The sequence below is a fragment of the Colius striatus genome, chromosome 9, assembly GCF_028858725.1.
Source record: "Colius striatus isolate bColStr4 chromosome 9, bColStr4.1.hap1, whole genome shotgun sequence".
NCBI lineage: Eukaryota > Metazoa > Chordata > Aves > Coliiformes > Coliidae > Colius > Colius striatus.
Genome location: NC_084767.1, coordinates 3635838 through 3924195, shown reverse-complemented (window position 1 = coordinate 3924195; position 288358 = coordinate 3635838). Strand labels below are relative to the sequence as shown.

Below are 288358 nucleotides of genomic sequence, written 5' to 3'. Positions count from 1 at the left end.
TTAACTCTCCTGCCTTGTAGAAGAGGTGCAATGCTGCCATTCACAAGCAGCCAGCTTCAAGGCTTGAGTTTCTTTGACCTTTTCTGTTTGCTTTTGCACTCTGGACCCTGGCATTTTAATGGTATCTATGTCATTTAAATTGCAACATCCTTATATGTGAGTATTCATCACATAGGTGTTCTGACAGTCAGACTTGCCAGGTCCTAGGTATGTTCATTAAATAGTCTATGTCAGAAGAATCATTATCAGATACAGCTACAAATATGATACTGAGTATCTGGGACTTTTTTTTTCACCCCCCTGTATACCTGGTTGCAAAGTCTAGGTAGTTCCTTAGCATATATGCTTTCAGCCTGATACCCAGCTCATGCAGTTTGACTGCTGGCCTAGCTACTGCTCCCCTTTCCCCTCAGAAAAACGTGATTTGGCCACATTTCAGCTAGACTCATCAAATCAGAAAGAGAATGGAATCCCTACAAACTTTTTGAAAATTGATGACTGTATAGTAGAGAAAGTCCAAAAATAGTCCCCCAGTGAAAGCAAAATAGGCAGAATTTAGTAAACAGCCTCTGTTTGTAGCTCAAGCCAGCCAATACATGAGTTTATAGTTGTGATCCAGCTATCACTTCTGCTCCCTCTTGCTCTGCCAAGCAGAAGGGAGATGTGAGAAGAAGATCCTGGCTTTTTGAAGGAGGGGATGTTGCAATGGGAAAAAAAAAAAAAAGGTTCAGGGATAAAGGACACAGAGCTGTAGGCAACCAGACTTCATTACTTTTGATGCACATGGAATAACTTGTTTTGATAAGTAGTTCAGAGTCCTTAAAAAAAATCAGTAATGGCAACCAGTGCTCCCTAGCAACCCTACAAAAACAAAGCAGTCTGTGCAGCTTAGGTTTCATGAGCAACTGTATCTGCTTCATTACAGTAACAGATTTCAGTTTGAGCCTTTCAAAGGGTTCCCAGTAAGCTGAGAGAACAGGATGGATACCGGCTTGGCCCCGTGTCGTGGTGTCCAAACCCACATTCCTTGCCTAGAGAAGTTAATGGAAGAACTGAGTGTACAGGGAATTCTGACTTGGGATTTGAAGTGTGCTATTTAAGAACTGAGCAGCAGTAGCAGTCATGTGTGTGGACATGAGACAATTAAAAAGCTCCTCTGTTCCCTTGCCTCGTACTTTGTCTGTGGGGTAAAAGGATACAGGAACTTAATCTCATATTAAACTGCTTCTTATGTAATAATTACCGTGAAAAGTGCCCATGAGATGTTCTAGTTAGGATCCAGTACAGATTGCTTATCTGAGCACAGTGCTCTCAAAATCCTTCTCCAAAGGCTGCAATGGTGTTTATTTAGAGGCAAATGTATCATTTTAGGAAAGTAAGCTTGGTGAGCAGGGTTAGATGATGGGTCACATGCAGTGTGGAGAGAGAAGAGGCAGAATGCCTTCTGCAGGATTTTAGTTAGTATGTGAGTGGGTACAACAGCCATTTGTGTATCCTGCAGGACTGAGCTACTCTGACATTTATACTGTAAACAGTTCTTGTGCTTTCTGTGACTTGGCATCTGTGTCCATCCTACGTAAGGGTGAGGTTAATGCCACTTTGCTTCTAATAAGGTGACGAGCATTACAGAAGTGTCAGCCTCCTCTTTGCTCTCCTCTTGAGCTCAGGTCACTGCTGAGTGACTGAAGAAGCACCCCTTGACCTTTCCCAAGAAATAAGCTTCTAGCTTATGACTCCTTTCTGGAAAATGAAAACACAGCGAGAAACTCCTGCGTGCAGGACAGGCCTCTGGCACACAGAAAAGAGACACAAGAAGTGCTGAGCCTGCATTTCCCTGGCCCACCTCCCTGGAGGGTTCACATGGCATTTGGGAGCATGAGGTGAAAGGTAGAGTCCTTGGAGGCGTGCACTGAGGTTGCAAAACACAAGCTTCCCCTATGCTGCTGTGACAAAGATGGCAAATACACGTGGATCCTGACCCCCCTGCCAGATGCTTGGTGTTGGGGGCTACCTGGGTTAAAATGTTACCAAATGTGATTAACTGGGTTTGTGCCTCCTTGATGTGGCTGATGGGAGGCAAACAATTTGCATTTCTAATATTCATATATGGCTGGACCTTATAGGACTCCAGGGCAAATCATTAAGCCTGTCCTGTACTGCAGCCCTGATTCAATGGCTTGGGAAGTTCTGTAGGACCACAGGGTAAACCCAGACTCGTCCTGGACTTGTGCACCTGCTCCACCACCTCTCTCCTCCAGCCTATTTGTACCCTACTGTAGCCCATGCCCAGAATGAAAACATGTCCTGTACTTGTTGACTACCCAGTCAGAGGTACACATGGGGATCTCTCATTCCATGAGAAAGCCACACATTCACACACTGTGTGATACGGACCTCTTGTCATTCCCACGCCAAGTGGGTGACTTGCATGGTTGGCCCCTGTCTTACCTTTCCCCTCTTGCAGCTCAGCACAACCTCTCTCCCCCTTCATGACCTTCAAGACACTGCTCAGCTGCCTCTGGCATGCAGAGTTAAGCAGAAATGGACAGTTGAGCACTGCTGTGCTGCAAATAGCTGGCGAGCTGTTCAGCACCCTCTCCTTGTGGTGGGCTGTGTTAATGATCATGCATTCCAGCTCCAGCTTGCCCGTGGGGTTCCCTGCCACATCCCAGCATCAACTTGCCAAACACAGCCCCTCACCTTGTATCTTGAAGAGCAAGAAACTTCCCAGGTCTGACATGCTGACTGTACGTGCTGTCTTGAAAGACTTTGTTAGTACTTACTAACTTTTGTAATGACCTCTAGTATCCCTGAACAGATTTGAGCAAACCTTATGAGGCTTCTTTTTTGGCTGAGATTTATTATGTGCGGAGCTGATTCAAATCCCAGCTCAAGGGAGTTTGCAGAGTGGGGCAGAATTGAGCAACACATGGAACAGACCTGAGGAAACCACTTCAGTCCTCTGCAGAAGTAAACAGCTGAATTTCACATGTGCTGAGTGGCTACTTGTGGCCCGTGAAGGGCCCCGGAGTTGTAAAACCTGCAAATCTCATCCCTTTACCCCAGCAGGACTTTTCAGTGCCATATAAAGATGCTGCGTCACAGCATGCCAATGTGCCGCCGTCATGCTACAACATAAGCATTGCTGAGCTGCGGCTTCGTAACCTTCTTCCAGCAGGCGAGCTCCCAAGAGGAGGCATCCCCAGAACACACTCCAAAACAGGCAGCTGGGAACAGAAAGTTCAGCACAAGCTTCAAGCGCCTACAAGTTCTGCTGCAGTGTCCTTGAGTGCCCTCCTTCTGCCCCAAGCCTTTGCTTGTAGTGCTTTCGGCTCCTACAGCTTAATTCACTTCACAAAACAATTCCCTTCTTGTTTCTATCACTTTTTCTCCCCAGCTCTGCTCCAGCCTCAACTCTTACAGCTTTTCTTTTCCTCCTTGCCTCTGCCTTTTGAGATCACTCTTTCCTACGAGGGCTTTGGATCCAAAGCACAAGTCTATTCCTTGTGTTGTAAGTTTGCATCGCGGTTTTCTCTCCTTTTTACTCACTTGGTTGCTTTTTCATGCAAAGCGGGACAGGGAAGTGCTGGAGAGAGTCCAGGGCAGGGCCACCAAGAGGATCACGGGACTGGAACATCTTTCATATGAGGAAAGGCTGCAGGAACTGGGGCTGTTTAGTCTGGAGAAGAGGAGACTGAGGGGAGATCTTATTAACATGTATAAATATCTAAAGGGTGGGTGTCAGGAGGTTGGGACATCTCTCTTTTCTATAGTAGCCAGCAACAGGACAAGGGGTGATGGGATGAAGCTGGAACACAAAAAGTTCCACTTAAACATAAGAAAAAACTATTTCACTGTGAGGGTGAGGGAGCCCTGGCACAGGCTGCCCAGAGGGGTTGTGGAGGCTCCTTCCTTGGAGGTCTTCAAGACCCACCTGGACACGTTCCTATGCGACCTGATCTAGGTGACCCTGCTTCTGCAGGGGGGTTGGACTAGGTGATCTCTAAAGGTCCCTTCCAACCCCTACCATTCTATGATTCTATGCAAGCATTTGGGACAGTGTGGCTGTAAGATGTGACTAAAAACAGTGTTTGATATATCCTGGCACATAGGACTATCAACCCTCACTAAAGCTTGGGCAGGCAGAGTGGCATGGATTTGAAGGTATTCCAGTTCAAAGGTGCTTATAGTCAATTTGCATTTGAAACTCATTTTTTCCATAATGCTTGCTTCTCTGGAGTAATAAGGTGCTGTTTGCTTCAATACTTCCTGGAGCATTTATATTCCCATTGTTAAAATACAATGAACAATGCACATCTTTCAAGGTGAGGATTTGTAGGTATATCTCCTCAGCAGTCACTGTCTCAGGTCATCACAGACCAGGACAGAAAATTAAGAGTCTGAGTGGTGGTTTTTCTTAAGAGTTAGTGCAAATTGGGCAGTATCAGATATATATTGAGGAACACTGCTGAATGTGGTGTTTAAAATGAGCAAACAGGAACTTTTGTATTGCAGCATTCAAAAGCTCCACATGTGCTGTTTAGAGAATACTGGATCCTGTGGGCTGTGTGTAAGAAAGTGCAATGCAAATGGAAAGCAGTGACTTGGAGCAGTACCCTTTCGGAATTTCCCCAAAATTAGAAATAGGAAACCTCAAAGTCAGAGCTTTTCTATGAAGACAGAGATGTGCCAAACTCCTTTTGATCCTTCTCTGTTCCCTCTATTAAATAAGAGAGTTTCATTTGCACCACTGGAAATCGTCAGAGCTGTTAATTCTGAATACTTAAAAAGTTTTCAAGTAGTGAGTAGACAGTTCTAGAAATTAATGCTAGTAGGAACTCACTTTCAGTGAAGTTACTCCATATTGACATGGGTACAAGTGACACAAGATTTGGCTCTTATTAAGGAAACATTGTTTTGGCTTTGTAGCACACATGGAGAGAAGAATCTCTCTACTGGATTGGAAATATCATTTACCAAAGCATCCCCAGCTGGACTTAAGTGCACACATGTCACTCTAGTTGCACCTGCAGTGGGATCAGTGGAGATGAATGATGTTATGACAAGAAGAGGAGTAAGAATATTTCCATGACACTTTCTCTTTTATTACACCTAAAGCATCTGATCTACAGCTGCCACCTGGACGTGTAAGGTCTGAGAAGCTCCGGTGTGAAGTGAGAAGCTTTGGGCTGTGCAGACCCTGGGTGTTGCAGACTTGGAGGATTCCCCTCATAGGGACACTCCTCACCTCCCCTCCCCTCCTGCCTCACCAGTGCTGCAACCCAAGAATGCTGTAGCTGATTGGGAGGGATGCCAAAGAAACCCTACAGTATGTGGAGAGCTGACCTTGAGCTTTTTGGCTGTGTGCCACAGGCCAAGACACCATCATCCTGTAAAATAAACACCTCCTTCTCCTTAGCACAGCAACATCTGTGAAGGATAAAGGCCAATCTGACTGCTGATGCTGCCAAACTGTCACCCCATTATGGCATCGGGGGAATCTCAGCCACTCATCCCAGCCCTGACTGATGTGTCCCAGCCTGGGGAATGAGATGCAAACGCTTTGATTTGCACGCCTGCAGCAGCCAGGCCTGTCCCAACGGAGCAGCCATATGTGCAGACTTCAGGTGTCCTCGCTGGGGCTGCATATGCTTTAATATGATTTATATTTTTGGAACTCTGTTGCCTTTTGTGCCAGACTGTCTAATGTCTTTTCAGCTTGTCCACTGGCGTCCTAGATTCCGTTTTAACGGAGTTTATCTTGTTGCCCTCTAAAGTGGAACAGATAGTGACTCACCAGCCTACAAAATTACCTGACTACTAAGTTCTTCTAAAACCTGGTTCTGTTGGCTTGAGGAAACACCTTTGAACTTGTTTCACTGTGTTCTGTATCAGCCTTCAAAAGCTGTCCTGGGTACCGGTAGGCATGTAGAGTGTGTATGGGGTGGCATTTCAGGGTGAAATGACCCCAGGTGAAAGTGGCTGTATCGTGACTTTTGGTGAATTGAAGCTTTTATTAAAGCCAACAAAATTTGAGGGATCTTGAGTCCATATGGGCTTGAGGAAGGTCTTCAACAGATGAACCAGAGCATGCTGCTACTGTTAATCTAACTAAAGCAACAGCTTGAAGAAGTGGCCCTTTAGCAATGGCAAGGGATAAATGTCCCACAACTGCTCTGGCTTTTGTCTATATGCACGTGTGGCAGGACTTGGGAGCTCTGCAACTGCTGGATTTGCCATCACAGGGACTGGGGGACACATGGCTGGACATGTTCCTATTCGACCTGATCTAGGTGAACCTGCTTCTGCAGGGGGGGTGGACTAGATGATCTCTAAAGGTCCCTTCCAACCCCTACCATTCTATGATTCTATGGCACTCAGCTTTCCTGGGTGATACTGAAAGTCTGCAGGTTAGAGAAGGGACAGGTTGTAACTAGCCATGCCAAACCTGGGCACTGGGCCTGGATACTGAGTGCCTTTTTCTCAGGTCCTCTAAGACATATCTTCTGTGTGATGCTCTTGTATTTTCTGGTTTTATGGGACAGCTTCAAAATCAAGACATCTGATAGTAGCACTGAAATTTCTGTATGTTCATTGCCACTGATGCTCCTCCCATGTGGCTGGGTGCTTTATGAATGATGCAGGGGGGTTGGACTAGATGATCTCTAAAGGTCCCTTCTAAACCCTACCATTCTATGACTCTATGATTTTATGATATAAAATGACAATCAGTGATGATGTTACAAATTGTGATGTCTTTCTGAAGGGTAAAACCTGTGTCCTGGTGACCTTGCCACAAATTTCAGTTTGCCATTCAGTGTGGGTTGCTGTATCCTTTAAGTAGCTGTGTTTCCTGTGCATTATGAAGGACTCTCCTGTTTTGGAGGACAAAAGATTCCTGTCTAAAATTAGCATACTTATAGATTATGTAAATATTAATATAATTTATGCCAAAACCTTGTGTGCTGCACAAATATAATCTGTACTCACCCCATCTCACCTCATGTGACCCATGTGCACTTCATCACAAGCTACGTGAGGCTTTGCTGTGGCCTCAGATATCCCAATCAACCCCTAAAAGGATCTGGAGTGCAAAAAAAGACAAGGAGCATCTACCAGAAAAGTTCACGTGCATTATCTTCTGTTTTTCCTAAACAAAAACCTCTCCAAACTCACAAAATACCTCCAAGTAACACCCATAGACATGTTTGCTGCACATGGCTGTGCTTATGTAAAGTTTCTATCACTTGGTACATCTGTCTGTTGCCCAGTTATGAAGTTAATGCAGGGGCTTGTATTGTGGTGAAGGGCAGAGAAAATTTGCACCTGTATGCATGTGGCCACCATTTCTGTCCCCATTCATTTGTAGCTGTTGTGTTTGCAGTGCAGTGTGCCCAGGGGTACATGTGCAAACAGTGCCAGCCAGACAATGCATGGCCAGACACGACTTTGGGCTTTTTCTGTTGTGCTGAGGCTGTCAACTTTGTTCTTCTTGGCACTTCTCATGCAAGTTGAAACTAAACTCCTGGCCAGTTAGTCTAGCATTCTGAGCCCAACTTGGGCTGTGACGTCTGACTGGGGAGCCATTTGCACAGAGGTGGGCTCTATTTAGTGGAGTTGCTGTTATCCACTTCCCAGGGACAGAATAAGTGTGAGTGATGCATGTTCTGAGCAATCACAGGAACCTGAAGACTATTGATAGACTGTGGATGATACAGTTGTGCTTCAGATAAGTAGGGGTCATCAAGTAAGTACTGTGGGAGCAAATGTATAAACAATTCAAATGTCTGTGTGCCTAAAGTGAGGGAGCACTGCTCTTTGAGATCACTTTCTGGGATGTTTGAACACAGAGGGTTTTTCCTCCTGGCTTTTCCAGTTAGGTGGAATCAAACCAGTTAATGAAATCTGGCTGTGTGTTTAAACCACCCCTTGCACATTCTGCTGCCATCTGAAGCTGTAGACACTAATATCACTGGAATTAGGCAGGCTGGTTTCCTACTATCTGCTGTTGCTGCAGTTGACTGCAATAACAAAAAAAAACCAGGGAGCAGCCTACAGTTTGATGATTTTTTTTCAAGGTATTGGGTTCTCAGCCTGGCAAGCTGAACACACAGTCCTTCAGATGTGCCGAGACACGTGGCAGGCCAGGCACACAGGCAGAAAGCCATTTGCTGCCATGTTTCCATGCTTCCAAGGTACAAAGGATCAAATTCATGGAGATTTTTTTAAAAGGGGGTTACCCCAGGGATGAATTTGGCCCAGGGAGGAGGCTATAAAGTGACAAGAAACAACAGAGAGAGGGGAAACGGGAGCAATTAAAAAAATGAACCTGCTTGACCCTAATTTTGCAAATCTCTAGCTGTCAAAGAACATACCTCAACTAATTATGTTTGGATGTGAAATTATGGAGTCATTATAGCTCTGATTACACAGGTCCCCCAGCTCTTGCCTGCCATGGTGCCTGGGTGTGTGTGCTTTCTAATGTGATCCTTCATTTTATACTTGCTTTCTTGTTTTAGCTGCCCAGTTCTCCAGAAATAAGCCTCCAAAAAAGAAATAATTGTATCCCACATCTGAAATGTGCTATCCTCAGCTGTCCTCCCACCTCTTTCCTTTCTCTTTCTCCTTTTGGCCTTTGGAGACTGGAGTCATTGCTGTAGTTGGGCAATTATGCTTCAAAGCTGAGAACTGCGCTGAACTTTGCCAAAAACTGCTGAAGCAAGCGAAGCGCTCCAGCTTTGAACCTGTGGCGTGGAAGTGTAATCACTTCCCAGTCAGATGCTCTCGGGGTAAGAGCAGGGCAGTTAAATGTGAAACAATAAGCTAATATGAATGTTGGGTGGTTAAGAAACGTCGAGTTTGGGTAGCAAATTAAGTGTAGTCTCTCTGATGTAAAATGTGCCTTTGTTTCCAGGATACGGTCTGAGGTATAAAGACTCAGGATTTCTGTGTGTTTCTGAAAAAAACAACCCCATTTTCAGATGTGATCAGCTCAAAATACACCCCCTGGGTGGGTTTTTTGTTTTGGTTTTGGGTGGTTTTTCTCTGTTCTGTAACACAGCTGCTGGCAGTCCCTGCTCTTTCCCTTTAATCATGTGATTGCCAAGATGCTCTGCATAGTATAGGAATAATTCAGGCATCCCAACCTTTATCAGAGACCTTGCTCTAAGAAATCAATATGACCTGCCATCCCCAAGCAACTCTGGAAAACAAACTCTTGCCTGCAGCTCTGATAATCAGGAACAGCTCTGCAGCAATAAATTAATGGGCATAGCCTTGCACTTGTCACTGCAAGCCTCCATGTCCCTAACTCCAGAGAGGACAGTTGAGCAAGGCAAGACTGTCAGGACACATCTGTAACCCCGTCCTTGTCAGCAACTTTACAATAATGAACCAGCTTTCAATGACTACATCAGAACAGTTGGAGAAAACAAATAAAACAACCTTCTGCTGCAAAACGCCACTCCCAAAATAGAATTCAGAGAGGTTATTACATGAAACAGAATAGAGAGGAAAGGGTGATTCAGAAAATAGCTTGCAAGAGTTCTTTAAGCAGCTTGGGATTGTATGGTAAATAATGCAGGAAGGAAGGGAAACTGCAGACTCTAAATGGATGTGCTGGAAGGTCTCATCAGCACCTGAAATGTCTTTGGAGACCTTCCAGCAGCAAGGAAATGTGCTGCAGACATGACTAGTTTTCCTCACACCCGCCTTGGCCTCCCTGGCTCCTTGGAGAAACTGAGTTTCTGAGCATTTAGGGGAGAGCAGGGCTGAGTCACGTTCTTGAGGGAAGCCCTGAGCTTTAGTTCAGTGAAGCCACCAGCCACAAGCAAATGCAAAGTGAAGGCTCAGATATCGTCTGTGCAGTTCCTGCTGCAGATAGCAGAGGTGCACAGAGAGGAGCAGAGGGCAGGATTTGCTCATTCAAGGCTCAGAGGTGAGGAGAAGTTCAAATTGCCTCCCTGTTTCACACAGACCAGGATCCTTCATAGCTGTCTTACACTGCCTGACCTTTACAGCACTCTCAGGAACACCCTTACAGGTCGGCTGCTGGTCTGTGCAGCAGTGACCCTTCTAAACAACAGGCATGGGTCTGCACAAGGGTCTGCAGCTGGTGCCAAAAATGTCTTCTCTGGCACTGTGAGATTGTTACTAGCTTTCCAGGGTTTTGCCTTCCTGTCCTCCCCAGATGAGTGATCATATCCATGTCTCAAAATGATGCGATCTGGCAGCATGCTTAATTAAGTGAACTGATACAGAACAGGTACCTTGTACTGTAACCATCACCTCCAAGACCTTGCTGTTTCTAGCTCTTGTTTGTTGGATGTATTAGGGATTTTTCTTCTTTTTTTCTTAAATTTTATGGCTGTGAATTTAAAACAAACCTGAGCTTTAATCAGGAAGGAGGTGAAGACCCAGAGGGTGAGTGTTACGTGATAAGAACATAGCAGACTTAGGAATAGAACCACACGCCCCTGACCTCTTATCACGATGCTGTAACATGAAAGGAGCTCTTCACTTGCAATGACAAGACGACTGAAACGGAGTTAAAACTTTTCTTTCAAGGCCTATTTGCCCTTTGTTTGCCCCCTTCTAGAAGGTGGTTTTAAAGCAGTGCCCACATGAGCCTGGAGACCTGCTGCGTTGCTTTTCCAGAAAGAATTTGTGCTCATTACAGAAATGGGCAGCAGATTATTTCACATATATATTTTCTACATACTGCAAAGTGTTCATGGAGGCAGGTTGCGTGCTTCATCATCGTTCCAAACAGACACTTGCGAATGTATCCTCACGGAGACATTAATGTGTGTCAATGTGCGTGTATAAACAGCAGCGTTTGCATGCTGAATCGTGCACGTGGCCTCCGTTAATTAGACAGCCAGTTAATGCTTTATGTCTGTGGGTCTGCATGTGCAATCATTTGCACAGAACCTCATTAATTTTACTGGCTGCCCCTCCAGTTGGAGTTCACAAATCAAGCTGAGCATGCACACAAATCCCTTTGAGTAGGTTTCTCTAATAAAGCAAATCAAGCATCAGAGGAAGCTCTCAAAAAATATTGAAAACAACAAAGCTGTAAGGGCCAAGCTGGTGATTTTGCAAAGTGGCTTTGTGCTATCAGATGGGAACTGCAAAGATCACTTGAGAGTTCCCCTTTGCAGACAGGGGCAAGCAGGGCTCTTGTGTCTTCTAGTTACTTGCTGTGTGTGCATGTGTATCTACATCTATACACAAAGGTACAGTCATTGTCCCTGTGAATTTTTTGTGCATACTCAGTGAAGATGTCTCCTCTGAGACCTCTGCCTGTAGGACTCAGCATCTGCCAATTATCACATCTAAAGAAATAGCCTAAGTTCACAATAACCCAGGTAGCACAGACTCGAGTTTGTGTATACACACAAGCCATATCTACAAGGGCAGATTGCTTCCACATGCTTATTCTCAGCCCAGGAGAAAGGAAAGCAGCCAAGTGGCTTTCTTAAGAGTGGAATTAGTGAATTAACATTATCACTCAGTGTTCTAGACGATGGTCACTTGCAGCAATGAGGCCCCTGGGGCCAGTGGTGGCTGAGGACGTTTGCAAGGGGCGATTTTCCTTCTTAGTGATCAACAGGGCAGTAGGGCAGAGGCGTAGGAGATTCCTGCTTTCTTTTCTCCTTGCGTTCTCTCAACTACAAAGCAATAAGCATCAGTGAAACAGAATGAAATACTCCATGGATTACAGGGCAGACAGTACTCCACTCAGGATCTTCCATGTTATTGTTACCCCAAATAGCCTCTTCTATAGATAGAAAGGTAGAAAATGCTTGAGGAGTAGCAGGCTGTCTTCCCCTCCTCACTGCTGGCATGTTAACGCCTCTTAGAGCTGCTCTGTTTGCTTCATACACCTCTATTGGCAGAGGCAGAGCACGAGTTGTGACTGTGCTTTTGCCATCTGCACTGCAGTCCCCATTACGGATGCAGCACTGAGCAGCTTATTTCACAACTGACTGAAGACAAGGGTATAAGCCCACGTGTGTGGATGAGGTTATTCCTCTCACCATTCAAAACTGATTTGGGGCTTGGCAAGGTAGAAGGTTTGGGTGAGGAAAAGCTACTCACGTAAATGTCATCTGTGAAAAATAAAAGGACTGCTTACCATTTTTAAAGGACCAACCAACAGCACAGACACAGAAATAATTAACAAATGGGTTAGGCCTGCAGCGTGTTAAAAGCTTAGCTGCATGTTTTAGCCCCAGTCCTAAACTGAACTGTTTGCATGGACTAACCCTGCACTAGGGGAGTGTTATTTCAGTACTGGAGATACACAGGAATATACGTGGAAATGTGCTAATTACATGCCTTGGTTCCACCTATATCTCCAAACTTAGCTGTGTTATTACTGTGCTAAGGGAAAACTGTGATGTAGCAAGGGAGAAGTGGCAGTGAAACAGACTTCTTAAAATAGAGAGGGGCTATTTTGCCTTTTTTTTTCCCTTCCCCCAGCTGTGCTTGCATAAATCTACATGTAGTTCAGCTAGTATAGAAGTTCCAATCGCTTTGGAAAACAAATCAGTTATAGCTGTGAAATAAATGTCTCTCTGCCCTGGCTGCATTGCTGGGAGAGCTGGAGTGAGAGACAGGCTGATGCATCTTTAGCTGCCCTGAAATAGCTCCAGAAGCAACGTTTAATCAAAGCAAGCTGACATTTGTCTATTGAATCGTTATCAGAATTGCTTAGTCATTCATGTGCCATTGTGTTGGAGAATGGAGGGCAAAGGATTTATTCAGCTTGACATGAGCTGCTCCCAGCTATTAGCATTTCCCCAACATCTGACCGACCCATATCTTCATTTCACACTGCTAAACCAGTCACCTTGAGGCCAAGGTACTGCTGACCCCCCTCTGCATGACTTTTCTCGTTAGAGCATCCCTGGGTGATATTTTCTTTATTATCACTCAGCACATCAGCTCTCAAGCTTCTCGTGAGTGGCCTGAGGGACGAAGGGGTCTGCCTGCTCTTTGTATGCTGCTTTGGTTTCATGCCACTATAAATAACACTGAGGACCTCCAGCAAACACTATCAGCTCCACCTTTGCTATAAATAGGCCTGGAGCCTTAGGAGACTGGCTGTGGAATTGCTGTTGTTTCAAATCAGTTTGGAGCAGAAGTCTCTGCCCCTTCTTCTGCTGGGTCTCAAGAAACAGCCACTGTGAATTTTTAAGCTGTCTGTGGGTAGAAGAGTGGAGTTGTTATTTGGAGTGGAGAGGCAGTGGCTGACTGGGGAAAAAAGGGATGTGTAGTTTGTGTGCATGTGAGGGAGAGGCAGACAGACAGACAGACAGAGCCAATGTGTTGTTGAATGCAGGAGTGAAAAGCAGGGAAGGTAACCATAGAAACACTGTGTGCTTAGTGGTTCAGAGCAATATAGCCCATTTCTTCAGCCTAGGGGGAACCAGAATATTTAGTTGATATTTTAGGTCTGTGCTTGCATGTATCTGCCCTGGGCACGCACTTGCTTATCTTACACGTGTCTGTGGCTACTGGTAAAAGCATTGAGTGTCCATGAGGACAGAAAGTATCCGTGTAAGTGGCACAGCACTGTTTAAAGAAAGATGTACCTATCCTAGAGGAAGACTGGAGTGGAGCCCTGGGCTTTATTAAAGAGCTGAGAAGGGGCAGAAGAGCAATGGTAAGGGACATGCAAGTGCAGTAGGTAGAGATGAGAGGTGGTGTCTCACAGCTACCCAAGACATGCCTGTTTCCCTCTGGGAGCAGAGCAGTGCTGTGGAAAAATCCTCTTTCCTCTGGCAGACAGAGGATCTTTGCATGGATGGGTACAGTGTGGGCTGTGGGTGTTCTCTGCAGGTGGAGGTTTATGCTTGGTTTCAGTTGATCTGAGTCTGTGCTGCTGGGTCATGTGCTCTCCCTGGTGCCAAAATCAGCTCTCGAGTTATATGCCAGATTAGGAATCTGATCCCTCTGAAAACTAACCCAGAAGAAAGGAAAAAGACAAGCAGATAGTTTCCAGCTGGATCAGTTCCCTGGCTTGGACAATGCTTGTGCCAACAGAAGGACAAAGGTAGGGACAGGATTGGGGAGAAAGTGAAAATACCCCTTTCCTTGGCAGTTGGAACTAAAATCAGCTTAATCACAAAATCACTGCTCCCTGAGTCTCTACTGTCTGCGCTGCATAATCCAGGAGCTGCGATGGGGGACACGGTGGGCAAACTTTCCACTCAGTGAAATATGGCTGTGTTTTCTGGGAGCTCAGTGGTGAGATTGGAAAAGAAAGCTGACTGGTAACAGCCAAACTCTTTGCCTCTGATTCTAGGCACAGTTTACTTGAAGTTTATTAGTTAAGAGATCAATGCTCATGGATCTCCACTGATTGCTCCACAGCTCGGCTTTCCCTTGGGTCTGGGAAGGAGTCAGGGTAGCGGAGAGCGACTGTGTATTGGGCTGAAAAATGGTTAAGACAAATCTAAAGAAGAGGGAAAGAAAAACTCTGATGTTTCTCACACCATGTGCTTCAGGTTGCATCTCTTAAATGGAAATGGCAAGCTGAATACTTGAGGGTTTCTTGGGTGTAGCTTTCCATGGAAAAGGACTATGTTGGAGTTTGCTCTTTTTGGTAGAGTTTCTATTTAGGCAGTGCCATGTCTGCTCTTCTGCCTAGTGAATGTGCAAAATCGATAGGTGCCTGTACAAAACAAATTAGTGTTACACAAGCACGTCACACAAACAGCAGTGTCTCATAAGCTGTTGTATGAATGCAGCTGAGATAAACAGGCAATGAGGGGCAGTGGAGGGCAAGAGAATAGCTGCAGAGAGCATCATTGCCTCTTGCCCTCAATCCTGAAACCAGGGCCTGAGGCTGGGCTGAGGCTCCTGTGGCTGTGCCTTGGCTTTCGGCTTCTTTCCCGCACCCTCTGTGTTTTTTGTTCCTCCCCTCCCTGTGCACTGCAGCCCAAACCCAAAACAATAACTAGAGGAAACCTCTGGCTGCATAGTTCTCATTCCTGAGTTGAGTTTCATATGGCTTTGCTTTGGGTGGAGACATGCTTGTGTTCAACCTTGGTTTTACTCCTATTGTTTCTAACCTGAGTGAAGCATAACTGTCATATTCCCTAGCCTCACTGGTTCCTTGAGCCTCCCACAGCAGCACTGGTGCCAGTGGTGGTGAAACACTCCCAGCCCTGGGATCTGTGAGGCTGTGTGCTGGCCTCCAAACCCAAGCCCCAGCGCCTAAGAGACGGGAGCGTGGGCTGTGTTTGGCCTCAAACGTGTCTAGCACAGGCGGAGAGGTGGATCCGTAACATCAGCGTCTCCATACCTCTGCTCTAAGATGGTCAGAGCTGACCTCACTTGTGCAACTTATACCTGTTATTAGAAGCTAGCCCTGTGTGTGAAGCTTAAGCATATGTCATGAGCCTTTTGCATATGGGCTCAAGATGTCACCGTGGTGAGCCTGCTTGGTATGTGTGAGGAAATAATGGACGTGACCCAGCAGCTCTAACTCGGGTAAAACTTCTGTTGGGGAATGAATACAATCAGAGATGGGAATCTCTGATTCCAGCCTCTTGTGTTTAATGGTAGGTTTTATTTTGCACAGCCTTGCTTTGAAATAATTAGTGTCTTTGTGCTCCTGTGAAGTCAGATTTACTTATTTCTTTTAATGCTGCAAGCTTGGGAGGTGTTTTCTGAGGGAAAGTGCATAGACAAGACTTTAACGTCTTCATACATACATATATACATACAGCAAGTGTGCTGCTTTGAAATGCCACTGGTTCTCCTATCAGGGAAGAAATAACACCAGAGTGCATGGCAAGAAAAAGGAACTTCAAACTGGACTTCTTATGAAAAAAATAGCAGTGCCCCCAGAAGCTAATGTAAGGGATAATAAAGTTGTGCTTGAAACAGCAAGGCAAGGAACATCGATGATTTAGTGGGTGACAGGAAATCTTTTTTCCTGTTGCTGGGGAAAAATATGGAGTGTGAAGCAGATAACTTTGCTGTGTGAACCTCTCTCTAATTGGGATGTTGCAAGAACCCTTCACATCCTCTTTCTGGCAATGGGATTTATCCAGAATGAATCGCCCTTGTTGTGTGCTCCCTGGTAGTAGCAATGGGCAGAGAGCAGTCCTGCTCCACCAGCCACAGCTGTGCTTCATGGGCAGTTTGATGTGGCAAATGAGGGGTTTTAACACACCAGCCCCTTCCCTTGGTCCCAGCATGACCTGGCCAAAACTGCTCCTGCCTTCAGCTCTGCCTGTCTTGGAGATCCCCAGCCCATTGCAAGGAGGTCTGTACAGTCACTTCCTAAGCTGCAAGGATTTATGGCATTTCAAGGTAAACTGTCACCTAATTTAGGTTTATCTTTGAATGCTGGTTGTAAACTGCTTGTCAGACACAGCTCTCAAGGGTAGGGTAGATGGATCCAGGTTTACTCTGCTCATTCCCCATCTGTCTAGATTGGACTGGCTGTGCTATTGGCCTTACAGGCACAAGAGTGTTGCAAATATCATAACTCTAACTGAGATACTGTCAATATTTTTCATTTCTTCCACATACAGCAGAAACAGCAGTAGATTTCCTCTTGCTTTATTTGTTGTATCTGTTTCACTCTAAGCCCTTACCACAAATGACTCTCTTACATGCCATGTCTCTGCAGCAATGTGGCAATATCCAGACTCCATGAAGCCTGGGGCTGCTGTAACTGTAGGAAAAAAGGTCCCTGCATGCTTTGGCTGGATGTCAGGCTTGGGATACGGGAGAGCTTGAAGAGGAGTTACTTGGGCAGGTGATGTCAGGAAGAGCCCAGCCTGCCTGCAGTGGCACAGGAGCCTCTGGAGGATGCTTGCCCTCCAAATCCCCAGGAAGAGGAAGGTATCACATGGCACCACAGCTCAGTTATTCCTCGTTAGGCATGCTGCTTGTTGTGGGTGGTCTTGCTCCAAGTCATGCCCTGCCTGAAGGCATGGGAGAGCCAAAGAAAGGTTTTGTTATCTCACAAACCCAATGGCTGGAGTCTGGGTAGGATCCTGTCATGTGGGCCCTGTGGCAGCTCTTGGCCGGGGTGTGCTGTTGCACAACCATATTTATACCCCCTCAAACAAGCACATTACTCCCTTGAAATCAATGTTAGTGTTCTCAGAATTGGGGAACACGTCCTTCATCTTTATGTTCCTTAAGAAAAAAATGTTTATGGGGAAGCCAGCTCTTTTCTTCTCCCCTTAAAATCCCGTGAACCGAGCTTGTTGTGCACAGAGGGTCACAAAGGATAGGGTTTATGTGTGTGCAGTAAAGAGCAGCAAACGCTGCCAATAGTTCAGCATCTACAAATTGAGATGTGCCTTCACTTTCTCATTGAATTGCCCAGAGCTTATGGATCTGGGAGGCTTGGGCTGGATGCTTGATGGGAACAGATGTTCTTCCAAAATTTCCAGTACCGTTTTGTTTCAGATCAAACTGGGCACAGCACAAGAGCAGTCTTCTGTAGTAGCAGGCACCTCCTGGCCCTGGCCCCACAGTGCAGGCATGCAGAGGCTGATGCTGCAGTGAAACATGATGAAGAGAGAGAGCAAGAATTTTCTGGACTTTGAAAAAAAGGCTTTTTAAACTGCATGCCAGAGTTTGTACTGGTGCTGCCAGTAATTCTCCATCCTGGCTTTAGTAACTGGAGTTCCAGTTGGGGTGTGTTTTTTTAAGGAGAAACTGGTTACTAGTAATAGGTCTGGCTCAGGATGAGTGTGCTGTCTTGGACCAAGATCTTGGTGTATATTTTGAGGTTGGGCTCATCCAAGTGTAATGCCTGGAACGCACCCCTTTGCTCCAAATTATCTCTGTGCTCTGGAGGAACGTTGTTGCCTTTTTTTGCTGCTGGAGCCCAGCTTTTCCTTAGTTCTGACTTTCTCCAGTCCTTTTCTGCACCAAGAGATGCAGCTTTTTTTCCCCTCCATCTTCTCATCAATGTCTGGTGTCACCAGGATGTAGTTGCCTTTTAGAAGTGTTTCAGGTCAGTGGGTAGCTAACAGCCAAGGTAGCTTCAGTGGATAGACACTGCTGAAAGAAACTCCTCTTCAGGAGGAGGGAGGTTATTTAAAATGCTACACAAGTGAAAAAAACCCCTCCAAATGCAAACCACAGAGCTTCTCTAGGGAAAGCTGCTGAGGGACACACCTTAAGTGCTGGTGTGGGAGGCAGCTAGATCCCCTGCATTTGCTTCTGGTATTTTCCTGTTCTTATGACGGGTGTTTCCACATATTTACTGAGACGCTCCCTGTGCACAGCGCCAGCGCTTGTACAAGCTTTCCTCGCATTAACTGTGACTGCCATGATCTGAGGAACCAGTGCCCAGCACCAACCCTGTCTTTGATGTTCTCTATCAGCATGTCAAGATGCTCTATCACTTGTCCTTTTGCTTCTTGGCCAGGGAAACTTTTTGTGTTGATTTTTTCCTTTCAGCTTTCATTTCCATTTACTAAGGACTAATCTCAACGTTCCCACTTGTCGCCCATCAGGGCTTCTAGTTGCTAAAGAAAGACTGTGTCTTCAAATCCCTTGATCTGTGAGCTCAGAAAGTTTGCCACTAGGTCCTGGGCACAGCTTAGTGCTTTGGAAATGCTGGAGAGATAAATATAATAATAATGATCCTAACTAAGGGAATGAGCAAGCGAAAAGATCACAGTGACTTGTGCATTTGTGTGTATATAAGCTTTAAACTAGCAGCCCAGGGTACCTGCATACTTCATACTTGAAGCAGCAAGGTGAAACTGTCAGCTGTCAGCTCCTTGGAAACTTAGAAATGGTGACATTTCTTGCCTGTAAAGCAAAAGCTGTGCATGCAAGCAAAGGAAAACAAGGGAGTCATTCACTGTTTCCCATGGGCAGGCAGGTGTTCAGCCATCCTCAGGAAAGCAGGGCTCCATCACGTGTTATGGTTAATTGGGGAGACAAATGCCATCACTCTGAACGTGCTCCCCTTCCTCCTTCTTCCTCCCGCTTTTCAATGCTGAGCATGATGTCATGGTGTCTGGGATATCCCAACTTCTTGTGCACACCCAGCCTGTTCACTGGTAGGGTGAGAAGCAGAAAAGGCCCCGCTCAGCACAAATGAAAACGTCCCTGTGTTGTCAACACTGTTTCCAGCACCAACCCACAACAACCCCATACTAGCTACTATGAGGAAAATGAACTCTATCCCAATCAAAACCAGCCCACAGCATGAGCTGTAATGACTGTCTTGTAGATACACTCATTCTTTGGCCTTCTTTTCACTAGATTTTGATGACTGCAGCAAACGCAGGTTACCTTTATGCAATGCAATGTAAGATGCAATACAGTGTTTCTTCTGCCCTCTAGACTCTGGATTTTACCTCAAGGTGGGGTGGGATATCATCATTAGACCAGGGTGTGCTCCATAATAGCCAAGCATTTTTAACAGCCTGGGCTTTTTCCCATGGTTTTATTTTTGTAAATACACACGTATGTCCGAGCCAGATTCCTGCTGGCAGGTGCAGGGAGTTACACTCATCGTCCCGAGCTGCAAAAGCCTCTTCCCTTGTTAAAGCACTTTGCTAGGGGAGAAGCTGGCTGTGTTTCCAGCCACCTTCTCCCTGGGGGCCCCTGGCAGAGCACTTCATGGAACAGTCCCTCACTATGGCCATGCTCACTCCAGCCTGCTCCATCTGCTCTGGGACCACGTGCATGGCTGGTCCTCACCAGAGGGGAGGTGAAGACTGCTGCCTACTGTTAATTTCGGCAGCTTTCCCCCTCGCCCCCTCCCCTTTGTTAGTGCTGGGAGCCCTGCACCCTGGCTCACATTAGCAGAAGCTGGCACAAATTAAAAACAAATTTAGCCTTGGTGTCTGTGTTCTCAGCGAGTCTCACCTCGGCTGATTATTTTTATGGCTTGTTGACAAAACGGTACGTGTGTGCAGGGACTCTATTGCAGGTCCCTGGAAAATGCTAAATGAGTCACTGTGGGAATGCTCAAACACATCCCTCCACATGGAAGATGCTCCTGTGCCTGCATTTGGGGTGAGAACAGGGCATCTACCACAATGCCTTGTCTCAGTAAAGGATGGCTTTGGGGCTTTCTTCCTTTTCCTGGTGCGTGTGTTCTCGCTGCTTTGTCGTGATAACTGCATCTGCTGCTTCAGGCTCATCATCATCAAACCTCCCCTCCTCGCCCCCGTCTCCGAGTTGCCAGGCAGCGGACTGATGGCTTCAACGCCCATTGGGAACCCATTACTCAACTCATCTTGTGCTCGGCATTATTCACATTCTGCTGATGATATTTACGGTCACAGCTGCTAAAAGCGGTGTTTGCAAATTTATGCTGATGTGATTAGCTAGTTTAGTCATCATAGCTTCTAAGAGCAGGATCTGGCCATAAAATCGCTTTCTTGCTTGCATGTGGCTCGCTAATGGCGTGTCACATGAGAGCACGAGCCTCGGCACGGCGCAAGGGCTGCGAGAGGCCATATGGTGCATCGAGAATCCCCTGCACCATCTCCAGAAAATTTCATACCCTCTGCAACTGCACTGCAGGCAAAGGATTATCAGCTCTGTTGAACCATGTAACCATTCATCCACCTTAACGATACAGCAGTAAGTTAACAGAGTTTAAGATAAAACCAGCCCTGAATCAGCCACGCCACCGAATGCACGTGGTTTCCTTACCCTGAGTCTTCTTTTGTCCCATAGGCTGGTCAGAGGCTTCTCTGCCACTTGCAGAGCTGTTTGGAGAACGGTGGCAGCCCCTGGATTTATGTTACCGTGGTTATATCCAACCTACTCTGCTTTTGTTCCCATTGGCTCCCCTTGAGCGAGAGATACAGTCCGCAGTTGTACTTTGAACCTCTCGTTGAGGCCTGTGCCTGATGGATTTGGGCACAGATCACCATCTGGCATTATCTGTGGGTGACAGGTTTCTCTGTGGCAGTCACAACAGAAATAAACTCACTCCACCTTAAAAGCCAGCTCACTGCCATTTAAAAGGAGGGGGGAAAAAAAAAAGGCTAAACCCCTGTTTTCCCACAGAGAGACTTCTAAATTGCTACCATTACTATAGATGTGTTTTAACCATCTGTGTAATTCTGAAGTCCCTCTGGATGAGAAAGAAGCATTAATTTAATAAGTACTACATAAGGAGCAGCGTGCTCTTAGTATTTTTTAGGGTTACTTTTGCATTGGTAACTTGTCAATTCAGCCTTTCCTTGCAGTGGTTTGTGCAGCCTTGACTTGGGAGGCAACGCTGTGGTGGATCTGCAGACATACCCTCCAGCTGCTCCCTTCTTTTAACAGTGTTGGGTCTGTAGCCTGCCATTTACTGTTTCCTTGCAATTGCTACCATTTCAAAGAGTCCTTTCAGAGACAGTTTCCTCACTCTTTTCAAAATGATCTCTTTTTAGGTCTTCTCAGACAAGCTCACTCACACACTGCCATGCCTCAGGTTTTTTTCTGGGTTTCTTTGAGCCTGTGCTCTTCTTCCCCTGACCCCCCCAGGCCTTTCAATTACTTTTTAATGTTCTTCTGGCCTTCCTGAAAAGTATTACATGCATTACCTTGCCTGTGGCCCTATCCAGACGGGCTTTGAGTGGGATATAAAGCAGTTGCTCATCTGGGATGTTGAAATTGGAGTCTCTCTGACTGTAAGACATCAGTAACACTGGACCTCCTGCTCCTCCCAAGTGGGACTGTAAATGCAGTCTAAGTTCAGCATCTGGTTATGCTGTAAGGTGGAGTTGGCTTATCTAACTGTCATTGCAAAGCGAGAAATGGCCCCTGCTCAGTGCTGTAATGGGGAAGAGGTGAGGTGGTGGCTGGGTGTAGCTGGTCCTGGCTGCATCCAGGAGCAATAGAGGATGGTGGAGACTGGGGAGAGCAAGCCCCTGGTTAGGTTTTGGGACAGGCTGGCAGATGAAAGTGGAGCCAATATTTGTAGGGGACATGAGTTCATTAGCAGTTTATGCTTGGCTTGAAGAGGACTGTTCTGAAGAGAATGAAGTTGTTACAATGAGTCTGGATTTCTTGAACACTGAGTTATTTAGTTTTTTAGTGTTTAATAATTTGAGGTGGATATTCAGCTCATGAAAACAAGGCACCTCCCAGAGATTTTAGGAAATTACTCAACCCTGATGGTTGTCATTTCATTAAAAAGGAAAGCGTTGCCTTCACCTTAGCAATAGGGTGAGGACATCAGCCCCTGCCTTTGGGCCATATCTGCTGCTTCAGCCCTGATCCTGGAGGCCCTGTGAAGCAGTGTCCCTGATGTACCCAGCCTAAGCTTCTTCTGCCAAGGCTCTCCAGGCTTGAAGATGGTGGCTTGGCTGAAGGAGATGGCTTGACTTTCTTCAGAGGAGAGAATGGTTTGATAGAATCCACTAAGCAGGGGGAAAGGCAGATTGTAGACTAGACAAAGTCCGGGTACCCAAGTACTCCTGCTTTGAAAAGTGTTACTGGTGGATTTAATGAGAAAATGCAGTAGGGAATGCTGTAGCTCCTGTCCTTGTTCAGCTCCTCAACTGTGTATCAACAAGGAGGTCCAACCCCAAACCACTTACTCCAAGCTGCAATGTGGAATGCTGCTCTTGGGATCTATGTGACAGTGGCTGAGTCATTTCCAGAAAAGCCCCATTGGATGATTTCAGTTCGTTTCATTTCAGCAAATCATTTTGTTGTTTTTCTGCCATAAGGAATTAACACCTTAATCAGGACTTTTGTGTTTTCTGTCTTGAACCCCCAGCTGAGGGTAGAGGGCAGATTTTGGAGAAACGTGCCCAGATTTGTACCAGGTTTTGATCACGCTTATCCCTTCTGCACAGATTGTTTGCCCATATGAAGCAATTCCCCATCTTGCCCACATTAACATTTCCTGATGAGCCAGTGTGTTAATTTTGTGCTCCATGGTTCTCTGCTCACGGGCTTCTGCTGGCAGAGCGGCTGCCTTCCCTTCTGTCAAACCACCCTGCACCACCGTGCCCTCAGCTCTCATCGGGCTCCTTTGGGTTTGTGAATCCATCCCCCCCTTCCCCTTCAGGTCAGGAAGTGTGTTTTCTCCCCCAGATTTTATTCAAGAGGAGCCTTTTGTATTACCATCTCTTTAATGAAATAGACATGCTGACTTGATTGAGGCATAAAAGGCATCGCATAGAAGCTTGCTTGGCACACCATCAAGCAGTGTCCCCCCCCATTTGAGCTGATAAACTCGAGATGAAGCTGCCCTTTCAAGCCTCTGGAAGACTAAATATCAAGCCAAGATATGGTACTGCAAGATCATGATAAGAAGGGACTAAATCACAAATGCTGATTACATGGGAGGAATAAAGAAAGACAGGGAGCCCCGTGCTTCAGCAGCAGCAGTGCCCCGTGTGCACCTTTTATATAGCAATCCTCAGAGGGAATCAGGTGGGAACAACAGTGTCCCCACATTCCGGCATGAGCACTGCTTCCCTTCCAGTATTGGCTGTAATAGCAGAGATGCAGAAGCCAGCAGGGGGAAATGCCAGGAAAAGATGCACTCAATTAAAAATAGAGAGAAAGTCCCCAAAGCTCTGACACGATTTTGTCAGACAGGACTTGCAACAGATGATTCTTGTGAGGATTTGTCACTCTTGGGAAATGCTTCGCAGTTTGTCATCACCAGGGAGCGGGCAGCAGGAAAGATGCAAAGAACAGAACAGGCCCAGGAGGAGCAGGCATTCAGAGAGTCATAGCTGAAAAATCAACATGGAAATTGTATTCAAAATGTTTGCTCTCGCCGTTTGCAACCTGGACTTTGCAACAGGCAGAGGTGGGACCTGAAAGTGTCTCGCTACAGCTAGTTCCAGGAGCTTGAATCCTGTGACTCAGCCTTTCTTCACCCCAAAATCAAGGGGACAGTGTGACAACATCCTCTCTCTTCTCAGACAAAGATTTGTCTGGGTTTCCTGAGCTTCTGAGTTTTGCTCTGCAAACAAGAAGGCTCCGTGCTTCTCACAAGAAAAAGGTTAAGTGCTGCGTTTGCCCTCCCTTGATTCCTGGAGCTGATGCTTTAAGAAACATTCCTCCCACCCACCTGTCCCTTCACTGCACCTAAAATGTCACGAGTGTTTCAGTGAACCTACAGGGATTGGCAAAATCACTGAACAGAAGCGGCACTGTGATACCATGGTGATGGTTGCTACTGAAAACCCTTGACTGGGTAGGAGCAAAGGCAGAAGGGAGTCTGCTGCTGCACGGATGGGCTGAGGGGCCCTGCTCAAAGCAAACAGCCAAAGTGCTGGCTCCTAAATCTAGATTTAGCATCTCTTGTCCTCCCACCAACCCTGGTTTAAGAGATCATGCTGCTTTTTGTAATATGTGCGCGCTAACGGCTTTTGCTTTCTTTTGAATGCCTCCAGCAAAGGGACCAAACACACTGTCAAAAAGGGTGAGGAGCCACGATGAGTCCTGAAGTGCCTCTGCTCTCAGTGGGGTTAGGTTAAGCACTGCCAGCAGAAGCCATGAGGTTTGCCTGGCTGCCTCTTCCAGCGTTCCTCTTGCCCCAGCCCTTGCCTCCCAATTTCCATGGGGTGAGCTCAGCAGTTCCATCTAAAAGCCACGTGGCCTGGCATGAGGGGCTGATAATCAACACACTCTAATACAGGTCTTCCTTCTCCATTGCCCAGTTACACTGCAGGCTGTATTTCAGTGCTGTGACAGAGTACAGGCTGGCTTGCCTCCAACCAATCACTCCCTCTAGGTGTAGTATTTTTACTTTGCCTATTGTGCTGCTATGAAATTGCTGCACTTAAGCAAAATACACTTCTGTATTATTTTATACAACAATTCAGTGACTTGATGACTCCATTTTTGGATCACCTCATTCAATCTGCTTTTCCTCCATATCTCTATGCAAATGATGTCTCTTCTGTCTGGGTAATGACAAGCTTTTAGTAAAAGGTTTGTACGAAATATGCTATTATGCCACATATTCTTTGCAGTGCATCAGGACATCTTGTTACAGCTGCCTTGTTTCTTATTAACACTTGACTTAAGCCATCCAGGATTGCATGCTGGGGGAAATGAGGGGGCTGTTATTAATTCTGACCTATTTGTCTATTAGTTGCAATGACTATCTGGGAATGCATGGGAAGAAGAAAGCTTCAGATCTTCCTCTGCAGACATGTTGGAGCAACTCGCTCTTATCAGATCAGTGGAGCTCAGACGCTCAGACAGAGAGATAGGGTTGCTTTGCTCTCAGCTTTTTGCATATCCTAATGAATCTCATTTGCTCAGCCCTGAAGGCAGGTCATCAAACGAGTCTGTCCCTGCCACCCCCAACCTCAGAGGGAACTGCAGGGTGAATAAATCAGCATGCAGCAGGTCTGTTGCACTCTGGCCTGGAGCCGCTGGAGGGTGTGGGATGGTGCAGGTTGGAGCTCTGCTCAGGCTGCCCTGGTAGGAAACACATCCTGGGGTCCCAAGCACAGCCCTGTTTGTTGTCTCTGGTCAACTTGCCTGAGTCAGCCAAAGCTTGTGTGTCCACATGATCGTGGGTAGCTGCTTGGGCTTGGTATCAGGAGGGTTGTGCTTGGTCTGCCTGTGTCCTGGTTCTTTAAAATCTGGGGAGTGGGAGGGTAAAAAGCTGCCTTCCCTTACATTTGCTTGTAGGATGGAAAATATGGACAAAATGGCAGACAAGAATTTGGAGGCAGAAATGAGGCTTGGCAGGATTTGTGCCACCATTCCAGAGCTTGCAAAAGCATTACGTTACTCTCTTGAACTTCTGTGAAGTGTTCTCAGTGTCCTGGCTTTGTGTTCAAGAGGACACTGGGGAGGATTGTGCTGACCAGCCCAAAGAATGCCAAGCAAGCACTTGCCTTGTTTAGAGTTGGGGTCACAACTTTGTGCTTAACTCAACCCTCCTTCTTGTGCTGAGCACAGTTAACCCTCAGGGAACTGATATCTGTTTCCATGCCTAAAAGCCCACTCAATTTTCCAGGCTCATGAAACACTCTGAGAACACGAAGGTGGCCAAACTCCCTAACGTTGAGGTTGCCTGCTTTCAGTTGTACCTCTGTAAGTCCACCTGCAGGTACATCCAGGCCATGGGGAAGCCTTCAGTTTAATTTTGGGGGGCGGTCACAGCTTACATTACACAGCCCTCAAGCTTGTTTTCTGTTTTGAAGCATACTAAAATTGCACATGTACCACAGAGCTCGTGAGGCACTTGGGCTGTCCAAGCAACAGGCAGTTTGCTGTGCCAGCAGCAGCTCTGTGTGAACTCCAAGCCCAGTCAATCAATGTTGTCTCCATAGAGAAGGAAGAAAAAAGAGTCACATCTATTGCAGTCTGTCAGCTTCCCTAACCACTGCAAGCCATTAGCTCAGAAGACTTTGCAACTGCATCCATATAAAATGCGTCCTGCCATTCTGTTCCTGGTGATTCACTTTAGACTCATTTTTTATGCTGCTTTCAAAGTTCACGGGCAATATATTGATATCAGAGACATACTGTCCCTTTATTGGCCGCTCTGGGAAATGTCTGAGGACAGCAAGCACCTGATTTCCCTTCTAACTCTCCAGAGATTTATAGGCCAGCATAATGAGAATGAACATAGAGAAGCAAATGGACGTCAGAGATGTATAGCTCTGCCTATGGTTTTGGAAGAGTGACTTTTGCATTCTTGGGTTGTGCATCCACAATAGGTGGATGAGGAGAAAATAACTGAGTAGTTGCAAAGCCAGAGCTAGGCAATCTGAAACGGAACAACAGAACTCTGAAAGGGAAACAGGGAGCTTGGGTCATTTATAGGGTTGGAGAAGAGGCAGCTGATGATGGTTTGTGCATATCACTGCAGCTTCTGGGACTGATTTTCATGTGAACAGGGAATAATTAGGAGGTGTTTCAGCCTGGGATTTCAGGCCACCCTGGAGTGTGCTGTGCAACGCCAGGAGTGATCACAAGTGCTGAGTCTCAGACTTCAAGCATGCTAGAGGTGAGTGGTGGCAAGGGAATTTGACTGCAGACTGAGTCATTTGTCTAAACATAACTTCTTTCTCTCTCCTGATTGTTTTGAGATTTTGGGTTTGAGTTTGGAAGTACTATCTTTACTGCATCACTTGCCTTTGTAATGAACTTTCCAGGTGAGTGCCCATACAGGAGAGAGTAAAGGACTCATCGTGCATTATACAGCATTTGCTCTAGTGCAGCAGAAATCAGTGTCAGCGGAGTGTGAATGCTGCCAGGGAGAAGCATTAAATTCTGCTACAAGGGGAAGTTATTCAACCTGAGATATTTTTTCCCATGATATTTAAAAATGGAGCATGTGTGTGCCTCCAGGTATATTTAGAACATAAGTCCCCATTGGACCTTGCTAACGCTTCTCACAGCTTTTAATTGGGTTTATAAGTTACAACTGGACCCTGGCTACAGCCAGTTACATTGCTGGTACTGCCAGCACACCCATTGCTTGGTATTTGTGCTGTGGCATAGGAGGGACATACACAGCTTCTGTCCTGGACACTGACGTGGACCCCTTTTTGAACTTCATTTAAAAATGTCTTAGGAATCCACTGAATGCAAGTTTTGGCCTTCCCACAGCAGTTCTGTGCCGAGGTAGTAGACATCACAAAGCATCAGCAGAGAGGGTATAATTTTAGCTTCCTAAGTTGCTTTCCAAGTTGGAAATAGCCTATGAAAAGCCAATGTGTAATAAGACATCTGGGACTTACTCATCTGGGGTCTTGCATGGGCCCTTTTGGTGCTGTGGTTCCTTTCCAGAGTGACAAAGCAGAAGTCATTGGTGTTAATTTGATGGAAAGTCTCAGCACCTTCTTCCAGGTGTATAAACTACCACATACTAAAGGAGACAAAAACCAGAGCTGTAATATTCAAATGCAGAAACAAATGCCATATGTGTGTGTTGCTAAGTGCAGCCCCTACCAGCCGTATCCTGTAGGTAATGGTGTACTCCTCGGCATCATTAGCAATTACAGCTTTGTGCATCTATAACAGATGATGTGGCTGTGCATGATTTATGCAGCAGGGAGACAGCTTTGCATGCAGCTGGGATGTGACGTTGGTGGCTCTTTATATGCCTCAATAGCACAAGGCAGGAGCTTAATGAGGAGGTTATTCATGTCCTGTCTGCATCACTGATTTTGCTGCTGGAGGTATCTGCAGCCCTGGAAAAGTGTTCCTGGTCCTGTGTGTCATGTGAGCTCTCTCTGAGAGTTTCTCCATGGAACAAAGAGAGTTTCAGCCTGGAGAAAAGAAGTCTGAGGGAGGACCTCATTAATACTTACAAGTATTTGAAAGGTGCATCTCAAGAGGATGGGGCAATACTTTTTTTCTGTAGTGTTCAGTGACATGACTAGGGGTAATGGACAAAAGCTGAAACACATAAAGTTCCACCCAAACACAAGGAAAAACTTCTTTACTGTAAGGGTGACAGAGCACTGGAACAGCCTTCACAGAGAGGTTCTAGAGTCTCCTTCTGTGGAGGTTTCCAAACCTGCCTGGACGCGTTCCTGAGCGACCTGATCTAGGCAGACCTGCTTGAGCAGGGGCTTGGACTAGATGATCTTTAGAGGTGCCTTTCAACTCCTACCATGCTATGAAGGAGGGTGAGGAGGCAGCCAGCAATCCAGCCTGCACCCCCCCATCCTGCCACTTCCAGATTAATTTAGTTCTCCTTTCCTGCTGGAGGTATCTGCCTCTGAACTTAGCTTGCCTGTGGCTTAGCTGCTGCTCCTCACCATCTCCAGCAGAGCTGCAGGACAAGCCCTTGATCCCACATGCTGGCTGTGTAGAGGCCACCTTCTTCAGAGGCTCCTCATTTAAACATCCACTCATCCTTCCAGGTGTTCAGCACTGCTGACGTCTGTGTTATTACAGCATTAACTGTAGCAGGTTGATACAGAGTTCACCTTGGTGTATATCTGAGTTCTTTGACTGAGGAGAAATGCTCATCACCTGCATGGGTACCACAGACTTTGTGGACAGCCTTGTCCTCTTCAGCAGCACCATTTGTGACCGTTTTTCCAGTTGTATGAGTCTTGGGCATCCTAGAGAAAATGGGCAACCCCAGGAGAAAAAACATGAAGGGGTGGACTGGATTATTTAGTAAGGCTTTCATCTCTCATCCATGTCTGTATGGATCACTGTCTAGAGAGAAACACAAGGAGTAGTGTCTCGGACTCATGGTAATGGAGTTTTATGTTTTATAAATATCAGGAATGTTGTTTTAAAAAACAGTGGGTTATCCTGATGGAAGCTGAATTCCAAGCACTCTCAGAGAGACAGAGATGATGGAATTAGAAGGCACTAGGGCAAATCCTCAGCAAGGACAGAATTTGGTCCAGGACACACTATCATTCCATTTTTAAAATGAAAGAGGAAATCCTGTGCTTGCAGGACAGAGGAGGAAACAAGCCTGGTGTGCACCAGATATTGTACAGCAACCAGCAGAGCTCATGTCCCAGTAGACATCCCTTTGCCTGTGGGGCTCAAGGGATGAGCCTCTGGCATGGGATGGTAGCTCTCTTTAGCATCCTGCCTGCTGAAATAGGACCCATCTGGAGTACTTACAGGTTACTTACAGGTAACATGCTGTTACCTCAAGCCAGGAAATAGGACAAGAGACCACAAGACACTGGGCTTGAGCTGCTGTGATGCTGAGTGCCCCTAGTGCCCCTGACACTGGGAGGATTTGGGGGAGCTGAGTGGGCTAGGGAAGGGGCTGCAATGTTTGGTGCAAAGTTTGGATGCTGGAGACCCAGCCAGCCACAAGAACACTCCCCTTATTCTCGCCTTTCTGTGTGCCTGGAGAAGGAAAGTGTTTCCCCACATGTCTTCTCCCTGTTTTCCTGTTTATTGAGATCCTAACTAGTGTTTGACCTCCCTGGCAGCTTCCAAGCCATCTCTTCCACAGTTCTTCTCGAGGAATTTGACAGCTAGATGGCTGGGGAGGGCTGGGATCATGCCTGAGGAGGCAGCAGCATCCAGTGCTGAGGTCTGGCTGTTGTGCTGGGCTTGTTGTTTCTACCTGCTGATTTCATTCGTGTGTGTGCGTGTTTTCAAGGAAGTTGCTTTGGTTTGGGTGGAGGTTTTTTTTCTTTGACACTGCTTAAAAATAAACTCCAATCTGCTAAAAATTTGGCATTCACTCCCACTGGCTGGGCGTTGATACATTCCTCTAGAAGGAACTCAGGAATCTGGGGTGTAGGAGGCAGGTGTTGATCAGGCTAGAGAGCCTGGCCTCAGTTTCGGGGTGCTGGAGGGTGCTGTGGACCCTGCTTTGCTGAGAATTGCTGTGAATGTCCCTATTCTTTGGGACATTGAGCTGAGAGCTGGCTGAGGATGCCTTGCAGCAGGGATTTTAGGCATACAGCAACTGTTTTTCTCTGGGGATGAGAACTGAGACTGGCCTCCCAAACCTCTGTGAATGTCAGATCAGAGTGGATTTCCCTAGTTCTGTGTCACAGGCTGGAGCCAAGGAAAAGAAACTCTGCGTCTGCTGCTTTTATGAAGGGATATCAGTGAGGAGTGCAGGTCCTTCCAGGGGCTGGGAATAAGTCCAGGTGTATTCAAGGTACAACTGTGTCAGCTGGTAAAAACTCAGAGCCTGATGAGGACCACGAATGTGTTTGGGTCAGTGTAGGATACCTGCAGGCTGCATGCTGAGAGTCTGCAGTGTTACATGATGGAAAGGCCCTGGAGTGAAATTTTGGCCCCTAGACGTCCAATGCATCCTGCAGCACCCAGTGAGCCAGGCTTTCACCCCTGCTTCTTTGTTTGGTGGCTCTGGATAGAGAAGTGGTGGTGGTGATGTTTTGATCCAGCTGACAAGCTTGGCTGCTCTCTGCCATCCACAGCAGCACAGCCCAGGGCTTCAGGTCTGGTGGCAGTGGAGTGGCTTGGCTGCCAAATGCCATCTCTGGGATGCAACTGTTGGAAAGGCAGCTTTGGTTGAGCTTTGTTACAGACATTTACTTTTCCTTGTCTCATCTCTGAAGAGGTGTTTCACTTGCCTGTTCCTCCTCCCAAGTGGTCCCAGGTACTTGCTGCTTCTGTCTCGTGCTCTCCCTGCTCCCAGCACCGAGCCAAAGCACACAGTACCCTGCCTGAAGCCCAGGGTGGCTCTGGGTGAGCCCTGCCCTGCATCTCCTCACTCCACAGCGCTCACCCTGCTGAAGCTCCCTGCACTCTCACCATGGCACAAAAACAAAACCTATCCCAGCTGAGATCATCTCCTTGGGTAAGAGCAAACAGTTAATCTCCTAATTGCTAAACCATTGTATCCACAAAGTGAGCTGACCTAGGACAAGGAATAAATGTGACTTTGGCAATGTGACCTTTAACCTTTGTTGCACAGAAGGTGAAGTCTCCCAGGATATGAGCCGTGGGGCAGTGGGATGTGCTGATGGGCACTGGGGGTGGCACCTTCATCCTGAAAGCTCATCAGTGGTGAAGCACAAGGAGAAAGCTAGAGGTAGTCAGCTGTTTGAAAGCCATGTTGCCATGGCTATCGGGAGTGAGCTGGGAACATAACGCTGCTTGGCACAAGAATGCTGCTGTCTGGCTTGTTTTGTGTAGCTTGGGATGGAGCGGGGGGCAGAGGCAGTAACCTCACACAAGGACTAGGCTTGAAACAATACTGAGTGAATGTGCTGACAGGGTGAGAGAGATTGCAACAAAGGAAATTACTGAATCATATCGTGCTAATCTAAGCATTGCAGGAGAGCTTATGGTTTAGTTTTTGTGAACAAGCACCTTGTATCAGGAGGAGACTGGTTGGGGAATTGTCAGAGCATGAAGAGGATTTTGCAGTGATGAGAGATGCTGTATTATGGGTGGTGAGGCACTGGAACAGGTTACCCAGAGAGGCTGCAGATGCCCCATCCCTGAAGTGTTCAAGACCAGACTGAATGTGGCTTTGAGCAACCTGGTTTAGGGGAAGGTGTCCCTGCCTATGACAGGGGAGTTGGAACTAGATTGATCTTTAAAGGTCTCTTCCAACTCCAACCATTTCCTGATTCTATGATTAACAACTACAAAACACAAACTCTTCCAACTGTCTTCAAGAGGGAAGTTAAATGTGAATAACAACAAAAGGGTCCTCTGTAGCTTCCTACATTAGTGCAGGCTGGGGACTGAAAAGTGAGTCTGTTCCCCTGACACATTCCGTCTGTGGGCCTGGGTAGAAGTGCTGGCCAAGAGGACAAGAAATGCCAAATGTCACAGTGTTCCTGAGATGGAGACACTTGCCCAATGGAAACTGGATGGGAGCCAAACTCATTTAGCATAAGCTATCGAACAGTCATGAATTAATTGTGATCTTTGACAGGTATGTCAGGAATACTTTTGGAGAGACTGCCGTTTGCCCTGGGTGCATCTGGAGGTCTGTGCCCACAGAGACAGCAAGGAAATGTTATCACACAGTATGCAAAGCCACCTAAACAAACACAAGTTTCTAGGAAGTGACTGGAACGTGTGAATCCCCTCCTAGCCAGCCATTTGTGCTGTACCTAAATATATATCCACAGGCACACATGCCAGATCACTTCCACAGCACTCATCTTTTGCTGGCCACGGGGTGACTTACAGGTCTGAACCTCACCTCACAGTAGCTGACTTCATGGCCAAGGGAACTGAGCAAAGGGATTTCAGCAGGGTGGCACAGGAAGCCTGTAGGAGAGCCAAGTATAAACCCAACCTCTCCTGATGCCCAGGCAGGAGCTTTAACCATAAGAGTCCTTCCTGCTAAATGTGTCAGCTGGTTCTGTCAGCAAATGCAGCCCTATAACCCTTTGCCCTTTCAGGCACATACAGTGCACATGAATGGTGCACGTATGAACTGTTAAGTGCTAACAATATGCAAAAGGTTGAAGTTAATACTATTACTGCACATGTCCATGCAAATGTCTGCCCATGCTGCCTTTGCTCTGTTAGTCATTCAGCTCCTTCTAAGGAGGTGTTTAGTGAGGTATTTGGAAAACTCAGGGCTGTGCACAGGCTGTTGATCACCTTTCACAGGCAGATCTGAGTTGAGTTGGTTTAGTGCTTGTTGGGAAACCACTGAGGAGATCACCACTGGCAAGTCGGAGGATATTCTTCTGAAATGAACAGTGTTTGCATGACCACACTGGAAAAATACTGACACTGACTGATGGAAAGAGATATGTAAGTCTGGTGACAGTGGCTCAGCTAGAACTTACTGTGCTTTTGCACTGCAGTGGTTACTAAATTTACCATTCACAGAGCATGACCAAATGTGCACCAAGTGCTGTAACTACACAGAGCACAAAGACACTTGCCAACCTAGACCCCACACCATATACAGTAAAGCCAAGAAACAACAGTTGTGGCCAGAGTGAAGCGTTGCTGGGATTAAGCAGGAGCAGAATGGGATGGATTTGGGGAAGTTTATGCTGCCCTTTAAGGGAGTTCAGCTGCAGTCCTCAAAGCCACCTCAGAGCTGCTCCGACACATGGTGGAGTTCAGAGACAGGATTTGAGGAGAGCAGGCGCATTTGTAGGTCCCCTTGAGCACAGACACCTGCTCCTGGGCTGCAAGTCGAACATGCTTGGAAAATGAAGAAGGGAAGCCACAGCAATGATTGCCAGCACATGGGCTTGCTGGTCAGCTGCAGGCTGCAGCACCCAGCAACTGCTAGAGAAAAGGGAAGGCACGTCAACAGCGTTGCCATTGGATCCCCAGTGTTAACTAGAGGAAACTGAAGCCCTATTTCCACTGGGCTCAGACTGATGACTGGAAAAATGTTTCTCTGTTTACAGGAACCTGAAACCTTGTAATTCTCTTCTGCTTTCCCTCTCCCTCGCCCTTGCTCTCTCCCCTGCAGCCAGCCAATCGCTAGCAGACGTATTTGGAAAGGAAGGTTTATTCCAGCTCAAAACCTCTGTAATTTTATAAGAAAAAACACTTTAGGAACACTGGGAACCACAGCAGCAAGATAAAATATTTAAAACATCCAGGGCTAGAAAAGTTTGGACAAAGTACCCTGAAATCAGAGATGCTGGTCCCCTGGGACCAGTAATAAGAGGACAACCACCTGATACCACCAAGGTCTGGATAGGAAACCAGCATCTGGAGGACAGAGCAGAGCTGGCATGAGGCCTGGTAGGAGCTGGGTGCTTTCCTACAGCCACTTATCTTGGACAGTGGCTGGCACCTGAATCTTCAGATCTCACCCTGATTCTGAAACTTGGTTGATTTAAAAGCTGCCCTGTGAGCATCGCACCCCTTCTCCTGAATATGTGGGCTGAAATGTAGGGCACTGCTGTTTGCAGTTGGATGGTACAAAGGCTGTGACTTGTGTGCATTCTCCCCATGACAAACACAATCAGCCAGTGAAAAGTTCAGGTATTATTAGAGAAAAAAAAACCTACAAGAAATAGTCTGGATTCAAGAAAAAAACCAGATATTGCATTAAAAAAATGGGCCTCCCTTTGTCTTTCCTAATCAATTTCCCAGGTCAATGTTGACCTCTTATCTACCTCTCATAGGTTGGGCTCTTATCTCTTTTGTCAATTCTTCAGTTTCACTTCCAGAGAAGTGGCTGAATCTCCACTCTTAACTAGAGGAAAATTCCTAAAATTGCCATTTAAACCAAAGGAATAGCTTCTCTTGCTCTTTTTGTAGCTATAAATGTAGCAGTGTTCATGGAGTGGAACAGAAATAATGAGTAAAACAGGAGGAGGACATTTGGAGAGGCTTCTCCAAGTACCTCTTAGACCTACTGTGCTCTACATTCACTCATTTTACTTTGAGTTCAGGTGAAGCAGGAGCTGGATTCACAGGCAGTTTGGATCCAGGAGGCATTTTCTCTAAACCAGCAAAATTCAGTAGTTCAATCGAAAGCCTTCAGCCTACCTCCTCTCTCTCTGTGATGTGTATTGTCTTTCTTACTACTTGTCCATCCTGAATCTTGTGTCATGATTTAATACCTCAACACAAACATGGTTATTAACAGCTTTTAGATGGTTTGCTTCCTGTTTTGGTCCAAAATTCATAGATGTTGAACACAAAGCTCTGTTATGGAAGTCATTGGGTAATTGTGTAAAAACTTTTCCCAGTGTCTCTGAAATCATCCTCCTTGTCATGGTTGAACCCCAGATGGCAACTAAACACCACACAGCTGCTTGGTCACTCCTCTCCCTCCCAGTGAGGTGGAACTGGAAGGAAAAGTAAGACATATGGGTTGAGAGAAGAACAGTTTAATAACTAAAATGAAATCACATATCACAGTAACAACAATAATGAAAAAATGTATAACAATAGTAATGGAAAGGTATACAACAAAAAGAGAGAGAAACAAAACCCAAGAGAAGACAAGCAATGCACAAGGCAGTAGTTCACCACCTGCCAATAGATGCCTGAGCAGAGATTGGTGCCCTAGGCCAACTCTCCCCACTTTCTATACTAGGCAGGATATTCTATCGTCTAGAAGAGCCCTTTGGCTAGTTGGGGTCAGCTTTCCTGGCCGTGTTCCCTCCCAGCTTCTGGTGCACCTGCTTGCTGGCAGAGCATGGGAAACTAAAAAGTCCTTGCCTTGGGATAAGCACAGCTTAGCAACAGCTAAAACATCAGTGTGTTATCAATGTTATTCTCACACTAAATCCAAAACACAGCACTGTACCAGCTACCAGGGAGAAAATTAACTCTATCCCATCTGAAACCAGGATGGTCTTACAAGGAGAGGTTGGTGTGCCAGGAGCGTGGCTGAGACCCCTCTGTGGCTGCCAGGGCTGTAGGTCCATATTGCTGCCCTGGCCTGGGACACAACCAGCTCCCTCTGCCATGAGCTGATAACCTGCTACCCAAAGCACCTGGCTCATTCCACAGCACTTGTGCCAGCACCAGGACACCATGACAGAAACTCAAAATGCTGCAAATTGATGTGACTTGATTTTTCTTTCTTTTGTTTGTTTCCTTTTTGCTATCCTATTGTGAATTATTTTGTGAGCTAATGCTGAGTGAATCAGCTGTATTAGCTCCTCGTTACCTGTGTGAAAGTGGCAACTGCAAGAGAGGACAGTCATTTTAGATGAAAAAGGGAAGGACACAAAGCCCAGGCAGCTCTGTTGAAATTTGCCTTCCTCAGACTTCCCCCCCTCTATTTCCAAATGAGCACTGTTAAATCTTTAGCATTAATTGGAGATCATGTGTGTTTGAACAGCAGAGATGCATTATTTACCAGCAGAAAATTCTGGCAGGTCTGAAAATACCCTGAGACACTATGTGAAGCAGGAACCTTTTGAATTATTCAGAGCTTGGATAGACAGCAATCATTGCTGCTGTTGTAACAGGTTTATTATTTCAAATTATTATTTTCTGGTACTCTCTCATGTTCACACCCATGCCTTTTGATGCCTCCTTGCTTGGTTGTTTTTTCCTCTGCTTGACTTATAAATAATGACTTACAAACTTTCAGAGGTGTGAGCATTGCCAGTGCCCACCTTCCCCCCTCTTCTGATAGTTTCCTCACCAGGAGTGATTGGTTTTCGTGAAATATTGCCATCTGACTTGAGCAATTCCTCATGGTTGGCATGGGCAAAGTACCAAGAAGTACAATGCCCCTCCAGACAGGCTGAGCCTCTCCCAGAGGAGTGAGCTGCCCTTTTTCAATTCAGTTCTGTGTTTCGAGGCCCAGGTGTTGGAATAGTTGATTTTTAAAGAGGTTTTCTTTGTTCTTCTCCTTTAAACCTTGTAAACAGGCTCCTCTGCTTCTTGGGTAATTACAGTTATTTTTGGAGCAGTGAATTCTCATTAAGGCAGAAAGTATTTACTGCAAAAGGCATAAATGCAGGTGGAGATGTTCCTGCACTATGGAGAATGTTGCGTGGAGAGCTGTGCTGCACCCCATGGCGCACGTGAAGCAAACCAAGGCCGTTGCCATCCATGTGGGACGTGTGGCTCCTCTGTGCAGTGACAAAGCCTTGGGCACCTGAAAAAAAGAGCTGTGCTGCTGCCTTCTGTGAGTTCTGCTTCAAGGAAAGTCAGGTGAAAAGTGTAGGGAACAAGGAGTGGCTGAGAGGACATTGGCAGGCACGTCACCATCATCATCTTATATTCTTCTGGCCAAAATCTTTAGCCCTTCCTGGTGCTAAAGGACCAGAGCTCCCAAGGAAGAGACTGCCAGTGGGGGAGAGTATATCTCCAAAGTCTTGGGAGGGGTGAAAAGGAGAAATGTCCTTCCAGGTCCTATGGCCCTTTCCAAAGAACTGGGATCTCTTTATTCCCCCAAACATCCTGATCTCCTCTCCCAGCCCCACTATAGAAACAGATTTACTTTGGTCCTACTTTTGTGCAGAGATATCCCTCCATAATCTCTCCACTCATTTTTCATGGCTTTTAAAAAGTGAATCTGACAGGAGGAAGCACTGCTGTTGTGATAGCTCTATAGACTGAACTCTTAAAAGAAAAAACCCCTATTGTCACAAGAGAAGAGCTGAGGGAGCACTGTTTGGATTGAGTGGGATCAGTCTGGTTGATAGGATTCAGCATTCAGGGCTGAACTCTGGCTGAGCCTCTTGTTTTGCAGCCATGCAGTCCCACGAGCTGTTCCCCTGAGAATTTAGCTATGGATACCAGACACCTTATCCGGATTGCTGTAGCCTCCTGAGAGCTGCTGCATTTTTCAGAGACATGCTTTTAAGATAACTTCTGCAGCTGAACTTTTTTTCTTTTCCAGAAAAATCAGAGAATAATTTCAGTTGGAAGTGGCCTTCGAAGGTCACCTAGTCCAACCTCCTGCTCAAAGCAAGGTCAACTTCAAAGTTAGATTGTGTTACTCAGGATTAGATTGCCCAGTCAAACTCTGAATTTCTCCAAGGATGGAGTTTGAACAGACTCTCTGGGCAGTGTAAACACTCTCACAAATTTTTCTTCCTGTATCCTGTCTGAATTGTCCTTACTTAGGGCCATTGTCTCTCATCTCTTTACTGTGCATCTTTGAGAGGATACAGGCTCTGTTTTTCTATTTAGGTTGTGGAAAACTGCAATTAAACACCTCCAGAACCTTTTCTTGTGAACGCCAAGAAAGCTTGGTCCTGTCAGCCCATGCTTGTGTGTTGTATGTCCTGGCTCCCTGATGTCTCTGTGCTCCTCTGCTTCACTGTCTCATGTTTTCCAATCTCATTCCTGTCCTAGGAAACCTAAAACCGAACCCAGTATCCCGCACACAGCCTCATAGGTACTGAGGAGAGGGGGATAACACCTTCTTTTGACTGGCTGGCTATGCTCTTTTTAATGCAATCCAACCAGGTTAGTCTTCAATGCTGCAAGGGCACACAGCTAATTTATGCTTAATTTGGTATCCATCAGGATGTCAGGTTGTCTTCTGCAGAGCTGTTACATAGCCAGGCAGCCTCCAATCTGCTGACATAACCCTTTATCAGTGTCAGACTGGTCACGTATGTGCTGTGATCACATTCTGGATTCTAGACTGCGTGGCCAATATATCTTTGAAGTTCATACTTGAGGGTTCAGCTCCGAGGGTTCATGTGACAACCGTGTCGTGTGGTCAGACCAAGAGATTTCCTCCACTTCCCGTTAAAGATGGTAGAGATACACAGTCACTGGAAAAGAAACAGGAATAAAAGCTTACGGCTGAAGTCAGCTACACTGCTGTGGCTGCTGCTGTGTTGTCAGGCCAGAGGTTGCTGTTCCCTGAGACATGACAGCATAACTGCAAGCCTAATTGCTTCCTAGCCCAGTTCTGTCAAAATATTTGTGGTTTGTTTAAATGCAGGGAGGGAGATGATGATGTTTGTGAAGAAAAGATAGGAAGGCAACAAATAGACTGCAGTTTGCTCGGGGATGGTAACCTCCCTGGACCTGCAGGCAAGAAAAGCTACAACTTTTTGGCAGTGACGTTTCTGACACACTTGTGTTACTTCAAGACCCCCAAAAAGGCTGTGGGCCAGGTGGCTTCAGCCAGCTTCCCACATCACTTGCTTTCAGCCAGCTTCCCAAATGTTGGCTGGTCTCTGATGTGAACTGGAGCAGCGTTCCAGAGCACACCCATGGCTGCGTGTCACTGCAGGGAGAGGACATCAGTTCCACGCTGACTCGGAGGGACTTTGCGTGGTCATGAGGTACCAAGTCAACCCAAACTCTTTGAGAACAACAACCCACAGACTTGGTGGTTATGGCAAGGCCTTACCCTTCAAAATACATCAGCACTGAAAAAGCCAGAACATAAGGCATCAGCGATGCTATGGGAAGTCTCTTGTGCATCCCAGGTATGCATAGGTCCTGCTCCTTCCCTCATGGGTGTTTTGAAGAGGCTGTTCAAAAGCACAGATGGTGGGTGAAGCTGAGTCCCTTTTGAAGGGCACAGAATTCCCTCGAGCATCTTTGAAAAACAGAGTTGATTAAATTAGACTTGCTTGAGAACTGAGTGGAATGAAAGATTGGTGTGAGCAGATCAGTATCCTGTGCAGTTGCACAAACATTGGCCATTTTGCTTAGGTTTTTTTTTCGTGTGGACTTGGAGAGGAAGGGGGGAGGCATTTATGTGCTTGAAATGTCAGCTGCAGATCCCTTTACTGGTCTGTAGCTTGTTCTGGGATTACAGCATATTTAGGATGCTGTGAATAGGAGGCAGCTCAGGGCATTGTTTTATATAAGGTAGCACTCTGCACTATTTTTAAATTCTTATGACATGGCAGACTTGTTCTAGTAGTTTAACAAAATGAGACACGCTCTTCCTTTTCTACAACAGCAGCAAAATCTAGTCTAGGACTGCCCTGCTTGACAGCTTGTGGCAGGATTATAAAAAAGAGTTTATGCTGGGGCTATATATAAATGTTATACGTGGGTGGAGGCTGGACAGAATTGTCTCATGGGTCATATCCAGTATGCAGAACACCCTTTGCACAACTTTCTTCTACAGATGCTGGCTGTCAATAGCATGAGTCTGGGGTTGGGGTTTTTTTCCATTTTTTTCCTTTTTGTTTTTAATTTCACAAAAACAGGATCTGTAGCTTTATCTGCCTCTTGGACCTGGCAGATGTGCACGGCAGCATATCTATATCTCTGTATCCCTTCTACCTCGCAGCACGCTTCAGGTATTTCCCAAGAAGAGCCTGGCTGATTTATCTGCCCGACAGGGGTGATGGCAGATGGAGATGGGTGGAAACTTCTTCACTGTGAGGGTGAGGGAGCACTGGAAGGGGTTGCCCAGATGGGTTGTGGAGTCTCCTTCTCTGGAGACATTCAAAACCCGCCTCAACGAGTTCCTCTGTGACCTACTCGAGGTGGTTCTGCTCTAGCAGAGGGTTCTTGGACTGGATGATCTTTCGAGGCCCCTTCCAACCAACACATTCTGTGATGGTTTTCTGCCTTCCTGTCCCCACCACTGCTGTCCTCCTCATGCCAGGCAGATCGTGGAGTTCACCTGGAGCAGGCTAGTGCTCTCCAAACACGAGGCACGTTTGGGCTCAAGGCTGAGACTCTGCTTCCCATGTGTTATGGGCATCGGCGTTGCTGTCTCGCTACTTCTGTCCTCAAAATAAACCTGATTCCTTTCAAAAGGAAGCAAGCCCCTTCATTTGGGCTGCTGACATCAGTGGAGCATATTTTTTTCCTCTGCCTTTGCCCAAAAAAAGCATTGTGTTTGTGACATTTCCCCCCCAGCTCTCCCTTCATTACGTCTCCTTACACTAAGTGTGTTTACAGGCCTGATTCTCCACGAGTTCTAAGTCCAGAGCCACTTTGTTGGAGTTAAAATAAACACGTGGTCACTTTAATCATGTGAGCTCAAATAAACACTTGTAAACTTCTTAAAAGTTAACTAGGGCTTGCTCAGGTTCTGATAGTTTAACTGTGGTTAAATGGATTTTATCAGATTTTCCTGAATGATTCACCTCCAGGCTAAAAATAAAACAAGAGGCACTTTGGGTAATTTACAAAAGAAATGAAAGCAGGGGTTTGGAGTCAAAGCATCTTCTCTTGCATAGGCAGACTATTGCCCTGATAATTCTGTGTAAACAGTCTCATGCAGGAGAGATGGGAAGACAAGAAAAACGGCGAGGAGCAAAATTTGGCAGATTCACGGGTGTTACTCTGTATTTTTACTGTAGGAGCTGTTGATAAGAATTTACCCACCAGGGTTTTAAAAATTCAATAGTGATTTAAAGAAACCTCACTGATATATGGAAGGACAAGGCAGGAAAAGAGAGGGGGGGAAAAAAAAGGCCTAGAGACAAGTCATTAGAACCGCAAGGAAACGCTGCTGTTGTCTTCAGGCTAAATCTATCGGAACAGAGCACCATAAATCGAAGATTCATTGCTCCCTCTGCTCATTAGCTGTGTGAAACTGTGACTAAGCTCGAAGGTTAGTCGGTGTAGCGCGGGATTATTGTTCTCCTCGCCTTGCTGGGAGTCAGGCGTGTCGGCAGGCAGCCATGATTCACACAGCCTGCCTGCCTTGCTGGGTGCCAGATTGCCACTGTTTCCTTCCATGATTCTGTAGCCTTGTGTGTCTCCTGGCTTCGTTAATTTTTTGCCTGGACAAAGGAGAAGTTATTTGAGTGGATCTCTTTATTCACTAAAGGAACTGAGTTTGTTCACTAGGCCAGACTCGGAATGTAACAGGCAGCGATGTAAAGCATGAAGGATACAAGCCCAGTGGACACTTTTATTTTAACAATGAAAAGATGCAATCTGTCTCAGGAAAATACAGCTGCTGAGCAAATTAACTTGTGTTGAATGCTTATTGGGGGCCCACAGATCATTCTTTTGTTCTTCCCGTTCAGCAAATGTATTTTTCTGACTAAGAAATAATGGATCGTGGCTCTATAGAGCCTTTCATCAGATGGGCTCAAAGTACTTGGCAAACATTAGTGGTTTGCTGGGGAGAGACTGAACCTTATAGTAGATGGTACCTAGAGAGCAGGGTGAAAAGTACATTGGAACTGCTAGATAGGACTGCTAAACGTTAGGCTAATATGACTAACAAATACGAGGTGGTGTTCTCTGACTGGATGCCTGCCTTTAAAGCTGAGATATTTCATTTGTGACAACATTAAGGGGGTATAACAATGGGGCTTTACTTTTTATCCCCAAGCTAAGGTGCATGTGCCCAAACAAATACCCAGATAACCTTATTGTAGTGTCTATGAGTCCCATCCAAGCCTTTGTTGTTCCCATTTGCCTACGCTACTCCTATGGAAAGTAGCCCATCCCACCTACCAGCTGGGAATTTCCCTGACACATGGGCATTCTCTGGGTAATATGAGATTGGCAAATGGTATTGTGTTGCAGCTCCCTCGCCCTGCTGCCCCATCTAAGCAATGAAACATGTTAGGAGTGCCTGAATATCCAGTATCCAAAGACTGAGCCGTAGCCTCTCCATGTTCTGTCTCATCGGGGATGCAGTCTGCAGGCACTATAGGAAGTTAATTAGGAAAGCCCTGGAGTTGGGATAATTTGAGGTAGGGATGAGAGCAGTCTCCAGGTAAGTCCAGAATTAGAGCAGAGACAATTTTCTCAGATTTGCTTCGTGGCTCCTGTGTTGTTGTTGTGACTTAGACTGCAGAAGGCACAGCTGGCATTGCTTTTGCTTGCAGTTTTTAGACTCCTGTTGCTGCTATGCTGTTCTTTTCATCCAGCATTCAAAATCAAGTTTACAGAATTTCAGCATGAAATCACACAAATGTAGGTGTTGTACACAGGCTTGGACAGAGTTCAGGGTTTGGAGATGGACTGGTACTAGAGCTGCAAACCTCATGCTCCGTTTCTAGCTGCCTGAAATTTGCAGAAGGGAAAAAATGCAAACTTCTGGATTCAAAAGTTATCCACATGGTTCCCCAACTGGTAAAGGTACTCTTCTGATGCAGTCCAAGGCGGCACAATCCTTAAACAGACAGTGCTGAAAATACCACCAGTCACTTTGGAAATACAACTGTATGAGAACACCTCTGGATTGTGATAACATTGGACCTAAGCATATGTTCTCTACCCAAGCATTAATTCATTTGCAATGTAATTTTCCTACAAAGATCTGAGAAATCTGCATTCCATCATCTTTGTCCCAGCTCCAGACAAAACCTATGAGAGATGGGATTTCATAAATAGCAGAGGGAGGAGAACAGGGCAGGACTGAGCACAAACCACTGAGAGCAGCTCCTGAGAGAAAAAGAAAACTTCAGCTCTACTAAGAGATTTACATAATGTCAGGAAAAGTGATTTAAATGCAAATAGCCTGGTAAGATTGTTAGAAATTGTGCAGGTGTAGCATAAAGAGAATGAGAGCTAAACAAATATTTCCTTCCTTCTGTGAGTTCATTTATTCATAACCCAGGTTCATTTCTTTGGCAGGTGTATTCTGCTCTTCATCTTGAAAAAAGCCAAAACAAGTATGAACCCAAAAGAAGGCTGGTTAGCCCTCTTTCCCTTAAACACATTCTTTTTGTGCTGCAGCAAAACACACACCCACCTGCAGATATTGAATGACCTCTCTGAGTGCTGTGTAATACAAATATTTATTGAATTTGCTATTGAGTTCCATAAGGTGAGGCAGTCATCAGTGTTTTCAAACAAAGCCTCTTCTACCTCTCCCCTCGTATCGTTTGCTACACACAAATTCAGGTATTTGGGGAAACGAGAAGATGCCTTTTTAACTCTGGCTGTTTCAGTTCACAAACCCTATTAAATTTGCAGCAGAAGTTCAGGATTGGCCCTCCTGAAATGACCTTTCAGAAAGCAAACCAGAGCCATGGCCTGGGCTGCCAGGGAAATGCCCGTCATGGTCCCACATGTGCCATGAAACCAGGATGGTGCAGTCAGAGAGGATGCAGTGAAAACCTGAGACACATCTCGGACTGTTGCATGGTCACAGGTTCACTCTGTTAAGACTTTGGGAAGGTCATTTAGAATTCCTAAGGATAAACCTGAGATCCAAAGATCTTTTCCCCATTAATTAGCATGAGCTAAAGTCTTGGTGCCTTCCCCCCACTGTAAAATGAAGCTACAAATGCTCTTTAGAAGTCTATGAGAGTCTATTTCTTTTCTGCTGGTACAAGTGTCATCTGCAGATCACTTCCCAAAAAGACAGGAAAGATAACATGATGTCATTTGTATTAATTAGTTACCATTCACTGTCAAAACTGGGCGAGGTGTTTTGTTACTTTCATGCTGCAATTGCTGTAGAAGACACTTGCAATGGACCCTGTTAGTAGAGAGCTGGCATGAATCCCTCCACAGTGAACGTTTCATCTGCTAGACCACTCTCTTCATCACATTGCAAATGCATTTGTTCTCTTCAGAGATGATGAATTTAGAAATTTGCTGTATCTCCTTTACATCTACCAGTTTTTCCTCCAGAATTAAATACTAGGCAATTTCTAAAGGAAGAAAACAAACTGCAGAAAGGATCTGTTTTACTTTGCTTATCTCTCAATACCTGGGCGAGTTTAAAGTACTGTTATCAGTGAGGCAAAGAGGGAATACAGCCCCTCAGAGTGAAAATCATGTAGCATCTGTTCCAACTTCTGCCAGTAGAAACACACTATGTTGAACAGAAAGGCTATCTGATTTATCCAGAAGAGCCCTTATCAAGAGCACAAGCAGCCTAAATTTGTAGTATGTAATATTTTGGGACTTAGCTGGTCTGTCTGTCTTGTTGGCCATGTGTCACCAGTGCAAGGGCTGGTGGTGATGGAGTGGGCATGAGCATATTGAGAACATCTCCCCATGCTGGTATGGTTTCACACTAATGGGTGGCAGACTTTTCTTCATGCAGTTTTGAAAACGTTTGCTTAAGCAGAGACTTCCATCCCAGCTTTCTGGATAGACTGTACTTAGATTTGAAATCAGGCTTGGGCTTGTGCTGAAAATATTTGTTCCTTATCATAGACCTCCCCAGTAAGCCCGACCTGCTGTGGCAGTAGCCAAAAGTGGTCACTGTCTGGAGGCTGCTTGGTGTGTCTCTAAAGAAGTGAAGTTTGGCTTTGGAAAAAAAGCCTCCATGATTGGAATTTTTTTGTCTTGGCTAAGAAGGCAGTTAGTGCCCTGGCTCTGCTTTCTGTGCTCAGGGTCCCTGCAGAGTCAGTGAGGTAGCTTTCTGAAAGCTGGTTTACTCATTACTGATCCTGGCTGGACTTGAAAGAGCTTCAGGTACTGTGCTGTTTCCTTTGTGTCACAGGCCTGTTCTGTCACCCTGAGATTTTTTGGCAGTTGTTTTTTAGGCTTTTCATAGAATTATTTCCCCCTTGTGAACTTTTTGTCTCTCCAGACTCTGCATTTAGCTTATTGACCTTTCAGTCAAATGGCTCCAGTTGGAGTTGCTTGGCTCAGTAAAGCATGTGAAAATGCCTTTAGATAAGGAGATAAACCTCTACCTTTACTGCAGCCTTAACAGTCTTTGGAGCCTTCCATCCCTTTCCTGTCCCTCCCAGTCTTGGCTACAGCTTTTCTCAGTCAGTCCTACTGCACCTATAAGACTGGAAAAAAAAATAGCCATGATATATGCAATATAATATGTGAGAATTAATCTAATCTAGCAATTATCTTCACTTGTGAGGGCAGATGAGATTACTCAGCATGAGAAAGGTCATAATAACAGAGATCAGCCATCATGTGGTGTTTACACACCCTGATTGTTGGTTTATTGCAAGATACTAAGACACTGGGAAGAGGAGGTATCAGGGAGCTGATGTGATTATAGGTATCTGCCTATTGTAATTGGATTTCTCCTGCTAACAGAAGAATGCTGGTGAAGGAATCCACACTTGATGCTCCACTTTTGCATGCTCTATATAGTCATATACTTGCTTTGATCTCCAACAAAGCTGTGATATTAAGAGCAGCAGTTTGACCTTTGTTAGTTCTCAAATGTAAATATAGTAAATTAATGATCTCATTTAAAATCTTGAGGCATTAAGGTCATCAAATCTTGTGGAAAGAAGATCCTAATCTTTCTATTTTTAACCACTGTCATAGTTTTTCTCCCTGGCATTTGAGTGCTCAATAGGATTTTATAATACTTCTTTATTGATTAATATTTTTGTTTTCTTTGGCTTGTGTGTCTTGATCTGCTCCCTCAGTGAAGGAGAAGTGAGAAGAGAGACTTACATTTCTTGTTAATGATCATTATAAATTCTGTATGCTTAAACCTGCACAAATAACCAAGAGATTGTCAAGTAAGCTCTAAAATTCCAGACTGCATACTGGAGAATCATCTTGTGTTTGAAAAGGGGAAAAGGACGTATGTAAAAAATTAGTAAGGAGCAAATCATTGAATAGATAAATGATCACCCTTGGAGAAAGGTCCTCCTACCATGCTGAGTGGAATTCTACAGGTATAGTGCTGCTGCCTGAGAATTAATAGAAATATACTATCTTTACAAAGCAAGACACTTGTAATAGAGGATGTTCTGCTACTCCTAATCTCGATCCTGCTGTCAAACACATTCTAAAGCTTTGCTTGGTTTCATTTTCCTCTCTCTAAATCATTGTTGCTTCCTTCAGATGAGTTAATCAATACCCTGAGGACTATTTTTAGATTCAGTGACAAGTTGTCTACACCTTCAAGGCACAGTGAAGTTTCCAGGTCTCTCTCAGCCCTTGGTTAATTTTCAGAATGGCTTTGTAGGAGAGGGAAAGTGAGACTTTTCAATAGCACCATATTTTCAACCTTGGTTTGTTACTAACAGGCTCAGCTTTTTCAAATGTCTCACTAATGGTGGATAAACATGATTGAAACTGCCATTATCTTGGGGGAAACAGTTTAAAGCCTTGTTATCCTGATTTTCAGTTGCTTCTCTGCTGTAGCTAGTGTTTTCTTGCTGCAGTACTCTCTGTGTTGATCATCTCAGAGAGCCCTCAGTACACTCACCCCAACCATACCCCTACCTTATGTCTCTTCTGAGCTTCCAGTGTGCACTGAGGTCCAAGGTCCAATTCAACCCCAGTGCCTGGCTGGTCTCTGGGCTGAGACCCTTGGTTGCCCACCCGCCCCTGCCCACCAGCTCAGCTGCTCACCCTGGCCCTCGCCTCCCCTGGGCTCTCTGTGCTGGCCAGGATGCCCACTGTGAATCCAGCTCTGATTTGGGCACAATAGGGTGCCACTGTGGCTCTCCATAACTTAACCTATCTGCCATTTTCCCTCCATGGCATCCAGACACAGCTTCGAAGTGTCATGCCTTAAAAGACGGGGGATCAGCCCCTGGCCACACTGCTTGTGCTGTCCCTCTTCAGCATCTGCAGCCTCAAGGTTGGCAACTCTGCACTTACTTTTGTCTTTAACCTCTACCTGTTTGCTTAGCTGGAATTTGAACAGATCACTGCATCCTTGTGCTAATTGCAGTTTAATAATTAGTGCCTATCAAAACACTGCCTTGCAACTGCCATTCATTTTGGTCTTTGCTTGCCAAAGAACTTCACCTTTCTCTCACTGCAGCCACTGTGTTCAAGGGTGACAGAGTTAGCATTTCTTAATTTCACATCCAGTTCCTTCTTTGTCCTGTATTTTAACCCCTCAGTGGTTTCAGTTTTGTTCCCCAAGCTAAGAGTTACAAGTCACTTTCCACATGCTTCTAAAGAGCAGAAAACACGCTGTGAATAAACCAAGCCCATGGCTTTTCTGTACAGCTTTGTAGCTGATCCTCCAGCAGAACAAAAGCAAGAGAGGGCAGTGAGGCTGGCTAGTGCCGTTTCAGGTAGAAGATGTAGAGATGCATTCAGGTTTCATGTGTTCTTTGTAGGAATTATAGTGTCAAACACACACAAGAGGCTACAAGGAGGCAGTTCTCTATTCCCAGGATTTTAGATGCGCTGAGATGGAAGAAAGTGGCTAAGGAACTGTAAAGTCAGAGGAGAATTATTTCCTGACCTTTAGCCCAATGATCAAATTGGTTGGCAAAACCAAGAAGTATTTGGCACCGAAGCCCAGTGAGTTGGTGACTTTGAAACCTGGATAATTGTCGATTCCCATCTCCTTGAATGTCAGTAGCAAGGTTCATACGCTACTGCCTCTGCAGCAAAATGCAGCTGCTGCTGAACGACAGTGTGAGTGTATGGAGGAGTGACTGTGCATCACCAGGAGCTGGAGGAAAACTGGTTTTGTTTGCAGTGTAAATCACGGATGAGAAAGAAGCTGAAATTTGATTTGAATAGTTTTCAGGAATTTCTGTGCTACATCTCATTAGTGTTAATTACAAGCTTACCCCAGTGATTAATCAAACATTGGAAATGCTGCAGACCAGAATCTATGTTATGTGAGCTTTGACCACCTTTGTCGCTCCTTGCTAGGTGATATTTGATCAGTTCCTCTTCATTTTGCTTTTGTTTTAATCAGCACAATCAGCACATCACTGACAGGAATGCTGTAAAGCCCTGTTATACTTCCAGCAGTGGATCAATAAATGTTCATCTCTCCCTGCTTTCTGCCCATTCACACATTTATCCTCCACAACTGGAGATGTCAGGACTTCTCCTGAGGGCTGCTGAAGTCTCAGCAGCCTAGAGTCGTGTCTCCTGTGTCAGCAACAAACATCCAGAAGAGCTGCAGATAGTTACTGTGCTGTCACTTTCTGTACAGCTCTAAGGTTAAAAAAAGATGTTCCAGGAGTCATTAAAAGAAGGAAAAAAGTGTTTAATGTTGTTGCAGCAGTACTGTGGACGTTAGATGTAAAGCCAAGAACAGAATGAGTGCCCGAGGCAGCATCTCCTTCCCCTTCAGGCTTCAGAGAGCAGCAGGGCTGGACAAGCTGGGCATGCTGCACTCTGCTCACACTCCAGCGACGGAGACTCGATCCTTCACATCTGTCTCTCCCCAGCACTTGATGCTACAGAGTTTCCCCACCTCAGTGCAACTCGCAGCAGATCTTACCTGTGGGGCACAGTGAGGCTGGAAATCAAGGCTGGATTGACCAGGCTTTCTTGCAGCTGCAAAGCAGCACGTGATGTAGATGTGGAATGAGGTGGTGATCGACCCAAGCTTTGGGCCACGTCATTCCTATCTGAGGCAAGGAGCTGTATAAATTGCTGATAGATCCACCTCTAGGGGATTGCTGTGATGTTTCTGCTTTTGTAGTCAAATAAGATTTCCTTTTGAAATGGCTGTAGTTCAGATTAAAAATGTAATGCCTCCTCAAAAGGTTCATACCTCTGAAATGGATAAGCTAATTGGACCCCTCTGCTCTTTTCAGTGACCATTATGAACACAGGAAACTCCAACCCCAAACAACAAAATGAAGATGTGTTCTGATCTCAGTTTCAGACAGGACATTAACTAATTCATCACCTGCTTGTATTAACAGGTGATTGCTCAGCTCTTGCCTGGTTAGAACTGCTTTCCCAAGCACAGAGTGGGATGGAGAAAGGGCAGACCTAACAAAATACATGTTATACAAATAATAAATAACCACACCAGTAAATAGTAAGGTGATAGCTTAAGAAGCTTCCTGGAGATACCATACTACATTAACAGAGTAGGGCAGATAAGAGCCACTGAGGGAAGTAGGAAACTCTCCCCAGGTCTGGGACCCCCCATCAACTCAGCAGCTGGATCATTCAGTGCCTCCATGCACCACTCAAGCACCTGACTCAGCTCCTTCTCCTCCCCTCCAGCTCTAGTGGGGCTCCCTTCCATCTCAGATGCTAGAGAGCAGAGGGACAGAGAGGAGAGAGTCCCCAGCAAACCCAGGCTGTTCCCCAGAAGGAAAAAGACTCGGGGGCAACGCACACGTACTTTTATAATCCTAATATTTTCTGCAATGCTTGTTCTCACATTAGCATCCACAAACAGGCTCTGACCTTGCCTGTTGATGCTTTAAATGCCCTGTTACACAGCAAGCATGGGAATGAGTTAGTCACATGGAAAGTACTTAGTCTCACATGGGCTGTTCATGTGCAGGGAGCAAAAAAACCCCAGTCTCACAAATACAATAATCTCTGCAGGAATCTCTCTCTCTCCCCCACTTTCTATAATGATGAAATGCAGGCTGGATTTTTGCTTTAAGGCAGAATCATAGCACAGTTTCAAGTCATTTAAAAACCACAGACAAATCAATACTTTACTCTTCTTAACAACCACAGCATTAACTTTGTCACACAGGACTGACTCTTAAGAAGCCACCTTTTTTAGTACACGATGCTTACGTACCTCAGCTCGGGGTAGGGAAAGAGCCCAAAAAATGAAAACCCACAAGCCTCTGAAGGGAGACATGGGCAGAAACCAGTTCAATATATTTCCCCTCCCAGACAGCTGTTCCCAGGCTAGAGGTGAGCTGCCAGTGGATCTGGAATTCATGGAAGTGCAAGAAAGAGGTGGGTTTTCTGGCTGCGATGCTTCATTCCCAGAAACACACACTCAGCACAGTCCTGAGCCAAAGCTACTGCAATATGCTCTGAAACGTGCTCTCTGACGCTCTCAGACCTTTTCCTCGCTCAGCTTTACCAAACAGACTCGAATTTTCTCATAGACAAGGTGCTTCTACTTTAGCCACAAGTCTGCTTTGACCGTAAAAAGGTGCATGAAGGAGTGGATTTGGGCGTAGATTGCACAGACACTTGCTGCATGGATTGGTCTGTAAAGCTCAGTGAATTCTCAGGGATTTCACTCGTGTGTGATGGCTGTGCCAGGTAGCAAATTCACTGGTGACACCCAAAAAGTTCTTTCCATATTTTGGGGAAACCGTAGCAGGTGCAGGGACGACATAACCTTTGCCCAGCTGAAAAACCTTCCTGAACAACTGCAGAGGTATTTACTTGGGTTGTGAGTGGATACTCTCTTTTGTTCCAGCTCCCAGAATAGCCTCGTGCAGTGGGACTTGGCAGCTGAGGTGCACGTGTGCCATTAGCTCTCCGTGATGCTGTGCTCTGTGGTCAGAGCCGCTCCTGGGCTTATCTTTGGAGCCTCACTGCTGGTTTGCTTCTTCACTTCCATGCTTGTGCCTGGCTGAGCAAAACCACGAGGCTGCATTAGCCTTGGTCTGATAACGACCCCTGTGCACAGGGGACATCCCTGCACCTCTGCTGGTGCTATAGGTCCAGCTGGTGTTAGACATCCTCTTGTTCCCACGCTCCATGAGTCCCACCTTGCTTATTCACCCAGCTGCAGGCCTGCAGCACTTCTGCTGCTCGTGACAGATTAGCTGTTTGATCTTCCTCGGCTGGGTCAGAGCCCATAACTCCAGCAGCTCCAGGCACCAGTGATGTTATCTCTCTCACAGCCAAGCACCAACATCAATTGTCCCTGTGGGATTTCGTGGTAACCTTCCGTTTGCCTGCTGTCTCCATGCCTCATTGCTGCTGTCAACGGGGCTCCTATTTATGACTTCTGCATGCACGTGTGTGCCTCTCCCCTCCTCCTTTCCCATTGCTGCACCTCTGTGAAAGCACCGGCCCTTTCTGCTGCCTGAACACATAGACATTGCTACCAGGGAGCTAGTAGGGGAAGCAGTAAATCCACTGCCTCTATCTCCCTTCCACTGGAGTTTTAGCTAAATTTCCCTACGTGTGCCCTTCCAATGCCTTTGTGTTTGAAGTCCCTGAAAGAGTTACTCTCTTGGAAATCTGTAGTTTGAAAGAGTCTTTACCTGCAATGCTTGGTGCTGCTTGTTCTTTCTGAAGCAGAGGAGCCACAAAACCACATTAGCAGTAAGTGGCTGACACAATACAATGCTGCAGTGCATCAGAGAACTGGCAGTTGCTCTCGCCTTCCCATCCTGCCTAATGCCAGCTGGCCTGGAATGTGGATTTTTTTTCTTCTTCTTCTGTCACAACATGATTTTATGTGGGTGCAGGGCTTGCTTCTGCTCCTTGGTGCAGATCCTCATTGCAGGACTTAGGGTGTGTTCTGGCTCTGTAACGGCTGGGTTCACGTGGAAGGCAGGAGAGCTGGGATACTGTTCTCTACTACAGGAGTCTGGATAGAGGCATACACTTTTTTTTTTTGGAGCTGCTGGGCCAAAATTTCAGCCTTTCCTCCATGAGCATTTATTCAGAAAGTGGCTCTTTCCAGGCGAGCCCTTGGACTGATTACACCACATAGCAGAGTTGAGCCCTGATCAGTTTTGACAGTCCTTTAAAAGTGGTTCTGACTGTAGTTTCCCTTAGCAAAGGAATTTCTTTTTCCCTACACATGCTCCTTCAAAGAGGCAGATGGGTTTGAAAAATGAAAAGGGGAATCTAATCCATTCTTAGCCATGACACTCAAAGGCGATGCACAACTCCCCTTCCTCAACGTGTATTTATGTAACGTAATAGAGCAAATGCTGCAAAGACACCTAGGAGACCATGAAGAAAGTATGACAATAGTTACTCATGGCATTCATCTATTCTCAGTACATTTGCCATTCAAGCAGAGAGAGTCCAAAGGCTACTTTCTCCCATTTTTAAAAAGAATCTGTCATTTTAGTACAATTGCTGTAAAATCAGACTCTGTGGGTTTTGTACTGAACTTGCAGGGTACCATGAAATAAGTTCCTGAATGAGCTCATATAAATGTGATGCCTTTCATACATGGTGCTCTGTGTGCTCAGGAAGGGTAATGTAAAGGTTCACATAAAAATATATACCACAGAACTGGAGGAAGCAAAAAGCTCTTCTTATTCTGGGAACATACAGGGCTAATATACGCTGCAGTGAAAGAAAAATCTTCACTTTTCACGTGAGATGTAACAGTTTTGTGATTACACATGGGAACCAAACCCACTTTCTGACCCTCTGCCTGCTGTGTGTAACCCATAGGCGGTATCGTGTTGTTTCTGGTCATTTATTGCTCAGAGCATCGTGTGTTGCTTCCTGTGTAATTATTGCTGAACGTAACATGAAGCTGTACGTGGCTTTCCCTGCTCACAGACTGCAGAGGTAGCAGGGCTCTGTTCACGTGTGCCATGCTGCAGTGGCTCATTTGCTGTTAGCCAGTCTTGACATTTAGCGTCGCCTTGGTGATTTTCTGGGTTCTGCAAAGTTAGCCTGAGCTTATAAAACATTGTCTTGGAAGTGAAAAAATTAATTGTGTGAGAAAAATACCTGCTAAATCAACTTTTATTGCTTCTTGTTGCTCTCTCCCAGTCCAAATCTGTCTTCCAGTTTCAGCTGATAGGCAGAAGAGTTTGCTGAATAGCAGCAAATGCATTTCAGCCTATGAATTGTTTACAAATTGGGTGCTTTGATGATCTGTGGTGGGTGATGGGCTGCCAGAATCTCAATGCTGCTCCCTGAAAAAGCAGCTACACGATTTAAACCGGAGAATGCTATTGGAATACAGCGGGTGCCTGGTGCAGAGGATAAGTCTGCCTCAAATACATGAAGGGTATTGGGTTTTGATGGTTATTTGAGTTTTGTTTTGTGCTATACTAGATCCCAAGAAGCCAAGAGACGGGACTTTGTGTAAGCATTATGTGAAGAAGTAGCCAAGGATAGTATCTGTGCTTAAGAAATAACGTGGAGAGGAGGTATAAGAGTAAGGAGAGGTGTAACCCGAGAATCAAATGGTCTAAGTAGCATCTGAAACTTCACCAATAAACTGGAAATTAGGTGTTTGAAGTAAATGATAAAGCCAGTGCTTTAGGGGAGCAAAAGCTCTGTGCTATTTGATCCAGCCCTGTGGAAGATGGACAAGCCTTCGTGTAGCCAGCAGGTCCTTGTCTAGCCACTGCCTGTCACAGGGACCACCAGGTGGTAAAAGAGCTTCTTTTGGATCTTCTCCTTTTGTCTTCAGCTCCTCCAACCCGTCATGCCTGATTCTCAAGACACCTCATTATGTGAAGCCTCCAATCTGAATCGCTCTGAGCTGTATTGGCAGCCTCGAAAGGGCCACAGCCAGTCCCCCTGCAATGAGCTGCAGTGTGAGATCTCAGGGAAGATGTGGACACAGCTTAGCTCTGGGGGTCAAAATCTGGTGACTTGTCACATGAAAAAAAAAACCCCACAGCAATGACACCTCTTTGTCTTTTAAGTAATATATATGAATTAAGAAGCTTTCGGTAATGAAATCACCATCCCCATCTTCTTCCCATAAAGTGTTTCTCTGTGCCCTGCCTGCTACCAGGCAGAGCTCCCCAGCTTGGATCGTGCTTCATGTCCCAGGGAACCTTTTGTACCCAGCCTAATCACATGCATTAGTGGAAGAATAAAAACTGCTGTTAGCCTGTTTCAGGGGCTGTTGGCATCCAAAGCAAACTCCCCAGCATGCTGCAGAACAAACAACAGGGCCCTCAGTAACACTGATGCGATTCTCTGGCTGTTCAGTGGGATTTCACCTCAACATGATTGCTCACATGCTATCTCACGGCCATGTTTACATGAAGTGACTGTCCCTCCAACCCCCTCATCCCTCCTCAGAGAATCTTATTCACTCATTAGGCTTTTCACTTGGAACCATTCAACCTTGCTGCTTTGATTTTGTAACAGGACAAACTCCAAGTCCTAGCAGGATAAACAAGATTGGATGGCTAATGATTTATGAGCTTAGCCAGAATGCAATTTACTGCAGGAATTCTAGCCTATGAGACTTTGTGACCTGCCAATAAAGCACTTTTGGCAGAGGCTGTACACATACAAAGGATTTCATAGCCTCTGATTCTGGGTCCATGTCACTCCCAAGTTGCAGAAATGCTGATTTAATGTACAGCTTAAAAATCCAGTGACAACTATTTGCATGACACAGGGTTTCACTCCAGTTTGATTTCACTTATGAGGTACAAGGGATGCTCATTTCTTTATTTTACAAATTGCCTGCTTGTAGCCAGTCACAACAGTTGAAGCCTCACAAGTGAAATAAGATCCTGTCCTTATCAAGCACTAAGTAATAATAAGCATTATTGTGTAGTAAGGCTGGACTAATCGATGTTAGGAACTGTGACTCAGCTTCATCTCAGTTGGGTTCCCTGGGCAGGGAACACGGGGCAATAGTGCAGTGTGTCACATGAAGGTAACCTGTTGGGGCAATCCATTGGATTGGGCTCAAGAGTCTGTAACTGTGGCTGTGTCTCTTTGTATTTGACCTTGGGCACGTCAATATGCTTGGAAAAACGAGAGACTCATTCTTCTTTGAGAAGAGCCTTGAGAGTCTCACAGTCGTTATTTTAAGTAGTGGTCCCTCTCCTGACCTCCTCGTCTGGTGAAGTTCCCACAGGCGCCAGGAGAAAAAAGCCAAGCTACAGCCAAACGCTGAAAATCATCTGCCTGTCTTCTCCACTTCTTTACACTACTGAAAATCCGAGGGCTGCCCTGGGATCGGGGCTTTGTTTATTTGCTGAGACTCAGGGCTCAGCTTCATTTTACCGATTGCAGAGAGTCCCTCCTCTCATTCATGGATGCCATCCACTCCCAGATTTTCAGATGGGATGATGAGGAAATGTCTGGTTATCCATTTCTTTGTCAGAGTCCGAAACCTCTTCCAAACACAGCATTAGCTGACACAGGCAGACTGCTAGCTAGACAAACACTGGTCTGCGTGTCGTGTTCGAGTAAATACCTGCATTTGATTCCAAAGGGCTCCATTGATTAAAACCGGCTCCCCTCGCAGACCTGGGGAACAATCGTTACAATGGGACACTGAGCCACCAACCATTACTACACAAAAATGCTGCTGGATCCTTTCATGTTTGTTGCTGTTCTTATTATTGTTGAGATCTGGAAAATTACCCATCAATCACTCCTTAAGCTGCTTATGGAAGTTTTGCTGAACGCAGGGTCTGAGTTGGCTGCTGAATTTGTTAATACTCGCTCCTGAGGAAAAAAAAAGAAGTAAAGCCACGGGAAGCCTATTGCACTTCCATTAGGTTGTCTCAATAGCTGTTATTTCCAGCCTGTTTCAAATGCAGTGATACTGGCACAGGAGATAAGACGTGCGATTTCAGGTTCCTTATTGTAACGTTTCCTACAGATGCCATTTCTCCCTCACTTTGGGTAGATTTGCATGGTGTTGTATGGGTTTGCTTTTTAGCCTTTTGTTGCAGATCCCTTTATAAAAGCCTAAGAACAGTTTGGATCAGACCACTTAGCTCCTGGCAATTCATCTAGCCCAGTATCTTCTCTTCAGCAGGGGTTCAGAGTGGATGTAAGGTATAGAGAAAAGTATATGAACAAGCCAAACAGCCACTGATACCTCCTTTGTATATTCTTTTAGCCTCAAGCAATCTGTGGCCTAAACATAAATCCGCTGCAGCTGAGATGGTTTTTGGTCTATAAAAGTGAAATCCAGAATAAAGTGGAAAGACATCTATCCTTGGAGTAATAGGGTTATTAAAGTTTTTATTTAGCCTGTGGCATGCATAGCATATAACACCTGTGGAACTGAGCAGAAAAGTAGTCAGGGACTCTATCTGGCAAACAAAATGCCTTTGGGATAAAGGGATTAGCTTAGGAGTTGGCTCTAAGGCACTGGAGTGCTGATCTTTTAGGACTAAATCTTGGCAGTGGGTAGCAGGTAAGATAATAATTGGGAATGGCAGGTAATGCTGAAGGAGACTCCACCTGCTTGTTGCAGAAAGATAAACTGGACTGCAGCCCCTGCCAGTGTACAAAACCCCAAGAGGCTATCTCAGAGAGACAGGGAGATGCGGGTTTGGCCACACAAGGACAGCCATGCTCGGGAGAGGATAAGGACAAGCCTTCACCAAAATGTTTGAAACCGGCTTGAAGAAACTACAAAAGCAATTGAAGGGAATAGGGAGACAGTGGTGGGAGAGCTGGCATTCATTTTCCCAGGACAGGGCTGTTCCACCTCCAGCATTCACGATGAGCTGAATAGTGCCGAAGTGGCTGAGCAGTTAAATCCGGAGATGGAAAAAGCCCTGCAGTTGTTGGAGTGTGGATCAAAGGGAGACGTTTGCTTTAGACTCTTGAAATGTGATTTTCTCAGTTCTGAGTTAAATCCTAAAGCAGAAGCTGCTTATTTCCTTGTTTAGATGTGGCCAGAAACTTATAATACAACCACTCCTGCAAGAGTCTGATGTACCATCTTGTGGGACTTGCGAGGGCAACATGATGGGCTTTACACTGGAAATCCTGTGAGATTTCCATCATTTGGTGGAAGGATCTGTTAGATCAACTTTTATGATAACAGCAGCCTTGAATCTGGACCTGAATTTTAGGCTAGATCTGGTTCCAGATCTTTCAGTCATTCTAAAATTAGCTCCCCTTTTCAGCTCACACGTATGTACAGGGAGGGAAGCGGAAGAATAGAAAGGCTGTCGTAAAGCGTGTGCTAACGAAGGGAACGAAGCACCTGTGATCTCACAAGCATTATTTCTATTTTCAAAGACAAATGCAAAGTCCATTGGGTGGAATTTAAACTGCTGCCGCTGAGCTAACTGCAGGAACACGGCGTTACTATGGAAAATTCCTGATTAAAGTCTGCAAAGAATTTCCTATGCAGAGGCTGTTTATTAATAGGTACCTCAGCCTCGCATCTGACATTGACGATTCTGCCCTTTAAAACGCATCATTTTGCAAGCAGCGTGATAAAATGCTGCACTCCTGGGTTTTTTTCGGGGGGGGTACGAAGAGAGAGCCTGTCCTAGCCCTCCCCATCAGGCCTCCACCAGCTGTAACCGCTGTAGTTTGCTTTGCTAAGCACAGGAACAAAAACTGCAACCATGAAATTATTTTAACAAGACCATAAGAAAAAAAAAAAAGACAACAACAACAACAACAATTTTTCCCAAGTGATGCTCAGAAAAAAAAAATATACTCCTGTCTCTAAACTAATTAAACTGTACTATGTGTCCTTGTGCAGTTCCTGGCATTTTTCTGGTTCACTCAGTTTCAATAGATGCACAAGGACCGGAGCCAGAGCTCCTGAGTGACTAGTTCAGAACAAAAGCAGGTCTCCTGAGTATTCTTGAACAGCCAGCAAATTGAGGGAAAGTTATTTTGGGTTAATCAATGTACTTCAGTTGCAATCACATTTAGCTTCTAACAGAGGAGCCTGCAAACAAGGAATTACTGTTCAGAGCTCAGCTATGGATGGGACTGGAAAGTGTTACTGGCTAGACTGTGCCCTTCTCAATGCCTTTTCTTTTTTTTTGTCTTTCCTTTCCTCCCTTTTGCTTTTGCATCCTGGATTTGGTTTGGCAGTTTTACGTGTCCTCTCCATTTGCATTCATACCCCCCAGTTTATTTATTTATTTATTTTTGGCACTGGGGCCATGGGAAATTATTGGCAGTTGCTTAAAAGTCCCTGTGGGGGAGAATTCTTACCATGTTCTAGCCAGGCCCACCCTATGGAGCTAGAGCAATTGTGATCAGCACTCAGCTCCCCAGCAGTAAATCCTTCATTTATGCAGGTTTATGTTTATGAGGGCTGGCAGTGGAAATCACTGAGGTGTGGTGAAGCAGGGGGATGGGTACCTCCAGTGACCTGGAGGACAGTCAGGACGCAGGAGAAGGTATTTGCCTCAGTCTCCCGAGTGAGTTTAACAGCCTGTACTTAGGTGTGTAAGTATAAGATGATTTCTTTTGACAATCGCTTCTCCTCTCGAGGATCCTGAATGTTGGAAAACATCACTCCCTTCCCTCGTGTGCTTTTGCATGTCCAGATTTGCAAATCTGGGTGCTGGGTATGAGGTGTGAAGTGCTCGCAGAGACCCCCTGAGTGAGGGTCCCAGTGCGAGGGGTGCTGCAGAGTGCTGCCATCCCTCCTGCCTTCCCACACTGTTTTGGGGCACCCGTGTTGCCACAGTGCTAAGATCAGCTCTCTGGAGGCTTTCTGGCCCCGTTACCAGAATCTTTCATAGATATTTAGAGCTCTGAAAGCCATAGTCTGTTAAATGGACTCATAAATTATTGCTCCTGCTACAGTGTTTTATTCATTCAGCCCCTCCTTATCATTCATGTATGTGCTGTGCTGTTACACTACAAAAATGCCAGGAGTCCAGGCACTCAGGCTGTGCTGGAAGAACCAGTTCAATAGATTCATATCTATCAGTTCAAGCAGAGCCATTGCAAAGCAATCCCCAAATCCAACTCCTCCATCCTTTTGGATTGCAGACTCTCCTACCCCCGGTGAGGATCCTGCCTGTTCACATCCCAGTAAGCCACTAAATACTGATGTTTCTTTCACCTTTCAGAACTTGGTTGGTTAAAAGGCTGAGATTCCCAGACCTCACTGGTCTCCACATGCAGGAAACTGAGGTTCCTGAAGCACAGGCAAAAGGTCTGTGTGCTACCCAGTCTCTTGCATTTAAAGGTCTACCTGGACAAACAAAATCCAGGCAGCTTCCCAGACAACTCTGGATGTTTTATATCCTCCTGGTAAGACACATACCAGTATGTGTTAAAGTTTTCACTTCACGAGATTGCTTTTCAGGTCAACAGAATACTGTTACTAGGAAGCCTTCTTGAATTAAAACATGTTTTTGTTCCACTTTTGCTCAAGCCTGAGCTCTAATGCAGCATTATTGTGCAACACAGTGTTCAGACACCTGGCTGTGCCTCCTCCTCAACCTGTGCCTCCCTAAACAATTCAGTGGACTGTCTAGCAATGGTTTGTCACTCTCAGAATGGAAGAGGTGGGCCTAAACCATGATTTCACCTCCAGATACCGGTGAACTCTGGATCTAAATCCCAGCTTTGCATCTTTATGTATTGGGATGACACAAGTGCAGCGTGCAGAGTCTTGCTGCCCACTGGCCTGGTTGGGTTGAGGTCAGTCCCCCAGTAGACATGTGATCCCACCTTCCATCTGTCTGCAGTCAGGTTTAGGTGACATACTGTATCACAACCACAGACCTGTGAGCCTGGCAGCACAGCCCAAGGAGAGCTAAACCTCCAGATTTGTGGTTGAGCCTCACAGGCTCATAGAAGTACACGAACACAAGCACATCCAGATCTTGCAAACGCTCCTTTTGTTGTCACTCGTACTCTGAGGATGGGTAGGAACTTCTGTGGGTGAGACCTTCTGTTTCAAGAGACTTACAGTCCATCTGCTCTGGAATTACATGTGAACAGTTTCTAGTTCAGCTCCTTCTGTTAATTTTTGTTTTGAGGGACATTAAAAAATGTCTTTATCTGAGATTGCTTGTGCCATGTTTGCAGGATTCTTGGGTGGAAGCCATGTCTTGGAATCCCATAATTTTCTCAGCCATGTTTTTCAGTGCTTACCGTGCTCTGCAAGGGTTGCCTCTGACAACGTTGTTTTTTTGGCTTTGAAACAAATTTGTTTATCCCTTTCCCATCTTTTTCCTAAAAGTCTCTTATTAAAGCACTTTTCTTCTACCTTCCTTGATTAAATATATATTCAGGTGTCCTGCTTTCTGGAGTTGTATCCCAACCAAGACTGTAGACCTGAGTGCTAAGCATCAGGCTGAGAGAAAACACTGCTTTGTCTTCAGGATTTACATTTTCTGAGACTGTTTTGTTGAGACCACATCAAAATGCGAAACGGAGAAGTGGACCTGTAAGTGTGAAAACTTGCTTACTTAATTGCAGGTTGTTTTGAAGGGCTGTTTATAAACACTTGAAAACTGAGTGTTACAAGAGTTGCACAAGAGTTGCTCTGATTTGGCGTGCCAAGTAACAGTTAAACTTTGAAAAGTCTCAGCGGTTGAGAGAAACTAAGGGTTTTGGCATGGAGATCAAGCTTCAGTACTTGGGCAATTGTATAACACCAAATCTGTTTGGCCTGAATTTCACCCTCTTGGTTTTAGGGTTTTACACCACTCGTGCTGAAACACTTGGTCTGCCAAAGTAGCGTCAAGCCTTAAACATTCAAAGCGCTTCACAGGGTGTTACTCACACCAGCCTCTACCTATAAGGCAGGAGGATGTTTACACAAGGAACACCAAGTACTCTGCACTTAGATTCAGGAGAAAAACTTAGGTGTCTAATTTGGACCGGTCAAATTTGAACTGCAAGGTGAGAGGAATTGACTGCAGAAAGCAACTGCCATGTGCTCAAATGCTGCCTGTTAAACCAGAGCATGTCATGCTGGCTGAAGTGAAGAAGGACTGGTGTCAGGCAGGACTCTGACACTGGGCAACCATGGGACAAGTCACTTCACCTCTCTGAGCTACAGCTTTTCTCTCCATAACGTGCTAGTGTGAACCTCAAATAACCAGTGCAAGTAAAGCTGTCCTCTAGCCTCAATGAAAAATGCTTCCTGAACGTGAAGTGTTATTACTGCTGTGCCAGAGCGGTGCAGCGCTCCAGGAGGCAGGAACAGCAAGTGGTGGTGTCTGTCCTGCCTGTGACCTTGCAGCTTCTCACTTTCGGCAATTTAGGTCAGGTCCCTCTTTTCCTCTTCTTCACATTATCTTCACACAGTTGTCTGTGTGTCTTACTACAATGGGCATTCATTTTATTCCAATAAGTAGCTCTAATTAAATTAAGCTGCTTCTAGGACCGACAGGTCAAATTTCTCAACTACAACTGACATTTACATTCTTATTGTGTCTTCCTTATTGGATGAAGCCTTGATCAAGGAAAATCACTTACAGCAGCATCCACAGAGGGACAAACCAACATTCTGTAGCCTCTTCACTGCTTGTGTGGTTTGAGAGGCACCGCAAACTGTAGGGTGATACAGGGCTGGTTTCTACAGCCGTTTGCCAACTTGCTGGCCAGCAGTCAACAACAATTTTTCTTGACTGAAAGCTGTTAGCATGCAGGTGTGTTTATTTATAGACTTGCATGTTCTGACTGCGTCACGGCCGCTTATGATTTTAGCTCTTCTGTTCTCTCCAAGAATGTCCCATTCCATTGGCAGTTTTCACAGAGGCCAAGGGGAGACCGTGTCTTGACAATAAATTCTTGTCCCAAACTGGGAGGACTTGCAAGGTCAGAGCTGAAATATGTATTACATAGATTGTATTATGTTTATTTTTTATGTGTAATACTTATCTATCTTCTGAGTGTTGAAAAATCAAAGCTTGATTCTGCAGCCCCCATGGTCTCCCTGAAAAAAAGAAAGACTTCTGGTTAAGGAAATATCCTGAGCTCTTGCTCCTCTCTTTTTTTTCCCCCTTTCTTTTTCTTTTTGGTTAATAGGGATGTTTGGGCTGAGTTTAAAAAAGAAATTGTTTAACTTCTGATTTATGAGGCTTAAGGGTCATGTTTTTAAGCTTTTCTTTGCAGTCATGAGACCTAGGAAAAAATGAAAGCTAAGATTTTCGGTTAATGAGAAGAGTCCAGGAGTTTACACTCCATGAAATATACCAAATTCCACAAGACTTGAAGGGAAATTGCTAGTGTTGTCAACCCCAGCCATCCCCTGGGGAGGGTTGTTAGGAAACGCTGCCTGGGCTTCTACTCCTAATAAGTGAGGATCTTTTAGGGGAACAAAAAGAGCTGGCATTGTAACTCCCAGGGCTGCAGTACACCCCAAACCTTTATGTCTCTCTGTAAATTAGGTTGTGTTACTCACTGCAGTTACAATCCCATCCTAGGGAGAGTGGAGGTTCTCAACTAGATTATAGGCTGGCACCAGGCCAGAGACGAACCTTTCTGATAGCAAGAGAGGAATTTAAAGCGCTCAGCCTCGTGCTGTGCACATCCACTGCCTGACAAGATGTTTATCTGTCGGTCTCCCACAAGCCTTCTCCATGCCCTGGCTCTGTGGCAGGAAGCAGGGCTGGTGCCCCAGCCGCAGCTCTGAAGCCTGTTTCCTGGATGGCACCAGAGATATCATTTTTGCTCCTTCACCAAAACTTTTCCGACCATTATCAGAGTTTAATATCAGTTCTTCCAAATGACAGCAGGAAGTAACTCTGAGCAGATGAACACCTGCACACCCAAAGGCACCACCACCCTGGTTACAGCTCAAGGGCTGAAGCAGCACCCCTCTGGCAGGGATGCTGATGTGACAAATAATGTCTGTGCAGGCAGCTCTTCATTGCTATGGTAATGCTGTTCCTCCTGTTTATCTTCATCCACACAAGTCTGGGTTGTTTATCCCCCTCCACACCAACAATTATATTATTCTCAGCTCTTCACTGGTCAGTCCAAGGAATTAAAAGCGTTTCTTCTCTTGCTTGTTTTAAAGTCCTGTAGCAAAGAGGAAAGAGGAACACCTGGGCCATGGGATTTTTCTGAATTATTAATCGTGGGAACAAAGGAGCAGGAGGTTTCCTCACCAAGAGCACGGCAGGCAGAGCATGGCTCCTCCTTGGGACTATGCAGAAGGAAAAGGTGATGGCTTTGCTACTACCAGACTGGTTTAGCCAGCTTTTGATTGTTTTGGATACACTCAGGGATGCTGCAATGACTCAGACAAAATTGCTGCTTTGTCTGAGAGACACGTTTACTTCTCAGGGTAATGGGTTGATCTCCGCTCTGATTAGATTTCGTTGCAGTACTAGTTACCAGTGGGTGTTGGCAGGAATGGGAGTGGTGGAAGGTTTAACTCAAAGGAGAGAACAGAGAGGAACCTGCTCTGCAAAGGGATATTTAAAAAAATCCCCAATGTTAATTGCAAGGTAAGCTGATCATACATAATAGCAACCTCTTTCCACCTTCACTCAGTTTCTTCGGCTTGAAGCAGACTGACCTCCTGTAGTTGTGGAGATCAGCAGGAAGCAAAGGTGATTTACAGCCCTATCAACTGCCCTCTCACTCCAGCTACACCAGCAGACACGTGGGTTCTACCTGGGGGGTGAAATCCCCAGTGCAGAGGGTGCAGAGCAGCTCTCCTCACAGCTCACACTCTGCGCGGGTGGCATGTGGGATGCCTGCTTGCCTCTGCACAGAAAAAAGACCCCAGGAAGCTTGGGACAGGGTCAAGTTGAAGCACATCCAGCTGCAGCTGGGAGAGGAGCCCGGCAGAGCTCACCCCGAGCTCCAGCCACCGAATGCCCCAGTGAATGTCACCACTGTGTTCATCTTAAATATTATGATTCATTACAGTACATGGGAGAACTTTGTCTCAGGCAAACATGACACAAGAGTACAGCTGGGTGAATAATACCTGTGACATTTCCTACAGCAATTAATTAAAACTGCAATTCCAGTTTGATCCAGCCCTCTTCAAAGGCCTTCTCCAGGCATTCCCACACAGTGAAGTACTCCTCACACCGGTAAGGGTGGAAATACTGAGCTCACCTATGCAAGGGCTTGCAGAGAAGCAAACTTTATACGGGCTCACCGTGAGCTTTCACGGTGGGAAAACTCCCCAGCAGTTTTATTTCTCACACTACAGAGCAGGAATGAATTCCAACCGGATACCTGAATATCAAATTGTGATTAGAGGGTGAAAAATGAATAGCTTGTCAAATGATTTTGAATAACAGACAAAAACTCTGCCCACTCACGGGCTGTTTCGAACGGAGGGAGAAAAGAGCTTTGCTTGCCAAGGTCTCTCGCAGCGCACGTGTGACAGGCAGCACTCTGTATGGTGCCCATAGATGAGTTTGCCAGCTCAGGGAGAAACCATGACCCTAACAGACCCTAGCACCAGGGCCCAAAATTTTTGGTCGCTGCCAGCTCCCATATGATACCCAAATTAACTCCCCCTTGGCCTACATGTGTTGCAAGTTCCTTTCCTCTCCCCTGAACCCTTCACACCATAGCTGGGTTATTCACTCTTTCCTTCCCATGCTGTGCTGGGCTGTTATTCCCTGCAGTGTGCAGAGAGGCAGAAATTAGATGCCAAGCTCCATGCCCTGCTGTGGGGCCTATCTCTGCCAAGAGGTCCCTCTGGTCCTGCCTCGGGTTGGATGCGTGGTCTGTTCCAGCAGCAGCATAACCACATGGGCACACAGTGCTCCTGCCATCTGTCCCAAACTTGCCTGATAAATAATTGATTACAGACGTTTTGCAAAGCAGCTTCGTGCCTCTGGTAGCTCCTTGTCCAGGCATGCCACTCTGAAAAGGATTCTCTTCACATCCCTCCCAGAAAACATCTGGTGACATCACTCAGTCTTTTCTAAGGTTTCAGGAAACTTTTGGTCAAGGAGGTCAATGGTTCCTTCCTTGGCTCACCAGCAATGGCCAGGTCAGCTTTCCACTTCTGTATAATACTTTCCACACCAACCTCCACAGCCTCCAGGAGGTCAGGTCTGAGCATGAGTCACACAATGCTGGCTGGTGCCATCGCTTCGAGTTGGAAGTGACATTGACTCTCTTGAGCTTTCTGAGACACATGTATTCCTGTCTCAAACCCTGAAAGATACAAGGATCTGTTTCCTGGCTCATCACTTGGACTGCAGCATCTCTCACCTAGACTCCTCCTCCTCCAGGGTATCCCAGAGAAGTGACTGCCTACCCTGTCACATCTGCTAGGCTGTAGAGTCCTTAGGTCCCTTAGATATTTTGCCTTCTTCCATTTTTACCCTCCACCCCCAACTTTTTTTCCTAGAGCCTCTCTTGTGCTGGTAGGTACCTTCAAGGCTGCCTTCTCTCCTTCGACATTCTTCCCCAAAATCCTTCTCGTTCCAGAAATGCACCGAAAACCTCAGCAGTGGCTTGGCAGCTGACATGCTATTCAGGTAACCAGGCTTGTTTCCACGTGGTCTTTGCAGGGAGCGGGGTGAGATGGTTTCCCTCCACCCCAGCTGTTCCTTCTGGCAAGATCAGAAGATCTGGGGGGAAAAAAAAGAGTTAAAAAAACAAACCCCCATTTTGGTTTAATTTTGAAAAAGGCACAGAAACATTCAGACCATTTCACTTACATCTCAAACAAGGCTTTTTTGTTGTTGTTGTTAATCCTTGTTTTGATTCAGACTGACTCTTGGTTTAAAAATGTTCTGGAGTTTGGTTATTACAAAGTGCAGTTTATTTTTATCCAGTGCCAAGCTGCCTCTTTTTAACTTCTAAAATCTCGGGACAAAGTTACTCATTCATGTTTCCAGAATTGTCAACAAACTGAAAACTCCTTTGCTCTCATGCTCCCTTGCCTGGTCTGTCTGTACCCACTTGTTCCTCTCATTCCTACCTCGCTGCATTTTTGTTGGAAAGTGCTGATACACCACTTAGCACAACAGAGGCTCTTTCATTACTGAGGCCCATTGGGCACGTTGTATTGTAATAATAGTAATAACATTAAATGGTTTGATCCACTTCCCTCTGAAGCCAGTGATGTCCAGTGTAGTGTTTCTTTCCCTTTCAAGTCACACGATAAAAGATCTCAGAAATCCTCTCTTTACTGTGGCTTTTCTACACCTGTGCTGCCCAGTGCTTCAGCACAGAGCTCATTAGCTGCTACCAGAGATGAATGCTGGCCAGGGAAAGGGCTGAGAGCCAACCTGTCAGATGGAAATGGTTTCCAGTAATTCTCCAGAGGGTGTTTTCTGGGAGCATGCAGTCATTTGCACGGTGTTACACTCATCTCAGCCTGTACCAAGAATAGTACATTACCATACCAAATCTTGCTACTGGCTCCTCTGTGCCCACGGGAATTTCTTCTTTAGCATTTATTTAAGACTGCATCTAGCAACATCTAGCTCAGAAGCCCAGTGAAAAACAAAGCAAGAAGTTTTACCAGGGTCAGGGCAGCAGAGATGATCCCCTTCCATCCCAAAAGGCACCTGAGCTACGTTGTTCCCTCAAGTTCACTATTGCTGGGACTGGGTAAGCTGCCTGAGCCCCAGCTGGGAGAACTGTGCCATGCCTTCGGCTGAGGGGATGATTCTCATGGTTGGGAAAGTGGGTTTTTTTCCCCTCTCTGCATGTTCTCCCTCAGCAATGACAAACCCAACCACCAGCCCTTCCCAAGCGAGTTTCACGTGTGAGCACAGGGGATGTGTTCATTCGGCTGCAGAGTAACAAATCTGAGACTTAATCAGGCTTCTGTTTCTTTCATTGCCTGAGGAAACCTGCAAACCTTAAATAGCTTTTCTGGTCTTGTTACTTACATTCTAGAGGGGATTTTTACAAATCACTGAGCATTTTGCTTTGGTGGGCAGGTTAGTTCATGTTGCAGTATTAGTGGCTCTTGCTGTTATGGCAAAGGATCAATAGCATTTTCCACTGTGAATGTGCCTCCCCTCTTCCTTCCCCAGCCCCCCGCAGCCTTTCTGTCTTTGTGGACTTTGGCTGCAAGGCAAGCAGGTCCCTTCACTTCGGGAAGGAACATCTTCTCCCACATGGAAAATGGATTTAGTTTGGCATTTGCAGTGCAGCCTAAGATATGTAGGTACAGAAACCCCCAAATTAGATTGATCTAAATCCCAGAGCTGCTTTCAAAAGTCTCTGTCGAGGTGTCTTTTATCACTAAAGGACTTGAAAGCCAAAAAAGTCGCTGATCACTTCAGATATGCCTCATTTAATGTCTGGAATATTTTAGCTCCTTGGATTTTACGTGTCTTGGTGGAGTGGACAGATGCCTCAGTAACAAGTGGGTTAACCACTCAGTCTGCCAAGACAGCTGACAACAGGTTCAGACCTACACTGTCTGGACACCAGTGAGTGTTTTGTGTCACTCTGATGTTAAGGCCTGGATCTGAAAACATCAAAACTGGAAGAGAGCAGACAAAGTCTATCACCTGGTTCTCTTTTGCATTACCGTGTCCACAGATGGAGAGGAGCTGTCAGAAGCTCTCTGCCTTTCTTCTGCTGGACACAGACACGAGTAGGTCAGACCTCTGCCGGACCGGGGCAGAAGCAGGACACTCTTGTGAGCAGCTGGCTTGGATGCAGAAGTGCAAAGCAGCAGGAGATGTTCTAGGCAAAGACTAAGACATAAAAGCTTATTACATGGTTATGGCCAGAGGCAGGTGAGAGAGAGCGTTACTTTCCCTGGCAGAAGTGTTTTGACAGCTGTGGGAGCTGGGAACTGGAAGAGCAGGTAGAGCTATGTGGGAGCTCAGGGCTGGAGCAGTGGCACTTTAGCAGGGCAGGACTGAGCCAGCCTCTGCTGTCAGCAGTTCTGTTTCACTGCCCAAAACTTCCTACCCAACCCCCAGTCCTTATTCTGCATCTCCCACCTTCTTTTCCATAAGCACTATATATGAAGGGCATGGATGGGAGGGTGTAATTGGTGGGCGGCTGTGAAGTAACAGGAGGAACGGTCTGAATGGCTTTGAACAGGTAATACCTGTGGTGGTGGTGTGGCAGAAAGGAGAAGTTTGCTACAGGCAAGTCACAAGGCAATTTGAGTTTGGGTTAGTTTTCACAGTGTGAGAATAGAGGGAGGGCTAAAATTGAACATACAGCAGAAGAAATTATATGCCTTTGACATAATATTGAGGCAAAGACAGTGTAAAGGAGGAAGTCAAGGCTCAAACTGGTAGAGAAGGGACATTAGTACCTTCTGCAAAAGGAAACGTGAGGTATGGTGGAAAAGATGGAGCCCATACTCGGCTGCATGGCATATGAGGACAGTTGTCCTGGACTATGACTGTGTGCTACCCAGTGAGGCGAGCCCTGGTCTGTCTCAGGGTAAGAAGTCCGTGTCGTTGAGATGGGTAAAACCCACCATCGTCCTAACATGGACCTAAAAAGAGAGAGAGGCAGAACCAGAATCTCACCACTGAGCATCTTCAAACACAATCACTCACAGAGCTTTCTGAGTAGCTCAGAAAGTTACTCCCAGAGGCAATGTTCCTTAGGGGACTGTCACAACACGCACTCACTTGCTGAAGTCACTTGCACATAATAACAAGTGAGGAATACACAGGTTTGGCTTTTTTTTTTCTTCTGAAGATAGATGAGAAAAGATGATCTGTTTCAGCAGGGGATCTGCAGTTTTTCACCACAATCAACCAAAACCAACAAGATGACCTGAACTGGGACCGTCTGATTTTGAAAGATGGACCCTGGGAACAGGAACAGGTCCATAACCATACTGGGAATCATTACAGTACAGGCTTGAATGTGTATGGTTTAAAGAAGGCATTCAGGTCAGTCTCCACCCAGGAGGGATCCAAGCACACTCTGTACTGGGAAGGGAAAAGTCTGAGCCAACTATGTAATCATTCTCCACCTTATCATTGCCCCAACATGACTAATGATCTAGGGACAGTCTGGAGGGAATGAGGAACATGGAAGCAGCGGCAGCAAAAAACAAAGTAGGTGTTTGCAACACCTCTTGTTCTGAACAAGTGCACTGAAATTATGCAGCAATCCTTCCTGCAAAGCAGAGGAAATGTCTCTAGATTAGATATTAGACCTTTTCTCCCCCTAAATTAACAGTTGTGGGGTTTTTTTTTCCCAATTGGAAAATTGTGTGCAAGAGTGGAGGACTTGTGATTTCATATCTCAACTTTGATCTGATCTTCTTGTCTCAAGACTTAATTTCAATGTCTTGTAGCAGACCCTAGAAATCCAAATGAGATTAGTTTTGCAACCAGAGCTGCTGGTTGTGTACACCATGTGCTTACTGTGCACACATGGCCCCACTGCTTATTGCTTTGAAGGCCAGGTCTGAAGTAGGCAGGTTTGTGTGAGCAGTCTGCAGGGCAGGGACGTGCTATGTCTGCCAGGCATCAGTGCTCCTCATCTTTCTTTTTAAGTGGTAGATCCCACAGGTCAGGGGTGAAGATCCTCCCACCCAGTTATTTATAAAGTGTCTTTTGACAGAGCTGTAAGTGAGGGAGAACTTGGCTGTATTGTCAGTGACCAGAGCAAAGAAAAAAGCCCTTGCTTTCAGGAACACTAAATTAACTGCAAAATAAATAAATAAAATGAAGAGCTCTCTCTCATTATTGTGCTGCAGGCATCATTTATTAGATGCTGCTGTACTGTGGAGTCCTTATCTCTCCCTCCAGATAGTGTAAATCAGAACTCCTGTTGCTGACACCCCGAGAGTGTTCTCATCTGTTGGAGATTTAGCTGCCCTTTTCTTGTATGTTTTCCCAGAGAGTGATTTTTTATTTTTACTTTAACCCTCAGCATACTCATCATTCATGGCTTACACACTCAGGAAATAAAGGGCCAAGGAGGGATGCTCCAAGGTCTTTTGTTGCTGTTGATGAACGTTTCTTTCTGTCCTTAGTGAGAGGATCTCTGTCAAAGGCAGATGCTTTAGCCATGCTAAATACGTGGTGCTTTATGCAGTGTAAGACTCGGGGCTCACTGACTGATTTCTCCCTCTCTTCCCCATCCAGCTACACTCATTAGGCTTCACCATCCCCCTTTGCACTGTGGCTTTCAATATTATTGCTTTAATGGGCTTAATGATTTTTCCACTTCTGAAACATGAATCAAATATACAAATTACTCTTGGAGGTATTTGGAAAAAAGCTATGATTTTACTTAACCCCAGTGACTCTTCTCACTGAGAATTAGTGCTACCTCAGCCAGGGGCAGAAGAAGCAGATCCCATGTGGAGGGGTGATCTATCTCAGCAAGCAGAGGATTCGGTGATTTGTCCCTGCTTTAGCTTGTTTAAATACACTTTCCATTTATCCCGATGACTTACTGTGGAGATGGGTCAAAAAAATCCACCTTTAATTAGTTACTTGCTCTCATACTACAGTAGGACTCTAGGAAATATGTTCTGTTTTCAGCTCAGTTTTGCACTTTGTGCAAAGAAGTCCCTTATGGAGCATGGACTTTATGTGATAGCTCTGCTTTTTGGTAATATTATTTAAATACTTCTCTGGGTACATACTTTTATGACCTTTCTCATCCTTGTGCCTCTCATGAGCGTGTCTCTTGGCCTTATTATCTTTACTTCTTTCTCTACAGTCACTCCAGTGCTCTTCCCTCCCTTAGCCATCATGCTTATGCTATTCATAACTTCTCTGTGGAAGCTGCCAACAAGGAAACAGATGAGTTTTGAAGAAAAAAAAAAAGTGATAGTGTCTTGTTTCCAGTAAAAATGTATATTAACTACTTGGGTAAAAAACCCCTAGATTTTATTTGCAGCAAAGACATGGTTTTAGTTTCATTCTTCCTTTCAGCAAAGGTCACGAGTAACCAAACTGCTGTTATCTATTTTTATACCTATTTTTAATCTTTGTGAAACAGTGATGTCCTCAGGTTCTACTGTCCAATCAGAAGAATAGAAAGAAACTTCACAAAGAGCTCAAATGAAACTGAATGTAACACGTTGACAAACAATCTGAGTTGTGGCACAGACATTTAAAAATGTAAATTGATTGTATGTTTTTGGGCTGGTGGTTCTGTGACTGTGGAAAATTAAATGGTGTCTAGCTCTATTACAAGTGTTATGACAGCTAAATGACATACATGAATTCTAAAAGGAGGCTTGTTTGTATACACTGTGTATACATATATCTATACACAAATATCACTTTAAATATGAGTATTGTATATAAATAATATGTAAATATGAGATTGTATGTGTGTGCTGTACACACGCTGGGCTGAGATATTCTGCTCCAATCAGTGCAAATGAACAGTGTGAAAAAAACCTGGTTTTCATTCTTGAACCTTGCATAGACAGATTTAAACAGATGTTTCGTACCCAGAAAAATATTAGGCTGAGGAAATGGAGGGTCACAAAATCCAATTCCCTGTTATGGTGGTTTTCATCCAGCTCTATTTAGCTTTCAAAGCCTCTTAAAAATCCAAACAAAGCGCCCATCATTTTAGGAGAACCTCAGAAAGCAGCTCTGAAGCCTCCTAGCAACAACTGCTTAATTATCTCTGCAGGTTGGTGTTCTTGTTTTAAGCATCAGTAAAGCAATCTGTCACCAACCTGAACACTCAGTGCTGTAATTCCTGGGCCAGGTTCTGATGCTCAGCAGGAGCTGACTGTTTCAACACGTTCTGCATAGAGAGCGGAGTTTGGCTTGAAGGTCTACAGAACCTTGGATGAATTTCAGCCCAGAGCCTACAGCAGTAGTTGATTCTGGGACAAGCCACATATACCTCAGGAAAGCTGCCAAAATTAGGTCAAGGCTGCACAAGAAGGAATAAAGTGTTGGAGTTTAGTTGGCCCGATAGGTCAAATGGACCACTTCTACTTTCCACAAGAACCATTTGTTATGATGCCCACCCGTAACAGCAGCAAAGACAGCTTATTATTTTGAGTGCTAGCAGATGACTTGGGGACACTGGAATTGCTTTGCTGCAGATTTAGTGGGTGAGCTGTGTCCAGGTCAATCAGGTAAAGGTGCTAAAAGATGTTTAGATGCTTTTGTACTGCTGATACCACAACAAAACAGATTCCCAGCTCTTGTTTAGGTTCCCACCTCGTCTGCCTCCACTCCTGCTTGTCAGATGTGTCCTGCTCCATTTCCTTGCTCATTTTTCAAAGGGTGCCAAGGATAAAAGAGGCACTTGTTTCAGTTGTAAACAGCCATTGAGAAGATGTGTATACTTTCCCTGATAGGTCTGAATTGATACAGCAGGAGATCACAAACCCACGGGTTAAACCAAGCTGGCTTACAGTAGTTTAGGATGTAGCTGCTTTTCCTTACTAATTTTGTCTCATACTGTAGAATGTTTGTTATTTTTTTTTTCCTTTTAAAATTATGCCTTTAATGCTCTGGTTAAAAGATTATTTCCAGAATGTAGTCTTTACATGCAGTGCAGTTGGCCTGGGTGTGCTGAGGACTTGAAAAACATCTCAGAGGCATGCTTATGGAATAGAGAGTAGACACACAGAAAGTACCAGGGCACTGACCTCAGGGATGGTGCAAGTACACTGCAAGAGAGGACCTGCCTTTACTATATAAAATTGTGTTCATGCTGAAGCTCAGCAAAGTTATTTCTAAACCTTTCAGCGTGGTCTGGCTTGTATGATTAAATATTAGGCAGTATGTCCAGCTGTCATTGAACTTTGGTATTTGCTGATAACTGGTCATTTCAATATGTTGTTGAATTGGCTGTAATCTGCAGCTGAAAACATGGATAAAAGTGGAGGGATGATTCAGATGCAAGAAGCCATCAGCTGTCTGTAATATAACCTGGAAACACAATATGGCTTAGAAATGGGTTTGTGTGGCCCAAAAGATATAGATAGAACCTTTTATCTCTGTCAGATATAGGCCAGAGCAGCAAAGTTCAGATCCAGTTTTGGATCACTGAACTAGTTCAATAATATCCAGCAGAACCTGACCCCACCAGATACCTTCTCTGTTTTGCAGGGCTTGGAGAGCTGCTTCTCTTGCATCCTTCTACCCTCACTAGAGAAAATTACAGCAGTGTAAAATGTAGAACTGAGTCTAGATCTGCCATCCACAGAACAAGAGGATGCAAACTGGAAAACCAGAGAACATCTTTTTGGTAGGTGGAGTTTAGACTGCACCGATGGAAGACTCGGTTCTGTTACTGAAAGATTCAATTATTGTGTTTATTTTTATTACTAGTGGCTGTTAGGGCACCAGTATGTTGTGAGGTACTGTACAAACACAGGAGAAGTAATGGTCTGAAGAAGCCAGAGGGGAAAGAAGGCTTAGAATGAGCTGAAAGATCCTCCAATGTAGAAATAATGCTGAGGTATGAAAGTGGTTAGTGTAAGGGAGCAATACATCAGACTGTGGTGGAGGACACTTGAAATTCTGAAATCTAGGACAGTAGATACTGGACATTTCATGTTTCTAATGGGTTTATTTTGCTCCTCTCTCTTTACATGGAAGACCTTCCACTTGGTTTTCAGAATTTCAGTGGTAAACTTCAAATTCTCCTCCCTTTCCTGCCTTTATCTTATTTACATCCAGCAGATTCTGTGCTTTTCTGAGGGCTGACATGCCCTGGCTTAAACTGGAGCTGCCCTGAGGATGGTTTTATATTTAGTAGCTCCTTATATGAGCTGCCCTCATTTGAAGCAGCCCAGACTGCTTGATGTAATATTTACTGTGTAAATCCCTCTCTTGCTTCTCCTGATGGCAAGGTAACAATAAGGCTGAGCTTGAGAAGGAGCCAAGGCCTTACCCAAAGTGTGCCTGGATAGCAGGGTCTTGTGGGACATGATTTCTGGCCCCTTTATGCCATCAGATCAATCCCCAAGATGGATAGTAAGGGATGAAATTCTGTTCCACAAAATCTGTTGCCAGGAGAGCACAGCTATCAGCTTGCATCACTCAGAATATACCTGTATAAAAGACCTAACCAAGTGCAACTCTGATACTCTCCCCTCATATGTTGTGGGTTTGGAGTGGGTTTTTTTTTGTGTTTATTACAAGCTGTCCCCTTCTTTGAGTGGTGTGTTGATTTGGAGGGCTTAAGACAAAGAGGTCTTCTGCAGGAGTGATACAAATGCAGAACCACCAGGCCTCTCCCATCCTTTGGGTGCCAGCTTTTTAACAGGGAGCTTTCAGGAATCCACAGATTTTACATAAAGCTCCTGGCTTCAGTATCTGGTGCTCTGATAAAACCATTGCTCCCCATGCCAAGTCCTTGTGATAGCAATGGGGTGAAGCTCTGACCTGCAGCTTTCCTCTTTCCAATGGCAAAGTCAGCAGTGAACATTCCACAGACCCACAGTGCTCCCTCCAAACACCCCAATGGGCTCCAGTTTAGAGCAGACAGACCAGTTCCTTTTAAAATGGTCCCAGTTTCAAGTCTGCGATGCTTTTAAGTCTTGACAGCATGTGGGCGGGTAGCAGTGTATCAGATGGAGCACTGTCTCAGCTCTCAGCATCGTGAGCCTGCAGAATAAAGAAATGGCACAATATTGCCTCCGTGGAGAGCAGCCTTTCCTGGAACATTTGACTGAAGCAGCAACGTGGTGACACAGCCTCTGGTCTCTCTAGATTGTGTTCCTGGAAAAGCCGTTCAATTATTGATGAGGGTCGCACTGACATCACCAAAAGGCAAACGAGGCTCCTGCCTGCCTTTAATAATTTCTTACTCAGCAGATCTTTCACTTCCAGCTCAGCAGAATCGGCACTGCAGACACATCAGCTGAAACACAATCTGCGTGCTGGAACGACAGAGAGGCGACAGGCCCAGCTTTTTCATTCGCAAACTAGAAAGGAATATCGAGCTGGCACCCTGGGTCGATTCTGCTCTGCAAAATGCTAACTGCCATTATGGAGTTGGCACTACCACATTTTCTTTCCTGCTGATAACGACTTGTCCTTGTTCATTGTTCAGAGCTGCTCTCGAGTTCCTCCTCCCCCACTTATCACATATGCTGCAAAAGGAGGATTTCCCAATAAAGGTAAAGAGAAGGGACTGGTACTAACGCTCCAGATCCAATTCAATTTAACAAGCACTACTCTAGCTAGTAAAGCTGCTGCTGTTTTGTTCAAAGTATAGTGCTGACAGCTTTTGCAGGGAGTAGCATTAACCCCATCAGTTCCTTGAAAAAGGTTTAGTATTCCAAAAGAACTTTTAAAATCAGAAATATTTGAGCCTAAATATCCCTTTGAAAACTGAGCCTGCCTTGGGGTTGGTTCTGTGAATGTGCCCTACAGAATCAGCAGCAAGTTTTGGAGGAGCCATGTAAGATCCTGGCACTCTCAAATCTGAATTCATAGCAGGCTTGGACCAGAAGTTGAACTGCCATCTCAAAGAGATGCATATAAAGAGTCCCTTTTTAAACTTGTTTTATTGTCCACAGGCATTTCTGAGCCCCCTGGTAGTGGCTGCTATTCACCTAACCAATGTGATCTTCAGCTGCCCATGAAGTAAGGAGGCTAATGACTGAGTAAATGGAAAAGAGAGACTCTCATATCAGCAGATGTGAATGTCAGGCAGGGCTTCCCACCAGTTTGCAAACCTGAGGCCTGTGACTCCCCAGGTATTCCAGGCAGTGCTGCAAAATCAAGTCTGTGCACTAGTGTCACACCTGGGGAAGGGTCAGCCTCCTCATGGAGTTTCACTCCAGCGCTTCCATTTTGTCTGAGGTCTCTGCAGCCTCAGAAGCTGTCAAACCAACTGCTTTTCCACTTCCATGTAGCTTCAACAGCAAGAGGTAGGTGCATGTTTAAGGACCCTGTTTACCGTGCAAAGGTAAACAGTCAGGTTCCATTTTCACAGCTACTCCTGTGCTAGAGGTAGATGCAAACATTGGGTTGCCAGCGCTACTGTGTCACAGATGCAAACAATTTTCATCAGGGTGAAAGCCCGGATGATACCACCATGGCAACCAATTTTAAATAGAAACAATAGGCCAGCTCCTCTGCTGAAATAAAGGCACAGGACCTGAGGATCTGGTCCCACGTTCCTACAACAGCCGACACAATTTTTGAGCATTCGTGTTTTCTGTGTTATTGTTGCTTCTTTCCTCAGAGCATCTCAACGTGCTGTTTGCAATTTATATGCAGTAAATACCAATGGAATGAAGCCATCTCTGTGGGGCTAGCAGCAGTCAGGCAGCACCATGGTGGATAGAGGAAGTTCTTGCCAACTTCTTTATCTTTCCAGTTACAGAATCTTTAAGTCCCATGAACAGAAGCCAGTCCAGTTTTTCCCTTGAAAATCTCAAAAAGAAAAATAAACAACAAATCCTTAAGGCTGGAAAAAGATGAAGTGCTGAATCATGCCTCCCACGCTTTAGAACTTGTGTTCCACTGAGTCTAATTATTTCACACTTGCTCCATAAATCTTTGAGCAGTCTCTTCCAAGAGTACTCATGGTGGGGGATGAAAAAGAGACAGTTCTGATGAATGGTATAACATGGGGATGCTAGTTCTGGTCAAGCTCTCTGGAACCTCATGTTGACTTATTAGGAATAGGATCTTGTTTGTACCCAAACAACCTCAAAGCAAACTTAAAATCACCATGAGAGCTGTACAGTCAATGTGCAGCTGACTGAGCATATAGAAACCACAAGAAAATGTTGAACATACTTTAAAGCATTTTAACCAGTGTCCTTAGCATATCTGAAATCTCTCTCCCTCGCTGCAGCCAGCACGCCCTTAACAGAGTCAGTGGATATATGAAATAGGAAACCATGTTCTGCTTTTGCTTGGCTATTGAGGATGGGGAGTTTTTACTTAAAAGACCCAATAAATTGCTAACCTACAGCAAATTCAGGAAGGGCACATAACGAGTACTACGCAGCTCTTAGTTCTGAGAAGGAACTTCAGTGCTCTGGCATTGTTTTCCCCTGTGCCATTCTTATCTGACAGGTAGTATCAGTTGCCAGAAACGATGTGGGTTTATTCTGTACTCTGTATGCTAATATCAATGGAGCTGAATACTTGTCATAGTCCTTTGGGCAGGGCTCCTTACTGCTGCAGAGTATAATATTGAGATTGGCAACGCTGAGTTAGCTGATGTAATCCGTTCCATTACAGATATTTACGGCACGCCGTATTACAATACAAAGGCAGAGGTTTAGAGGCTAGAAAGATGTGACAAGCCAAAAAAGCCAACCCATTCAAAACTGAGGCTGACACTCCAGGGGTCTATTGCCCTCACTGCCCATTCACAAAAGAAAAAGATATCTTAGAAATGCCATGGAGCATTCAGGATGCAAAATTCAGATGAAGCATAAAGCAAATGGCAAGTCCAATGGCAGCAGACACATCGCATCTGACTGTGGGTCTGTCTTTAACATTAACCAGTGACTCATGATCAGCAGCATGTACCGTCCAAAGTCACTCCCAGGTTTCCCCATTCTTTGGCCAAACATCACAAGTGTTGGCTTATTGTAATGCAGGGGGAAGGAGCAGCATAAAAGAGTGTTTGTTCCTCTTTTTAGCAGACTCTTTATACTCATGCAGTAGCCCAGGAGCTGATACAATGATCTGTGAGTTATTACAAGTCAGGAAACCATGTGCAGCTTATTTATGCTTTCAAAGTCCTGGATATTTCCTTCTTGAATTTTTTTGCTTACCTCTAAGTCTCATCAAGCCTCATCAAGCAGCTCTTTCAGATTTCAAGGGTAGAAACTGAGTGATTCCCTACCTGTTTAAGAGCCCATTTCTTCCCTACAGCTCTCCTGGAGGATCTGTGGCATCTGTTGTGCAGCATCAGCACTTTCATTAGTCTTAATGGAGCCTCTTCTTCTGGCAGACACTGGAGAGGCTTCACATGTAACTGAGGAATTCCTATTACAGACCATCAAGGAGATATACACCCCACACTGCCTGCTGCTTGTGATCTGAAGTGAAAAAACCCACCGATAACGTGGTTTGAATGCATTGCTGTGTTTCTGATAGAGGTGGGCTTACACCTTCTGTTAGAGGGGTGCTTGTTTCCCTATATTCCTTACAGCTGAAGATTGGAGCCAGAGTGCTTAAACTGAAGAATCTAATTTTGTGTTCAGTTTTATTTGTCATGGAAGTGGAAAAATTGGCTTCATGAAGCAACCATTGTTTGTCACACTATTAAATTGGTTTCTTGTCTTTTGCAGCGGCTTTTCAATGCCTTTAGGAAAAATAATGTTACTTTTCCAATATATCATGTAAAGTGATTTCAGCTAGGTTTTTTGCATCCCTGACCTCTGCAATGCTTGCATTTTTAGACACTTTTATACACTTACTGATTACCTGATGTACGGTTCTAATTTCTAGGAAGTAAGAACGTAGCCCTTAAATCATCCAGACTCTTTAAAATGGTTTTATTCCCTCAAGCAAATAGAACATATTTTGCCAGGAATCCTAAATGCATGATACATGGATCTGATTCCACTTTTACACAGGTCTTGTATAACCCCCTTCACTTTGGTGAAATTATTTGTGATTAGCATCAAGAATCAGGTCCAGAATATGGGGAGGAGAGTGGGTTAATGCCATTTTTTTCCTGACACTGAGTGCTTTAAAAGCACTTTGAGACTGTAACCCATTACCATTTCTCAGTAAGTGCCCTTTGAGAGGATTGGGAAGGATTGAAGAGTTTTTAACCAGTAAGTCACTTCAGGTCTTTCACAAAACAGCAGAGATTCAGCTGTTTCTGGCTACTGGCCATTTGGTGATTATATACAGTCAGTAAGCTGGTGGTCTCAGCCACGGGTAGACAAGTGCCCACACTACAACTGCTGCTATCAAATTAGCTCCCTTGGCTGTCAATCTGGAAAGAGGGCAAATGGAGCATGGCTCTGGTTCTCTTCCCAGGCTTTGCAGGTTTTCCTGTCAACCAGGAAGAAAAGTGGCTTATAAAAATGCTTTACAAAAGTGTATTATTTGCCTCATCCAGAACTGTCACGCTCCAGCGCCTAAATACGAAGGCTGGTATTCTCTAACAACCCCATCAAACTCCCACACCGTAGATGACTGCTACAAGTTATAAGCAACTCCTAAAATAGGGCTGGATTTTCACAGTGATAATTGAGAGCTGTAACTTTCCAGCAGGGAGGCTCTGTAGGCAGGAGCAACAGCAGAGACAGTAGTATCAACAGAGTCATGGCTTTTTACCACGATGTTATCCAATTTGATTATAGTCCATATACCATAATCCTGTCGATGTATAGTCTTTCTTTAATGAATGTCTCCTGTACACAGTCATGGACTCATCTTTTGGCAGTGTGTGAAGAACCTTAGGAGGGCTAAGGAAAAGGCTTTGTCCTTATGACTGCCCTAAGTCTGGTTCACATTCAGGGCTGTGCTCAAGCTTTATGGACACTGTTGAATTGTGGTGGCTTCAGTGAACTGATGACTAGGAAAAAAATGTTCATGCAAGCTTTTGTTTTCCTTCAAAAGAACAGAAACAGTTGCTTAGTGCTACTACTACTAAGGAAAACCTTAAATCACCACAAACTGCTCATTAGCTCAGTTCTGATGGAAATATCAGAATATTTAAAGGAGAGTTAAGTAACGAGAAGCTAAACAGAGCAATAGTCTCAGTCACTGTAAGCAATAATTGTTGTTCTTTTGGGACTACCTGAATCAAAGAACACTTATGGGTCATATTCTTATTTGGTACACTGCCACCTCAGTCGAACAATGCCAGAGTTGCATTGCAGCAGTTGCTGTTGAGATCAGAATCTGCATACAGATATTCTGTCTCTCAAGTTCTAAAAGTCCTGTTCCGTTTCAAGTCAAAGAGAAAAGAGAGACCAAACAACACAATTTATTGCTGCGGATTATTTTTATGCCTGTGTGCTCCATTTAAGAGAATAATCTGTAAATGGCTTATTATCAAGAAAAGTTATTTGTTTGCACTAATCAAGCCTTAAACTTGGAGGCATAATATGGAACTAATTATTTTTAACTAACTAATCAACATGTTTCATTCATAAGTTGGGATTTATCAATATAGCACATGAAAGGAGAGAACATATTATTATTTCAATTTAGATAATATGCAAAAAGCACTGTGTTTGTAATGACCTGCTTTCACTGAATATAATCAAGCTCCAAAGCTCTATTACAGGCTGGAAATAGCAGCAGCTTACTTTAATGAGATTTCTGGCTCTGGGCCCCAGCTGTTCTACGCAAGGCTCTCCCTTTGCTCTATGACCTACCAATATGTGCTGTCACCAGTAATGAGACAGGACCTATTTCCTAACATGGGGAAAAATTGGAAAGCATGAGTTCATTCTACTTTGTCAGTGGAAACACACCCTCTTTCCCCTGCAAGGCAGAAGGAGGGGAACAGTGAATATGCAACATCCCCCCCCACCCTCCCTTGCCACTGGAAATATTACATGAAACCCATAAGGTGGAGAACTCCACAGTAGGACCAAAACTCTCTTCTTAACTTGTCCCCCTAGCACACAGAAAATGAATATTCATTAAGCACTTACAGAATACGTCTCTCCCCTGTGAAGTACCCCAGCAGAGGACTTCATGTTATCTCTGAGGCATGGGGAAGGGGGAGAACAGGAGCAGTCTTGGGCTCTTAATTTTATGGATTTTGTGGAATTAACGCTCTTCTCAGAGCTGTGTTGGGAACGTGCCAGGAGCCGAAGAGCTGCACTTAATTTGCCTAAAATGAAGCAGATTATACCACTGCTCTCCTTTTCAATAATGGAGATGCAGCTTGGAGACTAGATTCCAGCAAGCAACACTCCAAAACGAGCCAAGTAGCCCATGCTCTGCACCTGAGACGGGGCATTGCACTCAGGGACCCTGACCCAAGGGCTGGCTCCTGAAATGCTGCAGGAGGGACACTGTGACTCCCAGGTGGAAAAAGAAAAGACCAGTCTCCTTTTGGCTGCTCTGAATTGGACTCTTAATATTGTTTTCTTTGCTTTTTTTATTATTGTGTCTCACCTTGTTCAGAAATTCTGTTCTTCAAAAGGTCCAATTAGCTAACATTGGGGATTTTGGTGCTATTTTAATCCTTAAGCTGTCACTTGGATTCATTAACAATTTGCACGTGAATCTGGGGTGGGTTTTTTTTAGGACAAGAAGACAGTGTTTTTTTCCCCCTGAATAGCATTGTTAAGTATTTCAGGAACTCTAACATCCACAAACTATTTCTGTGCCCTGAATACAAACCTCTTTGGAAAAGGCCGATGAATCTTTCAGTCAGAAAATTGGAAGTTGTGTGCTTAATGCACTTTGAAATTAAATGATTTGGTGCTTTTCAATTTGTCTTTTTGCCCTTCCCAAATACCCAAAGGCACTAGCCCACTTTGTAAATGAATAGGCTACGAAATCTTATTTTGAGAAATGAAGGTGTCATCAACTTGCAGTAAAAATTATACTTAGCACCAGTGCACTTTGTAAGCCCTGACTAATTGGCCCTTGCAACAGCCCTGATGCACTCCTCCTTTATTAACAGGAATTAAATACCTAGTTATTTTAGTTTAGAAGTGGAAAAAAACCCAAACCCTCAGAAACCCAAGAGATCGAGAAGCTTAGTCTCCATAGCACAAACAGCTTCTTCCCCATTTAAACACACTGAATGACTAGTGCTTTCCAGATGCCTCTTGGACAACTGGTGTGTGCCCATGGACAAGCAGTCCTGGCACGCCTGGGGCTGGCTGGCTCACACCCACTGTGCTCAGGCTCAGCCTCCCAAATATCTGGAAAAGGGCTCTGCCAGAGGCTGTGCTTGCAGGCTAACTGTGTTCATAGCAGACAAGCCTGTCTTGAAAGTGGTTTGGGGCCAATCTTAGCATACAGACCATGTGCCACAGGTAGCTCCCTCTTGCTTCTCCCATGGACACAATGCTGTGATGCAGTTGTGATCAAAATTTAGGAGCATGCAGCTTTAGAAATCGCATTTTAGCACAGAGACAGGCGAGGCTCTCTGTGAAACCCTGAAGTGGGCAGGCAGATACCCCTCACGTGCTTTTTCTCTTCAAGAATTCCAGAAATAAATGGATAGAGTTAGTTTTCAAATTTGCATTTCAAAGCTCCGTATCTGTGTGGGATTTTTAGTCCAACTTGAGGAAGTGGTATCCTTACATGAAAAAAGAAAAACCCATTTCCAAAGGCCACGTGGCCAGATTTTGAAGTACAGGAGGAAGAACACCACTCCTGTTGCAGCACTACCTATTTCCTCACCTAAATTATTTATGTATTTATTGTATTTTACATGAGCCATGGAAGCTAGAGGCATTTTTTTGCAGTGTCAGGTCGTTCTAAAGTACATTCCATACAAAGAGTAGGGCTGGAAAATACACTAGTATGTAATATTGTTCATTAATATTACATAATTACTGCACACAGAATAGTTCTCTGGGCAGTGATAAGGATTGGGGATAAGACAAAAGACTCCAAGGTGATGTATTCCATTAAGGGAGTTGCTTAACGTGTGAGGGTATATCAGTATATAGAGCTTTCATCCAGCTGCAGAAAAATGACGAAGCCAGCTTAGCCAAATGAAGCCATTAGCATGTATAATGTGTTTTACACAAGAGTTAAACGATTTACTGGGGTTTTAACATCATACTTTGGTAATGACCAAGCTGAGATATGATCCAGCAAACAGCAGTTGCAGCTGCATCAGCACAAAAAATGAACTGCTGGATTTTTCTCCCTGGCCTGGAGAATATTTTCTGCAGTCTTTGAAAAAATCACTCTGAAATTAAAAACAACCCACAATAATACTCTACATGTAGGCTAATATTAGCTACTGACAGCTTGCCTAGAGTTTTTAGCTCAGCCTTCCTGGAGCAATTGTTTAGGAAAAAATGTTGACGCAGCTTTTTTAGGCCTGTTGGTTGCTCTCATTACCATTGAACAAGAGCAAGGCCTGCATCTTACATGATACATTAGACCTAAATTAATGTGGAAGAACACCTGAGTGACTAATAACCCCATAAATGATCCCTTTAGTACAGTCCATTGCACTCTCCCTAAAGTCACAGAACCATAGACTTGCAGAATGGTGGGGGTTGGAAGAGACCTCTAGAGATCACTCATTCCAACCCCCTGCTAAAGCAGGTCAATCAAGGTCAATCCCCTCAATCAAGTCACACAGAAACGTGTCCAGACGGGTTTTAAGAACCTCCAGAGAGCCTCCACATCCTCCCTGGGCAGCCTGTGCCAGGGCTCCCTCGCCCTTACAGTAAAAATTTTTCCTTATGTTGAAGTGGAACCTTTTGTGTTCCAGCTTTTAAGTCCTTATGATGCAAGTAGAGCATTAATTTTTAACTTTTAATTTGATTTACTGAATTGTGTTGATATTCTGTGGTATGGTCAGGGCATAACAACTATTAGTGATACAAAACTGGAGAACTGGGCGTCCTGATGAAGCTTTGACATGCAAGAAAACCTTAGGTTTTGTTACAGTTTTTGATACATAAGATCCGTTTTGATCCTACAAAAGAGATTGTTATCCTCTTTCTGCTCTTTTTGGTTTTTTAAGGCAGAGGATTATTTTAAATGCACAGCAGTGAGACCTGAGTTCTGTTTCCCCACCAACAGCATTAAACAGGTGCATCAGTCTGATGTTTCCGTGATCAGCAACGTGTGCGCAGTGTTAACGCTTGAAGTTTGCGTGTTGAGCCACCGAGGGTTCACCTTTCTTTCCAGATGACACCGTGACAGCTGCAATCAGCAGATGCCTGAGAGATGGCAGTCCTTTGATTTTTTTTATAAAAAGGGTTGCTGGCAAGGCATTTTCCATAAGGAGTTTATTCCAAGCTCTGTAAGTCATTTCACTTCTTAGCTCAATAGGACCTTGATTTGATAACATTCAGAGTCTATCGCAAACCGTGCATCTGCTCTTTCGGAGTCTCCCAGGATGAGAGGTGGTGACTGAGCTGGAGAAGCTGCTTCTTGGGGATTCCGTTTTTTTCAGGTTTAATTTATCTGGGAGCTAATTCTAGCAAATTATTGTTAATGATCCCACATCTTATAGGTCATATGACTTTACCAAGGCGATGCGGTTCCCCTAACAAAATGGTTCTGTTTTGCTTTGAAGATTTTGCCCTTTGCTGTGTTTCGCTGGGTGTGTAACAATGAAAGGCTGAACGGGCCTTTCAGCAAACTGCAGATCAAGACCGTTTCTGACGGAGGAAAAGAGAGGAAACAGATTTTTCTGCATCGGAGCTACACCACTCAGTTGACCCGAGTCACGGTCAAGCACTTACTGGGTGATGCATTACCGTAAGACTGTCAGAATACAAGCAGGCTAAGAAATCTAATCCTCAGAAGAGAGCAATATGTTCCCACTTGTGATTTAGTTTCACAGTGAAGAGGTTGTCAAGGGGATTGCAATCCTGGAGATTGATTCTGGGGGGAGCTTGCTTAGTGCACAGTGCCATTGGCAGTCATCAGCTAAAACTGCCTAATGATGTCAGCCAGAGTGGCCAGGGGAATCCTCTCCTGTAAGGTAGCCAGAATAGTTAAATTGCTTCCAAAAATTAATCCATTAGAGGCTGACAGTGATTAGTGAAAGGTACCATGATGACTGAAAGTACTTCAAATGTAGTTGAGTTTGAAACCCCTTTCAGGTGAAAGGCGTTAGATACATCACAACCGAGATGCAGGTCCCTATTTGGTGGATGCAGCAGCGAATCTGGGCACTGAGTCTCACTGTTGTATGTACGCACATGCTACTGAAGAAACTGTCCTTCCTTCCCATTGAAAATATGCTTGGATACTCAGTGTTGAGGTAAGGAAAATTTAGGATTGAATTTCTACAGTAGATGAGCATTATTTTGATGCCCAAGGGCTTGGGGTTTAAAATTTGTTTGGACTTTGCATTTCAAGTTTCATTGAAAAGTTAGGCCATGACATAAGCTACAGGGAAATCAGTGTTTCACTTACTAGATGATAAAGGGTTAACTTGAATGAACAAAGATGTGAGATTATGGCTTGAGTAACTTTAAAAAATCTTTTTTATACTGTTGGGTATCTGTTGAATTAGAGCAAGAAAGTTTCTTAGAAATCCTTGTCACTATTTAAATGTGTCTGTAATGAAAAGCAACGACGGCAGTATATCACTGCATGGAAGCTAGCTTGGTTTTTCAGCCTTTGACAGCTGGGAAAGGAAGGTTCTCTCTTGTAAAAGAAAGTGGCAAGTAAAACTCCTTTGCTATTAAAAATAATTAATCTTGGACAATTTTTTAAACTAATTGTGTGGTTGATTTGATGATTTGTTTCTGATAAACTCAGGTGGCAAATTAAAAAAATGCTGTTGTTTTTCATGCCTTCCAAATAAAGCTCAGACACATTATTTGGGATGCTTCATGTCATCCAGCCTTCAAAGTAGCAACTTCTTCACAGGTTGCTAAATGCACTTATTTACAGACACCACTGTCTTTCTTCAGCAATTTATTCTTCTTTACAACTACTGTAGTGGCTGCAATCTCTGCATATTGTTCAGGCATTTTTCCTCAAAGAGTTTGAATAAAATGACACCAATCCTGCTGGGCAGCCGATACCATAAAAATGTCAGCTGAGAAACCTCCCATGGTTTCAGAAAGCCATGTTTGTCAAGCAAAGTGATTAAAGTCAGAGTTTGGATGTTCTGCTCATATCACTCCAGTTGATCTGCATCTACTCTAATGTATTGCAAGGGTGTGCCTGAAATTAAATTAAGGCCATCTACTCAGTCTTTCCCAAACTATTCATGTAATAGCAATCTGCTGCTGGAGCCAGGGTCATAGCTTCTTGACAGAAATGCTTGTTAATCCTGAACCTCATGGTAATGATGATAATAATGGTATGACTAAAAAATACAGAGGAAAATAAGACATAGTGTCAGATGGGCTCACATAGGTTGCAAACAGTAAACAAAAGGGGGAAATAACTCAGTAATTACGCATTCACAAGTAATGACGTCTTCACCATACGTAAACAAGACCTTTCTCAGACGTGGAAACAAACCCAAAAAGTTTATTTAGTAAAACTGTTGAGAAATACTGGGTTTGGTAAAAGTATCTGTATCAACCAAACTTACAATCAGGTGTCTGAGTAGGCTGGCAAGAGGCTTGTAGGAAGTAGTAATGGACATCCATTATTCAAGAAATATCTCTTCCTGTTTCCTTTTCCACTTGATTTTTCTACTGATGTATCCATATATAGCTACTTTAATTTCACTGTTTTTTAAATTTCATTTTGAACTGTGTATTATTTGCATATTTTGTAGCTATGCACCTATCTCAGAAATGAACTCTTTTGCAAGACAGGCCTGTAGCAGACAAAAGTTTTGATGCCTGCCCTTGAACAATCCACATTTCTGTGCAAGACTAAATTTTAAAGGATACGTCAGTTTTGGACCCATGGTTATGCCCACAGACCATGTAACTGTAGATACAAAAACCAAATCAGATGTGCAGTGTGTGGTGTTAGCCATCTGGTAACTGCAGTAGAAGTGGAATTTCACTTTGCCAGCCTGGTAGCTGAGGACAATCAAGCCCGTTGTTTTTAAACACATTTGCTATATGTGATGAAGTAATAATGACTAAGTCTTTAATAAAAAACAACAATGAGATAAAATGCATGCTGAATAAAAAATCTGTGTTGTGCAACCTGCTGCAATGTGCATTCATTTCTGGTTCAGAGTACACTAGAAACTAGGGCCTTTGTACTGGTTAATGGGGCAACCCTGTCCTACGGTACCATGTGCTCAAGGCAGTTGTACACCAGGCTGAGGTGAAGGTATGGTGGTCCAGGAGACCAAGCCACGGGAAAGTTGGAGATAGAGTAATGTAACACAGGTCCTCTCCTCCCACCACTCCTTCAGCTCCCAGAGCTGCTCTTCAGTGCAAGTGTGTCTCTCTAACCCCTTTCCCCATAAACACCTCCATTTATAGCCCTTAAAATGTTGTAATGCCCTCATCCATCATCCTGAAAGATGAGACTTACTGGCTGTCACAGCTCAAACCTCGTGCCTCTTCACTGAGGAGTACGGCTGAAAATCACAACCCCCCCATTCAGCCCCTGGGATGGGCAGCAATTGCCCTCGTGCTGGATGACGAAGAGTTGGTCAGCACAGCGTGTGCATCCCTGGGAAAGCATCCCTGGATAACCACCATTTATTACCCAGTGACTAACCCGAACTGTTTCTTTCACTAATTCAGGGTGTTTTTACCTTTTCTAAAAATCAACACAGGCTATGAGAGAAAGTCTCTAAACTCCTTAAGCGGGCTGGGGTTTTAACAGACCATCAGAATTGTTACAACTGGAGAAAAACTCAACGTTTTCCATGTATTTACAGTATGACCCTCTGCCATTCCATCAGTGACGTGTTCCAAGAGCTTAAGAGCAAGCAGAAGTCAGGTATCGTGGGGTCTCTCCACATAAGCTGCCTTCTGAACGTTCTTTTTGTTGTTTTATGTGACTTTCTGTTATTCCACGGCTGAGGCTGCCTGAACGTGGTGGCTCAGGGTGAGGTTCACGAGAGGAGCCTCAGCCGTTGGGTGATGAAAGGTGTTAGGCACACGCAGTGTTTCGTTTGGGATGTGATTTTCAGACGTTAGCCGTGAGACTACAGCAGGGCAGCGCCTGAGAAGCGACACCGGCTCGGGGAGGCCCCGCGCTGTGGGGACCCTGCGCCGAGGAGGGCAGCTTGCCCTCCACAAAGATGGCCGCCGCCGGCGGGAACCACGCTCCTCGGTCCAAGATGGTCGCCCCGCAGGCATCCGTCTGACCTTTTGCCCTTACTTAGGATGGCTACCGGGCTGCTGGCGACGCACCCAAAAGGTGACGGCCCCGGCAAGGGTGTTCCCTGCCCCTACCAAAGATGGCGGCGCGCCGCGGCCGCCGGCGGGCGGGGCGGGGCGGGGCCTCCCGCCGGGGAGCCGGGCCCGGGGGCGGGGCGGGGGCGCGCCCGCCGCCGGACCGGAAGTGCCGCGCTGCCTCCGCCAGCTGGTTGTCATTTCGTGCGGCAGCTCGGTCCTGAGGAGAAGGGGCTCGGCAGCGGCCGGGCGGGGAGGAGGGAGGCACCGGCTGCGGCACCGAGGCAGGAAGCGGCGGCCGCTGGGGGGGGTGGGGGGAGGGGAAGGAGGCAGGAAAATAGAAAAAAAAGAGGCAAAACAAGGCGGCAGCGGAGCCTTCGCGCGAAGGACCCACCGCGGCCAGGCTCGCCGGCTACCGAAGCGCCTCCCGACTGCCCGGAACCGGTGTCGCGGCAGCCCTCCCCCCCTTCTCCTGTCGGTGTCGTCCGCGGAGCCTCCCCCCCACCCCCCGTCCTCCTTCCACCTCCCGGCAGCAGCGCCCCCCGCAGCGACCCTGCCGGTGCCCGGCCGGCTTACATGAGGGGGAAGGAAGCCCGCCTGGAGCCGAGAAGACGCGCAGCAGGGGAAGGACTGCTCCGAGGAGCCGCCGCCGTCACCGGACCCCGCGCCCTGGTCAGTCCGCCGGGCCCCCACTCCGCTGCGCCCAGCGGCCGAGACCCCGTCCCGTAACCTCCGGGCGAATTGGGAGAACCGGTTAAACACCTTCCATGGGGGAGAGAGGAGCCCGGCCCCCCGCCGCCTGCACCTTCCCCTCCCTGCCGGAGGCTGCTCCTCTCCTGAGGTAAAAAAATATAACCCCTCCTGCCTTTCCCCGACACCAGGACTCTTGCGAGGGAGGGGGGACACCGCGGGGCACGCCACGGAGAGCCGGGGCCCGGCGAGCCGCGCCGCCCGCTCCTGCCCCGCTGGATGCCGAGTCCCTGAGGAGGAAACCCACACGTAACGCATATCTATCACCCGGCCTCGGCCAGGGGCTCGCTCGCCCGCGGGAAGCCCACGTATCGCGGTGGAAGGAGGCGAGCTCCGCACCAGAAACCACCCTCTCAGCAGCAGCGAGAGCGAGAAAATCTCCTTCCCCTTCCTCCTGCACAACTCGCTGTCCCCTCCCTTCCCTTTTCCCGAACGGTGAATGCTGATTTCTGAGATGAAAATCTTCCTCTTCGGACAGCCGGGACTTATATGAAGGACACGCAAATATTGGATCATAAATAAGAAGCGAGTCTGGCGAGCTCAGAAACCCAGCCCAAAAGGAGCAGCATCAAGAATTCACCCTTCTCCTGCACAACTCACTCCCCACCCAACACAGAGAGAATACTAATTTCCTGAGATAAGATCTTACCCCTTTAAACAACCACACACACTCATACACACACAAACACACACTCACAGAGTGTATATTATTACTAAATATAATCGGCTCAACACAGCGGCACGGGGAAAAAGCCTCTTCTGCAACTCACTCCCCCTTTTCACCTTTCTGAATGCTGAGATCTTGAGGTAAATTTTTCCCTTACCCACGGCAAAGACTCTTTTGGAACAGGACACAAAATATATATTAGATTATAGAGATGTATTAAATTATTCCAGATTTAAATCTATTTTTTGCTGCCAAGGGGTCGGGGGACCAGACGTCATTGTATATATTAGGTTTTTTTTCTTCTCTCTTAACTCATTTATGGGCGAGTTAAGGCTGCTGAGGAGGAAGAAAACAGGATAGTTAGAATCTCTTTATCCTTATTCCCCATAAGCTTTTTCTCTCATTGCTGTGCATTTCCTTTAGAAAAAAAGGAAACCTCTTATTTTGTGAACCAAAGATCTATTTTTCCCTTCCTCTTGGCCAAAGGAAGGAAACGGACAGAAATTGACACATTGAAATTGCTGAAGAGATCTGTCTTGTGCAAAAAAAAACCCCAACAAACATCTTTATCCAAATCTGAAATAAATAGAGTGGAGGGAGAAACTGGAGTATCTAGCTAAACCCAGGATACTTGCTAATCTTGCCTCGGAAGAGGACAAGGTAAACACTAAACATCAACTTCTTCTTGCAGGGAGGATTCCAACCCTAAAGATAATAAATGGGGGATTACGGGTTTGGAGTGTTAGTGCAAAACAACACTGGAAGTAAGTCAGCTTTTCCAGTCAGATTTCATCCACATCTGCAGCCTCCACACCATCATCAAAATGCAACCCCCAGCCCCGCTGCTTTTATAAATAATAACACAGCTGCCAATGGCAGCAGTGCTGGGTCAGCTTGGCTCTTTCCTGCTCCAGCTGCCCATAATATTCAGGATGAGATTCTGGGGTCAGAAAAATCTAAAACTCAGCAACAGGAAAAGCAAGAGTCCCTAGAAAAACAGCAGCTTTCTCCTGGTCAAAGTCAGGAAGCAGGCATGCTCTCTGAACCCGAGAAAACTAAAACTGAAGAAAATCCAGGCGATAATTCTTCAGAGAACAGCAATGGGAAGGAGAAAATAAGAATAGAATCGCCGGTGTTAACAGGATTTGATTATCAAGAGGCTTCGGGGCTAGGTACTTCGACGCAGCCCCTGACATCCACTGCGTCTTCTCTGACTGGTTTTAGTAACTGGTCTGCAGCGATAGCTCCTTCTTCTTCTACAATAATCAATGAAGATGCAAGCTTTTTTCACCAGGGAGGGGTCCCTGCTGCCTCGGCTAATAACGGTGCTCTGCTGTTTCAGAATTTTCCACATCACGTCAGCCCTGGCTTTGGCGGTAGCTTTTCCCCCCAAATTGGACCCCTCTCTCAACACCACCCTCATCACCCCCATTTTCAGCATCATCACAATCAGCATCAGCAACAGAGGAGGTCTCCTGCAAGTCCTCATCCACCTCCATTCACACATAGAAATGCTGCTTTTAATCAGTTGCCTCATTTGGCTAATAATCTTAACAAGCCACCTTCTCCATGGAGCAGCTACCAAAGTCCATCGCCTACACCATCTTCCTGGAGCCCCGGTGGCGGTGGATACGGTGGGTGGGGTGGATCCCAAGGTCGGGACCACCGCAGGGGACTGAATGGAGGGATAACACCCTTGAACTCCATCTCACCCTTAAAGAAGAATTTTCCAAGTAATCATATCCAGTTGCAGAAATATCCTCGACCCAGCTCAGCTTTTGCTCCGAAATCGTGGATGGAAGACAGTTTGAATAGAGCTGACAACATTTTTCCTTTTCAGGTGAGCACACTGTTATATTCATAGGAAAAATAACTCCTAAAAACATTAAAATGCCCTGAAAGCGTCGGGTGTTTGAACAGGAGAGTCTGATTGTGTGACTTCTGAGCCTGCAATGAATAGAAAAATAATGGGTAACATGAAATGTCATAGTGTGAGTTGCCCTGGGAGCTGTGGAGAGTGTTGGTGGGGATTTTTTGTAATAATGGTGGTCGTATAAATATCTGTTGATCATTTGTATCAGCTTCCTTCAGCTACTTAAATACAGAAATGGCCAATGAACAAACTTAGTTCCAAACAGTAAGTATATCTACAAAGCAGAGGGGAAAAAAAGTGCTGCCTGATGAAGTAGGAAAGATCTGAGGCCTTCTAAACTATTTGAGAATGTACCACGTCTGTGAAAGAGGATGAAGTGCTTGTGTATTTTGTTTCACGGTATCACACAGACTTGTCGTGCAACATCATTTTTGTAGCCTTTGGGGTGATTTTGATTTGAAACTTTCGGTTTTGTTTACATGACGGTACTCACCACAGTTGGCTTTCCTCAGCGATGGCAGCTTGGTTGCAAGCCATAAAATCATCACCAAAAATAGATGTGGGCAAGTGTCAATTGATAGTCTCCTACATTTTAAGGTGGCCTAACCTTGGAGGCGGCAGGTTGTCTGGCAGTTCAGCCTCTCCTTCTGGGGTGACTTTTTGATCAATTAGAAAAGAACTGTGTAATCTTAAACTTCGTTTGCAGCAAAAATTCAAACAGCAGTACTCTTCATCTGACCACTAGTTAAATCTAGCTTTCGTGTGTGTCTTCTGTAAACTCTTCTAGGGTGAAACTAAAAACCCAGGAGTTCTTTTACTTTCAGAAGGTTGTTTTTCAACATCTTCAAATGAGGGCAAAAGTACAAATTTCGAAATGATGGCAGTGTTTGTAGCCATGCTGCAAGAACCAGGGTGACCTACTTTAAAATAATTTGAAAGATCTGTAGATAAAAACCGTGTCTCATGTTAGAAATCACTCTAAAGAAGTAGAAATGTATCTAATAACGACTTTGTGGATTCAGACACAGCTCTTCGTGGACTGTTCAGTTTCTGTTTGGTTTGCAGAGCCAGCCTCTGACAGCAGAGCAGCTGCTGGCAATAACTTTCCATTAGAGACCTTTTTTCTACTGCAGAGCTGGTTCAATATCAGGTAGAGCCCTTGCAAATTTAGAATGCATAGTCATAATTGATTTTAATGTCAGGATTTGTAATTAATGTAATGAACCTGTGTCCAGCATACCGAATCTATACACTGAAAGCATTAGAAAAAGGGGCACAGCTGGAGTTGGTCTTTTTTCAGCCTCACTGCAGCGAGACTTGGCTCACAGTTTAATTCATTCTGTACACTGACACGTATCTGATGTTCAGAGTGACAGAATGAGATCAAGTGTGTCCTTGCTCCTGTGTATAAGGCCCAAATACATACTCGGTGTTAGAAATGAGCTTCGTTTGACATCAAGGAAATTTCAGGAAATTGGCAAAGTCAACCTTGACTTCTGGGTTGTGTTCCAAGTGGAAAATATCAGACACGTGTATTCTGATCATAGTAAAGAAATAATTTTCGTGTAGCTTGTTGGTATCTGTTTACATAAACACTAAGATGAAGCTGTACATGTCAAGACCAAGTCTGACACTCCTTCATGCCAAGAAAAGGAAAGTGTTGAAGTGCTTTTCCAGTCTCTTACTATCACTTCTGTGAAGAAAAGGGCAGGGCAGCAAAACAGGACTTCAGCACTGCAGACCTAGGGAGATGCTGATTAATTTTGAAGCCATCTTGGACAACTGCTTTGTATAACTTTTGAAAAATATCTATAAAATCTTCAGCTCCTTTGATCACTTAGTCATTTGCATCTTGAAAGCATACTGGATTTTTGAATCACTGGAACCAAATGATGTAAGGTTTGACCTTTGATGTCTTTGTAATTTTTTTTTTTTGTGGTTATGTTGATTGTATGCCTGACTCCAAGCAGAAATAAGGGGTTTTGCTTATTGTTTATTTGTGTTCATACACATTACATATATGAAGTAATGATGCAATCATGTACCGGACAAAGCTGTTTTGTTACTGGAATCTTCTTAGAGTCCTATTTAGGAAATAATTGCAAGCTGCCTTTAGCTGCAGCAACATAATGGGAGTCATTTGATACAACGATTCCTTTCATTTAATATTTATGTTTTGCTGCTTAAATCATTAACAAGTGTTGCTGCAATCTAGTGAAAATGAGTTTCTTCAGAAAGCAAGATGTAAACCAGCCATTGCAAATATTTGGGGATGGCTTTCTTTTTTTCCTCAAAGATTGCCTCTGCTCCAAAGCTTGATGAAACGCAGAAGTTGATGTTTTGATGGAAATCTTAGGGTAACCCAAGTGTAAGTGCTTGCTTCCTCGTTGGAGAGGACAACACTGCATAATGTCCTCATAAGCCACTCATGTGAACTGCTGCTCACTTCAAATATTTCTGCCCACGGCCCTTAGACACTTGTGATGAAATGGGCATTCCCAATGACACAGGTGAAATGAAAACACTCTCGTGATCTGTTTTAAGACTCTCTCAACTTGATGATTGCTTGCTTGATATTGAGAGCTGCATGCAAAACATTGTGCTTTTTGCTTTAAGTGTTTTTCGTTTGGAATTCTGTCTCATAATGCTTTGGAAGTAGCGTGTCTGTAGGAACCTCTTGTTGCAGAGATGGAACTGGAAGCAAGGTCAGAGAAGACTTACCAGATCTGTTAATGAAATTAAGTTTTGATATTGTGCTTTAGCCACTGGGCAGGCTTCCCCCTTCAAAGCTCTTTTGAAAAGAGAAAAGCCATTGTTCTTTGTGCGTTCATTTCAAAAGGAAATGGTCTCCAAATGAAAAAATGGTTCCTGAATTAAAAAAACAGAAAAAAACCAAATAAACAAAAGGAGTCTTTTCGATATAACAGGCTTCCCTGAGGATTAATAAATGAAAATGCTTTGATTGTGACTGTTGCAGCTTACAAAGTTACTGATTTTTTAAAATAATTCTTGCTTCTTCTCTCCCAGCAGCACTGACAAACTAAGTGCTCAGTAATTGCATTTTACTGCAGCATTGCCCTCAAGATTGTTTTGGCTTTCCTTTTGCTATGTACTTGTACTTCCTCATGAGAGTGGAACATCCTGCCTGTTATGCAATGCATAAATCTTGCTTTGATAGGCATTTCCAGGTTTCCAGATCTCATCTTCCAACGCATGACGGTGTTTTTTGAATTAGTCTCATGAAGGCACAAGCAAGTTAAGCAACAGTGTTCAGCTTTCTCTAAAAATGCTTTAAGAGAATTTGTGTTTATTCTTGGAACTGGGCTTGAAAATAACTGACCGTTTCAAAGAATTTTGTACACGAGAGCAGTTCATTATATCCACTTGTTCAAAATGTTTTCTCCTTTCTTCTAGGATGGCTATATTTCCAGGTATATAACCCCTTCCAAATCCATTGAGGGGCTGTGCCAGAGAGACTTTTCCCCCAGGCAGATAATGGAATGTTTGAGAAAACACATACGTGACTACAGAATGTGTGTTAATTCTGAGCTATACGTCATGATTTGTTTGCCCACAGAACTAGGTTAAGGAATAGTACGTTAAACAAATGCCCAGGGAACTGGAATTAAAAACAAAAATAACCTCTTGAATGCATTTGCCAATCTTTCCTCTTGAGGGAACTTCACAAATAAATTTCTTCACCATTCCTTTTTAATATTTGCTCTTTGTTTTTTGAGGAACCTTTTCATAAGTCACCATGGCAGGCAGCATCAAATGACACTACTTGTTTTGCAGAATTAGATTTTTAGCTCAGCACAGCAACTCTTCCGAGAAATTTCAAGCTGTCATTTTAAAAAGAATCCTTGAAGTTGGATTTTTTTTTAAGGGTCTGTTCACCCAATTTTTCTATAACTACATCAGCTGTGTAGTAATTAGTGTTTTGTATGCTGTTCCCTACCGCTACTCATCTGTGGAATTAGAAGCACTCTAATGTGGTATGACATGCACAAGTTAAATACTGTGGAAGTTAACACTGTTCTTGTTTTATAAACTTACTACTGATGTTAATACTTCAGCTTTGGCCCTCCCGTGTGTTTTTGACCTCGGGGTTTTCTTTTTAAAGAGAGCTTTTGTTAGAAGCTATTTGAATTATGTTTGTATGTTCCTAAGATGAAAAGGAGTTCTCTTATTAAGCATTTTGCTTTGAAAATGGCATACTTATGAGGCCAGCATAAAGACTGAGAACATGAGTTATTGTGGAAAAATAATTTCTAGAAGATACATAAAAACCTTAATATGTGGCTAAAATAGAATCAGACACTTTCCTGGAAATTTTTATAAAGGTCTGTAATTTCTGACACTTAAACAAAAGTTCCAAGTTTGACTAAACAAGAAGTTCTCCCTCCAAAAAAATCCTCTTGCGTTACGTGTCACTCTTCCAGCTTTTTCTTATTGTTCTCTGTTGAAGCTATAAAAGATGATCAGGGCAGTGTACAGCAACATCCTTCAGGAAAAACCTGTTTATTCAAAGCCTTTAATTCACTGGATACTGGACTGGGAGGTGGAATACAACATTTGCTGCATGGTGGGAAGGAGGACAAGCTTACCCAGAAGCATAATCAAGTCCAAATTTGCTTTGCAATTAAAAGAAAAATGTGGAACTGGTATTTAGAACCTACAATATTACCTTTCCTTACACACTTCACTTCGCCTGAGACAGAAAGCTTTTGAATTGTGGGAAACAGGTACAAGGTTTCAGAAAGTTTCAGGCTTCCCATACTATAATGAGGGCAGCAAATGTAGTTGTGAGTCTTTTAATTTTCACAAGTATTCTGATCTTGACAAAGATTTAAATACATCAAATAAGCCCCAGTTTTGCAACTACACCTACTCCACAAATAACTGCTTCATAACCACCTTCAACAAATTGCTTAATGCAGTGGAATACTTTACATTATTAGTGATGCCTCTGTCTTCAGAAAAATTGTTTTATAAGATTAGGCACAGCCTGAGCTACCAGCAAGTGCTCATACCTTGCCAGGCTTTCTTTTTTGTATATTTTTGAATTTCTAGTACTGGGAGGCCCATCGTGGGAAGCACTGAATAGAAACTCAGGTTCTGGAATCTTAATCGTTCAGGTGATGGTAATGCTCCGAGTGCAGATTAAATATAATGAATCTGCACTTGACTAGTTAGAGGTACATTTTGCAGATGTGCAAGAGAATTTAGGTGTGAGATTTTGAAGTGCAAAGTGTGATCTTTCAGTGCATCAAAAATTCCCGTGTCACTTCTTTTGCATCGGAGGACATCGCAGTGTATGTCGTACCAGCTTCCAGCTAGGTGACTGTCTTTTTGGAGTGAAATGTCTTTGGACTTTGAAAAATAAAACTGGAATGGGAATTAGTGATTTCCTATTTGCAGGTGGCTCCATTTTTTTTGCTTTTTACAAGAGCTCAAAACATAATTTGTCTGTATTTTAGTGGGGAAGCCACTGTAGTCACAGAGGTGAAGTGTTTTGCCCATGCTGTATGAACCAAGTGACAAAGTTGTGACATGAAGCCCCAGCTTCTATTCTTTATGCTTTAACAATGAGGTTGCATTATTGTGAGCACTTTATGTACTTACAAATGATTTCTAGGCAGTAGGAGAATAGTTTTCTTTTTCTGTAGACAGAGCTGGCCAGTGTGTAGTTCAAAACTGTTGTGTTTGCTGTTCCAGAGGATCTACAGTGTTGAATAGCTCCCTCTTAACCACATCTGCTAGCTGCCACCTCTTGTCTATTATTGTGAAAACAATCCTGCTTATTCAAAAATGTATAATGAATGTCTTTTGAGGTGTTGGCTGACATTTTAAACAGTGTCATGTATTAAGACTGCAGGTTGATTTGGGGGTTTTGTTTGTTTTTGTGGCCTTGTGTTCAACCTGATGTCTTTCTGCCTCAGTTCTATTTCCCAAGGATAAATCTGTGTGCCCTTTGAGCCCTCTGACAAAGTCCAATTTTAGATGCCCTAAACAAACTTGTGTAAAGCCAAGTTCTTGTGATCAGCCTGGATAAACAACATCAGACTGTAGTTAGCTTATTTTGTTCCTGAAGTGTACACACTCTGCTTTATTCCAGGGTAGTCATTATCTCCATATCTTTATAAACCAGTTAAAAAGTGTACAGTAAGCAATCCAGCTTCATGGAAAGCACTGTAGTTTTGTGAATTGAGCCATTAAAAACACCACCATGTTGTTGTTAGAACTCTCTACCTGAACTGTTTTGAAGAAAACTTCACTTTTTTCATCAGTGTAGCATGGCTTATGTACTTTATAAGTCCTAGCTAATATGGATATGAGAACAACTCATGTTCAGTTACCAGTTAATGATCATTATCTTGACTGTTACAGCTATTTTTGATGTTATGAAATTCAATGTATGGTTATGTATTTCTTCAGCAATATGGCAACTACCACTAACCTGTCATCAGCCTTTATTTTTGTTAAGTATAAAATACATAGCTATATTTCAGAAATGATATGTGTTTCTGATGAAATGTGCTGGCCATCTTGTTAAGGTGTTAAGACTGGCAAAATTTGTGCTACTGGTTTCAAAGCAGTCTCACTATAAGGCCTTTAAATTGTATAACCCCCCCAAAAAAACCCCTACCAATGGTAACTTTGTCTAGTAGTGTGAACCCTTTTGGTATCAGAGCAAGTTGTTAACTAAATTAACAGAGCTATTTTATAATAAGCACTGTGCAAACCTCTGAACCTGCTGAGCACAGCATTTTGGCTGGTTTTATTTAGGACGTAATATGACTCTGACCTCTTTTCATTAGATGTGTACAGGTTCACTTATATACCATGTTCTTGAATTACTCTGCATTTCCAGAGAGGTGGACTGCTGCATTAATTTCAGGAATATATCCAAATTCAGTGTAACAGCAGTAGTGACTCTTATTGTGCTTAACATGGTTTGCAGTCTAATTGGCAAGCAGTGGCATGGAGGAACAAATTGTTCCACACAGCCCAGGGATAAGACTGATCTTCCCAAGGGTGCTGAGGCTGGGGCAATTTATGCTGTAAGCACAGAGACCTTTTGTTGGAAAGATAAATGATTTCATGTGATTGCTAATAGCTGCAGGTAGGAGGATCACCAGCTCAGCTTCTGTATTGGTGCATGGGGTCATGTTATAAAATGTTTGCAATATGACTGGAAGCTTATAGACCTTATACTGGAGAAGTGACAGCTAGCTGGGTTTACTCAGAAGGGGAAAACTATGAACTCTTCACCACAAAAAGCAGCCACCGGAGAGTGTGGGGGTCCCTGTCAGCTAACCAGTTTTGGGTTTTTTTCCCCTCAAATATTTAAAGCCTCTGTTCTGAATATTAAAAACTTGCCATTGCAGCAAACCCCTCGGTTCATCACTCAACTCAATGTAACACAGAAATTTAGAGACAAGAGACTGGCTTTGAGCTCGTGTACTCCAGCGTGCACCCAACGCAATAAACTAGAAATTACTCAGCCTGGGTTTTTTCCTTTGTGTCTCTTGGACAACTGAAACGTTAAATGTCACAAATTCAACAAAGACTTGGAACTACTGAGGTTCTACACTTTGTGAAATAAAAATGTTGTAGCTGTTGATGGGTTGGACTGGAGGTTAATTCCCCAGAGAGAAACACAATGCACTGTCAAAAGTCAGCATGGAGGAAGGAGTGGTTGAGGGAAGTCAGATTTTCAGACAGTGCTCCCACCTGTGCTTTAGGCAATTTTTGTCATGTTATGAGGATTGCTGAAAAATGTAGATAGTCTTCTGGTATCCATTCTGCATCCTAATGAGTCCAGCAGACCTAAGGGCTTTTACTCAGTCCTACTGAGATATTTTGGTGTAGCTAGAGTTTGAAATAGTTATGAACTAGTAATGTATAAGCCAAGCCAATAAACAAAATACTGCTAGGAAATGAAGAAACCAGTAGGAAATGTGTGAAAGCAAACCACAGAAATTAAAAAAAATGAAATGCTCTTGGTAGTTTATCAAAGATGCCTCAATTACCCTGTAAGATAAACGACTAAGGAAATAAATGCCCTGGAGAGATGGGGCAGCACTATGGTTTTTCTAGCAAATTTGATATTGGGCTAGACTAATAAAGCAAATGGTTCCAAACTCTGTTCTTTCTAATGCTATTTGAAACACAGCACATCCGGGTAGAAATACGTCACCTGTTTTGTGCCAGCAGGAAAACATTCTGAAGAGGTGAAAAAGACCAGGAAATTTTGCTGAAAAAGGAGTGTTTTGTAGTGGGCAGAACATAACTTGGAAATGGATCAGGACTCTAGGAGCTGGAGGATTTCTCTTCTTAAAATAGTATAAAGTGTTTAAAGCCCACTATGACTGATGATTGTCTGATAGAACAGCCCTTGCAATGCTGCAGTCAGTGCTGCTTTACCACCTCCTCACTGGAAGGAAAGGACATTTGTAACATGGTGCACAACTGGCTTTGTGCAATACCATTTTTTACTTCACCAGTGGTTTCACAAAGGATCAAGGCCGGATCTGTGTGCTTTGGAGAAATTTCAGCTTCACAGCTAGAGTTAGGGACAAAAAAATATATATTCACTGCTGTAATAACAATAGTTGCAGAGACGCAGTTTAGAGCAAATGTCTGTCTTGAATAGCTCGCATTTTGCGTTCTTATTTGAACAGATGCTTTCCAGGCTCGATCTCGCTTCATAGGTGAATCTCTTAGAACATGAATGAAATAAAATCTTTAGAACTGATGTTAGAGTTCTCCTTGGACACAGAAAAATTAAATTTCAGGTGGATTAATGTAAATGTATATGTGGATAACATGGATAAGTGAATACATTTGGGAATGAGATGTTTTTTTCCTCCATTAGTTTTATGATAACTGTAAATATTTAAAATTGTACATATAATTTCAGTTATTCTGAATTTGCTAATTAAAGTAATGCAGTGCCAGGATATTTTACGTTGTGCAGTGCCTTACACTAACGTGGCGTCAGATGGGTACAGTTTCTTTTAGTTGGGAAAGTCTGAACCATGCACGTGTTAAATGTTGGCTTTGGTTAATAAGAAGGAGAAATATTTGGTAAGTATGCTTCAAATGGCTTGAGATAATGATATAGTAAGGTACATGAGACGTCTTGCCTCCTGTTTGTTGATTCCTCCTTCAATTCTAATAATGCTTGGAATACCAAGCATGGGAAGTCAGGGAATTAAAAGTCAGAGCTAAGTTGTCATCTAGTAATGTAGACTATTTGGAACACTGCTGCTTGTATGGACTACTTTATAATTATGCTGCATTTGAGCTGACTGCAGAATTGGATTATTTGAGTAGTAGTTTAAGGGAAGGAAATTCTGTGTGTTTCTGGAATTTAGATTGTCATAAATTCCAGCTGAAGTACCTATTTTATGATTTCTCTTTGCAATTCTGTCTCCCAGCATATGATCTTTACTTCCTAAGTGAAATTATTTGTAACAAACCTTAACTGTATAGCTAGGAGTATTTAGCAACCTAAATGTGGAATTGAGGTTCTTAAATGATTGGTTATGATATAGATCAGATTCATATTTAAGAATGTTATGATCTTTAACATTCCTATATCAGACAGATTTAGTGGTGTATATGGTTTTGCTTAATTCTACTGTAGCAAACTAGAATGAAACTGAAGTTTGTATGTTTCAGATGGTCTTGTTTAACACTGCATGTTGCCTAAACTGTCTCTGTATTTGCTTGCAGGATCGCACAAGGACTTTTGACATGCATTCACTGGAGAACTCGCTAATTGACATAATGAGAGCTGAAAATGATTCACTGAAAGGTAAATTTAGAAAGATACTATTTCCTGAGTAAATAATTGGGAAAATGTTCTTACTTAGAATGATAAACTTTAGTTTTGGTTAGGAAAAGTGAAGTTAACATTGTGCACCTAATACATGCCAGTCAGATGGGGTAGGCTTCCGTTTTTTCAGTTGTCTCTAGATGAAGCTGTTGCAACACATGAGCACTTGAGTGTTTTGTCTTCATACAAAACAATGTGGAACAAACATAAGCTGATCTTTTGTGTAAGATGCCAGTGTTGTTTTTAATAGATACAATGTGTGCAGCCTGTAAAAATGATCAACTTCAGGAATATTGTGCAGCTCAGTGAGATGTAACTTTTTGCTTAATGGTGCTGAAGTCATAGTTCTTTCTGTCCTGGGGAAGAATGAGGTTTAATTATGTCATTTGGAGAACACTGACTATTTCATCCTTCAACTCTTTTTGTTGCTGCCTTGCATTGCAGAATTCTTTGTACCATGGGGAAAGGAAAAGGGCCTTAAATTGACTTGCAGATATTCTTTCCTTGAAAATACCTCAAGTTAGAAAATATTCAAAGCATTGTCTACATATTTTATCCAAACCTGAATAGAAATTGCTTATGGTACACAATTCAGAAGTGTAGTTTCTTATTCTTGTTCTCCATAATGAGTAATCTATTTCAATACCATGATTACTTGTATAAGTAGTCAGACTCTTACTTACACTCATTATCTAGGCATTCAAGTTTGCTACCGGTCATGAGACCACTAAAAAAACAAACCTGCATTTGTGTTTTCTGAAATTAAATTTCTTTTAATATCAAGGCTTGTGATGTTAATGAAATCTGACTTGTTTTAATAAGGATTCTTGCTCAACCTTTGATAAACTGGCAATAACTTGTACTTCTGCATCCACTGTGAGCTGAAGTGCAGCATCTGTTTCACCTCCCCAGTATTGTGCTGCAATTCAGGACGATGAGAAACACCAAGAAATACACTTTCCTATTGAAATGACAAGGAGAACTCAATGTAGATAAAAGTAAAGCAAAATGAATTAAACAACCAAAGTGCATTCCTTTGTTACATAGTGGGGGCCAGGCTTTTGACAAGTAGAAACAGCTTTCATTTCTTTTATATGCTGACAACATCCTGTGCCCTCAGCATTGTGTAGTGAACCAAGAGTCAGGTGCCCTTCCTACAGCACCTGGGATTTGCCCTGAGACTTGTCTATTCAGCTATAAGGCAGGCCTAACCCAAGTTTGAGCTGTTGAAGTCTGGCAAAATAACAACCCAAGGTGATATGGCTGTAGAACAAATAAAATTTCCCTTTAAATTTGAATTTAATAAAGTTAGCTTTGTATGTGTTTATATCCTGCAACTAAACAAGGGTAGTTCTGTGCAGTACTGTGATTTTTAGTTTAAAGATTGTTGTCAATTCAAATCTGAGTGCTTACCATATTTTAAGACTGATGGAATAAGTGTGTCAGCAAAGAGTACATACAGTTGTGATACACGCTAATTCCTGCTTGAGCTTGGTTGTTCATCCCCTCTTGCAGAGTCATCTGTGGTTTGTCTAAAGTTTTATGTGTGTTGTATCATACTGATTGAAACGTAGTAGTATCAAACAGGTATTGTTCTGGGGATTATTTCTTCACTTCCTTATAAATTGTCCCGTTTCATGGTTAACAGTTATAATAAAACTGTAAAGAAAAAGGCTTAAAACCTAGGTGAAAGAATTAAGTGATCCTATGTGAAATACTTTGTCATGAAGTCTAATTTTCCTCAGCAAAAGTATTGTTTGTTTATAGTGAAAATTCAGTACACTGAATTTGCTGCTTGTCTGGCATATCATGCAGTAGCTTAGTTGCTGTAATATACTTAGGAATGGATCTTTATTCAAACCAGCATCTACCATGTTGTGATAATGCTGCAGTGACCATCTGTAAGCAGGGCAAGATTTGTAAGAAGGGGAAATACCTTTAATTAAACCAACTGATAGAACTGGAACAAAATGGTAACTTGCTGGGACTAAGTCAAGTCTGAGCAAGGGATCATGCGATCACAAGGGCTTGTGTGGGATTTTTTCCATCTGTGTCAGCTGGATGTCTTAACACAGATTCTCATTTTCTCTTTTTCTCTTCTTGCCTCCTGTTTATTTAAACTGATTGAAAGGAATCTTAAAAAACCTTGGATCTAGAAGTCTTAAAATATGACAAATTATGATTGTCAGTTCCAGTCTTACTTGCCATTTCAAACACCTGCAGTTAAACGAGCAAACCCATAAAAAGTTTTTTTGGTTTGCATTTTAAATGAGTTAATCAGTGCACATGGTGCTTTTAAACTAAAGTTGGGTACTCTCAGAAAGGAAAAGCTTCTGGGTTTGAGACTTTAAAAATAGCCTGGGCAAGACACTAATAAAACATCCTGTAGAGAGCAATCTCTGCATGGCATGGAAATAATGTAGATGATCTAATAGGTCTCACTGCTATCTTCAAGTGAGTCTTTGAAAGTCTTTAATATTGACTCAACATGAGTTTAGTATGCAACATTACCACCACCTCCTTTCATATTGTAATAGACTTTGAGAGAAAGAAATACTATATTAATATATACCTTCAAAACAACTTAGAATATGGACATAACAGATACCAGTCACAATTTAGAACCTGCTGCCTCTTGGAAATAATTTCTGTGTTTAAATGGTATGTTCAGAACAGCAGGTTTTAGTTCCTGTAATAAAATTGTAAGTAGGAATTCTTCAGAATTTCGCAAAATCCATGCACAGAGTGAATCACCTCTTGACTGAGGTGATTGGGCCATGTTAGCCTTGGGTTTGTTTAGGACAGTAATAATTATATTCCCAGGTTTTCTTTCTGTATGAAGTAAATAGGGTTTCCTGCTCGAGGTTCAAAGGTGAACTGTGTCATTGATTCAGTACATTCAATATTACCTTTTTAATGCATCTGATAAGCATTTCAGCATTTCTTCCCCCCTCCTTTTTAAGGTGTATTTTTATCTGTGCTCAAATCCTCTTCCTTTGCTGAGCAGCTGCCATTTCAATATGTTATTTTTATCCACATGAGTGAGTGTGTTGCATGTTGCATAGCCAATGACAGCCTGCAGAAGCCTTTCCCTGGAGACTAATTGCATCTTCTTTACAATGTATTCAGCCTTCATGAGCTGAGCCTGGGATCCACAGACTGATTTTTTTCAATCTGGGTCTTCCAGATGGCAATTTGAGCATTACTGTAGTAGTAGATTGACTAAATATTTCCTTGTTAAGTGACACTGAAATGTCTTTAAATACTTTAGAAGCATAGACTGAAATATCCTATGGTTCAGTTCAGAATATAAGGCCTGGAAATTACTCAAGGTGAAATGGATTAAAGCAGCAGGCCAGTACATCTGCTTCCAGCACTCCAAAGCACTCCTGTAAGACTGGGGTGTGAGTAGCTCAGTATCTGCTTGAATGCTGTAAGTATGAAGTAGTCTCTAAAGACTAAACATACATATGCACAAAAAGGAAGGTTTTAGAAGTAGCATAAGGTCAGAGTGTACATACAGATACTAGAGGAGAGTGTGGAACAGCAGCACTAAATTTGAGGGATGGAAAGCCAGAATGATGAGAACTAGCACTATTGAGGATTACTCCAAGTGGGCAAATATACCCAAATGAATGTTTAAAGCAATCATCAGCCCCTTAACAGTGATCTGGAAAACTATTTCAGTTGTGACAAAAGTAGGTAAACCTTACAAAATGTTCTTTGATGAAACAGATCAAAATAGTTTTGACAGCATTTTCTAATGATCCAGGAAGAAACTCAACTAGCGGCTTCTTTTGTAGCCGTATGGATTATGCAAGATGTCCGTATTAATTAAGTAGAATGGGCCATTTGGTTTCCTGCATAATCCAGAAAATTAATGAGAATCCTCCGAGAATCAGTCTTAATTTTTGCCAAGGGCTAAATGACAAAAGGCTACGTTCCCTTTTAGAGATGTGGTCCTTTATATGCACACAGGAGAAACCCTGAGCTATTTTAAAATGTAAAATTATAGATTTTGAGGTTTTTCTTAATTAGCAAACCTGCTTTTTTTTTCATAGCAATGAGGAATGCTTGAGGTTGGTTGGTAAGATGAACCATGCCTCCCTATTCTTGGTCTGCACAGTTACTTGATCTATTTACTGAGTTCTGGCAAATGCATCCGTCTGTAGGGATGCAGCAGTCACCTTCAGGCCTCTGCTGCCTCTTGTACGTGGGTGAGCTTTCACAGGGCAACCCTGGTTGTCATACCTCAGACCTGTGCGAGTAGCATCAGTGATTGATCTCATTTGTGTGCCTTGTCTCAGATGAGTAATCTAAGGATTACTCATTTGCAACTTTTTAATGTATTCAACTGAGATAAAATGCACCAAACCTTTCACTTTGACAACACCAAGAAGTAGACATTTTTTTTTTAGACAACTAATGTTTGACGTAATTGTCTCTGGAAACTGTAGATGAATGACTGTAGATGAATTACAGTGTTGAATGTTTCCTACTTAAGATCATCTTGAATTTTGCCTTCCGTGCAGTAACTGGGGAAGGGCTAATGAGATTTGCAGATTTCAGTGCATATTAATTAGGAGGAAACCCAATTGTTTTACTGTCTCAAAATATTGCTGAACTGAGTCTAATAGCAATAAACTACAATCTGTGCTGGTGGAGCTGTGATGAGGGAAATGCAGTCTGTGTGAATTTTATTTGAAATGAGCAGCTCGAGTTCCTGTTGCAATCCACAGTTTGCAGTTGGGTTTGAGTGTAGAAGTATTGTACCTGCTCTTAAAAAGTCAGGCCAGGTTTTATCTCCAAATGAAGCTAATATTCAGAATTTTGGGGCATTGATCAGTATCTTAATTTTTTAGTCTGTTGTTAGCTCAGTTCTTTTCCTGGCAGTTGAGGTGTTGGTTGATTTATCCCTACCTTTCCAGTATTTGAGGTTTATCGGAGCCTTTGCTTAGAAACAGCCAACAACTCAGTAAGAAAATGAAATACCCCGGGCCACAGAAGGAACAGAAATCTTCTACTGATAAATACTGTCACTGGACCTTAGGTTGGGCTCTTAACCTTAGAGAGATGTACTCAGAGCCATACCTGATGTAATGATTCATTGGCTATTACCTAATAAACATCAGCTTTCTCGTTTAAATTGACATTTGATCTTGAGCGAAGTGCTGCTTTGTAAGAGATGCTCCATTCAGTGAGGCTTGGAAAGGCAAATCTGGATTTAGAAGAAGAAAAAGAAACTCATGCTTCAAGTTTGCAAAAGCATCTGAGGACTGGCAGAGAGCTGAGGAATCGGCTCAACCTCCCCCGCGCCGCCTTGTCCCTGTGAGGACACGCTCGCTTTAGGGCCGACCCCTTCCGCCGTCCCGGGCCCGCAGGCTCACCTGGCGCTACCACACACCCGAAGCGGAGGTACGCGCCGCTCCGACTCCGGACCGGGTGGAAAAAGAAATGGTTTTGAAGCGTCAGCCCACCGGGCCGTGGACTGAAACGCTGCCGTTTCAAAGCCAACCCTCTCTGCATGACCGGTTGCTGGCTTAGAGCGGGCCTTCTGGAGCGAGGAGGTACAGAAACCCCCCTGCGATTGGTGCCCGCGTGGACTATCCCGAGCGTTGGCTCTGCGCTTTCCCCCCCGCCCCGCGGCCGAGCCGCCGCCGCCGCGTCCCGAAGCGCCGGTCCCCGGCACTGGAGGATCCCCGCCGCACGGTACTTTTGCACTCCCGGCCCGCTCGCTGCTCTTAGGGCTCTTGCTTCCTAACTGTAGCCGAACCTTTGCTGTGTTTTCAAGGTGGTGGAAGTTGACAAGACTTGTGTAGTGGTTGGGAGGGGGGAGAGGACCACACTGTGCAGAGCGTTACCTCCAATGGCAGGTCCCGGTGGCTTCGTTCGGAGCCTGCTTTTACGTGAGCTCCGACCGAAAGGTCATGGGTTGTGTTATGCTTCCTGAAGCCTGTGTGCTCTTCTCTGTTTGTGTAATACCGGTATTAAACAACAATGGAGACTTTTAACATGGCAGTTCTCTTAAAGTCACAGGCAGGCCTTCTCTCCCCCCTCACCTCCCCGCTCCCTGATTCGGGTTTCTGATCCTCACCTGCAAAACCTGCGGGCGCATCAGCAGTGGCCTTTGACAGCTAAAGCGTTGAAACTGGGATGAAGTTATCAACTGATTGCCTGGTTTTGTAGCAATCTATGCCGTGATAAAACGAGGTCATTTAAAAAAAACAACATGCTTTTTAGTTCGTAGGAGTCTGGAACTGGCAGCATTTGGATGGATGTAAACAAAATGAAAATTTGCATATTCTTTGGAAAACATGGACTGGAATTCAGGTTGCTTTGAGGCAAAGGTAGAGTGTAATTCAGGTTGAAGCTTTTGAGATTTTTTCTTGATTATACTTTCAGTTCTGACACTCAGTTTTCTCTTAACTAACTGCAAAAAGCCCAAAGCGTGTTTATACTATCTCAGAAAACATTGTGCATTACCTAATAAATAATGTAAACCATTTGTGTCTGTGTACACTGATGCATGTTATTTAAAAACATAAAGCAGTATAAAGTAAACTTACTGCTGCTCATTTTACTGTTTGCTGCAAGTTCTATTACTACAATGAAAACTACAAAAATCCCAGGATGGGAGTGCAACATTTAAGATAGTATAATAAACATTTAAGACAGTATAATAAACAGTTTTGCTATCATCTGCAATAATTTGGGAAATTGTTACAATCAAAATCCTGTATTGAAATGTAGCAGTTCAGTATTTGTTTTCAGTGATGGAAAACATTGGTTGGAAAACCTGAATTACTGTTGACATTGAGTGAGTTCGCTTTGATTTGTTGATATTCTTAATTTTAAGTGTGTAGGAAGTTTGTGGGTTATGGTGTTGCTCAGAGTTTGGCAAATTTGTCACAATGTTGACGTTTGTGTGCTTTTGGAAATGCATTCAGAATTTGAGTTTGACTTCAGTTAAATACATATAATGTTAAATATAGTACTGGAAGAAAATAAGGCAGGGAAAGGTTCTGTTGGTTTTGTATGCTGGTACCACTTTTACACAACAATTACTGAGTAGTTTAAACTTCATGGTAATACCTGTGTATTTATAGAAATACAGGTTTTGATAGATGCTTATAATTCACCACTGCATGATTTGGAGGTCGGGTATTATTTCAGCTGAGGAAGAGCAACACCTTGATTTATGCTATCTGTCTAAAATGGAGCCATTGAGCAATAAGCTAGAGGGTATTCATGTACACCACTCTTTGAGGCCAGGAAATTCCTTCCCCTGCCACCACAGAGCAGTACAAATATCCCAGGGTTTTCTGATCCTGGTCCAGCTTTGAAATCGGTGCTAAGATTCCTGTTAACTTGACTGGAGTGTGAGACTTGTGTTTCTTTTTGTCCAGTCTCAAAGCATTTCTCATAGGCCTCTTGCATGCCATCCCATCTCCAGAGTCTGCATGGAAAATCAAATGCCTTTCGTACTCCTTAGACGAGATACTTCCTAGGAATGTGTGTGCTGCAAATGACGCAGCAGTTAGGGATTTTAAAAACACAGCAAGTATTGAAATACTGCTAAAAATTGTCGAGTCTAAATCACTGATTTGATCTTCAGAAGTGTTACCGCAGAAAAAACTGTGCTGAAATCCACAACAGCACCCTTGGTGATCTGATTAAAACCTTTCTAAGGTTTTCTTACTTTCTCTTATTTATATTTTTGTCTTTGTGAAATTAATTCCATCCCTCCTTTTTAGAAGTCTATTTAATTTTCTGCCTTGTTTAATGTCACTGTCCACCAAGTGGTTTGTTCATTTCTTTGTTTTGTTTTCCATTCTTCCTTTCGGAATTCTTGCGTTGATAATCTCTGACTGTTCTGGACCATCATCAAAGCAGCTTTTAATTTGGATCTGTATTCCATGAGTAGTGTCTTTTCCTTGTTTTAGAAGATAAGAGAACTCACCCTCCTCTCCTACCAAACTGCTGAACTACCTGTCTTTTGTCTTTTCACTCACTTTGTTCACTTTTTCTTTTGCTTGATGTTGAATCCTTAGTTCTTTGATTCTTTTATTAACCATGTGTCACATACTCTCTACCATCATGTTTGTCAGGCTAGAAGTGGCATGAAAGGAGCAGAAAGGAAAGCCTGAAGTGCTTTTCTTAAACCCGGGGATAAAGAAGAATTAGAGGTATAATGAGAATAAGGATGAGTTTTGAGAAAAGATAAGGAGGTGACAGATGAGGTGTAAGTGTAAAGGGGAACAAGCTCCTTGGAAAGTCATACAGAAACACTTTCTAGTAGTGAGCAGTCTTTGCATCCACCCAAGAGTGACTGAGCAGCAGCCTGAAATCCGATTTTTGCATCAATTCCTGAAGTTACTTGGAGGGAGAATTGTGATGCATACAGGCTTTTTGTATTCAGTACCTACTAATTTTAATTCAGCATTAAGTACCATGATGTGAATCTGGAAGTACATCTTACAGTAGATTTATCTATACTTTGCTGAAGGTATTGTTTATTGGAATGCAAATTGGTTAGCTGTGATGCTAAGTTTGCAGTTGGTTGTTAGGGTGGGGTTTTGCCACTTACAATGTTGAAAGTTGGACTTTCAGGTTAGTGAAGCAGTCAGATGCTGCCTCTAGATAGGCAAATGTCTGGTGTCTTTAGAGGCACAAGAAGTTATATTCTTTCAGCTTTACTTAGAAATCTAATTAAAAAGAGTCTCAGCTCGTTAGTCAGATTGGATAGGTATGACAGAAAGATAAATTTTGTGTATGGAATGTGGAGATACTGATGATAGAATCAAGTATATAAAACAATTCATAGAGCGTTAAGAAATTCCCAGTAATTTATAGTAGTGTTACAGGCAAATCTTCTTGTTGGCATTAGTGGACAAATGATGATTGCTTTCTGAAGGCATTCTATACAATGTCTTGGTTGTTCATATGTCATTTTGAATTGTTACAAATAAATAGTGGTGGTGTGTGGTCTTGTGTTTTGAATACAGGCAGAGAAAATGAGATGTTGATTCTTTTAAAATACAGTTTTCTGTATCTCTTCCCATTTGGATTGGCCACTGGGAAGTCTGTAGTACATTTTTTTCACATATATTACTGGAAAAATTAATATTTTATGCTGTTTACTGTAGAAATAAAAAATAGGGAAATGTTATGCTGCAGAGACTTCAGTGTGCTTGATGTTGAGTTGCTTGTGTTACTATTTCCTTATTGTTTGGGAGTGAAGTAAGAGGATGCTTAAAAAAGGAACAAAGCCCTCATGTTGCATTCCAGGCTGTCTTGTGATCATTCCTTCCACAGACAAAAATAAATTGCTTTGAACCTATTATTATACTTAAGGAACTCTGTTTTTAAAGCTTGTAGCATGTAAGTATATGCCAATGGAAATCCAGCTCTTGCAAGTCACGTTGCAGGAATTGCGTCTCAGGTTATTCCTTAAAGCATGGGCAGAATTCATGGTATAGGTATGATGACAAAGGCATGAAATGCCAGCAGCTCTTGAGGTGAAATGCTGTGTATAAAGAATCCAGAAACACGGTGCATTTGAACCGTGACTGTGAATGGGAGGCTTGTGAAGCTTTTGCACCTTTGCCATATGTTTTCAGAAGTGGTTCAATAAATTCTATAATAGCTTCAATAAATTATCCTTGTCACTTCAAAACTGAATTCTGTCTAGTGACAGAAGACGACATCTCACTCTTTCCTTTCCTGCTGTCACAAAGTCCATCATTAGTATGTCTTTTGGAATTTACTGAAATTACCACATTTAAAGTAGCTCTGTGGCTGAGAACCTGATTTGCTCTTTGCTGGCAAAGCTGTGTAATATTTTCCTTCTCCCAGTTGCAAACCCTGCCTTTCATATTTTGTTTTTTACTTTAAAAGTGAATATAGTAATACTTGAAGTGTTTAAAAGATAAATGCTGCCAATTATTCTGTATCATAAACTGGAAGGTGTATTAAGGGAAAAAATTGGATGTTTTTCTAATTTGTCTGTTCTCCAGAAGCCATACATTAATATAAAATAAAGCTCAGAGCCACCAGCAGTAGGGTGCCTCCTTTTCTGAAATACACATATAATTTCAGCTACAGTCTGGCTCCAGCACTGTGTTGTGCTCTATGATTTGCGTTAGCTCCGACCCTGTGGGAGTTCCTGGAGCAGAGGAAAGAATTATTTTCAAATACATACGATATTGAAGGGTTTCACTTCAGTTGATTTGCAGTAACCCAGTGTGAAGTATTGGATTATGTAAAAAATATTGATAGCTTGTAGCTGTAGCTATCTTCAGGATTGATAGGTTTTGTTCAGGGGAAGATTTCTCTGAATTATTCTGTTTAATAGCAAAGAAAACTTCAAAGTCAGCTTTGAAGCTTCTGTGGTTTTGAAAGGAGTGAGACTGGATTTGGTTTGTCACCTTTCATGAGTAGTTAAGTGGTTGTTGAAATGTACGAAAGGTCATCTCCTGAAGTTCAGTCCCTATGGCCCCATGTTAGTCTGGCACACTACCTGAGAGCATCAGCAGTAAAGGAGTAATGGTGGTGGTGTTTAAAGCTCCCACAGAAACGGAACTACATGTTTTCATACGTAACTTTTTTGGTTCCATTTCCCCTTCAGATTTATGCTTCAATAGCATGCTGGGAGCCTGTCTAGGACTTCTTGTCGGTATTGCCCAATCTGGAAGTTAGCTTGGGCTTCTAAACCAAGCTGGGCTGGACTGGCTGAGTTGGAAGCACGTGTGCCCTTCTGCCCTAAGTTGTGCAGTGGCAGTGGCACTGACTCTGGGTACCGCTGTGTCTGGCTTTATGCAGAGCATTAGAATGAGAGCCATTAGTGGGATTTTTTCTTCCCCGAGGATTATTTTCTGAATACATCTGTCCAGTCTCTTCAGTGAGGCAGTTTTGCTTTAGGCAGATTAAAACCCTGAAAACTTTGAGCTTGCTGCAGTCTTAGCAACAGTAGATTTCACTTTTCACTGTTTCTCAGCTTGTGTCCCCCTTGTCTCCCAAGCTATTTGATGTACAAAGTTGTCAACAATCAAGCTATTAGAAGTTCTTATGCTGATACAGTGAGATTTTCCCTTTTTTACCATGTGAACCCAATTAATTCAACATACAAGTAAAACAGTGTTGCCATCAGAGCTAACACTAAAAGGCTTTTATAGGTAGAGTCTCTTTAGGGTTTTAGAACATAAGAAATCTGTTTGCTTTTTGGATGCTGGTTGTGTTTTGTGACAGTGACCTGGAATTTAAAATGAAATATTCTAGTCAGACCTGTACTTGAATGCTGCAGAGAACCAGAAACTTCATTTTGTTAGTGTTCTTGACAGAAGGAATGGGTAAATACTTGTCTTCAGGCATCTGACTTTGCTTGAAATAAAGCATAATGCTTGCATTTACAATAGTACTTTTGTTTTTCAGCATTTGTTTGGACGTTTTGGACATAAACTAGAGTTATATTTCTCATCACATGCTCTTTTTTTTTCACATTGTATTTCTTTCAAAATAAATTAGGAGGTAAAAAAAAGCAGTTTTTGGCATCACTGCCACTTAATTTTACAGAATCAGTACTTCCAAACATGTCATTCTTTGGTTTTGCTGTGCAACCTAGGAACTGGGGCTGTTTAGTCTGGAGAAGAGGAGATTGAGGGGTGATCTTACTAACATTTATAAATATCTAAAGGGTGGGTGTCAGGAGGTTGGGACATCCCTTTTTTCTATAGTAGATAGTAACAGGACAAGGGGTGATGGGATGAAGCTGGAACACAAAAAGTTCCACTTAAACATAAGAAAAAACTATTTCACTGTTGAGGTGAGGGAGCCCTGGCACAGGCTGCCCAGAGGGGTTGTAGAGGCTCCTTCCTTGGAGGTCTTCAAGACCCGCCTGGACATGTTCCTATGCAACCTGATCTAGGTGACCCTGCTTCTGCAGGGGGGTTGGACTAGATGATCTCTAAAGGTCCCTTCCAACCCCCACCATTCTATGATTCGATGAACCCAATGTAGTCTACTTTTCTGGTTTTGGCTGTCTTTGACATTGCTAAAACTGTGAGAATTGTGCCTTCTCCAGATGTGTATATATAGGTGCTTCATTTTTGTAAGATGATTGTAGATAAAGAACATACATTTTGAATGTTTTGCATTGTTTGAAGTTCAGTGGTGTTTAAAACCCACAGAAGAGGGAATGTGTCATAGCTCTTTGTAGTAGCTTCTTTTAGAAATGGATTTTTAACATGGGCATCTGATTTGACTGTCATGAAGATGGCTGTGATGATAAGATGCAAACTTCTGACATGAAATAAATTCAGTGTCAGTGTAGATTTGTTAAATTCTATCAATGGAGAATAAGTTGATCACTTTTTTTATCCTGGATCAGGTATTGCATGTCTGTGTCTCACTACTGTGCATCAGCTGTTGTTCTGCAGTCAGCATATCACATGCTTGGGATAATTTGCCAAAAATGAGATTATGTGCTTGAACTGGGCAAAGGTTTTGCACACATGCACATATCTCTATGTTAACAGTCATGGAACTTTAACCTAATCCTTCTGACTTTAATGTTTTAGATTTAAAATCAAGGAAGACATTCCTTTTTTGCCTGCCATGCAACACTTTATGGCACTACCTGCTTTTCAATTGAAAACATCATCTAAGACTTCAATTGTAAGAATTTTTTTAAATAGGAAGAAATACATATAGGGAGATAGGATTTTCGTAGTCTAACTTGAGAAAGTACATATACCTCTCTTAAAATACCTGCCTTAGTCTTTGAATTACTCCTTCATAAACAAAGGAAATATAACAAAAGGTAGGATAAATGTGGATATTCTTTATAATTTTCATTTATCATCTTTTGGCTTGATTAAGAATATGATCAGGTCCTTCACTAGTCAAATAGGGACTGAAATGACCTTGCAGAACTTCTTGTGAAATGTGCTGATACCTGTGGTAGAAACATGTGGTCTGAGACTTACGTATGAAATGCATTGTGAAACGTGAAGTGATGATAAAATCTAGCACTTGAGTTATAATCAACCCTACCTGCCCTCAGGGAGTAGCAGTGGAAAAAGGTAATGAAAGACTGTAGTTCATATTTTAATGGCCTTGTGCACAGCATTGTTCATCTTGCTGCAATTATGAACTACAGTTTAGTATAGAATAATTTAGAAGTAAGGCTTTGCTAAAGTTGGAATGGCAAAAGCAGATTGTACTTATTTTGCTATAGTTTAAAAATAAAGCTACTGAAAACATGAATATTCTCTATAATTGATTCAAGGCTATCTAGCTCACATTTAGAAATGATCCTGTGAAACTGTGATACATCTCATTCTCTAAAAGTCAAGTCTTGAGTGAAACAGAAGATAGATCAGCACCAAATTACCTCTCTATCTTCTCTTTAGGGGAAGAAAAGGACTAGCAGAGTAAACAGTTCTAGTGAAAGCTTGAAACTACATTTGTGTATTGGTCATATTTGCCTTTCAACATGAGAAAATATGACCATCTGCAGTGAAAGCTTTTTTAAAAATAATATGGAAAGGATTCAGTAGCATCTTAGAGAAAACTTTATTATTCCTCTTTTAAAAAAAATCTGCTCCTACACTCTTCTCCATTTATGTCATGTTTAATGATGGTATAGAGGCTTTGTTTCCACTTCTTTGTTGCTTTCATTTGCAAAACCTGTAGCCTGCTTGCCCTGTAGTGGTTCCCTCGTTTGTACCACAGGTTCTTCTTTGTCACTCTTTGTTCCTGAAAGTCAGCAGTTAAAATCATGACTTCATTCATGAAAGTTCAGCAAAATCTTGTTCAGCTTGATTTTTTTTTTCCTAGAGCCTGTATGATTGGTGTAGAATATGAAAGAGTATATGCAAATTGACACAAGTTTTCCTGGAGCTTTCCTGGAGACAGACAGTGGTAGAGCTAGTGCTTGGTGGGAGGGTGTAATTGGGTTTTACTTGTTCTCACAGTCAGGATATGTAAAATGTCAATATGAATATTTGTCCCTTTTAAATTTCAAAATTACTCTGTTAACTCAAACGATGAATGCACATAGAAACCTGAAATTTCATGGAACTCACAAATGAAACCTGTCGTGTGTGATCTTTGAGAGGAAAGAAATAAGAGCACAGCACTGACTAATGTCAAAGATTGCAGTCTGTTACTGTATTGGCCTCTGAGCCAAGGTGAAGAACAGAATCGCTGCCTTGAGGAGCTCTTGGGCTAAAGATATAAATTAGGTCCAGAACTGGACAGGTATTATATCAGCCTTGACTTTTCATGCCTTAAAACTACCATAGCAAGGTAGTGAGAGTGAAGGTTACAACTGCTGTTCTGCTGACCATTCGGTTGCTCTGTTCCAGGGGTTTAAGATGTTTATATTAACCATGGGTGCTTGTAGAATTCTAGTTGTAACATAGCCTTGGAAAGTTGGGATGACATTCACAGGAGATGGAGCTCTTGCCTGCTGATCTTTTTACTTTAAACAGCCTGCTCCTGGGGCTGACCTTTTTATGTGAATCCTCTACTGCTAATGGCTACCTGAAATTGCTACCGTCCTGCAGACTGGAAGGCAGCAATAACTGTGCTCAGCCTGAGCACACCTTTTGCAGGACAAGCTTGTAGGAAGTTTAGGGTTTGAGTGGTTCAGGACTCCTGCATATACATTTTTCGCACTTCTTCAGGAAAATGTCTTTGACATAGGGAGGTGTGTACTTGATACAGAATTGCATGTGTGATTATACATAACATACTGACAGTCTTTTTTTGGTGCTTCCAATAGAGTAGTAAGCTCAAGACATTTAATTGGAGGTATGTTAGACACAAAAGATGTCATAAAAAAACAAACCAAAAGAGAAGAGGGAAACAACCAGGAGCCCATTAAGTATCTCCAGTGAGGAGAGACACAAAAATTTGAGTAGGCAGCTTATTCATTAAGTTCCTCAAAGTGAAAGAAAGTTAGTACAAACACCAGGTTTTTGCAGAAGACTAATGACTTTATTTCATCCATAGAAAGGATTGTTGCAGGGAGGGCTGAGGTGACAAAATAATGGAAGCAGCTGCTAATAGCACTTCAAATTTTGGACTGATTGTGTTGTAAAAATAACTCCATGTTGGTTGTTAATATGCAGGTGAACAGGTTGCATAAACACTTTGTGGTTTTTAGGTTTTCTTGCTGAAATATCTTGTGAGATTATTGAATCTGTCTTAGGCTCTTTCTACAATTACCTCAAGTGTTGAAGAAATGGAGAAAGGAAAATCAGGTTTGAGGAATCCAAACCAGTGGTGTAGTTGTCTCGTTTGTCAGCAGAGCTGAGAAAACCATTACCTTAAGGCTTCATTTATGTTGCATTGTAGCTAGAGTACTTCTGTAGCAAAGATTTCTCTCAATATGAAATTATGAAAGCCAGAGACAGAATTGATAAATCACAGTTAGCTGTCTTCCTGGTCTGCCAAAAGAGCATTCCTTATTTTCACTGTTGTATATTACATTGTGTGAAATCAATGGCAAGTGATGAGCCCTGTATTCAATAGGCAGAGAAAGTTTGTATCCATGCTGTATTGGGATAGTTTATAGACTGGGGCTCCCAAGAAGTGTTTGGAAATGTCAGATGTTGGTATTTTGTGGGTTAGATGAAGCAAATGCAGAAAGTAAGAAACAAATTAAGAAAAAAAAAAGAGAAAGAATTAGCATTTTATTCTCAAAACCCCTTTAGGAGTATTGGGCACTGGAAATAGTTCCTAGCTGGCCACTGAGCCTTTTTTGTTGTTTTCCATACTGCTAAAGGAGAAAAATCCTATTGCTTTGAGTGACACAGGTGGCAAAGCAGTGAGGAGCCTGCTGACCTAAATTGTGGTCACAGATCCGCAGTGGGAATTGTATCCGTGCTGCATGTTTTGTTGCCAAGAATGGGTGTACCAAATGAAGGAGCTTGTGTGGTTTTGTTAGTAATTTAGAAACCACAAGCAAGATTTTTATGGCTTTATAGGCAGAGCTGTTTCTGAAAGTGGTTGATGTTTTCTAAAGCACGTAGAAGCTTCTGAGCTTTGTTAGAAATGCAGTAAGATTGCTGATAGCCTTTCATGAAAGACAAGTTCCTTAAAACTTTCTGCTTTGAGGACTATATGAGCATCTTGGATCTCTAATTTCAAAATCATGATGGAAAAATTATGCTTGTAAAGGCCCTCAGCCTTTAAGATTCTCTCATAAAGCCAGTACCTGTGTTAACACTCAAGAATACTGCAATTTGAATGAAGACTAGGGCTTCATTATTTGGTATTCTTGTTGTTCATTGTGAGTACCTCTATCAGCAAAAGATCAGAGAAGTAAAATGATCTTACAGATGTTAAACAATCATGAAGTAAATTGGTTTGATATTCTTTTTGTTTTGAAAGAGGAAACGACTCCCATTTTGTTGTGGTTTACAAATATTTAGATGCTTAAACGAATTGTCAGCTTCAGTTTTGGATGAGGAAGCAAAATAAAATGTGTGATGTGCTCAGAGTTTCTCATAGTACTTGCCAGGAGAATGCAAGTTTTGAAAAGAGTTGGCCTGCTTTCAGATACAGATTAAGAGAGAAAGAATATGCATGTTTGGTTAGAAAGTTTGGCCATATTCTGACAATAGGTTCTGGAAGCCAGCACAGAAGAATGTTTTATTTTTTAGTGGTAGAATTGATTTGTTTTGGAAAAGCAGGAAGCAGTGGGTAACTGATGAATAATTACAGCCAAGTGTCCTCAGTATGAGAAAATCTATACTGTTACGCACAGACTGCAGGAGGTCTGAAAGGCAATTTCAGTGGCCCAGACATTTTCACCTTGACTTTGACTCTTTCAGCTGGTTGATTGCCAGTAATAATTTAACCAAGGATTTTGTGGGTTGTGGAAAGCGTTTATAGCAATGTGATTTCAAATCAGAAACGAACACAATAGCCTTCCACTCTCCTTGTGTTAGGGCTTTTCCTACAGTTCAGATGAAGATCAGTGTTAGAGTGTGCTTGAACTTGGCAAGGTAGAGAGCGTGGTGTGTTGCAGAGTGTTTCAAGAGACCTGGTGCATGAGAGAAGATCCGTTTGCTTAAAGGCATACACACCCACCCGAGGGTTAAGACACAGATTTGAAAACAAATGTGCAAATCAACAACTAAAATTGTTTGCTAAATGTCTCCTTGAGTATACAGATATACTTTGTCAGCCTCCTATCATCATGTTTTACGACTAAGTAATAGAGATGGCGCAAGGAAGGCATGGTATTGTGGGTGGTGGGGGAGGTCAGCTTGTGAACACCATTTTAAATGACATGGAGTATAAAAAGGCTTGAGAATCACTGAGTTAGTATAAAGGCAATAAAAGAAGGTCTCTTGGTCCTTATAACAATGATTGAAAGGCTGTTTTCTTTCTCATTTAACATGCAGCAAGGACATATGGGAGAAGGCGAGGTAACAACATTCCTATTTAATTTTCTAATGTTGACAATGTCTCATGGGAGAAATAACATGAAGTCATTACTAGAGGGCAAACTCCGAAATTCAAGATTATAAAGGATCAGTCTCACATAAGTTTACATAGTCTGCATGCCATAAATAAACATTTTAACTGAATTAGGTGGTATTTGCACAGCAGCACTACTGAGGCTGAAATGATCACAATCCTTACACTGGACGTCATCCATATGTTTTGTTACATTGGAGGGCTACATTGCTGTGTTTGTGTGTACGTTACAAATGCCAATGCTGGGGAAGTTTATTTTGGTTCTTTTGGTGCTGATGGTTTTCTTGATGCAGCGTAGACTGTAGTGACTATTTGTCCTGGCCTGCTAGGAGAAAGAACCAGATCCTGCAAGCATGCATGTTGAATTATGTAAGAGCAGTGGCAATGCTGATCAACCTGAAAAGGTTGTTTTTAGGTTTGGAGACTTGCTCCCTTCCAACAATACCTGCAGGATTGGGGTCTTAAGAGGTGAAACAAATGACATATGTATCAGTTCATTAGGGGAGAACAAAGTAATGTTTAAGTCTATATTAACAATATTTTTTGTCACAGTAGCAACCAGGTTTGCCTAGCTACAGAAATAGGCCTGATTATATGTACTTTTAGTTACAAGGTGTACAAAGATGCTTGAAATTTGAAATAAAGCAAGCTGAGAAAGCTTTCAATTTTTTATTTGCATAAATTCTATGGACTGTGCATTTTTTTGTGTTGTTTTTTTCTTTCAACTTGCTACCTATTTGATTTTTGCATGGAAAATGTCTGGATATTGGAACTGATCAAATTTTCTATTTTCAAGATGCTTTCTTTTTAAAAATCAACTTCTTTCAAAGGAAGGAAGCAAAGGCAGCATAAATTAACCTTACCAATACATCCCTGTGGTAGATTGTAGTGAATTCTGAAAAAGCAGACATAGTATTTTCACATCATAGGCAAAAGGAATTGTATTCTAAAACTTGCAGCACATCTCATTTACTTTCTTTCTCTCTTATATATTATCCCTAAAATGTTATTTTAAGTTAGTAGAAGTCTATTCAGTTTGTTGCCTAGGTACTGAATACCATAACTAAGGGGTGAATTCATGGAAGAGATCAGCTTGTGTGCTCTATATATGATATTATACAGTTATTGAAATCAGTTATACAGTTATTCAATTACACAGTTGCATTTATAAATCAAAGACACTTATTACAAGTAAGAAATACTATTAAGGAAACTATGGAAAGGATCATCACAGGAGAACATTGGGCTTGTAAGGGGAAGCATGTTTACAACATTTTCTCTTAGATGGAGTCCATTAACAAAACTCTGTTGTAACATCAGAGTAAACATGCTTCTAGAAATGACACTATTGCCTGGATTCCAGTCTTCACTTGCAGTTAATGACAGTGGTTCTTCCTGTTTTTATCAGAATGTTTTTGTTATTTACAAATGATTGGTTTATGATATGTTTAGATATCAGGTAATTTCAATGTGTAATAGAATTAGTTACCTGGTAGAATTCTTGTTTTTCCATCTGCACGGTGAAATTGTATCTGCTCGCTGTAAGAAGCTGTTCACTTGAGAAATACATAGATGGCTTAGGGTTTAGTGATGTCTGCTATTGGGAAAGTCTCAGGAAAAAAGAAATGGCTTATATTCAGTTCTATTTTTACATCATTACCAAAAAAATCTAGTTAGAAACATGGAATACTGTGGAAAATGGTTGACCTGAGCATCCATTAGAAGTACTGTTTGAAATTGTCATTAGTTACAGTGCAGTTATGAAGTCAGGAGCCCTTTCTCTGAAATGTAACTCATTTGAGTTACAAATGATATTGAAAATTATAAGGGTCGTATGAAATTGAGCACGTAACTGCTCATTAAAAGGGAAGACTGCAAGCAGTTCTACTGCTACATCAGCAACTAGTGCACTTAAAAAGAAAATGGAAACTGTGCTTTGTTCTGTTAGTATGGTTTTTTTCCCTTTTTTTCTTTTTTTAACCCCAACTTCAGGTCAGTCTTCACTGTTTCCAATGGAAGACGGGTTCTTGGACGATGGACGTGGGGATCAAACCCTTCACAGTGGTTTAGGATCACCTCACTGCTTCTCCCATCAGAATGGAGAAAGAGTGGAACGGTATTCCCGGAAAGTCTTTGTCGGCGGACTGCCACCAGATATTGATGAAGGTACACCCAGAGAATCTTATCCAGCAAAGCTCCTTCTGGCATCCTGACAGAACTGTGTGGTGTGAAATCTTTTGTCTGTTAGCTGATGAATGATTGTTTTGCAAACTCCTTGGAGAGGCTTTGATATGTAAACAGTTCTTTGCATATTACCACTTTCAATTCGGTTGCAAAGGTGAGACAATTCAAGCTAGACTATAGCATTGTTCTGTCATCGAGGAACAAAATCATGTTACCACACATTTAACTGACTTAGAGTCTATGAAAATATATAAAAAAGGGGTAGTGATGCAAAAATAAACAAGTAACTATCACCTGTTGAAACTCATAAATACATGGCAATAATTTTGTAGGCATTAGAAGCCAGTAGTAGGAAAAGTATTGCTGGTAACTTTGTAAAGTTTGTGTAGCATAGTGAGTCATAGCTTTTGGTTGCATACATGTAGTTCTCAGAGGTTGTTTTCAGCAATGATTATGTCCTATGGTAGCTTCTAAAGTGTGCATGGTGAGGACTTACGGGAGTTACTCTGTACAGAGGCAGTTGTATACAGAGAGGAACTAGGAATTTGTGGTGGGTCTGTCACACAGAGATGACCCAATACTGCCACTGTTATTAAAAAAAAAAGAAGAAAAATTACATATATATATAGAAATAAAATGCACAAATGTGAAGCTTTATTTCACCAGAGTTCTCTGTCTGTATGTATGAGCATGCTGGGCTATTGGTGAAAAGAACTACAGCAACAATAGATCTGAAAAGTTGCTTTTTCTTAACCACAAAATCGTTTTAATACCCTCTTTCTGTGTCAGGGAGAGAAACTGTATAGCACTGCAGCATGTACTTCTGTGATGTGACAACTTGACTTTCATGTCAAACAGAAGGAGCTACCTTATTATTAAAAGGTCAAATATAACATGGCATTTACAGGAAGAAAAGTGATCTTATGGTCTGTTATTGTTAGAGTTTTGTTTGTTTTTTAACTTATTCACCTCTGTGGTTTTAAAAGCAGATGAGCACATGAATAGTTTGGTCTCTCTGGGCCCTAGTTATTGAAGGACAGGACCTTTCCTAAACCTGTGCTAGGATGCTTGAATTTTTTGTGCTGCTTCTGTCAGCACTCTTCCTGTTAAATGCACATGTGTGAATTAGAATAAGGAGCGTGTGATTTAAAATCTGCAGCACAGCTGAAGGTTTGAGATGTTTCTGATCCTGTTTCTTGAGAGCGTTTTATGTCTATGCTTTAACATTCAATTTATGTCTAGTGCAGTTCTGAAGAGAGATCTATGTTAAGAATGGATACATAGTAAGTATTATTCTCCTTGGTCTATATCTTCATCAGCATGTAACCTTGACACACAGCCATTGCTGTATAGGTTCCTGATGAGCTGTAGTTTACAGAGAAGCTGTCAGTACAGTGGCTTGTCAGTGTGATTTTATTAGAAATGTCATCCAAGAGTGTAAACAAACTGAAGAAAAAGACATAATTAGTAACACCTTTTCAGATTTCTAACAGAATTTGAGGATGGGGACAATCCTCTAAATTGGTTATTAGGAACCTCCAGCTAGTCTAGAAAGCCTTGTAATACCACAGCCGTGTGCTGATGTATTAGTATGACACTTCAGCAATGTCAAGTTTCTTCTTCTGTCAGTCTTTTAATGAAACATTCTTGTTGAAAGAACTTTAACTAGTTGGAGTGTCCTTGTGGAGAAGAAAAAGGCAATAATCACCTATTTTCGAGCAGGAGATTGCAACTGGAAGACTTCTATGGAACTAGCGTATGCACATTTACACCAGTAATTTGAGGTCAAAGGCAGAATTGAAATGGCTGCAAGAATTGCTTCTTGAGATGGTCAGATGTTCTTACCATCACCTGTAAAATTATGTAGCTACATCTGGCAAGGTTACTCTGATAGTCTGAGATCAAACTCAGGGTTTGCACATGGGGCACTGGCATGAGATCTTAACATTTACAAACATCTAAAGGGTGAGTGTCAGGAGGTTGGGACATCCCTTTTTTCTATAGTAGGATGAGGGGTGATGGGATGAAGCTGGAACACAAAATGTTCCATTTAAACATAAGAAAAAACTATTTCACTGTTTCAGTGAGGGAGCCCTGGCACAGGCTGCCCAGGGAGGGTGTGGAGGCTCCTTCCTTGGAGGTCTTCAAGACCTGCCTGGACATGTTCCTGTGTGACTTGATCTAGGTGAAACTGCTTCTGCAGAGAGATTGGACTAGATGATCTCTAAAGGTCCCTTCCAAGCCCTACCATTCTGTAGGATATGAAGAGTCATAGCTGAGTCTTGTGATAGTCTCTTCATTTTTTCTCAATCTCTCTGCAATTATAAGACATATTGTCAGAATTGATGCTTACCAGCAAGTCAGCAAATTGTCTCCAAACTCTTTGAAGCTGGGTTATTACAACTGTATAGATGCAGTGACTATGTTTCCTTGAATTAGAGGGTTAGAAGCTTTTATTTATAATCATCAATAGACAGAAAACCTTGATCTTTGACCTGTCTTGTTTTCTAAGGTGTGTTCTGACTTATCATAAAGATTCTTCATTAACTGGTAAGCTTTGCTATGAGCTTTGCTGAACATTTAGGGTCACAGAATGTTTATTTCTAGGATGAAGCTAGCTGAAATTAAAGTTCTTCAAATTTATTCCTTTCGGTTTATTTGCAATTCAATTTGTGCCTTTTCCTTTCTCTCTTTCCAGATGAGATCACTGCTAGTTTTCGTCGCTTTGGACCTTTGATTGTGGACTGGCCACACAAAGCAGAGAGCAAATCTTATTTTCCTCCTAAAGGTAAATATCTGAGAACCAATCACATATGAGCATTTTAGAATTGTTTTTTCTTGACAAGACTCCATTTTAGACAAGATTTTTGTGACAATGACAGATGTTTAGGGGAAAAAATGTTGAATCCTTGGGATTGTTACAAATGGTGGAATTTGGAATGTGGCTTTGCAGTTGCTCTCCACTAAAAGGATTTTGTTCCATTTTTGGTTTTCTCACTCTTTTGTTCTTCATTTTTGTAATAATAGTCATTAGTAGCCCTCTTGAAAGGAACTAAATGCTCCCTGCAGGGTTTATACCTTATATTAACTACCATCCTGGAAGGTTTACTTCTACAGCTGTGACTTATGGAAATAGGGAGATAGTGTGCTGATAGCAGCTCCCTGTTTTTCTCCGTATCTCTCAATTTGCAGGAGGATGGGTTGGGAATGTGTGAGATCATCTTAAAGTTTGTCCCTTTTAATGTATGGGTGCATGATGACATAGTGCCAAGCAAAATTCTGGGTTGTTATCCTGTAGACAAATTTGGTGTTTGTTTTCCCTGTTGTAGGATATGCATTTTTGCTGTTCCAAGATGAAAGCTCTGTACAGGCACTGATTGATGCATGTATTGAAGAAGATGGAAAACTCTATCTTTGTGTTTCCAGCCCCACTATCAAAGACAAACCGGTAGGTAGAATTGTCAGGACCTGCACAATTCCTGTATGATAACCACAACTTGTTCTTTAGATGCATTTTTTTTTGTCTTCAGAGTATTAATGTTTAAATTTCTTTAAGGTGTCAAATGTAAGTCCTCAAAAGTCAAGACTAACTTCCTTAGTTCTAAATTAGACACTTAAGAACTTTTTTTAGCCTAGTTACAATCCTCATTTGTGTTAGAAAAATAAGTTCACTAGATTTCACCATTGCTAATCTAAGAAATATATTTCCAGAGAGACATTTTACACCACTTATTGATGCCCAACTTGTATTGTCTGAATGTCACGTGTAAGATGCTTTGACAGAGACAAATCAAATCCAAAAAAAACCCGTAAGATGACTTTGAACTGTTAATTATTAGCACGGATGGTTCTGGGACTGATGCAAGCCTGGTAATAGTTAAGAGAGACTCATGGTGTATTCCTGTACTTCAAATTTGGCCAGCTGTAGGTAAATACAAAGTTGTGCATAGTAAATACACAACTTTGGGACACTGGAGCCTGTTGCATTGAGATAACACTAGTCTGGTGCTTACACTGGGCTGGAGCAAGGCGAGTGGGGTCGATATGTTCATGCCAATGTGGGTTGTGCAGCACAGTTCACTCATGATTAAGTAAATGTACAAGTAGAGGGTGAGCTTTTTTTCCAAGAAATTTGTGTAACAAGGAAGTGGTGAAATTCAGTATGATCAAGTGGTCTGAATTAGAGCTTATTTACCGTTTCATTTTGAGAAGTGATTGCTGAACAAGTAGAAAAGAGTTTAGAATGTACAACTGTCTAAGAGGATTTCTTCTTCATAGGATACTGTTTCAATTTCTATTACTGAGATACTTTGAATTGTGAATGGTTAAAAAACAAAAGGCTTTTTGTCCATAGGTTCAGATCCGGCCTTGGAACCTTAGTGATAGTGATTTTGTTATGGATGGTTCACAGCCTCTTGACCCACGAAAAACCATTTTTGTTGGTGGTGTTCCTCGGCCTTTACGAGCAGGTACAGTGTGTGTTCCACAGCACTGGGCTGTCTGATTTGGGGAGCAGCAGGGGAAGCAAGTTACTTCAGCAAGGGACATGTCAAGTGTTCTGAACACTTCTATAGCAGGGGACATGAATACAAACGGGCTGTTTCATTTATTGCTTTTAGAAACGTTGCCCAACCTACATCCCTCTTTGGTTTTCCTTTCTGGTTTAGTGGAACTTGCAATGATAATGGATCGTCTGTACGGAGGGGTGTGCTATGCTGGAATCGACACAGACCCTGAGCTGAAGTACCCAAAAGGAGCTGGGCGGGTTGCGTTTTCTAATCAACAGAGTTACATAGCTGCTATCAGCGCTCGCTTTGTTCAGCTGCAGCATGGAGAGATAGATAAACGGGTAAGGCCTTCAAGTGCGTTCTATTTTTGTTCAGTGCTTTCTCTAGAAATGCTTTTCCATGTAAATGTGTGTCGCTGCGAAGACTGTAAATGTTATATCAGATTAATTGCATATTTCGGGCTAGATTGTGCCACTTAGATACAACACAGAATAAAAATGAAGGAGGTGGTAAGAGAGCTGTTGCTTCTGGAACGTGGGAGGCAACTGTGAAGCAGGCTTTCTCAAATTGCTTAGCATAATGGGAAGCATATCAGCTGCCTTGCCCTTTCATAAGACTCTTGCACTTGTCATATACTCCCACTGCAAGTATTTGCACTCGCAGTGTTTGTATAACGTCAGGCAGTAAGGTATCTGCCAAGGATGGAGAAGTTCTTACTCCCGTTCTGCATCTTTTGAGAGAGTGGGCAGAATGTGGCCCTAATGTTGCACATTGTGTGCTGGGTGTTCTAAAGAGCATCATAGTAATGCACTAATGACTAACTCGTTAGTGTGCTTCATAGCCTCCACAGTTTATGTAAAGGCTTTTCTGGTTATTTGATTTATTTATTATAATACTTAGTAGAATGAAAATTATTACTATTATTATTATTATTGTAAATTAAAGGAATGTGCCAAATAGATCTTCAGCTTGCTTACCTCTGCCCTCTTCATCTGTATAAAATGTGACTTTGCCACATGTGATCTTCAGGCCAGAATTTTGAGAAACTCATATCATTACATCTACCATTCTAATTCATGCTTTGTCTCTGGATTTTTCTTACATGCCTGTAATTATTGATCTTAATTTAATAGTGATTACAGAGAAAAAAAACCCCTAACTTTGCTGGTTAGCTGATTATCATTTCACTTCTACTTTGGCTATAAAGCTTGAATAGAAGAATTGTAACAACAATTTGACCGTGGGCCTGCAAACTGGAATGTCATTCTTCTAATCTTGGCTCTGAAATAAGTTCTGTACAGCTTTGAACAAATAATTTGGGCTGCCCTTGTGCAACTTCTGCTTGCATAAGCAGACACTTGGGTGAATAGGTCCATTGAAGCTGGTGGGACAACAAATTTAAGTAAGTACTTGTGAACTCTAGCAAAGATTTTGCAATCCATTTCCCCTTTTTTCTCTCCTGCCTCTCTTCCTTATTTCCCCATTTCATGTGTAGTTCAGAAGAAAAGTGAGGAGATAAGTGCACAGAGGTTTCGTTATAGGACTGGTTGGGCACATGAGAGAGGTAAAAGGACAACAGTAGTGTACAGTAAGTGTAAAAAATACAAATAAAATTAGAAGAAGAAAGGATTCCCTCTAAGCCAGGAGGTGCTGCTGAAGGGTGTGCCCTTCCAACAGGTAATGCAAATTCAGCGCTCAGTGGCTTGCAGCACCCACCACTGCAGGGTTTCTGATGGTGCTGCCACCCTGAGTGTGCCTGGTGAAGTTGCTGTAATTTAAGCTTTTTCTGTGTAGCTGGGACTCTCACTACACCTAGCAAAATAACAGTTGCAGGCCGTGTTTGGCACGTGCACTTCGGCACTCACCGGAGAAATGCACTGAGGATTAACATCTACAGGTTCCAAACTTAGCCAAAACACAGTCCTGCAGTAACAGGCAAAAGCAAGCAGAGGTGTGGTTACCTGTGCTGTACTTGGGCCTCTGAATATGTCTGAGTAAATCTGTCAGAGCAGCAGAACTGCCACGTTAAGGAGGCCTGCACAGTATGTTTGTAGGTTTTCCTCTTGCAGAAGACAACACTCAGCAATGAATACCCAACCTCAAACTACGTGGCAAACTAAGTGAGGAAGGGAGAATATGGTGTTAGGAAGATTTGTGTGCCTCTGCCCTTTTACAAATTCATTCTTCTGGCATGAAGAGGTGTTTAAGACATGCAGCTCTAGCAGTGGAAGAAGAAAAAAGCCCGAGGTTAAAATAAAACAAGGCTGATGTACTATCTCCAAGTGATTTATATGTAGTGTAAGCACAAATGGCATCAAAGTAGTACTCCAGTGTTCTGTTCTGTAATAAAATTGTGTAAGTTGAAAAACACAGGAACTGGTGAATGTCCTCCTTTGAATGAGCCGGCAAACCTCTCAGGCTTGTGAGATACAGAAGGGAGCATCCCTAAGCCAGATTCAGAGGTAACAGATTAACAGCAAGGTAACAGGTCAACGGCAGAGCTGGAAATGTTTGTGAAAATATCTAATGAAATGAGCTTCAGAACAGGCTCACAAACAGTTCTAGAACAGTAAGTTTGACCTATACTTCTGTAACGTGAAGTTTTGTGTTACACGTCTGATCTGTCACATGGACCTTTCACAGTTCTGTGGAGCTGAGGAATGGAGATGATCAAGGGTTTTGAGGTGAATCTGAGCCTTTAGGGGATGGCAGTGCTGCAGTTGTGATTTAAACATGTAGGCATGTCTAAACAAGCTGTGCTGTAGCCAGCTTGGATAGTGTGAGTAGCAGGCTTTGCCTCATGTCACAGAGAAAGCACTCTGGAGTGCTGGGAGCAGGGTTTTGGAGGCCACAGTAGAGCAGGCTTGGTTTTGGTATGCAAATAGCTAGATTAAAAGCTAGTAGCCTGCAGATGTTGCAGTGTAGAAGTATCCTTGGAGCACCAGCTGGTAAGTTCCTATGAGTCATTATCAGTTAAGATCTTGAAGAAATTTTTCTTCTCCTTTCTTGTCTGCTGTACTGAATTACTGCTCATCATCTGGCCCTTAATGCCAGCAGCAGTGTAGGTGGGCATCAGACCCACGTTAAGCTTCTCATTTGATCCCAACATGATTGGGTGGCTTTCCTTTTGCTGAGACGAGAAAGCCACAGAAAAAAAGAAGAGAGAAATGTGGTGTTTGTTAAGATAATAAATGAATTTTTTTCAAGTTGGAAATGCAGTCATTGAAATTTTTGCAGCCCACATGCACATTTAATCTGCTGTTGCAGTGTGGTGTAAACAGTTTACATTCCTACCTGGAAGGGTTGGAGCTTAACTGTGCATCCCTGTACTTAAAAATAACCCCTGCCCCAGAATTCTCCAGGGGTTTGATGTGAACCTGTGTATCAGTCCTGTAAGTGATCCATCATATGTGATGATGATGGTAAGCATTGGTTTCTGGGGTTTTTTTCTGGGTAGGGCAGTGGGAGCAGGATTGTTTTTGTTAAGTGCCTGTAATTTTGGGTGTTTAATGACGCTGATTGCATGTAATGAGGGAGAAGATTCCTGAGTGGGTTGTCCCCCACTGTAGAACTGTAATTTAGGGGTCCTGCTTAGAACACAGAGAACAGACACCGTGGAACTGTCATTGCCTTTTGTCAACTTTCTTCTCGTTTTCTGGCCGCAGGTGGAAGTTAAGCCATATGTCTTGGATGATCAGCTTTGCGATGAATGTCAGGGGGCCCGTTGCGGTGGAAAATTCGCTCCATTTTTCTGTGCTAACGTTACCTGTCTGCAGTATTACTGTGAATATTGCTGGGCTGCTATCCATTCACGCGCTGGCAGGGAGTTCCACAAGCCCCTGGTGAAGGAGGGAGGAGATCGCCCAAGACATATTTCATTCCGCTGGAACTAAATGATCACTGCAGTGCTCATATGCAGGCCTCAAATTAAGTGCACTCTTCTGTTATCCTGATTGTCCCTACCCCCCACCCTCCCCTTTCTCTTATTCAAGATAGCATGTCCTTTTGTAGTAGTCTGTAATTTAACAATAGTATAATGAAAGAATGACCTATCATATGGGTATTTTGTAGAATCTTGTCATTGAAAACTGTATTGGGAACTCCTTTTCGTATTGATAACATGTTGCGAGTGAGTCGCGTTCTCTTGTCTTTACTACCGAGAGAACACTTAATTCCACGCAACATTTTCTTAGAGGAGAGAAAAATATTAAGAAAAGAGAATTGAAACAATAGAGTATTTTGATTTTTTAATTAAATTATTGTTGATAAAGAACTTAAGAATACTTTTATTAGACTATCCGTGTACCAATAACACTATCAGTCTGTTCTGACACTTTTCCCCCAGGGAAGCCTGTTTTTTGCCTCTCTTTTTGTTTTGACTTCAGATTTTTCCAGCAACAGATGAAGTTAGCGTTTAACAACCAACAGGAAAGAGCATGTTTAAAGCAAAAAAAAAAAAAAGCATGAGCAAAGTTGAAGCAGCATTATAGTAATGGTCTTGTAAAAAATACCAAATCTGTTAAGGGTTTTGAGGCTTGAAAATTTAGCTCAGTGTGTATCTGACTGTGCCTCTGACTACCACCCACATCCAAATTACTAATGAGATAGGCAGAGCTTACTATATTTTCATCAAAATGATTACTTTTTAAGAATTCCTGAATGTAAAAGTTGAGTAAAGTTACTACTGAGGGGGGAGTGCACTTTTGTTTTTGTTTGTTTTTTCGTTAAGAGAATTCAATCGTCTGGTTACAGCCCTAGAAATCCTACCAAAGCTAGAGTAATGACAACTAGTTAACTGGCATTTCCTCTTCTGAAGGATAAATGTATAGATTTTATTTTTGATGGCTATATATAACTCTATATCCTAATGTACTAACATTCATCAGGGGCCAGCCTTTGCTCTCCATTTTGACATGAAAAAGTGGAAAACCTAGAGATACCTCATGGATATCACTGATTTTTACTGAAGTTTTGATATTCCATCGTGTCACACAAACTAAAATTGGCTGCTTATTCGTTTCCCATCTTGGATGTCAAGTTAGTTTTAAACACCCTCTAACTTAGTTGTAACAGAAGGCACGAACCCAAGTAGTTTCCAAGTCGTCTTTTGCACTGTTTTCTGGTTTTGTGCCTGAAATGGTGCGAGTGTGCATATGCCTTTCTTACTCTTCCTGTAGAAAGAATCCCAACTAAGATTCCACCTCTTCAGAACTTAATGTAGGGGAATAAAGAAACACAGGTATTTGAAGTGCCAACGTTGCTAAGTTAATGCCTGCTTTACTATACATGAGTTCTACCTTGAGAAGCATTAACAGAGTACATGTTAATTGAATGATAAACAAGAGTGGGTGCAGGGGTTTAGTTTGAAATAGCTGAATGAAGGAGTAGTTCTGAAAATTATTTTTGTTACTTTTTGAACTAATGCCCTGTGGCCAACTTCTCAAATGATTATTTAGCAGTGTGCAAACAACCCGGTTCAGTGGCAATCTTGTGAACTGCCCCGAGGGGCACGGTACCATCCCAGATTCTCTCAAACCAAAGACTTGCCTCTGCACTGCTTGGAAAACATCTGCTCCATTCTCGAAGCCTTTGCTGGCCCCCCCTCATCCCCTTCCCTTAGCCCAGATTATCTTTATGAGAAGCAGTTTTTATTTTCAATACAGGCTTTAATGAACTATACCTTACCAAGTTCCAAAGGTCAAAATGGAGACATTTGCTGTCTACTAGTCAAGTATAGAAAGGGAGCTGCTTTTAATGAAATCCCTGAAAATATTGACAACAGTAATGCAAATGCAGAGTGCTCTTGTGTAGATTGTCAGGGACCTTTTTTTTCTCTGAAGTACATAATTATAGTTGGAATGTTCCTTTAGTTTTTTTAATGCTTGTAGGTGGCTTGGGGTGTGCTATTGTGCCGATCCTACCCGGTGAACAGGTGAGATGGGTTACCATTACAAGAAATAACACTGTTTGAGAACTAGCTTTGAATAATAATTTTCCCTTTGTACATGACCTGCTGAATTTCGGTACAGTGTTTTTGTAGCTAACTTATTTTGTCATGCACATAATGTATATTTGTTATGCACTACTTTTGTATATCTTGTTTTTCCAACAGTGAGCATTTTTAGGCACACTTTTCACTGACGGGATATCTCTTTATGCAATACCTCAATTTTTCATATTGCAAAGAGTAGCTTTTTGTACTTTTATTACTGAGAGATCTTCATATACTTCATTTTTTAATATAAATAATTTTAATAAATTTTATTTTCTTATATTCTGCTTTTTATACATTTCAGTGCTCTGCATACATTTTGAATTATGGATGTTGTGCACTGGCAATGCTATTTTAGAATCTGCAGAGAAAAGAAAGCATGTTGCTTAAACATCTTAGCCCAGCACCAGGTATTTGGTGTTACATATAATTTAAGAAATAGTATATGTAAAGTTGAGAATTAAAGAAGAAAATAAAAAAGCATGAAAGTGACAAATGACACTGTCTTTAGACCCATGAAACTTAAATGCATAGTGTAGAAATTTACAAGCAAAGAACCATCGAAATTGTCTACTGCTTCTTACTGAGTTTTTAAAACTAGACACAAATGCAGCCGTTTTTGGTGAATGTTTAGCCATTTTTAATATGAATACGAAATTGATGTTAGGTGTTTGCAGAAACGTTGTCTGCTCTTTTAAATTATATTTAAAGAGTAAAAGAGAGCCTGCTAGGTGGCAGGCATGTAATGTTAGTATGCATGACTAATGTAAGAAATTGTTATTCTACTAATATTCACTCGTGATTGTGTGACAAGCGTGTTTACAGATTATTTGGTTACACTTCGATTTACAGGGCATAAACAATTATATACATTACTCTGTACTTAAGTAGCGATTACATGTCCTTCGGATTACATGGGACTTGTGGTTGGGGTTACCACTTAGCCAGCTCCAAACATAATTAACATGTAATAGGGTTACCAGGCTTTAGGGTATCACTTCGATTTGCAAAGGGGTTAATGATAAGCATGTAGTTTTATCACACTAGCATGGCACCGGCCGTGTACTTACAATGTAGTTACAGAGTAATTACATGGTTATTTTTGCAATGTAAAATAAAGTGTTTCTGATTATTTTATATGTAAAGGATCCCCACTGCCCCCTGCTTTTTGGTATAGCATATACTTCTCCATACACAGACCTCTGCAGAATGCAAATTTGAAACTTGCAGTGAATGAATTTAGCGTTTTATAAGGATGCTGTTGGAAAGACTTGATAATTCACCCCTTTTGTTTTTGAAGAGTTAAAACCTTCTGTTCAAAGGTGATTTAAAACTTGAATGTGATGAATTGTGGCAAGTTAACTTCAAGTTATGTGCAATACCTATTTCAGACTTCTGGAAGATCTTTGCAGTGTAATTCTTTGTTTTTAATTGCAGACATTTAAAAATGTCATTTTCTACTGTTCTAGTGAATCCTCTTTCTTGCTGGTGTTTCTAAAGAAAAGAATCAGAAATCAATCTTTCTACTAATGTAAATTTGAGATTATTTTTAAAAAAAAAAAGTGGAATAAAAGGTTTTGGTCATTTGCTTTATTTTATTATCTTATTTTAAAGCTACTGTGATAGCATTGTAAGAATTGGGACAATATTGTATTCAACTCTTTTATTTTTTATATTTTTAAATTTTAAAGTATAATTAGTTTTTATAATTTTCATCAGATTTTTTTGTTATATTTTTTGGAAGTGAAACTTTTAGCAAGTGGGTGTCTAGTTTTTACTAATCCCTAATATGTTGGTTGTTTTTTCCCCCCCCCCCCCAATGTATTGCTCATATTATCAGAAGGAAAAATTATTTAAGTATGTCAGTTAATTGTACTACTTGGCTGAATTTCCATATAGTTTTTACTGTGTATGGGGAGGTTGTAGTATTTATTATAGCATTTTAAATAAGGGTAATTCATTTTTTTATTAAAGTCATTTTCACGTTTAAGTTCATATTTTTGTATGTTCTACTCTAAGTTATATAACACAAGTTACTTTTTTTAAAGAGTTCATTTGTTGAAGTGCTAGTGAAAATTAATGTTATTAAATAGTTTGCAAATGACTATTTATACCAGTATGCATATAATTTTTAAATATTTGTAATGTGAGATGTTGAATGAATAAAACTTTTAACTCAATGGCTCTCCTTAACCTTTCTCTTTGAAACCTGCTGTGGAACCGGGCTCCTGTGTGGCTGAAGCTCACAGAGGGGCTCCGGGAAGTGCTTGTGATGAAGTGTAGGGGATGTGTGTCTGGCTTTGTGATGTGTGAAGTGCTTTAGGCTGAGTTCTGTAGTCCCTATCTGGTTGAAAGGTGGAGCATGGTGTTGGGAGGGGGGTGTGAGAGAGAATATAACCTATCACCTGAGAGGTGTGAGTACCCTGGACACTGAATTGGTACAAAATCAACGTGCAGTGCTGCAGAAATGGAAAGGGCGATGCCGAGAGGCCTGTGGAACTGCTCTCTGTTGAACTGAATTGAACTGGAAGAACAACTCCCCTTACTGCTTGTGTCTAGATGTTGTCTTCAGGGAATGTGAATACTGACTACTTCATTTTGTGAATCGGGTGCTTGTTGAGTGTTTGTTGGACATCACATGTAGCTTTGGAAAAGCCTTTCAGCAGCTTCAGCACGACCATGTCTATTTTTTTGCACAGCCTTGAGCACAACAGCCTAGCCCAAGGACTGTAGTTGGGTCCCTTGTTTCTACTTCATGCTCTCTGCATCTAATTCATAGTCACAGATGAATACCAATGCACAGCTGTGAAATCAAGGTAATTGGGCAGGTGATGTCCTCAATGAGAAGAATAGCGCTGAGGCCCATCTTGTAAGTCTGAAGCCACAGTGTGCAGCTGGGACAAAAAGATAACCAGACTAGGGCCAGGATAGAGCCAAGCAAGGCGTGGACAGACAAGGATTCTTTTTCATTTGTTTCATGGTTGTGATGTGATACTTGCAGAAGGGAATAGTCTGGCATTTTAAAGAGCTTTGCTGGTGTCAGCCTTTAATTTAAAGTACCTAAACTTGAAATGTCAAAGAAGTCTGGTGAAGTGTTACAGCTTTATGTATCTGCCCTTTAAGGGCTATTCAAATGGAACCATACATAAAGGATTCAAGAGTTTTGCATCCCCAGTAGGTAGGAATTCCCCCAGCTTTCTTTGTGTTCTTACTGTGATACAAAGAGATAAACTTCAGTGAAATATAATTGTGATTGGGCTGGAAGTTGCTCTGCTAAATGAACTGTGAGTTGGCATATGCACAGGTACCTTGTGAAAAAAAGCTGCGGCCCAAAATGCAGCACTGCAGTAGGAATCAACTCACTGCACTGAACCAGCACTTAGCTGTTGTCCTCTGAGCTACTATCTCTGGGGCCATCATCTAAGGAATGGTGTTGTAAATGCTAAATGGAGGTTGAGTATCCTTCTTTGCTGTGGGTGCTTCAGACTTTAAAAAACCGAGCAAGCGTGGGGTTAGTTCTGCCCACGTGCTCATCACTCATTTCTCACTGGCCTCAGATGATGCAAACTCAGACACTGATGCTTTCAGAAACTTTTTAAACAAGAATGAAAAGTTTAGCTGGTGACTCCCTGCATATACTTCCAAACTGTTAAAATGGCTATTTAAACAGAAAGGGCTGGTGTGCTTTGGATCAGAGATTGAGAGGCTGCAGATGCAGTTGTCTGTCCAGTGGATAATGAATTCCTCCGTGCTGGGGTTTGTGCCAGCCAAACAGCACCAGACAGTACTGACCAGTTCTTAGCATGTGACTTGGCTGGTAAGGGAAGCCTTATCTCTCTGTTCTCTGCTGTTCTCTGCATTGGGGTATTGTTAGGAAGCAGCCATAGTTGAGCCTCTCCCAACGTGATAACAAGTTCTTGACCTCGTTTTTAAGTGCAAATGGTCTCTTAGAAAGCATGTGCTTATCAGTGGTTTATCTGATAATGTTTTTTAACAAGTACAATAGGCTTGAAATTTGGTCCTGGGATATGGGGGGTTTAAGTCTTTTGATGCCACGGTGGTGAAATTAGTGGTGTCCTTGAGAAACAAGGCACTCCCTGGCTGATTTCACTTCCAAATGCTGTAAACTTAGAGGTGTTTGTCAGGATACAGCATCTGATTTGCAGCTGGGGATGTGTGTATTCATTCTGAAATTTCCTACATGAAGACTACAAAATACTTTGTTGAATGCTTAATAAATGAAATGTTACTACATAGGCAGAGGCTAAAAAATTCAACTCAATAAGGTGGAATGCCAGAAGTCTGTAGCATTCAGAACTGAAGTTAATCACCGTTGGTAGTGGTGGCCTTGGCTGGTTCTGAATTGCTGAGAAGTAACTTTCTAGGAAAGATGATATAACAAATGCCTTTTGGGTTTCACTTTGTCCTGAAACTATAAATACATGCTCCAGGCAGACTCCAGAAGATGGAGGGATGCCTGAGGGGTGGAACTTCAGAATTTCCACAGTACATGAATATCAACCGTTTTCTTCCAGCACAAACTGCTTGTCGAGCACAGCCACCAGCTTTCTCTTGGGAACTACTTTGACTAAATGAACTGCTACATTCCACATCAGTGAAGAAGTCTTGAGTGGGGATGGATAGCCCATCTCATACGGATTTGAAGGCTAAGGTATATTTTAAAGACAGCCTCTTGGCTGTCAAGACGTTGTTGGACAGTTTTTACTGTTTGTCCTGACTCTCCAGCTGCCATTTATTCAGTGCTATGAAAGCTCACTCAGCCACAATCCAAAATGCACATTTCCCTGCCTGCAGGAAATATAAGACAAATAATAGCCTCAGGATAGATGAGGAGAAAACACTGACATCCCTTCCTCTGTGTAAAATAAGCTGATTCAGTCTGTCAGAATGAAAAAGGAGCCTTTGGGACAAGAATATACTCATAGCTGTCTTTGCAGTAACAGAAATTGAAGGGGGTGTGGGGGGGCTGTATTGATGCTCTGCACATATTACTGAGCTCCCCACTGAAGATGGGGAGAAAGTCTTTCTGGAACTTGATGCTCTGATGAATGTTACCAAACATGTCTGTTTCCAGGGCATAGGAACTGTAACTTGCTCTCTTTTTCTAGGGCTTCTCAGACAGACAATTTAGTACTAAATGTTGATTTGTTTGAATGTATCGCCAAGGGAATCTCCCTTGGTCACCTCGTTTGTGGACTTTGGGAGACCATAGTGTGCTACTGTTCTGTTGACGTTCCTTCACACAATTTACTAGTCAAAAGCTCACATGCCTCTCTGTATATATAAAACAAAGATATAAGGTTTATGTTTTTCTTTCTGAAATGTAATTTTGGTGAGTCATGAAAGCTGAGATTAAATCACCTGAACACAACACAGGTAAAGGGTCACTGAGAACATGGTTTTGCATTAAAGTTTCAAACAGTCTTTAGTTTTATCATGGCTATGTGGCTTTTTCTTTTCATTCCTAAACTGCCTGGCAGGGTGAGTTGCTGTGCTTTTTGTGTGAAGGAAAAGCATTGGTATCACTTAAATGGCAGACTGATGGTGTAGGGTGCAGTTGACACACACTATGTGCCTTTGGTAACTCTTAACACGCTTTTGTAATCTGTGGAAGGGTCACAATTCACACATAGAGCAACCCATTACAAAAAAAAAACCTCTCCAGAAAATGTTTGCTCAATCTAAATCACCATCTCACTTTGCTGCTGACTCATGAACCAGGATCAGTTTGCTTAGTGATTGTTGCTGCCTCGCTGGGCATGTGAAAGCATGAAGTTGTCTAGTTAGCAAAGTGTCATTTTTCAAGACAGTGCTTGCTGCTTTGAGCACGTGGGGGGGGGGGGGGGGGGGGCGGGTACATTCATGCCAAGTGTTTCTGAATTTTCTTTCAGTGAGATAAATGCCATTTCTTAGGTTTTTGAGGAACATTCTCACTGTAAGCAGCAGACAGTAGCCCCCAGCTTTGCTTCAGCGGGCCAGCTGTTCCCAGACAGATGTTGCTCTGTACACACTGGCAGAATCAACTCAGCTCTTCAGTCAGTTGCAAGAAAATTTGCTCAAGCATTGCTTTTACAGGGGGATGCCTTTGGAGGAATGTGATGGCAGAACAAAGCAGTGACTGCTTCAGTTTTCTCTGCAGAGCTAGCAGCGCTTGGAGACAGAAGCCCTGCTCTGTTCCTTTTCTGGCAGCATCCTTATGTCTCTGGGGGCTGGGAGGGAGTGAATACTCAGTATCTGGAACAGTTCTGTGAAGACACTAATACCATTACAAAGTGAACTTACTGCTGAGGAATAAGCCTTTTTAGTGGTATTTGTACTGTAGTTAAAGAATACTGTCTCATATATATATAAGTATGTATACACACATACGTAGACAGAGGTACTGGTGATTACGTTTGCCTGCAGGCGCACTTTGGCCTGAGATCATGTTAGATTTCAGAAGAGAAGCAAAGAAAGCGTGAGCTTTCTGTGCTCAGACAGATGGTCTTGAGAGACCTACATTACTACTGAATCTGAGGGTGACTTAGTGATTTCTGCTTTTTGTGTCTTGTACTTAACCAGTATTCTTCTAGGACGTGACAGAAGAGTATCTGGAGGTTTATTGCAGGTAGGACTGAACTTCTTCATCTGTGTGTGTTCACATAGGGTCTAACTGCACGCACCCTGGAATAGCAGCAGTAATGTTTCGTATCACAGCCCAAAATTTGGTTAAAGGTTTACTGTATCTGATTTGGAAACAAAGGATGTCGTCATTAAACACCAATAACTCGCACATTTACATGCAGAAGTGAAGTCAGAGACAATTTAAGTCCTTGCCTGCCTTCTGCTGTATCCACTTGACTGTAAGTCCTTCCTGGAAATAAGGGTGCTTAACTCTGCTGTATTCTTCAGCACTGATTTTGCCTTTTTGAGTTTCCTCTGTAGTTTTATTTCAGATAGCAGCCTCTGTCTAAATGCTGTAACACAGAATTCTTCTAAGCCAGGGGTTTCAGTCTTGGCGATTTGGGTTTTGATTATAAAATCTGTGCATCTTCTCAGTGATTGGAAAGTCTCTCAAGGGGAAGCTCAGGCTTTTATGTAACAAACTTAGTTTATAGCCAGCTAAATATTTTTATGCCCAGCATGGAGAAATGGGGAAATATGTCTTTCCTTATGACTGGTGCGGATGAAGCGATTCCCACATGCGTGGTTTGCAAAGCAATCTGAGATCTGCAGGTTCATTAATATGAAATGCAGGTGTGTTAAAATGGCAGCTGGCCATTTTATCTCTCTGCTGCACTGTGTTATTGCTTACATAATTAACTGTGAGATCCGTTGTAAATTATGAAACCTTACAAGTAAGCAAAAGCTGAAGGGGTAATGCATCGCTTGGATTTACGAGGAGTGGTGAGTTTTGTTTTCATAACGATCCCAAGTCACACTAATAAATGGTCCCCTGTGTATTCTCTAAAGTAACCACATTCTAATAAAATACCCCACTCCTGTGACTCTTACTAAATATTCTGTGAAAACGAAAGAGATACAGTAATTGTGCTACTGCTGAGGGTATAATTAACCAGGTTTGACTGTAGCTCTTGTCAGAATTAGCATAATTTCCACGTAAAAATCCCTGTTAACAGTGTTACGATTCGTATTTCAGATGTAGTCACAATTTGCAGTGGATCAAGATAATGTAATGTTTAATAAGCAATCTGCCTTGCCTGAATTATGTTGACTCGTGTGAGTACTTTGTTTAACTCCATTGCAGAGAAGCCTCGTAGAAAAACAAATCTCCAGCAGCAGGAGGAGTTTCCTTTTTGCAGGGAATCACAAGATGTGCACGCAGCGATGTCCCATCCGCTCCTTCCTTCCTCCCCTCTCCTTGGCACAAGCTGTAGGCTTGCTACCACCTTTATTCTAAAAACGATAGTCAAGGTCAACAGATGAGGATAATGCACACTTGGCCAAAGTAAAACTGAAACAATAGACTTCAGGAAACAATGCAAGTTCTGAGCTGGAGAAGCTTGACATTGGAATACAAAACAGCGTGATGAGGTGCGGGCTGAAAGCTGAATCTGCTCTATTTTTAACTAGGCAGTTGAAGATGTGGTGGAAAGCTGAGATGTTTGTTCAAAGTGACAAATACAGAGCAAGTGGCTAGCTGGCAGGTCACACATGTAGAAAGGAGGATGAACAGCAGCAGGCAGCTGAATTTTCCAGTTCTGCGGATTGCTCAGATTTCAGGTGGCATTGATGCTGGTTTTCAGTAGCAACAGATCCGGAAAGGAATCTGAGCTGCACTTATGTTTGAAATCAAAGTCCTGGCAACGCACTGCTGGGAGAAGTGGACCAAACGTGCCTCACAAGGCATGTGAACTTGTTTTAGTAGGGTGGAGGCATATTCCATAAATATAGATGCTGAGAAAAACCACTGCTTTGGCAGCCCTGATGCTCTGGTGGGCCCACAGGAGGAAAGCAGCTCGCCAGTTGGCAAAGGGAACTCCTGATCAGGAAGCCTCAGCAGTAAGTGTTTGTGCACAATGCAAAGACAGTCAGAGAATGAAAACAGGTGCTGTTTCGCTTTATGTTTGTGTGCTCAGGGTTGTTTTGTGATGTGGACCCCAGTGAGTCTTTGGTATTTCAGCAAATGGGGAGTGCTTTCTTGACCAAGGCCTTGTTGCTAATGGGCATGATGCATTTTGCACTCCACGATCAGTATTTAATAAAGCTATTTAGTTGCCTTTGTCTCGGTTTAATACCCCCAAACTGAACTTGCCAGATGCTACCTCCCTACGCCAATTTATCAGCTCTGGTCTTTGCAGAAGTGAAGAGAGTGTTTAGGGTTTATTTATTTTGAGATCACAATTGATCTCGAGGCTACTGACTTGGTAGCCATATCGGATTTGTGACCTCCTTTTTTTAGCCTGTAGACTTTGGTGCCTGCAGCAGATGCCCTTTAATCATTGGGGAATAGCAAATTACTTTGGCAAACCGTCAGGCTGTGCCTCTGGAAGTTGTTTTCAACTGCGGACATGCAAAATGCCTTTTTTGTTGTTGTTTTTGGCAGTGTATAAACTAGCTGGAAATCCTGGGACTGCTCAGCCCAAGAGTGCTGTGGGTTTTTCCCCTGCCCTGAGCTCCCTTGTCTCCCTGGCAGGTGGCCCCGCAGCGGCAAGGCGACCGGTTCGGTAGGTAAGGTCGCCACCTCGTGGGGTCCGTCTGCACAGCACCCTGCCCTCCCAGTCAGCGGGACAGCGGCTTGGGGATTGTGCTTCCTCAAAGGCCGGGGAGAGATCCCGGTTTGCTTCTTGGGCTTTTCAGATCCATTCTTAAGGGTGATGGATTGTCAGTACCGTTCATGTTGCTGGTGCTGCTACAACCATTAGGAAAAGTTTTCATAGAATTCATTCTTTCTAATTCGTAACACTTTCACTCCCCCAAGCAGCTAAATGGCATGAAACTCTGGTAAATAACACACAGCACTAATTCAATGCCAAAGCAAAAAATCGATGTGACTTGTGCACTTAAGTGGTTTGAGGAATCCCATAGGCCACATCTGGTAAATCCGCTGCTGCAGTGGATGGACATGTCCATGGGACACCTTCTTGAGAGAGATTGAGAGATGAGGGGAGGAAACCTCATGAGGCTCATCAACATGTGCAAGTGCAGAGTCCTGCACCTGGGGAGTAACATGCCACGCACCAGTACAGGCTGGGGATTGACCTGCTGGAGAGCAGCTCTGCAGAGAGAGACCGGAGAGTTCTGGTGGGAAGCAAACTGAACATGAGCCAGCAATGTGGCCAAGAAGGCCAATGGCATCCTGGGGTGCATCAAGAACAGTGTGGCCAGCAGGTTGAGGGAGATTCTCCTTCTCCTCTGCTCTGGTAAGGCCTTGTTTAGAGTACTAATTGTGTCCAGTTCTGGACTACCCAGTTAAAGAACTGCTAGGGAGAGCCCAGCAGCAGACTACCAAGATGGTCAGGGGACTGGAATATCTCTCTGACAAGAAGACTGAGGAGGAACCTTATCAATGCTTATAAGGAGGAACCTTATCAATGCTTATAAGTACCTAAAGAGTGGATGTTGAGAGGATGAGGACAGTCTTTTTTCTGTAGTGCCCAGTGACAGGACAAGGAGTAATGGGCACAAGCTAGGAGACATGAAGTTCCACTTGAACATGAGGAGAAACTTCTTTACTGTGAAGGTGAGAGAGCCCTGGCTGCCCAGGGAGAGTGTGGAGGCTCCTTCTCTGGAGGTTTCTAAAACCTGCCTGGACATGTTCCTATGTGACCTGATGGAGAGGAACTTGCTTTAGAAGGAGGTGGAACTGGATGATTTCTAGAGGTCCCTTCCAACCCCTGCCATTCTGGGAGGTTCTGTGAGGGAGAGAGAGGGGGAAACTAGGACTGTGCCTGTTCTGCCCTAGGCTCGTTCTTCATTCCCACTCAGAAAACAGTGATATATCTCTTTTTTGCTACCCAGCTGTGACACCACAATGGACCAACAGCAATCAGACAGGATGCGGCAGGTGAGGTGCTGCCCTGGGGACCCCCACACTGTGGCTGCCCAGAGGATGAGACTGCTGGCACTGTGCTCCCTGCAGCACAGCGGCTAGGCCTGTGTCACCCCCTCACCCTCAGCGCCTGCTCCCCTGCACCCCTCAGCACCTGCTCCCCTCAGCGCACACTCACCTCAGTGCCTCAGCACCCACACCCCTCAGTGCCCACTCCCCTCAGCACCCACACCCCTCAGTGCCCACTCCCCTCAGTGCCCACTCCCCTCAGTGCTCACTCCCCTCAGTGCTCACTCCCCTCAGCACCCACACCCCTCAGCACCTGCTCCCCTCAGCACACACTCCCCTCAGTGCTCACTCCCCTCAGTGCTCACTCCCCTCAGTGCCCACTCCCCTCAGCACCCACACCCCTCAGTGCCCACTCCCCTCAGTGCTCACTCCCCTCAGTGCTCACTCCCCTCAGTGCCCACTCCCCTCAGCACCCACACCCCTCAGCGCCTGCTCCCCTCAGCACACACTCCCCTCAGCACCTGCTCCCCTCAGTGCCCACTCACCTCAGTGCCTCAGCACCCACACCTCTCAGTGCCTACTCCCCTCAGCACCCACACCCCTCAGCGCCTGCTCACCTCAGCACCCAATCCCCTCAGTACCTCAGCACCCGCACCCCTCAGTGCCTGCTCCCCTCAGTGCTCACTCCCCTCAGTGCCCACTCCTCTCAGCGCTTGCTCCCTCAGCACCTCAGTGCCTGCTCCCCTCAGTGCCTCAGCACCGGCACCCCTCAGTGCCTGCTCCCCACAGTGCTCACTCAGCGCTTGCTCCCCTCAGTGTCCACTCCCCTCAGCGCTTGCTCCCCTCAGCACCTCCTCACCCACTCCCCTCAGTGCCTGCTCCCCTCAGCGCCTCAACACCCTCTCCCCTCAGCCTCAGCCCATCCAGCCACAAATGGAGCCACGCCGCAGCCAGCGTGGGCCTCGTGTGCCGCTCGTGTATGTCAACAGCTTCGGCTCCCACCGCTGCGGCTCCATCATCCGCTATGGCGTGGACTGCTGGCAGCCTGAAGTGGGCCGGGCTGTGCCTGTGCTGCCCCAACCGAGCCCCGCGGAGAAGGGCAGGAAGCGGAGGACCGAGGGCAGCCCCGAGCCGTGTGCCAGCAGCAGTGTGCAGGTGGTAGGGAGGAGCTGTGGCAGGGTGAAGCCCTGCAGCCGCCATCATGGTACGTGCTGCTGCGCGTGGGGCCCTCAGAGCACAGGGCTGACCCCCCGCCATGTCCTCTTTCGTTGGGAAGCTATTTCCCTCTCACATTGCCCAAACTAAGGAGTGAAGGTGGCACAACAGCTTTTTCTTAATGTGTCCAGTACTGTTAAACTGGATGTTTCAGAAGGAGGCAGAACACTGTGTTATATTTTTCACTCATGTAAGTTCAATAGTTTTGTCTCAGACTCTTAAGCTGTTGAGCTACAACATCTCCATCCTGTAAGGTCAGGCAGCTGCCTGCAGCACAGCCTTCGCTGCTCTTTTCCTGTGACAGAGAGAAAGCCAAAAATAAGCTCTGTGCAACAGGGCTGCTCTGGGACTTCTGTGTTGCTTCTGCCTCTTCTGAGAGATTCCCACCTAACCACAGAGCCTCTGTGCTGCTGACTCCCTCATTGCTCTGACAGCTCAAAGATGTTTCTTAATTTTGGAGGGGTTTTTTTTTGGTGTGTGTCTGGGACCAAAGAAAGCTGGGATGGACATGGGTGTGGGTGCCTTCTTTTTTATAAAAGCAAACAAAAAAGGTTAGACGCTTTCCCACTGGTTGTGATCTGTTATGCAACATAGTTCAACTCCACAGGATGAAATGGAGTGAAAATGATGAGAGCGTGACCTGGCTTCTGGAGAAGAAGCTGGGCTGGGAACTGGAAATGATGGGTGACACAGATAGAGGGGTCTGGAATTTTGCTAACTCATTGCTCTTGAGATGTTTTAATTTTTTTCTGCCTCTTAAAAGCCATTTTTCCAAATGTAACAAAGTGAAATGCTATATTGGTGTGTGATTAAAAGCACTGGTTCTGCCTGATTGTCATCCAAGTTGTGTCAACTGGTGGCTTAGAGGCAGCCTGTGACTATCAGTAACTCAAAGCCTTTGTCCATTGCTATGGCTGCCTTGGGTATCTGGTGTGGGGCTGGGGTGGCCTAGAGATTGCTGGTTTGCCTACTGTACCAAGGGATGAGCCTGTGGCTGTGACCACATGGATCACTCTTCTCCTCAGCCCGCCTGCCCAGCAGCTCTTCAGAAAGCCACTGTCCTCATCCCTCTGGGAACTCACTTGACTCCTTCCTCTGTGTGGCTATGCATGTCTTGAGTCCTTGAGATCAACCTGCTCTTCTTGCTTCTGATTTTTTAGTGCTAGCAGAAGTGATTTGTCCAGTTTCTTGTCTCTGCCTGCTCACCAACTCTTTAAGCTCAGATAGAATTTTAGTAGCTACCATAGCAAAGGAAAAAGGGGGAATGAAAAGCTAGTTTACACTGCCCAGAAGTATGTTGTCTTAATTTTTGGTTTTGAAGTTTGTTTTGTGGAATTTGAGAGATATCCACCTGCCCCATGGTTATAATGGAGAAAATAAGCAAAGTGATAGCACGCTATAAGGACTGATATCCTGTAATCTATTGGGACCAGAAGTAAGTCTCCCTACCGAACATCAAAAGGGAACATCAACAACTTCCTCAGGAATGTATTGTAAACACTTGGAGTATGTTTTCTAAACTCTCTTCCTAGGTGACCTTCAAGAGGCTAAGGCCGATGCCTTTGACTTTCCCTTCCCTTCACGAAATGTTGATAAAGTAATTCAACGAAAGAAGCAAAAGGTATAAAATGTGGGAGCTGAATTAGCTGCCTTTGCATTTGAGAAAACTGCTTCCTGCTTGTTGTATGTGAGAGCATGAGGGAGATTGAAAGGTTGAGTTGGTAGTCTGTTATTGAAAACCTTACTCAAAGAAAATAAAAATGGTATTTCCCCCCTCCCCTCTGGAGGCTTTAAAATTCTGGCTCTCATTCAATAAAGCACTTAAGTGTGTGCTTACCTTGAAAAATAAGAGCATGCAGTTGACTTAAAGCCTGTACTGAAATGCTTTGTTGGATTGGGGCCAGGGTGCTGCACACCTTGCTGGGTAGAACCCAGCAGGGAAAAGCTCTGCAGCTTCTCTTCCTCTTTTGTTTGGAGCAAAGAAATCCCATAGGTTACAAAAAAAGTGGAGGCAAGAAACAGAGGTATTAACACGGTACTAGAAGCAGCACGAAATGACTGTTTCACAAATGTATTTCTGTTCCTGTTGGGTGGTTCAACAAATGCTTGAAATTTTAAAAGGCACATTTATTAAAACAGTTACTCATTATGAGATTTTGTAATGTGTGAAGTACAAGTAATCAGCTAGACTGATAGTACAGTAATGTCACAGATACTTGATTTAAAACCAGCAAAATACTAATGACTTCAGAGGAACTGCTAATAACAGACTATGACATCGCTCTGCATTAGGTAGTATTTAGAAAGAATGAGGAATATGTATTAAGTTTTAGCAACAAACGTCCATGAGAAAGGAAGTATCTTTAGATTTAAACTAGTTTCACGATGGGGTCCAGCAGAAGTCATGTTAGCATGTTTTAGGCTGCCTCTCTGTCTGAATGCCTTTGTCAACAGTTCCAATTTAAGATTTTTCAGTGCATGAGTTTGAAATGTGCTTACCATAGATGGAGCTTTATGCCTCTAGAATAAAGGTCATCAATATCTATAGAACAGATTACTGTGGATTTGACATGAAATAGGCAAGGTTGCTGCTGTTCTAAAATAAGAGCTTGGGGTCTGAATTATGCTGCTGTTGAGAGATTACATGGTAAAGATTTTGTTCCTGGAAAAATGAGCAACCTCCCTCCCCCCCTCCAATTTTGGATGAGTTTGGAGAGAGTTTAAAGGCTCTACACACTTTTTCATAAGCTCAGCTTATCTAGAATGGCACTTGCAAATCCTGGATTAACAAGAGTTCTAGGCAAGAAAGGAGAAGGGTATCTCATGTAGAAAATCAGGGGGTAATTTGATCTTTTACTTTTAAATAGAGGTAATTCTTCCAGTATATCCCACACGTGTATATATATCCCTCCTCCACATTTCCCCTTCCCAGTCCTCATAAAAAACCAAGTTGGACCTCGGTCATCCTGGAGAATTCAAAGTTTTTCCTTAGAAATGTTTTAATGCAAACTTCTTCTGTGCTTCACTGAGACAGTTCAATTTGATCTTTCAGTCCAAAGTCTGGCTTAAAGTCTCAAAAGTAATTTCAAAGATGCTTGAAGAGAATGAAAAGTTCAGAAGTCGACTCCTGACTTGCAGTCAGTTTGATGGAGCAGGTAGGCAACAAGCTGATAACGTTTCACTTCACCAGAGAAAACAAATTATCCATGCTTAGTGCTTTGACTTAAGGTTTAAGGTCCATTCAGATGTTTCTTTTGGGTAGTAGCTTTTGCAACTCACAAATTATGGAACAGATTGCATACTTTGGAGACTTCTGGCCACAACTGAAAAACTCTTGTATTTCATTGAGGGTCTTGTTTGTATTAATGCAGAGGAAGGATGGCAGACTGCTGTTAACTTTCAAGACATGAGCATAGACTATCAGCAGGTTTTTTTCTGAACACGTGAGAGGTGTAATGAAACTATTATTCATAGATTGGTCTAAGGCAGTGATTGTGTGAATAATAATTTCTTTTTTCACATGGGAAAATAACGGTTGGTTTCATCCAGACAATAAATAAATAAGATGCTCCCCAAAGGTAGCTGTAACACCATTTAACAAAACCATCTAGCATGTTCTCACACTGTGCCCTGAATACAGCTGTTTCATTACTGGAAAATGACTCAGGAATTAAAACTGGTGCTCTGCATCGAGCCAAGTTCAATTAGAGACGTTGTAGTTGCAACAGAATTTAAGATAACACAGTGTATGCTTACAAATGTAATTGGAATTTCTGGCCTCACAGTCTGATGAGTTTTTTTGGGAAAAAGAGTGTACTAATCTGTGAGGAGTAATCAGGCAAGTTAAAAAATGGTGTATTCAGGCACAGCACTTCTGCTTAGCTTCCACTTGTACTGATAGAAGTCTTCCACACGTAGGCCCGTTAGGGTCTGTACCAGAATATATGCCCATTGTTGCCAGTGTCTTGTTTTTGTAATGTTGTAAGTTGCACACTGATTACATTTCCATATGTGTGACAACGAAATACTCCCCCTCAAATTTTCTTTCTGAGAACAAAAGAAGACCAATCCTGTTCATAACAGAAATCGCTCTGCCCCAACGCATGTCCCCTGTGACCTGCAGTGGATGTTTTTGGGATAGTAGAAGAAATTCCACAGTATGCTCCAACAACATGTTCCACAATGGTTCTGCAAATATTCTGCATTATGTGGAAAAGGACTTTTTCTGCTTGCTTTAAAACCAATTCCTGATTAATTGTGGTATTATGAGATTAATTCTGTGTTATGAGGTGCTGGGTATTAGTTCTGTGCTATTGATATTCTTTATAGGATCATAGAATTGTTTTGATTGGAACAGACCTTTAAGATCATTGAGTGCAACCACTAAACTACATTGCCAAGTCCACCACTAAACCATGTCCAAACACTAAACCATATCTTAAACTAGATACCAATCAAGATTCCTTTGGCCTCTTGTCATATTCCTGTGCTGAGAAGTTGCAGTCTACTAAATCTGTCCTCACATGGCAAATTTCCTGGCTCTGATAATCCTTAGCCTCTTGTCTTTGCCATCACTTAAAATGCTATCTGCTTCTCTATGTGCTGTGTTGTTCATCCATATTATTGTTATTTGTTTGCAGTAGTGACAGAGAGCAATTATTTACAACTCTAACACTGTATCTGACTCACGCCTGCCTAAGTATCTGTGGCATATGGGAATTCCACAGGACTGGCCATGAGTACCTTCCATCCTGCACTCCCCTATTCCTGCAGACCAGGAGGGAGTTGGTGAAGGGGGTGTGTTTCCTTCACAGAATCACAGACTCTGCCAGAACAGTGGGGGTTGGAAGAGACCTCTAGAGATCATGCGGTCCAACTCCCTGCTAAAGTGGGTCCCCCAGGAACACAGGAACATGTCCAGGCAGGTTTGGAAACCTCCACACCCCCCTGGGCAGCTTGTGCCAGGGCTCTCTCACCTTCACAGCAAAGAAGTTTCTTCTCACGTTCAAGTGGAACTTCTTGTGTCCCACCTTGTGCCCATTACTCCTTGTCCTGTCACTGGGCACCACAGAGAAAAGACTGGGCCCATCCTCTCGATACCCCCCGTTTATGTTATTTATAAGCATTGATAAGGTCCCCCCTTAGTCTTCTTCAGGCTAAACAGCCCCAGGTCCCACAGTCTTTCATTGTCAGAGATACTCCAGACCCCTCATCATCTTGGTGGCCCTGCACTGGGCTCTGTCCAGCACCTCTATTTCTCTCTGTAAGTGGGGAGCCCAGAACTGGGCACAGTACTCCAGATGTGGCCCCACCAGGGCAGAGTAGGGAGGGAAGAGAACCTCCCTCAACCTACTGGCCACACTCTTCTTGATGCACCCCAGGATGCACTCACTCACCCACCCACCCCCCTCTCCCCCCACTCCCAACACTTGCTCTGTCCTTAATTGTAATCATACCTCATTTTTCAGGAGCTTTAATTGAGAATCTACCATTAAGCTCTATTTAGGTGAAAACCACAAATTCTAATACTTTCTTTCTAAATACCAGATTTTACACAACGTCAAATCAGAGGGCTAAGTCTCCTATTGATCTGAATTTTTCATTAAAGAAGATTAAAACTGAATAATTCTATCAGACATTTAGATATGGATCAGCAAATCTGAATAAAATGGGCTCTTTTTTTTTTTACTAGATTAATAAAGCTACAAAATTAATGCTGCATTTTATTGCCACTAGAAATAGTTTTTGTGAGAGAATAAAGATTTACTTGATTTCCAAAGCCATCTATTTAATCCTAGGAAGGTTGTGACTTAGATTCAGTGTGACTGAAAATGATGATGTGCCTTCAAATAATATTCTCCCACAGGCAATGATACAAACCAAAGTGCAAAGAATGAAGCATCCTGCCTGGACAGGGTATGTATGTAGTCCATTAATTGCCAAGCCAATTTAAATGTTAAACAAAATCATAGAAGAAAGAGGCACAGATACTGTTTAATGCTATTAATAAGTTCAGGTTGCATACTTCAGTATTACTGACACTGGGCTCGAGTGTCTTTCAAGATTTCAGTCATGTTTGGGGAGCAGAACAGCTCTGTCTCAACTGGGAGGGAGATTTTGCCTTTTTATTAAGCTGAATCCTTCTGTGATGATCTAAAGGAAAATCTGAACAGAGTCTTTATTTGTCACACTTGATATCTGACTTTTCTATGTAAAAGGAAACGTGCCACAACATCTCTTTTTTTTTTTCTCTAGGACAAGTCTATGTTTGACTGGATAGAGCAAAAAAAAAGAGATTCAATCCAAAAGGAAATTGAAAAAGTAGTGTAAGTTTCTATTTTGATCTAGTTCTCACTGAAGCTGGTGGCAAGACTGACAGTGATTTCAGTGAACACAGGTTCTCCATTGTTTGTTTGGCGTGTGTACTTCTGCTAAGAGGTTTAGTTTCACAGTGGCTTAAATAGTTCTGTTGCAAGATATTTATTTCAAGTCATTAAGTCTAGTGTTTCACTTAGCTATTATTTTTTGAAAGCTTTTTAATGAGCATAATATTGTGACAGGTTGCTTGCAAAAGAATAGAGAGACGCACTTAGTGTTGACTCTGTATTTATATCTGCTTTTTTTTACGGCTTGTCAGAATCGTAAGCAAACACAAACTCAGTAAGGCAGAACTCCACACAAGATATAAAGAAACACTTATTTCTCTTCCTGATTTGAATAAATTTGACTTTATTATATTAAAACAATACACAATTACCCTCTGTTCACTCATCCATTTATACATGAATCTCAGCAAGTATTTTGAATACGAAACCAGGTGAATGTTTTCTGCCTTGCTGTTCGTGGTGAAGCACATAATGATATCATCATAATCAGAAGATATTGTTTATGTAGCTGACTTCAGTAACACGATATAATTTTCTTCTGCTATGGAGTTTCATGCTTGAACTCTTGATTGACTGTTAAACCCTTTTAAACTAGCAAATTGTGTAAATGGAACATGAAGACTGCACAAAAATACTGTGTATATGGATTTCATCTCTGTAGATAAAACATTCACCTGTCACAATTAGATGTCCTTGGTTTCAATAAAAGGATTGTTTTCTCCTTGTGTAATGTCTTAGTGTTTGTAGATAAAATTACTGGAATGTCAGAGCGTTGGGCTTTAATAACGTGTCAGTGAGTATATCATCAAGCAGCAAAGCATTTGGAAAGGCTTAATCTCTGTTTTCTTAATAGTAAAACTTCAAGTCTAGAACTGGAATGTGCCTTTTTGATGACAGCTCTGGTATCAAGGTTCTCTTCTGATTTGTGGTTGAGTAATATTCTGATTTTACTTAAAATAGTTGACATTTCAGCATGGAAAAGGAAGTGAGAAAGCAAAGTATTCAATCAAGATGTGATCATTTTTCTGGCAGAGCAAAAATGCCATAGTTCTTTGGTATTTTCAAAACACATGTGTGCAGTCACACGTATGTTTAATCTGGTTTTGGCACTAAATAGGGTGATCCGCCTGTTCCCACAGTTCCATCAAGGAAAGGTTTGCATGGGGAGTATTTAGTTTATAATCCTGGATTGTAAATTGCAGAGTTGTTGCTCTAGTGTTTCTTTTCTTGTAAACTACAGCTGCAGTTGTTACCTTTACTGGCACAGACTTAAAGGAGCCTGGAAACAAAGCTTTTCTTCCAGGTGTGTAATTGCTACTTATACAGGATAGATGAGATGCATTAACCTAAATCTCCAAATGAAATTCAGCCAACTCATTAAGAATCTTTGGATAAACAGAGACCTTTGTCTGTGGGACTATGCTAAATCATTTTAAAAGGAAGAAATTATAAAAGATAAATGTGGCCTTGGATCATCCTTATCCATTTACCTCTTGCATTCTGAGATGCCTGCACAGGTTGGTTGTCGATGGCTGCCAGGGCATTGCACCTGCTTTGCTGCTTTGCCTGTGTGGCAACCACCAGAAGGTGCAAGGGAAGACTCAGGCTCCCTAAATCAGATTTGGTGTATTATGGTACACGTGTGGGAATGGAGGAGTGCCAGCTTCCCCTTTGTTCAGGGACCAGAGAGGTGCGACAGTCTGTCCTAGCACTGCCCAGCTTCAGCGGCTTTGCCAGATTCCATGGGCATTCAGAGTAGCCTGAATTTAGGTGCTGTGCAGTGCTTCTCTGCTTTCATACAGGTGTGATTTGAGGGGAGGGTCTATGCAGCATCAACCTTGCCATATAGTTTTATGCTTGTTAACATCCTGCTAATTAACAGAAAGAAGTAACTACTCCCTTCCTTATTAATCCCAGCAAATCTCTCTACTTGCCTGCTTGTCTTTGGCCTTGTCCAACCTGCCTCTGTTTTGCTTGTGCCTCACTTCCAGCTCACTCCAGGATGCAGTTTGTGTCCAGAGCAGAGGCTGGTGAGCAGCTGGGCTTTCTTAGCCTGCAACATGTGTGAAACCACAAGAGCGAGCCAGCAGCCCTTCCCCCAGAAACCCTGTGGTGGTAATGGTATAATTACTTGGTTGGAATCTATTAATAGAAAAGAACTTCTAGTTGGCAGTACTTTGAAAGAGTTCTTACAATTCAAATCACTCTGGTCCAGAATAGCCAATGCAATGGAGCAAAACTATATGCTGATTCAAGTTCAGTTTCTAATTCTTTGGGTGACAAAGTTTAGCTTTCTACTTTAGTGACCAGATTTCAAAGGTCCTGTTGTGAGCAAAGGCAGGCAGAGCAGTTAAAATGCTGAAAAAAAGACTCTGAAGAGGAACCTGACTCAAGGTATACAAACCAGACCAGCTGACACATACACCATCACCACCTGCTCAGACCCTTGTAGCAATGCATCCTTTTGTTAAATTCATATGACCATTTAAGTGTAAACTGCAGAAGAGGAACTGTAGTGTTGCATTAAAATATGCTTACATGATGCAATTGAGGAATGTGTTCAACAAGGAAAAGAAAGGCTTGTTTTATACAAGAAAAAGAACTTATTTAAACCCTCTTTGTTAGAGGAATCACAAATAAATAAGAGAACCTCAGGGCACTGGATCATATATTTGAAATTACTCCTTCATTGTCACTGCAGAGCCAAAAGCAGAGGTGGTAATGTCGTGCTGTGGCTCCTGGCAAGCAGTGGTGATCTTTCACGTTCTTCAAAATGCATATCAGTTACCTGAAGTTTTTAATAACACATCTCACTTGGAGTGTGAATCGAAGCAGATGTGCAAATAGAGAGGTCACGCTTTGTCTTTGCTGTGTCTTGTTCTCAATACATAATTCACTTTTCTACACAGAACAAAAACTCTAGCTTGTTCTAAAAGTTCAAAAATCTTTCCCTCTCTGTGAACAGTTGCCAAGAGATCTGAGGGGGTACCTTGCATGTAGAGATGGGATGGAGCAGCCAGGGCACACAGAGTAGCTAAATGCATTGCTGCTGACTTCTTGTCCTCTGTAAATAACATGTCTCAGGATCTTAAAGTTGGTCTGAGTAACTGTTCTTTTGTACTGTGTTTCACTCATAGAAATACTTCTATATGAAGGTAAGCCATGGAGGGTAAGGCCTTTGGTTGTTATATTGCTGTTCTGTGCTAGTTAGAGATTTATTGGTAAAACAAAGCTTAGCTGGAAATAACACATCTGCTGGGCCTGAAATATTGTTGCTTGAAGTTATTCCATTTGATAAGTTCTTGCCAAATTGAGCTCCCCTTGTTCCTGGAGCACTCCTTGGCAAGTCAGCCCATGCCATGCAGCCTCCTCTGTCCAAGGGCACTCAGGACTGACTGTCCAGAGCTTGGGGGCTTGAAACTCCAGCTGGTGGTCTTGGGCTACCACTGCCAACCTGCTGTAAAGCCAAAAGCAAGAAAATCCTGGGAGCTTGAACTCCACTTTGATTTCCATGTCTGGAAGTGCTAAGAGTCTTGGCTGAAGCAGAACTGCCAGAGCTCCTGCACTCCCTGATGTGGAGCTTTGACTTTGGGCAGGCTTCCCAGGGCATCCTCAGCATCAAGGCTGCGCTGGAGCCAGAGGGGCTTGGGAGCTCCCACAGCTACTGTGTGGAGCTGGCGTTCACAGGTGCTGCTGCTATTGCCAGGGACCACGTCACAGATCAGCTGCAGGCTTGGGAACTTGGGAATTGTGCTTTGAAAGTGGTTGGATGTTTCTGAAGTGACCTTTCTGGGAATTTCCAGTTTGTGGGCATTTTCAAAAGAGTTTGTTTCCTGCTTGATTTGGACCAAAGCCACCAATTCAGATAAAACCTCATTTCCTGCAATCTGGAGGCTTGGCTTGCCAGGCAGCTCTTCTGCTCGTGCCCAAGCTGCTCTGGTGTTGTGATGAATCAGATTCCTCTGCCCTAACAGCAGAGGTTCTGCAGGCCCATGGCCTGTGAAGTTACAGGCCATTACAATGTAATCAATCACTAATGTTAGTAATATTGCATTGCTGAGTCCTCCCATGAAGATATCAGTTCTTGAGCAAGATTGGAGGGCGGGACGTGGAGTTTCTAATATGGTCAAATCTCGGGAAATTATAGAGTGACCTTTGTCTTCACTGAACATTTCCACCCAGTAAATGTCTTTATCTTTAGGGCCCTCTCTGGCAGTTGATGTTCATGTCTTAACTTCAAAGCTTCTAATACAATTTTGCATGGACTCTGACTAAAGAATAGCCTTCAGCAGGCAGTTCAATTCTGGAGGTTTTTTTGGGAGGAAGGGACTGAAAGCAAATTTTGGGCATATGTGACATTTTATGCATGCAGTATGTCCTTAAATATAAACCAAAACAGGACACAACTTCGATTTCTAGCACCTGTGAGTAGTTTTCAGTGGCATGGGCAGGTTTGTGTATTATGTGTCTTTTCATTGCATAAGCACTTATATAAGTATGATGATAAGAATTTGCATAAAACCTGAAGCAGCCACGCTTTGATGAGTTCAACATTATAGGCTTTCCAGCAAACTGAAGTAGGAGGGAAACCTATCCCTTAAGTGGAAACTTACAACAAAAAGAGCAAAATTTATTGAAGGATATTAAGGCCACAGTGAATTTGTAATAAATATTCAGAGGAAGTTGCTCACTTCCCAGTGACAGCATCGTGGCCATCTGATCTGATGCAGCAAAATTCACGTCTGAAAGTTGCTGCCTGCCTTGTAACTGCTGACAGTGTGTGTAGCTGCAGTTTCCTTTTGTGAGAAGAAAAAGATAAGGAGGCCCTTAAGGAAAAGGGGAGTATGCCTTGATCCAGAGAGAGCCTGATTACCTCTCAGAGAACCAGAGTGCTTTCACATTGATTTTGTGGCACCTCTTAGAACAGGCTACGTTGTGTCTTCTGTGCTTTATCTATGGGGCATATTAATGAGAGGGTCTCTTCTTCTTTCTCTAAATTGGGAACCCACGTATGTGTCTCCTCCAAGTGGTTTCTGGGCTGCTTGTGAACACGTCTGATTTGTGTAGTCTCCCAGAGATCACGACAAGAAAGCATTCGTGCTGTGAATGTGTGAAATTTATTACACGCCTGGTGTTCCTGCAAAGACAAGGGATGGCAGCAGATTAAAAGAGATATGCAAGATGGTTCACCAAGGCACTGACAAATGCTTCCTCTCTTCTAGAATCTTTGTGATGTCTTGTATTTTTAAATGAATAAGAAATTCGTGTGGCTTTCCCCCCCACCCCGTTCTGCTGTACGCTTATTTTCTTGTTCCTAATACGTGTGTGATGGGAAGGCAGAGGTGCCGATGGACTGATGTGATTCAGTATAATGGATGAGCTCTTCCACAGCAATGAACACAAGTAGTTAACCCCAACTTAAAATGTACATGATCAGTTTGTACACTCCTTGGTATTTAAAATTCCTTCAACTACATCAAGAGTAAATTCTTGACTATGGTGCTCATTTGTCTATGGAGTGATCTCCAAAGGAAAAGAACAGAAATGCCCTCCTTGCTCGACTCTGTTGTCCCACACTGAGCAAACCAACAGGGCATGAGCAGTGAAGAGCATGAACACAGAGCAAAGACTTGTCCTTTTATAACCTTAACAGGTCTGCAGTTCCCTCAGGCAAGCATTTTAGTGGCACTAAGCCTGTAGTTCGGGTTTGGGTTGAAGCATAGTGAGATTCCTTTGTGTGTTGATGTGTTCTGTCTAAATATTACTTTCCGTCCATATCATGATGTTTTCTCCAGGAAAACACAGACCTGAATTCTGACTGTGTATATTTATTAAGTTACAAAGCTGAGTTTTGTTTAAACTGGCTCCTGAACTTCTGGTTTGGTTGTTATTGTTGTATTAGACTAACTTTGAAATGGATTAATGTGATTGTTTGAGAAACAAACACAGTCTTTCCGTAGAAGAGTCTGTGGTGGATGATGTTACTCCTGGGATTGTCCCACTTTGACTACTGAGGCTGGTCTGACTTCCTGAGGCTTTGTTTGTCCTCACTTTGTGCCTTCAAGTTTTGCAGTTTTTCTTCATAGCAATCCCTCCTGCCTATTCCCATGTTTTCAAATACTTTCACTGGAAGCCTGATCTCAGTTTTTCCATATGTGTGAAGACAGGTAAAAATAATGTTACCTACTGAGAAAGAACACTGTAGGGAAAAATGCATGGTGTGCAGGAAGTGTGTTTTATGAAGAGAAACAGTGAGCATAAGTATTTCATAGATCAAGGAGCAAGTAAGTAAAACTAATATTCATTAACACTGAAGAGAAGTTGATTTCTATGCTCAGGCTTGAAGCAGGTAGAAGTTGAACCACTCTGTGACTGACATTTTGTTTGCAAGTTGTAGTATTTACAATACAGTGAAATGTTATACCCAAGCCCTGTTACAAATATTATGCCTCTTAACAGCCAATAATCTTCAGTGTAAACTGATAATGAAAACAGTAATTCTGCTCTGATTTGTTTAACTGGAAACATAATATATTGTGGGAGACTTATTAAAAGAATAAAAAGAGGCATATATTTTTTGTTGGCAGAAGAAGGATATTGTTTATTCCTCTGCAGTCTCTTGTTGCTCATATTGCTGCTTTCTCTTCTTGCCTGTCTCTGATCTGCTCTGTGTGGGTGGAAATGTCAGACTCTGTATTCGCTCCAGAAGAAAATCTGTATGTTACTCTCTTGGAATTCTCATATTCAGTTGTGTTGGCTTTAGGGTTGTCCCTAGAGAATGTTCACTTTTAGGATCTTTTTCTGGCAACTTTAAGCATCCTGCTATGTAAACTTATTGCTGGTAGTTTATCTTTGTGAAAGAGGCATTTTGCAAAGGGGTATTTTCAAACAGAAATGGGGCATATTGACTCTAAGTAGTTACTGCTAAGGGTCAGTATGCTCCATCTCAGTTTGAAAGCAAGGACTAGTTCAGCCTCATGGAGGAAATGGAAGTTACTGGACATAATGCCAAGGAAAGCTTTGAGAGATTCAATATCTCTCTGCACATCTCCTACCACCACGCTGCCAAAATTCTCAGATGACGCCACTGAAAGATGTTGCTAAAAATGTGTTTCCACCCTGAAAAGTCATAAGATAAAAGCAGCATCTACTTTTATGCATAAGATAAAAGCAGCAGCATCATTGCTGGTTCTTGCTGCTAGCATTCACAAGCAAAATTCTTCTAGTGACAAAGTGGCTCTGACTGCCAGTGCTCAAGTGCTGGCTATGTTGAGCTGCATTCTCTGGGTTATACGGAATATCTCCAGCAGAGTTTCACTCTCTTTAGTTATATGTAGATTTGCAGCTACATGAAAGGTATTTTACAGTGGTAGCAATGCACAAGACGGAATGAAATTCACTCGTTGCCCCGTTGCCTGTTACTCTGCAGAGCATTCAAGTGTAACCAGCAAAAGTTAATATATGAAACTCTGCAGTGTGTTCAAGTGAGTGGATGCATGGAGCAAGCAGATAACCTTATTTGCAACCTTCTTTTTCATTTTGTAACCACATTTTCCGTGGCTTTGTGCAAGTGGTTCTGGAAATTTAACATCAGTGTGCTTGTGAAGTGTTGCTTAAGACATTTCTTAAGCCAGAGGATCTGCCTAGGTGTCACTAAGGTACTATTTTGGCTATCAGGCTATTCATTACCAGCGTTGATGTCCATGAAAATACTTCGGTTTTCAGATCATAGAGTGCATTTGCAAGCTATTTAAAGACATGACTTTGCTTTTCAACAAAGTGCTCTCTTGTCCTTTGGTAATCGCTGGATGAAGGTGGAAAACCACAATGCCATTGCTCTGGAGTACAATGCAGTGCTTCCCTTGCATTTTAAAAATACTGTTTCCTACTGCTGACAGAGGAGATAAAGTAGTTCAAATGCGTGTATTCAGTGGAAGATAACTATAGTCGGTGACTCTCTTTGGATGGTCAAATCACTTCTGATGATATAATCTGTAATATATTGAAGGTTGGGGAGTTGCTGCAATTGCACTTTCTTGCTTAGAGCATGTGCTGCATGGAGAGAGGCTGATAGATTGTTCAGCCTGGAGAAGGGTCAGGGAGCTCAAAGCCAGGCTCTGCTCAGTTGTGCCCACTGACAGGAAAAGGGACAATGGACTCAAACCAAAACACAGGAAAATTCATTTAAACATAAGGAAAAACTATTTTACTCTGAGGGTGGCTGAACATTAGATCAGGTTTCTCAGAACATCTGAGGTGTCTCCATCCTTGGAGATATTCAAAACCCAACTGGAAATGGCCCTGAGCCACCTGTTCTTGCTGTCCCTGCTTTAATCACGGGTGGATGGTCTCCAGGGGTTCCTGCCAGGCCCAGTGATGCTGCACATTAATGGTATGAAATGCTCTGACAGGAGCCTGGTCCAGTGCCTCTCTAGGACCAGAGGGTTTTAGCTCAGGATCTGGAGAGCAGGCAATGTCTGAGAAAAGACTGCCCTTTTGTCATGTATGTGCTTTTGGATTTTCTTATAGCCTCCATAATGTGAAGGTCCCTTATTATCATCTTGGGCCAAACTATCACAATGACATTCATCTCTGTGCACAGTAAGGGAAAAAAGGACTTTGCAGGGTTTATACCTTGTTATAGATTTGCACAGATCCCAGCCCAGATGGGCCATTGGTGGTTGATTTCTGGTACTACTACAATATTAATACATTATATTGTAATAATTTAATCAGTACTCTTTAGTGAGTGTTTCCAGGTGCTTCAGATCTGCAGATCATAAATCCTACGCTTTCCCTTATCTGTGGCATGCAACCTGACTGCTTTCTTCATAGTTGTCTGTTCCTGGTCTAGTCTGAAGAAACCTGGAGTTACCGTGACAGTGAAAGATCTTGCTGAGTCCTGAGCTGAAGGTGACTCTGATGGATGGGATCTGAGGGAATCTGCTCCTGAGCTTAAGAAATCTTTCCTGAATTTCCCAGTATGAAGCTCCAAAACCTTATGACATGATTGATTTTGGTTTTTTTTCCTCAGATGATTCTGAGACCATCAAAAAGCCATCTGCCAACGATTTGTAATACTCTGAGCAAAAGTTACTCAAAGTTTTTATACATGGCAGAACCTTATTCTTAAAACCAGAAAGACTCTCGTGGATGAAATTTGCTGTAGAAGCTTGGCCTCATGCAGAAATGTGCTACAGAAAATTCCAACCCAAGTATTACAAACGAGTGAAGCTATCTGAGACAGGGTTTTTAATGGGCCATGTAAGGTGACGTTAATAGCAGGTAGTTTCAACTGCCTCAGTTCTTCTGGCTGCCTCTCAGCACTTCTCTACTCTAGACATCGAACCACTGTAGTGTGAATGAGCTCATACCAATGCGTTCAGCGCTTTCGCTTGCTCTGCCAAAGTACGGCTTTAAATGAATTTTCACAAGTGAGTTTTAAAAGGCTTTATTATGGAAACAGTTCACGGCTCTTAGGAGTATATTTAGGTCCTGTCAAAGATGCCAAGTTGCAAGCTCTGGAGGCAAATTCTATATTTATAAACAAATCAGGCTGAAGTCAGCCCAAAGTATCCTCTGTCTCCAAGCAAAGTGCTGCAGCCTCACCCCGCAGGGCTGGCGCTGTTGGGTGGCCATGGTGGGTGGGATGGGGTTTGCTGGCCGGCCAGCCTGGCACGCTGTGGCAGTACCTCCTGGCCCACTGGTGATGTGTCACCAGCCTGGCTTCTGGAAACGGGAGTCCCATGCACAGCTGAGCAGGGCCGGCGGCTCCTTCCTGTCCTGCCGTTCCAGCCTTGAAGCGGGCACCACCCTTAAGTACGTAAAGGGCAGGTATCAGGAGGATAGGTTGACACTTTTTTCTGTAGCGTCCAGCAACAGGACAAGGGGTAATGGAAACAAGCTGGAACACAAAAGGTTCCACTTAAACACACGGAAAAACTTCTTTACTGTGCTGGTGCCAGTGCCCTGGCACAGGCTGCCCAGGGCGGGTGTGGGGTCCCCTTCTCTGGAGATCTCCAAACATGCCTGGACACGTTCTTGTGTGACCTGATGGAGGGGAACCTGCTTCAGCAAGGGGTTGAGCTGAGCGATCTGCAGAGATCTTCCAACCCCAGCCGTTCTACGATTCAGTGATTCTACGACTAGAGCACAGCGACTGAGGGACGCTGCGGTCAACAGCCACGTGGCCCAAAGGTGAGCAATGGGGTTCCCAGTAGCAGCCCCGCTCCTGTCTCCTTGTCTCCACGGCCTCCCGGGCCCGCTCGCCGTCCCGCAGAAGCGTCGCGGCTGGCACCCGGCCGCCCCCGCCCCGCACGCTGGGCCTGCAGGGGGCGCCAGCGCCCGCCGGGGCCGCGGCCGTACGCGGCGGGGCCGCCAGGGGGTGCCCGAGGCCGCCCGGCGGCGCGCGGGGGCGCGGGGCGGGAGCGCGCGGGGCGGTGGAAGCGAGAAGGGAGGGGAGAAGCGGGGAAAGGAGGGGAGGGAGGGGGGGCGGGGGGAGCTGCCGCCCGCGCCCGCCCTCAGTCGCGCTTGCGGAGCCGCAGCCGAGCGCAGGGCGCAGCGCTGTCCCTTCAGCACCGCGCGGCACAATTAACGGGAGCCTGCCCCCCCCCTCCCCTCCGCCTCCGCCTTCCCCCGCCCCCCCCCGCCGCAGCGCCCGGGCCGAGTCGCCGCCAGTGACCGCGTGGTTTGCAGTAAGTAGGGGCTCGGGGGGGAGGTGGTGCCCGCAGACCCCCGCCCAACCCTCCCCGCAGCCCCCCGCGGCGCGACCCTCGGCCCCGCCGCCCCCAGGGGAGCTGGGAGGAGGTGACCCCAAATCCCACGGGTTGTGGGTTGTGCAGGGCTTTCCGTACCCTCAAGGGGCTGCAAAAAAATGAAGCCCCCCAAATAGGGGAGTGCGTGTGTCAAAAGCGGCCGGTCCCCGTGAACGCTTGCAGGTGTTTCGGTGGCACTCCCCGTCGGTAATGCCGTTGGCGGTGTCGGTGCGTTGGGAGCAGCTGCGCGGGGGCTTTGAGGGGTGTTATGTTGGGAGCGGCTGCCCGTGGGGTCACGGTAGAGGTTTTGAGGGGTATTTGAAGGGTGTCTGCGTCAGGCAGGGCAAAATGCATGTGTGGAGGCAAGTCGTGGTGCGCGGCGTGTCTTGAAACCAGGGCATAAAAGCCCAGGTAACCGGTTCAGCACGGTAAACCGGGCAGGGTAAGGCAGGAATCCTCCCCTCCCTGCCCACCCTCCTGACTTTGATCCTCCTGCTGGTTTCAGGTCTGGAAAGCAAGGTCCAAGAATGGTGAAGCTGGGGAGTAATTTGAACGACAAGAACAGCAAACAACCATCCACCGAAGATGGTTTTCAGACAGTTCCTTTGATCACACCTTTGGAAGTAAATCACCTGCAGTTCCCGGCTCCGGAAAAGGTAACCCAAAAGCGAGCGGCTGTCCTGCATGATTGCACACACATACATGCTCCTTGGGTTTCAGTGCTGTGGTGGCTTGCTGGTGTCTGATGGAATGAACTGTGGCATGGTGTTTGTTCAATAAATAAAAGCAGGTTCTCTCTCCTACTGTGTGTATCTGTTTTAACATGGCAATTAAGCATGCAGCTGTCCCCCAACTCTGCCTCGTCCCCCCAAAAACCCCAAATGTTCCTTCATAGATGCAACTGGGAAGAGCTTGGTGTGAGGAGCTGTTTGAAATGGGTTGTCACTCAAATGAATTGCCTGCATTGAGAGTGATGTGGTAACTCTTCTGAAATAAGCAGCTGTTGTAATTATCTCAGTTAAAGTTTGTTTTCATTTCTATGGCTTTACAAAGCATATTTGGGCACTGAGGGTGCTGATTTCTCTGAAGAGAGTGGCTGAGTTTCACCATGCATGGGCTGGTGATGGAGCCATCCAGGGACTCATTTCCCCAATTGGCTCCAGCCAGGGGACATCTCTCTCCTGCCCACTCAACACTCACAGAACTGAATTGCAGCACTAAAATGTCCAGAGATGTGTGTTGGTGATTGGCTGGGGCTTGGTGGTTTGGAATTTTAGGTGTGGTATGTGCTAGGAAATCTTTTGTCTATATATTGATGCAGTGATGGTGCACATCGATATAACCCAGTGAGGACATGATGAGACAATAAAAAGTCTTTGTGCCCCAACAGTCCTTACAAAAATGGAGCCTGTCTGCAGTGTAGTTCCCAGATATCACAGAGATGGAGCCAACTCACCCGAATGAGTAGGTCTCACAGGATAATGGAATAATAGTGAAATGAACACTGATGATTATTGAACATGTATCTTGGTTTTACAGTAGTACAAAGTACATTTTCTCCAAATACATTAGGAGAATATGGTGATGGGTGTGATAAAACTGTCTAAATAGACAAGCTGTGTTTATTTTGTGATAGAACCGAGTCAAGTGCCTTGATGTCCTGGGAACCAGAGCCAGACAAAGGAGCTAGGTTCATTCTCCAAGTGTCTCACAGCAATCAGGAGCTGCATTCAGGAGAGTTACACTTCTATGAATTGTTGTGAATGAGAGGCTAAACCAGCCCTTATCTATGATAAATAAGATTAAGCAAAGTAATTTGGCCAAAGTAGTGTGATTTATTGTAAACACCTGAAAAGCTCTGAGGATACTCTAGATGTGTAAAAGTGGCTCATTTGAGGCTACTAGAAATGGCTCAGTGAGATCATGCAGTGTCACCCAGTGTGAACTTTGAATGACTCATGTGTCAGGCATGGTTAGCCTAACAAAAAAATCCTTTCAAGTTAATAAAGTGGTAATGAGTGTTCTCACGACCACCTTGTTCCAATTGCCTGTTGGTGAACAAACAGTGGAGTGTATTGGTCTGGTGTGATTCCTCACTGATTTTTCTGTTTAAACATGCCTACATCAATAATTCACATGTAGTTAGATTATATTACCTTCATTAGCATACATTACTGTCAATGCATCTACTGATATCCCATATTCTTCTTTGCTGGAGAAGTGGGATGTATCTCCAGGACTGCTGAGCGTGATTCAGAACTTGTTATGAGTCGGTGGGATCGATTTCTGCAGGCTTTGGTTCAGCTCCTGTGTGCCTTAGGCCTGGACTTAACGGCGACTGGAGATCCCTTCACAACAAGGAGAGGTTATTTATGTTAAAAGCAAAATAATTCACAATCTGTTTCCTTTGCTGTGAGTTCACCCTGGGGCAGAGAGTTTGTTTAAAGACCCACTAATAAGGAGTTGAGCCTCAGGTGAAAAGCTTGGGCAAAGGTTAAGTGATAGGGGGGAAATTTCAGCTTTGTACAGAGGAAAGCAAAGCTGCTACTGAATTCCCTCAGACTGTGAGCCTGAGGAAGAGTAGACATGGGTTTCAAGCCTTTCGGAGTCTAGTGCTGTTTGGACTTGCCTTGGATTCAGGAGGTAAAGATTAAAAAAGCCTGAAAATAAATCTGATTATTTTTCCTTTCTATACCTAAAACGTGCCAGCAGTTGATTTTTAGCTTAGAAGAGTGAAAATATAAGCCAGGGTGCTTTCCATGCCTCGTGCATGGAATGCTGCATAAATGACCAGAGCCAAACCAGCTTTGGTGTTGAGATCTGTATGCAACAGTTCAGAAGAGCTTTGCTCACTCGTTTGCTTAAATGGCAACCCATTGCTGCAGGCTTGTAGCCACAGGGAGGCAATGCTCCTGGCCTGCTCCTCAGCTGCTGCAGATCCCATTGCCACTGCAACAAAGAGCTGGTAAGCCCTGTAAGTGAAATCCAGAAAAGACCAAGAAAAACCCTGCTGAATGCTTCCCTTTTTGGGGGCTTCTCATCACCATTAGAGGGTATCTTCATTTAAGAAACTCTGAGCTCTCAATCTGGATCTGATCTTAGGTCCAGGGCAATCCAGAGTCCATCAAAACCAGAGCAAGGAGGTTGAACTGCAGCTTGAGGCTGGGTGCTTGCTCTTGCTTCAGCCTGTCTGAGGCAGGAGGACAAGTATCAGCTTTGGCTAGAGAACCAAGAGGATACTAGGTCTGTGCTGGGCAACCCCAACTGCTGTTAGTACCAGTGTGCAGTAACGTGTGTGTATGTTATATGACAAAGCTCTGTAAGCTCTGTTACTTTACAGGCTTTTTTCCCAGCTGAGTCTTAGACACCTGGATGCAAATTGAAGAAAAACAATTGTGTCCTTTGTCAGTATACTGACCTTTGCAAATCCTTAGAAGCACCCCACAAAGCCTAGGGAATGTACAGACTGCAGATTGTGTTTTGAGGCTTTAAGTACCCCATTTTCCTTCATTTTAAGGATGTTTTTGTAACAGGATCACTTGAGAGTCACTCGAAGGGACTCTCAGCATTAACCTCTCTTGATGTTTCACCATGGCTTCACCTCTTTCCAAGTGTTTCCCGTGTCTGGCTCCTCTTTAGGAGAAAAGATGTAAAGAATATAGAAATGAGGCTTTTTCTCACTTAATGTAATCCTTGAAGCCCATCATTTTTCAGATGGTTCCTTGATTATAAGAAATGATGTGGGAGATGGCAGAGGGAGACACTTTCTTAAGGTTATGCTTAGATTGACTGGCTGTCCTTTTGGGGATGCTTTCCTCTGGCCACTGGACAGGCTGTTTCTTTTTCCACCAAACGAGGATGTCTCCTCCCAAGGCTCGTGCAATTCCTCCTGCAGCATCAGCATTCTCGTCGTTCTATCAGCAGTTGTATGGCTGCAAGGGGAGAAATGTACTCAGGACAGTAATTTCTCCCCTAGGGTGCTGAGCCTGCTGTGTATTTATATTTATTGACTATCTTCCAGCATTTCCCTTGGCCCCTGTTCTCTCACTGGGGCAGCATTTGCAGAAGGCAGAGGCAGATGCTCTTAAATCATTACTTTTGCGTGGCCTTTTTGGTGAGATCCAGCCGTGTAACAGGAATAACAGCTGTCACCGGTGACAAGCCCCTGACCTGGCTTTTATGTCTCTGAATCTCATTTCTTCTTATTCAAAAAGCAAAAACAAAAGAGCTGTCTTTTTTTTCCCTTTTAGGACCAAAGGGAAAGGCTGGCTCTTCACTTGTTTTCCTAGGTTCAGATGTAATTGTTATGTGTCTCCGCAATGATAGTGCTAAAAGATAATGCAGCTTTTCAGGGACTATACTGTTTCAGTGAAATATTGAATGAGAGAAACAACTGGGGACCCCTTGGTCTCACAGGCTCACTTCAGTATAGTCCATCAGGAAATGCCTCTGTTCTGGCAGTAAAAATCCTAATTTTACATAACACAAAAGTGCACGAATTCCATTGTCAGGGCTGAAGAAAACATCCGGCGTCTCTTTTGTGGTAAAGGCTGCAGAAGGCTTATCGTGTGGTCCATTGTTCTTTATTTTGAATGCATCTGGAGGCTTGAGAAATAATTCCTCTGGTGACAAATTCCTGCCATCCAACCCAAGGAAGAAAAAATACCCCCTCAAAAATAGATGTAACTACAAATGCTTTTCCCATCCCGCGCTCCTGACTCTTGCCCTCCCTGAGTGGCTGAGGCCATGCATTTACATAATCAAGAGTTCCTGAAAATCTAGAGAGTCCCTTGTGTTCACAGCCTGTGTCCCTATTGGTTTAACAGAAAATAATGTTTTGTCCTGGCCAGCTGAGCAGGCATAATTAACAGTATGCTGGATGAGTGCTTTTGTACCTAGGGGACTACTTGCAGCTCTGTCCTGAAATACTGATGTCGGTCTGCCCTCTGCCAAGCCCAGCTTTAGCCAGCCTGAAGGCACACACGTCAGGGCACCATGGAGCTGGTTTTGGGGTGCTCCAGGGTGGTGCTTCAAGTGGTGAGGCCTTTGCTGCAGGTGTCTCCTAATGTAGCTGGGAGCAGATGTCTGTGCTCCTGCTCACCGTAAGGGTGAGTTTAGTGGGCTGAAACAAATGGCAAGAGGAGAGAGGGAGCAGGGCTGGTCATTGTGGTAGTTGGAGGAAGAAAGAGTGAAAGGGAGAAGGATGCTAAGGGAAAGAAAGTGTGAATAAGAGAAAAGAAGAGAATAAAAGGAGAGCATGGCAAAGCTGAAGGAACAGGCAGACTGACTCACCTTTCCCCATCCTTTCCTTTCTCCACTTGGGTTACTCTGCCCAGTCCTCACAAATACCAAAGTCTGAGCCTTCCTCTTCTGTGACATTTGTTCCCCCTCCTGCACCGTGCAAATCCATTTTCCCCTCTAAACATGTATGTGAATGTAAACGCCGCCTCTGCTCATTAAGCTGTAATAAATACTTGCAGCAACACACACTCTGTCAGTGCAGGGTTTCTGGGGTAACCTTTCTGATTGTGTCTGCATGTTTTGGGCAACTCTGCTTGAGATTCTTGGCAGTCTGTGCTCCTCTTCTTCGGATATAGCTGCTGTGGGGCCAGCCCTCCCCTGGCACACAGAATAAACACCTCCCAGGGGATCTGCTCAGGGCAGTCCTGCCCTGCAGCCCAGCCACACGCTCCCAGACACCCGGGGTAGCATTCAGCTGGCTCCCCTGCATACAGATAATGATTGCAGCTCTGCTCTATAGAAAATGTCAGGATTCATGTAGCCTGCGCAGAAATGCCTCTCCTTGACTGCACTGCTCTCAGTGCCTGGATTAGGTGGTTTAAAGCTGGGTTTTGGAAGCTCCATTCCCTCTCTTGAACCCGGTCATGTCTGCACTGCCATTCCAAGAGCTGTGTTCTGCAGACACGGACACAGGACAGGTGTGTTCAGGGAATGGATGTTTGGCTAAGCTTGTTGAAGCTTATTCTTGTTTCTAACGTGAAAGCCCATTGCTGCAGATGGGAGTTATTTCAGCAAGACTGTGAAACGAACCCCACGTACCAGTTACTTACTGGTCTGGAAAGTAAGAACGGGCAACATTCTTGACTAGTGTAAATCAGTAAGGTTTAGATGAAACTGATGGAGCTCTGCTAATTTACCCTGGCCCATTTCACATCACTAGGGCTGAGTGATCGATTCTTTTGTCTGCTTTCCTATACCCTCTCCTGGCTGAACCTATGGAAAACAATTTTTGTCACCCCTTTGCAGGCTCCTGTGGATTCCTGGTGGTTATGGTCACCTAGAGATTTGTAGGGGGACTCAGCTGAGTAATTTCCAAGCTCCCTTTGTGCTTGTGAGCTCTGCAGTTCCCTCCTCAGCTGCTCTCAACTCCCAGTGCAGCCTTTGCATTCTGTGCTGCCTTTCATCGGTGATGCCAAGGCTGATTACATTTTCTGTCTTTGTCCTTTTGTGATGTTCCTTATGCCTGGAATATCCTCCTGGCACTGATTCAGGAGACCACTTTTTTTTCCTACCACCCTCTGTGAGATTCATTTCCAGCACAACACCCATTAGACGAGCTGATACAGGAGAAAAAAACCCCAGAGTGTTTCTACTGACTGTGATTTTCTCCATTGACTATAGATTTGATCCCAGGGCATCCTTTTCTTAAGGTTTTATTTGTTTTTCTTTTTGCTGCTTGATATTTCAGATACTTTATGTATTCTGCCAGTGGTTAGGATGTCATAGAGACTACCATTCCATATATCCCAAATGCCAGTTGTAATACTGATCTCTGGGAAGTCTGCCTGCTGAGATGTGTTCATATTGGAGATTTGGAAACACAGGCACCTCTTGCATGGGGTGGGACACTGTCATCATTATTTGGGAAAGTTTTTCAAGACCTAGTTGTCTACAAATCTGTGAATCTGCAGCATGATGATTGGCAGATAGCCCCGTGTCTAGCAGTAGCCACTGCAAGAGACAGAGTTTACAGAAGATGCTGCAGGAGGCATGGAGCTGCTCTTGTCTATCAATGTCTCATCCTAAACCTGCAAAGAAAGAGATTGTTATAAGCCCTGAAACATGATGGTTTTTTTTCCCATCTCTTTTCCCTTAAGCTTTTATGGCTAAGTATTTTAACTTCAGCTACTGTTGGCAATGTGAGCATCTCATTTGCTCGTTGAAGCTGACCGTGTGTGAAGATTAGAGCTTGTAGGTCACTGGAGAATTTTAGGTGGGAGCAGGTGGTGAATTTTAGCCATCCCTTGGCTTTTGTCACATAAGCCCAGAAACGGTTCAGTCCAAGCAGTTTTAGTGCCACAACTGGGGGATCCCCATTTTGCTGTCCTCAGTAGCCTGGACAGCACGCTACAGCTGCGACTTGGTCTAAGGTCTTTCTCAGCTGCTGATGCTCATCAGTTGGGTAAAGAAGGCAAAGGAAGCCACAATGTTGGTGCCAGTGATAAGTTTGTATTTTCTGTTCTCTCTCTGTGAGGAATGAAGAGAGCTGTGGAAAGGAATGAGAGTCTCATTTTCATTTGAAAGTGAGCATGACTAATCCACATGGAAACTGATGGGGTGTTACAACCATTTTGTGGGACTACAAAGCCCAGCTTTGAACTTGGAAGAAAACCTTTCTCCTTGGTAGGAAGAACACATTTTGTTTATCTCTTCTGTCAATCTGAAAGCCACTCTGAGTGAGAGACTCTTCATTATTAATAAATCCCGGGAAGTAGTATTTTAAATTTTTATGGCTTGCACTTTGCAGCACCTGAACCACAATATATTACATGCACTGTGGCAGTGAATTGGGAATTACAGCAGGGCTGCATGTCCTTTTCCAAATGAATAATTTAAAGTTTTCACAATGCCAGTTATGTTAAATATTACTCATTTCTTCAGGGAAAACCGTAGAGCTCAAACGCAAACAGAAAGCGGCAATAAATGATGTTACATTTAGCCAGTCTGAGACAAGACTCAGAATTCATATCAGTTCGTTTGCTGAAACACTTCATCCCCTTGCAGGAAAATCCTTTTTAAGGTTCCATGCTTAATATGATATTTTCCCATTTGTCACATTTCACGTCTACTCTGCTCTTTCCTCCTCAAAGCAAATGCTTTTAATATAGTCTACTTGGTTAGAAGCTTACTTTCTTTTTGTCTGTCAGCATCCAACATCTCCAGATTTCCCAGCACTCTCCCACTGTTTACTTTCTCAAGGTTGTCGGTGATGGATTTCCTGCTGCTGTACACTGACTCTCATCTGTTGTTTCTCACCTCAGCACAACCTATAATTTTCCAAAGCATCATTATAGAGAAGGCGCCTGGTCCTGCATTCATTAAAGCTAAGGAAAGGTCTTCTATTGATTCTGCTGGTGTCACTAGCATTAAGCCTAGAATAATAAGTGCATTTAGGTTGAGGACTCGGTAAATGTATTAGCAAACAGCATCATTAGAAAAATCTTGCTTGTATGGAGCAGTGTGATAGATATGGCTCCTTGTCCTGTCGTGATTTGGTTTTTATAGCTTTCACAGGCCATTCTCTGTAGACTGCTACTGAGCTCTTGCAGGAAAGTGTTGGAGGGATTGGAATGAGGAACCGGAAGATGCAAGAAAGGAACCAGAAGAAGACATGGAGAGTGTTACAACATCTGCTGACCTAGGATGACTGAGGATAACAGTTCTGCAGAGATGCCATTTCCCATAGAGCATCTGACTTTTGACCCACCCCAACTGTATCCTGCTAAGCCCCTAACCCCAAGAATGTCATATTTATATGAAGGCTGTGCTGGATCTGCTATTATCACTCAGCAAAACCTGAGAAAACACAGTGCCCCGTCAATGGCAGCAAACCATGGTCTGTCTTCCTGACTCAACCACCAATTGATGGTGTGACTCAGCACATCACTAAGCTTTCTTTTCCTCTCCTCCAACCCCCCTTCCCCATCTCCATCAGTAATATGGGACACTGGGGTCATGCTGGTATGTGAAGTGCTTTGAGTAGCCTTGCTGAAGAATGCCACAGGAGCCCTAAGCATCAGTATCGTAACTGGCTGTGGGAAGGTGATTGAAGACAGCTCAAGCTCTGATCTGGCCAAAGCACTTAAATGCACACTTAACTTTTAAATCCTGCTGATGTTAATAGGACTACTTGCACGCTTAAGTGCTTTGTTGAATTGGAAGTTAATGAGTTTGGATGCTGGATAAACTTGGTTAGGGAGGACTGCAGTGTGGATTCCTGTTAATTAGACATGTCTTTGTGCTGGTCTGTGGAAGCCCTTTTCTCGCTTCCTCTATTCTTACAATCAGTCTGCAAACTTCATTTAGAAAGCAGCTTTCAAAGAACAGTTTTATTTTAGATGTGTAATGCAGAATATCCCGGGTAATTTCTTTGTGTCCCCTTTATTGCATCTGCCATAAGCAGCAGTCTCTCTGCAGTTCACAGGAGGAGGGGCTCTGGAAATAGTGTGAAAACTTTCAGAAAAGGTCGTGGCAGCAACATAATTTGCAGGGAGATCCCCCGAGGGAGCATTCATCAAGGTTTCTTTCACACTGCAGAGTACAGATGGGCTGGACTAAGCTGGAAGGGAGGCTGCTGTCTTTGGTAGCTGATCACAACACTCAAAGTGGGGCACAGGCATAAACTGGTGCTGGGTCAGAGCCTAGATAACAAAACAGAAAGGCTGACAGGTGTCCAGAAAAGTTCAAAGGGTGTTTTATGCATAAATTGCAAAGGCTCAAACAATCCAGAATGCAGATGGGACTGCTCTTGCTTTTTAGTATTACGTTGCAGGCGTGCAGCTTGCTTCATAAAAGGAATGAAAGTAATAATAACACTAATTCTCTGCCCCAGTAAGCTCATGAGTTGGGATGCCAACCTAAAACAGCCAGACTTTCTCACCATGAGGAGTATGAGTTAAGACAAGCACGCAGGAAGAGGTGAGAGCTCAAGGATCGAGTGCAGAGAACGGTCAGAATGGTGTTTCTGTAGTGGGAGTGGAGAGGGGGCTAGCTGTCTTTTTTGAGGAGCATTCAAGAGACTACTTGTCCATTTAAGCACTGATTTTATTGTTTGCATTTCTTGTCTGGCCAGAGCACAACCAAACACTGCTTCCACGCTCTGGAAGTTACCCCCTTAGAGCAGTTCATTTCCACTACAGCACTGCAGAGAAGGGAATGAAGAGATAGGCATTTCTTTCACGTCAGTTTCCTCAGAATTGTGACCTATACAGGACCCCAATTTTATAGACTCTTTTGTTGGTTTCAATCAAGAATAACTCTACTGAAGTCAGCAAAGCTGCAAAACGGACAAGAAGAGGGAATGGAGAACATTCTGTTTGCTGTGGTTTATAATAAACACCTGTAGCTCTCCCAGGAGGTCTGTCATGGTGTGAGATGAATGTACCTTGTTTGCATTGAAACAGTGGGATCCTGGTCTCTGATGGAACTGCTCTGGGGCAGCTGGTGATAAATGAATGCTGATCGTTGCACTGACTGTGGACTCAGTGGGGCTTTTATTACTGTACATCCAACAGCAATTTGGTTAGAATTTCTGGAAGACTTTACTGCCAGGAATTTTTTCTCAGTGACAAAATGGAAAGAAAAGGTGAAAAAGGAGTGATGGCAGGGAACAGGGAGGGGAGGCAAATCTTTTTGGCCCAAATCAGGAAGCTGGAAGGGCAAAATGGAACAACTAACCAAAATAACAAAACCCCAATAACGCTACATTTCTTTATAAGGGTAATTATTCCTTTTCTAAATTTGCAACTGGATGAATACTCTGTGCTTTAGAAAAGTTCTTTAGGGTTTTGGCTGGCTCTTCTTTAAACTTGTTTCCGAGATGCCTCACAGCTGAACACATCAGTGTAGCAAATGCTCTGCTAGAAGAGCATTTGTGTGTGTGGGGTGTGAGTGTGTCTGTGTTTTGTCATCCCTCAGTGTTCACTCCTGTCTCTGAATACTGCCAAGGTGTAACCCTGATTGAGGTGATCTCATTAGTGCAGGAGGCTCAAGGAGTATGATGAACACAACTCTTTTTCCAGAAGCCTTTGGGTGGGTGCCTGATGGCAGCTTGTTGGATGGAGACGGGATGAACGTTGCTGCAGAAGTGGGATCCATGCCCAGGCTTATTTATTTAGACTCTAGGGGACTGAAGAAGAGGTGGCTCTTTTCTTCTAAAGGTGCACCCTGTGCCTGCAGCAAAAAATGCATTTTTATGGTTCCTGTCACAATATGAACTCTACTCCCACACTGCGGGTGTTCAGGTTTCTATTTGCCCTTTATCATTTCATTTCTGTGCTCTGCTTTAAAGAGGAGACCTGACTGTCTGCCCTGTCTTCCTGCTGCTGAATAATTCCACCAGGTGTCTGACAAAGCTACTTCTGGAGAGCAGATAGTTAGCTTTTCGTAATGCCAAAAGGCATTTAGCAAAGATACTTCTTACCTCCTCTACTAAAGCTTTTTGATACCTCTGCAAAACAGTGACCAGCACGATGACTGTGGCTCAGTGTGCACACACACACACACACACACACACATTTCACTGCTGGCACAGTCAGCAAATTGGGTTTCAGGTAGCTTCTGATCTGGCTGGGGACTGAGCTTACTTATTTATTCACAGATGTGGTAGACACTGCTACTGGTCTTGCATCTGATGACTTGTGATGGGTTGTGTGGGTTTATTTTCAGTCTCACGCCGTCTCCCTCTAGACAGCGTAATTCAAACTTTCCTGCTTATAGGGCATTGGTTGAATATGACAACAGTTAAAAACACCCATAAGAAAACTGGCATTAATGTCAGAGAGTGGAAGAAAATGGAATTATATGTAGAAACAAGTAAGGTTGAGGGATGTTTTGTTTCGTTTCCTTATATTCTGGCTTCACAGCCCATCACTAAGACCTAACATTAGAGACCATGGACAAATTTTCCCTGCAACTAAGATTTGTATGAAGCAAGAAGCACAAATCTGGGACAACTGGGTATTGTGACTGGTAGGTTTGAAAACAGAATGAGCCTGGTTTCTGAGCAGTGGTTGGCAAGTGTTGATGGCTGACATTCTGTAATGGACTATACTGGGTTTCCAAAGAGCCAGTGGTGTGAGAGAGCTGAGGGGCAGCTGCGTGGAGTCCTGAGTGCACTTTGACTGAGGAAATGAGCTTATTGCTTGTGCATTGCTCAGAGCTAACCTGAGCCAGTTCATTTTGGCTAGAGAGAGAGGAGCTTTGCTTTGTTTGGTCCCCAGTGTGCTGGACTGCGTTTCAGAGCACAGCAGGGTTTGATTCAGTAGTAGGTTCAGAATAGGGTTAGAGTCCATCCAAACCCGCCAAATCAAGCTTGTCCCCGTGTGTCATTGCCTGTCATCTATGTGGTGTCATCAGAAATCCCAGGTTCCAAAATGCTAATATATTTGGCTATCTTTTTGTCCCTTCTTCTTCCCAAGTCTTAATGTTGCAAATGCTACTGTAATAAGTATTTTTGAGAAGGATTTGCTGAAGGATGTAAATATTCATCAGTCTTTAACGATTTGCATTTGAATCCAGAAAATTGGCTTATGACTCCACGCTGAATTTCTCTCACTCTGATTTTCATGTGGCGTTAAGTACAGGAGGATTAAATACCTGGGGTTTTCTCTGGTCCAAACCAGACTTTGCTGCCATCATTTGGAAAGAAGTTCTTCATTAGCTGGTAACTCAACCTTGTGCATCACTTAATCTTTTTCAATCCTTAAAGACCTTTTGTTTCTAACAAAGAGCTTTAGGATCACTCTTGTCACTCTCATATGAACCAGTCATCACTCCTGCAGTATTTAATTTTCACCTTGGCAAGGCTGATGGCTGTGTAGTCGTGCAATTCAGAATGGCAGGCCAAAAGTGGAAGTATTGGCCCTGAAATCAAGAGCTTGAAAGTTCATCCTATCCTTTTTGTGTTTAACCTGTCCAAACCTTGCAAACCACACCAAACCATTGTATTCTTTGTTGGGAATCATAGAATCATTTTGATTGGAAAAGACCTTTAAGATCATGAAGTCCAACCACTAACCTCACACTGCCATCATTAAACCATGTCCCTCAGCATCTCATCTGTGCATCTTTTAAATGTCTACAGGGATGGGGGCTCCATCACCTCCCTGGGCAGCCTGGGACTGTGGAAAAAGTTCTTCCTGATCTCCAATCTAAGCTCAGTGGTAGTGTGTGCTGACGTCCACAGCTTCCTCTCTAGGCATGAGCTCCAGCTCATGGCCAGTGCTGAAGACTGGGACACTTTGTCTTCTGGTGCATTTTCCAGCTAGAGAAAAATAGTATGGCTATGCTGGTATGCTCTCATGAGGCTGCTTAACTGCATGGGCTCATGGATGGGTAGTCTTTTAAGATTCATGTGTATAATGGGATGGATGCGCTTGCTTCTCTGAAGGGCTCTTAGTTTCAAAGCTCATCCTCCCCTGGGAGCAGTTGGCATTAGGTATAACTGGTTTTGTGCTTGCATTGGGTCCATTTTACCCAAAATATTTAAGATCATTGTAGACTACAGATAAATTCAATGTATGTTGACAGTGCAGTTTTGGTAATTTGACTGAACCCTTTTAAAAGCCACCTACGGCTTCTCCATTGGCATAAAACATTTTTATCAGATTAGTGGGACCTGAATTAGTCAGCAAGTGACACTGAGATCTTCTGGGCAAAATCCAAGGTGATAGACTGAGATTAATATGGATAATCTGGAGCCTGAATAAATAAGACACCCAATGGCCCAAGTTTAAATTGGCTTCAATGGAACTTATTAGGACATGGCTTTTGTTAAGTGAAGCTCTTCTTTAGGATGGGCTGTTACTCTGTGTGTTCTGCCTGTTGGGTATGATATAACAATTATGTGCCTAGTCCTAAGCAAGAGTAGATGTCAAACATCTTGCTGTCAGCTATTTTAAGAGTCAGTGTGACAAGCTCACTGTCCTAGATCTGTGCATCTGCCTGATTATTTATCTACCTTTCTGAGTTCCTGAGGGTATAATGAGTTTGTGTTAAATTATGGTTTGAAGGTACTTGTGTAGGTCCAGGGGATGGTTTATATATGTATAAGCTTAGATAACAACAAGAAAAAGTGTGCTTTGTGCAGAAACCTTAAAAGTATTGGTATTTTCCAGGTAATTGTGAAAACAAGAACAGAATATCAACCTGACCAGAAGAACAAAGGAAAACTCAGAGTGCCCAAAATTGCTGAATTCACAGTCAGTTTCACTGATGGTGTAACAGAAAGACTAAAGGTAAGAAATGGTTGTTCTGCTGCAAATGCCATTTACCTTAAAAAACTGAATCAAAGTGACAGTAAAACCAACAGATTTAACTCTCCACTCATCTCGAGGGTCAAAGGGAGGTTTATCTGCGTCAGTATAAAGCCTTTTTATTGCTTTTTTTTCAGGACAGGCATCTGAAAATACCTTCATAATTAGATCTAAAGTAGGAAATGCTTTCCTTTTCCCAGGAAAGTTGTGAAGATATTTTCAAATTGAAAGTAAAACAAGTCTGGATATTTTTTTTTCTCCTCAAACGTTTGTATTTAAGAAGAATACACAAATCGTAGTGAAGGTGGATTGAAATGATTGGTTTTGACTTTAAGCAATTCTTTTGTAGTCAAGCAAACCTTTTCATATGTAAAATCTTTATTACAGATTAAAAGCCATTTCAAACTGGATAAAAGAAAGAGATACTAGACAAGTAGCCAAACGTATCCTGTCCTGTAAGCAGTTTGGGTTCATGGGAATTGGTATTTTCTGATGAAAGATGTTTCCTTGAGAAATTTTCAACAGGCTCTACCCAGACATGGAGAGGAACTCATGAATTATTGAGTGCCCTCAGTTCCTGTTGACTGCAGCATATCAGAATGGCTCAATTCCTCCTATAATTACACTCCAAGCGTGTAGCTGATAGTATTTCCTTCCTTTCCCTTGAGAAGATACGATCCTTTTCCTAAACCACAGAGCATGGCAGTGATAAAAATGTGAGATCTGATTTCACATTCCCAAAGTCAGAGGAATTACCAATGATTTGAGTAGAAAACATCAAGAGTGGGCAATGCCTAGCTATAGTCCTGCTCCTTGAAGAGCTAGGATTAGGCTTATAGATTTTTGTCAAAGGGTATCACCCTCGACACATAACAGGAACCAAGCAGCCTTTCCTTTGGCCCACTTGGTCTTAGTTTTGCAAGAAACAGAAACTGTCACTTTAAAAAATGTAATGGGATCCAGGAAAAATTCTTACTGTTCACTGTTGATAAACTCCAAGATAGGGCTTGTTCAGCTCATTGAAAGGAGAAGTGTTTAGCTACTCTCTCCTGAAGCACTACAGTGTGGCACTGTTCTGCTTTTTCCAGAAATTCCCTAACATAGATTTCACAAAGATCATTCTGTTGCTTCCATCCAGGATATTTCAAGCCATAATTTATTCTTTGAGGTCTGTAAATAAATGTTTATAGCTTCTTGGTTTGGGGTTTTTTTTTGAGTGTTTTGATCTAAATTGCTTACCAGGGGCTTACATGCTGTTGATTTTCAGTGAGTTCTTCATTCATCTCTTACTGCATGTCTAGTACCTCCTTACCACCAATAGTGACTTTCTGTTGGTACCACTAGTAAAGTAAACAGGGAATTAGCCACAGTTAAATCCCCAGTCTTGGAAACCACAGCAGATGTTTCTCAGTGTGAACAACATACAAATCAGAAACAGACACGATGTGCCTGAGAAACAGCAGTAAATGCAGAGTCTCCTGGAAATGATGTGTTGGCTGTTGTCCCGCAATACATGGCCTTAGTGTTGATGTTGTCAGTCACGGTGCTTCACTGGGGTGTGTAAAAATCCTGCAGCCCTGAAAACTTTTAAGGTCAGTGCAAAACCAAGTTTGGATCCCATCAGAATATCCGTCCCTGTTGTTTCAAAAAGCAATCGAGAACATCTCATCCTGACACGTTGTGCATGCTGGAGGCCTTGAAGTTCATCCACTGCTATGGATAAATCTCATCTACTCCTTCTACGGAGTATCTGATTCTTCCCATTCTTCAACCCCCCAACTTGCTATTGCATTCAGACCTCTCCTTTTGATGTGTTTTTTTCCTCTCCACTTCCTTTTTTCCGTGTGGTTCTCCCCTTTCTCTCACCCATGTGTGCAGGAGGACTGCACAGGGGAAACTTTGAGCTGCCTTCCCCTTCACTGCATGGTGGGAAGGGCTGTGGGAGCTGTGTCTCTTCCTATGCAGCCTGTCAGCATGACAGTTTCATTTTTTAAGCTATTCCCTTTCCCTAAAGTCCATATCATTCCCATTCAATGTCAACTTACTAACCACTCAGCCCCCCATCTAATACTGGATAAGACTATAAGCCTCTCTCTGTCTACTTTTCATAAGGCTTCAATGCATCCTCTTAAGTTTGTAGTATTACTTCCTGAGAAAAATGAGCTAATAGGTAACATTTCATTACCTTTTGTACTTCTAATTGCACCACATTTTTGTACCAGTACATATTTTTAGAGAAGTTATTAAAAATACTGCCCTCTGGTTATAGGCAGGCCTGTTATCTGGTACTGATGAAATCATTTGAGATTTGTTTTTTGTAAGAGGAAATCATAGTAAATACTTCACTTTTATTAGCTCAGCTTGGCTGCACTTTTAAAAGCTTTAAAAAAAGTATAAATAAGATGATCATATTTTCTTTTTCTGGCTGGCTGGTTGTTTTGTACAGCCTTCCAGTGTGTGGTACACTGGAAATACCATCCCCAACTTCTGCTAACATGCTGATTAAAATAAGTATTCATCTGTACTTGAGCCAGGCTGTTGGCAGCTACACGGTGGGAGAAGCAAGTAAATCATCCCACTGCTTTCTGCAAGAGAAGTGATGGAGGGAAAGAAAGGCCAATAGTCCATCCATGTGTAGATGATCCATTGGTTTAGTGCACTGCAAACATGTGAGAGCTCTATGGGGAATGCACGTACAAGAAGTGTGAGTCCACAGCAGTTCCAGGGTTTTCATAGGGAGCCACTTTGCTACCACAGCTCTACTGATCCGTGTCCAAGGAGCAACCTGTCTCAGCATGTGGTACCTGTATGTTGGGAGAAAAGACAGGACAGTCAGAGGATGTGAAGGAATAGCCATGAAGTCCTCTCCTATCTGCTATTGGAGAACACAAAGTGAGATGTCTCGTGCTTTATTTTTCACCCAAATGGTAGAGTTGGTATTATTTCAAACAGAAACATAGTAAAGTGAATATCATTAATGAGCATGTGTGGAAAAGTGCTGCTGGACTCCATATTTATGACTGTGCTCTGCACCCACTAATAGCCTCTCTGGAGGGGTTTTTAACATTTCTTTTTCAGTCTATGAAGTGCTTTTCTTTCCTCTCCTCTCTGCTTGTAGTCACTGGGTATGAGAACGTTCTCAGGGAAGAAAGAAACTCTTCACAAGTCCTTGTTTTCTTCCTGAGTCATGTAGCTGCATTATACAGAAGAGCAAGGTTCTTGGGGGAAGTTTTGGGACCGTATGAATATGGCAGTCAAATCCACAGATAGCCTTTATTCTGCCTTTTGGGTATCTTTTATTGAAGAAGCTAATGAATTATTAGACAACTTTGTCGCATGAGCAAGCCAAAGCCAGAATTTAAGCTTATGCATGCATATTTTTCATCCATCCAGAACAGCACAGATCTGAGCTCTTTAATTATCATAAAGAAGAGACCGTCCCTAGGCAACGGTTCTTATTTCACACTACCTCTTCCAGGAATTTTAGATAGCTTCTGCAACTTGTCACATCTCCTAATAGATGAGATTATGATTCTCTGTAACTCAGCACATGGTGTCCTGGAAGTTTGACCAATTAGGCTTTTTCTTCAGCTGGATGAGTCACCACATACATACTTTATAACAAATGTTTAGATAGTTGTGTGTAGACGAGGTACAAGAAAATGGTGTTCAAATGGCATTATGGCTGAGCCATCCATACATAAAAGAAATTTCTTTTATTGTTTTACTCCTCCACAGAGAAGCAATGACAATATTTTTTCTGAGATGACTGGTAGTGATTTATAGACTTTGCCTCCTCAAGGCTGTTTATGCCTTTGGAGTGTGTCCCTCTGGGAAGTTTTTGAACTGCAATGATCTTATTTTGCAGTAACCAAGGTTTCTCAGTCTGGAGGGGAATGGTATCTGGTGTTTGCCTTCCATTTGGCGTGCTTTAAAAGTTGCTCATTTCACCATGAAATGCCATCCAGTGATAACATTAAGGTGCATTATAAAAGGTCTGCAAGTGTGGTGACTTTATCCTATTCCTTCATGGGACAACAGATCCAACCCTTTGCATTGAGGTAGGGCTTACTGCTTCTTTTTGATATCCTGTGTTACATCTTTTCAGAACAATCTGTCATATTTCATCATTCCTGTGAGTTTCTGCCTTTATTTCTTTCTATCAGTACTGAAATGAGATCAAATGCTCTTTTGTTTTTCAAACAAACTTATCCACTGAGTGAAGCCTTGTTACTTCTGGAGGACAGGGTTTCCAGTGACTCATTTTGTCTTCCAGCCAGTCCAGATAACACAGAAATCAACCAAAAGCATTTATAAGGTGAAGAGTGTGTTTCTGCCCACTTTCTTGACTGTCACTTAGGCTGAAGCTCGTGTTCAAGACATCAGCACCCTGCTTAAGAACAAACTGAACAATAGTTAGCTGATGGATTTTGTGCTTGCTCCAGGCAGGTCCAGTGAGTTTAGGTAGACTTGTGCTAGCCCTGAGTTTGACCAGATTTTTCTAGCTCCAAATAGCACCAGAAAAGGTCCTGGAGTGGTCTCCCAGCGTAGGCTTACAACACGGAGTGTCAGGTTGACACACATAACTGCATGTTGGTTAATGGTTTTGCACAAATTGCTCTCTTTATTGCACAACTCAGTTAATGTGCAACCAGTTTGACCTCCCTTACCACTAAATGCCATGGAGCTATTCATTACTGCCTTTTCAGGGAGACAACGATTTAATGACTGTTAGCTGGGTGACAGTTACCTAGCATAGTTATCTGACTTCTCGAGTCTTCCACAGGTCTTTCCTTTTGATGGATCGTTTTCCTAAGAAAGTTGAAGTCACCAGTCTTTCAGAGTAGGAATAATTAAACTATGTACTTGTCTTTAATAGAGCAAGTTGGGAGTGGGTGTTATGGGGGAGAAATTGAGATATTGAAGATGTTTTCTTGTGAGCAATTTATCTACCTGGAAAAATCTGCAAGTATTGGTAATTACTTCACTGAAGAAGGCTGGTAACTTCAGTCTTTTTGCTGCAAGTTGGCAAGATCCATTTTCAGAGTCACTGTCTGTGTATTCATTCTTGTTGAGTATGCAATGACGATATATTCCTTATCATTACATCAACCCCTCCTCCCTCCACCCTGAAACTGTTATGGTACAGCAATGTAATAATTCACCACACTTTTCATCAGGTTCTTAAGATACAATGGAAACCATTCAAATGGTTTCTGTTATTGAATTCTCATATTGAAACAATTATTTTCCTCTGACCTAATGTGAAAGATTCAGAACAAAATTGGTTTGTCTCCAGCCACACCCTGCAAAACAGACATTGATGCAATAACTGTTCATTATCAAAACCAAGCCAGTATCTAAAACACTTGGCTTCTAATTAAGAGAGATCTTCCTGGGCCAGTGCCAGGGCTTGATTTCCTGTTGGTAACTGCTTTGATGAAATGGAAACTGCTTCTTCTGCTTGCACCACCAGAATCCGACCCATTGAATCCCTGGAGTATTCAGCTAGGTCTTGTAGTGGAAGGATCCTCATGTGACAGGCATTGCAGCTCAGAGGAAAGGGAGGTGGAAGGTGGGGAGAGGGTCTGGATCACTTGTTTTCTGTAGGTAAGATGCCCTGAGATGTAAGCACAATGTGTCTTATACAGTGTGGTGCAGAAAATTGCCCTGTGGCCTCTGGACTGCCAAATGACTGCACTGTCAGCACAGCTTTGAGAAAGCCCTCATTTACCCAAATGCATACATTTTTCTACACGCCCTTGTTTTAAAGGGCACATCACCACTGCAGTTATGTAGGTGACAACTCTCTCTTGCTCTGCTGCATGCTCACCCAGACCCAAATGTGGCATTCCTCTCTTTCTGCTCCCCCCACTTTTCCTTCCCAGACCCTCCCTTCCATGTCATGGTTCCTGTAAACTTCTCCACAGGATGCTCAGCTTTCACCTGTAGACTGTTGCATTATGCTGATAGTTCTTCCTATAACCAGCAAAGGAGCCAATCCCAGAAAAATGCCACGGGGTTTGTCATTGTGCCTATTCAACAGCTGAAGGAATTCAAAGGTTCCTTTAATTGTTCAGTTACCACAGGGCAGGAGTAACTCATAGAGAAAGGACTCCTCTGAGTGGGAGCAGGACAATTTTGCTGGCTGCTTTTTAGTACTAACAATAACAATGTTACCATGGCGACTGCCACATCACATCGCTTATCTGGAAGATGCATAGTGGCTGCTGAAAGATCCCATTACACTGACTAATGTGAATGGTGCTCGAGGGAGGGAACATGCTCTAATACACACAGATTTTTCTCACTTTGGTGGTAATTGCTAATGTGGCTGAGGTGTTGTTTCCGGGCTGCACGGCGCTCGAATGAGCTGTGTGATCCAGGAGAACAGGGGACAAAACAGGAAAATCAGAAGGGTGAGAGGCACAGGAGAGCTGTGGCAATAGTGTGTAGGCATCTTGTTGCCCTGTCATCAGCATTGGGGATGGTGTAGTGGCTTCTTGTTCTGCCTTGCATTCAGAGGGGCTCGGAGAGGTGTCAGTACGAAGGGATTGATTTCAGTCTCTAGGGGCTGGTTTGGAGGCTTATTCACTCCCTTTGGGAGTTCTCAGCTCTCATCAGGCAATCTCTTTCCCCAGTGGGCTCAGCTGCAGTGAGCATGTTCTTGCAGGGGTGTCATGCAGCTCTCACTACACTTATGTCTTCTCGAGATAGTGACTTCAGTCTGGAGCCAAAGCTTTGCCTTGTCTTTAGAGACTGAACATTTTCCCCTGCAATGCAGAGGGTCACAGTTTCTCCTTCCTGAAAAATCCACTCCCCAGCTCTGCCTGACCTTGCATCTACTTATGTCTAATGCAAAGTAGCACCTGCATAGATTCAGACTCTCACTTGTGGTGTATTTGAAGGGAAATGAGAAATGTTGCTCACCATCCTTCTGCACGAGCTTAGAAATCATTCTCCTCCTTCTGGCTGTATTGGGAAGAGAAGAGGATAGGTCAAATCTGTCCTAGTTGGTCTCACAGCTTGCATGGAGGTAGATTGATGGAGCCATTTGTGATCGTCAGTGACGATTCAGAGCTGTGAGAAGGAACTGAATGTGGATTTGTGGCCCAGCTCCCAGAAAGCAGACATTTCTGATCACATCCTCAGCTATGGTACTATAAAACCTGGAAGGGTTCCCCTATCTGGGTAAAAGTCTGTGTTTTCTGTCTTTCTGGTACAGGCTAGGTGCCAAGAAGGTAAAGCCTTCTTGGGCTTACCCTTAAAAGACCTTAGTTTCCACGTCTAAAACACACACAAGAGAAGTGTATTTTAATTTGACCAGAAGGCTCTGCATGACTGGCTTAGGGACCACCTGGCAAAGTAAGGAGGAAAGAGAAAGAAGTCATGGCTTTTATATGAAATGGATTATTCCTTAAATTGTGTTCTCGTTTTATACTCTTTTTTTTTTTTGTTACAGAAACACACACGTGCTCCTTTGCAAAGTCAGAACAAAACACCTCAAATATGTTTTATTTCTGCCATCTGCAAGCACTGTCAGAGTAATCAGTTGAAGAGATTTGTTCAGGGTTATTTTTTTCCTTTAATTGATTTTTGGAGAGAAGAAGAAAGCTAATTGCTATGCAGAAAATGTCTAAAAATGGAAGGCACAGAGAACATTCACATGACTGAGGGTTTGTGGGGTAGACCTGCTGAATCTAAAATCCCCAGACCATGATGTATTGGAGGAAGAAAGGAGTTACAAAGCAAAAACCTCAGCTGACCCTTTGCTTCGGAACAAAACTCCTGTAAAGGAGATACCCATCCTGCTAATTGCAAAATGTAATTACAGTTTCCACTTAGACTGAATGGTTTCTTACACTGCATCTTTGTCTTCGACAGCACAAAGCCGTGTTTCGTTCTGCTACCTCTGCCACACCACACCAAAGCCCTGTTTGTTAGGTAATTTTCTTGTCAGCATTTGAGGTGAAGTATGCTTAATGCTAGTTTGGCTCATGTAGCAAAAAAGGACCGAATAGGATGGAGGAGGAAAGAGTTTTCAGCTGGCTGAAGCCAAGACAAAGTTTATTGACTGTCGTGAAGTGCATTTTGAGTCTTGGAGCCAAACCACAGAATGCTAAAAAAATTGGGAAGTGAAATGCTTTACTCATACATTTTTCTTCCCCTCCCCATGTAATGTTTCATTCTCTCTATAAAGCAGCACAGGCTGCTGATTGAATGTTAAACAGACCTGAGCCCTCTTTTGTTAGTACTTGCAGATCTATTAAGCCTGTTGGGTCAGATCCACGGCTAATGGAGCTGGGCTCACGCCTTTGAAGGCATCATAAATAGCTAGATTATTCCTTTTTGTTCTTTGTTTTAAAAGAGTAGCATTTGTAAGTCATCTGCAGCGATAAAGCTTCACACTTCTAGTTTAAAATGGAAAGGCTTTTAATTCTTAAGTAACTCAGGGGAAACTTTGCCCACTGAGTCCTCCCCTTGTCCTTGTATGAAGCACCCACGTAATAAGTTTTTTAAGAGAAATATGTGTACTGGACCATGAATACTGCCATATTATTAGCTTTGATTCCTGACCCATGATAGCAGACATAGATGCTGAAATGCATGTGAATATGCTGACCTTCTTGAAGGAACAAGCTTCCCATTGATTTAATTTTCTTTCTTTTAACCACAAGAGTGCACTGAAAAAAAGTGTTTTAATTTGTGCAGGCTTCACTTTTGATTTCACTTTAACTAAGAAGTCCATGGGACTACGGTGTGGTAGAGGAAAGTTACCTTGTGCTCTGGCATATAAAGAGCTTCCATTTTTCTGGGCATTTAGAAATCCAATCTTTTCTTGTTGCTGGCTGATGGGGAAAGGTAGTGTAACATGGAAAATCAAAATATACAAAGGCGATGGGAGAGGCAAGGCACAGGAAAACAGACTTGGAGGAATAGCATTTTGTGCCTTAGCTCAGTACAAATACACAAGCCTGGAAGCTTTGCTTTGAAAATTGCCCTGCCTGTGCAAGAAGGGAATTTTCATAAAGCAAACAGCCTGATCCGTGGCAGTGAAATGGTGTTGGTGCTTGGGTGGCTTTGCACACATGGGCCCAGGAAAAGCTAAGCTTTTGGAGACTTAGATACCTGCAGCTTTGGTTGCTGGAGTCTGTGAGTACTGGTGGGGAGCAAGCTGTGGAGCTGGACCTGAGTGTGTCAGGTGTCAAAGAAAGGCAGCAGCATTTCCCGAGTCTGTTGCTGTGTGCTGATCCATGGACACATTCTGATTCAGGGCTCCTAACGCTTTCCCTGCACCAAACCCAACGTGAGGGATGATTTTGAATGTATGAGACTCTTCAGAGGTTGATTCTTGGCAGGCAAAGGGTAGGCAAGGAGACATTTTATTGATGACTTGATTTATCTTGTATTCCTGTTAATGCATTTTAAAAGGGCCCTTGATGAGCTGAGGCATCCATTGTCACGGCCCAGGTGAGGTGATCGCCGGAATCGTCACAGGCAGTGCAGTGGGAAATGGCAGCGTGGGGCTGATGAAGGGTTAGCTGTGGAGATGATGTGTCTGTCTGCTGCAGTCCCACTCATTGAAAAAAACAAACCCATCTCCAATTAGTGATCTGGAAGGAAGCTGCTTTCGGCGTTGCTCAGCTCCTGAAATGGCAAGTCAGGTCTTATTAGGACCATGGGTTTGGGAAGAATCATAGAGTGGTAGGGTTTGGAAGGGACCTTTAGAGGTCATCTGGTCCAACCCCCCTGCAGAAGCAGATCCAAGAAAAGCACTTTTATAAACAGTGTTCCTAAGTAAACCCACTTGTCTAATGTTGGGGTTTTGCTTCTTTTCTTTTGAAGGCAGCAGAGTCAGGAAGAAATAAGGAAGGAGGGCTTATGATAGTTGAGAAAGGAAGAAAATACTCTTGTAGGAGAAGGAGAAAAAGACCTTGAAACTCTTGCCAAAAAGGCCATATATTTATTTGGTGTTCCTGGGAACGCTATTATAGCATCTCAACATACCAGAATATTCTGATGAATGGTTTATTTCTTTTTAAATAGCATTAAATGGCAGAAAAGTAAAAGCAAACTGAACAGAGCTTTTTCTTTGCCTAAGTGGAAAAACTCACTACTATTCAATGGTGGAAGCATCCTTGTTGAAAATGGCATTTTAGAACTTCCATAAGGAACAGAGGCTTGGAAACCAAGCCATGAATTTTCCATTCAAGGGGTTTAACTTGGCACAGAAAGATATCATGCAGACCTCAGCTGGCACCAGACACAGTTAAAAAGATCTGAGGCTATTAGTGCCTAAACAGCCACTAGAAATTATATTACATGATGGAGACTGGCTAATATAATTGAGCCAGCTAGTTATTGTGTGCATAATTTAATTATTTGACAAATTGCTTAGAAACATGGTGTTCTTGTTCCACACTCACGCTGCACTCACGAGGCACAGAGCAGAGGAGTTGCTGGTGGCTTCACAGTCATCTCAGAAGACAGATATTTTTAAGATTTGCAAATTTGGAGGGGTTCACTGGTGTAGTTGTGGTGGGGTGGTGTACAAGGAGATGAGTAGAGAAAAGGTGAACATCTCTGGGAAAGCAAACTGGTGCAGAGACACCCAGTGCTGTTTCAAGTGGATGTCTTTGAGGCTTTAGGGTAGTTGGAGAAATGTGGCTCTCTTGTTTCTGCTCTGTGAGTCTTTTGGGCTTGCTGGGCTGTGTGGGGAGAAAGGATCCCACGAATCAGTGGAGCAGATGCAAGATATTTTTTGGACCCCGAGATTATACTACCCTCATGAATACTGTTCAGTGTCCTTAGAAGAATTGGGGCCAAATTGATTTATGGTTGTGAATACTAAGATAAAGAACAAAAATAATCAACCCCAAAACACTTCTAAGCTTCATGTGAGAAGCTATACAGAGCTAAGGAGTGTTTTCTCACAGCTCTGAAGATTTAGATACATGACTAAGGACATTTTCCTCTTACAAAGCATCTCCTGAGAAATGCTACTTAAGAATCTGGACACCATCTGGAATAAAGCTATGCTGTAATAATACAGGACAAATCATACATCTTCTTGAACAGTACCAAGCGAATATAAAGACCCAATTGTGTCACTTTTTTTTTCAGTTAGCCTTTCAAAATCTCAGAGGCTAAGCTACTACCATAAAATCAGCAAAATCAGCAACTCCTCACAAAAAGATTTTCAACAATTGGGAGTGAAATGTGATGTGAAAACCATTTTTACCTGCAGAATGGATCAGGCTGTATAACAGAGTTCTGGGCAATGCACCACACGATTTCTTTGGCTGAGCCTAAACAGTGGAGCAACTCTTCTTGGGGGTGTATTTCAGACTCTTTATCCCCCTGGTCAATCCATCTGAGTGTCCTGTCAACTTGTGGCTCCCTCCCTGCCCATATGCCTGAGTTTTCTTACAATAGCAACCTGGATTCAAACAATGAGCTGGTTCACACTTGGATTTTATCCTGGCATACAGATGTAGGCAGCCAGGATAAACAGCTGGAGCTAGGAGCTCCTGAGTCTTTCCCTTTAGCTGTAGCTTTCATGTTGAGATCTCATGTTGTCAGTCTTACATTTAATTATCACCTGGAAGAAATTATGGGATGGAGAAAAAAGTTGCCCTGTTGAACTTTTCACTGTCAAGCAGAAATCTTTACAGTGAGATCATGAGTGTATGAGTGTGTACTGTGATGCCCTTGCAGCTGAAACCTTTCTACTGAGCGGTAGGAGCTCTGGGACTGGCTCTGTGGCAAATGAATTGATGGTTTTATGGTTTGGTTTTTTTCTTGCACGCAAGTTAACTAGGTTGTCAATGGATTGATAGGTTTTCCAGTGTAATGGCAGGTTTTCAAGTGTAATAGCATTGCCATAAACTGTGGAAAGAGCCCTGTTGCCCATCCAGGCATGGTTCTTACGTCCTTCTGTGAAGATAAGCTTGACAGAATTTCTGCCAGTTCTGTTTATAACAAATGTTGCCTCATTCTGAGTCTTTCATCTTGTACAAAGAGAAAATTATAAACAAGAGACATTCTTAAAATGAATTGGCTATTAAAGGCCATACAATTTCCCAATACCCAGCAACACTGAAGGCATCTTGGAGAACCAGACGTGGCGTTGTCGGTGCCATCCTTTCCTGGCAAGCTTGAGTGTGAAGAGGGTGAGACTGAGTACAATAACAGACAGAGGCACCTGCCTTCTGAGGTCCCTTATTCACATTACAACTGCTAAGACTGGGAGGACTGTGCAGAATTTCGTAGGGATTTTCCACAGTAAATGATCTGTATCTGGGAATTAAACTGATCTCCTTCACGGTAACACACAACTCTCCGTTCTGAGAGCGTTCACTCTTCTCTGGCTGCTGCTCATCTTGTCTGGTTTTCCTGTAGACAGCAGAGCTTTTCCTGGTTGTGGCATCTTCTTGGCTGTACTCTAAGTATATATAAGCATATATATTGCATGCTCTGAGCAGTGGAAAAGATGTCCAGAGTCAAGTATTTGCCAGGTTTAGAAAAAAACCCAAATCATGCTTGGTTTCTAAGAAGTGCCACCCACGCTGATGAAAATCCCTGCCTGCCAGCATCTCACAAGAGTTGCATGAGCACGGTAGAAAGATCCTGTGGTGTTTTGTTCAAGCAGATTGATAGAGATCACATCATCTGTTTGCATCTTGAGAATTGCTCCACTTAGGTGGCAAATGGAGGGTGGTTTCAAACTCCTGGACACCTGGGGCTTATGGCTGATCTACAAACAGCAAGTGGCACTTGCTGAACTTCTCCAAAGCGTAACTGAATGCAGATGGTTTACCACCAAAGAAAGGGCAGAAGAATGACTTCCCAAATGAATTTTAGATAGCAGTTGATAAGGCTGCTGCCTGAGTATGAGCAGTGATGGGTTTGAGCTTTAGTGGTGGAGCACAAGGATTGCAGTGCTGTACTGGGCGAGCTGACCATCTCATTTGGAAACCCATTTTAATGATCTGCAGTCAGATGTGTTAGAGCAATGTGTGAAAACTCAAATTAGACAATTTCTTACCCTTATGAAGACACCTGAGCCTACAGAATTGTCTGTTTATTCTAGTGCCCTGTAGGAAACTAAAGGAGATTTAGACACCTGGCTGTTTTTGTGGATCTGGGTCTGAACGATTGGTTCACGCTGTCAAATACAAGAACTTGGTGGGGGAAGAGAGGGCTGTGCCTTTTGTTCTATTAAGCCCTACTTCAAGCCATATGAAGGCTCTCCATATGAGTGTCTCATCTTTTTGGTGTCTGACTGAGCTCCTTCTGCCAACCATATTGTACAGAGTAAATTTCTTAGATTAACTGTGATTAATTTAATAGAGTAATTGTGCTTTGGGTTAGAAAAAACAGTCCTTCACTTCTTCAAAAGGTGTTGCTTCACAGTTTTGTGGGATGTCATCTTCTGTGTTTCACTGTGAGGTTGCCTGAATCTTCATGCCAATGTTATTTTCCTCTTCCTATCCATTTGTTTCTTTAATTAACCATTTTTACGCTGAGTCTTCACAGCCTGTGGCACCATCAGCGATGCCCGTGAGCAAAACATAAAGGTGGAATGACAACCCCTGACCCCAGGGCCATGGTTTTAAGTTATGTTCCTCCAGTGCTAATGCAAGTAATACGTGGTTTAAACGGGAACAAACCCACCCCCCGCCCAACTCAGCAGCGCAGGTTGGATGTTGAATACTAATAGAGAGCTGTCTGCATCCAGTCCCTGCTGGGAAAAAAAATATTTGTCAACTCAGTTCAAACAGTGCATAAATTTGACAGAACTGCCATCTGCTGACAAACCCTTCCCCCACCCACACTGCCTGAAAATCCTTCCTCATGAATATCTGCTCTGTGCAGTCCTGTTCACATCAACCGCTGTTCAGGAGCCACCTTTGTCTGCTTCCTTCAGCACCTTGCCCCTCTGCCAGGTATTTCCAGAGAGCTCACATTTCCCAGAACTGTAAAGCAGAAAAATGCTTTAGTGGCTTGTGTGACAGTGGGTACCAGCCTGGTGCTGGTGTGCAGCTCCCTGCAGGTGCTGGAGCTCAGTGGGTCATCAGTATTGCTGTCAGAGCTCCTAAGGACCAGCAGCTCCTCCCTCTTGTTGCCTTCCATGGAGAGTAAAGGGTGCACACCCTCTCTGAAAACTAAGGGCACAAGCCAGATCTACTTTTCCAAGGAAAACAGTAAGGAATCAAAATGTAGAAACGTTGAAATGGAAAAAGGCTATTAAAAGCATGCCCTGCTGCTTGGATGCAACACTGTTCTCTGGTTTGCCTTTAAAGCAGCGTTTTCATTGTAGCGAGAATGGGAAAAAGGGAATTTTTGATGAAGAAAAAATAGTAATGGGCAGCTGCTGAAATCAAAGGGAACAGGAAGGATGCTTTGGTGGACAGCATGAAAGCTGGGTTAACAGGAACACTACTGCAATTAGATATCATCTCACTGGAGCAAAACCTCCAGTGGCAACTTACATCCCGCTGCCTGATAAGGATGTCTGGTTTTCATTTGTGCTGTTGTGAAGAGGCAACATGAGCTGCATCTGTGGGAAAGGTGGGGAGGAACCAAGCCAAGTGTGCAGTTGACAGGAGGCTGACATCATCTCTCACGGATGTCAAGGGCCTCTTTCCGTATTTTGTGGAGGATGGGGAGTTTTTTGCTGCGGTAATGATCTCCTGTCTTCTCCATTCCAGCAGCCACACCCCTCTCAAGGGAACCTTTGGGAATCATATCAGACTTTGGGGAAAGGGCAGGCAAATCCTCCCCTTCTTTTACACACTAAAGCAGTCACACGTGACAGATTCATGCCTGCAGCACTTCCAGGTTTTATCTGCTCGCTAACTTTTATTTCCCCTCCGTGAGTGTTTCTGTTGCTGAGAGACCTCCAAGGTTCATGTTAGTCATAAAAAAAAGTGGAGGTTTATTAGGGATTGCAGCGCTGTGATTCTTTGGTGTTTGAATGTTAATGAAGCTTTGTATGCTCTGGAACAGAGAGGTGGATCTTAGCTCTGGCGTGGCAAAATATCCAGGGGTGGATATTTTTTTTCTTCTCTTTCCTCTGGGTTTTAACATCTCACATGACATTTCATCCCAGAGCAGTTGTACACTGTGTATCATCATGTGTAATGTCGTGTCACGCTGTGGTTTTGCAAGCCCATGGAACAGGAGGAGGGAGGGGAGCACGGGCTCAATTACACCCTGGAGGGAGGAGAAGGCTCAGTGGAGGGACTTGCTCCTGGGAGGTAATGAATTGGGTGTCAGCACTTTGCCCGAGCAGAGGAAAGGGGAATTTATTACTTTTAGGGGCTGAGTGGGCAGACAAGGGGAAAGGAACCAGTCAGATTGCGTTACTGATGATCATTTCCATAGGCTGTGCGTGTACAGGGGATTTAACAAAAGAAAGGACGTGCATTCCTGGCTGCAGACAGGTCGGGTCTTTCTTTTTCTGGAGGCTAAAGGAAGAACTTGGCTGTTTTAACTGGCTCAGAGTGAAGAGCCTTCAAATTAACTTTGGTTAATTTGGTTAACGTGATAGTTCAGGGATATTTCTTTTACACAGACCCTTCTCTGAGTGCAGCCAACTCTGATGGATCCTTCTTGGATGCAGAGGGGGAGAAAGGAACCAGGTAGACATTTGGGCAGGAGGAATCTTAGCACAGGCTATGTTCGTCCTGCTGCTGTGCAGCTCTTGCAGGCCCTGATGATGAATGTTGTATTTACTGCAGAAAGCTAGAGGAGAAGCAGCTGATTTCTCAGGAACAAGAGGTGCTTTCTCACTGGGTAACTCTCTCTGCATTCCCAAGTGGCATTTGGTGTGATTTTATTGCGCTTTGTCTCTTCCCTTGCCCCGAGCACAAGTTTGTTACTTCCATTTAACCCAAGCAAAATTTCTTGTTTCACTGTACATTGTATTTAGGGCAGAGTTTCCTGGCTTCTGAGTTACTAACCAGGGCTACCCCCTAAGCATTGGCTGTGGTAGACCAAGGTGTATGTCTTGCTTTAGTGCCTTCAAACTAACCTTAAAGGGAACTGGTCTCACTGTCACCTTTGTATTACTACAAACTAAATTGTTGTTGGAGGGAGTATTAGGCCTACTGTGCTCCCATTTTAAATAGAGAAGAGTTGATGAACTCGTATTCTACTGGGGGAAACGCTCTTCCACATGGGCCTGCCAGAGCTGGGTTGTGATGGGTCTTTTTGGAAGGGGGTGTTTCTTCCCAGATCTCCTGTTGGAAGAATTAGTGTTGGCACTCATGAAGTCTGTCCTTTCAACTGTACTTTGGCAAAGTGGATATTTTTTCACTTTTTCAGGTGTAACATAACTTGTTTTGGGGGAAAAAAAATGGCAGCAAATTCCATTTCCATCTCCCTTGAATCCAACTGAGAGTTCTTCCTGAGAAGGGATATGGCTTCCCCAAGTTGGGAGCCCATGGGCTGCCATAAAGCTGGTCTGGAATATTTCTGTTCAAACTTACAGGCAAGTGTGCTTTGATGGAGGGGAGGAGGAGCCCTTATTTTCTTGCTCAGACTAGTGCAATTCATACAACTGTGCTCCTTTTCTTCCAGCTGCCTTTTCAGCTCACCAGGACTCTCTTATACATGTTCTCTTATGAGATCTAGCAGTTAAGTGCTTCTCCCTCTGCAACTGCCTTTTGCTTAATTGACCCATTTTGCAGCAGATTAGGCCCCAAGGAGGAGGTTAATGTGAGCAGTTATTCTGAAAGGCAGGTTAGGGCTTCAGTGACCTGTTCATCATTGGAAAAGCCTGTTAGCCCAAATTTTCTTACCTTTTTACACCTTATTCTCAAATATTCTGGCTTAACAATGAACTTATGAATTCCTCCTGCTAGATATAGTCTTCATACCTCCCTTTCCCACATTTTGAACTGGATGTGTTGTGTCAGATTTAACTGCATGCAGATTTACCCTCACTCCTTCTTTTTGTCTTAACACAGCCACCAAAATGGTAGCTCTGGACTTTCAGCATTGCAGGTGGCATTGCTAGGGCTGCTTTAGCTTCTCTAAGTGTTAGTCCCAACGTGCTGTAGGCAGTGTGGGCGTACATCTCACCAGGCAGTGCATCTCTCTGTGGGACTGGTGAGGGTGAGAAGATTTCTCCTGCACTGCAAGCAATTTCAGTGGCTCCTTTGAGTCTGTGCAAGGATTGAATATCATACAGGTTCTCAGAATTACAGCTGCTGTGATGAGTGAAGGAGAAAACTGGAGCAGCAGTCAGTATGAACCAATATTAAATAGTATATTTTCTTGATATAATATTACTAATACTGATGAATTCTGATATGTGGCCAGCTTGCTCATTATTAGCTGCTGTGTCTGACAAGCCTGTCCACTGTTCTATAGGAGTTACCTCTGTATTTCTCCACTTTCTATCATCACCAGTACATTAGTTAAGGAACTACTTCTGCCTGGACCTATTGTTCAATTTCTTTAAGCAGCTATGCAAGAAAATAAAGAGGATTCTGATTTGATAACAACAAAAGAGTGGATGAACTTTGAATGACTAGATGGAGATGAAAAATCTGTGGCTGTGCCTTGCCAGGGCAGTAAATGACAATGATTGTCTTTAGTATAGGTAAGTGCAGCCCTGATATTGGGTTGGGGGTGTGCTTTGGAGCATAAGCACATGCATGGAATGGTGGTGGCAGGGCCAATAGCCAGGGTCAGGCACACGGTCCCTGCCACATCTTGCCATTGCAGTTCTCTCAGTGGATGGCTTTTGATGGGACCAGGGAAAATTTCCAGCCCTGGGCTCAGCTTCTGGTGCTGTGATGAGAAAGTGGGATTGTGAAGCAAACAGATTGAGGTTGTGGGTAGGACAAAGCTTTACTGATCGCTGTCCCTCCTGTAAACCCATGCCTGGCCTCAAACTTCTGCTGTAGGAACTTCCTCAGGGTGAGCTCTCCCAGGCTCAATGAGCACAAGAACACTGCAGCCCCTTGCCCATGCAGGCAGACATCCTGCAAAGTGCCTGCTGCTGGTGCTCAGTTCCCACAGCTCCTTCTCCATGCTGCTGCCTGTGCAGCAGCTTTCACTGTTTTCCCCACTGCTCTTCCCACTCCCATCATCCCTGTCAGTGTGTTCATTTGATTAGGAGCTCTAGTTTGCATGGTAAGACTGGAGCCCCAGAGCTCATGATAATTTTTCATGCCAATCCAGATCAGTGTGAGACAGCAGTCTCAACAGGATGGGTTGTTACAGTTTAGGCAGCAGAAGTCCAGAGACATTTATGCTGCATTTGTGGAATTACCATCTGGGACCAGGAAAGCTTTGGGGAAGAATGAGGGCAGATTTTGGAGCCTTGCTCAGTGCTTAGGGAGAACATAGCCCAGCTAAAATCAAGGATCAGGGCCTCAGTCCAGACATCTGAGGGGCCAGGAAACTTGAACTTGCTGGAAGAGCTGGAGAGGAGGGAGCTAGAGCAAAGAAACAAAATGGTGCAGCAAAGTAACCTGCCTGAGAATGAGGAATGGGGGAATATTTGAGCCTCAAAGAGGTTACTGGGCCTGGTGCCTCCCATGGTGGCATCTGCTCTTGGACGTGCTGCAGGATGCAAGTGGTAGGTGGTTGGGGTGTTGTCCTTTTATAGCTTTGATAAGAGAAGGATTCCCTTTCTCCCACCTTTCTTTCCGCAAGGTACTTGAGGCACAACTTATCCTTGTTGCGTTGCCCAAGAGGCACAAAAGAGATGTGTGCTACAAAGGCTTCTTTCTTCCTACCTGCTCACCTGTCTATGCTATCAGAAAAGCAGCATCTTGTCATGGTTATAAGGCAGTTTATCTGCACAGATTGGGCCCCCAATGTGGCTGCTGGAAAATCCTGCTGGGCCAGCAAATGATGCTGGGGGTTGAAGAGCTCAGAGCAGGGGAACCCGAAGCCAGGAGAACACCAAGTGCCCCAGCAAAATCAATGCAAGGGGTTAAAAACAGGAATGAAGGTCTAGGGGGAGGATGGAAATGATGTGAGAATTCAGGGCTATTGGATCTAGCTTCATTCAATTACCATGCTTAGTTAAGTACAGCACAGCCAGTGAAGACTGCAGTCTGTTAGGATGGCTGTTACTATAAGTCATTTAATTATGAGGTTGCTGATATGCCATTTTAACATATGTAGAGTAACATTATCCCTCTTTTGTAGGTCACTATTCTCATAAGTCTGGCTCTTGCATTCCTTGCCTGCATAGTGTTTCTTGTGGTATACAAAGCCTTCACTTACGACCACAGTTGCCCAGATGGATTTGTTTATAAGGTAAGAAACTTCAGATGGATGAATTGCCTGAGATAATGATAGGCTCTAATTGACTACATGGTTACAGTCTAGTCTGCTTTTTTGACCAGGCCAAACAGAACATTTGGCAAGAACGTGTTGAAAGGGAAAAAGCGTTATGGGAAATGTGGACTTGCATCTGCCTCCATCAGCTACTGTTACACTGTAATTGTTGGGATTAGCATTTGGTGAGCACTACAGACAGATGTTCAGGAACAATCCCTTGTATTTGTGAATGGATTTACTGCATCTGGAATCCCACATTTGCTTCCCACACGTTCAAGTGACTGAGGTTTACTGGCATACATGTTAATGCAAAGCAAAGTCCCAGAGCGCTGGCACATGTGTCATTTGTGAAAGAAATCTAAATTCACCCATGTCACTCATTTTTAGATGCTTTTGAGCCTCTGTCAAATCCAAAAACCACGTAACTTAACTGCTAGAAACCCACTGCCTATTGATTTTGCATCGAACATTCAGAACTATTTGCCTGGTCTGTTGAGATTTAAAAGTAAAATAGTTCACTGACTCCTTACTGTGAGTAAACTCATAAACTCACAGGGTTCTTGACCACACTGGGGTTAGTCTGTGGGCTGGAAAATAGAGTAAAGCTGTTGGTGTATTAGTCATTGTGAATGATTCTCGTAGGTTATATAAAAATGGAGTTAAGACAGAGTTGTGAATTTCAGAATCGGGTCCAAACCTGAACTTCTGAAAAGATTAAAGGTTTTGGACTCAAATTTCAGCCAGTCAAACTGAAATGAGAGCTGGAGGATCTCATGATTTAATAATAATTGTACCTGGGGGCTCTTTGTGTCCTTGGTGCTGCTTTGACTGCGGTGAATACCAACCACTCCAACATTTGTTACCATTTGATTGCTGTTTTACAGCTGCTGCAAAGCAAATTGTTTTATCAGTGCAGTTCTTAGCACACAAGTGTCAGCACTAGCACAGTGGCTCGTCTTCACACAGAATCACGGAGTCACGGAATGGTAGAGGTTGGAAGGGACCTCTGGAGATCATCCAGCCCAACCCCCTGCTGAAGCAGGTTCCCCTCAGTCAGGAGGTACAGGAGTGTGTCCAGGAGGTTTTGGAAACCTCCAGAGAAGGAGACTCCACAAGCTCCCTGGGAAGCCTGTGCCAGGGCTCCCTCATGGGAAAGAAGTTTCTCCTCATGTTCAGTGGAACGTCCTGTGTCCAACTTGTGCCTGTTACCCCCTGTCCTGTCACTGGGCTCTACAGAAAAAAGACTGACTCCCTCCTCTTGACATCCATCCTTTAGGTACCTGTAAGTATTGATAAGGTCCCCTCTTAGTCTTCTCCAGGCTAAACAGCCCCAGGTCTCGCAGCCTTTCACAGACAAGAAGCTCTGGTAAGGACTGGCCCATGAGGCTACGCTTCCTACCATCCCTGACCAACCAGTGAGAGATAACACACTGTAGCAGAGAAGCACATAAGCAATTTACTCTGCCTCTGCTTGTTCTCTCTAGTTGTCAGAGGATTAATTCTGGACTTTGCTCTACAGAGCTTTCAGTCCAACACACGATAAAAGCTGCTCAGCCAGCCCTGCTAGGACTCCAGCAAGGGTCTTTGTGCATGCCAGTAATGTTCCAAACCAGTCAGACCTTCATTTTACAGTCCCCATTTCCCATCTGTGGATGAAATCAACCTGCAATCAGTGTTGCCAATAGCAACAGGTTCAGAAGGCTGCTGCCTGACGCTCAACTCCGTGCGTTCCCCCTGACGCTCTCGCTGTAGCGGGTCTGAGCCAAACGTCACCTGTGCAAGGCAGCAAACCCTGAGGTTTTGAAAAGGAGCCCCTGAGGCTGGTGGGACCACCTTTTACTTCTCTTGCTTTCTTCCCCTTTCCAGCACAAGCGGTGCATCCCGGCCTCGCTGGACGCCTATTACTCCGCACAGGATTCCAACTCCCGGGGCAGGTTCTACACTGTCATCAGCCACTACAGCATGGCCAAGCAGACCAGCTCCCGGGCTGTATCGCCCTGGCTCTCTTCGGGATCCGCAAACCACGAAGCCAAGGCTGCCAAGACAGAAGGTCATTAAAGTTTAACGAGTGGCGATGGGCAAAGTGGGAGGGCGGGGGGTGGGAGGGAGGGGGAGACAACAACCATGTCTATACTGCATCGCTCTAGCTGAGGGTGCTGTGCTTGCAGCACAACAAGAGTAAAGAAAACCCAAGAGCAGGAGTCATCTTAATGGATATTTCCTTTCGTGCATTGTTCTCGTTGATTTGTAACCGAGTCGAGCTCTTGTACAAAGGCATGTTTGATGTTGACTGTACCTTAACGATGTAAAAATATTTTTAAATCATTGCTTAACTATTTGTTAGAAAAAAAGAAATTAAAAACCAAAAAAAGCAAATTAGGTGAACAGGCAGAGAGGATCAAAGCAGCAGAGGGAATCCTGCAAAGTTTTATCGTTGCTGGAGAGCCGTGACGGAGGCTTAACGTGTAGTGAAGGGACAGCTGAAATCCTTTCAAGAGAAGGAGCAGAAAGAACCCGGTACAAAGACATTGTGATGTTGCTTAGCTTGCTAAGTGAGGGGTATTTTGCTGTCAAATTGAATCTAGCGTCAGTGTTCATTTGCTGATAGAGAAATGCAAGCATCCCCTCCCTCTTCAAACACCCAACGTGCAAACACGTGCACACTCGCCCCTGTGCAGTGGCCTAAGTAAATCCAGAAAGATTTAGGTGTTCCTAAGGAGCTGCCACTGTGCTGGGGGCTTTGGCTGAGCTCTGAGGCTGAAATCCCAGTTGCCGTTTGGGTATGGGACAGGGTGGAAGCAGACAGAGGCTGCTCTAGTGACATCATGAATACACTTCTGAGCACAGGACTAGGAGGCAGGAGAGCAGGGCTTTATTTCTGCTGCTGGCACAGATTTCCTGCACAACCTTTGGCAATCTACATGAGGCTTCATCTTTTGGGACTGCACTCCTGAGGTTCACCAGAAGACAAATGCCATTATGAATTGAGGAGCCTCTCAAGAGTGATGATAACATAGAACAGTGTTTAGCCTCTAACTTTTCAGCCTCTAATTTTCCTTCACCCATGAAATGGGATGCTCCTGCTTCCCTCCTCCAGCTTCAGATACTTCAGTATTTAATGTCATTCCAGCTAATTAGGGAGGGATGGCCATAGCATGCTCTCAGAGTCCAATGATCCCATCAAATCTCTGCTTGCAAACACAGACCACACCCCAAGCTTAATCCAGTCCTGGCCAATGTAAAACATCCTCTCCCCACGAGTGGCATCTGCAATTAGTGTAGATAGGTGGGATTTTAAAAGAACAAAAGAAAATGGATTCTCTTTTTCTTTTCAGAGCTGTCAGCTGTTGCTGCAAAGCAGCTCTGCTCCTGGGTAGCACAGGCAGGGTGAGACTGAGCAGCAGGAGCAGAGTGCACAGCGAGGGCAAGGTTTGCTTTTGGCTAAGGCTGCTTTTTCAGATTTGTGGCTAGACTGGGATGGACATTAGGAACTGGTCCCTTCTTCCCCTGCCTTGGGCAATTTTGTCCTTCATTTCACATACATAGACACTAGAGGGTGTAAATGAGGGAAGAACTCCTCAGTCCTAACAGGCATCATGATAAATAACTGTATAGTGTAGCTAAAAATGTAGTGCCAAATGCCATTGTCTGATTTCCCCTTCCTTCCTTCCTTCCTTCACCTGTAAATTCATTTCTCACTCAAAAGATGTACAAACCTCCCCCTCCCAACAATCAAAACTCCAGCAAACCACTGAACAGTTTATAATTTTGTGGTGTATTTTTTGTCAGTAGGTAGCAGAGACTGAAGTATTTTTTCGTGTAATTCTTGAACTTTTCTGACGGGATTCAAATAAAGCTCGATGTGACCCAGCGTCCCCGTGGCTCTGCACGTTTGTTTTTGGGGGGGCAACTCGTGCCATGGTGGTGGTGGGATGATGTGTGTGTGGCCCAGTGCTGCAGCAGACACTGCACCTTTGCATGGGACCTGAGGGGAGTCTGGCTTTCAGGGGGCATTTTGCTGTTTTGCCCTTGGTGAGAGGGTTTAAAAGCAAGTGATTAAAAGCAAGCTGATCTTCTATTGGTGGATCTTGACTGTATTGTAGGGACCTCCCTCCCTTGCCATTTGAATATTAATGAGTGATAGAAGCTTTGCCTGCCAGCAGTGCCTCCTCTGCCATCTCTCCTCCTGCTGCAAGTGTTCTACGTGCTGAAAGGGCTGCTACAAAAAAAGGAGTTCTGCATGGAAATACAGCTGACAAACCAAAGCACCACGGCTGAACTTTGAAGAAGCTGAGCTCTGTATCCAAACTCTGCAGCTTGGTTTCCAACAAAACCACAACTATATTCATCTCACATTGTTCAGAAAGCAGACTGTATTCCCTCAAATCCTTTGACTCTCTGAAATGGCAATGATACCCTGGCACTCAGCTGGCTCGTTCCCAAAGGCCAAGGAACGTTTCATTAAAAAACCCCCTTTGGATGGCATTTCTTCCAAGAAAGCCATATATTCAGAGTTGTGAAACTGAGCTACTGTAGGAGGGAAACCACTCTGGTGTTAGAGGTCACCCCCTGAGTATTTGTGAAATGTATTAAAAAAAAGGATTCAGCATGCTTTACAGAATTGAGCCACAGGATCGTTTTACCGTGGCATTTCTGTTGCCACTTTCCCAGTAATACTCCAACCATATGTTTACTTTAGTCTAAACAAACCCACCCAGCAATCAAATAGTTTCAATTAAAAGGTGATAAGCGAGTCACTGGGTTTAACCATTCCCATTCAATAAAGGAAAGATCAAAATCTGTATGGGGCAGAATGAAAAAGACCCAAAGAAGACTCATGGGAGAGCAAAAAGAAACCAAACCACCCAGCTTCAAGTTCCATTGCTGGGAATGCTGTTATTACAGTGTTTGTACAAGCTGCAGTAGAGCTTCCAAGATCAATCATGTATTTTAATCACAGTAACAGAGGGAGGGAGAGATTAAATTCAGACTGTAGTACATCTTATTTCAGTCTTTAAAAGCCTCCTTCAAGGTTGATAATACGTGTTCGATGCTGATTAAAGTAGTGTATTGGTGATGGTGAAGCCTCATCCTGGCTGTCATCTCACTCAAGTCTTCTAACTAGCTCTCCAGAACAGTGCTTCTGTGAGCTGGTCAAGGGTTCAGTCTCAGCTCTGAATGGTACTGATGAACAAGAGCCTTTCCTGAGCTTCTCCCAAGATTTACATGATGGTCAGGTCAAGTCAGCTCCAACCACTCCATCTGTGACTGACCCAGCCAAAGCACGAGTCAGTCTTCTCCCTTACACTACATTACTGCAGTGGGCTCAGATTTTCAATTGTCCAGCAAAATAAGCTTGTGGAGCACTGTAACTGGAAGAGCTGATCTCTCTTCTGTGACAGTCATGTAGGAGATGAGTGCCTGGACTGTTTGTCCTATCTGAAGTGGTAGGAAGGGATGAACACAAAGTGTTAGCACCCAAATGAGCTCATCTTGCAGGGACACAGGCACCCTGCACAGGCCACAGAAGAAACATCAAACAGCCATTCCCGTGGAGTGACTGGCAGAACATGTAGAAGAAAGACAGTTTTACTGAAGGTGTGGTGATGCCATAGTGGGAACTCTGCTGCCCCTGGCCTGGGCTTGGGAAGGGAAGGAAGAAATCACAGCTGTTGGAGCCAGAGAAAGATTGAGAGCAAGAGAAAAATAGATTGCTACCAGCCAAGACATAGAAGGAAGCATTAGTTTTCTGTCCTAACCTGGTGACCCTAAAACACTATATCCTGCTTGATGAATACAAACTGTCTTGTTTTGGAAAAGCTGCCCATTGTTGCTACAAACATCTGCTGACTGCAGCATGCCCCGGGGGAAATCACTCCTCTTGGACTGCCTGCAAAAACAATGTGAGAAAAGGAGGTGCTGAGGGCAGGATTGGGTGGCTGGCAGGGCACACTGTTTGCAAAACCAGAGGTGTCTGTCCAGGGTCTTGGAGGCGACTTCATGCTTTGGATCTGCATTAGAAAACAGCTCAAGGCTCTGCCAGTGTCTGTGCTGTGAGATCACATCCCTTTGCATGTGATTTTTGTTCCCCCCTCCTCTTTATCCTCCTCTGTGCTTGCCAGCTGTTTCTGGCTTGTAATAATACCTCGAGTGATAAGTGTAAGGGTCGTGCACTGCACTGTCTACAGTCACATTTTATACGATTAGTCAGGGGGTTTCTTTAAAGCACCCTAATTATTCCAGTCAAACCGGATTAAGCCATTCCTCTAATAGATTTTCAGTTCCTGTAAAATAGGCCAGAGAAAATGACTTACGGGAGGGGATGGGGGAAGGGAAGGCTCTTTCCTTCATTCTCTTTGCCCTTTGCTTTTTTAAAATGCCAGCATTGTCAGGGGCATTACAGGGCTCCCCCTGAGAGCACTGGATGAATGCCCAGCAAAGTCAGGGCGCTCTGGTACTTGGCTCCCCTTCTCACCTCAACCGGTGCCCTTTCAGGGGTAAAAGAGGTAAAAACCTTTTGATTGAGAACCTTACTTTACTCAGGAGGGTGGATGACAAGTAATTGATGGGTTGTGGGTTGCTCCATCATGGAAAATAATCCATGGCAAGTTGAAGTAGAGGAAGGTGATAAATGCAGTGGTGTTATCCTGAACCACTCATCACTAGGAAAGGCTGGGCAGGGTTAGGGCTGGAGAGGCTATTGTCCTGCAGCAGGTAGACAATGAATGGCAAAAACACAGCAAGAGGATATGGGGAAGCTTCTTCAGGGCAGGTGACACTGATGATTCCAGCTTGGCCAGTGCCCTGCCCTGCTCTGACATGACTGGATTGCCTGAGTCTGAGCCTGCTGCCATGGCAGGACCCCGATGGTACAGAACAGGAGCACTGCTGATGGGAGCAATACCGAAGACACTGCAAACTGAGGCAGCCATTAATAAAATATTTACAGCACCTGGGCAGTGGCATTTCAGCTGAATTGTGTGCAGAGGCTTCCCCATGGCCATCAGTGACTGATGGTGGCATTGTTACTCACTGCTCCATCGCTGTGGCTTACTGAAGGCCAGTGTTTAGCAACTGCAAATGGCCAAAGAGATTTTAGCCCTTCACAGTCCCGGGGATTAGAAAGAGACAAGCTCATGCTACATGGGGCTGTGAAGTCACAGCAAGCCCAGGTCTCCTTTGGAGTTGGCAGGCCCAGGCCAGCAGGTTGCTTTAGACAGTGACCCACTGCAAACCTGAGGGAGGTTCTGTCTGCTGTAGCAAGAGGAGCAATGCCCAGTGATGATGCCAGCTTGTGCCAGCAGATCTCCAGCCACTGCCTAAACACTATGGTGGCACCAGGTCTCTGCATTGGCTGCTGCTGGAGCCTCCACCAGCACCACCTCCCTGCTGGGCAAGTGAGCAGCTACTTTGGACAATCAAAAGAACTAAGCCCTCATAGCCACTAAGTATCTTCTCAGCAAGATAGTCACCCTTCTTCCTTGGGGGGGCATCAAGAAGAATGTGTTCAGCAGGTTGAGGGAGGTTCTCCTCCCCTCTACTCTGTCCTGGTGAGGTCACATGTGTGTCAAGTTCTGGGTTCCCCCAGCTCAAGAGTAATAGACAACTGCTGGAGAGAGGCCAGCGGAGGGCAATCAAGATGATGAAGGGACTGGAGCATCTTACAAGGGAAAGCTGTGAGACCTGGGGCTGTTCAGCCTGAAGAAGAGAAGACTGAGGGAGGATCTTACCAACACTTGTAAATACCTAAAGGGTGGGTGTCAAGAGGATGAGCCTAGTCTTTTTTATCTGTAGAGCTCAGTGACAGGACAAGAGGTAATGGGCACAAGCTGGAACACAAGGAGTTCAACTTGAACGTGAGGAGAAACTTCTTTCTGTAAGGGTGTGGGAACACTGGCACAGGCTGCCCAGGAAGATTCTGAAGTCTCTTTCTCTAGAGGTTTCTAAAACCTGCTTTAGCAGGGGTCTGGGCTGGATGATCTGTAGAGGTCCCTTCCTAGCCTCACCATTCTGTGATTCAGTGCTGCTGCTTTGCAGGCCTATGGGTGAACCCAGCTCATTTGGCCAACAGCCAGTGCAGGTTATTAGCTCATCTTGTCACTCAAATGGAAACAACACTGCAGCATTGCATGAGTTTCTGCTAAACAGTGGCTCATTCTCAACCCCTTCATCATGGCTACATTTCAATGGTGGGTAAATGGATTTCTGTGTATATTTTGTATGCCAGGTTATTACAATTACTCTTCAGGATCCTTTGGGATGAAAGGCTATTATAGAGATGAAAGCTCATTAGCAATAAATATAAAGGGTCAAAACTCACCATAAAAATATATTAGGAACAGATTTGAGTTTGGAAATGTAAACATAGCACTTGGCAGCGATCCGGACTGGCTAGTCTGGTGTGCAAGACAGCTTAATCCATTGGGAAGATGGGGCTATTTTTATAGCAGTCAGTAGAATTACTGTGTGAATTATGGAGTTTTGGCTTACTGGAAAAACAACTTCCCCCTGTCATCATGAAAAAAAAAGAGAACTGGGGTGGGGGAGTGTGTGGAATAAGATCATTTCCTCTGCTAAAGATAGAATTTTTGCAGTGGAGCTGGAGCATCTTTGGGAATTTACAAGTATAAATGTTAAAGAAACAAACAAAAATAAAGATGAAGGGAATTTGAAATTGTAGTGGTAGGAATGAAACCACCTAAATCACCTTTTTTTTTTCAAATCTAAGCCTAACTGGAGGGGAAACTGAACCTGTCTTTCCCCAAAAATATTTGACCCACCAACATTTCCAACACTTTTCCATACAAGTACCTTAAGCAAACCCCAGCTACCTCATACATGAAGGGATGTCAATGAGCCCACCTCCTGTCCAATTATGGGTTGTTGTCTCCTCAACACACAGCTGATTTGAGGTGCCGTTTTGGTTTGTCTCAGCTCTTACTGAAGAGGAGTTGTGGTCATTTCTGTGCTCTTAGAACAAGAGAGGATCCCTGGGGATGCTGCAGGAAGGATGCTGGCAAATACATGGCAATGATTTAGAGATGTGGGCTGCTCCATGCATTTAATCAGGACCAGAATTTCAAATGTAACCTTGTTAGCTCTCAGCTGGTGATGCCTTACACAAGATCATTTGAGGAGAGTTTTGGTTCGATGCTGGAAGTAATGGATCATTCAGAGGACCCATTCTTCTCAGGCTGAACCTGAGGCTGAAGGTCTAGAAGAGAGTCACAAAGGGAGAGCAGTGGGTTTATGATTTTTGCTGAGAAAGAGGCAGTGTCAGCAGAAGGGGGCTCCCGTGGGGCCCCAGCATCGCCGTTCGGTGTGAGCTGACTCAGGCTCCTATTACAGAGATGTTGGCAGTCACTTAACCTTTAAAGATGTAGCATTCCCTCCGTGCTCCAAGTTCTCCCTTGAGGAGGCATTTTTCTGATGGTTTTGATCAATTGGCATAATCACTGAGACCTTAAGATGAGTAATTAAGATGTTAAAGTCTCCGGCTCATACAAATGACATTAATCTGTGCACGTTCCACATCCGTGCTGTCACCCTTCCGTGCACATACCCCATTATCTTTTTACTTCTATGTCTTGACCTTGGCTTAAACAGAGACAATCAAGCTTCTGTTTAAAATAAACCCAAAACCACAACAAGCAAGACGTGCCACTTTAGCCTCTTCAAACTAAATAAACAAAAAAAAGGGGGAGAAAAATCTATTCTGTTCCTTATTCAGCACCAGTTTTGTTGCTTTTCCCTGCTGCTTTCAATCTGTGCAGCACAGTGGTGATTGCCTATAAAAAAAAAAAGAGATGCCTGGCCATCTCTGCAGCCCTTTTATTTCCAGCACATTTTGTTGTGTATATGGCTGCAGCTGCTGATTTTCACACAGACACATATTAATAACCTGCTTGATGGAGGGAGCACAAGAAATAAAATGTCAAGGTCCCTACAACAGCTGATGTTTCATACATATTGGTGGTTCCTTCTGTGAAAAGTTATTATGAGGCCCATTAAAACCACAGCAGGACAGTGAGGATTTGGGTGTATCATCAGAGTCTGAGAGAGTACAGAGGGTAAAGCCAGGCTGTTGTCTGGCCCCTCTGCTGAGGGGGCAGCACACATGCATCTACCTATTTGTCTCTAGCTGGCTGCATACACACATTGCTCCCCACAAAACACATACAAACAAGAACAGGTAACTCATTTCCAAAAAACCCCCACCTCCTCTCATTACTGTTATTATTACTTTAAGGTACATACAGCCATAATCCACCTAATTTTGCATCAATGGGGATTTGCTGCTGTTAAAGATATGGGCCATATGCTGCTTTTTGTGGACCCATATATGCTTTATTGCTGCATAGAGGAAAACCTGAAGGCCCTCAGTAATTCCCTGTCCTACAGCCTCTGCAAACACAAAGACAAAAGACAAGTGCCTCAGAGAAATGAGATTGAAGAGAGCAGGCAGACTAGCAAAGAAGGCAAGAGGGGTACCTGCATGGAGATGAAGTAGTTAATCCGAGGCCCAAGCAGTTCCCAAATACGGTGAGGTAGGGAGAAAATAAACCCACAGCCTGAACCAGTCACTGGGTAGTGAAAAAAAAACCTGTTGGAGGTGAACTGGTTTAAAGTGATTAGCCCAGAGGATTTGCAGCTGTAGGAGGGACCTCCCTGCTCAATGACCTAGGGAAGGTATGTGGCCAGTGGTACCATGTGCCCATGTTTCCCAGTTTATCTAGGGAGTCTTAGCCAGGGTTTATTTATTTCAGTCCTTTTCACCAGCAAATGCCAGTCCCTGTGGTGGTCAGATACTGTAAGGAAGAAATAAACTCTGCAGAGCAACAAGCCCCATGTATCGTAGCTCATGGTGTGTCTCCTGGCAAGCAGTGAATGGAAATGTCAGGTTGGAAAGCAAAGGGTATCCAGAGCCACTTTCCTTGGTGATCACCTCAACAGCATGGCTAATATTGCACCTAATCAAAACATACAGCACACAGTTATCTGTAACAATTTGCTCTTGTTTATTAAAATGAATAAATGAATGGCAGTGGATGAGACGAAGCCACCCACTAATTGGTTTGCAGTTGCAGGGAGTTTTTGCAGCAGGTTACAGCCTGACAACACATTTTAAGCACCAAGAATACAAGCAATTCAGCCCACAGCCCATCTCCCATTTCATGACATCTGTGCAATGTAAGTAAGTTAGAAAACCCCTGGGTTTTAAAACCATAAGCTGAAAAAAAAAGGAGAAACATATTTCTTCATTCTCCTGCTAGGTCAGAGAGAGAGGGGAGATGCTAAATGTAGCAATGGAGAATGCATTTATCCTTCTCCTGTTTTTTCCTTTCTCTCTTCCTCCATTTCCTTCCTTTCATGATGGGAATGTGTTTCTGACTCAGGTGAGCAAGCTGCACAGCTGCCCTGCATCCTGGCTGTGATGGTGACAATCCCACACCGCAGCACCATGCACATGCCTGCCTCAGTTTCCCCATGTGAGGGAAACTGATGAGCCCCATTTGGCTGCAGAAGAGGGATTAGTTCACGTTAGCAAACAACACATAGAGGGCTGAAACACTAGCAGAGACTGTTGTGGGCTTTGTGTCATGCCAGTGAACGGCTGTGTGAAGTAAAAGGGGATTAAGGAATCAGAGGTTTATAGGAAGGACCACCTAACTGATGGAGAAACAGCAGAACCTTCCAAAAGCTGAGATCAAACACCTTTTCTTTCTAAGTCTTTGCACAAACACAGAGTGGAGCAGACAATACATTTCCCTAAAAACTGTCTTCTTTTGAATGGTAAATGTGCTCATGGTGAAGTTTTCTCTTTCAAGTGGGTTCACCTACCTCCAAATTGTTTATCCCTGCAGCAGAGGATGGACTCTTTTCAGCAGAGCACTGACCAGGCAGAGAAGAAAGTAAGGAGGCAATAACCCACAGGGGAGCCTGGGGCATTCGGGCACGTGTGTGAGGAGGAAGGACAGGTTGTAGGATGTGGGGAGCCAAACCTTCTGCACTGCAAAGCCACACTGGTACCCCAAAGAGCATCAGTGCTCCATCCATTACACTCCACCTGTGCAGAGAATAGATCTTCAAATAACCTCAGACACACTCAGAGGGGAAAGGCAGCTTTTCATCTCCTGGCTGGGAGTCACGAGGCACTCAGCAACATCTCACCACTTCCAGTACCTATTGCCTTCCCATTTGTTCCTCGGGTTATTTCTTTCATCCTTTCTGTGGTGGGTACCCCCAGCTACAACACAGCGCATTCAGCATTTGGAAAGCTTCACTGCCAGTTTCCATGGTGCAGAGGGTGTGCTGGAAGTGCTGCAAGTCCCATGGCATCCCAGGACCTGCATGAAAACATGGCTGTGCATTCACTCCTGCATCACCACGAGCGCTGAGCCACAGCACTGAATCCAACAGCCACACACGACCTGGCTGATTACAGTTTCCCTTCCCTCCCTTCACAGTCTGTGGAAAAAAAGGCACAATCTACTACTCAGACAGCAGAGTCATGTATTACTTAACTCCATCCCAAATCCCACCGATGGCTCCCTGCAAGCAAGGCCCTCAGGAAGAGCCGTGTAAACAAAACCCACAGCCCTGCAGTGGAAGAAAGGCTGAGCCACAGCTTCGATTGAGTCTATTTAAATACGTCTCTATAACAGGATCATTCCTGGGGGAACCCTTGAAAACTGACATAAGATAGTGAAATGCAGGAGAGTGGTGGTAAGGGGAAGTTTATGGGATAGAAAGAGAAGGGGAGTGACTGGAGAACAACTGGAACGGTATTTAGAGCTTTACATTTCAGCAGTATATACATGGGTCAATACAGTCTTAGCAATGATTACAGAGCAGAGCATGCATAGCCCTATGCTGAGATGAAGCCTGGAAGCTGTTGCTGTCAGCAAGTCCCCTGCACCCAGAGCTGCATTGCTCTGGAAAGGGGGCATTGGGCAATCCCCTGTCAGGAAGAAACCTAACAGTTACTGAAGTTATGAAACAGACCAGAAATGGTGTCCTACCCAACTGTTTGCCTTTATTTGTGTGCTCTCTGGGCTTCGCTTTCCATGTCCTCTAGGCTCAACTGTGAAGTTTGAGAACTTAAACTGGGAGATCCAGCTGCACAGTGGCAATGCCGGGTGCAGCGCCTGAGGCTCCCGATGGCACAGCCCAAGTGAACCCCTCTGCAGTTTGACTCAGCAAAGAGGCTGGCACAGCCTTGAGCCACTGCAGGCCCAGGGGCACACGTGCCCAGCAGCACAGCCCAGCTGGCCGTCAGCAGAAGACAGAGCACTGCATGGACCCAATCACCCATTTGGATCCATTTAGTGGCAGGTCTGCACTCAGTCTTCTCTCCCTCTTGCCTGGATTCTGCTTTTAGAAAGAGGTTCTCCCTCTGCATTCACCTGGCACGAGTTTCTAAGCTCCAAGATACCTATCAGACACTGGAACAAAAAAGATGTGCCATCTGTGAGCAAGGGAACAAGGGCTGAGCATCACCAGGAATGCTGGTAACCCAACCCAAGTCAGATTTGCTGGCTGCCATGATGAAACAGCCATTTAAATGATCAAGTGTCATTTCTGGGTGGGTTTTTTCCCTTCCTTGTTTTTAATGCCTGAATGGCAGTAGTACTCTTCTGCTGAATGAGAGCTGCTGAGGCAGAGAGGTGTTCCTGCAATGTGGACAGGGCGATGCATTGAAGTGACATGAGCTTAAGCTTTGGTGCACATTTAAAATCAAGCAGCACAAATAAGCTCTTGAACCACAGTAAGGCCATAGTGAGGGTGCTTTTATCTGGGATGTATCTGCTGTGAGTAATTCCACTGCTCACAGGAGCAAGAATCTCTCTGTAATCACTTGTGCAGGGACTAAACAAGACAACCTAATTACTTTCAGTGAGAGCATTTTACAGCATGTAATTGGGTAGAAAGATGAGAGAAAGTTAAGTTGGCGTGGTTAGGCTACTGGTCTGGGAACCCTGATTACCTCTGCCTGTGATGCTTTTCATGCCTGCTGTGAGAAATAAAAACCATCACAGACGTTTTAGGAAAACAGCCTGATGGCACATTCTTTCTTGACTGATGGAGAAATAACACTTTGAGGGGAACGGGAAAGATAGAGGCTTGTGGTGCCACATAGGATTGCTGCTTCTTGCTCTCAGGGGCTGTAAGAGCCCTTTGCAAGGACTGGTGGGAGTGGGAGCAGCGAACAGCAGAGCCTTGGGCTCAGCCCCCTCCAGCTCTGCAGGGCCCAGGCTGGGGACACACCACTTCAATTTGCATTCTGTTTCTCTGAACTGTTTGAAGGCCACTCAATTCAGCTTCTGCTGGAAAGACGAGCACTGTAATTGAGATGAAATGCTCCTTCTGGTGTTTTCTTCCTTTCTTTTTTCCCCAATTTATTTTCCTCTCTAGCTACAGCACGGCTTCATTTACTTCAGCAGAAATCACATCCGTGCTGCCCTCCCCTTGTTCCTAGGGCCTGTTGTTTATTTCCTTTCCCTGTATCAGGACTTTATAACAGCACAAAGAACACAAGGCAAATAATATCTTTCAGACCCAAACAGAAGGGCTCCTGCTCATGGAAATGTGTCTGTGGCTGATACAAAACCTCCTTCTTGTGGGGTTAACTGACCTGCTGAGGGGCTGGATGCCCTCATCAGGGTTTTTCCTAAAGCATACTGGGTTTTTTTTTTCCTTGGTGAAGATCAGGGACACCCTGCTGAAGGATCTCAACTAAGACTGGATTTTCTTAATTTCAAGGACCTAATTTTTAATAGCTGTGAGACATGAACTGAGTCTGTCAGGCTGCAGAGACCCACATACAGTGCCTTTTATAGCCACACGTTCCCTGTCCAGGCAGGCTCCCTGATACATGGCTTCAGTTGGGACAGGTGAGGGCTGGAGCCACGACACTCTGCTTGCAGCAAGAAGCCGAAGGAGCAGAATCTCTGGCTTGTCTTTCAGTCCATGATCCCATCCACTCGAACTGGGAATGCCACCACCAGCTGCAGGAACAAGGCTTGGCTCCATAATTGAACCATCAGGTTTGAAAAGAAGGGAAAAAACCACCTGGATCTAACCTCATGTTGACTGTAAAGTCTGGCTGGAAGGAGAGCATGAGAGGTTCAGGGAAGCTTTCCTCATTGCTGTAAGACAGTGAGTGGTGAGGTGTGTTAAAGGCTCACCACTCAGGCTGCATGTTCCTCAGAGATAACAGCAGACATATAGGCATTATCAGATTAATTATCAATGTATTGAGTCACTACTATAAAAGGGACCAGATACTATATAACCCAGAATGACTGCAAGCAGCTGCTGACAAACAGCTCTATGGAGAAGTAAGAGGATGTTACAGTCTGATCCTTCTGAATACAGAGTGTGCCAAGATTACCAAATGTATCCCAAACTAATACCACTTCCTCATTGTTATGATGGCAAACAGGTGAACAGGGACTGGCAAGGCACATAGAAAGGAGAGGAGTGTTGGTCTCCAGGGATTTTTGGTGATGGCCCTTACACATCCCATCATCTGTCTCCATACTGCTGATTTGAATCAGTCTTATAGCTCCTGAGGAGTTTCCCTTCCCTTCCCTTCCCTTCCCTTCCCTTCCCTTCCCTTCCCTTCCCTTCCCTTCCCTTCCCTTCCCTTCCCTTCCCTTCCCTTCCCTTCCCTTCCCTTCCCTTCCCTTCCCTTCCCTTCCCTTCCCTTCCCTTCCCTTCCCTTCCCTTCCCTTCCCTTCCCTTCCCTTCCCCTTCTGCACCAAGAGCAGCAGCTCACTGCTGTGTGCTTTATAATCATTCCCACCCCTCTGAGCTCCTGTCACTGTCTGGGGAAGATGTGCATGCCCATTTCTGCAGAAGGTATAATTTAGGCTAGTTTTGCTGGAATGATAACGTGGGCAGGGAAGAATCATCCCTTCACCAGGGAGATGGTGAATTTTCTCCAAGCAGCCCCACTGCATTTCCAGGCAATTATCCCACAGCCATCCTTGGTTCTGACTGAAGTGGGTGTTCAGATTTTCAGAGCAGCCACGTCTGATGCCACAGGGGAACAGAACTCTTTGGAAAGAGCATGCCTCTAGCTGCATCCCATTGGGAAGGGGAAAGTCTCAGCTTCCTACGGAGCTCCTGTTCACCTGCAACCATGCCAGGTCCACACAGTGAGGAATGTTACCTTAGGGCTGCTTCTTGGATGTGTTGAGATCAGCAGTAAATCTTCCATCCAAATCCTCCAAACCCCCTAGATTTCCACATAGGTAACTTTCAGGCATAGAATGACTATTTTAAGGTTATTTCAGGTGTTTCCAATGCTTTTCTCTGAATCCTGATGCTAAGAAACTTTGCTTTAGTGTTCAGTAGTAAACAGCACCAAGGATGTATTTTTAACCTTCTAAAATATCTTTCAAAGTGTTTTTGCTAGTTCATTTTCCACACACACACACTATATATGACAGAGTGGGGTGGCTTAAGGGAATTTCCAGCTTGTTCTTGTAATAGTCAGCGTGATTAACCCTCAGCTTCACCACTAACAAATACTACACTCATACCAAACTGTAATGAGTCAGATTTTTGTCTCATCCATGTACAACCCTTCAAAATTGTCTTGCCAAACTCACTGGTAGTTCTGTGTACATCCTGGAGACACTAAGGACCAAGCCAGTTCATATTAACAGAGGATCTGGCCCTCTGTTTCTTAATAATTCACACCATTGCTTTTTTTTTACCCTGTTATTCCTGTGATCAGGAATTGTAAACATAAATTGTTGCTTTGCTGGGCTGCACTTAGATCTGTTTTTCTAAGCCAATCCTATCACTTCTCAAAGGTCTGTTCATGCCAGCTATAACTTTCTTTAATAGTCTTGTCCATTTTCAGCAATTTTTCCACTCAGGAGTTAAACAAACTGGGAGGAAAATATTTGAGGGAAATGTAGAATAAAGAATAACTTTTTCCTGTCCATGAAAACATTTTATTCTCTGCTCTCAGCATCTCCTTTTTATCAAAATATCAACACAAGGTACCAGAGTGAGCACTTTCATCCCACACTAATTGCCCTAATGATCAAGATAAAATCCCTGGCATTCCAGAGAAAAAGAGTATTTAAAGGATTGCTGATGAGATCTGAAGCATGACACATTTCCTCTGACCTTGGTCTGTTTGCTGGGACCGTAGGACTCTTGAACTGAGCTTCATCAGTTTTATTCTCCAGAGGAGAATTCTCAGCCCACAGAGCCTGCTTTTCCCAAACTGCTGCCGTGGCAAAGCAGGGTGTGCAGAGACAACCTTTGGACAATGATAATACTGGGAGGGGAAAGCCCCAATACTTCTTTTTGAAGAACAGCTCGAGTTTTCAGTCAGAAGGTTTGTAAGGATTAGGCTGAAAAGTGTGTGTGTGCAGGGAGGAGGAGGTGGAGGGGAGTATGAAGCTGGAGGAGGAGTTGGAAATAGAGGATGTCTCTTTGACACTCCTTTCATATCATCATTTCTCTCCTTCCAAGCACTGGGAAGTTTAGCACTTCACCCACCTCCAGTGGGGGGTTAGAAATAAGTGAAAGGTATTTTTTTGCTCTTGCCTTTGTTCCAGCTCATCCTGCCAGGTGGAGACTGTATCAGCATCAATGTTCCCCAGCTGTGAATCAGGAGGATATACAGGCTATTGGAAAACATTTGTGCTGCTATTAACTATGGCAGGATCCAAATACCTTCAGACTGCTGTCTCTCCCAGTTAAAGTCAGTGGCAGCTCCAGGCGTGTGCCAGCCCCAGCGCAGCCCAACAATGGAGAGGGGTGGACAGGGCACAGCCTGGGCTCTCACCAGGGTCTGAGGGAGAATTGGAGGAGGCAGTTGTGTGGTATGAACCCATCCAGTTACCTTATTGGCTTTCCAAAGACGCCAAGAAGCTTCCTGCCCTATTGTGCTTATTCCATTGAGACCCCTTGTCTGTGGAGGTTGTATTTCAGCCCATTGACATGTGATGGAATCACTCCCACAAAACCATCAAGGAAGGTGTGTGTTACATATTGGGCTACAGTGATAATGCTTATGGTCTGGAAGGAAGGAAAGAGAATTGTGCTGTAACTTGCCTTTAATCCTTCAAAATGTGTGAGTCAAATGCAGAGATTTGCTATAGGAGACCAAGTGCCTCTGTCATGTGTGGCTGTGGGAACACCAGGAAGGCAGAAAAAGCAAACAATAACCATGATCAATATTTGCATCACAGCTCCTGCCCACCAGAGAGACAAGAATTACAGAGACTGGCAAAGCTAATTAGCTTGAGCATGGCTATGAACACTGCCAACGTATAGGAGAGGGGAGAGAGAAGAAAAACCCCACCCCTGAATCACAGTCCCAGGACTGTGAATGCAGAATCAGGCCCCAGCTGACCCCTCCAGTCCTGGCTTTGTCTTTTGGTAACTCTGCATGACAAGGTGACTTACCCTTTAGACTGAATTAGGCAGCTGTACAATATACTTATTTATTAACCCAGCTTGCAGCAAAACCCTGCCATTTCTGTACAAACACATATATAATTTAACAGAGTACCTTTCAAAAAGGAGCACACAGTGGGGAGCCTTGACCCTCAAAGCACTTGGCTGATATTTATAATCCAAACAAATCCACACAGTCACTGGGCTTTTGTTTACAAATCAACTGTTCATGCACCTTGCACAGGCTACTAAATGTGGCTTTGAGGATAAGGCTGTAGTAAATTGTACCAGCCTGCAAAATATGAATTGCTGAGCATGGGATTTCAAGATATTGAGGCAATCAGCCTAATAACTGGTCTAGGAGAAAAGGGAATGGCTGTAAATTTGCAGTGTGCTGATATGACTGGAAGCACAAGATCCTCCAGTGATGCTATTCCTGGCTATTCCAGTTTGTGTCTCTACCATGACATAACCATTAGGAGACAGTTCTCATCAGTCCCTGACTGTTATGGGGACACAAGCACAAGGCAAGGCAAGACAAGAAATCCTATCAGAAGCTTTCCTCTGAGTTTTAGACATTGCTATCAGTACAGCTCTCAAAAGGACTTGGTAGATGCAGTTTCTCAGTTGTGTGGTGTGATATCTCTTTCATAAGATCCCAGGTGTGTGCAAATAAGTGGTACAATTTTTACACTTATCTATTTTTTACAACCCTTACCAAGTTCCATTCATACCTGCAGAGGGATGGATGTTTCCTTCTGTTTCCAACAAACACAATGACTGACAAAGGCCACGGTAAAACACTATCACATCTTACATTTATGACAACCTTGTCAGAGCCTTTGGGGAATATTTTAAGAAGAGCAATGAATGAGAGAAATCCATTATTCTTATCTTCTGATTTCCCTATCATTCTGTCAGGCTCATTGTGTAATATGTAGCTCATACTGGCAGAGCGTCCAGGGCTTAGTCCTACCACATTTGTCATATTGTGCCTCATACCTACCGCTGGCTAACTCTGCACATCCTCCTGTAATGCAACTAATACACCCTGCAGCATGTCTGCATAGTCAGGACTACATCTTTCCACCCTTTATCTTTGCTTTTGCATATTGCTGCAGACATGACTATGTCTGTAGTTTCTTCCTTTCATCCAGCTTTGACAAGACTCATTTGCCACGTTATTTTTTTAACACGGTCTTTTCAAAGAAAACTGTCTCCACCTTGGGGGTGGTTGGGGGTTTTATTTTGTCCTTCAATTGTGTATTTCTTGCCATTGTCTAATGAATGTGTTTCATTCACACTGTAGTCCTCATTTAGTTTTGGTACTAGAGAAGCAGTTAGTTTATCGTTGCAGTTTGCTATCATGATATGCTGTGATCCTGCAGCACCTACACATCTTTCCTCTGACTTTTCTGTCAGTATAAAGCATCTTCATATAACTTCACAGCTGTGATTTTCACAATCTTGTGAATTTCTTCTTTATCCTTCTGTTTAGACTCAGAGAATGGTTTGAGTTGGAAAAGATCTTACAGATCATCTTGTCCCAGCCCCCCTGCCAAGGGCAGAGACACCTTCCTCTAGACCAGGTTGCTCCAAGCCCCATCCAGCCTGGCCTTGAGCACTTCCACAGATGGGGCATCCACAACCTCTCTGAACAACCTTTTCCCAGTGCCTCACAACCCTCACAGGGAAGAATTCCCTCCTTATATCTAATCAGGCTCTTGTAAAAAGTCTCTGTCCAGCTTTCTGGTACACCCCTTTATGTATTGCAAGGCTGCGATAAGGTCTCCCTGAATTCTTCTCTTTTTCAGACTGAACAACCCCAACTCTCTCAGCCTGTCTTCATAGGAGAGGTGCTCCAGCCCTCTGATCATCTCTGTGGCCTTCTCTGGTCTCATTCCAACAGCTCCATGTCCTTCTTATGCTGGGGGCCTCAGAGCTGAATGCAGCACTGCAGGTGGGGTCTCACAAGAGCAGGATAGAGGTGGAGAATTTACCCTACATCTGAATATCATATATATATATATGCTTCTTCCCTTGTCTATATTGTGTATGTTAAACTCATGACTTCAGCTAATTAAGAATTAATTTTATTTTACTGATTTTTTTCCTTCTGAGGAGCCTCTAAATGATAAGAGTCAATTCTCTCAGTGTCTCCTTATTAGGATTAATCCCTGTTAAATGGTCCTCCACCACATTTGTGAAGGGCTTAATTAGTAGGCACACTTGTTTGGCCTCAGTATTCTTCCCATAGATTTCAGAAGAAAAGGAAAAAAGAAAATATCTACTGTTTTAGCCATAAAATCGATACCAGCTCTGTAATTCCAGATTCACTATGAAATGAAATGCTTTTGTCCTCACTTCTTTAGGAATTAAATAGTCTTCCTATTTATGTATGAGTGCTGAATCCAGTGTTTGTGTTTGTACAAACATTTTTGTTATGAATGCTGGTGCAGTTGTTAATTCCCTCCAGGAAAATCAAGAAAAATCCTACCCATTTCTATTCCTGGTGTAATCTAAGTCCTGTTGGGTGAAAGCCCATCACTGTGGTAATGGCACCAGGAGTGATGTGCTGTGGCAATGGGCAAATGCAGAGCAGAGAAGAAAATGTATGGTCACAGCACTAGTGTAGTGGCTCCAGCAAGGGATGGGTGTCAGGGGGTTTATGTCCCCATCCTGTTTCTGTCCTGAGCTGCAACACACTCATTTCTCCTACCAACGTGGTACTTTCTGCCTGAGAAGGTGTGAAAGGAGCAGCTACACCAGAAGAGGCTGGTTAAACCCAGCTGTTACCCAACAGCAGCCACTTTGGGGAAAGGAGTAAGAAGCAAAGTGGGCATCTTGTTTCCCCATCTGCAGGTAGTGATAATGCATTTGCACACCTTTAAGAAGCTGATCTCTTTAGCTGATGTCTCTCTGGAAACTCTGTTGGCCTAAGAATTGTGATTGGTAACGACTGCTGCTCATCGGGGACAGAATCAGCAAGTTCTGCATACCAAGGTCATGGTTAGGTATTGCTGTACTGCTGAAAGTGGTGCTCACCTCATGCTGCAGAAAACTGGCCCTTGCCCTTCTGTATCTTTGTCATGTCCCTATCTTGTCGTTTCCAGAAACCCAGGAAAGAAGAAAATGAGCCAAAATGAGCCAAAATGAGCCAAAATGAGCCAAAATGAGCTGTCCAACTGAAGCAGTTAACCAGGGAGCGATCAGGAGTGGCTTTTGGAAGGAATAAGATGCATGAAGAAATGATGGCTTAGTCTGATTCCTGTTTATAAAACTGAATTTTCTCTGATCTGTAGCCTTTTTTATTTTCTCTTTTTTTCCCCTGTGGCCTAAATACTGTGACTTTTTAAAAGCACCCTCTTCCAGGCTCAGCAAAACCCTACAGTGCATTCTTACCCACGTGCCTTAACTGAACATGTATTTAATCTGGTGCTGAATCAGATTCCTAATCCAGATGAGAAGAGGCTGGTGCAGCTGCCAGCTGGGCTGGAGAGATCTGAGGATAGAGGGGGCAGCTGGATGGGCCACGCTGGGATGTATTACCCCAACTGAAGTGTCTCCTCAGGCTCTAAAATATCCACCCTCATGTGGTGTCTGGTGGAGAGTCCCGTGTTCACCTCCCTCAGCACGGATCCTGAGGGAACCCAGTCTCTGTGGATCATCAGCAGGTCTGAGATCCCAGAGGAGAGTTGTTACAGTTGCACAAAACTATGATGAAGAGGTGTGGGGGCTTTTTTCCCCATTTACAGGCTGATGGAGGAACAGGGGTCAGCTCACATCACCACAACAGCTACCCTGGGGAGCTTATTGTAAGGCCTTACAGAGCTTTAGACCCAGAGCAAAGCTCTGTGCCACTGCCTTGTGTAGTGCTTTGTGGAGAGCCACTTCACAGATCATCTCAGGGCCCTGCTCTGTGGTGTGATGAGCTGAGGGGGACCAGCAGTGAGGCACTGCACAGCCACCCCTGGGGCTGGAGAGAATTTGGATCCTTGCCCCTACCTCTGCCAGACACCAAAGAGTCCAGATCTCTTTGCTTTGGCAAAGACTGGAAAGAAAGACGGTCAGGGTGGAGGTTACAATGAAAACTTCCCTTAAAGAGTGGTCCTTAGGAGAAGCTTTATGTATTTCCCCTGTGCAGACAAGAACAGACAGGAGATAAAGCTGAGACAGTACTATAGTGACGTTATTAAGGGAGACCCTGCAGTTACTGAGCTTTGTGTAAGGACATAAGGAGCACCCAGGTGACGTTGCTGCCATGGGGACATGAACTTGGGGACCTTTGCTGTTCACAGAAGTCAAAATTTGACATTTTAGAAGGTAATGGGCAGCAGTTTTGGCTGAAAAAAAGCAAACTGTAGTGTGAGGTTTAGGGGATGAGAAAGTGAGTGCCTTTAATCAACTGATATTTCTGCCAGGCAGGGATGAAAGACATTGTATTAATGGGGAAAACTCAGATCTCTCTGAACTGTTTGTTGCAGTGCCTTTTCACCTACTGCTTTTGAATGGGGCCACCCATTAGAGAAATACCATTCATTCAAAACCTCCCCTTGCTTATGACAATTGCTCTGGGTTAGGAAGAAACAGGAGGATGTTTTACCACCTCAGTTCAGCTGTTCCATACTGTTCAGCCCCCCAGAGCCAAGCACCAGAACTGTCCTTACAAAGAGAGGGAGTGTCAACATCAAGCACGTTGCTTGGAATAGAAAATGAAAGATGTAAACCATTTTCCTGCAACTTTCAGGCTGGTTACCAACGAGAGCATGGATTTCTCTAATGGGCTACTTTGATCATTTACTTCACACACTGTCTCATCCTGCAAAGGGCTGAATGCATCCTGCGACGTGCAGACGATCTTACACTCCCCGTGAGGAGCTGAGGGCACTCGACATCACACATAAAGGGGTCTCCAGAACTAATTTGATCCTGACAAAGAATTCTTGTGGAGAAATAGCCCTATAGAGCTTTGCATGCAATAAGGTAATTAACAGATCATAGGACATTAAAGACTCAGCACACCCAGTAGACCCAAATGGCTGTAAATCCTTCCGAGGCTAATTCAACTGTGATGCATTCAAATAAGAAGTGAGAGAAGGAGAATAAATAGGTTCAGAGTTTCTCACACAGCAGCTCTGAGCTATTGCTTTTTTTCTACCATCTGAAATCTTATTAAGCTGCATGTGATTTTTTTTCCCCCCACCACCTCCTTTATTTTTTCTTCCTGATTGCTTGGTTTGTACTACATCCAAACGACTCTGGGGTGCGTGGCTTCCCAGAAAGCTTTTGAAGTAGTTTGTAAATGCAGTAGGAAACAGTTGTAAACAGTAATTGGAAAAGGTAAGAAGAAAGCATTGCCTGCCTTTTTCAAGAGCATTGTTCACTAGGAAGATCAAATGTATATTCGGCTCGTTTTGCATAAAGGAGTTAGGAGGAGGAAAAAAAATCCTCTTGGTCCTTGTTCTGCCTGTCCAAGTGAGATGCCCCACCATGCAGGCTTGGCTTTTATTTGGTACACAGAGGGCTGAGTAAGATGGAGCTCTCCTTGGCCTAATCAGCATCATTTCAAATATGTGGAAAAGTATCTGGCTGAGACCTCAGCCTGCTGAAGAACTGCTGCAGAAGGGGAAGCAGTGGGCTGCCCCAGGCGTTGGAGGAGCCCTGAGCAGCTGGGGTGCTGGGGCAATGGTAGCAGCACGCGGGCGCTGCCAGGAGCGATAGGCAGCAAGGGCAATCACCTGTCCCTGACAAGGATTTTGATAGCAGATCTGAGAGGATCACTTGAGTTCATTTGCCACCCAGATCCCATTAGTTCTGGAATTCAACTTTCTGCAAAAATGGTGCCTCCTGCCCCCTGTCCCCTCACCCATCTTCTCCAGCTTGTCACCTGCCTCCCATCCCCCACCCCCTGTCTCCCAGTTTGGTGCCTTCTGCTGTTGCTATTTCCCCCTCTGCTCTTCTGAACAGTGGGACTGTAGGAAATGCAAAATCATCCAGAGCATTTACTGTTTGCAGGACACTGTTGCACAAAAGCATCATTTATGTCACTGAGATGCCACGAACTGCCAGCAGTTAAGAAGATGGTTTGCACTGACATATTACAGAAATGTCAGCTAACAGAACCTTTAAAATGAATGTTTTAATGGGGTTAAAGGACATTTTCAAAGGAAATCTCCAGCTGCTATAGGCCCTAGTCATGAAGTGCCATTCCTCCTCAAGACCCAGATTTCAATTTGCCTTAGTTCTCATTTAATCCTCTTTTAGAGACTAACAGCTCTGATTATTTTCCAGCAGAAGCCCTTGCTCAGTGCCTCTGGGAAAACCAGAGTCACAGAAAGTTACAGCAAACCTTAGGAGGAAATATGTGGAGTTGTCTTCTTGTTACATTACAGCAGCACTGAAAAGATCCAGATCTTTTGTTGCTAGGTACTTGTGCATATGTAATAAGATAAAACAGAGCAGGGACAAAGAAAAGACATTATGGCTATTTCCCATCAATAAGGCTGGGGACATCCATCTAGAGAGATGTGATGTTTTCAAAGGTCAGGGAAGGAGAGAGGGAAGCTGGAAAGAGAGAAGGAAGAATTGAAGCCAGATCTCTGTCTCTGCTCATGCAGTCTGTTACCCTGAAGACACGCTCAAGATGGGTGAAGAACTTCCAGAGAACTTCCTGTGTTGTGAGATCTCCTCTGTGTTTCCAAGAAAACTGAGGGGAAATGCTCTCAAACTGGTGTTTCTCTGCAGGTAAAGAAGGAGGTCAATCAGCAGGACTACCTTGCAAGCACCCACCAGAATCTGATGGCCAAATGTGGCAAAGGTTCCCTAGCCTGCTGTCACTAGCATTTCCCCTTGAGAGAGGAAAACCACTCCATATCTCTTATCATTCACTCAGGCTGATATATTGCTATTTTCGTCACAAAAGCATTTTCCATCGCTTCCTCATACACTTCCTCCCCTCAAGCCCAGAGCCGCTGCTGCTGCCTGAACGCCTCCTTCAGACGTTCACCCGTAAGTCCGGAGGCGTGAGGAATAGCTGCAAGGGCAAATGGATCATGTTTTCCTTTCCTGAGATCTCTATTTTCTCCTGAGGCTCAGGCAACGTGGTGCATTGGCTGAGGACATCTGTTTGTATGAAATACTACAGCACATACCTGTCTGCTGGCACGCGTGGGCGCGCAGGTGTCGTGCGGCGTTAGGTTTGCTCAGCCATCAGAGATGCAGTTTGTCATCCCCCTGGGGACAAGCTATAACTTTTTTTCATGTTAGAACACACAGGAGACTAGGGAACATATTTTCTACTTTGTTGTTGTTGTTGTTGTTGTTGTTTCTGATGCTGATCAAAACTGTTTTTACCGGTTTTCTTTGGTAATGTCAGCATTTAAAACCATGTAACTTCCAAAAATGGGGCATGGAAGAAGGGTCAATTGGCAGGAGAACAGCCATGTCATCTTAAAAACAAAAAAAAAAATGAAGCAGAAATTTTTGTGACTGTCTTTCCAGTGATATTATTGTGCATCTCATGCTATGAGGTGAAACGGGCAAAGAGTTTTTAATCTGATAAATAACCTGATGGCCCAAATCCTTTCTGCAGAATGGAAATGATTAAGACTTTTAGGATCATTTCTAAATGAACATCTTTCTTTAGCTTTCCTAATCCTCCTATCACTATACTGTCTGGATGCCAACATAAATAACCCTTTCTCCAGAGCATCTTCATAAGACTTCCAACATTTATGGAAATAAAGAAAATAAACCTAGTTATTGTCTGAATAATCACTTGTTTATCGATGGAGACAAGTATGACCATTTTTCTTGCTCTCTGGTGATTAGATTATGATAAAGTGTGACATTTAGTGATAAACTTGATATGGTTGGTTACATACAGCTTAAAAAAAGTGGCTATCCAATTATTCTTTCGTGTGCTGGTGGAATGCATTAACCACCTGTGAAGGATATTGCAGTGGTTATAAAGCAAACGCTTCTCTAAGTGGCCATGACAAATGTGAAGGTCACATGTGTTCCCTGGCCCATGGATATAATTCTTGTTGTCTTCTTTTGCTTTGTCATGTTCCAGAAAAATCTGAAGCATGAGTCAGAATGGTAATGAAGAAGAGTAAAGGATGAATGTAGAGACAGCCAGGACCAAGATGGGAGCACAAGAGAAAGCCACATTCCCAACAGTACACTAACAGATGCACTAGGTTCAAAGTAGGCTGAGAACTAAACATCAACCCAAAACATTACTTGGAAAGAGCTCACTAAGGGATCCCAAAGGAAAAAAATCTCCAAGTGGCTCCTTTCTTTAGGCAGATCTGAAACTTCTACTTTTTAATCCAAAAGAAGGACAAATTTGCAGACATGTAGAGTTTGTGATGAGGACTGAAGGATACAAACTGCACAATGATCAAAACCAAAGTGATGGTCCTGTGAGGAGGGAGGAGTGTCTCTGGGCCATACTGGGTTACCTGTGTTCAAACAAACAGCAGTGCAGCAGTTGGAATCCATCCTTTTTAGGGAAAGCCCCAAATTCTAGTCTATGAGATACCACCACACCAGCTCTTGTGGCAAAAACTAACTGCATCTTTAGCCACATCACTGACACTACACACCCATCTCCTGGTGCCATCAGCAGGAGATTCTCTCTGTTAACAGATGACACTTATTTCCTAGCAGCTGTGGAAGGATGACTCCAAAACCCCAGAAACAGGAGGGGAAGACCTCTGGACGTGACTTTCTGTTTGGCCTGGAGAACTTCATCTTCACATCACAGGCCCTCTGAGAAAAGAGACATTCAGTGACAGGTGATCCTCTAGCTTTTCAAGCCATCTGACTCTTCTGTTGGTAGGTTCTTATTTCCCAGTTGCTCTTGTTCATTGAGCAAAATAATCTGTATCATGAGGAGTCTTCTGTCCCGAAACATGAATTGTAGAATGAAACAGTATCTTGGCAGAAGCAGTAAGGCATCTGGGCCAGACAAACAAGGTGATTGGGATTAGTTTCAATGAGGAAAGAAATCAGCAAGCCCCTGAGGGAGCAAGGTATGAGACAGACTCAAAAGATGGCATGTAATTAAATTCTTGGCTATGTGAGTGCAAGGTTTAGAGGAATGCTTTCTTTTGTCCTTCTCTGCTTCTTCCCCCAGGCAAAGAGCCTGCATGGGATTTTGTCTGCCTTGACTGGTGCTCTGAGATGGGAGAGTAGGGGCTGCTCTGGGCTTTTGGGAGATGGCTCCCTATTCTACGTATCTGCAGCTTTCCCAGTTGTATTTTGGTGTTTAGGCCATGCATGGTACCAGAAAGTTAAGGTTCATGTAGAAACAAAGGTCCCTGGCTCTGCATCACATCTCTTCTATGTCCCTGGTCCTCCTCATCCACCCTTCTGTGGGCTGCTCGCTGCCTGTGGCTCTGCAGCCTGCCGAGCTGCAGGGTTCCCTGACTAATAACTGAATATACTCAGCTCCCTCACTGTTTCACCACCTGTATTCCCCAGCATTCATCATTCCCCAGCCTCTATCACATATAACCCGTCTTCTCCAAGGAGCTGCCTCTACTCAGGCCTGTGCCTCTGCTTACTTTGAGGCTTATTTAGTTTCTAAGCTCCCAAAACAAGCTCAGCTTTCCGCTGCCTGGAGGCTGCACATCTCCTCACCCTGTTCAGCTTGTTCTCAGCAGGTCATGAAGCTCATTTCGCTTTTACCTGCAGTTTGCAGAAACTGCCTTCTCCTTTGGGTTACCAGGGGAGATCTGCTAATCAGCCTCAGCTAGACCCCTTGCAAATAAAGCTGCTGCCTTTTGGGTTTTCACGTTGGCCTGAGAAGATAAACCCCAGTGCAAAGCCAGCCTAGGAAGGCCAGATGCACTGAGGAGAACCAGCAGGGCAGGGAACTGCAAAAAATTGAGAATTTACTTTCCTCCTAACTTCAGTAACTCTTTCTGGCATCACAGACTCAAGGTAATAAGCATCAGTAACAGGTGCACTTGCTGCAGATGAGGATTTGAGTCCTAAAGCTCAGCAGTTCCCTACAGTGAGGGATTGCTGAGCAGCAACGTGTGTGATAGAGCAGGATACATTTAAGACCATAATAAGGCACTTTGTTGCCCTAGCAAAAATGTCTCCTTTCCCTTCTGCCCCCTACTTCTGCAGTCAGCAGAGGCAAAGGCAGCTCTTCTCTCCACACTCTTGAGTGTATCACCAGAAGTGCATCGTGCTGAGGTGACACTGCTGCTAAGGCAAATTGAGGTCTCACTAAGAGTAAGGAGCTACTGTCCCTCACAGGTGATGGGTGTCTGCTTCTCTGCTGCTCCCTTACTACAGCCCTGAGGAGCTTCTCCATGCAGCTTCCACTGCCCCACGGCACGTGTTACCCTGGGAATGTATTTGAACATAAGGCATAAGAAATCTGTTACTATATTTGCTGTTCTTGCACTTTGGGTTTGCACATATGACGTACTCTGCTGCTCTGCAGCGTGGCATAAGCTCTGCCAAAGAATATAGCAGCATATTGCAGCGAATTCTCCTTTCAGATGAGATTTTTGACATCCATCTAGAGTTAGCTGAGAAAAAATGGCACAGGCAGGAGCAGCAGAGAGGCCTCTCTGACTGCAGCATCAGAAGGGCACCAAAGCGTTGGCACCTCACACGTCACAGCTGCACGTACTGGAGGTGATTCGACACCTCACAGCCTCAGGATGCTGTGGGTGGGACTGCTGGGCTTGGAGCTGTGATTTCATTCACATTCATCTTGCACAGGCAGAGCATGAAGGAGAAATGGAAAGAATAGATCTGGTTTGTTAGCACTCCCTCAGAAACCAACTATTCCTTGTAATAATAATAATAATGATAAGCATTCCAGCTGCATATCAGGAAAACATGAAGTGGGCTGTAGAGTAGAAATGAATTAGTCTACATCTGAATTCTTCTTTTCCCTCTCTCAATTTAATATCTAACCTTTTATTCCTCCTTGCAGCTCTGTATTTCTCCTGTGTGTCTTAATAATTGAGACACTGACACTGCTATTTTCCATCTGTTCAAAGCTGTTGCACAGAGACTGTTTCCAATCCCATCCATGGCAGAAGCAGGAAGATGTATCCTTCGGTCAGGCAGGTTCTCAGGGAACATGTTCAGATCAGACATACACTCTTAGAGGGAGTGTAGCTACTCATATGCACTAACATTGCACAAGGCGACTGTGGAGGACATTTCCAGTTTCCCAATTGAGGTATCTCTTGTGTCACACTGGGATCTGTTTATAGCTTTACATTTAAAAAGAAAAACCATTAACAATTCTTCTGACAAGAGAGGAAGATCTGCACCAGCCACACTGATGTATGGTGAGCTCACAGCCCTCCAGCTGGGCTGGGGACCTTCCTGTAGTGTTGATTCTCGTTGAGCGCTTTACGAAGCGCGATGTGGGAGTGATTGTCAGTGGGACAGGTCAGCAGGCTGCTGGGTAGACACCCCTATCTCTAAGGCATCAAAGAAATGACAAGTTTTAAATGGTTTTGGAAACTGTAGTATGCTGAGCTTTGTTAGGTATCTTGGGGATAGAAGGTCTCTTACTGCACTGGAAGGGAAAGTTGTTTACATACCCTTAGATCACCTTGTGCATTTAACCCAGCATTACACAGAGGTAGGAACACCTAGTGTCTGATAACTTGGTGTTGCTTGCAGTGTGAGCAGACAAAAAAGAGAGAGTTTTGCAAAAATCCCACAGGGGAAAAGAAGAAAAATCACCTCCTGGTCCTTGACACGAGGAAACACAACATAAAATACCAGGTGTTACCTCCCATCGCGACGCCAAGCTCAGAATTGCAATTCCAGCTCTGTTCCTGGCCTCTGCAATTTCTGGAGACTGCCAACTCCTCTCTGACAATGCAGCCAGGTGAATGGTCCCTGGCCCAGGGAAGCCCAGAAACATGTGGGAAGACACTGAGGGGAATGCAGTGAGCAGCCTGGGGAGATGGGCAGTGTAAGAACATCTCCAGTGGAATCCTCCTCAGGTTTTGGAGGAACTTCCATCTCTGTGAAAAATGGTCTCTGCTGGCCCAGGAGCAGTAGCCACTGGAGGTGAGGAGCAAAGAGCTTGGCAGGGAGCTTGCCTGCTGCCAGTGAAGAGAAATAGTGATCTATTAAAACAGTCATAAAGAAGGAAAAGCAATTACAAGTTGTGAAAATGATAATAGATAACCAGTTACCATTTAATAGCTCTATCAAGATATCTTGGAGGATATGTCCTGTCCACACATCTCAGAGTATATCCCATTTCTTTCATTATTCAGATTCATTTTGAATTCAGTGCCAAGAGCACCTTGGCATCCTGGAGGGCTTTCATACTTTGATTTGTCATACCATCAACCTGCCTTGGAAACGAGCTTCAACTAAGCAGGCAGAAGACAAATTCCTTGCCACATGTTCTGTTTTTACTTAATAGAGGCCAAAGGAAAAAAACAGAAGGGAGGAATTGGGACACTTTCTTTTTTTCCTGTGATTTGAAGATTGCAAAATCAGTTATGATGAGGTGGCCCCTTTTTGGGAGATTCAACTGATACTATGATGTTCAATTAAGCTTATTGAAAGAAGATTAAGAGACAATTTAATCACAGTTTGTGAGTACCTAGATAGACAGAACATTTGATACAAGAGGGTGCTTTATCCTGGCAGACAAAGGCATTAAATTGCTGCAAGTTGAATTCTGCAAAGATTAAATTAGAAAGAAAATGATTAAAATCTCTGGGTTTTAACACAAGGACACTTTACCATTGGAATAAGCAATCAAGAGAGTCCAAAAATCCTGGCTTTCAATCCAGATGAGATGAACCGATCTGCTTGATTCATGCAATTGCTCAGATTTAGGGTTAAGGAATGTCAGCTTGGGTCTTGTATGTACCTCTGACTCAGGTCCTTGGTGACTGACTCTTTTTTGCTTGGCTGAACTCAGGATCCCTTGGAAAGATGGGAGCTTAAATTCAGGCTCAGACCACTGTGACGTGCCTGGGGTGAACTTTGGTAATGAGGGTCCATATCCTGCCTGTGGTGTAGCTGAGCATCCTGGCAGCAGTTGACAGGCTGGGAGATTTGGTGTGTATCACACAGAAACTGAATTATTTCAGGTCTGACAGAAAGATGACACTTTCTAGCATTGTAGATTCGGGGACTATCATGGTAAAAAACATTGACTGTAAGGAAATCAAGAAGCAAGTGCAAGGCTATTTTAGTCAAGGTCTAAAACCCAAAACTAATTCCCACTCTGGGCTATAAATACATAGGGTTCCTTTTCCAAGCAGTACAAGCCACCTCACACCACAAAGCCTCTGGGAACCATAACAGAGCTTATTTTCCCCCTCATTTTCATGTTAGCTGCAATCCACTGTCTCCACATCACCAGCTTTAGCATCTAGGTGTAGTAGTGACGTAAACATCAATATTTAAACATCAAAGAAGAATACAAAATGAAATTGAATCCCAGCAAGTATGAAGGAAATAAACCAATGGCTTCACTATTGAATCCTCTGCAGATTCCAGATAATGGATTATTCATAGGCCTTCAGCTCATAATAAAGTGCCCCGTATCCTTGGAATTTGAAACATTTCTCTCTTACACTGTGATTATTTTCCAGTTCTGTTACTAAGTTCAGTTTTGACACTGTGGTACAATTTCTTTATGTCTCTCTAAAAAGTCACCATATGAGATCATGAATGAAAACAGCAGCTTTTTCCATATGTGTGATGTTTATTAACAAAAATAATCTGAGTGACACTTCATAGCATAGCAGAATGGTGTGTAATGGGAAGTACAGCTGTACCTTGCAGGTGCTTCTAGCTGATATATAGACAACACTACTTGGCCACACACAGCAATAGCTCTTAACAAACAGCACAAATGTCTGTATTTCCAACAGCAGCTACCTATATGAGAAGACAGCAAAGATGAAGAATATCTGTAATAGGTGCAAACTAGTAATTGATCCCAATTCAGCTGGGAACACTAGCTCTTGCCTGGCTCCAGTGTGTGCCTGACCATCCATTCACCCAGAAGTCAGGTGTGTACACAATCTCCTCACAGATTGTGGCTTGCTGCAATGGAAAACATCAGCTGTAGTCTGTTTGCTTGTTTGTTTCTTTTGTTCAATACAAGGTTCTGTTTCAGTTTGGCTGTTCCTTGGGAAACTCAGCTGTGAAAACTCTGTGCAATTCCAAAGCCCCCTGCTAGCTGCTGAAATCTGTACGGCTATAGAAAAGGTAGGATTTGTCTTTCACAGATCAAGAGCTTCCCTAATTACTCTACCCAACACAGTTCCCCACATTTATATAGATGTTTTATTTCTATGGCACTTTTTAGCTATAAAACAAGGGTGCAGATTGATTTCCCAGTTAGCACCACACAGAAATCACCCTAAGACTTGTATTTTTATTAAATGGGATTGTAAAGAACCTCTGTGGCGTTCAGTTCGGCCGATTACTCTTTAAGAATAATCCCGCATTAAAAGAGGAGTGAATCAATGTTCTCACAGGCTTTTACCCTCTCCAGCTTTTATGATCCTTTGCCACTGATGTTCAAGCTGGCTTTAGACAAAACTGATCTTTGAGGGCTCCATTTTCATTTGTGAGATGCATGCTAACTCAACAGGGTATTAGATGACTTAATTAATATTGCAAAACATTGATAGGTTCAGAAGTTAGACCCTGCAGAAGAACTGGCTGTAAAGCAGATAAAACCATAGTCCACCATCAGCTACTCCTTTTCAATGACTTTCAAGCCCTCATCACAGGCATGCAATGAGATTCGGCTGCCTTATTGTCTCCAACACTGCGGTCCTCTGTGATGCTGTTGACCTGTTAATGGTACTTTGAGGGAAAAACCCCCGCAACTAAAGGAACTTTAGCACTGAATAACTGCCTGTTTAATAATATGGTTTAGCAGAAGCAGCTCACTTTGCAGGAGAACTGTAGCACAAGATAATTGACCTTCAGACAGTTATGTGCCTTTGCCTTTGGTTTGGGCCATGCAACTAAATTTGTGGTCAATTACAGAGCTTGTGAGTGTGAGCATGAAAGCATAATTAAAGGGTAGTAAGAGGTGGACACAAAAGGAATAGCTCTGAAATTGAAGTCCACTAATTCACTCTGGTTGCAGAGACACAAACAAGCTCTCAGCTATGCAGAGTTCAAAAGGCCACCTGTGCAGGTAGCCCCAGCTTTCCATTGCCAGAGATCTCCAGGGCAGCAAAGACAAAACATCCCTATCTCACTAAATGGATGAAAGGAATATTTTTTGGTGTAACTAAGTTTTGTTTACAAATTGCACTTTCAAGTGAAGAAAACTCATTTCTGTGTTTTTAGCCATTGAATAGTCAAGATGTAGAGCTCCAGCCAAGCTCGACATGGCTCAAAGCCCTTTTGATCCTCAGGAAAAAAGCCCCAGCAGTATTACATTAATGGACAGCCCTCTGGATAAGAAAGAGACATCATTCAGATTTCAAATCTGAATCAAGGGAGATTCTGGAGGTCAGAGCTATATTTGATTTCATGTTATCCCATCCTCTCCAATGCAGTTCCAGCACAACCTTAGCTATGTCACCTCTCCTCCTCATTATTTAAACTCCTTACCCATAAAGTGGTAATAATCACATTTATGCACCTCCAAGGAGTGCCACAAACTTTGTATGGTAAAGCACATTTGGAGATCTTCATATGGAACTTAGTGCAGTAATTACAAAGAGTTATAAGAAAGCTGCTTTTCAGGGTTTTGTGATCTGATGTAATGTAAAAAAATGCATCTCTGAAGGAACCCAGGGTAAGCTCTGGGTGCAACGGTGAATGTTTCTGGAATGGCTGCAGTCCATAAGGATAAATTGAGGCACTTGATTGAGAATTCATGAGTCTGCACCTGCCTGGAATGTGCAGAAGTACCTAATTCAGCAGAGATATATACCTGTTCTGGGATGAGTGTTTATTGTGATGAAAATGCAAAGAAAGCAATATACAACCCAAATGATTAAAGGCAAGAAGGAAAAGTCCACTGTAAAAGCAGCAGCCCGGAATGTGTGTCAAAAGTGAATTATGAAAATAGCCTCGTACATCCCCGGCAATTTCACAGAGCCATTCTGATAACAATGAACACCACAGTGTGCAATAGGAATAACAATGCCTAGAATTATTCCAACCAATATATTTTTTAAGAACAGTCACTTTAGTTCTCTCTTTACATCTGTAACTGGTAGCAGAATTGATGATAAATATGTCTCGAGCAACAAAAGATTCTGCATTACTTTCTATTATCTGTGCTCTTTTCCTACCTGGAAGTGGTGTGAAGGTATTCCTTACAACTGAACTGCAGATGATCTTGTACCTAGTGAACCACAGTTTGTACAGAGAAACTAAGAGGCTGGGGAAGAACAAAGAGCCTCTCGGGTCTCTTGGCAGGATTGTAGGGATCTGTGTAGTTTAATATTTCACCATAACGCAATTTCCCTGCTGAGATCTCAAAGCACTTCAGGAGCATTAATGCAAAGATTCACACATGGTTATTACCTTGCATGGGTGATTTTCAGGGCTGAGCTTTGCTGCTGTTATTAAGGCAGAGCAGGGCTGAAGTGCTACTGAGGGACCTTGTATGAAAAGGCACCACTTCATATCGGTGAGGTTAGACATGATCAGGCCTCAGTGAGACACTCTTAAGTGTGCAGCTCTACAAAAGGAGAGACTGATGCTGAGCAACTTCAATGCAAAGGAAAAGCCTGCTTCTGTGTATGAGCTACATCACCTTTGTCAGACTGGCCATAATGAGCATGGAAAAGCAACAGCCTCAGCATGAACAGAGATATTTTAGAGATGGGGGATTATTATTTTTAGATGCAGCTGGGAGGTGGGTGGAGGGCAGTAGGAGCTGCTCTGGTTCCTCTAACCCTTATCTGGGAGGTGTGAATAGTGAAGCAACAGCCCTCCCATCACCCCATGCACTTACTGAGCCCCCACCATGTAGAAACACAATAAATACTATATGCTTGAGCCTGGCACTCAGTGCCTCCAGATTTTCTCAGACAGTCTTATACTCCTCCTTCTCCCACTGCCTTCATTATAGAAGTCTCTGCATGTCAAGTGGTATCACCTTCACAGTGCTTTCCCACTGTACTGTTTCCTAGGGGCATGTAGAGCTTGAGGCTCCAAAAGCACCTATGCTTTGGCCATTGCCACTATATATGTTTTCTCCCTCTTCTGGGGTTCTCAAAAGATCATGTATCTATTTGAAAAACAAACAAGCAAACAAGCAAAATTCTAACCAGGCAACAAAACAAGCCAAACCCCAGCTCATGTTTAGGCAGGAAACCTTGCTATAAGCATCATGCTAAATGCCAGCTGCATAGGCTTCACCCCTCCACCTGTCTGTTTTGATTGAATTAGGATCCTTCACTCCAGAGCAAAGCAATTTGTTGCTATTCTTTCAGCAATTCAATTTTGCCCAACGTTGTGGGGAACAGCCTGCATTCAGAGAGTAAGGGTATTATTTTACTTTTACCAGTCTGCTTTAAACAAATATTAGAGAGCAGTGCTCCCTTGGGTACCATTACAGCAAACAGCAATTTTCAAGCAAACTCCAGAGCAGATTGCTCCTGAGATGCTTCTGTACTTGTAGGATGTGTATTATGCACTTATGGCACTTGTGAGGGGGATGGTGGTGGGGAAAATCTTACTGACCTTATACAGAAATAACTCTGTACCGGGCTGATAAAGTCTGCAGGTTCCTTGGTTTGTGCAGGGATTGTGCCTGTTTCATGCAATCTTGTTTTTCATTTCCTTTCGGAGGGCAGAACTAGGGTTCATTAATATAGACCTCTCTGCAAAAAGGATGTGGTGCAGTGGTAGGACACAAGATGTTTGCTGTCCCTTCCTATGGCCTGTCTATCCCCCGAGCCCTCTGTCCCTATGGGAGTCAGAGAAGTTGCAGAGTAGCAGCTCTGATTTGCTGCAAGCAGCATTTCCCATCCCTCCACAGACAAAAGTGTTTGCAGAGTGAGGAAAGCTTACATGTGATGGGAGTGAGCCAAAGCAAAATGGGGGCTGGCTGCACTCTTTCTTTGCACCATTTGCCTCTCCCCGGATGGCTGCATTTCACTCTCCATCTGCCTTTTTTGCTCTTCTGCCCTGCTCAATTCTTACGATGGAAATTGTGATGATTTCCATCCAGCTCATCCCCTTCCATCCCCCTGTCCCTCCTCACACCCTGGGACATTGACCTCCATTAGATCCTGCTGGTGTGGCGTGGGTCTGTTTGCCCTCTTCAACAGGGTTCCACTGGGACAGACTCTCTGGAGCAGCAGTTAGAGAGGCACTTCTTTCCACTCAAAACTAGGTGGATGGAAAGAAAATGCAGTCACTGCAGATCTGTACCTCCCATCATTAAGCAATGGGCAGGTACTTGTTAGACTTTGAAAGCTATAGCTCACTTCTCTTATGTCAAAGGTCTCCCCAGCAGAGCTCAAAGGCAAACAGGTGAACAAATGACTCTGTAAGGAGATCCTCACACAGAATAAACATGCTTCTGTTTAATAAGCTGCTAAAGCTGTGCAAAAAAAGTGATGTGTGTCTCTCCTCGTGGCTTTCTAGTCATGACAGGGAAAAAACTCCGAGCATTTCTGATTTATCTTTCCAGAATGAGAGCCCACAGTGACCAGATGTTCCCTCATTCATTAGCTAACGAGCTTTGGTAAGGCTGGGCTGGAGCTCGGAGCTGGGTGCTCCACACACAGAGCTTTCCCCACACTCCATAGTCCAGCTCTTCCCCCTGGCTCTGGGATGCACTGCCAGGCAGCAATGGTTTTGCTTAGAAGTTTGGTCTGTAGGGGTACTGCCATGCTGGGAGGGATGAATGTATGCCTGTGCCTAAAGTCAGGGAAACATGTCTGTGGTAGGGGATGCATGCTGCCTAATACTGGATCAGGCCAGCTAGTGAAAATAGTTGCTGTCTCAGATGTACTTCATTGGTATTCTGGAGGCAGCTGGACTAGAGACTGCACAAAATTATTTTCAAACAAGAGTTACAATTGGAAAGGCAAAAAGAGAGAGATGGAGAGAGTTTTGGGGGGCATTTGTCAGCTGAGAGCCTCAAGGTTGTAGTCAAGCTGCCTTGCTGATGACAGAATAAACACAAGAAAGTCTGAAACAAATGGTGCTTCGTGGATCAAAAGGATGAGATTCTGCCACAGACACTTAGCGTTAAAAGGCTTTTCATTGTGTAAAGAGGGAGTGCACCCAATGTGAATCCATGATGAATGGGAAAACAAGACTCTCTTCTGCTAGAGGCTGGCAAGGTAGCACTGGTTGGGGTAAACCCTGCGTGTACTTCCAAAGCCAGATGAGTGCAACAAAGCAGCAATACCTTATATACTGAAGCGCTGTTCCCCTTCATATCTGCAACTGGCCTGACAGACACAATGCTTAATTCTGCCAAATTTGTCAGTCTTGACCTGAGAGTCTGATCTTCGGGAAATTCTATTCATTGCTGAATAAATAATGCATAGGCAGTCATGCATTTTTCATGCTAAGACTTTTAAAGGCCACTGTAGTGATGCATGTAAATCCAGTTCCCCCCCCCCTTCCCCTTCCCCTTCTGCACACTCAACTGCTAAATAATTATTAACAACTGACTTGCAGCGTGCTGAGCCACTGCACCATCCAGAGAACCCACTGCTGCTTTGACATTGTTGCCTTTTCTCCACTCCAGATAAAGCTGAAGAGAGATAATGCCAGGCAATAGTGAAGCAATCTGTCTCTTTTCCTCCCCCCTCCCCATTTTTTGTCATTTCTTCTTTATAAGGCTCTACAAAAACACACATGTATGAAGTGGAGCAGAACAAAGGGACAGGCTTGTGGATTTTATATTCTTCTGGAAGCACACTAATCCCTTCCAGAAAAGCAAAGCTGGTGCCTTGATTTGTTGCTGTTGGCTAATCTGTGTCAGCGAACTGAGCAGATGATGGGGCTTGGGGCAGCTTTATCAGGCGAGTGACTGAAGGGCTGTGAACTGAATGAGGGAGAAGCAATTGCTGCTAAACAAGGGCTTAGAAAACAAAGCCAGAGAGCAAATCTGGCATGAGGGAGGTTGGGAGTTTTAAACCCTCCAGGTTAACGCTCTGCACGTTTGTGTGGGTTGTGGGTAAGATCAGGACAAAATAGCAAGGTCCTGATTGGAGGCTGGAGATGCTGTAGGTGAGGCAGCATTGAAACAGTGCAGTTTTTCAGTGGGTCAGTGAAGTGGCTGTGATGAAGAAACCAAAGGGGCTTCTTCCCACTCCTGGTGACACTGCTGATTGATGTAGTAAAGATCATAAAATCCTCCCCTGTGCCATTCAGTCTGCTGGGTGAGACTCACCGGGCAACTCTGGTCTGTTTTTCAGGAGGGGGATGAGTCAGTGCACCACCAAATCTTCATTAACCAAACTCCAACACCAGTCTTGCAGAGACTTGGCAGACAGACTACTGAAGCAATAAACATAGACAAACTACAGTTTTACTTAAGACTTCAGGATCCCCTGAGCAGAATCAAATGGCCAGCAAAAGGACATTGCTTTGAGCATCACTGTGTTGATGTTAGCATAAAGAGTAAAAGGTAAAAAAACCTGGATTTGGAGCAACTTTCAGTCCCATTGGCAGAAGCAAAGTCCTCCTATAGCTGCTGCAATTGCATCTATCCTGGAATAATTTCCCCTTAAAGGTAGTGATTAATTCATTCACTTTCCTACTTACTCTCCAGTCTGCCACAGAATCATGGTTCCCACCAAAACTTCTGTGCACGGTCAGCTGCAATTAAACTGCATGCTTAACTGCTTTGCTGCCTGAGGACCTGGTTTTATCATTATATGCTTAACTTGATGACATTTCAGACCTAAAATCTGATGTTAAATCAGGGTGAAACAGACTGCAGAGTTTTCCACTTCAATGCTTTTTGAGCTCTTCTTAGGAACTATGTGAAGCTCTTCCACAGGTCAGAAGAGGTGAGCTTGCTTTTTCAGAGAGAGTCAGGGCTCCTTTCAAAGAAGGGCACAGGACTGTCTGTTTGGATGGAGACATGCATCAGTTTTATTCAAGAGTAGCAGACGAGGAGTTGGGGACAAAGGAGAGAAAAGAGACGTGAAGATCAGTGCTGAGGTCTCTGTGGGAATGGAAGGGTAACATCACTCAGCAGTATCCTCTGTTCCTATCCTAGGGGATGCCATTTGTCCTTAAGTGCCTGGCTTTCTGAATTAGCAGTAAAGTGAAGAATAAGAATTTATCCAGATATGATTTAATGCTCACCTTTAGAACAGCAGCCTGCAAAGAAAGGTTTTGGCTACAGCCACTCACCAGTCACAGGCACACACATAGAAGCCTCTTACAAATTCTCCTGCCTGGGCTGAAGAGCGTTTTGAAATACAGATGAGAGCTGACTGCAAACACATCTAGAGAACTCAGAGAGAAACCTACCCAAGACAAATTATGGAAATGAAATGCCCATCTTTACAGATCAATGCAAGGGAGTCCCTGGTGAGAGGTGTATAGATCATTTAAAAGACCTCTCATCCTATCCACTAGGATTCAGCACCAAAGTACACTGGCTGATGTGGGGTGTTACTAATAGCACTGGCATTAGGGAATCATCCTCCTGTATGTTGTCCATGGACTGCTCTTGCCCTTTTTATTTGAGACTTTCATCTATATGCTGATAATAGATTTGCATTTAGATGAGAGTAAACCTGGTCACAGTGAGCATGCAAAGGGAAGAAGGTCCCTTACTGATCCCAACAGTGAAATCTTCCCCTCAGCAGGCTATTTTAATTGACAGCAAAAATGATAAATTGCTCAATCTGTCAAGAAAAGGGATCCCTCTCCATGGTTTGAAATCCTGTGCCATGTTTGTCTCACTCTCAGGGCTCTGCTCTGTTCACATCCCTCCCTCCCTTCTGCAGCAGTTTTGGGTTGTGGTTTGTGCTAGGTTGTGCCTTGCAGTTAGTTGCAAGGGATGAGCTGTGCCAGCACATCTATTAATTCCAGCCACTTCTTTCCTTCATGCAGTGTTATATCCTGGGAGGAGGGTGCTTCATTTGAACTGGGGCAACCCTTTGTTAACATGCCAAACCTCCCTTTGGACCGAATCCTCCTTTCCTGCCTCCTCAGAGCCAGCCTGTGATGGAGAGCTCAGGCTCATTTCAGGAAACCCATGTTGTCTGCTTCTGCATTCAGCACAGTTCTCAATCTTGGTAATGAAGAGGCTGAGGACTAAGGTGGAAAAGCTTTTAAATAAATCATAGTCATGCTTTGCATCTTTATAGGTTTTTTCATGTCTAGCTTGCAGAATGCCTCATGAAGGAATATCATAGTCCCTGCTTCACAAATGGCAACACTGAAACCTGGTGAGATCCGACAGCTGACTCAAGGTCAACCACCAGCTAGCCTCAAAGGAAAGGCTCTAGCCTTCATCTGTTGCCCAAGCTGAGGTGGTAGGCAATCCTACCTCTGTTGCAGGCTTGAAGAGCTGATTGTTTGCAAGAAGGACTAGGCGTGATTTAAGGGACACTGAATAGCTGCCATGCAGTCAGCTTGAAAGGGCAGCCCTGTCAGGATGTGATGCAAGGGGTTGATGATGAAGCACTGCTGAAGCTCCCAGCAAAAGCCCCACAGGTTGTGAGGATGTAGGCTGAGATCATAAATCGCAGAAGGTTCCCTGTAGTCATCATGTGCGTCTTTGCTCTGTGTATGTGAGGGATGTGATCAGAGGTGAGCTGTAACACAGAGCACACAGGGACCATTATAAAATGCTCTGACAACACAGGCATTTTTCTGTGGGTGTAACTTTCTTCTCCTTGCTCCTAACACCTCACAGGTCTTGCTTTCCACCCCACTGATGCAAATGGTCCATCAGCACCTCGACATTCACGTGGGTAAGCTGCAAGTCCCTCTGTTCCACAGAACAACTGTCAGCAGGATGGAGGTATACATGCCAGCACAGCCCTGGGTATAGCCTGCTGTTTGGTGTGGAGGCAGAACACTGTCCTGTCCTCCTATTTCCCCCACCCCATAAAAATCAGTCCTCATCCTCTTTGTGTCTGGACCAGCCTCAAGGAGCTGCATGCTGTTGCTAGGCTACCTGGCTGCCTTCCCATAGCTGCTGGAAACCTTGCATCAAATTGCAGCTCACATGTTGGGTTATTTTTATCTCTTTGGGGAGACAAGGGATGCATGGATGACAGGCAGAAGGAACGAAAATATTCAAGTGCTTGAATGCTCTGGTCATTGGGTTGTTTGGTATGTGTCTGAAAAAGCTTGTGAATGTGAATGTGTGTGTTTCTGCTTCCTTAAATAGGTAGAAGATGTGTGGGATCATAATGAAATATCTGAGTAATGAATATCAAGTGTCACCTTTTGTGCTATTTTGAATCTTTGATAATTTGTCCTGTGCTCTGCAGCAGCCAGAAAAGAGCTGGAAACAGCTTTGCAAAATGCACTGATACACCAGAAAACCCGTGAAGGGCTGGCAAGCGTGGAATAAAAAGCTCTTGGCATTTATACAGACACAAGATCTTTATATGTTGCTTGGATTCAGATGATCTCCTCGTGAAGAAGGCAAGAAAATAGGGCAGAAAAGTGGAGAGTGGATGCAAAACACCAGTAAATCTCACTCTGACTGCAGATGAGCTTCCTGTGTGGGACCCAAACCCTGTGTGGGTAAGAGTGAAATTAAGAAACAGCTACTGAGAAATAGCAATCTCCCAGGTAGCAAAATGATCCTGATAATTATTGCACCTATGAAATGCTGGTGAAAGGGGAAAAAAGAGGAGCAACCCATCCACTGCCAAGGATCCATTTAAACCTCACCCCCATGAGAAACCATTCCCAGTATGATCAGGACAGACTGTTCTTTCCTTTGAGTCAGAGATGGATTCCCCCTTAAATCATGGCTGCCAATTATATATGAAATAAATGCAAGCCACAAAACTCAGCCCAAATCAGGTTTCCTGCCCTCATTCCCTCTGTTCTCCTGCACACCAAGCTGCCACCCAGGACCGAGACCTGGCACCTCCCCACGGCACCGGCAGGAGACACATCGTTGGCAGTCACAATCATGGGCTCAATCAGCAGCCAGGAGATTATTTCTATTTTCTCAGCAGCTGTTCGAAGGGAAATAATCCTGGAAGAGCCTAATGAATTAGTGTTACGAGAGTTATCTGAACTAATGAGAAGGAGTGGAAACGGGCTGAGGAAAAGGGGTTGCTTTTCAAAGAGATGCAGTGCCTTTATTGGCTCTCTTCTGCTTTGGATGTTCAAAGACTCTTTATTATTTTTTCTTCTACAGCATTTTTTTTTCTTGAGTGATTGAAGAACAAAAACAATTACAAACTGCACCAATTCCCTTTTTTTTTTATCCCCTTAGCTTTCTCATTTTCACTTAGCAAGATGCTCAAACTGACGACGTTCCCATCCTCCCTTTCTCCTTCTTCAAGACCAGAATAATTAGAGACTAACTAGAAACAACAACAAACCAGAGTACCAGAAGTCTTCTGAGCTGTGCAGGGTTAGGCATTGTGCCACAGCATGCTAAGGAAATTAAAATAAGAAAGGAAAAGGAAAGAAAAAGGAAAAAAAACCATCTTTCCAGTGCTTCCGAGATCAAAGGAGCAACCCTTGAAATTTGATGGTTGGGAACTTCTGAGAAAGGAGGTTGTTAAACCGGTCCTGACTTCTGTGTCTGTTTTATCAGCAGGGAGACAGTGACATTGTTTGAACTAGATACTGACTTTTTCCCCACAGAGGTTGTGTGATGATTTCTGAGTGTGTTCCCCAAGGCTAAGGATTTGCTGTGAGAGTTCGGAGACAGGAGCTATGTTCGCACTTTAAGTACACGCCTTCACAGATGCAGCTGAGGACTTGGATGCTTCCTACATTGCCCATGTCCACAGGCCTTTACACAAGCAGTCAGATAGAGCTGTGGACCTCACATGTCAGTTTGTAGCTGGTTTCACAGGATTACCACACGTTTTCCTTTGGATCTTTGGAAGAAGCTGGCGCTTGCAGTTGAACTCGTAGATGCTGTTGCATTACTCAGCTGTGCTGTCCTGCACAGTTAGTTGCAGGACCAGAATCAAAGTCCAAAGAGGTGTGTGCACATGTAAACCTGATACTTCATTTATTCTAGGCTGATGGTTGCTGACACCCTGCCTGGCACACCCAATTTTGTGTCATCGCTTCTGACCCTCCCCAGGAGTCACAACACAGCCTTTGCTTCCCTGGAACACATATCCCTCCCTCCTCAGCTTTTTTTTTCTCTTCAACACACAAACTATTTCAAGATGTTTGCTGACTGTTTCTTTGCATATTAGCGCTGAGAAGGGTTGTTCCATTAAGACATTAAGGGAAGGATTTGCATAAAAACAGCCTTGGATCAGAACCACGTCTCAGAGTGGCTGGGACTGACGCTGTGACACAGGTTGTCTTCTGCACCACTGTGAAGGCTGGAAAGTGTCCCCACCATCTGCCACCTGGTCCTGACTGCCCTTGGGCTGTGACTGAGCTTCTGGTGTGGTCACTCCTTAATGACCTTCAATCAAAACAAATTAAGCTAGCGGTGATCTGCTATTTAAAGTGGCTCATCTCCCGTCACTGAAATAAGCTAAAGACCAACCAGACGAGCACTTGGCAGGTTAAGAGCTTGGTTGTGATCTGCTGGTGCAACAGCATTTCTGGCATAGTGGCAGCCAAGTGATTATAGACCTGTTGCTAACGTGACCCTCTCTTTCTGGATATCCTGTTATTTGCACTACATACATTCACTTTTTCGTTTCCCATTGTTACTTTGGACAGTCCACACACAGCTTCTCCCCCATGTGCTCTACATTTCACTCATGGGTATCTCTCTGCATATTCAGGCTGAATTTTCCTTGTTTCAGCTGCTCCAGCTCATGCTCAACTCCAGCCCTGCAGTCTCACATGCGTGTTGCTGAGCTACGCTGAGGTCCCTGGGAACACACGAGCAAATGCACTCACAGGATCGAGACCACAGTTAGTTTTGTTCCATGTACAGAAAGAAGTAAATGGATTATGTGACACAGCAGCACTCCTGCCTCTCTGTGATTCTGCAATTTGGGGAGGGAATTGCAAAGGGAATGGGGTCAGTGGAACAGTGCAAAAGCTCTCATGTTGCTCACAAAGTGGCGTGCCCTGGTTTGGCTGCCTGTTTTGTCCAGGGATACCATGGTTTCCCTGGTGTCCTGCCCTTTTGCTCACAAGACCTGGAGGGCATCCAGAGCTGGTTCAGTGATAATTTTTCTGGCATGGCAGAGACTGGCAGGTGGTGCAGAACTAATATGTTCACCACTATGCATTTAACTCCAGTGCAGAGACGAGGGATGGGCTGGGGAGAGGCATGACCTCAATGCCACTTGCTCTCAGTGCAGGGAGCTGGTGGATGATCCAATAGGGGTCATGGCCAAATGGTGTAAATTAGAGCATCCTCAGGCAGCCTGCAAGAGCAAAGTTGGATCCAGATCTTCTCTAGAGCACAGGAATCCCTACATGGCATCCTATCTGCCTCCTTCAGCTGATCTAATGACTAATAAAGTCTTTGTCTTTTGTCTGGCTAAATGTAAATCCTAGGGAGGAAAACACATGTGGAAAAGAATTTGGCAAGGCCTCCTTTGAGTACTTGTTCTCTGCTTCTGCTTTACCAATGAAAGAAAGCCTAATACTCCAGAAATGTAAAAATAATACATGAAAAGCAGAAAGTAGTTTAAATAATTAGAAACAGGAGTGAAACTGATGGAGATTCATCACTCGAAATGTGTAAAGAAAATGTGAAGCAAAAGAAATGGAGAAAAGTTGAAATGTCAACTCAAAGTTTAAAATTCTTGCCTCATTTACAAATCTATGATGGGGGGATTTGTTTCGAAATAGATTAATTTTATGTTCTCTGTCTCTCTAAAATTATAGTCTTAAAATTACATGAAATATTCATGGAGGATGGGGAGGGAAATAACATCACCTTTGCTTTGCTGTTCCAATGAAACAAACTGAAGTGAAAAAGACAGTAAGTGAGTGAAGAGCTTTTCATTCCAGGAGAGTATGAAAAAAATGAAATTCTGCTTTCCTGTATTCAACGATTACAGTGATAATGGCTACATAAGAACCTAGACAGAGAAATTTCCAGCCTCTCTAAAATTCTCTGCAGCTTGCAATTACACATAGTCAAATTTATCACGGATGCCAGATGGCACAGCTAGCATATTGGCAGGGATTTTTGAAAGAGGAAAAATAGCTGGCCCGTTCTGTGCTTAGCTTGCCTTCCTTTCCCCCTCCCACCCCCAATAACCTTCTCCTACTTTTCCTCTGGATGGAAATTTCTCCCCTTCTCTGTGAAGCGGTAATTTGGGAAAGGAACAATTCAACTTATTTGGGGTTAGGCCTTTATCTAAGACACCTGTAGGTTCCCTGAATGGTAAATGGGTGAAATAATGTAGTTTAAAGGCTTTTTTGTTTTGCAACTAGCCCTAATATTTTCACTGGAATGAAGGTGAGAAATGAGAGCAGAGGTGATCTTGCAAGAAAAGACGCTTCCAACTGTAATTGGAGAGTAGGCTGCTCTCTGGACAGACAGAGGTACTAATTTTATAGACAGGAAAGCAGGTACTGATGTCAAAAGCCTGATACACTGAAGATATTTCTTTGTGGCAACAACCATGTTTGCAAAAAACAACAAAATGAAAAGATGGTATTGATTGCATGCTCCTCCAAATGTCCAGGTTTTTGTGAGGGTTTAGAATCACATTTGTAAGTGCTCAGCAACCAGCTGCTTCTCTTGTGTCACTTGTGGCCAGATTTTCAAACCATCTCAATACCCTCCAGGAGCACTGTGACATGCAATCTGCTCCCTGTCTCAAAGGAGACAAAATTCCTTTGAAAATCTGGCCCAGATGGTCAATGCCAATCAATTTTGGAGAAAGCTTATAATGCCCAGCAAGTACCGTGAGACACATCTCAGAACCATGAACGATGGCTCCAGGAGGGACCTGGATCCTAGTATCTTTAATAAGGTGAGGAATTCATGCCAAATCTCACTACAGTCTTTTATACTGATATAAACTTAGATCCTCCAAGGTATTAATTTGAATTACTCCTTTTAGTTTCTTCGAGAGTTAATTGCCTCACTGCATCTGGAGATACAGACTCTCGTTTATCTATTTATCTATGTGTCTGTTCCTCCATCCATCTCCTTTATTTGACTGGCTTATTATGTCCCATCATTTGAGGGTTACTCTCACAGCTAACAACTGTTTTGTCAGGTGTAGCATTCCCATATCTTTTTCTGAGCAGTGTTGATAATCCTTGCTATCAAGACATTATAGGTTAAAAGCTTTTGTCTCCCTGCATGTTCACACTCTTTCTATATGCTTAGAAGAACATCTAGAGGTAAAAAGAAGGCAGAAAGTGAATAATGCAATTACTTTAACTGTCTTTAATATCAGCCCTTGTATATCACACTGTTCACACTAACCCTGCAGATACAGACCTGTCGCACTGCTTCAGTTTTTTGATTTACACTCCCTTCCCTGTGTGGGTGAGTGTGGATGTATTCGGAGTAGGGAAGAGATTGCACAGGCAAGAAATGGCTACTGCCTGTTTTCAGCAGCCTGTCTGAAATATCTACTAGAGCACTCCTTCAGCAAGCCCTGGGGTACGTGTTCACTTTCCCTTTTGGCCAAGTCTCCCTGATGTGTATCACTCAGGCTACTTGGGAGGTGAGTTCACAACAGTCCCCTCTTGCACTTCCCCAAGTCTTTTGCCCTCAGAGGAAACATGCATGTTTCAGCTCTTAAAATTGTAGCAGAACAGTTGGTATGCCCAAGAGATGCTATCCCTCTCTGGGATATCCCTCATTTCTCCTGGATGCTTTTGTTAGAGACTAGAGATTGCTACACTCAGGCTGGTCTTCCCTTGCTCTCTAATTTGCAGAAGGTCGGCGTTTGCTGGTTGCTGTGTGTGTCCCTGTATGTATGAGCCACCCTTCCACACGCTGAGGAATCACTATTGGTTATGAAATAGTCTCCAGGGCACCATTTGATGGCAAGTACAGTAAAACAAAAAGGACAATTACCAAAAGCAGAAAACTCAACACTAAGAAAAAGCAGTGGGAGATGGAATGAACCAGTTGTGGCCGTAGAATGATTATGTATGCAAACTTCATAGGATGTGAAGTATAATCCTATTGAGATGATGTGTCCTTCCCATGGTTGAAACAGGAAAATAATACCTATCCAAAGTATCTGCCCATTTCTCAATTAATCATGCAATCTTGCTTCATTTCAGTCTCAAATTTACTCTGCAAGTCCAGGAGTGATTACCTAGATTGTTTCTGCTAGGACTGGGTCCTGATGGCTCTGTTCAGCTCTAACAATACAGTCTTAAGCATTCACTGGGAAGGTCCTCAGGAGCAGAAGAACTGGAATTAAACAAACAAGTGTTTGTTCCTGCGTGGAGCTCTTGTTCTGTCCAATTGTACACAGGCTAACTGCAGTTCAGATTAGGGCCAACAGTCCAGTTTGGACGGGCTGGTAGAGATTTGTTTTTCACTGTTTCAATGCCTGTAACAGGAGCTTTTTTGGCGTCAGTTTTCTCCCCTTAGGTGGAAAAGGCCAGAATCTGGCCTTTTTTTGATAGTTGTGAATAGTATGTCTCAGGGCCATAAGAAATGTCATTCATGTGGCTTTCTCTTAATGCCTTCTCTGGCGTCTTGTGCTCCTTATCATGAAGCTCTCAGTGACTAGCAGTAACTCATTCTCTAGTATGGGACTAAGGACACCTTTACTGTGGTTTAGACAACTATGGAAAAAGCTGTGAAAAGACTGAAGCACAAAGCATATCTCCATATGGACCCTCCAACACTTGTTGGGAGGAAGTTTCCACCAATGCCCTCATCACTGTCACTACCTACAAAGGAGACTACCAGAGCTGACCATGACAGATCTCTCCCGAGCTTTCAAGATGCTGGTGCGTCCTGGCTCGTGCAGATTTCTACATCATTTCCCTACCAATCATAGACTATAAAAGTAACTCCCTTAGGATGATCCTTCTGTCTACCCCCTGAGCCAGCGTGTTAAAGCCTTGGTACAGCTGAGACCCAGCTGATCAGCACTGGCAAAACACAGCTTATCTCTTAACCTTCTTTTATTTGAAATTTAGCAGGAAATGGCTATGCCTGCCTCTGCCTGAGACAGCTTTTACGGGCTGAGAGGGAGCATCTGGTGCTTTTTGGGCATTTGACTTCCTGGATTTGTGGATTTTCACAAAGAGCTTGAGAGGGAATAGTGAAGGGGAGGATCAGTGTGAGGATCCTCCACGAGCAGCACATAGAATCTAAATTCACAGATCAAGGTCTCCACTGGAGGTAGGACTGTTGACAGAGATCGAACAAGCACTTGCCAATGAGGCGAGTGAGTCTGTTACTTCTTCTCAGAAGTATCTTAAGCCAGCTGAGGAGAAATCACTTCAGAAAATGAAATATCTATTTTACTCTCTTGCTTATCTTTTACTGCTAAACATGTCACCTCTTGTGCACTCTTCTCAGCACCTTGCACCGGACCTGGAAAACTCTATGGATGTCCAATGTACCCAGGGAAACAGATAACAGATGGGTCTGCCTTGAAACTGCAAGTTTCCCTACCTTTTTATTTTCTTTGTGGTTTGAATCAAAGCATTACTGAGCAGCAGGGAGGCCCTCTTCTCCTCCTTGCATTTGAGCTTGTTGTTATTTAATAGTGTAACACTATTTATTAACTCCTGACACTGCAAATGCGTTGGAAATGAGGAGTTTCCATGTGTGTGGGAGAACCCCTTGAGAAAGGAAAGAAAGCAAGGGAAAAAATAATAATGTCACAAATAAATATCTTGCCATTCTAGAGAAGAAAGGCAGAGGTTTATGTCTGGAAAACAGCTTGTCATTTGTCTTTAATAAGGAACAATTGCAGACAGATTTCCTACAGACACTGGCCACATATTGAACTGATTAAAAATCGTGTGCTTATTGATGGTTGCATTCTTTCCCCTGACTGCTGCGCTTTGGTTCCTCTGGGGAGGTTTGGCCATGGCATCCCAGTGCTCCCACCGCACTACCAAGAATGATGTTTCATGCCCGTGGGCAGCACCAGGGATACCTGACAGGCTGCACTGCTCTCACAGGAGGGTCTGCCCAGGGGTTGGGGAAGATGAAGACACCAGGGTTCCGAGTTTTCTCGTTGTGTAGCTGGAGGCATGCAGATGAGGTGCTTTGTGTCTTTGTGCCCAGCTGCCTTGCTTGCTCAAACCGCCTGAGTAAAATTTTCCCTCCTATTAAAGGCTGTAAGATCTTTTAGACAAAGAAATACGTGCTTCTGATCCTGCATCTTTGTTTTTGCTTCTACAAAAGTACTGATATGGTTAACTCTGGGATAACAGGGCTGAAATACACCTCACCTCAGTCAGGGTAATCGGGCTGCCGGGAGCCCCAACCGTGAAGGGAATGAGATAGAGCTGAAGGCAACACTGAGAAGTCCCCAGAGGGGCTACAGCCTCCCCTATCATCTAGCTAAATCTTTATCTGTCTTACATCGTGAACTGATGCACAAAGTCATAAATTAAACTGCAGAGTCCTAGGCCATGCTTTAACATTCACACTCCACTCTGTCCCTATCTACAGAAGAGTGTTGTATACCAGGGGTGAGTGGTCTCCTGCATCTGGCCTTTTCCTTCCACCCTTTTGTGTCTTCACTGTTCTACAGCTGGATTAATATCCCAGGGAGTAAGAAGTGCCTTCTCAGGCTGCAGCCATTGGGGAACGGTGGCCTTTCAGGGCTGAGGGAAAGGAGAGAGTCAGAGTGGTCAGGATTGGTACAGGTGAGGTAACGGCAGTCCTGGGCTGGTGGTACAGCAATGCTCAATCTCTGGCTGTACAGAAAGCCCGAAGTGACCATGGTCCTGATGTCTGCCACTAATGTGAGACTGGGTGAAGCTAAGACATGTCATGGTTGACACCTGAAACACACTTCTGTGTTGAAATTCCGATTTTTCATTTCACTCTGCAGCCAAGGATCGCACCAGAAATTGGCACCCATTCCTATAAAAGGTCTGATTGCTAAAGAAACCCTCCTTCTAAAACCTGGACTCTGACAAGCTAACCTGCAGGAACTAAGGGACTAGTCAGTGCTGAAATCTGCACTCTCAGTTCAATCCATGGTACTTAATAGGAGAAAAACCGATCACAACCAGCAGCTGTACAACCGCTGTTTCTGAACTGCAATGACAACCGACCGTGTCACTTTAGAGACACTTTGGAGTGTCTGAGGAAAGGGTTAATTCTGTTTTCATGCTTTTTAAAAATAATTATTTGTTGTCATAGTGAAGAGTGACTGATAACAATAATTACAGCTCAAGTATACTGTTCAGCTTCTCCCCGTCAAAGGGGCTAAGTGCAAATCAGCTAGTCCAGGTTTTTTTGAGAGGGCTCATAATTAGGTTCCTACCATCATATTCCCTCTCTTCTTTCAGAGAAGGTGGGAAACTGTCTTCTGAAGTATCAGAGAGAGTTTTGCCTAATAATAGAAGCTTGGTCTTGAATGATGTTTGAAATCCATGGGAGTGGGGAGAGAATGAAGCAAACAAGGGCAAGATTTATCCTGCAGCACCTATGTATTGTCATTTCTTTCTCCACCTTTTGTTTTTTCCTAATTGCTTTCTAATGTTTTAAACAGTTATAAAATGGTGATTAATACTGCTCAGAGCTCAGCTAAATCTCTTGCCTGGTGATGCCATCATTTCATTCAGTGGCTCCATTTCTCATCTCTGAAGTGAGGATGATATACCTTTTCCCCCAAACTCTACCTATCCGGTCTTCTTAGCCTACAAAGTCTTTGAGACATATAGTATTTCTCACTATTATATTGCATCTGGTACATAGAGAATGTTCTTAACCTGATCTCAAATGTATAATTACAACAGAAAGCAGGCTATGCAGATGTTGAATAAGGATGCTGAACCCTGTAAACATATACAACAAGTGAAGTGGACACAGGGAGTAGAGAAAGGGCAGAAGCAGATGTCCAAAGACAAGAAAGAAAAGAAGTTTTGGTTGAGAGCTACATGGTGAGAAATTTTAATGGAGAAGCCTATGAAATAAAGCCATTTTGTAAAAGAAAATGCCAAAGCATGTAAAATTGCCTGCTTTGGAGATTTTTTTTTAATCCACCTGAAGTCTCAACCTATCTCCAAGGAGATGTGCTCAAATAGGGTAGCAATGTGAGTATCAGGTCCTTGAAAAATGCATGGAAATCCTAGAGCATGAGCTTTCCCCCAGAAGGCTGGTGCGAGAACGGGTGGTTTTGTGGTAATCTCAGGAATCCAAGACTGGTCTTGAGAGGAGAATTTTGCAAAATGCCTGGTGGACATGTAGACAATAGGGGAGTGCCTCCAATGACAATAGAAAGCACTTTCTCTAATGGGAAACATCCTCATTACTCATACCATGCCCTTGCACTGTGTGGTTCTTGGGGTGGTGAAATGTAGGGTGGATCCAAGACCCTGAGTGCAGCTGATCCAAGTCCTCTCACTGCTGCTAATGTTTTTCTCGTTGATGGGCACAGGAAACTTGTGTAATGAAAAGCAATGTTAAAATAGCACTCGGATTCTGTCTTACAGCAGGAGAGAAGAGAGGCATTAGTCTTCCTGCATTAAGGATGCCAGCTCCCCAGCCAGCTCTCTTTGAACATTTTGTACAGTATCCACAACAATACTAACGAATGCAATTAGAATGAATCACGTAACAAGGATGAATCAAGGGTACAAAGGGGATCTGGCTGCTCAATAAAAATCTAAAACTAAAACCACCCACCACATCCCTTTCAGAGCTGAAACAGTTTGACCAGAATATATTGCAATATAGTATTTTTCAGGGTTTTTTTTTTTTGCCCAATGCTGTAGCTGTGACCATGGGAACTTTTCTTATTTTTACTAATAGAAACATGAACAAGTTCTCTTAGGAAGGCTCATCAAACAACACACTCTGAGCAACTGAATCATGTAACACCATTTTTTCACCAGCGACATCTGTTCAATGCAAACAGCAAGGAGTAGCCCTGTCACTAAATGAGGGGATGTTCTCAGTGCACTATGTTAGACTTTGGTTGGACAAGTAAGGCACTTTGAATGCTTATTCCCTTCTGGCTGATTTGTCTGAGTGCCCCAAACCCACCTTTAGGCTTGAATCCAGAGCCTGTTTGCAGCTATCAGGGTGCATTAACACTATCACAGAAGTGTTGATTTAAGTCCTCTTTGCAGACCAGGCTAGTGATGATGATAAACCATGGTGTCTATACTAAGAGGCCTGTGTAACTCGAGTTTTGGAGCTCTACAGACAGGAACATGCAATAATGCCCAATTAAATCATGCTTTAGCATGACATCCAGCACTTACTCGTTTGGCAGAGAAGCAGAACAGATCGCTACTCTGAGAACATATCCTGAAACTACCTTTGCACTACATTCATGCAAAAGCATCAATGCCAAGGCCAAGCTGAAAATATGAAGAGATATGGAGAGATAACATTCATGGCCCCACTGCTTTGTCTCCTTGTTCTCTGCCAGCAAATACAACTCCCAGGAGCTTCTACAAGTACCTTCCTGCTGACTCCCAGGAGAGGGGAGGAAAACAAGTGCAAGAATTATAGGTGGCCAAAACTGAAAGCCATGTGTTCTGTTCAAAGGTACCTGGATGTTGTTGTGGACATGAGAAAACATAAATCATTCTGATGAACAGCTAGGAGACAAAAAAACAATGCCAGTGCTTTTCCCAGAACTCATCTCTGTACTGGTGAGCAAATTGTGAGCTAAGAATTGGTTTACCTCCATCACTTTGCATTCTTCACTGATACAGTTGAATAGATTCTGTTGTTCCCTTTTTAGAATCCACATTAGTTGATTTTTAAATATCAGGCCAGTAGTCCCCAAGGGTGTGCTGGAAAGAACCAACCAGTCAATTTCAGAGCAAATAATTTATTCCTCAAATATTGCTTTCCTTCCCAGCTCCTGAATCGGTTCTGGATGGCTCACAAAATCCTCAGATTTATTTGTTATTCAGAATAGCTTATAAATTTCTTCCATGAGTAATGAAATTGGGCTGGAAGATTGTTCACTAACAGCCTTTTGTGCATAGTTGTAACTCACCATACAAAATTCATGTTGTGATTTGATATGTTAGCGATGTTTTGTGATACTGTCTCCGACTGGATGAATTATAAAGCTCACCAGGGAGAGTGGAATGAATTGGGATTGTAAAAGTCTTGATTGGCCATTTCTAGGCAAAGTGGGGAAAATAATCTTGTGAGTGTGGATGCTTGTTAGTGGCAGGTATGTTTCTCCATCCACTCACACTGACATAATTGGGAGATTGCTTCACTGATGTCAGCAGAAATGCTGACTGTAAAACTGAGGGGGAAAAGGCATTGCAGTCAGTATTTCTGGAATAATACAGTCTCTGGAGGCTTCCTGGCTGGCCCCTGGTTACAGATAAAGATGACAGAAGAAGCAGAACACTCTTTTAACCATTGTTTCATATCTTTCACGTGGGATTTTTCCCAGGGAATCTGGTGTATTTGTGAGTCAACAGAAACGGTTCATAAAGGCTTTTCTGGCTGCTATTTGCTTTATAGTGTTATAGAGTGTAACAGAGCATTTTGTTCCAAACTCAACGTTAACTCCAAGTGAACAGGAAGAACAAACATTGGATTAAACCTCATCCTCCCTGCCTCAAAATCCTTCCTCAGGCTCATAGCCTGAGCTGCCTTGCTCATATACCCTCCCCTCTGCTATCAGCTGACTCTTCCCACCAAGCTTGTCATTTCCCATCCACGTCCCCTCCAGCATGCAGCCTCGGGATGAGCAACCAAAACTGACAGCGATCAGCATCTTCCCTATGCTGCACACAGGGCTGCAGGCTCTCTGCATCTGCCTGAACCCTGGTACCAGAGCATCCAGGGCAAAAGCTAAGGCCCTGATGCATGCTGTAATAAGGATAACACCTTTTAACCTTTAAGTGGGGCCAAAGCCAAACTTCCCAAATTGAGGAGTGCAACAGCTCTGCAGTCCCTCTCCTACTGCTTAAAGATGTAACAAAATCACTTTGAGGAGAGGCTGTTGGGCCAATGTAAGTGCCAACCTATTTTACACAGCAGAGGCTGTGCATTGCTGCTGCTTTTTTGTGCGTGTTCATGCGGCTTTATTTTTTCTAAACCAATTTGATTCAATTGACTTTTAAAATTTCATCTATTTAATTTGTCACAAGGGTATAGGGCAGCCCAAGGTGAGAGGAGGAGAAAGCACAGCCATGCTTTCTAAAACCTACAGGCTCAATTCCCACATCAGGAATATCGAACGCACTGAGGCTCTGTCAGCAGCAGCAGACACATACACAGGCAGATAAAGCTCCAGTATAACTCTACATATTGTTATATACCAAACGTCACCTGGTCCTCCCATACTGCTTATTTTACTAGGCACCTCCACTACGATCACACCAAAAAGTCTCCCATTCCCAGCTCTCTTTCCCACTTCCAAATATCAGGAAAGGAGATGCCATTGAGCTCTGTGTGTGTATAAAAACAGGCTCATCTGAATGCACTGCAACAGCCACGTTCACTCCTCCAGTGCATCTCCAGTGTGCATGTTTACCATCCCTCCCCTTCGACTCGGATGTACAAAAGCATTTGCTGGGTTTTTCTTTTTTTTGTCCAAGACAATGATGTGAATTGTTAACAAAATACACTTTTACAAATGAGAAAAAAATCCAAGAGGACTTTTCCTGAAAGATGAGCTGGGGGAGGGAGGTGACAAATCTTTTCTGATTTGGAGTGCGATATTGTTTTTTGTTTCATTTCCCTCCTTTGCTAATGGAATTCCTAAAGATGACATGAGTGGTTGTTGCCATGGAAACTTAGTGCTGGCAGAAACTAAGACTGCAGATTTATTCATGCGGCTTGTTAGTCAAACTTGATGCAATAACAGAGAATTAATATTTCGGTCTCATCGAGGTCTTGCAGCTTTTGCCTTTCTGCAGAACCTGTGAGCAGAAGGAAATGCCGAATTGTGCACTGCTGGGCTAAATTCCTCAGTCTTCTCTGGGCTTTACACCAAGGGCAGCTCTGCTTAGTGCACAGGGAGGGCTGAATCCCCTTGCTGATGGCTGCAACAGGGGTGCCATCGCTGCTAGACACGGCAGGAGCAGGCCTGAATTGTGACTGCAAGAAATCTGTCCTGGTTTTCTTTTCAAAGCTTCTAGGGTCAATTTGGCAAAGAACTAATTCTTCCCCTCAGAGGCACCTTAACAAACAAAGGGTCTTAACCCTCTGATAACACATGCGATATATTTGATGTTTTCAGCAATATGTGTTTTGCAACTACTGACGGATGCATCCTGGCCCTGCTGGACAGAGAGCATTTATCCTCCTGGTGACAAATATAGAAACCGTGGTAGGGAGAGCAGATAAATGTGCTGTATAGATGGCAACTCCAAATCCATCCCAGCAGAGCAAAACTGGGGGTGGAATTTATCATCATTCCTTAACTCTGAGTCTCTGTGCATGTTCCTTCTGCCTGCATTTGTCCTCCTTAAGCTTTACTTTTTGGTGATGGGAATCAGCTTCATTTATAAGACATGAAAACTGTATCTATATGTTTTCCCCTTGACTATCACTCATGTTTACTTTTACACAGCTCTTCCAAACAAAGATGTAACACCACGAACAGGATTATAACTGTAGAAGGGTAAGAAAGAAGCAGTAGCAAAGTCCAAAGGGGTTAAAAAGAGGAAATATTTTGGTTATGAAGCCTACTGTTTCAGCTTAGCCTACTTATGGTTCTTTGCACGAAGTCCAAGAGACACTGTGAGTCTCAAACCACTTTTTTTCTGCCTCCCAGACATGAATAAATCAGCCAGCATAAATCTGTGACCAGATCTGCTCAGCTATGAGTCAGAAGTTCTACACCACTACGAGTCAACATAGACACTTGCTTGGCCAAATCACAAAGCAGTTGAGCCTTTGGAGGATGAAGGTTCTCCTACTGATAGCATGAAAGAAATCACAGTGTTTCGAAATGCTCCCCGTGTTTGAAGCTTGATGGTCACAATTTCATACTTTTTGAGGAATTAGGAACTTTTTCAGACTTCCCATCCTTTTATGTACTTTCCAAATCAACACACCAGGCAGCTAAACAACACACGGACACAGAGAACAAAGAAAAAGGGAGAGAACATAGAGAAGCAGTACAGCAGTCTGTCTTGCACACTGATTCAACTGATGGTTTTCACTAAGAATAAAAACTAGTCAAAATCTCTATTCCTGTCCCAAGCCCATCCAAGTTTCCTGCAGATAGTAGTTCAGTGAGTTCTGGAGAAAACTAAAAGAGATAAGGATTATGCCAAGAACATGAAGCACCCTAACATTTTTGGTAGTACCCAACTATGCCTATGCACGTGTTTGCTCACACAGACACCACTTTATTGTACCCACATAGATGTAGATGCCTTTCACAAAAGGCAAACTACAGCCCAAGTCTGTCTGATGGATCCCGGGTATAAGGATGGAAAAGAGCACACTCAAAGGACTAGCTGAACTGACTTTGGATCATAAAAGGTGGAGAATATTAATGCTCATTTGGGATGTTAATTGTGGGGGATCATGCTGATATAATTGGACCTGTATTATAATAAAAAAGATACCTTTTTTTTGAGATTAACAGTTTAAGTCCCTCATCAGCCTCTCCTTAGCACCTGAGCTTCTGGAGGAAGGTAAGTTTTTTTTCTGTTTGAGATGAGTGGGGAGTGGGTGCTTTGATTTAAAGGTACAGAATGAACTGGGAGGTTATTTGTTCATATGAAGGACTCAAAGTGGATGCAAGCCACCCCCATCTTCAAGGATTAGAACAGTGCCATTCTGAGAGGGACTCAGCATTGACCATCCCTCTCCCAGAAACATTTCTGTGCCAGGAAGATATACCTACTTCAGAGCAATTGATAGAACTTATTGAATTCAAATCTGAAGTCAATAGACCTCTGAAAGGAAAGTATTTTATTTATAGCTACCTGGCCCTCAAATTACTCGGGATACTTCAGGATTAGACATACTGGGCAAGATTTTCTGCTTCTCTATTTCACTGAAGTTCCTAGAGGTGCAAATCTGTGCAGCATCTGCCCTGTAATCATTAGTAAAATAAATTAGAATGCTTGAAGGAGCAGGCTGATTAGGAAGTGAAGTGATCACTAGCAACTATTGTCAATGTTGTGTGCTTTGTTCCACTTACAAGGCTAATTACTGTAACAAAGTGGATCATTTTAAATGGAAATTCTGGATGACTCTCAATGCAAATGTTCCTGATTTTTTTCCTGGATGCATCAGAACCACATACAGGAAACAAAGGACAATGGAAATAATCAAAACACAACTAAATTGAACAAACTATTCAATAGACTTTTGTTAGAGTTCATAAAAAAATGTGCATTTGTCCTCATTCTTTATGAGTTCTTTGTCTGAGATCCCCTATCAAACCCTACCATCTCTACATCTTTTTGCAAAACAGCATTGTCCACTCAATGAGCCTATTATACTTTCTGACTTCAGCCTGAGCAACCCAGTCCTCCCTCCCAGAGGAATCACCCTGTGATTGACCTCCTGTTAATCTCAGCATCATGGGATTGAGCAGAAACTCTACACTCAGTCAGGTTCTTAATTTCTACCACATGTCCACTCTTGCTCAGCAATGCCCTTCAGAACTAATGTCAGACTTAACTAAAAGCTGTGTTAGTTGCACATTCAAGTTTTTGGCACATTGAGCCTAAACCCTATATTGCCTGGAAAACCCCCTGGACAGTGGGACAATGTCCTGCTCCTGTTTGCATCAGCTGAGATGGTTGCTCAGTGATATGAGAACTGGATATGATGAGAGCTGGCAGGATGTTGCCTTGGTTTCTTTTTAGGTGGCTTTTGAGGCACGAAAGAATTCTAATAAGGAGGATTAAGGAGAAAGACAATCTTCAAGAAGACATTCTGGGCATATATTAATGTTCTTGATGGTCTTCAGGATGCCGTGGTCCTCACCCATTCACCTTAAATTATTTTTCAGCTGAATTTCTAGCTTCTAGCCTACCCATTCATTTCTAAAGGGGAAATGGGAGAGAAAAATTGTACATTTAGACAATGTATGAGAAAGCTGCAAAATCATTCCTTGCCAAGGCAAAACGAGGTTTTGCCATTCCCCTCTTCCTTTCACTGTATTTATTTCTTATTTTAGATGTAACGTTTACGTAGGGGAAAAGCACCTTGGAAAACCTGCAGAACTCTGCATAGGAAATTTTGGCAAGCTTGGACTGACAGATGTTTATTCATTCAGTGAATACCACATGTCTGGGGAGAGTACCAAGCTCTAACAAGCACAGCAAAGCCACCACCTAGGGCCACTGTTCTTCTAAGAGGGGTTCAAAGCACACAGACCAGACATGTGTCCACATTCCCACAGTTCATTTCTCTGGATTTTAAAATAACACTGTAGGTTTCCTTTCATAACACTTCTGAATTGATGGACTTTTATATTTTTGGTGAGAACCAAGGGTGGCCAAAAGGCCTGCAATTAGTCTCACCACTGTCTGCCCCTGATAGAAGTCTGCCTTTGTGCAACAGATACATTGCCATTGTTGTCATAGCTGGGAAAGTAACATCCAAGAGGCCTGATCTGAAACCAAAGAGCAGCAAAACTACATACATATTTCTTGTAGAGGCTACATGCAGACATCCCAACTCAATTGCTTTAGATGGTCCTCTACCACTTTCAGGAATAATCTATAGGTGATCGTAGGGTTCAATCCATCTTCAGTACATCAGATGTGTGACAAATCCTCAGATCTGCACAGCAAGTCTGCTTGAAACCTATTGGTTTTTAACCTTTTTCAGGATGTACCAGCTTGGTTTGTCCATGTATAATTGAGTAGAACTGGGAGAAATAACTCACTTGGACTATTTCATCCCAAGCAATTCTGTCTTTATAATAGGGGGGAAAAAAAACCCTGAAGAATACATTAAACTTTATCTTAAATGTACAATGCCAAGCACTTTTCAGGCCACCAGTGTAGTGGTGTGAATGGTATTTTACTGGTCTGAGCATTATGTCAAGCCAGTAAATGTGGAACGGTTATTGTGATCGCTGTCATTATGTGCTGTAAAACCAGTGTAAGTGGGATGAGAGCCTGGCTGTGCTAGCAGGAAAGAAAACAAATGTTTGCAATAAAGTGCAACTCCGACTGATGTGGCTTTCAATGATGGTACAAAATGAATGTAACTCATACACCATGGGCAGAAGTGTGTAGCAAACAAAGCAAGGGCGTGAAGGGCAATCACTAAAATGCGTGATTGGCTTTTCATAGTTTTTTGACATCTGTGTAAATCCAGACTTGAATAGAGTTACCAAAGGCAACTAAGGATAGAAGGAAAAAAACAGTTTTATGATTTGAGAACCAGGAAATGAAAACTTAGAATAAAGAGCAAACCAGATGAATCCAAGAGAAGTCAAACTCCTCGTCTTTCCCAGAAGACATCAATAGGAAATTGGTTTCAGTTTTGTCTCCCTTATATACCACCAGACTCATTAATAGCATATCCTCTAGCTGGAGTGATTAGTTTCTGATTTTGCCAAATGAGTGGCTTCTAAAGAGACTGAGGGCAATGAAAGGTAGGGAGTGTTACACCTAAAAAACCCCCACATTGATATACCTTTGTCCTGAGCCAAATAGTTGCTATGCTCAATAAAATATAACTCTGCCACCTGTAAGAAGAAGGTAAACAATTTGTCCTGGGCAAAACTGTAGTAGCCACTGAGACACCAGGTGACAGCAAAATGCCTTTTTTGTTTTTCTCCATTTGTGGGAACGTATTGATGTGAGCTCCTATTCTGCTGGGCTCTGCCTAACCATACCAAAGAAGACAAGCTCTAGTCCAAATCGATCAATAAATAAATGGAGTTGGTACCTACTGACATCTGGCCTAATTTTGGCCCAGAAGGTTTTATGAATATTCTGAGCTCTTGACTTCCAGTGAAATCCATGATACAATTTGGGTTTCACTGGCACAGCAAAAGCATCACTTTCAGTTTTGACAGAAGTGCAGCTTTATTAAGTTGACAAAACTACGTGGTTGGATGCCTGTGGCAGTTTTGGACACAGAAGCACATTCTTGATGAACCTACTTAGGAAATCTAGCAATCCATCCAAGAAAATACAGACCAAGGACTGTCTCTATGAATGTATGGGGAAAGAGTGATAATTAAGCCCATGTACTGTAATTGAACAGCCCTGAAATGTTCAGTAGCTGCTGTCTAGGCATTTACCAGTTGACAAACCACTTGATTATTGTCCTATCACAACAAATACTTCTCTCTTGGGAAAGTCACAGCTCAGTGAAGGTTAGAGAGCACACTCAAGTTCATGGCTCCTTGGACCTGATTTTTTGGTCAAGTATCTCTATTTACGGAGAGTTTAGTGGCTGGGGTTTTGCTACTTCTTTTGTCAGATTAATCCACTTGTATTTCTCCAAGTAGAACATCACAGCAAGCAGTGCAATGCCCAAGTAATCTTTACCCTGGTTTTGGATGGTCTTCCTGCTTAGTGGGTGAAGGAAAGGTTGTGGATACAATCTTCCTAGACTTTAGTAAGGCCTTTGACACAGTCTCCCATAGCATCCTCCTGGAGAAACTGGATGCCCATGGCTTGGCTGAGATGGGTGAATAATTGGCTGGATGGCTAGACACAGCAAATCTCAGTGAATGGAGTTAAATCCAGTTAGAGGCCAGTTACCAGTGGTGTTCCCTGGGGCTCAGTGCTGGCACACGTTTTAACATCTTTATCAACAACCTCAATGAGGGGATTGAGTGCACTCTCAGTGAATTTGCTGATGACACCAAGCAGGGCAGGAGCATAGATCTGCCTGAGGGTGAGAAGGCTCTTCAAAGGGCCCTGGCCAGGCTGGATCAATGGGCCAAGGCCAGTTGCATGAGGTTCCACAAGGCCAAGTGCTGGGTCCTGCACTTGGGCCACAACCCCAGGCAACGCTACAGGCAGAGTGGCTGAAAACCTGTCCAGAAGAAAAGCAGCTGGGGGTGTTAATGGACAGCCAGCTGAACATGAGCCAGCAGTGTGCCCAAGGTGGCCAAGGACGCCAAAGACATCCTGGCTTGTATCAGTAATAGTGTGACCAGCAGGACCAGGGCAGTGATTGTTCCCCTGTACTCTGCCCTGGTGATGCCACACTTTGAATACTGGTGTTCAGTTCTGAGCCCTTCACCACAAGAAGGACATTGAAGCGTTAGAACACATCCAGAGATGGGCAACAGAGCTGGTGAAGGGTTTGGAGAACAAATCTTATGAGGAGTGGCGGAGGGAGCTGGGGATGTTTATCCTGGAGAAGAGAAAGCTGAGAGGAGACATGAGACATCTCTGCAACTACCTGAAAAGGAGTTTAGTAAGGTGGGGATTGATCTCTTCTCTATGGTAATGGATGATAGCACACAAGGAAATGCGCTCAAGTTGTACCAGAGGATGTTTAAAGCAGACATTAGGAAGAGCTTTTTCACCAAGAGGGTCAGTAAGTATTGGAACGGGCTGCCCAGGAAGGTGGTGGAGTCAGCATCCCTAGAGATATTCAAAAGATGCACAGGTGAGGTGTTGAGGGATATGGTTTAGTTTAGTGATGGGCTTGGCAGTGTTAGGTTAGTGGTTGGATTTGATGATCTCAAAGGTCTTTTCCAACTGTAATGATTCTGTAATCATTTCAGCCATTGCTTATAGCTTGGTACATTGATCCTACCAATATGGCACAGAGATTTCCCTCATATCTTCTGGTCCTCAAGAATTACTAGGTGCAAGACACCCTAAGGTGTATAGACTACATGGAGAGCTAATATGTATATCTTGATGTTTTTTCTTAAAGAGATCAGGAGTTCATGGGATTTTCTGCTATGCTTTGGCCATGTTTTTCATAGTACTCCAGACTTCACAATAGGAAATTCAGAACACTAAAATTACACAGAGCCCAGTGGAGCCTCCTCCCAGACTATCCCCAAGCAAGCATGCTCATCAATGAGCAGAAAAAAAATCCCTGCCAGACACAAATGTAACATATCACTGCCAGTGCCATGATCATTGCAGTGGACAACTCAAAGTCACCATGACCTCAGGCAGATTCCTCTGGGGTACATGATGCTAAAGGTAATCTGCTGACATATTTTAGCAGTGACCCAAACATTTCCTCCTCATGGCACTGACTTGGTAGCTCAGGGAAGCTTGCTTTGTCACAGGCTGTTCTGCCATGACCTGCAAGGATGCTTGTTACATGGAAACAAAAGGTCATAAACATTCCTTTTACATCACCAAGGAGATGTGAAAAGCAAGTGCTATTATTTAATGGAGCAAAGGGAGGTAAGCAGTACTGGATATAAAAACATTATCACCAGGTCTGAGGAAGGAAATGGGTGGACAGGTGAGCCCTGGGGTGGGAACCTGCCATCTTCTCACTTAATCTTTAGACTTTTTTAACATCCCTTTTAGTCAACATGCAGCAGACGGGGTCTCAGACATTTCAGAAAGCTAATTATTCTGGAAGGCACCTCTCTAATCATTTGACAAAAAGCCTGTGATGCATGTTGAGGATAATTATCACTTGCTCTGTGTCCTTACATGTCTCTCACAAATGTCAACCCCGTCAGATGAAGACGAAGCGCTGAGAAACCTTGTCTCAAAATGCACTGGGAAAGCAGCAGCCATTTCCACGTCTGTTGGAACAGTGCATATTAATGCATTTCATTTGTGGAGGGGTATTTTTAGGTTTCATAATTATGTAAATTGTTCTCCAAATTACACACAGCCCTGAGATAGCAGCTAGTAGCAATTGCAGCTGTTAGTGTCATATGGTGTTGAGCACCCAGCAAGTTGCAGAAGAGAGCGTGGATCTGGTTCTGGGCATCACCACAGCCCCAAATATGTGCTAATGGAAAGGCAAATCACATACAGTGCTGATGGGCCTGATGTAAGACAGGAGACAGCACTGACACTAAAGCCTTTCCATGGGACTTTCACCAGTGGTGTAATTAGACTTGCTGCTTCTCTGACTGAAGGGGTATTGGATGCCATTACCAATATAAAATGGAATGGACAGTTTTATTATCAAGGTCAACAGTGCCATTAAAATACTTCCAGGCATCAATCCTCCACTCCTAATGGAAAGCAACACAAAATAAATTAGCTGACCACTTAACCAGCTGGTAGAGAGGCAGGAGTAAGACTGGGCAGAACAGCAGGTTTATTTTCCTCTGGTTTTTAGGAGGCAAATCTTTGGAGAGTATAAATCTGTCCATCCTACAGACAGTGCACTGAGACCCTAAGAGCTAAAGTAATTGTTGCAGAATTTTCCTGAGAAATTTGTCTGAAATGGCTTTCTCAAGGGATGGATAGTGACTGTGCTCTTGAAGGAACTGCCTGAGGCTTGCCTCCAAAGCTGATATCTGTGTATGCAGCTGTAATGGGACTGTGTTGCTCCATTACCTGGCTTACACAAATGGAGCTGCTATTTCACCCTGGTGGTAATCACTCTATTTTTTATCTATAAAACCTACTGTATGACTGAAGAAAATCCCAATGAAAAAGAGAAGATGCAAGTCCATGATAGAAGATTAGTGTTACAGGTAGTTCCTGGTGGAGGTTTAATTCCAGAGAGCTCAGATTTATGTCTTATTGTATGTTGATTTTTCTTTTCTCCTGTTTTCATTTTTTTAAAACAAGAAAAATGAGTTTTCTATTAAAACAGCTTGACTGTGCAGTAGGTTCATGTAAAACCTTTTACTTGGAGAGATCTGAGGTCAGAACCTGCATTTGTTAGCCACTGTCATATGCTCTTCAGGTTTACCCTTAAGTTTTCTCCTTGAATACCAGTCTAATAATGCCTAGACTTCACAGAACTCATGAGCTCAAGACCCTGTTAAACAGGCAGTGAGTTCTAGCTAAGGCTGAGCTGCACTCACCTTGCAGGGAAGGAGGAACTGGAGCACCAAAGGTCAGGAGCAGTGGTGGGAGAGCACAGGAGTGACATCCCACCAGCTCTGCAGGACTGCCAGCTGTTAACTGAAGAGTTTTGGGAAGTCATGCACATCCCTTACTCACAGTTTTACCTGATTACAGCTATTTGTACAGAGCTTACATTGTTATCCGGTTCCTAGTCATGAGCAGCTAAAATCAGTGATCCTTCTTTTCTTTTTATTCCCCTTTCTCTTTACAAAAAGAAAACCAGAAAATCTGGCAGCCAAAAACAGACAATGGAAGAGAAATAGATGTAAATCAATAGGCAATATTTTAAGGTTGCAGAGAGAGCATCATAACTGGGTAAATACGACCCTCTGGTCAGCAGCAGCAGATGTCAGGAATGAATGGGATAGAAATACAATGGTTCAGGAGGGATAGGCAGGTTGTCATGATAAGTCTTGTGGATGGTTTACTAAATTCTGTTTACAGTGTAAACATTTTGTTCAAGGGCTGCTAAAAAGATTTAAGAGAACTGTGTAAAAATGTTCTCTGCTCTATAAAACGCTACTGCTTTGCCTTTCTTGTCTGGGTACAAGAATAAATGAGAGCTACAAAAATATTGTTGCAACTAACAGCACACATCATTTTTCAATTGCTGAAACAACAGATCTGTATATTTCTCTTCTTTGTAACGGAAAGAAATTAAAGGGTGGGGGAGATATTACACTTTGGAGGGTCCTGAAGTGCTCTGACAAAGGATGGCACTTGGGATCTGCTTGCCTAGTTCTGTGGTTTAATTGTATGAAAATGCCTAAGTGCATCATGTGGTTGCAGAGCTCATTAGCAAAATTAATTCACTGTGCTCTATTCATTTTTCCTAATCCTGACAAAGCCATGGAGCATTTTGCATCTGGAGCTATTTGAAAACAAAGTCGCTCTTGAAACATTTTTTCTGGTTGGTTTTACTTGAATATAAATCGGATGTTTATGGAAACCACAGATTTTTTCAATATGGGTTCTCCCACAAAACAGCCTTTGTGTGGCACAGACAAATAGTACTATACCAAAGGAATGAGGACCACAGGGGCAAAACAGAAGCCTTAATTTAAACTTTAGTTCAAAGAAATGACTGTGCTATGATAACTGATTTGCACTCAGACGTTAGATTATCCACTGGTTAGGAGGTGAACAGAAGTGTGAAGCCCTGGCTTCCCGTATTCATGTGTTTTGTAACCATATACAAGTCACACAGATGCTTATGCTCTGGTGAAATGGAAAATGTGGTACCTAACTGGGAGGAAGTTGCCTGAAAAATCACTGATGGTCTGGGCTTTCTTTTTCTCAACACCAGGACATATACCTGTGAGCTGGCAAAACCACATGGCTGTCGTATCTTGTGGGACTGAAAGAAACATTCACCTCATCAACATGTGCAAACAATAGGAGACTCCTCTGCAAAGAGCTGGGGATAACTGTAGAGTTTTGTTATTGGTGTGAGAGATAACGAAAATATGGGTGGAGATTAATCAAACATGTCCTGCCATGCTAAGCATAAATCCAGTCACAGTAATTCAGAACACTCCTTTACCTCAAAGAGGCTCCTGTTTTATTTCTTTTTAGTTTAAGATTTAGGTCCCCTGCCAGGGGTAACATTTTTAATGGGAAGCTCAAAGTCTGCAATAAAAGTAGGCACTGAGCACTTGTGTATGGTGCTACATAGACATACTGCTTCAGAATGGACTATTCCAAACTGTTAATTGATTGAGATCTCACCCTGTGAAATTCAACAGGACTTTTGCTCCAATGACATTAATGTGCTCTTATGCAAGACACTTCTTCTGCACTTAATTAGCTATTTGTGTGGGCATTTATTTATCTACAGACATGAAGCCACAGCTAGACCCCCCTCAGATGGCATAAATGAATCCAACTCATTTTTTACCGCTGAAGGACTAAGCCCTGAAGTCGAATACGCAAACTCCCAGTCTGTGAGTGGTTCACAGCCCTTTGCTGTCGTTCTTCTGCTTCATGCCGTTTTGTGATCTAATTGCTTTTTCAAGCAGTTGTGTTTTAGGGATATTTCTTTTTTTTCCTTCTAACAACTCAAACTGTGCCAGGAAGAGTTAGTTGTCATGACTCCCTGCTTTTAAGGCTGCTGCTGCCACCGTTGCTTGACAATAAGAGGAATGGAGAACCAAAGGAGACGGAGAAAAAAAAACCCCTAATTATAGCCCAGACTGCCTTTTTCTCTCTAAGGTGGAAGGGAATGTAAATTATCATTCCTGGATACAAAATCAAATAGAATTACTTATCTCTTGAAATCCCCACTGATCTGGCCACCACACAGTGAAGCAACATGCTGCCTCATTATTCCAATGACATACTGCTGCAGCAGAAGAAACTCCCAGACAGTGCAATAAGCTAGCAAAAAAAATACAAGAGATGGCTTGAAATTTTCCTCCACTCCATTTCCAGGAAGATTTCCATATTTCTCCTTTAAATTAAAACATAGCTGTGGCACCTTTCCCCCAGATGCTTGTTGGAAGCTTGTTCAAGGGAGAAATATGAGCCAACGACCCTTGGAACAGCAGACAATCAAGAAACTAGAACATAGTCAGACTGTAGTGGGGAAAGCCTGCTTCAGGATTACTAGTTCCTTGATTAGGTTATTACCTGGAGAGAACTGGAGCCTTTCAGTTCTCTTGCTGTCTTTGACAGAGATCTCTCTAGTTTTGATAGGCTCCTTTGCTGTGTGGAGAACAGTCCGTATTACACAAGATTTACTCACATGATGGAATAAATACATTTCTTTTGTAAGTCTTTCACTGCATTATTAATTTATAAAGGTATTTGGGTAGCTGGGGAAGAAGTAAGTACCTCTGAGGATATGCAAATCCACCACATGCTCCTTATTTCACTTTAAACCAGTGGGGATTAGGAATAACTGGAAGGACTAGGTGTGGTAGTTTGAGCCTGGCTGGATGCCAGGTGCCCACCACACCGCTTTATCCCCCAGAAGGCAGCAGTTGAGGGATGATACTATACACTCATGAGAGGTTCTTGAGAAGAACAGCTAACATACATTTAGCAAGAAGTGTGCCTTTGCCTTGCTAATGCTTGCTGCTGGGTGTGCAGGCTTTGGTGGGACTCAAAGCAAAGGCTGGCATTAGGGCGGCTTGGGGTGAGGGAGAAAAACCCACGGCCACATATGACAGAGCTCTGAGAGAAAGCACTCTCCAGGGGAGCCGTGATTTAGACCTTATTGAAAGTATTAGCAAGTGGTTGGAAAAAATCGGAAGACAGCACACACTGCAATGGATTTCGTGACATTTCTATTGCAGGGCTGAGAACAAGGCACCAAAGGATTCAGTGTATCATAAACTGTAAACATGAAATACAGCAGGGGAGCTGCAGCCTCAAAACACAAAACAACCCTCCCTACGAGTATTCAGTCGTCCTTCCAAACCCACAGAAAATAAATCTCCTCTTCAGCCACGGCTTACAAACCCAAGGAGAGATCAGGGAGTGTGCACTGGGGTTATTCTCAGTCTCTTTGGTGGGAGCAGGTTAGCGGACGCTTGCAGCTGACATTTCCACGCTGCAGCCCTGCCTCCCTCCTCCTGCAAACAGCCCGTGCAGAATGCTTAATAAAGAACAGGCTGCAGCAGCTGCACAGCCCACTCTGTCAGGGTACTTCCTTGACTGCTCTGCACCCTGCACACTCTCCTTCCTCCTTTACAGTGGTGGGAGTGATTTGCATGAGCAGAGCCCCTGTGTTCACCTTACAGATCTCCCCGTGCTTAGTGTTGCAGCGCTTTTTAAGGGAAACAAGCTTTCTTATGTCACCCTTTACAGGTTATACTTTGAAGGCAACAATGGTAAGACCTTGACAACAAGGAGTTCACCTGAGCAAATGGTAATTGTGGGTTTCCCCCCCCTACTTCAGACTGCAAAAATTGTTTTGCTTACTGCTCCTGAGGCACCTCTGGCCATCTGTGAAAGAAAGAAAGATTTACTGCCCTTACTCATGCTGGAAAGATGCTCCTAATAGTGTGGTCGTTTTTTGGTAACCTGTGGGATACACATGCATCTGAAGTAAATTACACATCCTCCTGTTCTTGGCAACCAGTCTGCACCTCTACCAACTGTGAGCATTTAAGCACAGAATGATTAAGCGTACAACACGTGCAGATACGGACACACACGCATGGTCACACACACAAATACACGTGCACTTGTGCAGAACGAGATTACTGGAGAAAATGAGAGTGATAAAGATCTAGCCCTGGTGCACCTATGATTTTCCCTGATTTCATACCTCCTCCTTTATTGCATAATACAGACTTTCCCAGTAGCATTAACTGTTCCTCCTGTGTCACCTCGGCATGTTAACCATGACATGGCTTTAATATGTCTTGCAAAGAGACTTCTCCTTGAAAGCAGACTCACAGATGAAAATCTGCTAGAACCTGACATTCTTGGTAACTATCTCAGTCCTTTTGTTTCCAGTTGGTACATCAAAGAAAACTTCCCAATGAAATGAATTAGCTTCTGGTAATAGAGATTATCACTTTGTCTGCATAACAGTATTCTATCCATATAAATGAGATCCTGACTTCTTGGCCACAGCTTGGCTAATTGCCACAGAGCTTTTGAGGGTTAAAAATGACCACTGGCTCTCTGCCCATCAAAAGGAGAGACATCAAATATACTCCTTGGGACAGCCTTGCTGTGTAAGCCATCCATTCAGCTCCAGGCTCCAGGAAATCACACAAATTCCCTTGCAAAGGATCAGAATGAAGGAAGAAGATGGTCTAAAGAACTGACACTGTGAAACAACAAACGTTTCCATGGAGACTTTCCAGCCACTTGCAAAGGAAGACAGAAATGCTGTTTCTTTCCTCGTATTAAGCAAACTGTGTATGGATTTTGTGGGGGCTGACACCTCTCATGTTATCTCAGAGGTGAAGCAGCCATGGTAACAGAGTTGGTGTTTCCGAGGGCAACAAGGACATGAAATACCATGCGTCATCCCTCCAAGAAAAACAGGAAAACCACTCACATTGAGGCAAAGCAGATACTAGTCAGAGGAATCTGGGGACCCGGTAGGGAGAAGATTGGCTTCTGAATGTATTTCTCTTGCATCACACAACAAATACAGGACAAGCCAAGTTTGACTGGGATCTCACCTTCTGCACATCCCATGATGTTCCTTTGCTAGGAGCAAAACTCTGCAGTTTGATATATCTTTGGTAGTGTGTGGAGATAAAGCTTCCAAGTGGCTTGAAACACTATTTCACAGCTCCCAAAGTAAAGCAATTGAGCAACTGTAGCATGGCTGCTACAATCCCAACATGCTTGCAGAAGATTTTCCTCCATACAGTGTGATCACCTTTGGGCATATATGTGGCTTCTCACTCTCTCTGGCCTCTTGGTTGGGACAACACTGGGCAGTATGTGTTTATGCCTGTGCTGTGCACGTGAGTTGGGACATACATACTACCATTAAAAAAGGGAAAGATAGAATAAAAAAGGACAAAGCCATGCAGAGAACAGAGTTATTTACCCTAAGACCTCATTTTGGAAGGCTACAAGTCAGTCCCACCCCAGTGCATTACAACACAACATAATGGGCAAAAGCTCATAAATCTCCAGGAACCTCCAGATGGTGCTTAAGGAGACAACAAGAAGAGATGTGCCAGGCCCAAGCAGGCAGGGCTGAGTCTAGAAAAATTCCTCTATGGATGGAGTTCAGTGCAAAGGGCTTCTAGAGCCCTTTTGAAAAGACATTTGCATGCACATGAGGCTGATACAGCAGAAAGAGAGAGTGACAGCTCTGTCTCATGAATAGCAAAAAGATCTTGAAAGTCCCTGGCAAATGAGTTCACACATTCCCATACCTCACTACCACCTTTTCCATACAGCTTGGCTTCCAAAGGCAAGCTTAATCTTGCCCAGTTCCCTACAGTTAAATGCACTAAGACATAGATAACTCTGCTAGATACTAAATGCTTGGTTTTAACGGTGCACAATCCTGAAAATAAACCAGTTTTCATTCAAATATACCACCAAAAGAATTTTCAGAGGGGCTTCTGACCCCTACTTTCTTGCTATTGAACCTCTTGTGAATAACAATTCTGCAGCCCTGAAGTTCAGTGTATTATTGTATTTTGTCTTGGTGAGAGAAATAAATCCATTTACTCATCCAATTCCTTACTTATTCCATGCTGCTAGAACACTTCATCTTAAGGACAATTACAGTTTCTCTGTGTCATCATACATTTAAGTATATTAACCTTATGCTGAAATCCAAAGGCTAGAAACAACCATCTAAATCATGCTAATTAAGACAAATTACTGGAATGCTTTGAAGAATTCTGGGAAATGCATTTTTCTGCATACCACAATAATGAAAAAAATCCCATAAAACTTTCTTATTCCAGCCCTTTATTCTTTCTGGCTGTTTGGGGGTTTTTTATTCTGGTTTCCAAAATCTCTTCTCCCATCTCAAGGATGCAATTTACATTAATTCCCCCCTAGCAAGAACTCAAAGCAAGTCCATCTTTGCTAGAAGCTGGCTATTCAGGAAAAGTTAATGGACCAAATTCATCCCTAGGTAAAATATCTGAGTTCTGCAGAGCTACATCATGATGAATACAGCCCACATTTGATAGATGTATGCTGCTTAATTTTCTATCCTCTGTACTTCACTGGCATCACAAGTAGACTACAAAGAGGCAGAAGCCAGCCTACTGAGATGAAGACAACCCCCTACTGTCAGATTTGTTTCAGCTGGCTTCTTTGTGACCTCTCTGAGAGGAAATTTGGTGGTGGGATGAAGGCAAGAATATAGGAATGAAGCAATACCAGAACAAGCAATGCCCTCAAAGTCTGTTTGCCTCAGGGGTTCATGAAAAATGAGTTATCTCTGAATTTCCATGTACAAATGTGCCCAGTAACAAGGTTGTAACAGTAGGACCTTAGAAATATACACAGAGATAGGACTTGCATCAATTCCATCTCTTCACGCTACCAAAAAAAGCAACCAACCTCCTGGACCCAGCCTGCCTGAGCAGCCAGCACTCCAAAACCCTTAAATGAGGGGAAAGGAGCAGCATGAAGCAGGGGAGGCAGGGGACACGCACAGACAGCTTTCTAAGCTTTACAGAGGAAATTATAAACAGTATGTCTTAAAGGAAATAAAGATGCTCTGCAACAAATCACTATGGGACTACCCAAGCCATGCTGAGCAAGTAACAGAGATTAATTTGCTCCTAGAAAAGGATCCTGTAACCAGACCTACATATCACCTTATTCTCTTTGCCACCTAATCACATTTGAAGTTACTGCCGAACTCTTCCCAGGGCATCTTTTTCCTAAATGAAAGGAGAAACATCTATGAATTTTCATCAGAAAGATGATAATGGATGCTGACTGCTCCCCAAAAGCCATTTTTTGAGTTTTCTTTTCTGAGCAGAAGCTAAACAGTGTCTACTGTTATTCATTAAGCAGTCAGCAATCCTCCTCTGAAGAGCTGACGTCAGTCTGCAGCCTAGGACCTGCAATTATCATCCCTTACCATTGAAGTGGATTGGCTGCTTAGTTACAGCACGATGTGAAGTCTGAAAGGATCTGGCTGACACCAGCTGCCCTCCCTCAAAAAGTTTAAAGTGGGAGGTGAAAAAAGACAAGTAGTCAAATCTAATAATTTTTGACCTTGGGAAAACTTTTACCAGGTCATACGTTTCCCCTGCCCACCCCTCCCACTAATATATATCTCTTCATTGCTTGCAGGAAGGAAAGTGAGCAATACAGTCAATTTAAAGCCAGTTCAGATAAGCATCTGAACCTCCCATCCATATCTAAACTTTAGACCTGAGGTGTATTTCAAAGCTCTGCTTGTCAAAACACAATGAAAAAGCAGAGCTTTTCCTCTGGCTTTGTAAATCAGCAGAAAAAGTCCCCAGCAAACTTCTTTGGCGTTGTAACCAGCATCAGAATTGGAATGTTGTTCCCAGGAGCAGTCTGGTGGTGAAATGGCAAACAGGACAAGGTGTGTTGGTGGGAAAGGTAAGGTAGCTTGTTCTGGGAGAGACTGCAAAAACCTGTAGAGACTGCAAAAACACTGTAGAGAACAGCACCTATTCTGTGCTGCAAAAGTAGCCTGCAAAATTCAAGGTACAAGGGGAAATTTGGCTATTCTCAGCAGGGTGCAGAAAACCAACACCCTAAAAAACCCACTACTCTAACCCTTCACTGAGTGCTAATATTTATTAGCTCCCCACCCCGCCAAGTTCTACAGAAAACTCCACTGGTCCTTAAAACCTGATCTGTCAAGGCAGACATCTCTATGGAAAGCTACCCAAACTTGAGTCATACAGCAGGACAAGAACTTGCAAGAGCTCCTTCCTGCAGACAACAGGCAGGTGGACAGCAGAAGGACAGGCGGGGACTGTGAAGGTGACCCTGTAAATACCATTTTCTCAAGGTTTCTGCCATTGTACAACCAGAGCCAGAAGCCTTAATCACATTTGGCACGGGATAAAAACCTCATCTTCCACTTGTATGTGGATGGTATTCAGGCTGGCCTGTTAAATGAGTTGCAACAAAACAGGCTGTAGGATGTAGCATTGAAAGGTGACAAAATATATTGTTCTGTAACTGTCAGAGGGTTGAGGTTAGTGCTTTGCATGAGCACTAAATCAGAAGCTCATGCTGACTTTTACCTTCCACCTCACATGACATCACCCATTCTTCTTTTGTGACACTTTCCACTAACGATTCCCATTTGTTTGATGAATATCTAAACCCTGTCAGACATTTCTACTCTTGTTCCTTTTGAGCCATCCTACTAACATTTGGTTGCTATTAACTTCAGTACATAATAGCCTGGCATTTGTATTCATTGCACTGAGCCATTCATCATGGATGCTTATTTTTTGCTTTGTTTTTTTTTTGAGACAAGTATGATTATCTAGCTGCTGCAAGGACTTCAGTACCTGCTTATTCTATATTTTTCACTATTAGGTAGACATGTATTTAAACTAAAGTATTGCTTAGTGCAGAAGAGTGGTCTCCTCCTATTTTTCTCTCTGGATGCTCTTTCAGCAAATCCCACAAACAGCAATAAGAGCATCAGAAAATGCTGGAAATTTATGCAGTAGAAATGAAGAAAACTAGTGATCGGCACGCAGAGAGAAACAGAGACTCAACTTCTAAGTTGTTTATATGCCTAATGCTGCAGGATTGCTTGCTAGGATGATCAAAGATACCTGAGAAATGGAGGTGCCAGAGTATATTCTAATGCTTAAATCCTTCTGGACGTCTCACGGATGGTCCACAGTCTGATTATATCGCATCAGACAGATCCCTAGTGTTTTATACTCAGTAGAGATGACGTGAATCACTTAACTCTCCATTGAAATTCAGTATCTACCGGATGGGAGGCAGGATATAGATTTTCTTTCAGGGCATTTCATGAAAAGAAATAAAGAAGAACTCCATAAACCCCTGAAATTACAGGTGGAATGTAACACAGAATGCAGGCTGACTAGGACAGCTTCATTGCTGGGAGCCATGCTATGGGAGGCTTACTAGCTTTGCTTTGACAGGACCTTAGCTTTGTGAGCAAACCTGGGGAGAAAGGCTGAAGGATGTGAGGAGATGTTTATTTTCTGGTGGCATGGGAACCAGAGCAGTTTTTATCCAGATTGGTCTGAGAACTGAAATAGGGATGAGTCATCCTCTCACATCCTGTTGAGTTTCAGAAGGTCACTTAATTAGCCACGCAGTGACAGAAAGGTCTTGGGAATGGCATTACTGCACACTAAGTGGTGGCTGCTCAGAGTGCAGTCACATAGGACTCTCATTTTGGTAACGAGCTGGTCTAAATGCTCCTCTCCTCCCTGCCAGACCCCATTAACAAGTTGCTTCTTAGGAGACGACATTGCTGAAAACGATCAGAGGAAGAGCAATTTCACCTTTTCCTTGGCAGGTTATTTTTAGCCTGGATCATTTCAGTGACCTGCTTCACAGCACAGCCCTATGTAAAGTTGTGCTGCTAAAACAAGGTGACAGTGAACTGCAGCACAGAAGCAGGAACAGGCGAGCAAGCGTTCTGCTGAGCTGCACCCTCATTTTGTGCACACAGGTGTGTGTGTCCTTCCCTTAGACATGGGTCATTTGCAGTTCGGCTCAGAGAGACTTGGCACAGTGGAAAGCAGTGGGAAGATGACAACCAGGTTGTGTTAATTCAGGTGTTCAGGATGCTCCTCTGCATCAGAGATGAGCACATGACTAAGCTTTCTGGGATGATTTATGCTGTCTCAAAGGGTATTCTGCGGAGACAGGATATGTAATAGACTAGGAGGAGGTTGAGTTCAGTGTTTTGTAAAGAGATCTCCTGTGTCACAATTTGTATTGTGCATGAGCACTGCTAAGGCATTTGAAAAGAATTCAGGGAGTTGGGGAACTGCTGTGTCTGTCAGTTCCTGAAGAGTTGAGTCATGTAGCAGATCCAATCTCTAACTCGTACCAACAGCCTAAACAGATGAATTAGGCTAAGCTGGTACTGAGCAGCTCCTGACAGAGCATCCAACCTGAAGATAACATGCTCGTGAAAGCAGAGAGGGTCATGCAGTTGCTTACTCCTGTACTTCTCACACAGTTCCCAGTACGGCACAGCCTTCTTTTCAGGCTGCATTACATACAGCTAGCCTACAAAGGGATCAGAGAGACAGAGCAGCTCATGATGATGTGTGGTGTCATCTGATCACAGAGACAGCAGTCAGGCAGATGACTGTCCCTGAAGGTCTGTGCTGTCTTCCTCAATTTACCCCAACCACTCACCAGGCTAGAAATATAGATGAGCTTTATGGCTCCCTATACCCTTACAAGTGAGCCAAAGGGCTCCCTTTCTGTAACAGACACCTCCGTTTCACCACAGAATCGCGCCATAATGTACCGCAAAAGAGAACGATGAGCCCTGGACATGCTTTAATTCCATTCCCAGTGCCTGGGAAACACCATAAATTGCTTCCAACATCCTCAGGAAATGCAAGCACAAGCAGTTGACTGCAAATTCACAAAACAAGAGGCTTAAAATCTTCTTAAGGCAAAACTCTTCAGATGGAACAATCAAGGTCTTTGCATATTCCAACACCATCAGTACAATACCTACAGCACATCCCAGATGCCAGTATAATAGCTTAGTTGACCAGTGAGAAGCATTGAAGACACTTGGCCTGTTGATCTTGCCAGTAGCATGCTGAGTAAGAGTGAATGACAAGGGCTGAGCCATGTGAGCTGTGGGCCAGAGGGTACTGCTAAGTTTACAATCCCTATCCCAGGGAGGTCTACAGTCCTCCCCCCCACCTCTAAGGCAAAGGACCTTCAGGTATGTCCTCCAAATTTTCAGAGTTTAGAGTTTCTGTTCTCCCTTGTCAGTGGAGTTTGACAGTTTCAGCATTTCTGTGATCTTTCAATTGCTATTCCTCCCAGCATATCTTTTAATTTACAGCTTTCTCTACTTGCACCTTTATTTCAATCATTTTTTTTTTATCCTTCCAGCTTCAGAATGTTTTGCAAATTTTAAATAATTTCTTTTTATTTGATCAACATCTTCCAGTTCTCTATTTGTGCTTGCAAACAGAGACACCTGCCTCCATGCTCACACTGACTGACTCAATCTTTATTTTGTTTTCTAGGTTCATTTTGCACTTGCATTTGTCTTTCATCCTTCTTCAGTCCCTCTTCATTTATCCTCTCTATTGCTGGAGGCTTAATTTTGTTGCCCATTTAGTATGTGGCTCCTATCTGCTTGGTATCTCAATCCCTCCCATCTCTCAAAGGTTTGTTTATCTCTATGCATTTCACTTTACTCCTTTCCCCCTCTCTGTATTACAAGTACAGCAATGTTTCCACTTCATTATTTTCTCCCTGTTTCTGTATTGTTTCATGTTTCTGAGAACACACCACATTGATGTCCCTTCTAGCTAGAGGCAGCACAGAACAGCCTGTGCTGACAACACATTAGAAATTTCATGAAAGCAATCATTTTGTTGGTGTTTACACTGATTTATCTGTGCCTTTATGTGATGCCCAGCACCAGGATGTAGGAAGACAGGACATCAAACCGTGATACTTGCACTACCATTGCATTCATCTCCAGTAGTCCTTGCAGGATACAAGAGCAGTTGATATTAAAACATCCCATTCACTTAGACTTGTCATCCAGCTGCATAGCAACCACAAACTACCTTTTGCAGACTTATCAGGCTATTTTTAGTTCAATTACTTGTTCGCCTGACTCAGACTGCAGGGTAAGTCTGAGCTACCTTCCATACAGCATGTGTAAGTGAACCTCATTGCTTGCACTCATCCTCACCCAAACAGCACTCACTTTTATACCAGGAAATTTTAGTTACTGCAATAAAAGGTTGTAGATTTGTGCCTTGTGTCTGACACATTTCCATGCTAATTTAGTTCCCATCTCGCTTTCATATGCCAAAACTTTATCATATGCATATTCTCATCACCTAACTTCGTTGACAGAAGCTACCTGCAGGATGATTTACCAGCTTGAAGAATGGGTTCTGGCAGGGAAAGCACGGCCTCTAATAGCAATTTCCCAATATGCTGGCAAAGTAAATCTTTAAAAAGCGAGAGGGAAGGACAGCAGGAGATTTGTTTATCACCTTTAGGGGCTGAAGTAAGATAAACCTTTTCTCAAGCCCTCCAGCAGGAATCTGGGAGCGAAGCTGCAATAGCTGCTGAACACCATCGAGAAAGAGTCACTGGATGGCTATATTGAGACACAACATGTATCTGTGCACATGCATTAAGTTTAAATGATTCACCATGTTCTCATTGCACCAAATATAAGGGCATTTAAGGTGGAATCCCAGAATAACTGGCATTCAGGCTTGATATCACAGAACTAGACTTCTCTACAGGTTTATTTGTAGAATAAGGGTTTGCTCTGTTACCTCAGTGACTGCCCATGTGGTTAATTTCAGAATTCAAAGGGAAGAGACAGAAGCATAGAGAAATGATAAAACAGAGGCTGAAAAACATTTGCACATAATTTTGACTTGTGAGGTTATCTGCATGGATATTTCAGAATACAAAGACATGAACTAACCTAGAGACACTGATGTACCAGTATTAATTCTTAGGTCATGGCTTCCATGAAAGGCTATTTCCCATACTGAAGTGTGCATCTGCTATCAGAAAAAAACTCCCTTAGGTTACACAGCTATTCCTCAGAAATCAAGTGTCCATGTCAATAATGGTTTGTACCTGATCAGTGTCTAGAAACTGAAAAGCATTCACTCTCTGTGGATGCTGAATGGAAAAATATCTTTCCACTAGTGCAATTAGGACAATTTAAAGTATGTGTAAAAGATTTATATGTGATGCTGAGAACTATGTCACCTACTTCTGTTTTACATCACCAGTTTGAAGTCAGCACAAATAGTCTAATTATGCTGGTAAGTGATAACTATATTAGAAAAGTGCTGAAGATGAGAGCCTTCCCCTTGGGAAAATCCATCAGGAAGGCTGGTGAAAGCCTAACTACGGGAACAGGGCACACTGTGGGGCACATTGTGTGTTTTTTACACCGGTTCAGATCCCCATGAAGTGCTGTAAGGGGTGTGGGCTATTCACATTTGCTTTATTTTCTGTTTCTACATTTGTACCAAGCACCTAAACTGGGTCATTTACAAAGTGGTTGTTTCTTTTACTGTCAACTGTGTAAAATCTATAAAAATGTATTGAGAGTTTCAACCTCTGTTTTGCTGTCAGCCCTTAGGTTTTTCATCTCTTCAGTAAGATACCCTTGTCTTGGCTATCCTCATAACCTACAATGTGTTATTTCTCTTTTCCTTGCTTAATGGATCAAACTGTGATTTTGCCTCTTTAGTGCTGTCCTTTCCTATTTGTACTATTCTTTTACATGTGATGCTTCAGCTAAATTCACATTTCTTCTTCCAAGTTTGACAACTGACGAAATTAGGAGCTAGTTCATGTGGGTCACATGTTATTTTTCTCCTCTGAGGGGACACCAAACTACAGAATTTCTTTTGAATCAGGCTGTGCTTTGCAGCTGCCCTTACCAGCTGCTGGTTTAAGTCACTAAGCTCTAATAATCTCACTGATACTAGAACTTCATATCTCCTTTCATTTCTCCTAAGGAGCTCACTGAACCACAAAGATGTTTAGCTCCACTGGGATCAAATAATTTTTGTCCACCTGTTTTCAGAGCAGAAACAAAGGCGATTTGAGCAGAGAGAAAATTGTGCCTGAAACTAGCCATAAATAAAAGCCTAGCTAGAAACAGGAGGGAGAGGTAAAAGGATGGCAACAGAAATAGGGCTGCATTGGATATGAGTGGAAGGAGAAGAGATAGAGCCTGGTTTTGCTTCCACCACCGTCCTGCTGGAAGCTGAGCCTTGGGCTCTCTCCATCTCTGCTTTGCAGGAGAAAGAATCACTTTTTCCTATGTCTGTGTGATAGCTATTCAAGTGTGACCAAAATACATGTAATTGAAAGGAAGGTCTCCCTACTCTGTCACACACAGGGATCCTCTCACAGCTCTCAGAAATGTAAAAAAAAGTGTGACTCATCTGATTAAGGTGGGGATCCAAACCAAGTGACTACAGAAGGTCATTCCCTCTCATTTGGCTCCTCTAATCACAGAGACAAGCTAGAGCACTGTATTACAACAGGCACCAAATTATTAGATGGTTAAAATTAGGTGGGAGAAATCTCAGTGCAATGGTTGCAGTGGAAGAAGGAATGGAATTAAGTTGGAGGAAGGGTGATGCAGATGTCAGGTTTTATATGTATAAAGTATACAAAGATTCAATATTTGAGCAGATGCATTGGTACAAGGAGTCTTGGGGTTTCATTTTTTTCAGTGTGGACTCTGGTTTTCTTATGATTACTTTTTATGATCTAAGTTTTATGTAACAGTCTGTTACGTGAGCATTGCATACAGAAACGGCAGCGCACAGATTTTGATAGTAAATCATAGTTGATTAAGTACCATCCCTGGAGATGTTTAAAAGACATGTAGATGTGGCACTTGGGGATATGGTTTAGTGATGGATGTAGCAGTGTTAAGTTAACCGTTGGACTCGATCATAAAGGTCTTTTCCAGTTGAAGCGACTCTGTGATATTTTCTTGGGTATCTTTCTGTAGTTTCCTCACTCTTTTCAAAATTATCTTCTTTTTGGAGAGGAATTGAGAAAGATTCATCCTCTTGTTGAAAACAAATCTTCTCTTTTTATCTCTAAATCAACAAATGTTCTTTAACAAAACTGTTAATGCTAATGACCAATACTGACTTCTTATTTGCAATAACAAAAATTGCCCAGAAACACTGTATTTGTATTGCTGTTAATGCTACATTGTAGCTAAAAGAGAAAGAGAACCTGCTCTTAAAAGAAAATCTATTCTTTGCTCTGCTCCAAGAAAGAATGATTTCTCCTTCTTCAGCAGGAACATTCAGAGCATTTTGCAGCTCACAAGCATTATATCAGCCAATGAAACAAACCATCTGATCAGATGAGGTGGCTGACCCCTGTCTCTCCAAGCATCAACTCAGCTGCCCTCAGAGTGACAAACTCCTCCAGATGAGGCCACTGAAGCTGTCATTACTGCCAGCTAATGTTCTCCCTAACATTAACCAGTATATCTGAGCTAGAGGAAGAGGTGTCCTTCTTATCCAGCCTCTCCATACAGAGAAGCATCCTGGGTTGTATCAGCTGGCATGGGTGCAGACTGGGGAACAACGTTCATTTATTGCTTATTTCGAAGCAGCAGGGAGAAGTCAGATTTTAAGCCCAATAAGCAGGTTATCAGATTCCCTGTGAATCTGTTGTGGCTTATTACTGGCATAAAATGCAAATAACCCCAAGTACATTATGGCACAAGCCTGGTGGGTTGTTTTTGGGGTTGTTTTGCAGTAAGCATAGTATTTCCTTTTTTAATAGGAATCTGCTTCAAATATGGTTCTTGCCACAAAACTGCATGTGAGAACAGTTCCTCAATATACATTCTATGCATGTCTCCTGAGCAGCTCCCTTTTCTTGCTGTAATAGGAAAGTTAATTCTTAAGGCCATCTAATATAGCTGCAAAGCAACATCCCAGGCTGTCTCATGCAAACATTAGCAAGCTCTGCCAGGCAGGGTCTGATTCCTGGATCTTTCATGCTGAAGATTATGAACAACATGAAGCTGTAAGCACAGCTTGACTTCCCTGCTCTAGGGTGCAAAACAGTCCCAGCCACGTGTGAACCTTTTCTTGCCCTTGTGTGTGAAAGTTGCTAAGAGATCCCAATCCATGAGTTCCTTCTGCAGGATTTTAGGGAAAACCCTTCTGAAAGTCAAGGGTGCTTGGGACTTCATTTTCAGTATGCTATGTCTTTACATTTTAGTGACTGCTTCACATTACAGAGGAAAAGACTGGCCTCTGTGATCAGCACGAGAAAACAAGGTGCACTGAGGTTTTGTGCAGCTCACACTCTGTTTGCTCTGCTCACATCTGAAGAAATTTTATAGTACAACTGGATTCTCTACAGGCTCCACTTAGGAAATCAACAAAACCAGCACTACCTTTGAGAACCCTTTGTCTAAATCTTGTTAAGATTTTGTAATTCAGAATCAAGCCATTTTGGAATTGGTAATGGTTCTCATTTAGGAATCTGTGCCATGCCTTCATCTATTTGGGCTGTCTCAGAGTTTAAGGGGATTCAGATTTGCTGATCTTTAAGTCCCTCTCCATTTCAATCCCAAAAGCTACACTACACAAGAGTTTTCCAGAATAAGACTTTAGAGCTGACACAGATAAGCTTTGGCTACTCACATAGGGTGGCATCCATTTTTACCTATATGAAGCTTAATACCCCGATCTCAGCTAGTGGGACAAATTCTCCATAGGGGTTATGAGGAAAGGCAAGCACTTCCAGGGGGTTCATTGCCTTTGAATATAATTTTTAGCTTGGAAAAGACCATTTTCCCCAGCTATTTCTGCTGACCACAGAAGCAGCTGCATGACAAGTGCGTACTCACTGCCTCAAGTTTTGCTGTGGCCAGTGAAAGGTTTGGCTCAAGTAAACAAAGACCACTGTAAGTTCATCTTAAAAAAAATGCAGACACATCTTAAGACACTTTCTAGTGGGTTTTTTTCTCCTAAGAAAAAGCAGGGTAGGGATTTCTACAGTTCCCAGTTGTGCTTGAGCATCCTTACACTCATAGCTGTCTTCTCTAATCTAACCCTTAAGCTTTTCAAGTGCTCTTATTTTTATTCCAGAAATAAGAGAAAGGAGATTTACTGGGTGAAACCTTTAGTAACTAGATAAAGGGGTAAAAGAGTCCTTTATTTCTTAACCCTTAATACTTTCTTCCCATTATTCTCTCATTCAGCTTATCAGTCCAAGCAGCAGGCATTTAAATCTGCCCTAATTTGAGGGGTGAGTTACTTTTGGCCTTTTACCTTTGCAAGTGCCTTTGTTTTCCAGGAGTTGGGATATTTCTTTTTAACATAGTTTTCTGCAGACATCAAAGCCAGTGCAAGTTCTGTCCTGTTTGATTGATTGTTCCTTTCATTTCAGATGGCAAAAGGTCTGGGCCATCAGCCCAACCAGCACTGCTCAGAAGAGCGCTCTGCGGCTGGAGGGGAGAGTCCTGGAAGCTCTGCAGCACTGCTTAACTGTGTGTGTACACACAGAGCATCCTTCAGTGCTGTGACTCAGTGGCACAGCCATCATTTCCCTCAATTTCAGAGAAGACTGGAGAAAGCACAGAATAAATTGCCAACATTTAAGTGAAAAATGTTTTTGAGGCAGCTAATAGGCCCAAGTCCACACTTAAATATGCACCGTGCAACTGTTGTGCATCTGTTTGCACTCAGTTATTCCTAATAATGCTTTGCCCATTACTTCTTGAAGGCAATCTTTTCAACCAAATCAACCTCAAGACTATATATTTTACGTGCCTGTGTGTTGCAGACAGGAGGAGAGAACTGAAAAAAAGGAACAAAATTACTTGATACACATGGTGCTGCTGCTCCAACTGCTCAAGCACAAGGGCTTTGCAAAGCAGCTTCTGGCTGGCAGAGATCCCCAAACGTGGAAGGGCACTAGGAAGATGCAAACAGGACAAACATGTCCATCTCTTGGGGTTTAAGCTTGACAAGGCTCTTAGGAAAAAAAATATCTCCTCTGTATTTCTCCCTCTATGTGTGTGTCTCAGATCCATACTTAGACAAGAATGTCCCTATAGAAGTTAGACCTTGAATTAAAGATGTTTCTTTGCCATGACAGAAATCCCTTGATGAGTTTTGCTGTGAACACAAAACAAATCTGAGTGGGAAACAGGATGATGTTGGAACTGGCAAGGTTAAATCTTAGCTACATGAAGCAGTGACATAGGACTATACCTGCACCTGATCCATCAAAATCACAGGTACAGGAGCCCAGTGGGTGATGCAGAGACAGCCATAGCTGGACATGACACCTCCAATGAGCTCTGGATTTCAGCCAAAATCCAGCCCAGATGTATGTTAACATGAGAAAACCAGGGAGAAAAGCTGAATTTAAGACTGGGGTTAGATCTATCCTTACCTGCATTTGTGCTTTTGACACATAGACTCCTAAAATGCATTTGCACAGAAATGAGAGCAGGAAGCTAAGTAAGAGAAGCTGTATGCCATGGAAATCAGCAGTAAAGTCTGTCATAGGTCTGTGCCAGCAAAGCAGGCACTTTGGGTTCCCCAAAGGCTATCTGGGGCCTACTGCTTACTTCTTTACAACTGCACTGCTTTTATCCTGTCCTCATTTTATTTTTAAATGGTTTCTGCCTCTGCTTGGTGCTGTCAAAGCTTAATGGTTATTTAAAGAGCTCCATGAAAATAATCACCAAAAAAAGTGTGCTAATGTGTTAAACTATTCCTCTGAACACCTGCAAATTGTTACATTTTACAGGGCTAACAAGTCAGTCTCAAAATAGGATTAGGCATTTATGTGTCTTGGATTAGCACCTGCACTGAGCCACTGACAAGGATAAATAAGCAGCTATTGACCTTCACACTTTGGACCAGAGACAGGTGAGCACCTGCAGTGGAGAAGGAAAAAGGAATAGGTATAGGCAAGAACAAAACATTCTTTTAGTGCACAAACCAAACAGTGCACTATGTGAAGTTTTACCCTCCAGAAGCTTCTGCTGGGAACCAGGCACTGACACATGGGGATACTAAATAAACCTTTTCAGCTTAGCAAGAAGTAGGTTTAATTGTCTCAGTCACTTCTGGCACTTTAAGGCTTTGGGTAATCTAAAAGTGACCCAATAGAGAAATTAATCATTAGGGAGTCTTCCAGTAATAATGGGAAATACTGCCCTCCATAGCCAGGTCAGTTTGACCAAGCTGTCTGACTCTATCACCTCCATCCTTCCATTTCTATGTTGAATAGTTAAAATCCAGTTGGCAGCCTGCCACTGGTGGTGTTCCCCAGGGCTTGGTACTGGGGACAGTTCTGTTTAATATCTTTATCCATGATCTGGACAAAGGGATCAAGTGCACCCTCAGTCAGTTTGCAAATGACACCAAGTTCAGCTGGAGTGTTGATCTGCTTAAGGGTAGAATGGTTCTGGAGATGTACCTGGCCAGGCTGGATCCATGGGCTGAGGCCAACTGTATGGGTTCAACGAGGCCAAGTACCAGATCCTGCACTTGCATCACAACCATCCCAGGCAACGCTACAGGCTTGGGGCAGAGCAGCAGAAAAGGACCTGGATGTGTGGTGTTGAACATGAGCCAGCATTGTGCCCAAGGTGGCCAAGAGGCATCCTGGCCTGTATCAGAAACAGTGTGGCCAGCAGGACCAGGGCAGTGATCATTCCCCTGTACTCAGCGCTGGTGAGGCCACACCTCCTATACTGTGTTTGGTTTTGGGCCCCTCACTACAAGAGGGACACTGAGATGCTGGAGCATGTCCAGAGATGGGCAAAGTTGATGAAGGGTCTGGAGCACAAGTTTTATGAGGAACAGCTGAGGGAGCTGGGAATGTTTAGCCTGAAGGTAGCTGAAGGGAGACATGATCACTCTCTACAGCTACCTGAAAGGAGGTTGTAGCAAGGTGGGTGTTGGTCTCTCCCTGCAAGTAACAAGCCAAAGGACAAAAGAAAGTGGCCTCAAGTTGCTCTAGGAGAGATTTAGATTGGACATTAAGAACAATTTACTCACCAAAAGTGCTATCAGTTGGAACAGGCAGCTCAGGGAAGTGGAGTCACTGTCCCTGCCCTGGGGGTATTTAAGACAGGTACATGTGGCACTTCATGAAATGGTTTAGTGGTGGAAATGGCAGTACTAGGTTTTTTTACAACCTAAATGATTCTATGATGCTAAATTGCATGGGAATACCCTCCATAGAAGCATTTTTCTCTTCATTGACTAAAGACAGAGCTGGAGTATCTTGCACCTACCCCCCAAGGTTTCAATGGCTGCAGCTGAACAAGATGAACCCTCCTCCCACCCCACTGCAGCACATACCCAGAGGAATGGCTTTAATTGCCTCCCACTGGGATAACAGCTACCACCACAACACTCAGCTAATCAGTGGAAGACCTATTTCTTAGCTTTAAAGTAGTTACATATTTCTCACAGAACTTGTTTAAATTAGTCACTAGAGATATTATGGGTGTAAGTCTGATGGAAGAGGGCTCTGTGCTTTACTAAAAAAAGTACCTGGAGAGCCAAATCAGATATTTCATCCTTACCACTAAAGTGACATATGTGTTTTTCTCTTCCTAGAGCACTCTGTGATAGGGACAGCAACTCAGAGAGTTGCTCTGCTAGGAAAGAATTGGGAAGAAATAGCAGATCACAATAAAACAATGATATTGTACCATGGTAAGAAAGACCAACCTCAAACAGAGACACACACATCAAAAGAGTCTGTGAGAACCTTAAACTATCTCTATTCACCCCCAGAAAAGCTGTAGCTGCAGTCATCTGTGTTCACAGAGTTTTGACTGCTAAGCTTAAGAGAAAATAAACAGATCAAGGTGGGAATGCAGAGGCAAACAAGTACAGCCTAAAGTCTAGAAAAATCCAAGCTCTAACAAAAGATTAATGTGCATAAAGGAGAAAAATGAATGAATACTACGGTGTTCAAATAATGAAGAGAGCTGCAGTGACAAAACAACAGTGTATCTGTGTTAGCTGAGACAAGAATTGGCTTAAATTGCTCCAGGATTTTTTTTTAGGTTAAGCATTAGGAAAAGCTTTCAGGAGGTTATAAAGCTGCAGAGAAGATTTCCTGCCGAGGCTGTGAAGGATTCATTGCTGAATGACCTTCAGCAACAGGCACACAGAAATCTGCCAGGAGTGACAGAGGTATAACTGATCCTGCTTTGAGACAGGGGGATGGATTATGTAATGATTTCAGAGTCTTTTTCAGCCTTAACTCTGATTATCAGATTCAGCAATGCTAGGTTCTAGGTGAATACATGTTTCCATTATCTATCTGGATTTTGATTCCCCCTGAGGCTTTTGCATCCTTACAGACCTCAATACTTATCCCATCCCTTTCTTCTTCCTTTTTGAAATTCTCTGCCTAAACTAACAGCTTGATCACCATCCTCCTCCTAGAAAAAGATGGCTTCTTTAACATGATTCAGATCTAAATTGCAGTTCAGGACCTTACAATTAGTCACAGTAATTCTTCCACTCCCTGCAAGCAAAGCAAATCCTTACTCAATCTCATGATGGCCCTCTGCCTTGCAGTCTAGCCAAGCAAGGGCTCCATCTCTTCATGTTTGCCTCCCACACTGTCACCCACACAGAGCTGCTTTTAACCTTGTGAGATAGAAGCAACAATCAGCTGAAACACTGGCAAGCCTGCTCTGGTTTCTGAACTGTATGTATCAGAGTAACCCTTCCCTTCCTCCACCTCTCTGCTACGATTAACTGAGCTTGTCCTGGTGCCTGTCAATTGCAAGATAGGATTTAGATAATTGTATGTATCTGAATAGCAGAATTGAGCTTGAAGCCCAGACAACGTTGCTTTTACTCATGTGTTTGTGTAAATCTCTCTGCTGTACCATAGAAGCAATCTCAGCCTGCTTCATAGTGCAAAGATGATACACATTTAATCTTGTAGCTTATTACATTTTCACTAGAAATAGTATTGCTGTTATCAACAGATGCTGTTAAAGTATATTTAATATGTTTTCCCCCTTAAGTGTATCTCCTTCCTCTTATTATCTGGCCCAAAAGGTCAGATTTGTTATCTTCAGTTCTTTCCAGACTCATTATGGGGGCATACCACATTTTTGCTCAGGTAGGAATGTCCTCACATCCATAACCACACAGCTTCTTCTATTATCTTGGGCAACAAGGCTGCCTGGGCTGCCCACAGAATACCTCATGTCTATCACTAAATGGCCCCTACTTTTAGTTTACTGTCCACACTGCTTCTGAGTTCAATTCTTAGCCATTCCTCTTTTTGGAGTAGTTGGCATCACCAAATTTGACATGTGGTTTGTTAGCTGGTTTGCCTGAATAGTGACCATCACTCAACACTGTCTGGGATCAGTCAATAAGGTATTCAATGTCATCTTTGCTGCTTGACATTTAATTGCAGGTAAAAGTTCTTTTCCTCCATTATCTGACAATGAACAAGTCTAAGTCTACCAGATGAAAATTAAAAGGAAGTGTGAATATCCTTCCAAACTCTATGCAGTCAGTGAACACTTCTGCAAACAGCACATCTATCGCTTGTATAGACACTTATGATTCAAGCCCATCAGTATCAGCAGAAAGGCTCGTCTTCAATCAAGTCTTCAATGTGAAGGTTCATAGACTACCAGATTTTATATGCTCAGATACCTACAAACACTTTTAAGGCATGTTTTCCCAGCTCTTCATAGTAATGTGTCTCAGATACTGTGTACTCAGTGTATATTTTAGAGGAGCTAAGACATATTGGGCTGCATCTGCTAGTTTATTTTTAGGAAGAGCTCCGATAGATTTGCTTAGAAACAGAACAGAAAGAATTATGGGAACCTTGCAAACAGAATATTCCAAGTTCTGGGTCTATAAACCCTGACAGCACTCTTTCAAACAAATTACTTGTTGTAAAACTCACTGACCTCTTCTCCCTGAAGGGTGCAATCCAAAAGTCATCCCAGTGGTGTGAAAGGTCTCTCAAACCAGTTTAAGCCTCCAGGAAATACAGAATTAAGGCTGACATGAGCTTTTCTTTCCATCTTTGCCTGTGACAGTACAGTGACAATATTTGCACCTAACAGAAGAACACAGTGGCCATGACTCAAGTGCTTTAAAAGTAATAAACATGTACGTCATGAAAGAAACAGTTCAGTGCAAGTATATCTCACTATCAATTTTGTCTCAGCAGGTTGATAGAGAATATAGAAGCTGACAGGATTCTGAAAGCAGCTTAAGCAGTAGGTACCCAATTCCCACCACAACTGAAGCTGGAGGCCAAAATCTTAAACTCTGATCTTGCAAGGGCTTATGTATGCACTTGCCTTTAAGGGCTGCATATAGAGCCAACAACTCAGCAATGTATTACAGCATCTATCTTAGCCAGACAGCCCTGAAAATTCCAGCTGCTAGCTTTACTAGTTTGTTATAATATTGCCTGTCTGCAGAACATTTGACTATGGCCTGTGAACTAAGATGAACTGCTCATGTTTGGAATTTAACTTTGCTTATTCAGAGATTAAGCCTTCTTGTCAACTTGTAAAATCTATATTGCAAAAGCATTGATAAAGAAAGCTTTCCTCTTCCACACACAGCAGTTTCGTCAATCCATCTCTACTCCAGCCACATAAACCATGTTACACAAGGAGGAGGCAAATCCACCTGACTTCAGAACAAATCCAGATAGATTTTCAAGATTGCCAAGGTGTTTTGAAGATGGAGGAGCTGGACTGTGACAAGTAACAGTTATTCCTCTCTGGGAAAGAAAGAAAAAAATCAGCACTATGCAAGGATAAGCACTATGAATGCAAGAAGATAAGGAGCCATTGGCCTGTTCTCATATCTCTAAGTGCACCTGACACTGAAGAGCTGTAAAAGACCCCAGAGGAGAAACTTGCTTTGGGGCATCTGTGGGACTAATCAAGAAAATTTTGGTTTTGGCAGCAATGTAGGTCTAAATGTACAGAGTGATTCTAGTAGCATGTTTTCATCTGGCATAATAAACTAGTTTTTACTTTAAGATGCTAGCAAATTACAGTTCCTCTTTGAGCTGACCTAATTAGTTCTGGTAGTCAATAAGCATGCACAAAGGATGTTTTCCCTCTCACTTGAATAAATCACAATATAAACATGTATATCCAGGAGGCCCAATGTGTCTTGTCCTGTCTTGTCAGAGTATAAATACAGTGTCTCTACAGTTGCCCACACTTGTCTTTGAACAGAAATAGCTCCTTGAAGCCTGGCAATCTGTTGGCAAACAGAACTTGGGAGCTGCTTTTAGGGCTGAGAGGCAGGTACCCAGGGTTCCAGCTGGGCAGCATCTTTCTTGGGGAAGGAGGTCTCTAGCCCCATCTTTTGGTAAACCTGAATTTCACATCATCTTTCTCCCTCCCAGTTCACCCTGAGAGAACTTGGGACCCACCCTGCAAAGCTGCACAGGGGAACTGAAGCAGGAGGATAGGACAGACCTTTGTATTGCACCAGGTGCTATTTTGCAGAGGAAGGACTGGGCTTAAGCCATTATCTCTACAGATGATTACCATAAAGAGGCTTCATTAGTGAAATGTAGCCAAGAGACAGCTCTTTGCTATTGCCTTCTGGAATTCCAGCGAGGCTTTTCTAGCCAGCTACTCCCCACAGCTAAAGATATGTGTGCTTTGTGAAGCTTAATACTGACATATCAGTACAAAACCTGGTTTGAGTGCAGTTAGCTGCAATCTAGGATGTTCTTTGTACCAGCATAACAAATATTGTTACAGCAATACAAACAGCTACAGCAATAAACCAATTTTGTGTTATGGCATATTTGTGCATGTATAGTAATATACCAGCACTGTTAGTGGGATAAATTGTGTGAGAAGATGCAGTTTAGTGCCCAGATGGTGTCATTATTAAGTTCTCATTAGCTGTGCTTCAAAGCACTCCAGATTGAGGGAAAGGTGCAACATGGAGTGCAGCAGGTACAATATCAGATCCCTTGTGCTGAGGACTAAAAATTGAATATAGTGATTTGTGGCAGGGATGATCAGGAGGTTGCCATGAGTACAGAGAGGCTGGTGCTTATCTGGTATCAGAGGAAAAGGAGAAATGAGAATATATTCAGAGCAGATTCATCCATGGCACTAGGAAAGGTGTGATGGAGGCAGGCATGTAGAGCCAGCTTTATTTCTAGGATGAGGTAGGTATATAGCAACATCCCTGTTTGCAGCAGGGAGATAATGTGGACAGACCAAACTGGCTACAAGAGCAGAAGGGATGATTACTTCTCATCCCCATCTCCTATCCCTGTGTCAGTTTGCTGAGGGCAAGATTGTGAAGGATTAAGGCAAAAAAGGCAGAAAAGGTGTGGGACAGCCATCTCTCACAGCACCTGGAGCCATCACCAAGCCCCAGCTCTGCCAGGCAAGCAGGGGATTAGCTTATCTGGGTTGGGGCAGGGGCGATCTTGTCTCAGACACGGCTGCCAAGCAGTTGGCTGGGGAGGAAAAAAAATGCTGATACTCAGAGCGAGTGCCCAGGACAACTTTCCCAGCCAGGCTTGAAACAAAGCCAGTGTGCTAGATAAAGTGACCAGCTGGGAAGCAAAACAAGTTAAAAATAAGAAAAATGTCCCTATCAGGAGAGAGAACAGTGGGCAGCTCGTGTTTCTGCTGCTTTTAATAATGCATGGAGATCACTAACAAATCTACCAGTTTCACACTTCTAATTGCAGAAATGTTTGCCATCTCCCCAGGGCATTTCTCACACTATTCTGACACTTTATTAATATTTTTTTCCTTCTCCCTGCCCTTTCTCTTTTCCCTTTCCATGAGGGTTTTTAAAATGACAGTCACTCACTGAGTCAAAGACTAAAGAATTAAAAATCATTTAAAGGGTTTTTAATACTGAAGAGATATACATTGTCCACCTGTGCAACCTAGTAGTATGAATTTTTAATGCAATTAATCAATGAGAACATGCACAGCACCTTTTCTGCATAAAAATAAATACTCATTAAATTTGAACATTCAGCAAAAGCTCCTGGTTCTGCTCCAAGATCTTGAATCTCAAATACTGCTTAAAAAAAAAATCACCTCAGGGTTTTCAGGATTTCACTGCCTCTTCCTCAGAAAAAAGGTACCACCTTATCAAAACTCCTAAGCATCATTGAATACAACAGCTTTGCAGCTACTGTCTGCTTATCACCTGGAAATAAGCCTTTGCTGCAAAGGTTTATTGATTTTGGGGAGAAAGGCAGTAAAAATGTAAAATAGTTCCAGAAAACTGTGGTGCTGATTTAATGTTTTTAAGAGCAGAAGTAAAAGAGGAGCCCAGTTCCCCAAAAATGCCTTTTGTTTTGTGATCTGTAGATACATAACAAAGGAGAAATCACAATAAAGCTGCATGCAGCTGCCTTTATTGGCCCAATAAATATTAAAGTCAGCACATTTCACTCTCTCACTTTGTTAATCTATCTACATGTCCCACAACTAATATAACCAGGTAGAGTTGCTGCATTTAGCAGACAAAAGCAGAACAAAACTGGGAAAACCACATAGTCAATGTTCAATTGCCCTTGGTGAGGAAATAGCCTCTCCCAGGTCAGAGGAGATCTGGAATAGCTGAAACTTTACATTTTCTGCATGATATCCCTCAGATCCTGAGGAATCTAGATGTCCCCTGAAGACATGATTTCATTATCAGGTGTACCTAGCAAAGTGTATGTGTAGCTGTGTTCGAAAAACAGCTAGTAAATCAAATAAGTGCTGATACAAAGCCCTATCAGGGCTAATTTGGCTTTTTCCAACAGTAACATTGCTGTTGACATTGCAGCAGGTATTAGAAGAAAGGCCCAATGAAAAGCCACAAAGGAAGGTTGAGCAGAACCATCTCTGAAACATGCAACAAGGTTTTAAAGATGCAGGTTTTGAAAACAACTATTTCCAATGTAAACAATTTTCTCATAGGACTTCCCAAGGCATTACCCACCTGATATACCCCATCTGCTTGGCTCTACCAGGCATATGATATCTATATGAGATTCTGCACTCCAGACAATACTCTTCACTGTTTTGGCAATGCAGCAGAATACCTCCCAAAGAAATGTCCCTCCAACCATGCCAGGGCACAAGGCTGCTTACAGGTGGTGTTCCCACTATTCAAGACCCTGATGAGTCCAAACTGCTTTGAGCTTTTCCCTCAAGGAGCCAAGAAGCATTCAAAGTCTGCTAACAGATGAACAATTCTTTTCTGTGGACTCTGAACTCCAGGCTCTCTTCCAGCAAATAGATTATAACATGAGCAACCTGAAACTGGTCTCTGTGTGCTGCTCTGCACCTCCTGGAGCCCAGGGTAAGTGGGCACATCAAATTCAAATGAGCTTTAATATACATTTATATCACCTGATCCAGGTCCAAGGCTGTGGACATGCAGATCCCTGGCATATCACCGAAACTGGAGGGACAGTGAGTTTCACTGAAGGATATCCATCCTGACTTGTTCTTCTCACTTGTGATGCCACTATTGCCATCTATCTTTCTCTGCAAGTGACACCTGAAGAGGACTCCTCAGGGAAGTACCAGACTAAACCACACTTTATTTTAAGGAGTTGATTTAAGTAGGGCTGTGTCTGAGATGCAGAAAGTGTTTTATGTTAGTATGGCTCTGAGAAGTAAAAAAGAATCAGTCCTCACATCACTGGACACATTTAGTGATCTGCTGTTGTATCAAATGCTTAAGCATAAGAGGCTGTCTTTATTTCTTGACCTGTCCTTATTTCTTGAATCAAAGTCAAGAAGCAAAGCAGCAATGATTTGAAGTCTGCTCACTACAAAAACTCTATCCAATGAATTTCAAACACTAAGCTGGATATCCAGACTGAGGAGCAGTTAACAGATGGGAAGCCACAGATAGTGGATTTATCAGTGCTACACACTGATCCCATGAAGTTCAGTCTTTCTAAGGTAGCCTGGAGAAAAGAGTTCTTGTGCAGCCTGAGAGCAGAAAACCACTAATTCTTACAAAGTGAAAGATAAAAAGTTCAGTTTTCAACAGCATGAGTCCAATGGGCAGCTGCTGAAAGCAACATGTAGCAAGATAAAAGGCATTTGAATGGCAGCTCTGCCTAATCTGCTTATTGCTGGAGGCAACAGTGAGGGAAACTGAGGCTAATTAATTATTGCAAAAAAAAGAAATAAAACCTTTTCAGTTTGGTTCTGAAATGTCCTGTTTTCCCTAAATTCAGAGGTTATGTAAGGAGTCTCTCCACTTGTGAACATAACTGATATTTTTTCAGATTTGATGAAGGAAAAGAAAATGAAACAAGTTATTTTTCTTTCTGTGCCTACCTTAAAATAGAAAAGAAAATAGCTGAAGTTCAGGTCTATGGCTAGACAACACCTGTAGGTGGACACAGCTCAGTCATCATGGCCATTCCCTCATATGGTTTGATCTACATACATGCTGGCAGGCGAGCGCCCACCATGATCCCATGTGAGAGAGCACCTTACATATTGGTCTCACATGCTGAGATGCCTACAGTGTTCATTAAAAGGAAGTTCAATAACATCCACATGCTTAAGTTGCCTAGAGCAATGCATGCAGAACATATGTTCTGTAAGTAAAACTATATGATGTTAAAATTTGTATTAAAACCTGTTTATTTATGGCTATGTTCCTTCTTTTCATCCTGTGAAACTCAAGGCCACTGGCAATCCCTTCACATGCTGCATTACCCCTTGGTTTTCTGCCCTCCTGTCATTCCCATGTCTCTGCTGGCATACTGCAGCTTGCACTTCAAAGAGGTTATTGGACAAAGAACAGCAGCCTGATGCTGTCATTGACAACTTACAATAATTTGTTCCAAGGTTAATGAAGTATAAATTTTTCACCTGATCACTCAAGTTCACCAGGTTGGAGAATACAGACTCATGGAGACATTCTTCCTCCCCCAACAAACAGAGCTCCATGCTTTGACCCCAAATAACTGTACACAGTGTTTCTTGAGCTGCCTGAACCGTACTCTCTCCAGTTCCTTGTGCAGTTTCTGCCTGTGGGGAACAGCCGGTAAAGCTGTACCCTTCAGCTTTTGTGTACAGTCTGTTCTTTCAGGGTGATGCTGGCACTTTTCCCTACCCTGCTAAAAACAGCACATATGTTTTGGTGATCTCAAAGCAATTCTGTTTACTGCAGTGCACTGGGATCTTCACCTCCTGGGTAGCAAGCAGCAGAGAACGAACTAATTATTCCCACGCCAGTTGCAAAAGGGGTGCTAGCTAAAATAGTCATGAAGTACAGACCTGATGTCTCACTGTGCCTGCTATTATGGTTATTTACTATTGCCTCCTTTCAGTCACCATAAATCTAAGCAGAAAAGGCTTAGTTAAGATATGATTAGGTTGGGATTATTGCATATGAGATTCTCGCTAGGGCTTATAAATGTGACACTCTGAAATATGGTTTCCACAAAAAAAGGAGAGGGAAGGGAAGGAAGTGGTGCTTTTACTGAAATACACCACAATTCCCTAATTACTCCTCTACTCCAGTGACTCTGAGTGGTGGATAATAACAATTAAAGAAACATTCTCTTGTTCTGCCCTCTTATGCCTTCGAACTTATATTATCTTCAGGGACTCGATTTAACAGCAGCTGCAGAGTAAGACTTGAATGAAATTAGCCTGATTTAAATGCCTGCATGGAGCACTGTAGCACAAGGAGATGGCATTATACAGTTTTAGATATTAATTCCCATTGCTTGTGCTTTACTACAAGGAATCATTAAGAAGTTAGGACTGACCAATCATTTCTTAATGGAATAGCTTTGGACATGGAAAACACCCAACACAAGCTTCTGCAGCAAATGCATTTTCTCTTCAAAGTCATCATTAAGGATGAGACCTATCTCTTCCATTCACCTACAAGGCAGGTTTCAAGGTCTGAAGACAAGCATTATTGTTACTTCAGCTTGAGAAGTGGCAATTGTTACTCCAGCTGATACAGACACTTAAATGTCTTTTAACATGTGAAAATCATTTAATCTTGTAGAGAAAGACAAAGCAACTGTATTTTTGTATTGTTCTGTATTGTTTTGTATTGTACATTCTCTGTACATCCCAGCTTGGCCTGAGCAGTCATACAGAAGACTGATGGCTTCTATAATGAGATTCTGTAAGAATGTATGTTAATAGAACAAGTATGGCAAAGCAATAA

At 43.5% G+C, this 288358-nt stretch overlaps 3 protein-coding genes across 4 annotated transcripts; all 3 read left to right on the top strand.

Annotated features, from left to right (window-relative positions):
- The first annotated feature begins 87865 nt into the window (after nucleotides 1-87865).
- Nucleotides 87866-128940, top strand: CPEB4 (cytoplasmic polyadenylation element binding protein 4). 2 transcript variants are annotated; one of them, XR_009819305.1, is made up of 9 exons: nucleotides 87870-90894; nucleotides 100672-100753; nucleotides 120260-120433; nucleotides 123150-123239; nucleotides 123781-123899; nucleotides 124806-124920; nucleotides 125119-125300; nucleotides 126167-126361; nucleotides 128625-128713. XR_009819305.1 is itself a non-coding variant. In XM_062002896.1 (8 exons), exons 1-8 carry the CDS (start codon nucleotides 89773-89775, stop codon nucleotides 128850-128852), a joined length of 2112 nt encoding a protein of 703 aa, XP_061858880.1. In that variant the 5' UTR covers nucleotides 87866-89772; the 3' UTR covers nucleotides 128853-128940. The 2 variants fall into 2 exon arrangements, 1 of the variants encoding a protein (XP_061858880.1); XM_062002896.1 differs by lacking the exon at nucleotides 126167-126361 and having other exon boundaries at nucleotides 87866-90894; nucleotides 128625-128940.
- A 13047-nt stretch (nucleotides 128941-141987) lies between these two features.
- C9H5orf47 (chromosome 9 C5orf47 homolog) lies at nucleotides 141988-149018 on the top strand. The gene is made up of 6 exons (XM_062002743.1): nucleotides 141988-141996; nucleotides 142401-142677; nucleotides 144221-144309; nucleotides 145741-145843; nucleotides 148555-148604; nucleotides 148944-149018. Exons 2-6 carry the CDS (start codon nucleotides 142407-142409, stop codon nucleotides 149016-149018), a joined length of 588 nt encoding a protein of 195 aa, XP_061858727.1. The 5' UTR covers nucleotides 141988-141996; nucleotides 142401-142406.
- A 10712-nt stretch (nucleotides 149019-159730) lies between these two features.
- On the top strand, nucleotides 159731-195477 carry NSG2 (neuronal vesicle trafficking associated 2). The gene is made up of 5 exons (XM_062002745.1): nucleotides 159731-159768; nucleotides 160334-160484; nucleotides 173967-174086; nucleotides 193281-193391; nucleotides 195282-195477. Exons 2-5 carry the CDS (start codon nucleotides 160356-160358, stop codon nucleotides 195471-195473), a joined length of 552 nt encoding a protein of 183 aa, XP_061858729.1. The 5' UTR covers nucleotides 159731-159768; nucleotides 160334-160355; the 3' UTR covers nucleotides 195474-195477.
- Nucleotides 195478-288358: the final 92881 nt, after the last annotated feature.

What these genes read in the sequence shown, in the direction of transcription:
- CPEB4 (XM_062002896.1), top strand. Translation starts at nt 89,773, where the DNA reads ATGGGGGATTACGGGTTTGGAGTGTTAGTGCAAAACAACACTGGAAGT. An exon ending in ATCTTATTTTCCTCCTAAAG is followed by an intron (nt 123,240 to 123,780) that starts GTAAATATCTGA and finishes TCCCTGTTGTAG; the next exon opens with GATATGCATTTTTGCTGTTC. An exon ending in TCCTCGGCCTTTACGAGCAG is followed by an intron (nt 124,921 to 125,118) that starts GTACAGTGTGTG and finishes TTTCTGGTTTAG; the next exon opens with TGGAACTTGCAATGATAATG.
- NSG2 (XM_062002745.1), top strand. Translation starts at nt 160,356, where the DNA reads ATGGTGAAGCTGGGGAGTAATTTGAACGACAAGAACAGCAAACAACCA. An exon ending in AGTTCCCGGCTCCGGAAAAG is followed by an intron (nt 160,485 to 173,966) that starts GTAACCCAAAAG and finishes GGTATTTTCCAG; the next exon opens with GTAATTGTGAAAACAAGAAC. An exon ending in CAGATGGATTTGTTTATAAG is followed by an intron (nt 193,392 to 195,281) that starts GTAAGAAACTTC and finishes TCCCCTTTCCAG; the next exon opens with CACAAGCGGTGCATCCCGGC.
- C9H5orf47 (XM_062002743.1), top strand. Translation starts at nt 142,407, where the DNA reads ATGGAGCCACGCCGCAGCCAGCGTGGGCCTCGTGTGCCGCTCGTGTAT. An exon ending in GCCCTGCAGCCGCCATCATG is followed by an intron (nt 142,678 to 144,220) that starts GTACGTGCTGCT and finishes CTCTCTTCCTAG; the next exon opens with GTGACCTTCAAGAGGCTAAG. An exon ending in TTCAACGAAAGAAGCAAAAG is followed by an intron (nt 144,310 to 145,740) that starts GTATAAAATGTG and finishes TTGATCTTTCAG; the next exon opens with TCCAAAGTCTGGCTTAAAGT.